Genomic DNA, 232,242 nt, shown 5'->3' on the forward strand with positions numbered 1-232,242 from the left:
TCTGCTACCTCTTGTCTCTATAACAAACTACTTTATTCAATTACTCCTTCCGCCTCACCACCTGCACTGTTCATTAGCCCATCACTCTTAAACTCCACCTTACTTTTGTACTTATTAACTTTATCTATTCCTAAACACTCTCTCTCCCCCCCTGCACCTTGCTTTAAAAACAGTCTCATTACTGCAAATCTGTATCTCATCTCATGTCACTCTCCCTCTTACTTATACTAGCTGCTGGTAAAATCTCCCCTAATCCTGGTCCCCAACAACTTCCATGCCATGCACATCCATTTGTACCTTTCCATAGACTCAGAAAACAAAACTCACTGGTAACCTTACTCACATTCCTCTTGCATCTAAAGCCACTACCACTTTCACTTGTGTACTCTGGAACTCTCGCTTTGTTTGCAACAAGCTCACTTCTATACATGACCCCTTTATCTCCCGCTTCCTCAACCTTCTGGCTCTAACTGAAACCTGGCTCTCTCCCCTAGACACAGCATCTACTGCTGCTCTGTCACATGGGGGTCTCCACTTCAGCCACACTCCTAGGTCTGATAATAGACAAGGAGGTGGTATAGGTATTTTACTTTCCTCTCGTTGCACCTTCCAACAAATACATCCCATCTCTTGCCTTAAATTTTCCTCATTTGAAACCCACATGATTCACTTATTCTCTCCCCTCTCTATACGTGTTGCAGTCATATACCGACCCCCTGGCTCCTCAACTCAATTTCTAGATCACTTGGCTGCCTGGCTACCTTATTTCCTCTCCTCAGGTACCCCTGCCCTCATTATTGGTGATTTCAACATCCCTCTTGACAAGCCCACTGCCTTCTCTGCAAAACAACTTCTTTTGTCACAATGGACTGACTCTCCCACTCAAAAAGATGGTCACTCCCTTGACCTGATCTTTAGCTATTGATGCACTATTTCAAACTTCACAAACTCTCCTTTTCCTCTTTCTGACCACCATCTCCTCACTTGCAACATCTCACCCCTCCCTACAACTCTCCCTCCTTCTACTCCTCACACCAAACTTCACAGAAGTATAAAACTTGGTCCTAGAAATGACAAAAAAAGAAGAGGCGCTCTGGTGCAGATAAACCCAACAATAAGTGAGATTTCCAAAAAGGAAGGAAAATTGGTACTCACAAAGATATTTGCACTTCCAGTGCAATAATCCGCAAGCCGAAGCTTCAGAGCCGTTCGGCTGACTCTTATTCTCCCGATATGCTCCCGGCAATAGTCAGGCCCCTAAGAGCAATGAAGCATAGGACACCTTGGTGCAGATCACCCTTACCAATATCGAGCTAACAACAGTGGGTAAATATTTATACTCACAAACGTATGTGCACAAACAGTGCAATATCGGGCGGACCGAAACTTTATAATGCCGTTCGGCTGACTTTCAACAAAGGAGGCTGTTACTCTCTTTCTCTCCCGATATGCTCCCAGCAATGGTCAGGCCCAAACGTGTGTGCACAAACAGTGCAATATCGGGCGGACCGAAACTTTATAAAGCCGTTCGGCTGACTTCCAACGAAGGAGGCTGTTACTCTCGAAAATCCAGTAAAAAGAAAAGTTCAAAGCAAGGTAGAACAATGTAAAAACTTTTATTAAAAATCTTAAAACTTCGCTACGCGTTTCTCGGCTGCACGCCGTTTCATCAGGCTCATAAATTTAATGAACTACCTTGCTTTCTTAAAAAGGCTGAGTTAACCAATGAGAATGGTTTACAAGTTACACACCCACCATAACATGTGCATTAATCAATTCGGTGCTACGCCTCTTTCAGGTACTGGGTAACTAACAGAATTGTGTTTCAGCTGTCAATAGCACATTCGGTAAATAGTGATATGTTAACATACATTTCTAGCAACATTGTACAGATAAACATAGTGAATAAAGACTCATCTTATACAGCATATATACAATAGTCTGAATTTTAGATACATAAAGTGTACGGGTGGATATCCTATCGATTCTAAATTGCAGGGTTCAAAATATATGCTCAGTTAACATTAGGCCCTCGCTGTGGTATTACTAAATGTCCTAAAATATATATATGATGTTATCGATAGTGGGTCATATATAATTGAAGTAATTGAGAAACATATTAGTCTAATACGTACATACTGCGATGCATTATATATATACGATTTCGGCTCGATAACAAAATACATGGAATTAGTGAGTGAAAAGTTATGATATTCATTATCAATTTTAAGTTTAATGGGTATCGATATGTTTCTAAAAATTCTACGTGATCTTGGTTGCAACTTTAGATCCTCCGTGTTTTGTGATGCGGTCGATGACATAAACATAAATTAGGAATTCTGTGATGTGATACTAGGGAGTGAAGACTATCCTCTAGTGAATCTAATGAAGTGCTAAAATGACCTTAGTCTAGTGATACTATACGTGGCAACTGTCTAAGTGGGTATAAAGTGAATCTGTGTGTAACAGAATTTAGGTTGTGAGGATAATAATAAATAATAATACTACTATTAGTAAATGTGGCTAAAAGTGTCTAATATTAAATGGCGTGTGTTTTGTGTAAAAATAATAATATTGTCAAAGAATGATGCAGCTATTGGTTGGTGTTGCTGTGCTTGTAAATTCCGGTTGGTCAGAAGTGTATGGTGAAATAATGTAACATTGTTATAACTAATACGGGAAAAATAATATATATGTGATGTTTATGTAACTAATGTCAGAGAATGATATTGGTATATGTCCTTGCTCTTATCAATGAGTATCTGTTACTATAACTAAAATTATTTGAAAACACAAATTTCTGGTCATTAACCCGAATAATGTATAGTGGTCTTCTTTTATCTATATTTATATTGTTTAGAAGTCATGTAATCTTTAGAGAGAACCCCATATATATACATTATATATATGTATAATGCAAAAAGTGTATCTATTTGGCAATAAACCAGTCAAAACAATTCAGACTAGAAATGGGAACACTAAATTCTCTACAGGGTGAGGCAGAGAGAGACACACACCTCTGATGGTGAATATATGGATCTTAAAATGCTGCTAAGTCCACATTGAGATTGAGACCCAAGGGGTGCATGGTCTTCAGTTTGTGAATCCAGTATGTCTCTGCCTCAGCCTCAGGAATCTGCTGTATAAGTTGGAAGGTACAATCTCCTCTATCGGGACTATAGTATAACAGTTAGGATTTCCTCCATGTTTTTTATGGCAGTGTTTAATAACACTATGCGATTTCTTATTTCTAAGAATACTACAATAGTGTTCAGACCAGCGATGACTCAGGCGTTTAATTGTGCGACCAATATATTGGATCCCACATACGCAGGATATTAAGTATATAACATAATTGGAAGCACAGGTCATCCTACTTGTAATTCTATAGGTTTTGGTATCTACATGAGAACGGAAATGGAGTGTGCCATGACCAATGTGGTCACACATTTCGCATCTAGAAATCCTACATTTGTAGGCACCCCTATTCTTAATTGGACAATTATTATTTAGACTCTTATTTGTTTTATTCGTGATTTTCCAGGTCTTCTTAATTTGATGTCTAACTACCTTACTAGGTGCTAAAATGTTTTTCAGGGTAGGTGCCCTTTTATATACTATAGATGGACTATCGCCAATCAAATCATTGAGAATGGGATCTCTCTTTAGAATTCTCCACTGCTTCTGAAATATATTTTTAATTTCCTTATGATTGCTATTAAATTGTGTTATAAATCTAATCTCCATTGGTTTGTCAGCTTCTAATTGTGTTTGTTTATTGTCCTTTTTCTTGACAAAATAATTTTCCCTTCTTTCATTTCTAGCTCTTTGGTAACTGGATTCAATAAGTTCCATGGGATAGTGTTTTTCCTTGAATCTTTCTTTGAGAATGAGGCTCTGTCTGTCATAGTCTGTTAATAAACTACAATTTCTCCTTATTCTTTTAAATTGCCCATATGGGACATTCCTTTTCCAAGGATAGTAGTGATTGCTGGAGAAATCTAAGTAGCTATTACTATCCACGGTTTTGAAGTGGGTAGAACTGTCAATTCCTCCATTGCCATTAAAACACAAACTCAAGTCCAAAAAGACTACACTCTCTGAATGAATGCAGCTTGTGAATCTAAGTCCCCTATCATTATTATTTAGGTGATTAATGAATTCTTCTGCTTTATCTTTGGTACCATTCCACAAAAATATAAGGTCGTCTATGAACCTACCATAGAACACCAGGTTCGCCCCAAATTCAGATTGATAAATAAATTGGTTCTCGAAACTTCCCATATACAAGTTTGCAAAACTAGGGGCGAACCTGGTGCCCATGGCGGTTCCTTTAATCTGCAAAAAATATTGATCATGAAACAAAAAATAATTGTGTTGCAAAACAAATAAAATTAATTGTAAAATAAATTGTTTTAGCAATGATGGGATATATGGATCTTCTTCTAAATAGTTGGAGATTGCTATTACACCTTGATTGTGAGGAATGTTTGAATAGAGCGCTTCTACATCACAGGTTATCCATAATAGATCATCTGTGATGGGGATATGTGTCAGTTTCTCCAGAAGATCAGATGAATCTCTAATATATGATTCGAGATTAATGACATATTTCTGGAGGAAAAAGTCAATGTATGCAGATACATTTTCTGTGAGGCTGCCTATGCCCGCTATTATGGGTCTTCCCGGGGGGTTGGCCGTATCCTTGTGGATTTTCGGTAAGTGGTAATAGAATGCACAGGCAGGCTCCTTTGGAATCAAGAATTCCTTCTCTCTTTTGGATACTATACCCTCCTGGTGGGCGAAATTAATTAGGCCCGTAAGGGTCTGTAGGTACCTAGATGTGGGGTCTTCTTTAAGGGGAGAATAATAGTGCTTGTCTCCCAAAATGCGATTTGCTTCTTTTATATAATCACTACGGTTCTGTAAGACAATACCGCCCCCCTTGTCAGCCTGGCGGATTATCAGTTCAGTGTTATTTTTTAAAATATCTAAAGCTTTTAGCTCATTTGGAAATAGATTTCGATTAGGGATATTTTTGGGATGCTGTTCTAATTCTTCTAAGACAAGTTCTTTGAAAATTTCAATATAAGAATCATTAGAAATCTGTGGGTTAAAGTTTGACTTATTTCTAAAATTTGTCTGGATAAAACCCCCATTTAGTTGTTCCAAAAGAGTGTCCGGTTCATAAGTTGGAAAACCAGAAGTAATTCTAGCTTCCATAGCATCTGTCAGAATTGGTAAAGCACTAGATTCTTTTAGACTCTTCTCAGCAAAATATTTTTGCATTGTGAGTTTCTCCAACATAGGTGTGTCCGGTCCACGGCGTCATCCTTACTTGTGGGATATTCTCTTCCCCAACAGGAAATGGCAAAGAGCCCAGCAAAGCTGGTCACATGATCCCTCCTAGGCTCCGCCTACCCCAGTCATTCTCTTTGCCGTTGTACAGGCAACATCTCCACGGAGATGGCTTAGAGTTTTTTAGTGTTTAACTGTAGTTTTTATTATTCAATCAAGAGTTTGTTATTTTAAAATAGTGCTGGTATGTACTATTTACTCAGAAACAGAAAAGAGATGAAGATTTCTGTTTGTATGAGGAAAATGATTTTAGCAACCGTTACTAAAATCCATGGCTGTTCCACACAGGACTGTTGAGAGGAATTAACTTCAGTTGGGGGAACAGTGAGCAGTCTCTTGCTGCTTGAGGTATGACACATTCTAACAAGACGATGTAATGCTGGAAGCTGTCATTTTCCCTATGGGATCCGGTAAGCCATGTTTATTAAGATTGTAAATAAGGGCTTCACAAGGGCTTATTAAGACTGTAGACTTTTTCTGGGCTAAATCGATTCATTATTAACACATATTTAGCCTTGAGGAATCATTTAATCTGGGTATTTTGATAAGTTTATATCGGCAGGCACTTTTTTAGACACCTTTCTCTTTAGGGGCTTTCCCAAATCATAGGCAGAGCCTCATTTTCGCGCCGGTGTTGCGCACTTGTTTTTGAGAGGCATGACATGCAGTCGCATGTGTGAGGAGCTCTGATACATAGAAAAGACTTTCTGAAGGCGTCATTTGGTATCGTATTCCCCTTTGGGCTTGGTTGGGTCTCAGCAAAGCAGACACCAGGGACTGTAAAGGGGTTAAAGTTAAAAACGGCTCCGGTTCCGTTATTTTAAGGGTTAAAGCTTCCAAATTTGGGGTGCAATACTTTTAAGGCTTTAAGACACTGTGGTGAAATTTTGGTGAATTTTGAACAATTCCTTCATATTTTTTCGCAATTGCAGTAATAAAGTGTGTTCAGTTTAAAATTTAAAGTGACAGTAACGGTTTTATTTTAAAACGTTTTTTGTACTTTGTTATCAAGTTTATGCCTGTTTAACATGTCTGAACTACCAGATAGACTGTGTTCTGAATGTGGGGAAGCCAGAGTTCCTTCTCATTTAAATAAATGTGATTTATGTGACAATGACAATGATGCCCAAGATGATTCCTCAAGTGAGGGGAGTAAGCATGGTACTGCATCATTCCCTCCTTCGTCTACACGAGTCTTGCCCACTCAGGAGGCCCCTAGTACATCTAGCGCGCCAATACTCCTTACTATGAAACAATTAACGGCTGTAATGGATAATTCTGTCAAAAACATTTTAGCCAAAATGCACACTTATCAGCGTAAGCGCGACTGCTCTGTTTTAGATACTGAAGAGCATGACGACGCTGATAATAATGGTTCTGAAGGGCCCCTAAACCAGTCTGATGGGGCCAGGGAGGTTTTGTCTGAGGGAGAAATTACTGATTCAGGGAACATTTCTCAACAAGCTGAACCTGATGTGATTACGTTTAAATTTAAGTTGGAACATCTCCGCATTCTGCTTAAGGAGGTATTATCCACTCTGGATGATTGTGACAAGTTGGTCATCCCAGAGAAACTATGTAAAATGGACAAGTTCCTAGAGGTCCCGGGGCTCCCAGAAGCTTTTCCTATACCCAAGCGGGTGGCGGACATTGTAAATAAAGAATGGGAAAGGCCCGGTATTCCTTTCGTCCCTCCCCCCATATTTAAAAAATTGTTTCCTATGGTCGACCCCAGAAAGGACTTATGGCAGACAGTCCCCAAGGTCGAGGGAGCGGTTTCCACTTTAAACAAACGCACCACTATACCCATAGAAGATAGTTGTGCTTTCAAAGATCCTATGGATAAAAAATTAGAAGGTTTACTTAAAAAGATGTTTGTTCAGCAGGGTTACCTTCTACAACCAATTTCATGCATTGTCCCTGTCGCTACAGCCGCGTGTTTCTGGTTCGATGAGCTGGTAAAGGCGGTCGATAGTGATTCTCCTCCTTATGAGGAGATTATGGACAGAATCAATGCTCTCAAATTGGCTAATTCTTTCACCCTAGACGCCACTTTGCAATTGGCTAGGTTAGCGGCTAAGAATTCTGGGTTTGCTATTGTGGCGCGCAGAGCGCTTTGGTTGAAATCTTGGTCAGCTGATGCGTCTTCCAAGAACAAGCTACTTAACATTCCTTTCAAGGGGAAAACGCTGTTTGGCCCTGACTTGAAAGAGATTATCTCTGATATCACTGGGGGTAAGGGCCATGCCCTTCCTCAGGATCGGCCTTTCAAGGCCAAAAATAAACCTAATTTTCGTCCCTTTCGTAGAAACGGACCAGCCCAAAGTGCTACGTCCTCTAAGCAAGAGGGTAATACTTCTCAAGCCAAGCCAGCTTGGAGACTAATGCAAGGCTGGAACAAGGGAAAGCAGGCCAAGAAACCTGCCACTGCTACCAAGACAGCATGAAATGTTGGCCCCCGATCCGGGACCGGATCTGGTGGGGGGCAGACTCTCTCTCTTCGCTCGGGCTTGGGCAAGAGATGTTCTGGATCCTTGGGCGCTAGAAATAGTCTCCCAAGGTTATCTTCTGGAATTCAAGGGGCTTCCCCCAAGGGGGAGGTTCCACAGGTCTCAGTTGTCTTCAGACCACATAAAAAGACAGGCATTCTTACGTTGTGTAGAAGACCTGTTAAAAATGGGAGTGATTCATCCTGTTCCATTAGGAGAACAAGGGATGGGGTTCTACTCCAATCTGTTCATAGTTCCCAAAAAAGAGGGAACGTTCAGACCAATCTTAGATCTCAAGATCTTAAACAAGTTTCTCAAGGTTCCATCGTTCAAAATGGAAACCATTCGAACAATTCTTCCTTCCATCCAGGAAGGTCAATTCATGACCACGGTGGATTTAAAGGATGCGTATCTACATATTCCTATCCACAAGGAACATCATCGGTTCCTAAGGTTCGCATTCCTGGACAAGCATTACCAGTTCGTGGCGCTTCCTTTCGGATTAGCCACTGCTCCAAGGATTTTCACAAAGGTACTAGGGTCCCTTCTAGCTGTGCTAAGACCAAGGGGCATTGCTGTAGTACCTTACTTGGACGACATTCTGATTCAAGCGTCGTCCCTTCCTCAAGCAAAGGCTCACACGGACATTGTCCTGGCCTTTCTCAGATCTCACGGATGGAAAGTGAACGTGGAAAATAGTTCTCTATCTCCGTCAACAAGGGTTCCCTTCTTGGGGACAATAATAGACTCCTTAGAAATGAGGATTTTTCTGACAGAGGCCAGAAAAACAAAACTTCTAGACTCTTGTCGGATACTTAATTCCGTTCCTCTTCCTTCCATAGCGCAGTGCATGGAAGTGATAGGTTTGATGGTAGCGGCAATGGACATAGTTCCTTTTGCGCGCATTCATCTAAGACCATTACAACTGTGCATGCTCAGTCAGTGGAATGGGGACTATACAAACTTGTCTCCGAGGATACAAGTAAATCAGAGGACCAGAGACTCACTCCGTTGGTGGCTGTCCCTGGACAATCTGTCACAAGGGATGACCTTCCGCAGACCAGAGTGGGTCATTGTCACGACCGACGCCAGTCTGATGGGCTGGGGCGCGGTCTGGGGATCCCTGAAAGCTCAGGGTCTTTGGTCTCGGGAAGAATCTCTTCTACCGATAAATATTCTGGAACTGAGAGCGATATTCAATGCTCTCAAGGCTTGGCCTCAGCTAGCGAGGGCCAAGTTCATACGGTTTCAATCAGACAACATGACAACTGTTGCGTACATCAACCATCAGGGGGGAACAAGGAGTTCCCTGGCGATGGAAGAAGTGACCAAAATCATTCTATGGGCGGAGTCTCACTCCTGCCACCTGTCTGCTATCCACATCCCAGGAGTGGAAAATTGGGAAGCGGATTTTCTGAGTCGTCAGACATTGCATCTGGGGGAGTGGGAACTCCATCCGGAAATCTTTGCCCAAGTCACTCAACTGTGGGGCATTCCAGACATGGATCTGATGGCCTCTCGTCAGAACTTCAAAGTTCCTTGCTACGGGTCCAGATCCAGGGATCCCAAGGCGGCTCTAGTGGATGCACTAGTAGCACCTTGGACCTTCAAACTAGCTTATGTATTCCCGCCGTTTCCTCTCATCCCCAGGCTGGTAGCCAGGATCAATCAGGAAAGGGCGTCGGTGATCTTGATAGCTCCTGCGTGGCCATGCAGGACTTGGTATGCAGATCTGGTGAATATGTCATCGGCTCCACCATGGAAGCTACCTTTGAGACGAGACCTTCTTGTTCAAGGTCCGTTCGAACATCCGAATCTGGTCTCACTCCAGCTGACTGCTTGGAGATTGAACGCTTGATCTTATCGAAGCGAGGGTTCTCAGATTCTGTTATCGATACTCTTGTTCAGGCCAGAAAGCCTGTAACTAGAAAGATTTACCACAAAATTTGGAAAAAATATATCTGTTGGTGTGAATCTAAAGGATTCCCTTGGGACAAGGTTAAGATTCCTAAGATTCTATCCTTCCTTCAAGAAGGATTGGAAAAAGGATTATCTGCAAGTTCCCTGAAGGGACAGATTTCTGCCTTGTCTGTGTTACTTCACAAAAAGCTGGCAGCTGTGCCAGATGTTCAAGCCTTTGTTCAGGCTCTGGTTAGAATCAAGCCTGTTTACAAACCTTTGACTCCTCCTTGGAGTCTCAACTTAGTTCTTTCAGTTCTTCAGGGGGTTCCGTTTGAACCTTTACATTCCGTTGATATTAAGTTATTATCTTGGAAAGTTTTGTTTTTGGTTGCAATTTCTTCTGCTAGAAGAGTTTCAGAATTATCTGCTCTGCAGTGTTCTCCTCCTTATCTGGTGTTCCATGCAGATAAGGTGGTTTTACGTACTAAACCTGGTTTTCTTCCAAAAGTTGTTTCTAACAAAAACATTAACCAGGAGATTATCGTACCTTCTCTGTGTCCGAAACCAGTTTCGAAGAAGGAACGTTTGTTGCACAATTTGGATGTTGTTCGCGCTCTAAAATTCTATTTAGATGCTACAAAGGATTTTAGACAAACATCTTCCTTGTTTGTTGTTTATTCCGGTAAAAGGAGAGGTCAAAAAGCAACTTCTACCTCTCTCTCTTTTTGGATTAAAAGCATCATCAGATTGGCTTACGAGACTGCCGGACGGCAGCCTCCCGAAAGAATCACAGCTCATTCCACTAGGGCTGTGGCTTCCACATGGGCCTTCAAGAACGAGGCTTCTGTTGATCAGATATGTAGGGCAGCGACTTGGTCTTCACTGCACACTTTTACCAAATTTTACAAGTTTGATACTTTTGCTTCTTCTGAGGCTATTTTTGGGAGAAAGGTTTTGCAAACCGTGGTGCCTTCCATTTAGGTGACCTGATTTGCTCCCTCCCTTCATCCGTGTCCTAAAGCTTTGGTATTGGTTCCCACAAGTAAGGATGACGCCGTGGACTGGACACACCTATGTTGGAGAAAACAGAATTTATGTTTACCTGATAAATTACTTTCTCCAACGGTGTGTCCGGTCCACGGCCCGCCCTGGTTTTTTAATCAGGTCTGATAATTTATTTTCTTTAACTACAGTCACCACGGTTTCATATGGTTTCTCCTATGCAAATATTCCTCCTTAACGTCGGTCGAATGACTGGGGTAGGCGGAGCCTAGGAGGGATCATGTGACCAGCTTTGCTGGGCTCTTTGCCATTTCCTGTTGGGGAAGAGAATATCCCACAAGTAAGGATGACGCCGTGGACCGGACACACCGTTGGAGAAAGTAATTTATCAGGTAAACATAAATTCTGTTTTCTGTGTGTATCTATTTAGGTCTACAAACAAATTAAAAGTGTTGTGCAAATTTGAGGGGCTGTAAGATAATCCCTTTCCCAATACTCGTATCTCGTCATCAGTCAAATTATGATTTGATAAGTTATATATACCCTTAATTTTTGTAGTCTTGTTTTTTTGTGGGTGGTCCCACGCCCTCTGCACCCCCGTCTGTGTAGGGTCGTTTTCCTTTTTGGAATTGAGTCTGTGTGGTAACCGGCTCTAGATAGCTTGCAATTTTTCTCTGGGACCAAGATTGTGGTCTCTGTCTTTGTTCTAAAAAAGCAGAGCTCTCTACTTCTTTCGGGTTAATGACCAGAAATTTGTGTTTTCAAATAATTTTAGTTATAGTAACAGATACTCATTGATAAGAGCAAGGACATATACCAATATCATTCTCTGACATTAGTTACATAAACATCACATATATATTATTTTTCCCGTATTAGTTATAACAATGTTACATTATTTCACCATACACTTCTGACCAACCGGAATTTACAAGCACAGCAACACCAACCAATAGCTGCATCATTCTTTGACAATATTATTATTTTTACACAAAACACACGCCATTTAATATTAGACACTTTTAGCCACATTTACTAATAGTAGTATTATTATTTATTATTATCCTCACAACCTAAATTCTGTTACACACAGATTCACTTTATACCCACTTAGACAGTTGCCACGTATAGTATCACTAGACTAAGGTCATTTTAGCACTTCATTAGATTCACTAGAGGATAGTCTTCACTCCCTAGTATCACATCACATCACAGAATTCCTAATTTATGTTTATGTCATCGACCGCATCACAAAACACGGAGGATCTAAAGTTGCAACCAAGATAACGTAGAATTTTTAGAAACATATCGATACCCATTAAACTTAAAATTGATAATGAATATCATAACTTTTCACTCACTAATTCCATGTATTTTGTTATCGAGCCGAAATCGTATATATATAATGCATCGCAGTATGTACGTATTAGACTAATATGTTTCTCAATTACTTCAATTATATATGACCCACTATCGATAACATCATATATATATTTTAGGACATTTAGTAATACCACAGCGAGGGCCTAATGTTAACTGAGCATATATTTTGAACCCTGCAATTTAGAATCGATAGGATATCCACCCGTACACTTTATGTATCTAAAATTCAGACTATTGTATATATGCTGTATAAGATGAGTCTTTATTCACTATGTTTATCTGTACAATGTTGCTAGAAATGTATGTTAACATATCACTATTTACCGAATGTGCTATTGACAGCTGAAACACAATTCTGTTAGTTACCCAGTACCTGAAAGAGGCGTAGCACCGAATTGATTAATGCACATGTTATGGTGGGTGTGTAACTTGTAAACCATTCTCATTGGTTAACTCAGCCTTTTTAAGAAAGCAAGGTAGTTCATTAAATTTATGAGCCTGATGAAACGGCGTGCAGCCGAGAAACGCGTAGCGAAGTTTTAAGATTTTTAATAAAAGTTTTTACATTGTTCTACCTTGCTTTGAACTTTTCTTTTTACTGGATTTTCGAGAGTAACAGCCTCCTTCGTTGGAAGTCAGCCGAACGGCTTTATAAAGTTTCGGTCCGCCCGATATTGCACTGTTTGTGCACACACGTTTGGGCCTGACCATTGCTGGGAGCATATCGGGAGAGAAAGAGAGTAACAGCCTCCTTTGTTGAAAGTCAGCCGAACGGCTTTATAAAGTTTCGGTCCGCCCGATATTGCACTGTTTGTGCACATACGTTTGTGAGTATAAATATTTACCCACTGTTGTTAGCTCGATATTGGTAAGGGTGATCTGCACCAAGGTGTCCTATGCTTCATTCCTCTTAGGGGCCTGACTATTGCCGGGAGCATATCGGGAGAATAAGAGTCAGCCGAACGGCTCTGAAGCTTCGGCTTGCGGATTATTGCACTGGAAGTGCAAATATCTTTGTGAGTACCAATTTTCCTTCCTTTTTGGAAATCTCACTTATTGTTGGGTTTATCTGCACCAGAGCGCCTCTTCTTTTTTTGTCATTTCTAGGACCAATTTTTATCCTCACGCATATTGTGGAGAGAGCCGCTGCTTTTTTTGGGGCTACCTGTATTACCTCCTTAGGAGTTGTGGGACTTTCAGTATATTCAATATATATGGACGTTTTTTTGTTGAATATAAACACCAAGGATTCCATCAAGTATTTGCCAATTATTATTTATTATTGTTGACCAGTTATATATTATTTCACTGTTATTATTGCTATATGATATCTCACATAAAACACCATAATTAGAAGCTCCATCACAAGAATAGCATAGAATAGGCGCTCCTCTTGTTATCAAACACACTTTGTTAGTGTTGTTTCTTTGTTCACAGAAGTATTATGTCATTAGATCAGCAACAGCTTGCTAATTACCTCAAACCTCTCCTCTCATCCATCTCCTCCTTCTCCTGCCCCGACCAATCTATCTGCCGCTATATTTCCACCCTTACATCGGTCCTTGACAATCTGGCCCCTCTTACCATTGCTCGGAAATCACACACTCATCCTCAGCCCTTGCATACTCCTCTGACATGGTACCCTATGCTGATGTTCCCGTACTGCTGAGCGGCACTGGAGAAAGTCTCCGAGTTCAGCTGATTTCCTTCATTATAATTTATTTGAATCCCTACTATTCTGCCCTTAATCTCTATAAGCAACATTACTTCACTGCTCTTATCTCTAATCTTTCTTCAAACCCAAAACGTCTGTTCTCCAATTTCAATATTCTTCTCCGCCCACCCCCTAATACAACTTCTCTGTCAAGACTTTGCCAGTCGCTTCAATAATAAATCCGACCCCATCAGAAACTAAATCAGCTCTCAACATACTTCCATTCTCTCACCCCCTCAAACGCTCGCAATTAACCAAAAACCCACATAGCCATAAATTTAGCTTGTTCTCCCCTGTTACTGAGGAAGAAGTTTCGGCACGTATACTGAGCTCTCGCCTCACTACCTGTCCTCTTGACCCTATCCCCTCAAAGCTGCTCTCCTCCCTCTCTTCTACCCTTACTCTATACTCACACTTTTCAACCTCTCCCTCAACACCGGTATATTTCCCTCATCTCTGAAACATGTATTGGTCACACTTATCCTCAAAAAACCTTCTCTTGATCCAACCTCCCCATCCAACTACCACCCTATTTTCCTACTCCCTCTTGCCTCAAAGCTTCTCGAAAAGCTAGTATATGCACGCCTATCTCATTTCCTTACATTAAACTCCCTCATTGACCCACTGCAATCTGGATTTTGTCCCCATCACTCCACAGAGACAGCAATCGTTAAGGTTACCAACGACCTACTTACAGTTAAATCAAAAGGTCACTTCTCTCTGCTTATCCTCTTTGACCAGCCTTTGATACTGTTGACCAACCTCTTTTGCTCCAAAACCTCCGATCCTTCAGAATTTGTGACACATACCTCTCGTGGTTCTCTTCCTACCTGTTAAACCAAACCTTTAGTGTAGCCTTCTCTGGTGCCTCCTCTGCCCCATCACCACTTTCTGTTGGGGTACCGCAAGACTCTGTCCTCAGTCCCCTTCTCTTCTCAATCTACACGTCATCATTAGGTTCCCTAATAAAGTCCCACAGGTTCCAATATCATTTGTATGCAGACGACATTCAAATCTACTTCTCTGCACCAGACATATCTCCTTCCTTGCTAACCCGTGTCACTAACTGTCTTTCTCACATCTCTTCCTGGATGTCCTCTGACTACTTCAAGCTAAATCTCTCCAAAACTGAGCTCCTTATTTTCCCTCCTTCTTCCAAAATCTCCACCCCAATCTCTCTATAACTATCGAACACTCCATCATTATCCCTAAATGCATGCCCGATGTCTTGGGGTCACACTTGACTCAGATCTTTCTTTCACACATCACATTCAGTCCTTGGCTAAATCCTGCCGCTTCCACCTTAAAAACATCTCTAAAATTAGACATTTCCTTACACAAGACACAACTAAGATTTTAATCCACTCTCTCATCCTTTCCCACCTCTATTACTGCAACTCTGTCCTCTCCGGTCTCCCCAGCTGCCGCCTAGTTCCTTTACAATCCATAATAAATGCCTCTGCCAGGCTCATCTTCTTACATGTCGCTCTTCATCTGCTGCACCTCTCTGCCAATCCCTTCACTGACTTCCTCTTGCCTCCAGGAATAAACACAAAATTCTCACTCTGACATACAAAGCCCTCAACTGCACTGCTCCCCCCTATATATTAGACCTTGTCTCCGGATACTCTCCCTCCCGTCCACTTCGCTCTGCTCATGACCTCCTACTGTCCTCCTCTTTTGTTACCTCCTCACACTCCCGCTTACAGGACTTCTCCAGACTGGCTCCCATCTTGTGGAACTCTCTGCCTCGCTCTACAAGACTCTCCCCTAGTTTTGAATACTTCAAGCGCACCCTAAAGACTCTACTGTTCAGGGATTCATACAACCTACACTAACCTTTCTTTATACTTTTTCCTCTTCTCCATTGCTATCCCCTTGAACCCCCTTAGCATGTAAGTCTAAGAGCTATGCTGTTTGTAGATCACCTTCTTTAGAGCTGACTACAACAGTGTGACTCTTGGCAGGGCCCTCTACCCATCTGATCCCTATAAATGTTTCCTTGTATTCCGCCTATGCTTATAGCGCTGCAGAATCTGTTGGTGCTCTACAAATAACCAATAATAATAATAATAATATGATGTATACAGGTTAAAAACGTAACAGAAACTGTAAAACATTTTTCTTTTACCTAGGTGAAAATCATTATAGATTTTTGCATAAAAAAGATGATCAGTGGCTAAGAAATGTCCCTGGAGCTTCAGAGCAGGACATATCTGACAATATTAATACAGGTGAGTTTATAGTTGTAGAAAACAGGCTACAGGTGCGTGTATGTGTGTGACGTGTATGAGGGACACAGGGCACAGGTAAGTTTATGTGTTTGATGTGTCTGAGGAATGCAGGGCACAGGTAAATGTGTACGCATGTGACATTCAGATATTACACTTTCCTAAAAAGCCAAAATTTGACTATATATTAACCAACACCACATGCCCGATGTCTTGGGGTCACACTTGACTCTGATTTCTCTTTCACTCCTCACATCCAGTTTTTGGCCAATTTCTGCTACCTCCACCTTAAAAGCATCTCCAAAATTTGCCACTTCCTCACACAAGACACAACTAAGACTTTAATCCACTCTCGCATCATTTCCTGCCTTGACTATTGCAACTACATCCTCTCCAGCCTTCCTAGCTGCCGTCTATCTACCTTATAATCCATAATAAATGACTCTGCCAGGCAATCTTTCTTACACGTCACTCCTCATCTGCTGTACTTCTCTGCAAGTCCCTTCTAGCTTCCTTTAATCTCAAGTAAAACACAAAATCCTAACTCTAACTTTTAAAGCTCTAAATAATACTGCTCCACCCTATATCTCCAACTTAGTCTCCAGATACTCTCCCTTCCGTTCCCTTTGCTCTGCTCATGACCTCCTTCTCTCCTATTCTCTTATTACCTCCTCACATTCCTGTCTACAAGGCTTCTCCATACTGGCCCCTATTTTGTGGAACTCTCTGCCTCGCTACACAAGACCCTCCCCTAGTTTTTCAAATTTTCATGTGCTCCTTAAAGATTCCACTGTTCAGGGATGCATATAACATACACTAACATTTTCCTATCTTAGTTCCTCTCCTCCTTTAGTAATCCCCATTTAACCCCCTTATCATGTAAGCCTACGAGCCTAGCTGCTTTGTAGATCACCTTCATCACTACTGATTTACAGCAGTGAAACTCCTGGCAGGGCCCTCTATCCTTTTGTATTCCACAATTGTTACCTTGCATATTAGACCCATGTTTTTAGCGTTGTGGAATCTGTTGGCGCTCTACAAATAACTGATAATAATAATATATTTATATGATCTAAACAGGTGATGTTAAGACAGAAATGACACTTAATGCTGAACAAACAAATGATCTGTATGTAAAAAGTCCACGGGAATCTGTGCAGCAGGAAATCAGTGATATTAGTACAGGTGAGTGCACGTGTGAGCTGTCTGAGGGATACAGATCATCTGCCCCACTAGGCACAGGGAGGTTTTTATTTAGGAAAAGTCTCTTTTTGAGACCATTTACCCTTCTTAAAAACCTTAAATGTTAACTCCTTTGTTATATGTAGGTGATTGTGATATCATTTACATAAGACTGAAAGACAACTTCAAATGGAATGAGTGCAATAGAGCAAAGATGGCTTCAGCATAAGGGTATGACATGGCCCAGCTGTAAAAGGCTAAACTTGCTAACTTCCAGTGTAATATTCAGATTACTTCAACCTTTTTATTAAAGACAAAAATAACTTTTGTCATGAACTAGCTTTAGTCATCACTGTTACATTTTTCCTTAATAGCAATACATGTTAACATAATTCATTCTTTCTTTATAAATTCTGATTTTGAAATGATGTCCTATTTTAGAAGCCTTCTTTATGGAGTTTGTAATGTATGTGCCTCTATAAATGGTGTTTCCATATGTGTACACAGTATACAGTAAGGTGAGGCCTGATTTATAATCTATAAAGTGACAGAAACATCACTTTCTTTCTATGGTGATGATAGTCTACGAAAAACTTACTTGTGGGAATTATATCACTCGGCCACCAGGAGAAGGCAAAGACATCCCACACCAAGAGCTTAAATATCCCTCTTTCTTCCCTGGCTCTCCAAGTATTTTCTTTGCCTAGTCTAGGAGGCAGGCCAAGATAGAGGTGCTCAGCATCTACTTCAAGTTTACAAGGATATTAATCCAATAATTTTCCCTCAATGGATAGTTCCTGGAAGAGAGGGACATAGGAGAATACTGGCTGTGCAATGTAAATCTTCTCTATGGAGTTGTGGTCACAAGCCTGCCATGGGTGTCACTAGGAAGTTCCTTTAGACTCCTCATGTCTATGAAGATGTACTCCCTCAGTATATCCTTTACTGTCAGTTACAGTACAGGATGGCTTTTCTACTGTATCCTCAGGAATATCAGCTGGGTAAGTACCTGCATGGATTACACAACCCACAGGCTATTACTGGAACAAGCCAGGTGTAACATTCCCCAACCTTGGTAAGCAAACTATGTTATTATACCTTTAAATCTTACAAGCAGTCTCTGGTTCAGCCTATAAATAGGCTTCTCTTACTCACTTCCTTGCTTGTTATTGATTCTGGTTGGATCTGTTTCCACTTCCGGATTTCAAGCCCAGATGACTACGGATCTCACCGCAATACTTTTCTAGCAACAAGGAAACTAATTCTACTTGTTGTTCTACTTTGTTCTACTCCGCTTTCTCCAGGAGTGAGGTAATTTAATCTGAGTTTGCCTTCCTCACTTGCAGCGTGTCCCATCTCGGCTGTGTGATGTCACCGCCGCCTGCATTGCTCTGTCTTCCTGTCATCTCTGTAGCAGTGTCAACGCTCCGGTAAGCAAAGAAGCTAAACTGTTTTACTGGCTCTTCATCTATTCTAAAGGCAGTAATTATTACATGAGTATATATCTTGAAGTAACCATTACAACCTACATTCAAATAATACCATTCCAGTTTCATTTATATGCAGTACTGTGCTTTTTCCTTTCATTTTACTTTTTGATATCATTTATCCAGAGGTCTCAAGGTAGATATTAAAGGGACACTGTACCCAAAATTTTTATTTCTCTTGTTAAGTGTATCCAGTCCACGGATCATCCATTACTTGTGGGATATATTCCCTTCCCAACAGGAAGTTGCAAGAGGATCACCCACAGCAGAGCTGCTATATAGCTCCTCCCCTACATGTCATACCCAGTCATTCTCTTGCAACCCTCAACATAGATGGAGGTCGTGAGAGGACTGTGGTGTTTTATACTTAATTATTTCTTCAATCAAAAGTTTGTTATTTCTAAATGGCACCGGAGTGTGCTGTTTTTTTCTCAGGCAGTATTTGGAAGAAGAATCTGCCTGCGTTTTCTATGATCTTAGCAGAAGTAACTAAGATCCACTGGCTGTTCTCACACATTCTGAGGAGTGGGGTAACTTCAGAAAGGGAATGGCGTGCGGGGTATCCTGCAACTAAGGTATGTGCAGTAAAATATTTTTCTAAGGAATGGAATTGACTAAGAAAATGCTGCTGATACCGAAGTAATGTAAGTAAAGCCTTAAATGCAGCGAAAGCGACTGGTATCAGGCTTATTAATGTATGTGCAGTAAAATAATTTTCTAGGTAATGGAATTTGACTAAGAAAATGCTGCTAATACTGAAGTAATGTAGTAAAGCCTTAAATGCAGTAGAAGCGACTGGTATCAGGCTTATCATTAGAGATACATACTCTTTAAAAAAAGATGTTTTTTAAAACGTTTGCTGGCATGTTTAATCGTTTGTTTTTTTGAGGTACATTGGTGATAAAATTTATTGGGGCATATTTTTTCCACATGGCTAACTTAATTTCTCCAACATTGGTGTGTCCGGTCCACGGCGTCATCCTTACTTGTGGGAATATCTCTTCCCCAACAGGAAATGGCAAAGAGTCCCAGCAAAGCTGGCCATATAGTCCCTCCTAGGCTCCGCCCACCCCAGTCATTCTCTTTGCCGTTGCACAGGCAACATCTCCATGGAGATGGTTAAGAGTATGTGGTGTTTAGTTGTAGTTTTTTTATTCTACTATCAAGAGTTTGTTATTTTAAAATAGTGCTGGTAGGTACTATTTACTCTGAAACAGAAAAAGATGAAGATTTCTGTTTGTGAGAGGAAGATGATTTTAGCAGACAGTAACTAAAATCGATTGCTGTTTCCACATAGGACTGTTGAGATGAAGTAACTTCAGTTGGGGGAAACAGTTAGCAGACTTTTCTGCTTAAGGTATGACTAGCCATATTTCTAACAAGACTGTGTAATGCTGGAAGGCTGTCATTTCCCCTCATGGTGACCGGTAAGCCATTTTCTTAGTCTCAAACAGAATAAAGGGCTTAATATGGGCTATAAAACTGGTAGACACTTTTATGGGCTAAATCGATTGCTTTATTTGGACATTTTATACATGTTTATGCTGATAATTCACACTTATAAACTTGGGGAACGTTTTTTAACGTCAGGCACTATGTTAGACACCTTTTCCAGTCAGGAAGGGCCTTCCCAGTTGTAGGCTGAGCCTCATTTTCGCGCCATTACTGCGCAGTTGTTTTTTGAGAGCAAGACATGCAGATGCATGTGTGAGGACCTGAAAGTAGTTGGAAAAGTTCCTAGAAGGCGTCATTTGGTATCGTATTCCCCTCTGGGCTTGGTAAAGTCACAGCAAAGGCTGTAGCTGGGACTGTATAGGGGTTAAATCTGTAACCGGCTCCGGTTTCGTTATTTTAAGGGTTAAAGCTCTGAAAATTGGTGTGCAATACTTTTAATGCTTTAAGACACTGTGGTGAAATTTTGGAACAATTCCTTCATATTTTTTCACATATTCAGTAATAAAGTGTGCTCTGTTTAAAATTTAAAGAGACAGTAACGGTTTTGTTTTAAAACGGTTTTTGTGCTTTATTGACATGTTTAAGCCTGTTTAACATGTCTGTGCCTTCAGATAAGCTATGTTCTATATGTATGAAAGCCAATGTATGAAAGCCAATGTGTCTCCCCCTTCAAAATTGTGTGATAATTGTGCCATAGCGTCCAAACAAAGTAAGGACAGTACTGCCACAGATAATGAAATTGACCAAGATGATTCCTCAGATGAAGGGAGTAGACATGGTTCTACGTCATCTCCTTCTGTGTCTACGCCAGTTTTGCCCACGCAGGAGGCCCCTAGTACTTCTAGCGCGCCAATGCTTATTACCATGCAACAATTGACGGCTGTAATGGATAACTCCATAGCAAATATTTTATCCAAAATGCCTGCATATCAGAGAAAGCGCGATTGCTCTGTTTTAAACATTGAAGAGCAGGAGGGCGCTGATGATAATTGTTCTGTCATACCCTCACACCAATCTGAAAGGGCCATGAGGGAGGTTTTGTCAGATGGGGAAATTTCAGATTCAGGAAAAATTTCTCAACAGGCTGAACCTGATGTTGTGACATTTAAATTTAAATTAGAACATCTCCACGCACTGCTTAAGGAGGTGTTATCTACTCTGGATGATTGTGACAAGTTGGTCATTCCAGAAAAATTATGCAAGATGGACAAGTTCCTAGAGGTTCTGGTGCACCCCGACGCTTTTCCTATACCCAAGCGGGTGGCGGACATAGTGAATAAGGAGTGGGAGAAGCCCGGCATACCTTTTGTTCCCCCTCCTATATTTAAGAAATTATTTCCTATGGTCGACCCCAGAAAGGACTTATGGCAGACAGTCCCTAAGGTCGAGGGGGCAGTTTCTACTCTAAACAAGCGCACTACTATTCCTATCAAGGATAGTTGTGCTTTCAAAGATCCTATGGATAAAAAATTGGAAGGTTTGCTTAAAAAGATTTTTGTACAGCAAGGTTACCTTCTACAACCCATTTCGTGCATTGTTCCTGTCACTACAGCAGCGTGGTTCTGGTTCGAGGAACTAGAAAAGTCGCTCAGTAGAGAGACTCCATATGAGGAGGTTATGGACAGAGTTCACGCACTTAAGTTGGCTAACTCTTTTATTTTATATGCCGCTTTGCAATTAGCTAGATTAGCGGCGAAAAATTCAGGGTTTGCAATTGTGGCGCGCAGAGCGCTTTGGCTAAAGTCTTGGTCAGCGGATGTATCATCCAAGACAAAATTGCTTAACATCCCCTTCAAGGGTAAAACTCTCTTTGGACCAGAATTGAAAGACATTATCTCAGACATCACTGGGGGAAAGGGTCACGCCCTCCCACAAGATAGGCCTTTCAAGGCCAAGATTAAGTCTAATTTTCGTTCCTTTCGTAATTTCAGGAACGGACCGGCCTCTAATTCTGCATCCTCTAAGCAAGAGGGTAATGCCTCACAGTCCAAACCAGCCTGGAAACCGATGCAAGGCTGGAAACAAGGGTAAGCAGACCAAGAAGCCTGCTACCGCTAACAAAACAGCATGAAGGAGTAGCCCCCGATCCGGGACCGGATCTAGTGGGGGGCAGACTCTCTCTCTTTGCTCAGGCTTGGGCAAGAGATGTTCAGGATCCCTGGACGCTAGAAATAGTTTCTCAGGGTTATCTTCTGGAATTCAAGGAACTACCCCCAAGGGGAAGGTTCCACATTTCTCACTTATCCTCAAACCAAATAAAGAGACAGGCGTTCTTACATTGTGTAGAAGACCTGTTAAAGATGGGAGTGATACACCCCAGTTCCAATGACGGAACAAGGAATGGGATTTTACTCAAATCTGTTCGTAGTTCCCAAAAAAGAGGGAACCTTCAGACCAATTCTGGATTTAAAGATCCTAAACAAATTTCTCAGGGTACCATCGTTCAAAATGGAAACCATTCGAACGATTCTACCCACTATCCAGGAAGGTCAATTTATGACTACCGTGGATCTAAAGGATGCGTACCTACATATTCCTATCCACAAAGAACATCATCAGTTCCTAAGGTTCGCCTTTCTGGACAAACATTACCAGTTTGTGGCCCTCCCATTCGGATTAGCCACTGCTCCAAGGATTTTCACAAAGGTACTCGGGTCCCTTCTAGCGGTTCTAAGACCGAGGGGCATTGCAGTAGTACCATACTTGGACGACATTCTAATACAAGCGTCGTCCCTGTCAAAAGCAAAGGCTCATACAGACATCGTTCTGGCCTTTCTCAGATCTCACGGATGGAAGGTGAACATAGAAAAAAGTTCTCTGTCTCCGTCAACAAGAGTTCCCTTCTTGGGAACAATAATAGATTCCTTAGAAATGAGGATCTTTCTGACAGATGTCAGAAAGTCAAAACTTCTAAGCGCTTGTCAAGTTCTTCATTCTGTTCCACGTCCTTCCATAGCTCAGTGCATGGAAGTAGTAGGGTTGATGGTTGCAGCAATGGACATAGTTCCTTTTGCACGAATTCATCTAAGACCATTACAACTGTGCATGCTGAAACAGTGGAATGGGGACTATACAGACTTGTCTCCAGTGATTCAAGTAGATCAGAAGACCAAAGATTCACTCCGTTGGTGGATATCCCTGGACCACCTATCCCAGGGAATGAGCTTCCGCAGACCAGAGTGGGTCATTGTCACGACCGACGCCAGTCTGGTGGGCTGGGGTGCGGTCTGGGAATCCCTGAAAGCTCAGGGACTATGGTCTTTGGAAGAGTCTCTTCTCCCGATAAACATTCTGGAACTAAGAGCGATATTCAATGCTCTCAGGGCTTGGCCTCAGCTTGCAAAGGCCAGATTCATAAGATTCCAATCAGACAACATGACGACTGTTGCGTATATCAATCATCAGGGGGGAACAAGGAGTTCCCTGGCGATGAAAGAAGTAACCAAAATAATACAATGGGCGGAGAATCACTCCTGCCATCTATCTGCGATCCACATCCCAGGTGTGGAAAACTGGGAAGCGGATTATCTGAGTCGTCAGACATTCCATCCGGGGGAGTGGGAACTCCACCCGGAGATTTTTGCCCAGTTGACTCAATTATGGGGCATTCCAGACATGGATCTGATGGCGTCTCGTCAGAACTTCAAGGTTCCTTGCTACGGGTCCAGATCCAGGGATCCCAAGGCGACTCTAGTGGATGCACTAGCAGCGCCTTGAACCTTCAACCTAGCTTATGTGTTTCCACCGTTTCCTCTCATTCCCAGGCTGGTAGCCAGGATCAAACAGGAGAGGGCCTCGGTGATCTTGATAGCTCCTGCGTGGCCACGCAGGACTTGGTATGCAGACCTGGTGAATATGTCATCGGTTCCACCATGGAAGCTACCTTTGAGACAGGACCTTCTTGTTCAGGGTCCATTCGAACATCCAAATCTGGTCTCCCTCCAGCTGACGGCTTGGAGATTGAACGCTTGATTCTATCAAAGCGTGGGTTTTCAGATTCTGTGATTGATACTCTGGTTCAGGCCAGAAAACCGGTAACTAGAAAGATTTACCATAAAATATGGAAAAGATATATCTGCTGGTGTGAATCCAAGGGATTCCCTTGGAATAAGATAAAAATTCCTAAGATTCTTTCCTTTCTGCAAGAAGGTTTGGATAAAGGATTATCTGCGAGTTCTCTAAAGGGACAGATTTCTGCTTTATCTGTCTTACTACACAAACGACTGGCAGCTATGCCAGATGTTCAAGCATTTGTTCAGGCTCTGGTCAGGATCAAGCCTGTTTACAGACCTTTGACTCCTCCCTGGAGTTTAAATTTAGTACTTTCAGTTCTTCAAGGGGTTCCGTTTGAACCTCTACATTCCATAGATATTAAGTTGTTATCTTGGAAAGTTTTGTTTTTGGTTGCTATTTCTTCTGCTAGAAGAGTTTCTGAGTTATCTGCTCTGCAGTGTTCTCCGCCCTATCTGGTGTTCCATGCAGATAAGGTGGTTTTGCGTACTAAGCCTGGTTTTCTTCCAAATGTTGTTTCTAACAAAAATATTAACCAGGAGATAGTTGTACCTTCTTTGTGTCCGAATCCAGTTTCAAAGAAGGAACGTTTGTTACACAATTTGGACGTAGTCCGTGCTCTAAAATTCTATTTAGAAGCTACAAAAAATTTCAGACACACATCTTCTCTGTTTGTCGTCTATTCTGGTAAAAGGAGAGGTCAAAAAGCGACTTCTACCTCTCTTTCCTTTTGGCTTAAAAGCATCATCCGATTGGCTTACGAGACTGCCGGACGGCAGCGTCCTGAAAGAATCACAGCTCACTCCACTAGGGCTGTGGCTTCCACATGGGCCTTCAAGAACGAGGCTTCTGTTGATCAGATATGTAAGGCAGCGACTTGGTCTTCACTGCACACTTTTGCCAAATTTTACAAATTTGATACTTTTGCTTCTTCGGAGGCTATTTTTGGGAGAAAGGTTTTGCAAGCCGTGGTGCCTTCCGTTTAGGTAACCTGATTTGCTCCCTCCCTTCATCCGTGTCCTAAAGCTTTGGTATTGGTTCCCACAAGTAAGGATGACGCCGTGGACCGGACACACCAATGTTGGAGAAAACAGAATTTATGCTTACCTGATAAATTACTTTCTCCAACGGTGTGTCCGGTCCACGGCCCGCCCTGGTTTTTTAATCAGGTCTAATGAATTATTTTCTCTAACTACAGTCACCACGGTACCATATGGTTTCTCCTATATTTTTCCTCCTGTCCGTCGGTCGAATGACTGGGGTGGGCGGAGCCTAGGAGGGACTATATGGCCAGCTTTGCTGGGACTCTTTGCCATTTCCTGTTGGGGAAGAGATATTCCCACAAGTAAGGATGACGCCGTGGACCGGACACACCGTTGGAGAAAGTAATTTATCAGGTAAGCATAAATTCTGTTTTCTGCATAGAAACAGTTAACTGAGGCTTCCCACTGATGTAATAATAAGTGGGAGGGGCCTATTTTAGCGCTTTTTTGCGCAGTAAAATTTCAGACTCAGTCTTCCTGCTTCTTCTTGCATGATCCAGGACGTCTCTAGATAGCTCAAGGGACTTCAAAAGTCATTTTGAGGGAGGTAATCAGTCACAGCAGACCTGTGACAGTGTGTTTGTGTTTAAAAACGTTTTTTTCTCTATTGATTATCCGGTTTGGGTATTAGGGGGTTAATCATCCATTTGCAAGTGGGTGAAATGCTCTGCTAATTTAATACATTTACTGTGAAATTTTGGTTGGTATAACTGATTTGGTTCATTGTTATTTCAACTTGAGACAGGTTGTGTGCTTCTTAAAGGCTCAGTAGCGTTTTTTATTTTGCTTGTAAACTGATTTTAAAGTTTTTTCCAAGCATGCTAGTCTCATTGCTAGTCTGTTTAAACATGTCTGACACAGATGAATCTGTTTGTTCATTATGTTTGAAGGCCAGTGTGGAGCCCCATAGAAATATGTGTACTAAATGTATTGATTTCACTTTAAATAATAAAGGTCAGTCTTTATCTATAAAAGAATTATCACCAGACGACGAGGGGGAAGTTATGCCGACTAACTCTCCTCACGTGTCAGTACCTTCGCCTCCCGCTCAGGGGGCGCGTGCTAATATGGCGCCAAGTACATCAGGGACGCCCATAGCAATTACTTTACAGGACATGGCTACAATCATGAATAATACCCTGTCAGAAGTATTATCTAGATTGCCAGAATTGAGAGGCAAGCGCGATAGCTCTGGGATTAGGAGAGATGCAGAGCGCGCTGGTGCTGTAAGAGCCATGTCTGATACTGCGTCACAATTTGCAGAACATGAGGACGGAGAGCTTCATTCTGTGGGTGACGGATCTGATCCGGGGAAACCTGATTCAGAGATCTCTAATTTTAATTTTAAGCTTGAGAACCTCCGTGTATTGCTTGGGGAGGTTTTAGCTGCTCTGAATGACTGTAACACAGTTGCAATTCCAGAGAAATTGTGTAGGCTGGATAGATACTATGCGGTACCGGTGTGTACTGACGTTTTTCCTATACCTAAAAGGCTTACAGAAATTATTAGCAAGGAGTGGGATAGACCCGGTGTGCCATTTTCCCCACCTCCTATATTTAGGAAGATTTTTCCTATAGACGCCATTACATGGGACTTATGGCAGACGGTCCCTAAGCTGGAGGGAGCAGTTTCTACTTTAGCTAAGCTTACCACTATCCCGGTGGAGGATAGTTGTGCTTTTTCGGATCCAATGGATAAAAAATTAGAAGGTTACCTCAAGAAAATGTTTGTTCAACAAGGTTTTATCTTGCAGCCCCTTGCATGCATTGCGCCTGTCACTGCTGCTGCGGCATTCTGGTTTGAGTCTCTGGAAGAGGCCATTCACACAGCTCCATTGGATGAAATTATGGACAAGCTTAAATCACTTAAGCTAGCTAATGCATTTGTTTCTGATGCCATTGTACATTTGACTAAACTAACGGCTAAGAACTCCGGATTCGCCATCCAGGCGCGGAGAGCGCTATAGCTTAAATCCTGGTCAGCTGACGTGACTTCTAAATCTAAATTACTTAATATTCCTTTCAAGGGGCAGACCTTATTCGGGCCCGGCTTGAAAGAAATTATTGCTGACATTACTGGAGGTAAGGGTCATACCCTTCTTCAAGACAGGGCCAAATCAAAGGCCAAACAGTCTAATTTTCGTGCCTTTCGAAATTTCAAGGCAGGAGCAGCATCAACTTCCTCCGCTCCAAAACAGGAAGGAACTGTTGCTCGTTACAGACAGGCCTGGAAAACTAACCAGTCCTGGAACAAGGGCAAGCAGGCCAGAAAACCTACTACTGCCCCCAAGACAGCATGAAGGAACGGCCCCCCTATCCGGAAACGGATCTAGTGGGGGGCAGACTTTCTCTCTTCGCCCAGGCGTGGGCAAGAGATGCCCAGGATCCCTGGGCGTTGGAGATCATATCTCAGGGATATCTTCTGGACTTCAAAGCTTCTCCTCCTCGAGGGAGATTCCATCTATCAAGGTTATCAGAAAACCAGATAAAGAAGGAGGCATTCCTACGCTGTGTACAAGACCTCCTAGTAATGGGGGTAATCCACCCGGTTCCGCGGACGGAACGAGGACAGGGATTTTACTCAAATCTGTTTGTGGTTCCCAAGAAAGAGGGAACCTTCAGACCAATCTTGGACCTAAAGATCTTAAACAAATTCCTAAGAGTTCCATCATTCAAAATGGAAACTATTCGAACCATCCTACCCATGATCCAAGAGGGTCAGTACATGACCACAGTGGACTTAAAGGATGCCTACCTTCACATACCGATTCACAAAGATCATTATCGGTACCTGAGATTTGCCTTTCTAGACAGGCATTACCAGTTTGTAGCTCTTCCCTTCGGGTTGGCTACGGCCCCGAGAATCTTTACAAAGGTTCTGGGCTCACTTCTGGCGGTTCTAAGACCGCGAGGCATAGTGGTGGCTCCGTATCTAGACGACATCCTGATACAGGCGTCAAGCTTTCAAATGGCCAAGTCTCATACAGAGATAGTTCTGGCATTTCTGAGGTCGCATGGGTGGAAAGTGAACGTGGAAAAGAGTTCTCTATCACCACTCACAAGAGTCTCCTTCCTAGGGACTCTTATAGATTCTGTAGAGATGAAAATTTACCTGACGGAGTCCAGGTTATCAAAACTTCTAAATGCTTGCCGTGTGCTTCATTCCATTCCACGCCCGTCAGTGGCTCAGTGCATGGAAGTAATCGGCTTAATGGTAGCGGCAATGGACATAGTGCCATTTGCACGCCTGCATCTCAGACCGCTGCAATTATGCATGCTAAGTCAGTGGAATGGGGATTACTCAGATTTGTCCCCTCTACTAAATCTGGATCAGGAGACCAGAGTTTCTCTTCTCTGGTGGCTTTCTCGGGTCCATCTGTCCAAGGGCATGACCTTTCGCAGGCCAGATTGGACGATTGTGACAACAGATGCCAGCCTTCTAGGTTGGGGCGCAGTCTGGAACTCCCTGAAGGCTCAGGGATCGTGGACCCAGGAGGAGAAACTCCTCCCAATAAATATTCTGGAGTTAAGAGCAATATTCAATGCTCTTCTAGCTTGGCCTTAGTTAGCAACACTGAGGTTCATCAGATTTCAGTCGGACAACATCACGACTGTGGCTTACATCAACCATCAAGGGGGAACCAGGAGTTCCCTAGCGATGTTAGAAGTCTCAAAGATAATTCGCTGGGCAGAGTCTCACTCTTGCCACCTGTCAGCGATCTACATCCCAGGCGTGGAGAACTGGGAGGCGGACTTTCTAAGTCACCAGACTTTTCATCCGGGGGAGTGGGAACTTCATCCGGAGGTGTTCGCTCAACTGATTCATCGTTGGGGCAAACCAGAACTGGATCTCATGGCGTCTCGCCAGAACGCCAAGCTTCCTCATTACGGATCCAGGTCCAGGGACCCGGGAGCGGCGCTGATAGATGCTCTAGCAGCCCCTTGGGTTTTCAAGATGGCTTATGTGTTTCCACCGTTTCCGCTGCTGCCTCGACTGATTGCCAAGATCAAACAGGAGAGAGCATCGGTGATTCTGATAGCGCCTGCGTGGCCACGCAGGACCTGGTATGCAGACCTAGTGGACATGTCGTCCTGTCCACCATGGTCTCTGCCCCTGAGGCAGGACCTTCTAATACAAGGTCCTTTCAACCATCCAAATCTAATTTCTCTGAGGCTGACTGCATGGAGATTGAACGCTTGATCCTATCAAAGCGTGGCTTCTCAGAGTCAGTTATTGATACCTTAATACAGGCACGGAAGCCTGTTACCAGAAAAATCGACCATAAAATATGGCTTAAATACTTATATTGGTGCGAATCCAAGAGTTACTCATGGAGTAAGGTTAGGATTCCTAGGATATTGTCCTTTCTACAAGAGGGTTTGGAAAAGGGCTTATCTGCTAGTTCGTTAAAGGGACAGATTTCTGCTCTGTCTATTCTTTTGCACAAGCGTCTGCCAGAAGTTCCAGACGTCCAGGCATTTTGTCAGGCTTTGGCTAGGATTAAGCCTGTGTTTAAAACTGTTGCTCCTCTGTGGAGCTTAAACTTGGTTCTTAAAGTTCTCCAAGGAGTTCCGTTTGAACCCCTTCATTCCATTGATATTAAGCGTTTATCTTGGAAAGTTCTGTTTTTGATGGCTATTTCCTCGGCTCGAAGAGTCTCTGAGTTATCCGCCTTACATTGTGATTCTCCTTATCTGATTTTCCATTCAGACAAGGTAGTGCTGCGTACTAAACCTGGGTTTTTACCTAAGGTAGTTTCTAACAGGAATATCAATCAAGAGATTGTTGTTCCATCATTGTGCCCTAATCCTTCTTCAAAGAAGGAACGTCTTTTGCATAATCTGGACGTAGTCCGTGCCCTGAAGTTCTATTTACAGGCAACTAAAGATTTTCGTCAAACTTCTTCCCAGTTTGTCGTTTACTCTGGTCAGAGGAGAGGTCAAAAAGCTTCGGCAACCTCTCTCTCCTTTTGGCTTCGTAGCATAATACGTTTAGCCTATGAGACTGCTGAACAGCAGCCCCCTGAAAGGATTACAGCTCATTCTACTAGAGCTGTGGCTTCCACCTGGGCCTTTAAAAATGAGGCCTCTGTTGAACAGATTTGCAAGGCTGCGACTTCGCTTCACACCTTTTCAAAATTTTACAAATTTGACACTTTTGCTTCTTCGGAGGCTGTTTTTGGGAGAAAGGTTCTACAGGCAGTGGTTCCTTCCGTTTAAGTTCCTGCCTTGTCCCTCCCATCATCCGTGTACTTTAGTTTTGGTATTGGTATCCCACAAGTAATGGATGATCCGTGGACTGGATACACTTAACAAGAGAAAACATAATTTATGCTTACCTGATAAATTTATTTCTCTTGTAGTGTATCCAGTCCACGGCCCGCCCTGTCTTTTTAAGGCAGATCTAAATTTTAATTAAAAAATCCAGTCACCACTGCACCCTATGGTTTCTCCTTTCTTGTTTTGTTTCGGTCGAATGACTGGATATGACATGTAGGGGAGGAGCTATATAGCAGCTCTGCTGTGGGTGATCCTCTTGCAACTTCCTGTTGGGAAGGGAATATATCCCACAAGTAATGGATGATCCGTGGACTGGATACACTACAAGAGAAATACATTTATCAGGTAAGCATAAATTATGTTTTCGTGATTCAGATTGAGCATGAAATTTTAAGCAAATTTCTAATTTACTCCTATTATCAAATTTTCTTCATTTTCTTGGTATCTTTATTTGAAATGCAAGAATGTAAGTTTAGATGCCGGCCCATTTTTAGTGAACAACCTGGGTTGTCCTTGCTGATTGGTGGATAAATTCATCCACCAATAAAAAAGTGCTGTCCAGTTTACTGAAACCAAAAAAAGCTTAGATGCCTTCTTTTTCAAATAATGATAGCAAGAGAACGAAGAAAATTTGATAATAGGAGTAAATTAGAAAGTTGCTTAAAATTGCATGCTCTTTATGAATTACAAAAGAAAAAATGTGGGTTCAGTGTCCCTTTAAGAACTAGGTTCCTAGTCATAGTTGTGATAACTACCTGAGACTATTGGAGAGATTAATTTCTTCATTTCAAGCTACTCTGTAAAATCAGTAGTATTTACATAGTACCTTTTATTGCTCCACTACCATTTTTTCCTACAGCAAGCAACAGAATTATATATACATTGAATTCTTATGTTTCTTTCTATTCATGAATCATTCAGGAACTGCAGCTGTGATTCATCACTTAAAAGACGAACTGAATAATCTTACTGACATTTATAACAGAATAACAAGCCTAATTAAAAATATGAATCCAGCAGACCTGCCTGCCCATGTTGTCAATTTAACACAAAAAGTGGATCTCCTTTCTCAAAATGTTAGAGATCTCCAACTTGATAATGAACAGCTGAAAGGTTATATTAACGAATCCCTTAAAGCCTCCGCTGCTCATTCACCTTAAACCTGTTATAGGTACTGTATGCCAGAGAAATTCAGTGGTAACAAGGAATTATATAGGGATTTTAAAAACGCTTGTATACTGCTTTTCACACTTAAACCCAAGACATACCCCTCTGATAGAGTCTGTGTGCTAATGTAATATCCTTCCTACAAGGAGAGCCCCGTACTTGGACCAATTCATTTTTTGAAAGAAGTGACCCTATACTGGGTTCACTTGATCAATTCTTTACTGAGATGTATTACCCTAACACACAAAACACAGCTGAATCTTATATCAGGTCTTTGAAACAATCAAAGAGACCTGTAGAAGAATATATTATAGACTTTAGAAGATATGCTAAGGACACACTGTGGAATGATAGTTCACTAAAAAATCAATTTAGGCTGGGTCTCTCTGACTATATCAAGGATGAATTGTCCTGAAATGACCTACCTAACACCCTTGAAAAACTGATGACTCTAGTGGTTTCTATAGATAGAAGATATAGGGAGAGACAACAAGAAAAATCAGTGTCAGATACCCCCACTAAAAGACCTCTTCTCCAATATCGACCACCCCAACCTCTGAAACCTGCAGACGAACCTATGGACATTAACTTCATCAGAGGCCCTTTGACTCAAGAGGAAAAGCTCAGGAGAAGAGCACTAAACCTGTGTTTATACTGCACTGGAAGTTATCATACCGTGTAGGACTGCCCTAACTTATTAAAACAAAAAAAGGGTAAGTCCCATTTCACTCAGAATTGTCTTAATGTTTCACATTTAAAATCCTCATACTGTATCCTCTCTCTCTCCAGTGGGGTACACACAAAGTGAAGATTGATACAGTAATTAAATACAGAGCCTGTGCAAATTATATTGACGACTCCTTCATAAAACTAAATAAAATACCTTTAATTGAAAAGGCTGTCCCTATTGTCATTAGAGTGATAGATGGTATCCAAATAAGTTCTGGGCCTATCCTATATGACACTGTACCTCTTCTAGTTTCCACACATTCTGCACATGTTGAAACCCTTAGTTTCAGTGTCATTTCTTCACCCATATTCACTGTGGGTTTGGGGTTAGATTGGTTAAGGAAACACCAGCCTACTATAAACTGGTTAGAAAATAATCTAACTTTCTCTTGCAAGGTGTATCCAGTCCACGGATTCATCCTTTACTTGTGGGATATTCTCATTCCCTACAGGAAGTAGCAAAAGATAGCACACAGCAAAGCTGTCCATATAGCTCCCCCTCTAGCTCCACCCCCCAGTCATTCTCTTTGCTGGCTCTAAGCACTAGGGTCTCTCTCGGGAGTGTAAAGTGAATGTGGTGTTAGAATTGTAGTTTTATTATCTTCAATCAAAAGTTTGTTATTTTAAATGGTACCGGTTTGTACTATTTACTCTCTAGCAGAAAAGTGATGAAGATTTCTGCTGAGAGGAAAATGATTTTAGCATGTTGTAACTAAAATCCACTGCTGTTCCCACACAGGACTGAGGAGTACCAGAAAACTTCAGTTGGGGGGGAACAGTTTGCAGGGTGATCTGCAATAAGGTATGTTCAGTCAATTATTTCTAGACAAGACTGAGATAATGCTAGAAGACTGACAAGATCCCCATGTGGGGAGGGTAAGCTATGTTCATAGACTTAGTAAGGAATTGAATGCTTACATAATAGGGCTAATATACAGGGAGTGCAGAATTATTAGGCAAGTTGTATTTTTGAGGATTAATTTTATTATTGAACAACAACCATGTTCTCAATGAACCCAAAAAAACTCATTAATATCAAAGCTGAATATTTTTGGAAGTAGTTTTTAGTTTGTTTTTAGTTTTAGCTATTTTAGGGGGATATCTGTGTGTGCAGGTGACTATTACTGTGCATAATTATTAGGCAACTTAACAAAACACAAATATATACCCATTTCAATTATTTATTTTTACCAGTGAAACCAATATAACATCTCAACATTCACAAATATACATTTCTGACATTCAAAAACAAAACAAAAACAAATCAGTGACCAATATAGCCACCTTTCTTTGCAAGGACACTCAAAATCCTGCCATCCATGGATTCTGTCAGTGTTTTGATCTGTTCACCATCAACATTGCGTGCAGCAGCAACCACAGCCTCCCAGACACTGTTCAGAGAGGTGTACTGTTTTCCCTCCTTGTAAATCTCACAATTTGATGATGGACCACAGGTTCTCAATGGGGTTCAGATCAGGTGAACAAGGAGGCCATGTCATTAGATTTTCTTCTTTTATACCCTTTCTTGCCCAGCCACGCTGTGGAGTACTTGGACGCGTGTGATGGAGCATTGTCCTGCATGAAAATCATGTTTTTCTTGAAGGATGCAGACTTCTTCCTGTACCACTGCTTGAAGAAGGTGTCTTCCAGAAACTGGCAGTAGGACTGGGAGTTGAGCTTGACTCCATCCTCAACCCGAAAAGGCCCCACAAGCTCATCTTTGATGATACCAGCCCAAACCAGTACTCCACCTCCACCTTGCTGGCGTCTGAGTCGGACTGGAGCTCTCTGCCCTTTACCAATCCAGCCACGGGCCCATCCATCTGGCCCATCAAGACTCACTCTCATTTCATCAGTCCATAAAACCTTAGAAAAATCAGTCTTGAGATATTTCTTGGCCCAGTCTTGACGTTTCAGCTTGTGTGTCTTGTTCAGTGGTGGTCGTCTTTCAGCCTTTCTTACCTTGGCCATGTCTCTGAGTATTGCACACCTTGTGCTTTTGGGCACTCCAGTGATGTTGCAGCTCTGAAATATGGCCAAACTGGTGGCAAGTGGCATCTTGGCAGCTGCACGTTTGACTTTTCTCAGTTCATGGGCAGTTATTTTGCGCCTTGGTTTTTCCACACGCTTCTTGCGACCCTGTTCACTATTTTGATGAAACGCTTGATTGTTCGATGATCACGCTTCAGAAGCTTTGCAATTTTAAGAGTGCTGCATCCCTCTGCAAGATATCTCACTATTTTTTACTTTTCTGAGCCTGTCAAGTCCTTCTTTTGACCCATTTTGCCAAAGGAAAGGAAGTTGCCTAATAATTATGCACACCTGATATAGGGTGTTGATGTCATTAGACCACACCCCTTCTCATTACAGAGATGCACATCACCTAATATGCTTAATTGGTAGTAGGCTTTCGAGCCTATACAGCTTGGAGTACGACAACATGCATGAAGAGGATGATGTGGTCAAAATACTAATTTGCCTAATAATTCTGCACTCCCTGTACTGGTTGACACTTATTCAGGGCAATCGATTGTTTGGCTAAGGAAAAATCATTTTGCAAGACACTTTGAAAGCCCTTTTGGGTTTTTTTCTGGGGTTATTACCACATGGCTGTTTTTTTAGTCACTTAGGAGTGATTTACTAGGCCTCAGATGCGCACTTAGAATTGCAGATAAGTTCATGCTGTTTATGAAAAAATGGTAGTGTAGACTGTGAGGTCAGGAATGGAATGTATAGCTCACCTGAAAAAACTTTTATCCCAATAGTTTTAAAACGGTTTGATGGATTAGGTGGCGCAAACAAATGCTATTCCCAGAGTGATGCGTTTGATGTTGATTTATCCTAAATGTAAATATAATATATATATGTATATATTTGGCGAATATCGCTAGTTATGATTATTATGTCTCAGGTTGTTAGATAATCTATTATTCTTTAAGGATTTATTCTTTATTTTAAAATATATATTTTTATTCCTTATAGTGAATATTGCCACAAGACAAGCTAATGTTAAAAATTTCCAATTTTTATTGGGTATATTAAACAATTTTGTATTACACGCAATAAACTTAAAATATACTTGACACCGGTGTCGGTTTATGATTTTAAAAGCTGATATCATATGGTAACACAAATCTAAAAACTGTTATGATCACACAAATATATAATATAAAAAGCATTAAAATGTGTATATATATATATATATACATCAGACGTGTGCTTATTTCTTCAAGATATAGCTCTGTTATTTCTGTTTTGCCAAATAGTGGGCAGAGTAAATTTAAACACACTTTGGTATATTATATTCAAACAGTACCTTTATAGTGTATCTGTGTGATATCACTATATAGTTTGAAACCGATGTTGGTGGAGAATTCCACCTAGTTAAAAATATGGCCAGGCTTTGTTATGTGCAGGATAGTGCGGTTAAATACACGCCGCTCGGTAGATATAGAATTCTTCCGTGACCTGATAAGATGTTGCAGCTGTAGGTCTCTTTTGTGTATGGATGCTGCGGTTAAATATATGCCACTTGGTAAATACCTACAGTGACCTTTCTTGGTTAACAGCTGAATAGTCTCTTCGGTAGTGCGGTTAAATATATGCCGCTTTTTCTCTCGCCGGTCAGTGACCGATCTGATTGCTGGAGGTGAAATGATCTCAGGTTAGTGGAGATATGCGGTTATGGGTGAACCGCCAGGTGTAGATTCATATGCGGCTTGAATTGGTCGCTCTATACCTTTGTGTTCTTCTTGTTCCTGTCGGTCAGTGACCTGTGTCAAAGGTGTGAATGGAATTGCTCCGTCTTCATGCGGTTAAATAAGTGCCGCTAGGTACGTTCTCAGTTATGGACTGGTTTAAATGAAAGTCTGGTTCCAATCTGTGGTTAAGAAGAGTTCCTCTCGTGGTTTGTACAATAAGTGTACTGTTGCTCAGGTATCTACGCGTTTCGGCTTGGCAGCCTTTATCAAGATACCTGTGAGGTAGATGTGTTTGATATTTATACCCTTTTAGGTTAACACTTTAAGTGCCTGTTATATTTTTGTCAATCATGTGTACTTTATCAAAATTAATTATAATGGCTCTTGTTTAGACTTATTTAGGCAAGTTAACATTTATACACGTTTGACATAGTTTATGTACAAAAGTTAATTTAAGTTATATAAATTGGATGAATCACTATAAGGAGTAAACCTATTGTGTATGGATGTGTTTTATCTAATAATTTACATTTTATGTGTTGTGGTGTTAAAACTGCTTCTAATGGCACTATAAAGGCTAAAAACACTCATAATGTGTGTATAATTCTGTAAATGTGTTATAATCTGTTTCTTTAAACAGCTTTTGATGTGTGCCTTTATGAAATTGTGTTTATTAAGATAGATTTGCTTGGTGTCCTATGGATCATTAGAAGGTAATGTTCCCTTGTCAATGCTGGGAATACATTTAGTTTGTAATCCTTATAATAAATAGGGTTGAAATTTAAATTGGAAATCGATCACTCGAGTGTCCATTATATGGTGTTATTCTCTGATATTTAACAACTTTGGGTGTATTACGTATTGTAGTGGTAGTTCACTTTAGGTACATCTAATGGTATCACTACCTATCTACTAAAAGCAGTGGAGGCTACTCCATTGGAGCACACTCGCACGTGCCCCCCGCAGCCCAGAAGAAAGAAAAAAAAACCCAGAAAAAAATATATAATTTTTCAATAGCCCCCTATTGAAAAAAATTATATATTTTTTTTACCCCCAGAATAAAAAAATAAATTTGTTTCAATGTTTTTTTAATACAATTTTTATTATTTATGCCCTGCCTGGCCCCTGTACTGTTTGAACATACACACACAGTGTCACAGCCACTGTAGTACTATCTAATAGTTGGTCCCTAGGGCCTAAGCGCACGTGCGATAGAGAATCTATGGCACTGTGTCTGTGCGCATGCTAAATTTGGCTGCTGCGCAGCTCCCAGCCTCCTCATCCCCATAGACGGCTGATCGCACACTTCAGCCTGTGCGAGGGGTGGGAGGTGTTAAGAGCGAGCCCAGGCAGCAGCCAGTGACACAGGAGAAGAGCCGAGTCTGAGCGTCATCACTAACAGTCACGTGATGACGCTTGAGACGCTCCTCCCAGGTTCCAGTGGGTCAATCCTTGTATGGAGATGGGGTCATCCGAGGTGCTGCCCGGGTAGAAACAAAAACACATGTTGAGCCCAACCAGGGCCACATGCTACTGCGACGCCGACACCTACTGTCATCGGAGTGGTGAGTTTGGTGACTGCTAAGACTAGCTACCAGGGACAGTGCGGCGGCAGGTCTTTAAATGTATTAAGACCTTTTGTGGAATATTACTTCTAATATTTATTTGCCTAAATAGGATGTGTGGTACAGTTTAGGACCAATGACATTGACATGTTGCAGGTTTGAGTGCTGTGGTAGTCACGGGTTTTATTAGGATGCATCAGTTACCCCCCATTTTTTCTTAGGGATATTTTACCATGTATGATTGAAGGGCATAGTTCATTTTTATTCTACCTAAAATGAGCTGAGAAACAAGTGTGCTCCAAAATATAACTAAAGAGCACTGATCATTGAAGCCAATTACTGGGCATTCTCCGTGATAAAAAGCTGTTTGTGGAATGTTATTTTCCCTAAAATGAGTACCTTTAGGAGATATATTCTTTTTAAGGATAAACTGGATATGAGTTTTGTTAAGCCCTAACAACAAAAATGTAGCATTTTTTTCACATTTAGTCATGAAAATGCTATGATTGTGCATCTGTTAGCACTCTACAAATAACTAATAATAATACTACAGTATCTATTTACTATACTAACCATGGGATTAATAAATCATATACACGTTTGGTACCTGTGTGCTAAGGAGTCATAGGGTAGTCTTATTTTCCCTTTTTATTCTTTCTCCTTACTGCTATGTCAGCAATACACATAAAAACATTCTGTTAAAATATAAAGAATACCTATATTGAAATGTGTTTCCTGGATGGATTTTTAGAAGGTTTTAGAAAACATGTTTTTTTGTGACATTATGATTTTCAATAAAGGATATCAAGAGAATTAAGTTAATTTAATAATAGAAATAAATTCAAAAGTCTAATAAAATTGTATGCTCTTTCTGAATAATATCTCTTTAATCCTGGTAAAAGGGGTAAACACATAACTACTGAGAAGGAGATGACTGCTGATTGGGTATGTGCATATGCTTTTAACTAGCTCACCAGCTGTGTCCTGCTCAAGAATTAAGTGCATCTATGTGTTTAACTTACTTAAGGGGTTTAAACACTAATACTAATGGGAAAATAACATGCTCTAAAACACTTAGTTTATTTTTGCATTAGAATGGCCCTTTAACATAAGTTTACTATTATAGGTATTGATTAGCAACTGTGTTAGTCCTCCTTAAAGGGATAGTTTATTCAAAAATAAACTTTCATGATTCAGATAGAGCATACCATTTTAAACAACTTTCTAATTTACTTCTATTATCTAATTTGCTTCATTCTCTTGATATTCTTTCCTGAAAAGCATATCTAGATAGGCTCAGTAGCTTCTGATTGGTGGCTGCACATAGATGCCTCCTGTGATTGGCTCGCCCATGTGCATTGCTATTTCTTTGACAAAAGATATATCTAAAGAATGAAGCAAATTAGATAATAGAAGTAAATTGGAATGTTTAAAATTGTATTCTCTGTCTGAATTATGAAAGAAAACTTTTGGGTTTAATGTCCCTTTAAGGTAACTGGCAGAGTGTACCTATGTATATGTACACACCCACATTAAAATGGGCGGAGCCATATGAGGGGCGGGGCTAGTGCTCCCCCATCTTCAAAAGTCACCAGCCGCCACTGACTAAAAGTAAGGAATTCTGGCTCATAATTTGTGAATTTGACGTGTATTAAAACTAATTATAAAATTAAGGAATGCTAGAATATCACTCAATGGCAATACTGCCTGTTTCTTTTCCATAGGTTTATGTGCAACTGTCAGTGGTAGTTCACTTTAGGTACATCCAATGGTATCACTACCTATCTACTAAAAGTAAGGAATTCTGGCTCATAATTTGTGAATTTGACATGTGTATTAAAACTAATTATAAAATTAAGGAATGTTAGAATATCACTCAATGGGAATACTACCTGTTTCTTTTCCATAGGTTTATGTGTAACTGTCAGTTACACATAAACCTATGGAAAAGAAACAGGTAGTATTGCCATTGAGTGATATTCTAACATTCCTTAATTTTATAATTAGTTTTAATACACATGTCAAATTCACAAATTATGAGCCAGAATTCCTTACTTTTAGTAGATAGGTAGTGATACCATTAGATGTACCTAAAGTGAACTACCACTACAATACATAATACACCCAAAGTTGTTAAATATCAGAGAATAACACCATATAATGGACACTCGAGTGATCGATTTCCAATTTAAATTTCAACCCTATTGATTATGATAAAGTAATTTTTATTATTTTGTTGCAAGTGCATAATAACAAAAAGAAATATAATTCAAGAAATTAACAGTACAAGAAAACAGAAATCCTGGTTTTCTAAAATCACATCATGAATAAAGTGGTACAAGTTACGTGTCATTAAATCATTCAATCTCCATATCATAACCTCTAAGGCCACTGTTGCAAACAGAGGACTTCATAACACCCAGCATTTATGAAACAATATTCAATATAATAAAGGATTTTCTCTTATAGCTGGGGTAAGAGTAACTTAGCATACAATTGTGGTGCTTTAAGGTTCTCTTAGATTACATACTGCCAGGATAAGAAATAATAAGTTGAAGAGATAGTGAAGGGGGAAAAAGTTAGAGAGAGCAAAGAGAGGGAGAGAGAGGTGTGGAATAGAGGAAAGGGTGTCTCCTGACCATTCTACCCAGCTTTATTTGGAAATTGGTTATATGTGGGGTTATTATGCCTCCCATTAATCTGAATTTTATCTATCGTGTTTTGGGGGTTTTGAGGTACAGATATTATGACAGTCCAAGTGGGGGGCTCTAGAAGACTAGACTAGTGTATTAGGACACATTGTGTAATATCCAGTAGTACCATACTTTCTGGAAGGTTTCTTGAGTATCTAGAAGGAATGCTGCCTGCTCTGACATGTTATAATAGAATTTAATTTTTAGTTTGATTTCGTCCCAGTGTGGGGCGCACTCCCTCCAATGGCGGGCTATACATATTCTCGTGGCTGTGCATGCTATCCTAATAAATAGATTAATGTATTTGTTAAATTCTTCAAGTCTAACGTGGAGTAAAGCTTGTTCTATGGTAAGCTTGATGGGGCTGTCTATGATATAGCTCAAGAACCGTGATAGTTGGTTCCACACCCTGCGTATTTGTGGGCAGTCCCACCACATATGTCTATAGTCCCCTAGCTCCCCGCAGCCTCTGTAACAGAGTCTAGATCTATCCTTGGTGGAGTGTGAGGTTATCAGTGGTGTTAGATACCAGCGAAAGTTGGTCTTGATGCAGTTTTCCCACATGTCTGCATTTAAGAGTCCCTTCCCTGCACTAGATAGCATTACATGCCACTCTTGAGTCTCCACCTCCCTATTGATATCCCTTTCCCATTTGGTTTGTAGGGTGGATTTAGTAGTATCTGATGCAGGCTGGATTGCTTGGTATAGCCTAGAGATGGTGTTCTTGGGCCTGGATGAGGTGCTACATATGTTCTCTAGTACAGAGGATACGTTTTTAGATATGGATGGTAGGATAGGGTGGATGATAGAGCTGAGTTGTAGGTATAAAAACCATTCTAATTTGATTGGCTGCAGTTTTTCCTGTAGTTGTGTGTAGCTCATTATTTTACCACCCACCAACAAGTCAGCTATTCTGTAGAGTCCTCTGTTTTCCCATTTTTGGATAGTGGGGATCAGTTCGTGTCTAACCAAGCTTGTAAGTGTGGCTTTCGCGGAATGTGTGGGAAGAAGAGTTAAAGAGGTGGTCAATCTAGACCATTGTTTAATCATAAGGTCTATTACTGGATAGGTGTGATGCTTCCTATTAAGGCACTGTTTAGGGTCCCAAAGAATCATGTCTCGTGGGTTGATTTCTGCTATATCTGCTTCTAATTGTGTCCAAATAATGTCTCTGTCTGGGTCATTAAGGAGTGCGGTCTGTGCTAGTCTTGCTGCCTGATAATAGTGATTAAGATTTGGTGCCCCCACCCCCCCCCCCATTTGTCTGTTCCTAGAGAGGACTGCTGAAGGAATTCGGGCCTTTTTGTTCCCTCTTATAAAACCTATTAAATGCTTTTGTAGGTCGTCTAAATCTGGACCTGGTATTCTAATTGGCAGGGTACGGAATAAATATAAGATCCTTGGTAGTATCATCATTTTGACTGCTGACAGTCTACCAAACCATGTAAATCTCATTTTACTCCATTTATTTAAGTCTTGTTTAATAGATTTATACATAGGGGGATAGTTTGTCTGGTATAATTTCGATGAGCATGAGGTTAGGTTTATCCCTAAGTATCTAAGGGAGTTTTTAGCCCATTTAAATTCAAAATTGGCCTCAATCAGTTTTTTGGTATTGTCCGGGAGGTGTATGGGTAGGGCTTAATTTTATAGCCTGAAATTAAGGAAAAGGAGTTGAGGGTTTGGTAAAGGTTCGGGAGAGTCACCAGTGGTCTTGATAAGGAAAGTAGGTTGTCGTCCGCGAAGAGAGTGAGTTTATATTCTTTTTGTTTAATTTTAATACCAGTTATATCAGGGGATTTTCTAATATGTTGGGCCAGGGGTTCGATACATAACGCGAACAGTAACGGGGATAAAGGGCAGCCCTGACGGGTTCCATTGAGGACAGCAAATCTTTCAGATTGGTGGCCCATGGCTCTTACGCTTGCTGAGGGAGAGGAGTATATACTTTGGATTGCTGTCATAAATTCTCCAGATATACCTATTTTGGATAATACTGTCTGCATGTATGTCCAGTCAACTCGCCTTCTCCGCGTCCAATGAGAGGAGCAGAGAAGGCGTCCGTGTCTCGTGCATGTAGTCAATCAGGGATACCATTCTCCTGATATTATCAGGAGCTTCCCTGTTTTGAATAAAACCGACCTGGTCTGGGTGGATCAGTTTGGGGAGTAAGGGCTTAAGGCGATTAGCCAGAATCTTAGTGAAGATTTTTAAATCTTGGTTTATTAAAGATATTGGTCTATAACTCTGACACCGTGTCCTGTCTTTGCCTGGTTTTGGGAGTACTATGATTTTAGCGTTTAGTAAGTCAGGGGGGATCATATGGCCTTGTAATATGGAATTGCAGAATTGAACTAGATGTTTTGTGAGGGAAGGTTTGAAATGTTTGTAATATTCCCCTGGGAAACCGTCAGGGCCTGCCGCCTTGCCTGGCTTTAAGTCCTTAAGAACCCCTAGGACCTCTCTGTCTGTAATGTCGGCATTTAAAGAGTCTAATTCTTGATTACTGATCTTGGGTAGGGCTGCTTCCTCCAGAAAAACGTCAAGGGATGTCTGTGTCATTTCTGTTTTTGTTACTTTCCGGCCGTCATATAGAGAGCCGTAGTAGGCTGCGAATGAGTCAACTATATCTTTGGGGTTTGACGTTAGAGTCCCTTGAGAATTATAAAGGGAGGGGATGGACATGTCTCTGGTTCTGTTCCTAATTTTGTGGGCCATAAATTTATCTGGTTTATTAGCATATAGAAAATATTTAGATTGAAGTCTGAGTCCTGCTCTGGATGATTGGTCGGAAAGTAGTTTGTCTAGTGCTTGTCTCTTGTCTTGTAAAGATTTATAGAGACTTGGTGAGCCAGAAAGTTTGTGTCGTCTCTCTAGGTTAGATATATCCCTTTGGAGTGAGTCAAAAAAAGCTTTGGTTTTACGTTTGGCATGTGACTTCATTTGGATTAACAACCCTCTTATAACTGATTTATGAGCTGCCCATACCTGTATAGGGTTATCTACAGTGTTTGTATTTAGAGTCCAGTATTCCTCCATGTGTCTGAGGACCTTCTCCTTATGTGTTGGATATTTTAATGTTAAAGGATCGAAAGACCAACTTTTTGTGTTATTGTGTGGGAGAATCCCTTTCAGTTTTAGTAAGATTATGGAGTGATCAGACCACACACATGGGTGAATAGAGGAAGACACTAGGTTGGCTACAAGAATCTGGCTTGAAAAAATGTAGTCTAAGCGGAAGTATTTGCGATGCGCTGTGGAATAAAATGTGTGATCTGTCGTAATGCCGTAAAGGGCTTTCCATGTATCTAGTAGGTTGTGCCCCGCCAAAGTCTGGAGTATTGCAAGAGCCTTTTTATTTAGTCTATGTTGTGTAGCTGAGAGTGGTATGTTTAAGGTTTGAGACTGTGTGTAAAGAGATACATTAAAGTCCCCTGCTAAGAAAATTCTGGCTGCATTCCAGCTAGTGAGGAGGTAAGATAAATTGGTGAAGAACTGTTCTTGGTGTTCGTTGGGGGCATATACATTACAAAAGACCAGTTCAACGTCATTAATGGTGCCTCTGATGATGAGGTATCTACCCTCTCTGTCTGCAATAGATTCAATTAGGTGGAAGTTTAGAGAGGAGTGTAGGAGTATGGACACCCCCCGTTTTTTCTGGTCAAGCGTTGAGTGGTAATGTAGAGGGAATTGTCTTTCCCAATATTTCGGGATCTGGGAGGACAGAAAGTGAGTCTCTTGCATGAATATGACTGTGGCCCCTAGGAGTTTATACTGTGATATAGCTTTCCGTCTTTTGGTGTCTGAGTTAAGGCCTCTAACATTATGTGAGACTAATGTAATATTTGTGCTAGCCATCTAGGTGTTGAATAAGTGCCTTGATGTCGTGATGTATCAGTGTGTTTGAGATTACCTGACCCCTCGTGTTGGATCTATCCAAGTTTGGTGAGTCCGAGATTCCCCCTTGAGTATCAGTCCAACTTCCATATGGTAGGAGCATTTTTGGTCTTATGGTGAGTAATGGTGAGGAGAAGAAAAGAGAGGTAAGAAAGAAAATATTCTGGTAGAAAGAGAGGGGAGGAAAACAAAACAGGTTAATCAAGTTGTACATCATGTTATCAATCCAAGTAGTTAAACCTGTAATAAATAATAGAAAAAATATTTCTCGACAAAACATGTAAAAATAAACTTTTTCTAGAGGGGCTGTCAGGGGCCGGGGAGATGCTGCCCACCTACCCTCTTGGTGTTTAAGGCAAACATAGTAAGAGAGGTCTTACTAGCTAAACAGTGCTAATAATGTAGACTTAGTCTCCAACCTTTCTATCCTCAAATCTATAAGCTATAACTGGCTAGGATGGAGGACACCCCCTACATTCTTTACTAAACTCTAATCTAACAAGAAACAAAACTATATTCTAAAATTCTAACATTGCTGCTGAAAAAACTGTAACAGGCTTTGGTGTTAAAGTTCGTGAAGTGAGTCACCCTGTCTCATTGCCCAAGTGTTTGTGGGCTGGACAGAAAGGAAGTTAGTGCACAACTGGGTCTAGGTTGAGCCCATCAAGTGTTTTTTAGGTCTTTCGTGGGGATCCTTGCCCACTGTGATCTCTGTGACTTCATGGGTATCCTCTGTGGTTTTCGGTGTCTCCGTGGGTGGTGAAGGACCTGGCGTGGGGGGTATGTCTAGACCTAAAGCATCACAAATATCTGGGATCCCCTCTGCATCTCTGATTGTCAACAATTTATTGTCTTTTGATATATGAAGGGCAAAAGGGTATCCCCATCTGTATTGGATCTGGTTGCTTTCTTAAGAGGGTTGTGAGAGGTCTTAAGGCTCCCCTTCTTTGTAGCGTTCTATTGGCTGAGATCCTGGAAAAAGTGCACCACGTTACCTCTAAATTTGAAGGTGGGTTGTTTTTGCTGCATCTCTGAGTATTTATCTTTTTCAGGAAACCTTAGGAAGGCCACAATGACATCTCTTGGTGGAAAGTCAGCTTTGGGCTTAGGCTTGAGTGCTCTGTGGGCTCTTTTCTATTTCAATTACTGTGGACGTGTCCACTCCTGTTATCGCACAGAACAGTTGATGGAGGTATGAGGGTAGATCTGTACGTGTTATATGATTTCCGGGATTCCCTTGAGCGAATGTTACATCTTCTGCTCCTATTCTCCATGTCCTTCCAACTTGTCCAGCAGTTCGTTTACTACCTGCTTGTTGTTGGGGCTGTCTGTTGTACCGCCGTCTCTACATCTTCTATAATGTTGTCATTGTTTTCCTCCAGAGATTCAACCCTCGCCTCCCAAGTCTGATATGTCTTTTTTAATATCATTTAGGCTTTCGTTCATAGAGGTGTGCATGGCATCCATTTTTGCCCACAGCTTGTCGAAGCTGCTTGTGATATCTTGTTTGGATACCAGGAGATGTAGATCTGCTCTGGTCAAAGGTGTATCTTCATCTGTAGTGTGAGGCTTCCATTGGTGTGACCTCAATAGGTGTTCTGATTTCAGGGTTTTGCTCAGCCAGGTTATCGCTTTGCGTTTGTTTGAAGTAAGAGGTAACTGGAGTGTTCTTCCCTCCACCCATTTTTTCTGTTTTATTCAGCCTCTTCGAAGTCATTTTAATATGCTTGTCAGGGTGTTTCTGTGATGGGGTTGTTGTATGTGGAGAGGTAGATGAATCACTTTCAGAACAATTATAATACTTTTCTTATCTTGGGTTTAACTCGTATTTTTCACAACATCTTCATGCAATATCAGTAACAGCCACTAGATGGCAGATTTACATTAGAAATGAAAAATTGCTGAGGAACTTGAGTTTCCCTGTGTGTAGTGACTCTTTTATCCGCTAGGTGGCAGGCTTGTATAAGAAATGAGAAAAAATGCCAGAGAGAGACCTCTTTATGTTACAGCGCTGTTGTCCACCAGATGGCAGGTCTGTGTTAGAGGATATTAGAATTAGTGGAAAGTTCAGCTATGGCTGGAAAAGAAAGTGAAAGCAAAGCCTGTAACGAACCGCTTATCTGCAGTATATTTCACTGAAATGTTCCCAACTTTGCTGTTACTTTAAGCCTGTTTTTAGATGGAGTTTAGGGTTTATGGTGATCACAGTGCATTTTTTAATAAATAACCCCTTTGTCGGAGTTGAGTGGGGTTTCTTGTAAGCCCGGTTCAGAGAGCGAGGGTATCTTAATAATGGCCACGTGGAGTGTGTTATAAAGCTAGAGGCCAACACCTAGCTGCCGTGTGCTCAGAATTTTACTGTCCGTAATTATAGAGAGGGTTATATGGCTGTGGCTTCTCTCCGTTGTCTGTGCTATTGCTCAGGATTTGTTATTATGCTGTGCGGGTCAGTCCTATCCCTTAATATGAGCGCTCCTCTTATACTATCTCTGCCGCCCTTATGTCTGTGTGCGCTCCGCTTGTGGGTTGGTGTGTGTCCCTGGGGGGATATCACAGGAGCTAGAGCCAAGGCTGTGTGGGGAGCGGTGTCGGATCACTTACCCGCTCTCCAGATGCAATGCGTCTCTGATGTTTAGCCGTTCATTTCACTGTGCTGGCTATTGAGAGCGAAGTGTGGGCACATTGTTGTGAGATAACGGTTTCAGGCATTGAGGAAAGATGGCGGCAGCAGACGGATCTTTGTGTCTCAGATAAGTCGCGACTTTTACATGCTTGGGGTATGAAAGGGGTATCCTCTGGTACACTGCACTCTCATAGTTTAATTCATCCTCTATAGAGCCCTCTTAGGTTGTTTTTGTGCGGGCTGTGGTGCATCTGTGGTCTGACTTGCGGAGCTCTAAGGAGAGACGTCCATCTTGGATGTAGGCAAACTCCGCCCCCCAACCCTATTGATTATAAGGATTACAAACTAAATGTATTCCCAGCATTGACAAGGGAACATTACCTTCTAATGATCCATAGGACACCAAGCAAATCTATCTTAATAAACACAATTTCATAAAGGCACACATCAAAAGCTGTTTAAAGAAACAGATTATAACACATTTACAGAATTATACACACATTATGAGTGTTTTTTAGCCTTTATAGTGCCATTAGAAGCCGTTTTTAACACCACAACACATAAAATGTAAATTATTAGATAAAATACATCCATACACAATAGGTTTACTCCTTATAGTGATTCATCCAATTTATATAACGTATATTAACTTTTGTACATAAACTATGTCAAACGTGTATAAATGTTAACTTGCCTAAATAAGTCTAAACAAGAGCCATTATAATTAATTTTGATAAAGTACACATGATTGACAAAAATATAACAGGCATTTAAAGTGTTAACCTAAAAGGGTATAAATATCAAACACATCTACCTCACAGGTATCTTGATAAAGGCTGCCAAGCCGAAACGCGTAGATACCTGAGCAACAGTACACTGATTGTACAAACCACGAGAGGAACTCTTCTTAACCACAGATTGGAACCAGACTTTTCATTTAAACCAGTCCATAACTGAGAACGTACCTAGCGGCACTTATTTAACCGCATGAAGACGGAGCAATTCCATTCACACCTTTGACACAGATCGGTCACTGACCGACAGGAACAAGAAAAACACAAAGGTATAGAGCGACCAATTCAAGCCGCATATGAAATCTACACCTGGCGGTTCACCCATAACCGCATATCTCCACTAACCTGAGATCATTTCACCTCCAGCAATCAGATCGGTCACTGACCGGCGAGAGAAAAAGCGGCATATATTTAACCCGCACTACCGAAGAGACTATTCAGCTGTTAACCAAGAAAGGTCACTGTAGGTATTACCAAGCGGCATATATTTAACCGCAGCATCCATACACAAAAGAGACCTACAGCTGCAACATCTGATCAGGTCACGGAAGAATTCTATATCTACCGAGCGGCGTGTATTTTAACCGCACTATCCTGCACATAACAAAGCCTGGCCATATTTTTAACTAGGTGGAATTCTCCACCAACATCGGTTTCAAACTATATAGTGATATCACACAGATACACTATAAAGGTACTGTTTGAATATAATATACCAAAGTGTGTTTAAATTTACTCTGCCCACTATTTGGCAAAACAGAAATAACAGAGCTATATCTTGGAGAAATAAGCACACGTCTGATGTGTATATATATATATACATTTTAATGCTTTTTTATATTATATATTTTATATATTTGTGTGATCATAACAGTTTTTAGATTTGTGTTACCATATGATATCAGCTTTTAAAATCATAAACCAACACCGGTGTCAAGTATATTTAAGTTTATTGCGTGTAATACAAAATTGTTTAATATACCCAATAAAAATTGGACATTTTTAACATTATCTTGTCTTGTGGCAATATTCACTATAAGTAATAAAAATATATATTTTAAAATAAAGAATAAATCCTTAAAGAATAATAGATTATCTAACAACCTGAGAACATAATATATCATAACTAGCGATATTCGCCAAATATATACATATATATATTATATTTACATTTAGGATAAATCAACATCAAACGCATCACTCTGGGAATAGCATTTGTTTAAGTTCATGCTGTTTCACATTGGAGGGTCCTGCTGATGTTTTGAGGGCCTAAAAGAAGCTATATTCCCCTAAATCTGATCCCTAAGGGAAAAGCCTGTCACCAGGAAAATCTACCATAAGATATGGCGGAAATATCTTTGTTGGTGTGAATCCAAGGGTTACTCATGGAGTAAGATTAGGATTCCCAGGATATTGTCCTTTCTCCAAGATGGACTGAAGAAAGGATTGTCAGCTAGTTCCTTAAAAGGACAAATATCTGCTTTGTCTATCCTATTACACAAGCGTCTGGCAGAGGTACCCAGACGTCAAAGCGTTTGCTCAGGCTTTAGTCAGAATCAAGCCTGTCTATAAACCTGTGGCTCCGCCATGGAGTTTTGAATCTAGTTCTTTCAGTTCTTCAAGGGGTTCCGTTTGAACCTTGTACATTCCATAGACAATAAGTTGTTATTTGGAAAGTTTGTTTTTGATAGCTATCTCTTCTGCTCGAAGAGTTTCAGAATTATCTGCCTTACAGTGTGATTCATCTTACCTGGTGTTCCACGCAGATAAGGTAGTTTTGCGTACCAAGCCTGGTTTTCTTCCTAAAAGTTGTTTCTAACAAGAATATTAACCAGGGAAATAGTTGTTCCTTCTCTGTGTCCTAATCCATCTTCGAAGAAGGAACGTCTATTACACAATCTTGGATGTAGAGTTCGTGCTTTAAAGTTCTATTTACAAGCAACTAAGGATTTCAGACAAACATCTTCCTTGTTTGTTATCTATTCTGGTAAGAGGAGAGGTCAGAAAGCGACTGCTACCTCTCTTTCCTTTTGGCTGAAAAGCTTCATCCGTTTGGCCTATGAGACTGCTGGCCAGCAGCCTCCTGAAGGAATTACTGCTCATTCTACCAGAGCAGTTGCTTCCACATGGGCTTTCAAAAATGAGGCTTCTGTAGAACAGATTTGTAAGGCAGCGACTTGGTCTTCACTGCATACTTTTGCCAAATCTTACAAATTTCGATACTTTTGCTTCTTCGGAGGCTATTTTTGGGAGAAAGGTTTTGCAAGCAGTGGTGCCGTTTAAGGTACCTGTCTTGTTCCCTCCCTTCATCCATGTCCTAAAGCTTTGGTATTGGTATCCCACAAGTAAAGGATGAATCCGTGGACTGGATACACCTTGCAAGAGAAAACAGAATTTATGCTTACCTGATAAATTACTTTCTCTTGCGGTGTATCCAGTCCACGGCCCGCCCTGGCATTTAAGTCAGGTAAAAAATTTTTTTGTTTAAACTACAGTCACCACTGCACCCTATGGTTTCTCCTTTTTCTTCCTAACCTTTGGTCAAATGACTGGGGGGTGGAGCTAGAGGGGGAACTATATGGACAGCTTTGCTGTGTGCTGTCTTTGCTACTTCCTGTAGGGAATGAGAATATCCCACAAGTAAAGGATGAATCCGTGGACTGGATACACCGCAAGAGAAAGTAATTTATCAGGTAAGCATAAATTCTGTTTTTACCTCTGACTTTTGTAAATCAACTTGTTTGACAAACTCATTTATTTTACACACTGATGTAGTTCGTTTACCAATTGATTATAGTTCCTTCTCTGATGTTTTTGATGCTAAAGAGGCAACAGCTTTTACTCCTCATAGGGTCTATGACTGCCCCATTGATCTTCTTCCCGGGGCTACCCATTCTCTGTGGACACATTTACCCTTTATCCTAACCAGAGCTTGAACATCTCAAAACGTACATAGACGAAAACCTACAAAAGGGCTTTATATGGCCATAGACTTCCCCCGCTGGTGCTGGCATATTTTTTGTTAAGAATAAAGATGTCTCCCTAAGGCCCATAATTGATTACAGATAATTGAATCAGCGTACAATAAAAAATCGTTATCCATTGCCTTTCATCCCAGAAATGATAGAACGCTTACAAGGTGCGACTATATTTACTAAGTTGGACTTGCGTGGGGCTTACAACCTTGTCAGAATGCGAGAGGGAGACGAATGGCTGACTGTGTTCTGCACCAGATATGGTCTATATGAATACACCATCATGCCATTCGGTCTCTGTAACGCCCCCGCCACTTTCCAACATTTTGTCAATGACATTTTCAGAGACCTGCTAGACATATTTTTAGTCATCTATTTAGACGACATTCTTATTTATTCTGCCAATCATCTAGAGCATGTTACACATGTAAAGACCGTTTTAACACGACTTAGGCAACATAAACTTTATGCCAAGTGTACTTTCAATACCGATCATATCACTTTTCTCGGTTACCAAATTTCCCCTAATGGAATAGAGATGGAGTCTAGCAAAATAAATACAATCTCACAGTGGAAACCCCCAAAAAACAAGAGGGAAGTACAGTGTTATATGGGTTTCTCCAATTTCTATTGGAAGTTTTAAAAAAAACTTTGCCTCAATAACAAAACCCATCACAGATTTGACAAAAAAGGAAAACATTCAGTTCAAGTGGTCAAATACCGCTAACATAGCTTTTGAGAAACTCAAATGTTTATTTACTACAGCTCCTATTCTTCATTTTCCTGACTCCACTAAACAATATATACTTGAGGTTGATGCTTCGCAATATGCTTTTGGAGCTATATTGTCCAAAAGAGACTTCTTATCACAGCCCATCCACCCTGTTGCTTACTATGCCAGGGTACTTATTCCTGCAGAATCCAATTACCCCATTGGAGAGAAGAAGCTATTAGCCATTAAATCCGCGTTGGAGAATTGACATCACTTATTAGAGGGAACTCATTTACCAATATATATATATATACAGATCACAGAAATCTACAATTCCTTAAACAGACCAAGACTTTGTCTTCCAGACAAATTCGTTAGAATTTTTTTTTAATAGGTTCAACTATTTAATCACATTCAGACCAGGTTCTAAGAATGGGAAAGTGGATGCTTTATCCCGCAAGGAGGAAAGACCTGATATCCAACCATCCAAAGGTTCACTTATACCAGCTGAACACATTGTCGCAAAAATTTACAATGATCCTTCATATCTACAAGCTTGCCAACGATATGATACTACTTTGCCTATTCAGGATCTTATCAAAATAGATGATTGTTTTACCACAAAACTAACTTATACATTCCTCCTATTCTTTGCAATTGAGTATTACAGTCCATACATGATAGCTTTCTCGCTGGGACACCCATGTCAACAGAAGACCTACCAGCTATTAAATAGGACTTTTTGGTGGCCCACCATGCCATCTGACTCAAAAAATTATGTACGTACTTGTTTAACGTGTTCTACTACAAAAACTGACAGACAACTTCCATATGGATTACTCCTCTCACTACCAGTCCCTAAAAGACCATGGAGTGAGATCAGCATGGACTTTATCGTTGAGTTACCTAAATACGATGGTGGTAACACCATTCTCATTGTTGTAGACCTATTGACCAAGATGGCACACTTCCTTCCTCATTCAACCTTACCATCAGCATCTCAGACTGCCAGATTATTCCTTAACAACAAAGTGAAGTTACATGGCCTTCCTACTTCTATCACCAGCGATCGTGGGTCCAAATTCACTTCCAAATTTTGGAAGGAATTGTGTCGGATTCTCCAAATCCAACAACGCTGCTCCACTTCATACCATACTCAAACAAATGGACAACGTGAACGCACTAATCAGTGCCTTGAGAAATATTTACGTTGTTACTGTAATGCCGAACAAAACGATTGGAGCACTCTTTTACCCACAGCTGAATTCACTTACAACAATACAGTAAACTCATCCACAAATCAGACTCCTTCCTTCTCTAACTATGCTTTCCACCCCTCATATCACTTCCTACCGGATCGGGATACCACTTACCCGTCTCTCAATGACCTCACTAATGCCATCTCCTTGAATGTGCAATTGCTTCAAGACAACATCGTCTGCTCAGGATAGACAAAAAGTATTCTATGACCCGTAGATATCGTGTCCCACCTTCATATGTTATTGGTGACTTGGTGTGGTTGTCAACCAAGAACCTCAAAAACTGTCCACACCAACTAGGAAGCTCAGTGCAACGTTTTATTGGCCCTTTTCCAGTTTCCCCGAATCATCAACTCCAACGCGGTTAACCTTGAACTGCCTGCTTCTTATAGAATTCATCCTACATTTCATACATTTATCATCAAACCTTACTTACCTGTACGCTCTTGGACCTCCAGTCCTCATCTTGCTACCCCTCTACCTACTCCTGACCTTGATTATGAGGTTGATTCAATTCTGGACTCCATAGTCCTCAAGGGGACTACTGCAATACTTGGTTCATTGGGACTGGTTATGGTAAAGAGGAGGATTTCATGGGAACCCTCCGTGAACCTATCGGCACCTCGTTTGGTCTCCCTTTTCCATCGCCGGTTTCCCGACCGTCCTAGACCCTGAACCTCGCAGTGGTTCCATTTTTGGGGGGGCGTCCTGTAACGTTCCCCAACCTTGGTAAGCAAACTATGTTAATATACCTTTTAAATCTTACAAGCAGTCTCTGGTTCAGCCTATAAATAGGTTTCTCTTACTCCCTTCCTTGCTTGTTATTGATTCTGGTTGGATCTGTTTCCACTTCTGGATTTCAAGCCCAGATGACTACGGATCTCACCTGCAATACTTTTCTAGCAACAAGGAAACTAATTCTACTTGTTAGGATCTTTTTGTTCTACTCAGCTTTCTCCAGGAGTGAGGTAATTTAATCTAAGTTTGACTTCCTCACTTGCAGCGTGTCCCATCTCGACTGTGTGACGTCACCGTCGCCTGCATTACTCTGTCTTCCTGTCAGCTCTGTAGCAGTCTCCACGCTCCGGTAAGCAAACAAGCTAAACTGTTTTACTGGCTCTTCATCTATTCTAAAGGCAGTAATTTTTACATGAGTATATATCTTGAAGTAACCATTACAACTTACATTCAAATAATACCGTTCCAGTTTCATTTATATGCAGTACTGTGTTTTTTCCTTTCATTTTACTTTTTGATATTTATCCAGAGGTCTCAAGGTAGTTATTAGGAACTAGGTTCCTAGTCATAGTTGTGATAATTACCTGAGACTATTGGAGAGATTAATTTCTTCATTTCAAGCTACTCTGTAAAATCAGTAGTATTTACATAGTACCTTTTATTGCTCCACTACCATTTTTTCCTACAGCAAGCAACACAATTATATATACATTGAATTCTTATGTTTCTTTCTATTCATGAATCATGCAGGAACTGCTGCTGTGATTCATCACTTGAAATACTAACTGAATAATCTTACTGACATTTCTAACACCAGGTTACAGCAGTTTGGCAAACATATCAGCTTCCAAGGTAAAGGGACAGTCAACACCAAAATGGTTATTGTTTAAAAAGATAGATAATGGCTTTACTACCCATTCCCAAACATTGTTAGATTAATATACTTTATAACATTTAAACCTCTAAATGTTTGCCTGTTTCTAAGCCACTTCATACAGCCTCTGTGTGTGTATGTATGTGTGTGTGTATATATATATATATATACATATATATATATGTATCTGTGTATATGTATGTATGTATGTGATGTATGTGATGTGTGTGTGTGTGTGTGTGTGTATATATATATATATATATACACATACACAGTATCTCACAAAAGTGAGTACACCCCTCACATTTTTGTAAATATTTTATTATACCTTTTCATGTGACAACACTGAATAAATGACACTTTGCTACATTGTAAAGTAGTGAGTGTACAGCCTGTATAACAGGTTAAATTTGCTGTCCCCTCAAAATAACTCAACACACAGCCATTAATGTCTAAACCATTGGAAACAGAAGTGAGTACACCCCTAATTGAAAATGTCCAAATTTTGCGCAAAGTGTCTATTTTGTGTGGCCACCATTATTTTCCAGCACTGCCTTAACCCTCTTTGGCATGGAGTTCACCAGAGCTTCACAGGTTGCCACTGGAGTCCTCTTCCACTCCTCCATGATGACATCACCAAGCTGGTGGATTTTAGAGACTTTGCGCTCCCCCATCTTCCGTTTGAGGATGCCCCACAGATGCTCAATAGGGTTTAGGTCTGGAGACATGCTTGGCCAGTCCATCACCTTTACCCTCAGCTTCTTTAGCAAGGCAGTGGTCATCTTGGAGGTGTGTTTGGGGTCGTTATCATGTAGGAATACTGCCCTGCAGCCCAGTCTCCGAAGGGAGGGGATCATGCTCTGCTTCAGTGTGTTACAGTACATGTTGGCATTCATGGTTCCCTCAATGAACTGTAGCTCCCCAGTGCCGGCAGCACTCATGCAGGCCCCAGACCATGACACTCCCACCACCATGCTTGACTGTAGGCAAGACACACTTGTCTTTGTACTCCTCACCTAGTTGCTGCCACACACGATTGACACCGTCTGAACCAAATAAGTTTATCTTGATCTCATCGGACCACAGGACATGATTCCAGTAATCCATGTCCTTAGTCTGCTTGTCTTCAGCAAACTGTTTGCGGGCTTTCTTGTGCATCAAATTTAGAAGAGGCTTCCTTCTGGGACGACAACCATTCCGAACTAATTTGATGCAGTGTGTGGCGTATGGTCTGAGCACTGACAGACTGACCCCCGACCCCCTTCAACATCCGCAGCAATGCTGGCAGCAGTCATACGTCTATTTCCCAAAGACAACCTCTAGATATGATGCTGAGCAAGTGCACTTAACTTCTTTTGTCGACCATGGCGAGGCCTGTTCTGAGTGGAACCTGTCCTGTGAAACCACTGTATGGTCTTGCCCACGGTGCTGCAGCTCAGTTTCAGGGTCTTGGCAATCTTCTTATAGTCTCGCCATCTTTATTTAGAGCAACAATTCTTTTTTTCAAATTCCCAGAGAGTTCTTAGCCATGAGGTGCCATGTTGAGCTTCCAGTGACCAGTATGAGAGAGTGTGAGAGCGATAACACCAAAATTAACACACCTGCTCCCCATTCACACCTGAGACCTTGCAACACTAAAGAATCACATGACACCAGGGAGGGAAAATGGCTAATTTGGCCCAATTTGGATATTTCCACTTAGGGGTGTACTCACTTTTGTTGCCAACGGTTTAGACAATAATGGCTGTGTGTTGAGTTATTTTGAGGGGACAGAAAATTTACACTGTTATACAGGCTGTACACTCACTACTTTACATTGTAGCAAAGTGTCATTTCTTCAGTGTTGTCACATGAAAAGATATAATAAAATATTTACAAAAATGTGAGGAGTGTACTCACTTTTGTGAGATACTGTGTGTATATATGATATATATGTATGTATATGTGTGTGTGTATATATCTGTATGTATGTATGTATATATATATATATCTGTAGGTGTGTGTGTGTATATATATACTGTATATATGTATGTATGTAAATGTGTGTGTGTGTGTGTGTATATATATATATATATATATATATATAAAAAACACACAGAGAAAACCCAGCACTCACTTACAAGCTCTCAGCTAAAATTTAAAAGCAAAAATGGAAAGGTTAGTTACCGCATCTGGCCAAATGGGACAAGCCCAGGTACCTCGTCAAGGTCCTTTCCAATACCTGGGACCCTAAAACAGCCACACAATGCAAGCTTTCAAATCCAAAACAAACTGGGAACAAGGGAAGGGTGCACAGGAATATGTAATCACCCTAGACATATACAAAACACGAAGGGAACTGCACTCTCATACTGGACCGGGTACAAGTTCCCTTCCGTGTTTTGTATATGTCTAGGGTGATTACATATTCCTGTGCACCCTTCCCTTGTTCCCAGTTTGTTTGGATTTGAAAGCTTGCATTGTGTGGCTGTTTTAGGGTCCCAGGTATTGGAAAGGACCTTGATGAGGTACCTGGGCTTGTCCCATTTGGCCAGATGCGGTAACTAACCTTTCCCTTTTTGCTTTTAAATCTTAGCTGAGAGCTTGTAAGTGAGTGCTGGGCTTTCTCTGTGTGTTGTATTAATTTGTTTTGTAATTTTCCCTATGGTTCTTGCACCCAGACCTGACTGGGGTTAACTGCCAGTGACTCTGGGAGCAGCACAGCTTCCTGGTGAGTGCCAGTGGGCACCCAGGGCTGAGCATGTTGCAGGGTCATGGGATGTGTACCCGGTCCAGTATGAGAGTGCAGTTCCCTTCCGTGTTTTTGTATATATATATATATATATCTCTTCTAGCCCTTTGCAGTCAAACACCTTGTCTATAATTTTTTATGAATAATGTTTTATCATATAGTGTATATATAAGTGTAAACTGTAATTTTAATGTATTTATGTTGTGATTAGTGCATTTTTTTTTAACTCAATACCTTTACGCAAGCTTTGAAATCGTGCTAACCCCAATGAGAAACCATTTCCCTTACATCCATTATAAACATTACTGAAAACTGTATTAAAGGGACATAATACTCATATGCTAAATCACTTGAAACTGATGCAGTATAACTGTACAAAGCTGACAGGAAAATATCACCCTGAGCATCTCTATGTAAAAAAGGAAGATATTTTACCCTCACAACTTCCTCAGCTCAGCAGAGTAAGTTCTGTGTAAAAAGTAAAAAAAAAAATGAACAGCAGCCAATCAGCATCAGCAGTGCTGATGTCATGAACTCTTTTACTGTGATCTCATGAGATTTCACTTAACTCCTCATGGGATTTCATTTGTAAACTTCCTTACACTGAATATGGAAATAAGATGAGTGCACGAGGCTCAATCCTTCGGCTGTCCTGGGACAGACATACTGATTTGCTGCTTAGAAGTCCTTTAACAATGGGATGTGGCTACTGAGAAACGTTTTGAGGTAAAATATCTTTCTTTTTTTACATAGAGATGTTCAGGTGATATTTTCTAGTCAGCTTTTTACAGCTAAACTGCATCAATTTCAAGTGTTTAAAAACATTTTTGGGTATTTTGGCCCTTTAAACGCATCAGGCCCCTGTAATGAACTCTGGAGTACGTTGCTACATACATGCCCCTTCTATTTGTGTGCACTCATTCATTTAAACTCTTTTATTTATTAACTGTGATAAAAAACAGAAGCAATCCTGTAATTGCACTACTGAAGGGCTATAATAACCCCAGCATCAGCATTGTCTAGAAAAATGGGCTATGGCACCTGAGAAAATGCCTTTGTCCATCTCCCTGGACAGCCACACATCTCCCCTTTGTTTTGCATGCAGTTGTGGCAGACACTTTTTCCTTGTAGAGTAGACAATTCTCTTTCAAATGAGGGGTCTTCAAAGTCTGTGGCTATAAAGTAGCTGAGATTGAAGGGGTTTGCACACCCTTCTTCCCCTATCCAACTCCCTTTATTGCCTGTCCTTCCTGGTCCTGCCTCCTCTGTGATGTCACTATGCACATTTGTGGTGACATCACCGGCAGTCCCATGTAGCATTCTACTTTTAAGTAAATTCTATTATTATTTATTGTTAATAATACTAATAATAATAATGCCTTGTAGGGGTTTAAATAAGGGCATGATGACTATGATTCGCCAGCTTGGAAAGAAATTGTAGTGCAGACTTTACAGGGGCTGAACTTACTGAATGCTATAAGAAAAAGTGTAGAACTCTTCAGTACTGCAAGATGTACTCTCCTTCACATACATAAATGTGAGAGAAGTCTAGTACACTGCATAACCGTTAGAATTTTGTTACACTTAAACTTTGTGCTTTATATTTGATATCACTTTACACTTCAGATTGGGTCCTTTCAGTACTATTACATTTAAGCTGTGCAATTTCTGTATTTATATTTTAATTGCATTTATATCTAGATTTAGTTTTGATTTGGCATATTCTGATTGTTTTGAAAGTTTCTATTTACTTTAACAAATTTGGATCATAGTTTGTATATTTCTGTCTAGATTTTACAAATTACATTGCACTTGTATTTGCTCTATTTTATATTAAAAACTAAGAGCTTCAGAAAGTAGGAGGGATAAGGGAGTTCCCTGGGCTTAACAGGGGAGTTCCAAGGGTACATCTGAAGCTCTCTCACAGTTTTGTGTAATTCTGGAAGCATTTTAAACAAGTTGATCTCACTTGAATTATCTCGCCATCTGTATGCAGGTGAAGTTTGCTCAAAATTCACAATACACATTTTAAGTGACAGAAAAATAATATTTACTAATAATATAGGCAAAGGCAAGTTCAACTGTAGTAAAACCTTTTCAGTTTATTTGGTAATTGATGCAACCTGAGTCTTTATATCAGCCCTAGGGGTTCTCCTGTTAACAGCTCTCTCCACTGTGAAATACTGTATTCCAGAGAGCCTCGTTACTTTCTATGGAAGGTACCTCTGATCTCTCTGGGACTTCGAAGTTACGCCTTTTTTCTTTAATAATTCAGTAAGTTCATCCTCTGTAGAGTCTTCACTATAAATTCTCTCCAAACGAGAATCTTTGCTTATCCTGCCCATAGAAAGTGTTGAATCTCTCTGGGAAACTAAAGCTGTCAGGTTTTCAGTACTTTGTAAAAGATACACATTAATATTCACAGTATGAGCCTAATTTGTTAAAGTTACACAGAAATGGTGAAAGAGTACTTAAAAAATATAATCTAATATCCGGTAAACTGTCCCTAAGCCTTAGCATTCAGGCTGTGAAAAGGTGTAGGAGTCATAGCCGGTCCCTTCCATTTGTAGCGGACACTAATTTAGAACAGTTAAAATTCTCTTAAGATAAAATAATGATGTCATTATTAAATAACATTACTTCCACTGTATTTCTTATCAACAGTGAATTTACAAACTGCAATAATCCTGGTCATGGTCAAAGTGCTGATACTTATTTCAATCTTTTTCAAAATCAAAGAAACCACGTGGGAAATGTATGTTCGGAATGTGGAAAATGTTTTACCTTGAAATCAGCTTTTAGTAATCATATGAAAATTCATACAGAAAAGAATTATTTTCATGTTCTGACTGTGGAAAATATTTTACTCAGAAATCATCTCTTATTACGCATCAGAAAATTCATACAAGAGAGATAGCAATTACGTGTTCTGACTGTGGGAAATGTTTTAAGCAGAAATCATATCTCATTACACATAAGAAAATTCATACAGGAGAGAAAGCATTTTCATGTTCTGACTGTGGGAAATGTTTTACTCTGAAAGCAACTCTTACTGATCATCAGAAAATTCATACAGGAGAGAGAGCATTTTCATGTTCTGACTGTGGAAAATGTTTTATTCAGAAATCATCTCTTATTACGCATCAGAAAATTCATACAGGAAAGAAAGAATTTCATGTTCCTGACTGTGGGAAATGTTTTATTTTAAAATCATATCTTATTAGACATCAGAAAAATCATACAGGGAGAAACCATTCTCATGTCTGACTGTGGAAATGTTTTTACTAAGAAATCATCTGTTATTACGCATCAGAAAATTCATACAGGAAAGAAAGAATTTTCATGTTCTGACTGTGGGAAATGTTTTATTCAGAAATCCTCTCTTATTAGCCATCAGAAAAATCATACAGGAAAGAAAGAATTTTCATGTTCTGACTGTGGGAAATGTTTTATTTTAAAATCATATCTTATTAGACATCGGAAAAATCATACAGGGGAGAAACGATTCTCATGTTCTGACTGTGGAGAAATGTTTTACCTCTTAAATCAAATCTTATATGCATCGAAAATTCATACAGGTTAGAAAGCATTTACATGCTCTAAATGTGGGAAATCTTTTAACCCAGAAAAGACATCTTGTTACTCATTAGAAAATGTATATTAAAGGAAGTCCATTAAATCGTAGCTTATGAAGGCGACAGATAGTCATCATCCTCACAATGTCTAGAGTGCTTAATGATGACTACATGTTGTCCTCTGGGGGACCCATTTGTGGAGCTGTTTGAGATCCCTTCTGCACCTCAAGTGGATTTTATGGTGGCCCTAAGGGAGTAGGTTTCCCTATATAGGTTTATTATAGCCAAGTCATCTCATGGCATAAAAACATGTTTAATTTGAGTAGAGGGTTGATGAAAGGGAGGCCTTATGTGCAGATCAAAGTTAAATAAAAATGCCCCAAACCCCTTATTTATTTGTTTATAAACCCTTCTTTGAAATGTAGATACTGTTGAGTATATTTTTGGCAACTGATCAGAGTTTACAGTGTTTCCCATGCTGGAATTTAAATTGACCAGGTGTAGGGGTGTACAGGGAGAAGACACCATGTTAACATCAAAAGTGTAAGAGGCTTCCAAAAGGAATTGTCCTGATTACGATAGCCCCCCCAGGCTGTTTATAAAATGCATTGTGCTGAATTATAACAAAAATACATTTATTTTTTACTTTTGATTTTCAACACTGAATTTTTCTCCCATTTCTGCGTAGTTTTGAAAGGTTATCTCATACAGTTCTAGATCCACAAAAGATTTGACTATAAAGTTGAGGAAAAAAAATCACACGTTATTGTTTATCAAATTGTATAACAATTATTTTGTTCACACTTTTTTGTATTGTAGAATTTCTCATGTCATAATATATAAATAAATAATGGTATAGTTTGAATCTGCTGGGGTCTGCCTGAAAAAACATAACAATGTTTTTAGTTTGTGTGGGGTTTCTTACTGAAAAGTGACTTCCAGCAGTGGCTTAAGCATTTTGGTGTGAAATGGTTCAGCAGCTAAGGGGTGCATGGTAAATTAAACACTTTGAGATTGTAATAAAAAAATTAAATTGGACTTCCGGGTGGGCGGTCAAGGAGCCTCAAAAGGATCGCTCTGTAAAACCTATATTTATTATAACAATTATATGACACTTTAAGGCTTTCTTGCCCTAGTGTCATTGAAACCCAATATACCTGGCAAGTAAGTCTTTGCACATAGGGTGCTACGGATTGCCAGAATCACCTGAGATTAACATGTCTCCACCACCAGAGTCCTTCAGACTGTGGAAATCTTTGTTGCACGCGGGCCGTACTTAAAGGGACACTGAACCCAAATTTTCTTTTGTGATTCAGATTGAGCATGCAATTTTAAGCAACTTTCTAATTTACTCCTATTAATTTTTCTCTTGCTATCTTTATTTGAAAAATAAGGCATCTAAGCTTTTTTTTTTGGTTCAGTCTCTGGACAGCACTTTTATATTGGTGATTAATTTATCCACCAATCAGCAAGAACAACCAGGTTGTTCACCAAAAATGGGCCGGCATCTAAAATTACATTCTTGCATTTCAAATTAAGATTACCAAGAAATTGAAAAAAAATTGATAATAGGGAGTAAATTAGAAAGTTGCTTAAAATGTTCATGCTCTATCTGAATCACAAAATAAAAAATTGGGTTCAGTGTGCCTTTAAATTCAGTATCATCTGAGACTATCTAAGATTGCTGGTTCGCTACCACAACTATACAGGGAACGACACACATCAAAGTACAACCATTACCTCATGGCGGTGGAGAAAACTAAGTCCCTGCTTCACATTCCTGTGACCTTACAGACAATCTACCTACTGGAATTGTTTGGCGACTTACTGCTACCTGTGGGCCGGGTAATGAGGATTATTAAAACTAACACTACCCCTGAGATGGCAGCATCACACAGGCAGAGTGAGCTTCTTCAGCAGTAACTACGTTACCATAGTTTATCTTATAAGTTAAGAAACTCATATCTGTTCGTTTTGTTGGATTTATTATATTCAACCGAACCTATAAGCCAGTATGTTCATATAGCACACTACCTGAGGAACACAAGTTACTTACTGGAATCTGCAGGAACTCTATATTTTAGTTATGCGCTACTTGTATATCTGTTTATTATTATTAAAATTAATGTGCCTTACTTGTTTCAATAAAAACACTAGAACATTGCATTATCTTGGTTTCAATTTTATTATAAAACCCTGTAGTTCGCTGTATTTATATCATATATATTGCAACCTATCAATTCAAGGTGACAAGTGAATGTTAGATTACAGCTACACTTTTGTTTTTGGGGCTTACTTGCATACATCATCATAGTTTTTCACTAAAACTTTCATACTGACTTTTTTTTTTTCTTTTTTGGTTATATAATATTTTCATGTAATTCTACCTTTTATGGATAAATATTTAGCGTCTCCTACAATGTCTACTAAATCTAAAGTTGGAGGATAAAAAAACAAAAAAACAGCTCTGATTAACTATAATTCCCAGTTGAAAGCTTTGGAGTCCTAAAGACTTGCATACTATTGTACAGCCAAATAACCACACTATTTCCTTCCTAAGATAGGAAGAGTCCACGGCTTCATGCCTTACTGTTGGGAAAATACACCTGCAACCAGGAGGAGGCAAAGGACACCCCAGCCAAAGGCTTAAATTTCCCTGTCCCACTTCCTCATTACCAGTCATTCTTTGCCCTTTGTCACATTAGGAGGTAGCAGAGAAGTGTCAGAAGATTCAGAGAGTCCTGAAAAATGGTATCTGCCCTTCGAGATAGGGACCTGGAGTTTTAAGTAGTCTTGTCAACCTCTTAGTGAGAGTATGAGGAAAGTTAGAGTCTGGAGATGTAGGGAAAGTTTTTCTGCAAAACGATCCAGACTACTGGCTAACAGCTCCTAAGCATTCAGTGTTGACGAGTTTCACTGCCTGGTTTCTCTCCTCTGCTCAAGGTACTCGTCAGGAGTGTTGCTATAAGACAGTCACACTTGAGAGGCCGTGTTCGTTCCACAGCATTGATCCTGGAGGTAAGATGTTTCAATTTTTACATATAAAACTCTATAACAGGGTCACAGTGTGGCTCCTTTATACTTTGATAGGATACAGGGTTAATATCCTCTGAAGGGGGTTTATTGAACAGTTGGGGGTTAATTAATCAGTGTCTTATTAACATGCTGATTTGTGTGATTTTTTTCCTGGGCTGATAGATTGTGTGTGTTTTGGCTGGAACAAACAGGTTTCACTTTTAAGTTTCATTTTCGTTTTTAAAGTGTTGCACAACTCCTATTACTTGGGGAAGTACTGTCTTGCACTCCAGGTGACCGGTGTAGCCTCTATTACTGCTGAGACTTAAACGTGAGGAGAGAGTTTCCTCTGTTAACTGTCTGGGTCTAGGAGGTGGTGAGTGCCCCAGCCATTGGAGTATAAAGGTGCAGTTTTCTATAATAGTTTTATTTGTGGTCCTTCTGTGGGTATAAGATAGTAGGGTATATTTAAAGCACACTAAAAAGAAGGCTGGGGCAGAATAAGAGTGAAGTATGTCCAAAGCTTGTGTTTTACTTCAAACCTGTATGTGTATAATCATGTGTGTCCAGATATCTAAATGGATATGGTATTAGGTATAACTAGAACGCTGTAGCTTTTAAAATGTATTTATCTGTTAAAATATGTTTTGAAACAGTGTACTTGTTCCAAAATCTGGAGTACACAATGAACAATGTTAAGTACATAACATGGATCCATGTAATACAATTGAGCTATAAATTGAAAAATAAAAAAAACATAATTTATGTAAGAATTTACCTGATAAATTCATTTCTTTCATATTGGCAAGAGTCCATGAGCTTAGTGACGTACGGGGGATATACAATCCTACCAGAGGGGCAAAGTTTCCCAAACCTCAAAATGCCTATAAATACACCCCTCACACACACCACATTTAAGTTTAACGAATAGCCAAGTAGTGGGGTAATAAAGAAAGGAGTAAAAAGCATCAACAAAGGAATTTGGAAATAATTGTGCTTTATACAAAAAAATCATAACCACCATAAAAGAGGGGTGGGCCTCATGACTCTGGCCAATATGAAAGAAAAGAATTTTAAAGGTAAGTTCTTACTATAAATTATGTTTTCTTTCATGTAATTGGCAAGGAGTCCATGAGCTAGTGACGTATGGGATATCAATATGTGAACTCCACTTAAGAGTCACTAGAAAGGGAGGGATAAAAATAAATAACAGCCATTATTCCACTGAAAAAAATAATCCACAACCCAAAATAAGTTATTCTCATAATTAAAATAAAAACTTAAAACATCAGCATAAGAATCAACTGAAACAGCTGCCTGAAGAACTTTTCTACCAAAGACTGCTTCTGAAGAAGCAAATACATCAAAATGGTAGAATTTAGTAAATGTATGCAAAGAGGACCAAGTTGCTGCTTTGCAAATCTAATCAACTGAAGCTTCATTCTTAAAAGCCCACGAAGGGAGACTGATCTAGTAGAATGAGCTGTAATTCTCTGAGGCGGGGCCTGACCCGACTCCAAATAAGCTTGATGAATCAAGAGCTTTAACCAAGAAGCCTAGGAAATAGCAGAGGCCTTCTGACCTTTCCTAGGACCAGAAAATATATAACATATAGACTAGAAAGTCTTCCTGAAATCTTTTAGTAGCTTCAACATAATATTCAAAGCTCTCGCCACATCCAAAGAATGTAAGGATCTTTCCAAAGAATTCTTAGGATTAGGACACGAGGAAGGACATCAATTTCTCTACTAATGTTGTTAGAATTCACAACTTTAGGGTAAAAAATTTAAATAAAGTCCACAAAACTGCCTTATCCTGATTGAAAAATCAGAAAAGGAGATTCACAAGAAAGCGCAGCTAGCTCAGAAACTCTTCTAGCAGAAGAGATGGCCAAAAGTAACAACACTTTCAGAAAGTAGTTTAATGTCAAAGAATGCATAGGCTCAAACGGAGGAGCCTGTAATGCCTTCAAAAAACTCTCAGAGGGAGGAGAAATTGATTTATGACGGGCTTAATACGAACTAAAGCCTGTACAAAACAGTGAATATCAGGAAGTTTAGCAATCTTTCTGTGAAATAAACGGAAAGAGCAGAGATTTGTCCCTTCAAGGAACTTGCAGGACAAACCCTTATCCAAACCATCTGAAAGAAACTATAAAATTCTAGGAATTCTAAAAGAATGCCAAGAGAATTTATGAAAAGAACACCATGAAATGTAGGTCTTCCAAACTCGATAATAAATCTTTCTAGAGACAGATTTACGAGCTTGTAACATAGTATTAAGCACTGAGTCAGAGAAACCTCTATGACTTAGTATTAATTAATCATTCAATTTCCATACCTTCAAATTTAATGATTTGAGATCCTGATGGAAAAACGGACCTTGAGACAGTAGGTCCGGCCTTAACAGAAGTGGCCAAGATTGGCAAATGGACATCCGAACAAGATCCGCATACAAAAACCTGTGTGGCCATGCTGGAGCCACCAGCAACACAAACCATTGTTCCAAGATGATTTTGGATATCCCTCTTGGAAGAAGACCCAATGTGTAGTGAACAATCTACATGGGTATATGCCTAAAAAGTGTCTAGATCGAGAAATTTCCTACAGTCTAGTATTTAAATTAAAAAGGATATATTAATTAGTTAGATGAGAAAAGCCGCCAGGTCGATATCCTTGTTAAGACCAAGGGGGACAAGAGTCCCCATTTTGTGTATCCAATATGACTCTCTGCGTCTCAGATCAACGATCCTACTCCCCCCTCTTTTCGTTTGTTTAACACAGTCCAATATTGTTCCCCTCAGGCATTGTGGGTCCTGGTTATGAAAATCATTTTAGTGGAGGGATAGGTTATGTGAGTTAAGACGCTGTTTGATGTTTGTAATGTGTTCAAGTAATCTAGTTTTGTATGGGCGGGTGGTTCGCCCAATGTATTGGAAATTACAACTACATTGTACCAAATAAACAACAAAGTCTGTTTTACAATTACCGAGCAGGTTAATTTCACACAAAGAGCCATTACTAGTAGATTTCATTCGTTTAGAGGGTTTTCTATCGTAATGGTGCTCACAAGCCACACAGTTCATCCTATTACATTTGTAAAAACTGATACTTTGTGCTTGGAGCCAGTTCTTTGTGCCTGTTTCTCTGAGTTGGCTGGGGGCTAATAAATTCTTTAGATTTTTATTTTTTCTGAATATTATCTGGGGGCCACTGTCTGTTAGGCCCTTGAGTAATTGGTTGTGTTCCAATATATGCCAATGTTTCCTTATGATAGTTTTAATTTCTCTTGCCCCTTCATTTTAGGTCGTTACAAAATTATTTCCTAGTTTCTTGTTATCATTTCTCCCTTTCATCAACTTTAAAAGTCCTTTTCTGTTAAAGGGTTTGGCTTTTAAATAAGCTTCCTTAACGTGTTTCTCTTGATAGCCCTTCTCAATGAAGCGATTGGTTAAAATAGTGGCTTCTTTTTCGAAGTCCTCGATTTTACTAAAGTTCCTACGCACCCGCTGAAACTGTCCAAACGGGATATTCTTAATCCAGGTTCGATGGTGACAGATCTTTGCGTGCAGGTAACCATTTCTGTCAGTATCTTTCTTAAATAATCTGGTAGTAAAATTGCTCTCATCATGAGTTAGAATTAAATCAAGAAATTTAATTTCTTTATCATTGGTTTTTTTAAGTGGAAATGGGAGGTTCTTATCATTCGTATTGACATATTTAATAACATCAGGCAGAGAATCATCACTTCCATTCCAGATCAACACAATATCATCGATGAAGCGCCCCCCAGAACGTAATGTATGGGCTAAAAGGATTGTCATTCCAAATTGTAGTCTCCTCCCAGTGACCCATATAAAGATTAGCATAACTAGGGGCAAAACGTGTCTCCATAGCTGTGCCACTGATTTGGAGAAAATACTTATCTTCAAAGAGAAAATAATTATGTTCCAGGATATATTTAATGGATGACAGTAAAAAGTCTGGTTTATTTGGGGGTAGAGTTGTTCTTTCTTTGAACCAAAAGTCGACTGATGTAATTCCTAAATTATGTGGGATACAAGTATATAAACTACTTACATCTATTGTATCCCACTTGAAGTTATCCTTCCATTTGATATTTGAAATTTTCTTAATGATGTCCATAGTGTCCCTTATATAGGAACGTAAAGTGGGTACAATGGGCTTTTAAACGTGAGGAAAGGAAGAAGATGAACAAGAAACTAGGAACTAATTTGTAACGACCTATAATGAAGGGGCAAGAGAATTGTCACTATCATAAGGAAACTATGGCATATATTGGAACAAGACCAATTACTCAGAGGGCCTAACAGACAGCTGGCCCCCAGATAATATTCAGAAAACAAAAATTAAAGGATTTATTAGCCCCCAGTTAACTCGGAGAAACAGGCACAAACAACTGGCTCCAAGCACAGAGGCCGAATTATCAAATGTCTGTCGGACCTGATCCGACAGTGCGGATCAGGTCCGACAGACATCGCTGAATGTGGAAAGGCGATATGCTCTCCGTATTCAGCATTGCACCAGCAGCTCACAGAGCTGCTGGTGCAACGCGCCCCCTGCAGGACTCGCGGCCAATGGGCCGCCAGCAGGAAGGTGTCAATCAACCCGATCGTACTTGATCGGGTTGAATTGTGTGGAGTTCCTGTCCGCCTCATCAGAGCAGGCAGACAGGGTTATGAGAGCAGCGGTCTTTAGACCTTGTATTCCATACCCACAGACCGGAACTCCTAACTTATGTCTAATAGCTGCCATCCCCCATCCCTGGTTAGAGGTATTATAAAATCACAATTCCATCAGAGCGATAAGGAATAATTCTAGCAGAGAGAAGGGGGAGTCACAAGTGCAAGAAATGCAAAATAAATTTATGAAGAGGGGATACTCACTGACTGTTCTGGACACAGTGAAGGAACAAGTTAAAGATGTCACACAAGAGACACTATTGTGAAAGAATATAAGACCACAAAACACTGAGAACAACATCATCTTTACCACTACTTTTGCCCCCAACACGTCCAAGGTTAGACAATCCATGAAAAGTACACTGGCACATCCTACTCTCGGATCCTAAGCTAAAATTTGCCAAGAACACTAACCCCATAGTAGGCTACAGACGCAACACTAATCTCAGGGACCTTCTGGTCATTTCAGATCCCATAAAGTGTTACTCAGATGATGATATGAAGGTAACACGGAAGGGCTGCTTCTGGTGCCCTAATTGCACCACCTGCAATGGAATGATAGCTACAAAAATTTTTAACCATCCACATGGTAATCGGAAGTACACCATCAATCACTGCATAACGTGCACCACCACTCACGTTGTCTATATGTTGATATGTCCATGTGATTTGCACTACGTTGGGGACGATCAGAGAAAGAATGGCCAACCATCGAATGGCTATAAGGCAGGCCATAAAGAAAGGAGAATCCGACCAACAGGTGGCACCCCACTGGTTGGTGGCCAAACATCCTGTATCTTCAATCAAAGTGATTCTCATTGATCATATCCCTAAACTATCATGAGGTGGAGACAGAAATAAGCTGCTTCTCAAAAGGGAGACGGAATGGATGTACAGGCTGGATACCATAAATCCTAAGGGACAACTCTGTGCCTGATTTTGGTGCATTAACATAATATATCCTTATAATGTGTCACTCTTGGGATGGGGCACTGGATGGTTGGTGGATGGGTGACTGACTGGGGGTGTTCCTCTCACCTTTGGAATGAGGGATACACCACCAGCATTGTCTAAGGTATGGGCGGATGACGCGGATTAGAGATAGTTTTGCGCTATCGCCACGGTAACCCCTAGACCAGTATTGAGTTCCCCACCCTTATAGGTGACTAACACATGACAGTGAAATGGTATTAAATGAAGAAATATATATATAAAAAATGAGAAGATATATATATAAACAATGTATAAAATATAGTGATATATTCACCTATATTGAAAATTGTAGTGCAAAAAAATATATATAATGCAAAAAAGGGGGGGGGGGGGGGGGCCAAGGGCTTGGATGGTCTATATCAAATGTGATCGAAAGTTCTGCAATCCTATTTATAGACAAATTGTGAAATGTGTATTTTACACGAGTGTGAAAGAAATCTAAAAAAAAAAATTTCAATGTGTCTAGGAGGATAACTCGTCTATCTCGGTTATCAGTGAAAAATGTAAGAGTTTTATCTAATGACTACAATGTGAAACTAAAAAAACAATAAACAATAACTCAACTGTGTTATACTTCTTATTGCTAAAAGACAAATAAAAGTGCTAATTATGTATAACAAATTGCAATATAAAAGTGAAAAAAATATGTTTGCAATATAAGGTATTTGCAATACTCTTGCAATATAAGGTATTTTAATTATACTCTTATTGCTAAAAACAAAATGATAAATGCTGATTGTTACGGTTGCCTCCAGGCTGGCTGAAGTTGACCGTTAGAAAAGGATGCTCCTAGCCGCTCACCAAGGATCATCAGCACCGTAGCCACCATAACTACTGTGTTAGCCACCATAAGTAATGCAGACTCTACGAACCACCGCTGCTGGGCTGGTATCTCGCCGTCTGCTCTGCGCCTGACCTACGACCAGGCTCCAGTAGGTGAACCTCTTCCTTCTTTAGAGCGAAGCAGGATCAGGAACAAGAGGCTCTTACAGGAGCTCAGTAGCTAAGGGAGTATGAAGAGCTAGCAATCCCTGTAGTGATTACAGCTGTCCCCTACAAACACGAGTCAATGCTGCAAGTTAGAGGGTCAGAATATGGTCTCATGGCTGGAACACACAGCCTGGTTTTTATTGAGTGTACATGCAAACAGGACACTCTCAGGGGAGGCATAAAATCCCCAATCACACATTTGATACATTTAGATAGAGACAACGCCCTTTTACAGGCCATAGTAGAATTACATTTCTTCAGCAGATAACGGTTTACACACAATAAAACAATGCAGTCCACCTTATCAACTAGAAGTCTGATTAGACAATGGGGAGGTTTAGCACTAAACTTAATTAGAGCTGATCCCAGCAAACTTGTATTTAGAATTGAACAAAATTAACTCTTAATGGCACACAATGAAAACTAATGCTTTTGTAATAGTGCTCCCTTTCTGTGGAACACTCTGCCTGTGTGGTACTGGGTTCAGCAAGCCCTATCCACTGAACCAAGTGGGAGAAAGCCAGGGACAAGTTCATTTCACAGGTCTGGGGGACATAGTCTTAAAGGGGCATTGTTCACCAAAGTCACAATATGTCCCCAGACGGTTCTCAAGAGGGCCACACAACACCCAATAAAAGTTATATGTTCTCAGGGGCACAATCTTCCAGGGGCCATAGTCATGAGGAAGGAGGCTGCCAAATAGGCTTCTCCAAAATCCAGGGAAGCAGGGCAATTTCCCATTTAAAGGGCCAGTTACAAATAGCAGTTTGTAACACTAATTATATATAACAAGTTGCAATATAGAAGTGAAAAAATATGTTTGCAATATAAGGTATTTGCAGTACTCTTAGTACTCAAGAAGCGATATATCAAGTGCTAATAGTGTATACCAAATAACCAAAAGTGAAGACTCAGTTTACAATATAAAGGTGAAAAAATCTAAACATTACTTTGAAAACAGTACTGGTATATATAAAGATTTATTATATACGATACAATATGAATAAAATAAAACTAAAACAAGGGACGTCTCCCCTAAGATAAAAATATCTATTAGAATCAATATTTATACAGAACATGTTGATATTCCACCCAGGGTATATTTAGAAAGCGTATGTGTATTGTTAAAACTGTATTTGTATCCACTCTGTCTACACACGGACTTATAGTCCCGAAAGCAGTCTCTTTAGCAAACAGAAACTAGTTGGATGGTAACAGTTATAGATGTCTGTACAAGTGCTGTGGAAGGGTAGTTTAAGGACCAGGCTTGTGTCTGATTAATGGAGCAATTATGAGACTTCTCTCAATACAATACAGTCAATTTACCTTATTTTCCTTATCTGGTAAAGTCCTTATTACTCCCTTTAACTCTCGTATGAGGCCGATATCATCTGTTTGACTCCAGGTTCCAAACCGAATCAGTGCGCCGCATGTGCCTCGGCGTCTTACGTCATCGGTACACTTTCCAGCTGTCAGTACTGGTTGTCGGCTCTCACGGATGTTCAAATCACAAATAGTTATAGAGATGGTTATCGCTACTTTTGCAGCCAAATGTTGTTCCCTGCACTTAGTGCTAGTGCACACAGGAGAAAAGGAGTTCAAGCACAAAGGATTGTTAGACTTGCAGAATAACCCGGGTTACCATAAAATACTTATAAAGTCCTCAAATTTCAAATGTTATCATTCATATGATGTTATGACAGATATGCACAGCCACTTAGATCAACGCGTTTCACTCACCAGGGAGCTTTATCAAGATAAAGGTGACTGGCCAGGTATATCCTTATAAAGGTGTCTGAGAGTCCTTATTGGTTGTTCCTTAATTGTTGTTTTTTAAGGTGGAATTTCGAATGTACTATATATCCAGACATTGTATTCCTTGTATATGTCCTGATTTGTTAAGGTGGAAATTTTTTTATCTTTCAGCTTAATAAAAGAATATCACCTTCATTCTGGCTTATATCTTATTCTGTTATTTTTTATTTATTTTCCTAGAGAAGTGGAATTTTTCATATATACTGCAACATTACAATCTTACATTAATAATATACATAAAAAATAAGAAATGTACAAATCAAACATTAAAGGATTCCAAAACGTTGACTTTTTTGTTGTCTAAATTTAATCAAAATCGTATCTATAAACCTTCATTAGCCAAACTTACCCACTTAGAATGGAAAACGAGCGGTTAGAAGATTAATAGAATAATATATACATTTCTAAAAAAACGTCATCAAAGCCAAACCCCGTTTCTGCTGATGTCAATGCGAAAAACTATTAGCCAATCACAGCGCGAGTTTTGCATCTCATTATTTGCTTGTATTCGTCACCTGGCGCTATGCGCAATACTATATGGCCGATTAGCGCATGGCGCATATTACCGCTTAGATGACAGACGTACCCAAAACAAGTTACTGGCAAAACGGCATGCGCTTTCAAAAATTAGATCGATTGAATAGGTACTCCTATTTCCACACTGTGTTCCGGCTTGATTACAAGCTAATCCTTATAATGCAATAAACTAAGCCTTCTAATGCTCATCTACCAGCATAATTTATTGCCTTTTATTCGTATGTCTGTTATCAAACCACAATCTCAATTACTGACTGATTGTATAGAATTTTTATATTATATCAATTATACACTTGCTGCATTGAGCTTGTGTTTTGAAATACACATTGTAGAATAGGTAATATTGAAAAACTCAATTTTTTTTTTTTTGCTTACACTAGTGTTTTTGCCAATACTATTAATTATTGTTGTTTATACTTAACTATGGACACAATTTTTGAAACCCTAAAACATTGTGTAATTTAATAATCAAGTCTGAAAAAGAGAACCTAAACTTACATTTTTAACGATGTAGACGCTTCGTCTCTCTCAACTAATAATCTATATTGTAAACATTTATATTTAAAACGTATTAATAACTTTACAAATAATTGTTAATATTTCAAATATTGCAATAACTTCTTAGATGCTGTATACAACGTGTGTTATAACCCTGTAGTAAGTCAGTATTCAAAGACTAAAAAAATACAGTATAACCACTTATTTATACTGTATAACACAGTATATATATTTCTTTTTTGCATTATATATATATATATATATATATATATATAATACAACTATATGTCCAAGATATTATATGCATTATATGATATATAATATATATATATATTATATATATATCACATGAATAGTCCAAAATGTGAGATATCCCTTGAAGTGTCTGCCAAAACTTTAATATTAATTTTATTTATCATTAAAATTTATGAATAATTTAAAAATATTTATTGTAAAAAAGTTAGTGGCTTTTGCAAGAGACTGCCAGGGATATTGTTTGATAAGTTATCTAATAAATTTAGCATGTTTGAAATACTAGATGTGTATCTGCATTTGTATAATAACAACAAGCTCTATACAAATACACAGCAGTGATACTTGTTCTTGTTATAACCACAAGTGCTGGTTATAGAAATCAGTTGTATCTCCATTATTCGAATAACATCCAGCACGATGTGTATGGGTAAAGCCATAGGAGTTCTGATTTATTATGATCATTGTTATCTGCAAAAGTATAATAACAACAAGCACACAAACAAAATATTTTTTTATTTAAAAGCTAATTTTTTTATCCTTCTCGTAGTTCTGTAATTTGGAAAATGGACAATACACAGGCTTTTGTCTATAGAATATACTGTGTGCAGAAATCGTTAGTGCAGCAAACTGGCAGAGAGTAACTTGTAACACATACATCTAATAAATACAAGTAAGTGATTATAGAATATACTGTGTGCAGACATCGTTAGTGCAGCAAACTGGCAGAGAGTAACTTGTAACACATACATCTAATAAATACAAGTGAGTGATTATAGAATATACTGTGTGCAGACATCGTTAGTGCAGCAAACTGGCAGAGAGTAACTTGTAACACATACATCTAATAAATACAAGTGAATGATTATAGAATATACTGTGTGCAGACATCGTTAGTGCAGAGCAAACTTGGGCAGAGGAGTAACTTGTAACAAATACATCACAGACAAGAGTTAGTAAAGAGCTTGGGGATCAGGTGCAGCACAGCATTAAATACTAACTCTTGTCTGTGATGTATTTGTTACAAGTTACTCTCTGCCAGTTTGCTGCACTAACAATGTCTGCACACAGTATATTCTATAATCACTCACTTGTATTTATTAGATGTATGTGTTACAAGTTACTCTCTGCCAGTTTGCTGCACTAACGATGTCTGCACACAGTATATTCTATAATCACTCACTTGTATTATTAGATGTATTTGTTACGTTACTCTCTGCCAGTTTGCTGCACTAACGATGTCTGCACATAGTATATTCTATAATCACTCACTTGAATTTATTAGATGTATTTGTTACGTTACTCTCTGCCAGTTTGCTGCACTAACGATGTCTGCACACAGTATATTCTATAATCACTCACTTGTATTTATTAGATGCATGTGTTACAAGTTACTCTCTGCCAGTTTGCTGCACTAACGATGTCTGCACACAGTATATTCTATAATCACTCACTTGTATTTATTAGATGTATGTGTTACAAGTTACTCTCTGCCAGTTTGCTGCACTAACGATGTCTGCACACAGTATATTCTATAATCACTCACTTGTATTTATTAGATGTATGTGTTACAAGTTACTCTCTGCCAGTTTGCTGCACTAACGATGTCTGCACACAGTATATTCTATAATCACTCACTTGTATTTATTAGATGTATGTGTTACAAGTTACTCTCTGCCAGTTTGCTGCACTAACGATGTCTGCACACAGTATATTCTATAATCACTCACTTGTATTTATTAGATGTATGTGTTACAAGTTACTCTCTGCCAGTTTGCTGCACTAACGATGTCTGCACACAGTATATTCTATAATCACTCACTTGTATTTATTAGATGTATTTGTTACACGTTACTCTCTGCCAGTTTGCTGCACTAACGATGTCTGCACACAGTATATTCTATAATCACTCACTTGTATTTATTAGATGTATTTGTTACGTTACTCTCTGCTAGTTTGCTGCACTAACGATGTCTGCACACAGTATATTCTATAATCACTCACTTGTATTTATTAGATGTATTTGTTACGTTACTCTCTGCCAGTTTGCTGCACTAACGATGTCTGCACACAGTATATTCTATAATCACCCACTTGAATTTATTAGATGTATTTGTTACAAGTTACTCTCTGCCAGTTTGCTGCACTAACGATGTCTGCACACAGTATATTCTATAATCACTCACTTGTATTTATTAGATGTATGTGTTACAAGTTACTCTCTGCCAGTTTGCTGCACTAACGATGTCTGCACACAGTATATTCTATAATAACTCACTTGTATTTGTTATACATAACTAGATAGTGCAAGTATAAATATTAATGATTTAAATTAAAGATGGTCACTGTACCTTACAAAAGCACTACATTATTATATAATTAATTATTGATTAACATTTAGATCTTAAAGTAGCTAAAAACTGCACTGCACAGCAACAATATTATTTACCAAAAGTAGCTATTGCAAGTGATAATTCACAAATACAGCACAAAGTAATAATATATAACATCTGCATATAGATTAAAATAGTGGTTATACTACCTATTAATGAATAAAGCAAACTATATAAACTATATTCATAGTGAATTAAAAGATCAAAGAGGATACCAGCGATAGCATTATTAATATTGAGTTAAAACTCTTTCGTTTATATATACTTCTTTAAATTGTAATCACAAGAATATATATTGTGAGCATATTAATTCTATAATATTATGTACTGAATTAATATATACTCAATGCAATAATAAGTGAATTGAGGATCGTTTATGCACAGTATATTATAGATGTGCAGATCCGTATTTTTGGACCTTCGTTTGTAAAAGAATATGTATTAGTATACATACAAATTTATTTGCCATCGTTTTAAAAAGTCTGATTTAGAAAACTGAGCGCAATAAAATTAACAATGTACAAAAACAAGGAGTTTGAAAATACGGTAATAGTAACTAAATCCTTGAGTAATTACATAAACTACTTATATCCTTACGAAATATTAGAGGTTTCATTCATCATTACTCTCTGAATGAAATATTTATGTATATAAATGCTCATTAAAGTAAGGGTAATTCTCGCAGCGCAGTGTAACGATCTTACATTGTCTATTCCTGGGTAACATCTGTTTGAAAATATCGATTCAGACAGTCTGCGGTGTAAATGGAAGGTGACTTATGTAATGACGTTTCTAGATTATCGCGCATGTGCATTACTCACGAAGTCGGACATCTTGATAACTCAGGTTATCGTAGACGATTCGTGAAAGAAAAATAAGATTAGATTTGTGGGTTTGGAAATCAATAAAATTTTGGAGCTGCATAACTAGAGTACGGTAAAAATATGACACGCAAAACTAATTACAAATATGATTAAAATATATGTATTTAAACCTTTAAGTTACATTTTTTTCATCGTTTAGTGTCCCTTTAAAAACATTTAAAAAGATTTTTGAATTTTTTTTTATTGTTAATTATATGACCTCAAGACTTAAAAAATGTGATGTAAATTGTCTTTGACATTAGAAAGTGAATACAGGTAGCCTTCAGTTTACGCCGGGGTTAGGTTCCTGAAGGAATGGTTGTAAATCGATACTGTTGTAAATTGAAACCCAGTTTATAATGTAAGTCAATGGGAAGTGAGGGAGATAGGTTCCAGGCCCCTCTCAAAATTGTCATAAGTAACACCTAATACATTATTTTTAAAGCTTTGAAATGAAGACTTTAAATGCTAAACAGCATTATAAACCTAATAAAATAATCACACCACACAGAATATATAAATAAACGAAGGTAAATAAACAAAAACATTTGCTAAACAGCATTATAAACTTAATAAAATAATCACACAACACAGACTTCACTTGCATTTTTCTGCAAACAGTTCTTTCTATGCATTCCAATCTGGACTGATTTATAGACAGGAAGATCTTGTTCCTTTGAAATCTGCTCGATAGCTCAGGTTTGCTTAAACTGATTAATATCAGCTTGCTTGGCTTTGCTGCAACACAAGTGGACAGCTCCACCTACTGGCTATTTTAATAAATGCACTGCTTCTCAATGCTTTTCAATAGCAGTCACATGACTGGAAAAAAAAAGGTTGTTATTCTGAAACGGTGTAAATTGAACCGTTATAAAACGAGGGTCACCTGTATATTCTCTCCTAGTGGATATAGATGATTTATTGTGTGAAACTGTAGTCTATCCCCTCATCATTCAAAAAGAAAAGGTGAGAGGTCTAATTCAGAGTTTAGACCTTTCGGGTATAAAGTATCATATTTATAGATTAATTCGGCCTCTTTTATTAATAACTTCTTCTCTATATTACCGTCTCTCCAATGTCTATGTACTTTTTGTACACCCCAATATTTTAGATCTTTAGTGTTCCCTTTGTGGACTGATTTAAAGTGTTTATATAAATGGGTATCATCTCTCCCATTTTTTATGTTACCAATGTGTTTTCGTACTCGGTCCCTAACCATTCTTTTCTTTTTGTATACTTTTCTTTGTTGTTTTCAGTTCACTAGGGGCCAAAAGTGTTTTTAAGTTTGCAACCTTTTTGAAAACAAATTTGGGGTTATCGGAAATTTTATCCCCTAATAGATCATCTTCTTTTATCAGGTGCCAGTGTTTTTTTATAATTCTTTTTACAATATTTTGGTCAACACTATAATCTGTTATAAAAGGAACCATGATCTTATCGCTATTTTCCTTTTGTTTCTTTTTATACACTAGAAGGGACTCTCTATCTGTATTCTTAGCTCTTTCTATGGCTTTGTCTGTGGTATCATTTTTATAGCCCCTTACTTTGAATCTTTCTAATAAAATTTCAGATTGCTGTTCAAAGTCTACCATCCTGGAGCAGTTCTTTCTGATACGTAAAAATTGCCCTACCGGGATGTTCTTTTTCCATACATCTAGATCAGTGTTTTTCAACCAGTGTGCCGTGGCACACTAGTGTGCCGTGAGAGATCCTCAGGTGTGCCACGGCAGACTGACAACAGTGTGACATTTTTTAAACATTCCTTGTTTTTTACTCCCAGTGCAGGGGTAGTTTGTAGGAGGCATGGCATAACAGCACAATACATACAGTATGTGTGTGATTGTGTGTATGTGTATATATATATATATATATATGCTGTATTAGGCTACAATGTGTTATTTTTTTTAAATTTTGGGATGGTGGTGTGCCACAGGATTTTTTAATGTAAAAAAGTGTGCAACGGCAAAAAAAAGGTTAAAAATCACTGATCTAGATGACAACTGTTCGCGTGTATATAATTACTGCAGTCGACCTTTTTGAAATGGGTTTTAGTTTCAAGTTTATTTTCCACCTTCATTATTTCTAGGTCTAAAAACATCACTGAATCTTTACTGTAATTAGATGTAAAATTTAATCCCCAAGTATTATTGTTCACTTCATCAAATATAGTCTTGAGTTCTTGTTCAGTACCCTTCCATACTATTAAAAGGTCGTCTATGTATCTTTTATAGAGCACAAGGTTTGCACCATAGCTGCCAGTGCCGAAGAATTGTGTTTCCCAGGCACCCATAAAAAGATTGGCATAGCTAGGTGCAAACCTTGTGCCCATAGCTGTACCTTCTACCTGGAGGTAAAATTTATCATTAAAAGAGAAATAATTATTATCTAATATATATTTGATGCTTTTTAGAATAAAAGATCTATGTTGATCTGTCATATTTTGGTCAGATTTGAGAAACATTTCAACTGCTTTAATACCCTTAGAGTGGTCAATTACTGTATATAGCGATGTGACATCGCATGTTGCTAAGTACATCCCCTCCTCCCAGTGTATAGATTTAAGCGTATTTAAGACTTGTGTAGAATCCTTAAGGTATGAATTTAGGTTTTTTACATGTTCCTGTAACAAATTATCCACATATTTGGATACATTTGCTGATAGTGACTCTATACCAGAAATGATTGACCAAACATTTATGGATTTTTGGCAAGAAATAAAATATAGGGATTCGGGGAAATTTAGGTGTCAAAAATTCAAATTCTTTGTCATTCAGTATCCCAGATTTACTACCCTCTTTAAGGATTTTATCTAATGTTCTATTGAATTTTTTAGTAGGGTCAAAGTCTAGTTTTTTGTATGTTCTAGTGTCATTTAGAAGTCTATGTGCCTCTTTTATATAGTTGTTGGTGTCCATAAGGACAATTCCTCCGCCCTTGTCGGCGGGTTTGATGGTTATCCCACTGTTTTTTTGAAGGTTCTCAATAATTTCTTTCTCTTTGACACTCACATTGTAATTTTTTAATTTTTTAGGATTATATTTCTGTATATCTTTACATACTAGTTTCTCAAATGTGTCAAGGTAATTTCCCTTGGCATGTACTGGATTAAATTTGGATTTTATCTTAAAATCTGTATGTTGAATACTGTCTGGAATTTTGTTAGTAATTTGCCTTTCAACAGGACCTTTGAGAAAAAATATTTTAATGGTGAGATTTCTCACAAATTTTTTAATATGGGTATTAAACTTGTTAAGTCTTTTAGTTGGTGCAAATGAGAGACCTAAACTTAGGACCCTCTCTTCCTCTTCCTTCAATTTAATGCTACTAAGATTGAAGATACCCTGGTGCTTACCAATTATCTCCACCTTTTTGCCTCGTTTAGAAACTCCTCTTCCTCTAGGTTTCTTTTTCTCCTTAAACTGGACTCGTTTTCCTGTCTTAATAGATCTCTTTAGTGGCCCTCCTTGAGAGGGCTTCTCTCTAAAAAAACTTGTTCCTCATTTTTATGTACTTCCTCATGAGGCCTTGGATCCCTAAAAGTTTCAAAGCGGTTTTGTGTTGGGATTCTCCATGTGTCATCTTGTCTATTTACCCATCTGTTAGTTCTTCTGGGATATTCCCAGTTATTTTGTCTTTTCTGATAATTTCTATCAGAATTTCGTCTAAACATATTATGCTGAAATTCTGAGTAAAAGTGATCTCTATTTTGATATCAAGAAAATCTTGGTCTCTCATAATGGGCATTATAGTTAGTGTTGTAATTTCTCTCATAGTTATAGTTGTCATTATATGAATTACGATTTCTATTGTTTTCAAAATTACTATGACATTGTATTTGAGGGTCTCTTAAAGGTCTATTAATATGATTATTTTCCCTTCTTTGTTCATTAGAATTTGAAGGGATTTCATTTGGGTTGTCCTCCCTGTGTATTTGTATATTATCGTTTGTCTCTTTCCATCTTTCCCCATTTTGATCTCAGAAGTTCCTTATTCAAATTTGCTAATTTATCCATTATAACTTTTTGTCTTTCTTTGAATTCATTGCTGCTGTCCTATCTTTGAGTTTCTCTTTAATTTCTAAGATATTTTTCCTCAATATTTATTAATATTTCTTTCCTGGATCTTTTTAAATTGTTGGATGCTTTTTTATCGGAAATTTTATCCCCTAATAGATCATCTTCTTTTATCAGATGCCAGTGTTTTTTTATAATTCTTTTTACAATATTTTGGTCAACACTATAATCTGTTATAAAAGGAACCATGATCTTATCGCTATTTTCCTTTTGTTTCTTTTTATACACTAGAAGGGACTCTCTATCTGTATTCTTAGCTCTTTCTATGGCTTTGTCTGTGGTATCATTTTTATAGCCCCTTACTTTGAATCTTTCTAATAAAATTTCAGATTGCTGTTCAAAGTCTACCATCCTGGAGCAGTTCTTTCTGATACGTAAAAATTGCCCTACCGGGATGTTCTTTTTCCATACATCTAGATCAGTGTTTTTCAACCAGTGTGCCGTGGCACACTAGTGTGCCGTGAGAGATCCTCAGGTGTGCCACGGCAGCACACTCGCTGCCTTGGCCTTACTCGCTGCATAAACAATGTAGTAATGCAGCGAGTAAGGCTAGCAGAATGCTTGGATGTATTGGTAGAGGTATTTGCAGCAGAAATAGTAAGGTTCTTATGCCACTTTATAGATCATTAGTTAGGCCTCATCTTGAGTATTGTGTGCAGTTCTGGAGACCATATCTTCAGAAGGATATTAACAAACTTGAAGCTGTGCAAAGGAGGGCTACCAAAATGGTACATGGTCTAAAAAATAAAACTTACCAGGATAGGCTCAATGACCTAAATATATATAGCTTAGAGGAGAGAAGGGAAAGAGGTGATATGATAGCAACTTTCAAGTACATTAAAGGGTTTAGTAAAACTGAGGCTGTGGGTATTTTACATAAAATGGAAAATTCAAGAACAAGGGGTCATGAGCTCAAGCTAAAGGGTAGTAGATTCAGGAGTAATTTGAGGAAGCACTTCTTTACAGAAAGAGTGATTGATTTATGGAATAAACTTCCTCAAGAGGTAGTAGCAACAAACACTGTGGGGGACTTTAAAAATGCATGGGACAAGCATAGGGCTATCCTACGAACTAGATAAGTTTATACTGTTAGGTAAGGTCGGGCAGACTTGCTGGGCCTATGGCTCTTATCTGCCGTCAATATCTATGTTTCTATGTTTTTTAAAGTATCAGTCCATTCAGTCTGTAGTGCATCTGAGAGTGGGAAGGTACAGTTTTTATTTAGGCGGAGGCCTCTTGGAATAATGTCTTTAGAAGTGTATCTATTCAAAAAAACCAATTCCATCTTTTGTTTAAGTTCTTTGGTCATATTATATTCCAAATTTTGCATTAAATCAGATATTTTGTCAGATGTACATGTATTGGTTATTGGGGTGTTCTTATCTTTCATATCAAGAAAAATTTGATCTCTAAAATCAAAAATATCTTCCATAATTGCAAGTTAAAAACCTGCCGCTACTACTTTTGAAGGAAAAGGTTGTAGTATCAGGGATGTTTAAGTAGAGCGCTGGTTAGGGAGAGGATACCATACAACTTACAAATAAGAAAAGATCCTTCGTTCTTTTCACGTGTAATTGAAGCTAGGAGGTGGTAGTAAGTGCGCTAGAGAAAGCTAAAGGTATCCGTTAGTTTTATATTAAATGAAGAAATATATATATATAAAAAATTTGAAAATGTATATATAAAAAAATGTATAAAATATAGTGATATATTCACCTATATTGAAAAATTGTAGTGCAAAAAATATATATAATGCAAAAAAAAGGGGGGGGGAGGGGCCTTGGATGGTCTATATCAAATGTGATCGAAAGTTCTGCAATCCTATTTATAGACAAATAGTGAAATGTGTATTTTGGTCATTGTGTAATTTTACTTTTTATAGCATTTACAAAGTAACTTTAATTTTGTTTGCAAAATTATTGTTTGTATATATGTATGTATGTGTATATATATATATACATACATACAATCATCCAGGGAGTCTGGACTATTACTGTATCAAGATTATTTTTATTTAAGGTGATATTTTGAATAGAAATTCAATCCTTCCATACACATCTCTAAACCTAACTTAAAAAAAAAAAGATATGCATAAAGACTTTATGTGAGAAAAGTACATCTACAGACAACCACATGCTTTGAGTTGGAACTTGGAAGCATTATTGGAGCTAAAAGTTTAAAAGGGATCATTATAAGGAAACATCTGTGATATTATAGAGTCATATGAAGAAGGGGTTAATATATGTTCTTAAATAGGAACTCTAAGCCCCCTTCTCCCCAGCAATACTTTTCCTGTGTGATTTATTTTCTGGTGACTCCGGCTGACCTGACATTGTGAGAGATGAAACACAGGCTACCCCTCTGTGTCTGCTAGTTTTAACAAGCAGATTCCCCAGCAGAGATAACATTCAGCACTGAGGTGGAGGGGGATAAGAAGAGCAGGAGGAAGGGCAAGTAACACACTATGAATGGACACAGCTTCCCTTCCATAAATCTAGCTAATGACTGATTTAATTGCTAGCTAGCTGCTATCTGTTATGGCCCCCGGCCCCACAGGAATGTTTTTAAGAAAGTTACTCATGACACAGTTGAATGCACAGTATTTGCTCCAGCTCCACGCACACACTTGATGCAACAGCACACCATGGGCACGCAGTGTTAAACTATTTCCAGCAGCACCAAGTCAGACTCGAGGATTTATTAACTTTTAATTACCTCCCTGCTGCAGCATTTACAGTCAGCTGCACTCGCTAACCAGACTGAGCCATAGAAAACTCAGTGTTGCCGATCACACTAGGTCTTCATTTCAGTGATCTCTGAGGAACAGTGGGCTGGCTCTGGTGCTCCTGGCAGCTTATTCACAGAGCAGACAAGATGGCTTTTGTTATGGAATATGGAGTGAACATAATAGCCGTCTTCTCTGCTCTGGGATTAAGCTGCTTTGTGACTGCAAGCAGTATGGTAGTCTCCCATATAAGCCCTCTGTTACAATTAAATAGTGATTCAATTTTCACCTAGTTAGATCAATCAGCCCGGTCTCCTGCTTCTTCCTGTTCTGCCGCTGCCACTGTGATCCACAATATGGGGGGATAACACATGTTTAAAAAACAGTGCTCCCCCTGCTGCCCTCCCATAGTAATGGCACTAATCGCACATTGAAAATTGTGCGATTAGCAGAGGTATAGGCTCTGTTATGGGCGGAGCAGCAGATGCATAGAAAACATGACCAAAAGGATATAGCAGCCTATACCTCCTCTACCGCACGTGCGGTAGAGAGGTATATTAAAGGATTTTTTTAATTTTATTTAAACTGCACAATCTAGACATTTTATTTAAACTGCACAAGCTAGACATTTTATTTAAACTGCACAATCTAGAACATTTTTTGGCTGAATAAATATAATTTTTCCAATAGGGGTAAATTATATTTATTCAGCCAAAAAATTAAATTTTTCTTTTTCCCCCTTTTTCACAGGAGGCTCACGTGCGGGAGTGCACATATGGAGGAGCCTCCACTGCCTAAACCGGAAATGATGTCCGTTTGGTGCCTTTTTTGACAGGAAGAAGGAGGTACCTGTTTGTGTTTCACTCTATTTAAGCACGGTTTGTGTGTGTTATTTGTGTTCTGAAGAAGGGGAGTTTTGTTCCCCGAAACGTCAATAAATTTACTGATTGCTTTGAGGAAAACCTGGTTTGCCTCTGACTTTGTTGAAGCTTGCTCATATATATATATATATATATATATATATATATATATATATCAGGGACGTGCACTCATAGGGGGCAGGGGAGGCAGTGCCTACCCTGCCATATGTGGCCAAAATTTAATTAAATTTCCCCCCATGTAATGCTATGGAGAGGCAGGTACAGGAACGCTTCTCTCCATTGCAGTACATGGGCCAAAGGAAAAGCTGTGCTGCAGCGCCACCTGTGTTCTGTCAATATATTAGCAGCAACAATTGGGACAAATAGGAGGCACCCCTCTTGATGCCTCCTGGCAAGTGAAGATAGATTAATCAGAAGGAGGATGCAGTGAGCAGGGTCATGTGACACAACTGGAAGCTGAGGTAACCTAAGAACAGATGACACCAAGCAGAAGAGTAAAGTAGTATTCTACATCTCTTGTGATTCACAAATTCTGTTAAGATACAGCTCATTAACAGGGGGGACAGTAAGTGAGCATAACCCAATACTGACAGGAAGTCAAAGGGTCAATTCAAATTTAAATCCATAATTTAAAACCCAGAGTTTGAAGTTAAGTGTGCAGTGTCCACATTATTTAAATTAAAGTTTTTGACATTGAATATTGCTAAGCCTCCCTTTTTCATGGTTATTTGATTTAATTAGGTACAAACTCCATATATGTTATGTCTGTTAAGTCAGGATGCAGTATCTATTTTTATTTTTCTCTGTGTCTCCATTTATTTAAAGACTGCTGTTAACTTGCAATTCACAAATCAATTGAAAGCTGTTGCATTGTGTTTTTAATATGTGCTGCTTTTATACAAGTTTATATTAATAAAAAGGAGATAATGAGTCATTTAAAAAATATATGTAATTATTGCAGTTAAATGTTTTTAGAAATAATGCCACTGTAAAGTAACTGGTTAAACACATAGTCAAAGGGAGACATTTAAAATTAAACTTTCATGATTGAGGTAGAGCATGTTAGTTTAATAGACTTTTCCAGTTATTTATATTTTGAGAATTAGCATCAACTGTTACTGGCCCCATGTCAGCAAATCAAATTAGTTTTTGAAAGGAACATGAAAGTCATAATTACATTTCCATCAGTCAGATAGAAATTGCACAAAAATAAATAAATAAACTTTATATTTTACTTTTATTATGTACTTCATTCTTTTGGTATCCTTTGGTGTCCTTTGTTGAAGAGCATACCTAAGTGGGATGTGCACGTGCGTTTCTTGAACATCATATTGCAGTAGCTGTGTTGGCAGTATTGATAACTTGTCCTTTGTGTAAAACTTGTATGGTAAATTATTTCTATTTTTCCAATACAGTAGTGAGTAGAGAAAAGATTGTGTATCATTCTAATTGCTTAGTAACTGGCACTGTGCCACAGAATTGTGTGAGTGTGTATGTGAGCAGAGTGTGTGTGGGTGTCAGTGAGCTGAGTATGTGTGCTTTATTCTCCAGGTAATCAATACATTTCCGATGAGCTGATGCTTTAGTGCAGTGTTTCTCAACAATGGTCCTCAAGTACCCCCAACAGACCAGGTTTTCATTATAGCTGGATCAGTGCACAGGTGAAGTAATCAGCTGATCAGTAACTCAGTGGTTACTAACTTGCTCTCACCCATCACCTGATTATGTCACCTGTGCACTGGTTCAGCTATCATTTAAACCTGCCCTGTTGGGGGTACTTGCGGCCCTCTGTACATGTGTTTCTCCGGCGTATCATATCTAGGGCCTCACCAGCCTCTGACCTCACTGCACGTCACTGATATATATATACATACATATACATACATACATACATACACACACACACATATACTGTGAATTATTGCACATGCTCAGTAGAAGCTGGTGCATCAGAATCTGTGCATATAAAAAGATTGTGCACATTTTGATAATGTGAGTATATTTGTTTTTTTAAATGCATGCTCCATCTGAATCATGAAAGTTTAATTTTGACTGTAGTGTCCTTTAAAATGCTCTAAAATGTTGCTTGCATATAATTATGGGCCCGCTTCTGAAAAACTCGCCAACATGGAGAGAAATCATCATATAAACGGACAAAATGAAGCTTGAATGATTCAGATAGAGCAGCAATTTTAAACAACTTTCCAATTTACTTTCATTAACAAAATGTGCACAGTCTTTTTATATTTACACTTTTTGAGTCACCAGCTCCTACTGAGCATGTGCGAGAATTCACAGAATATAAGTATATGCATTTGTGATTGGCTGATGGCTGTCACATGGTTCAAGGGGAGTGAAAATAGACATAACTTTATTTGTCAGAAAAAAAATCTACTACTCATTTGACGTTCAGACTAATTGTTATTGTATTGTCTTTTTATCATGCATTTGTAGATTATGCAAATTACTGTTTTTACTGGCCCTTTAATTCACTGATTTATGTATTGTAGTTTCCATGGTACAAATTGCCTTTAAAAAAATCCTCGCTGGGCCTTGAGATACTGATGAGGCATTTTATAGAATCTCCAGAGCAACAATGAATTACTGAGAGCCAGCTGAGCAAATCTTGTGGGCACCAATCACCAGCTAGGTCCCAGTGCTGTTGAGGGTGTGTAGAAATCATTTTCAACAAAGGATACCAAGAGAACAAATTAAATGCTCTGTATGAACCATGAAAGTTTAAATTTCATGTTGCTTTAAGCACAAAATGACACTAAAGCGTGTGCACATGGGGCCTATCTCGCTGTTAACAATGGTAAAAGTAATTAAAAAGATATGAAACCCAACATTTTTCTATCATGCTTCAGATAGACCATGTAATTTTAAATAACTTTCTAATTTACTTTGATTTTTTTTAAATTGTCTTTGTTCTATTGGAATTGTTTATTGAAAAGCAGGACGTAAACTCAGGAGCGTGCCTGGAGCACTATATGGTAGCAGTTTTTGTTGTCCATTTGCACTAGATGTCAGCGCTATTTTCTCCATGTAATGCTACAGACGCCTAACTAGGTATCTATTCAACAAAGAATTGTATGGGAACAAAGCAAATTTGATAACGGAATTAAAGGGACATTATACATTAGATTTTTCTTTGCATAAATGTTTTGTAGATGATCCATTACAGGTTTGTTTGTTTTTAAAAATGTATAGTTTTGCTTATTTTTAAAAAACATTGCTCTGATTTTCAGACACCAGCCAAGCGGCAAAGTTTTAGGAGAATACTGATGTATACCTACTCCAGCTTGCTCCTGTTTGTGTAAAGGGTCTATTCATATGAAAGGAAGGGGGAGGGGGGTCTGCTATTTCCCACTTGCAGTGGGTGTTCCAGCTACCTTTTTAACAGAGCTAAACTGGGAGCTTCTAAGTAAGTTTTTAAAAGGTTTTATACTGGATTTTTAGATCAGTATCTGTGCATTTTATTCTTTATAGTAGTGTCTATATCATGCAGTTATATGAAAAATTGTGTACACTGTCCCTTTAAAATGGAAACTTTTTAAAAAATTATATGATCTGTCTGATACGCAAAATAACATTTTTGGATTTCATATTCATTTAAATGCTGCTTAGTAAAAACTTCTGTACACCACCAGCACACTATTGGCTGTTATGTGCCCTTAGTGGGATCAGATTGTGAGGTGTCGGGGTTGCTAGGTTCAGTGAAATCTTTACAAAAATACTGGACAATTAAATGCTCAGGTTTTTAAAGGTTTCCTGCATGACAGCTACATTTTAAAGGCTATCTAAGCCTCTATGCATTACAAACAGAAAGACGTGACATTTCACGTGTACTACTTTGTGCATTACTGGCAGCCAGGGATGGTAAACGAAAAGTCTTGTGTTTTCTAAAAAGGCTGTTTTTGTTTTGTTTTTTAAATGCTGCTCTGTATTTTGTACTAGGTATTATGGGAGCGCAAAACCAGTAATGATCCTGGCAGCCAGAGGTAAAAATCATTGTTGTGTTTACTGGCAGCTAAGAGGATAAAACAACTAATTTATGAAAAATACAAATGTGGCTTAAGGTGTGCTCTCATGTTTGTGCTACCCCACCTACTAACTGTGCCCAGGCGCTTATTTTTCTGGGGAACAGCTGGCAAACCCAACTGTAAATATTATCCCATTCTGATGACAAAACCAGGTGACATGCACGGGACGTCCTGCTTACCACTGAGTGCATCAGGTAGGTCTGAGGTTTGGTTCTTGTCAGACATTGTCTTGTTCAGCAACTGAATTTGTCAGATATTCTTGTAATGTTTCTCTTTTACTGACGAATGCAGTGACGTGTATAGTACGTGATCTCCACAGTAACAGGACCCTAAACAGAGCGAGAGAAGGTCTCATTTACAGTTCATTGTCATAGAGAGAAATAGTGTGAATTATGGGTGACCAATGCCCTTATCTGAGTATCATAAACTGATTTAAGCGTCCCTTTCCTTGGTCACAAAGGGATTAAAGTGAATAAAACTGGTTAATATAACAAGGAACAGTGATTGACTGTTCTAACAGGACATTTTAATATCATGGTTTACAGGTCTTTAACCCTTTTTAGTTCAAAGCCATTTAACAACCCCGTGGTGAAGCAGTTTCTAACTATTTGCAATTTAATTTTAAACAAAAACTTTCCAGTTTACTTTTATCACCAATTTTGCTTTGTTCTCTTGGTATTTTTAGTTGAAAGCTAAACCTAGGAGGTTCATATGCTAATTTATTAGACCTTGAAGGCCACCTCTAATCTAAATGCATTTTGACAGTTTTTCACCACTAGAAAAAGTTTATGTATTAGTTTATGTATTTCATATAGATAAAATTGAGCTTATGCACATGAATTTACTGTGGAATGAGCACTGATTGGCTAAAATGCAAGTCTGTCAAAAGAACTGAAATAAGGGGGCAGTCTGCAGAGGGTTGGATACAAGGTAATTACAGAGGTAAAACGTGTATTATTATAACTGTGTTGGTTATTCAAAACTGGGGAATGGGTAATTAAGGGATTATCTTTCTTTTACAAAAAACAAAAATTCTGGTGTTGACTGTCCCTTTAAATTCAATTGCCGTGTTTTCTTATGTGAGTTATCCCCACAAATTATTTGCTGCTTTTCAACAGGCCAAGCACTTTTAGAAAACATCTTCAGCTTGCATTAATAATAAAAAAAAAATCTGCTTTCCCAGCAAGGTGAGTAGTTATGTATGAGAGTGTATGGAAGCAGCCCCACAACTACATTGTGTGTGCATTATTGAGAGTTGCTTAAAGGGACATGAAACCCCAACATTTTCTCTCATGATTCGGAAAGAGCGTGCAATTTTAAACAACTTTCCAATTTACTTCTATTATTTCATTTGCTTCCTTCTCTTGTTATCCTTTGCTGAAAGGCTTATCTAGGTAAGCTCAGGAGCAGCAAAGGAGCTAGGTTCTAGCTGCTGATTGGTGGCTGCATATAGATACTGATTGTCATTGGCTCACCCATGTGTTCAATTAGAAACTAGTAGTGCATTGCTGCTCCTTCAACAAATGATACCACAAGAATTAAGCAAATTTGATAATAGAAGTAAACTGGAAAGTTGTTTAAAATTGTATGTTCTACCTTAATCACGAAAGAAATTTTTTGGGTTTCATGTCCTTTTAAATCTCAGATATCTGTGTAATAAAAGTCTGAGTGGTTTATGAGTTACTGACCCGCACCACATCACAGTAGTGCTGCTTGTATACATATATATCAGGGAAAGGAACTTTTCTGAGAGCATGTGATCAAAATGGTGGAAATCCTCTAAAAAAATGATCTTTTGTGCGCATAGAGTAAGGTGACAGTATGCATAAAAAAAATAACTCCCCACCCCTCCACTGCCACTGCCCAGAGGCAGAACTTTTCTTCACTTTCTGCAATGAGATTTTTTAGTGAAAATTTTTCTGCAGGTCATTTTTAAATAACATAAAAATTTAAATTAGACAGTTACACTACGGCACAAGTTCAACTGCAATGTGTTGGTCAACTGAAGAATAAAGCAATTTTTAATGCTTTATAATATAATTGCATTGCAAATTACATGCATACAATTTTTTTTTTAAAGGTCTCTTGAATAAATCTTTTCTCTTGGTCTAACAGAAATGTAGTAATAAAAAAGATGCAATGCTCATACTAACGTCTTAAATTCAGAATAAACAGCTTTGCAGACTGGGAAAGGCTAGGGGTGGGTTTGAAAAAATCTCTTGAGAGCTAGTCAACAAGCAATGTGCTGCTGCTTTGCAGCGCTACTGCATTATTGACTGATCACTTCAAACAGCACTTTACTCTGGGTGCACTGTGTTAAGGAAAACTTACACACTGCAACCCGAGCACAGCTCTGTTTGAAGAGAACTGTCTAATGTGGAGCAGCACTAAAGAGTTCGAGCGCTAACAGTTCCTGCATGTGTCCTGTTCTTTCTGCAGACATGCTGCATTTTCTGCGATGACATCTCAGATCACTGTATGTTATGCCTTGGGGTGCCAATACTTTTACATCTGCAGCACATCAGGCTTTATGGTTAGTTCAGTACAGTACATTGTCTACACTGCAGAACTAAAACTAAAGGCTGGTGTACTGCAGGGGTGTAGCAGACATTGGTGCCATGTGGGTGAAACATTTGCATTATGTAATTAATAATGCATTTTCCATAACCATTGTCACCCGTCTTCTTTCTCCCCTATATCTGTCTCACCCACACACTTCATCCCCAGCACTTTATATACAGACACTTAACAGAGATTCCTGCTGCCTCACATGCATCACCGCCTCCTATAGCACCTCACATAATGATATACAGTAATATAGAGGGGTTTCACGTCTTAAACACACACAGCACCTTATATGTACACACACACACGCAACCCTCTTACCAGTTATCTTATATGCATATATACAATATATTCAAGAGAGATTTTCTCTGTCACACACACAATGGGTCCCCAGTACCATATACACAGATGTTTAAAGGGCCATAATACCCAAATGTTTAAACACTTGAAAGTGATGCAGTATAGCTGTAAAATGCTGAATAGAAAATATCACCTGAACATCTCTATGTAAAATAGAAATATATTTTACCTCAAAAGTTCCTCAGTAGCCACATCCCATTGTAAAGGACTTCTAAGCAGCATATTAGTATGTCTGTCCCGGGACAGCTGAAAGGATGAGCCTGGTGCACTCATGTTATTTCCCTATTCAGTGTAACAATGAAATCTCATGAGAGTTAAGTCAAATCTCATGAGATCACAGTAAAATAGTTCATGACCTCAGCACTGTTGATGCTGATTGGCTGCTGTTCATTTCTTCATTCTTTTACCTGCAGCTGAGTATAACTTTTTACACAGAACTTACTCTGCTGAGCTGAGGAGATTGTGAGGTAAAATATCTTCCTTATTTACATAGAGATGCTCAGGTGATATTTTCCTTTCATCTTTGTACAGTTATACTGCATCAGTTTCAAGTGATTTAGCATATGAGTATTATGTCCCTGTAATATTGCAGATGCTTCCAGAGCCTCACATATACAGACCCCCTCCCCAGAACCTTATATATGGATATATAATATTATAGAGAGGTTCCCTCTGTCTCACTGACACACACAACCCCCACCTCAGTACCTTATATACAGATATATATTATAGAGAGGTTCCCATTGCCTCAATCAAACAAACACAGCCCATAAACTACCCTATGTACAGATATAAGAGGTTCCCATTGCCCCTCTCTCTCACACACACAGCCCCCTCCCCTGTACCTTATATACAGATATATAAATAATATTACAGAGAGGTTCTCAATTCCTTTGCTTGCACACAATGTATTATTATTGAGGTTCCTACACAACAGGTAGATGCAAATGCAGGACACATTCAGCACTTACTAAATTAAATATCTTATATTGTGTCACTTCATCCCCTTTAACGCTCACACACCCATCACCCTAGTATCTGCCCCTATATATCTGAAATGCACTAGTCCCCATGATCCCTGCGCATCATTTTATTAACACATGACAGACTTTGCGTTACAACAAACCTCTTCATGTCCAGGTAATTGTTTTCACCCGGGTCCTCATCATCATGGAGCCATAAACCTCGAGTGTGCAGCTAGATCCCGTGCAGCTAGAGGATCAGTGAAATCACAGCAGCCACGTGACTGCTGACATAATCGGTCCTTTAGCTGGACTGGATTTAGTCACTACCTGGTAATTTAGTAGTTTTGTGTAATGCAGGAGATAATGCAACAGCTAACGGAAACCGCTTGATGGTCAGTGGGGACTGAGAGTCTGTACAGGGGCTGGAGTGTGAGACAGAGGGGGGCTTCGAGTCTACAGGGGCAGAGTGTGAGACAGAGGGGGGCTGAGAGTTTACAAGGGCTGGTGTGTGAGACAAAGGGGGAGAGAGCTGAAATTCTGTATAGAGAATGGGGTTTAAGACAGAGGGGGCTGAGATATGAGACAGAGAGGGCTGGGAGTCTGTACAAGGGCTGTCAGTCTACAGGAGCTGGCGTGTGAGACAGAGGGTGGTTTTAATATACATGGGCTGGGGTGTGAGACAGAGGGGGGCTAAGCACATGTACAAGGGCTTGTATGTGAGACAGGTGGGGAGCTGAAAGTCTACACAGAGGCAGGGATGTGAGACAGAGGAGGTTTGAGAGTCTGTACATGGGCTGGGGTGTGAGACAGAGGGGGTATGAGAGTCTGTACAGGGTCTGGGGTGTAAGACAGAGGGGTGCTGAGAGTCTGTACAGGGGCTGGGGTGTAAGACAGAGGGCTGCATAGAGGCAGGGCTGTGAGACAGGGGTGCTGAGTGTCTATACAAGGGCTGGGGTGTGACATAGAGGGCGGCAGTGAGTCTACATGGGCTGAGATAGGAGACTGATGGGGGCTGAGAGTCTGAGGGAGTGAGGTGTGAGACAGAGGGGAATTAAATTCTTCACAGAGGCAGGGGTGTGAGACAGAAGGTGTTGAGTGTCTGTACAAGGGCTGGAGTGTGAGTCAAAGGTGGGCTAAACATCTGTATAGGGGATGGGGTGTGAGACAAAGGGGGTTGAGAGTATGAACAAGGGTTGGGGTATGACACAGAGGGGTGCTAAGAGTCTACAGGGGCTGGGGTGTGAGGCAGAGGGGTCTATGAACCTGTACAGGGTCTGGGGGGGGGTGAATCAGAGGGGGGCTGGTAGCTTGTACAGGCACTGGCATGGCTGAGAGTCTGCTCAGAGGCTGGGGCGTGAGACTGTACAGGGGCTGGGGTGTGAGATAGAATTGGGCTGCAAGTCTACAGGGGCTGGGGTGTGAAACCGGGTGTTTTTAGTCTACAGGGGCTGGGGTGTGAGACAGGTGGGGGGGGGTAGAGAGTCTGTACAGGGGCTGGGGTGTGAGGCAGAGGGGGCTAAAATTCTGCACAGAGGCAGGGGTGTAAGACAGAGGGGGCCTGCAAATCTGTTCAAGGGCTAGGATGTGAGACAGAGGTGGTTGAAAGTCTATACAGAGGCAGGGGTGTGATATAGAGGGGGGCTGAGAGTCTGTAGAGAGGCAGGGTTGTGAGATAGAGGGGTGCTGAGAGTCTGTACAAGGGCTAGGGTGTGAGGCAGAGGGGGGCTTAGAGTCTGTACAGGGGATGGGGTATGAAACAGAGGGGTCAATGTACCTGTACAGGGTTTGGGACGTGAGACAAAGAGGGTTGATAACCTGTACAGGGGCTTGGGTGTGAGGCAGATGGGGTGGCTGTGAGACTGTACAGTATCTGGGGTGTGAATCAGAGAGGCACTATTGTTGGAGGTCTAGAATTTTTCTGCCCTAAGTCCGGTGATGTAGATCTGTTGGTGAATGTCCTGACTACAAATGTTGTTCTAGATCCAAGGGTCTCATATTCATATTCCGGCACGGTCATTAAAGCCCTTTGGCCTTTTGAGGTCAATTTATTGTATACCATTTATTTGGGTAATAATAACTACTGTTTTTTCTCAGCTGCTAAGTTGGTTAATTCCGAGTGTAAGCACTGAAAAAGCGCTTTGTATCCTCTTTGGGAGAAATACGCAATATATTTACTAGTTATTAAACTGCATGAAGGCGCGGTTCTCTATCCAGTCATTCGGGGGGGCAGATTGAATTGTTTTTGGATCAGTCCAAAATCTATATTTTCTTTGAATAGATTTTTAGAATGAGACCTTCTATGGGAAGAATCTTCTTTCTCAGTACACTCTGTGATTTATGTTCAGGAGTGATTATGCCAGTTTTTATTGCAGGAACAGGGTTTGGGTTTATATTCATTTCTATTCTTTGTCCCAAAGAAGAAGGGTTTATTCAGTTAATTTTTTGGATCTGAAGATTTTTATATTGTTTTGTTAGAGTTTCAACTTTTATGTTGGCAATTATAAGGACTATTATGCATTTTTGTTAAGGTCATTTCATGTCCACTCATTTTACAGGATGTTTATCCTCATATTTAATGTTCATTCAGTCCACTTATGGATTCTGAGATTTTTCTTTTTTAGATAAGCTTTACCAATTTGTCAGTTTTCCATTTGGTTTAGCGATGGCTTTATGAATCTTTTCATAGGTTCTTGGTGCCCTTCTTCTGTCTTTAGGCAGCAAGGTATGGTGGTGCTTCCTTATTTGGATGATATCTTGGTATTAGCTTAATATTTTCTTTTATTAATATGGGCAGATAGCTCAGCATACTAATGCACTGTGCCTGAGCCCTGTAGAAACCTGAGGGTTGCAGATTAAATTCTGGGCGAAGTCCATTCAGCCTTTCATTCTTCTGAGGTCAATTAAATGAGCAGTGTTTTAAGTCCCGTATGGGTAATTAGACATGCTTACAAGTACCCAATACATACTTATGAAGGAGCAGTATTCATATATGTGGATCTTTCTTTTTTGGAATCTCTTATGAATCAACTAAGTTTTGTTTCTTCAAAACATAGTTGGAGGATTTAATTTACCTAAGAGTTTTGTGATTCCTCAGACAAGGGTCACTTCTTTTTGGGTTTTTAGATGGATTCTGTGTGCATATCTTTGTCTTTATCGGACAAAAGTCAATTGTATTTGGCATTAGCCTGTTTTACTTACAGTCTGGTTAATTTCTTTCAGTGGCTATGTGCATGAAAGTTTTTTATGTCTCATAACTGCAGCATCTGGCGTGGATCCCTTTTGCTCGTTTTTCTTCTGAGATCTTTTTGCTTTGCCTACTGAATCTATGATACAGGGTTTGTTTTCAGATATCAAAGTTGATATTTTTAAATCCTAACACTCTTTTCTCCCTGTTTTTGATGATTAGTTTATCATCGTTTTAGTCAGGGGGTCTCTTTTTGTTCGTCCTTCCTGGACTGTATTCTTAATGGATGCAAGTCTTGCAGGTTGGGGAGCTGTCTGAGGGTCTTTGACAGCACAAGGGGTTTGGAAACTTCAAGAGGCGAGGTTTCCAATCGATATTTTGAACTCCGTTCTTTTTTCAGGCTTAGCTTCTTTTAGGAGTTTTTTTCTTTCAGACAGACAATGTCACAATTGTGGCATATGTCAATCATTTAATAGGGACTCACAGTTCCTAAGCAATTAGGAAGTATCTTGAATACGTTCTTAGGTGGTTTTCCTCTCCTTTACGATTTATATCTCAGGTTTAGACATTTGGGAGATGGATTATCTCAACCATCAGTCTTTACAACTGGGAGAGTGGTACCTCTATACAGATGTGTTCTATCAATTTCCCAGGTACCTTTTCAGGTCTAGGGATCCTCAGGTGGAAATGGTGTATACTTTAGCAGTGTCTTGGTTTTTGCAACCTGGCTACCTCCTTCCGCTTCTGTTTTTTTTCTTCCAAAGGTGTTCTTCAAGGTCATTTTGGAATAGTCTCATATGTGTCTGATAGCATCAGCATGGCCTCTTAGGTTTGGTATGTGGATCTTGTTCGCATGTCCAGTTGCCATCCTTGGACACTTTTTCTTTGGCTAGCCCTCTTGTTTTAGGGGCTATTTTTTCCATCAGGATTTCAAATTACTACTTTGAAGGTATAGAACTTGTTTAGTCATAGAGGTTTCTCTGACTCAGTTTTTTTCACTATGTTGCAGGCTTAGAAGTCTGTTTTAAAGAACATTTATTATAAGGTTTGATAAATTTATATTTTATGGTGTTCTCATAAATTCTTGTGCGATTCTCTTAGTTTCTTCAGGATGTTTTGTTTTACGATTTGTCTATAAGTATTTTTTAGAGACACATCTTTGCCTTTTCCGTTTCTTTTTATAAGAAAAGATTACCGTTCTTCCTGACATTTGCTGTTTTGTTCAGACTTTGGTTAGTATCAAGTCTGTTATTTTATCAATTTCTCCTTGGGGTCTTGAATTGTTTTTTTTTAAGGCTTTACAGGCTCTTCTGTTTGAGCCTATGCATACTTTGTATATTAGACTATTTTCTTGTAAGGTATTGTTAATTTTTAAACAATCTTTTTAGCTAGAAGAGTTTTCTGTATTGTCTGCTCTCTCTTGTCACTCTCCTTTTCTGATTTTTCATCAGGATAAGGCTGTTTTGCGGACTTTGTTTAAATTTCTTCCTAAGGATTTTACTACCATTAGTAGGGAAATTGTTGTTCCTTCATTATGTCCTAATCCAAAGAGATGGACAGTCTTCGCTTCAGAGATTTACAGCTCGTTCTACTAGTTCAGTAGCCACTTCTTGTCCTTTTAAGAATGAAGCTTCGGTTGTTTAGTTTTGCAAAGCAACAACTTCTTCGTTGCATACATTTACTAAATTTTACCATTCTGATGTATTTGCTTCTTTTGAAGCAGTTTTTGGTAGAAAAGTTCTTCAAGCAGCTGTTTCAGTTTGATTCTTTTGCTTATGTTTTAAGTTTTTTTTCTTCAATTTATGAGAGAAACTTTTTTTTTTGTGGATTTAATTATTTCAGCAAAAATGGCTGTTTTTATTTTTTCCCTCCCTTGCTAGTGACTCTTCTTTGGTCTTCCACATCTTCGGTATTTCTATCCCATACGTCACTAGCTCATGGACTCTTGCCAATTACATGAAAGAAAACATAATTTATGTAAGAAATACCTGATAAATTCATTTCTTTCATATTGGCAAGAGTCCTTGAGGCACACCCTTTTTGGTGGTTATGATTTTTGTGTATAAGCACAATTTTCTTTCCAGTTCTTCTTCTTGTATGCTTTTTTACTCCTTATTTTATCACCCCACTACTTGGCTATTCATTAAACTGAGTTGTGGGTGTGGTGAGGGGTGTATTTATAGGCATTTGAGGCTTGGGAAACTTTGCCCCTCCTGGTATGATTGTATATCCCATACGTCACTAGCTCATGGACTGTTGCCAATATGAAAGAAATGAATTTATCAGGTAAGTAATTACATAAATTATGTTTTTTTAATAAGAAGATAGATAACACCTTTACTACCTAATCTACAGCTTTTCATAACCAACATTATTATATTAATATATTTTATAATCTCTGAATTTGCAAGTTTCTAAGCCCTTGCAGGCCTCCTCCTATCTCAGTGCTTTTTACAACCAGACAGTGGTAGATCATGTGTGCCATATAGATAACATTGTACTCAATCCCGTGGAGTTATGCAGGAATCAGAACTAACTGGCTAAAATGCAAGATGTAAAAAGCTCTGAGATAAGGGGCATTCTCAGTGCATCTAAGCAGAGGCTTAGATACAGATAATCATAGAGGTAAAAACTATATTAATATTACAGTGTTGGTTATGCAAAACTGGGAAATAGATAATCCCTTTATTAACCATCTTTTTAAACAATAACAATTTTCAAGAAGACTGTCCCTTTAACGAAATATGAAGAGGAAACACATCACAGAGCAGTACAATATATATAATTTTCTGAAGCTAGGTTAACAGAGGCTCAAGCACAGCTGTTCAGAGGGTGTTGGGCACAATAACCAGTCTTGACGCATATGTAGTAGGGCAAAGACAACTCTACAGACCTTAGGCCCTGGCATTGTTTTTTTTATATATTCTAGTTGCCGTGAGACTTTTGTGCCCAGTATTTGTTGTGCCCTCACATAAGCATGCCTCCCAAAATTTGTAGTGTTATCCTATGATCAAGGTATTATGGGGGTTATATGATTCAGGGGCAGATTCCGGTTTGGGCATAAATAGCAGTTGAAGAACCAAGGGGAAGCAGGACAGAGCTCCCAGTTTGGGATAATACCATAAATTACAATACTGGTAACCAGGGAGCCGTGACACTTAGTGTTTTACATCTGCTTCCTGATTTATCAGATAACTGCATATTCCTGTATAAATTCACCCTTCTCTTGCTTCTTATGAGCTTAATATTAAACACATGTATCACCCCATAATATGTGGCAAACATGCTACATAAAGATTGTCATGTTACCTGCAGCTTGTCACATATGTAGTATTATATTGTGCATCAGTGAAATAAACATGTTTAATGTCACATAAATATCTTTTTACCATAATATAAATATAGTAAGAGCTCTGATTATTTCCCACCTCTCATTTTATTCATCTTCTTTTCTTCTCACAGGTGTCACATTTATAGCATCTGACTTAGTCACTGACGATAAACAAGATGAACAAATACAGGAAGCAGATGGCAGAGCAGTTCCTGAGTCAGGCCCTGGGCATCATCTGCCTGCTGACTGGAGAGGTGAGAGCTGCTGGGGAATGTCATGATGACACTGACCTATTTACTGTGCTTCTTCTGATCCACCAGACCTATCTCACTAACCCTATCTTCAGTTTACCCAGACCATCTCACTAACCCTAACTTCAGTATACCTAGACCATCTCACTAACCCTAACTTCAGCTCACCCAGACCATCTCACTGACCCTAACTTCAGTATACCTAGACCATCTCACTAACCCTAACTTCAGCTCACCTGGACCATCTCACTAACCCTAACCAGTATACCCAGACCATCTCACTAACCCTAACTTCAGTATACCCAGACCATCTCACTAACCCTCACTTTAGAATAGCAAGACCATCTCACTAACCCTCACTTTAGAATAGCAAGACCATCTCACTAACCCTAACTTCAGTATACCCAGACTATCTCACTAACCCTAACTTCATCTCACTAACCCTAACGTAAGTATACCCAGACCTTCTCACTAACCCTAAATTCAGTATACCCAAACAATCTCACTAACCCTAACTTTATCTCACCCAGACAGTCTCACTGACCCTAACTTCAGCTCACACAGACCAACTCACGTACCCTAACTTCAATTCAACCTCCTGCAAAACCTACATCCACAAAACCTACCCCAGCAGCCAGGGTCCTCTGCAGAATCCTACACTGTAAAACCTCCTTCAGCACTTACGATCCCCTGTACACCCCTTCACTGTAAAACCTCCCCAGCATCCCCTGCACAACTATCCACTGTAAAACCTCCCTGGTGCCTTGGGTTGCCTGAAAAACCTTCCACTACTAACCCTTCACCAGCACCCAGTGCCCCATACACAATTGTCCCCTTTAAAATGTTCCTCAGAACCAGGGAACACTATCAACTGTTAAACACCGCCAAACACACACAGTCCCCTGCACAATCCTTAATCATAAAACCTCCCCAACACCCAGGAACTTCTGTACAACCATCCACTGTAAAACATCCCCCATACGCATACAATCTTTCACTAAAAAATTAAACAACCCTAGCACCCAAGCCCCCCTTCCCAGCTGCATGACTCTCTCAGGCCCTAATACATAAATCTAATTTGTGCACAGGAAATAAAAGTAGCAAACACGCAAAGGTCAAGTCCAGCGGGAACGCATTGGGAACGGAGTTCCTGCACTTTTTTTGCAGGTGGACCTGGCAATAGAACAGAAACGCTTAAGTAAACACTGCTGCTGTTGGTAGGAGGAGCTGGAGCACAGTCTGGTTAAAGGGATAGTGAGATCCTCTAGTAATGGGCAGTAACACTTCCTACAATACACTAAATGCAAGCCTGTCAGTGGTCCTGCTTTGGGATCACCTCACACTCACCTAGATTACAAGTTTTGCGCTATAGAGGGTGCGAAACAAACGCAACAAAAGTTGTGTTATGTCACCCTCCATAGTGCTGCCATTACGAGTTTTTAAAAAGCCGTCTGGTGTGTGTGATATGGTTGCGATGAGCGCCACAACACACAAAATCCAAGCACTGCTTTGACGTGCTCGTGCATGCTTTCCCCAGAGACATCAATGGGGAGAAAGTGTTCGAAAAAAACCTCACACCTGTGATCCCGGAATGAAAAGCTCCGTAACACAACACTATTTATGTCTATGGGGAAATTTTTTTTAGTTTAAACCTAACACCCTAACATATAACATAAACCCCACGTCTAAACACCCCTAATCTGCTGCCCTCGACATCACTGACACCTACATAATGTTATTAACCCCTAAACCTCTGGCGTCCCACTTCACTAAATAAACATTTTAACCCCTAAACTGACAGCCCCCGACATCGCAAAAAAAATAAATTAAACTAACAACCCCCTAACTTTAAATTAAAATAACAAGATCCCTATCTTAAAATAAATAAAAACTGACCTGGGAAATTAAAAAAAACCTAAGTTTACACTATAAATTAAACTAACATTACTATTACTAAAATTAAAATAACTATCAATTAAATAAATTAAATTGCTCATTAAAAAAACCTAACCCTACTAAAAAAATTAAATCTACAGTTACAAAAAATAAAAAAATACTAAATTACAAAAAAAATAACAAAAATTTGAAATTATTCAAAATAAAAACAATTACACCTAATCTAATAGCCCTATAAAAGGGCCTTTTGTAGGACATTGCCCTAAAGAAATCAGCTCCTTTTCGATGTAAAAAAAATACAAAGACCCCCCCCCCACAGTAAAACCCATTACCCAACCAACCCCACAAAATAAAAAACCTAACTCTAAAAAAAAAAACTAAGCTACCCATTGCCCTTAAAAGGGCATTTAGCTCTTTTTCATTGCCCTTAAAAGGGCATTTAGCTCTTTTAAAAATGCCCAAAACCCTAATCTAAAAAGTTAAACCCACCCAAAAAAAGTTTGAAAAAACCTAACACTAACTCCCGACGATCCACTTACAGTTTTTGAAGTCCGGAAACCATCCTCATCCAGGCAGCGAGGTCTTCATTCATCCATCCATCCAGACGGTGTCTTCTATCTTCATCCAGACGGCGTCTTCTAACTTCATCCCGGCGGCGTGGAGCGGATCCATCCTGACGACATCTGGCGCGGAGCATCCTCTTCATATGGTCGCCGCTGTATACTGAATCTTCAATACAAGGGAGCCTTTTCCAAATGGCAACCCTTGCATTCCTATTGGCTGATTTGATTTTGGAAATTCAAATCAGCCAATAGGATGAGAGCTATTGAAATTCTGTTGGCTGATTTGAACAGCCAATAGGATTTCAGCAGCTCTCATCCTATTGGCTGATTTAAATTTCCAAAATCAAATCAGCCAATAGGAATACAAGGGACGCCATCTTGAAAAAGCTCCCTTGCATTGAAGACTCAGTATACACTATAAATTAAACTAACATTACTATTACTAAAATTAAGATAACTATCAATTAAATAAATTAAATTACTCATTAAAAAAAACCTAACCCTACTAAAAAAAATTAAATCTACAATTACAAAAAATAAAAAAAATACTAAATTACAAAAAATAAAAAAATACTAAATTACGAAAAATAACAAACGAAATTATTCAAAATAAAAATAATTACACCTAATCTAATTTCCCTATAAAAATAAACCCCCCCCCCCCCCCCCCAAATAAAAAATAAAAACCTAGCCTACAATAAACTGCAAATAGCCCTTAAAAGGCGACCGTATGAAGAGGATGCTCCGCGCCGGATGACTTCAGGATGGATCCGCTCCGCGCCACCGGGATGAAGATAGAAGACGCCGCCTGGATGGATGAAGACCTTGTCGCCTGGATGAAGACTTCACCGCCTGGTTGAGGATGGATGTCCGGACTTAAGTGGATCGTCAGGGGTTAGTGTTAGGTTTTTTTAAACTTTTTTTGGGTGGGTTTTTTTTTTTTTTTAAGATTAGGTTTTTGGGCATTCTTAAGAGCTAAATGCCCTTTTAAGGGCAATGAAAAAGAGCTGAATACCTTTTTAAGGGCAATGCCCATACAAATGCCCTTTTCGGGGCTATGGGTAGCTTAGGTTTTTTTTAGATTTAGGTTTTTTTATTTTGTGGGGTTAGTTGGGTGGTGGGTTTTACTGTTGGGGGTCTTTTGTATTTTTTTTTACAGGGAAAAGAGCTGATTTCTTTAGGGCAATGCCCTACAAAAGGCCCTTTTAAGGGCTATTGGTAGTTTATTGTAGGCTAGGGTTTTTTTTTTTTATTTTGGGGGGCTTTTTTTATTTTGATAGGGCTATTAGGTTAGGTGTAATTATTTTTATTTTGGATCATTTTGTTGGTTATTTTTTGTAATTTTAGTATTTTTGTATTTTTTGTAATTGTAGATTTAATTTTTTTAGTAGAGTTAGTTTTTTTTAATGTGTAATTTAATTATTTTAATTTGTAGTTATTTTAATTTTAGTATTATAGTAATGTTAGTTTAATTTATAGTTTAAATTTAGGTTTTTTTTAAATTTCCTAGGTAAGTTTTTATTTATTTTAAGATAGGGATCTTGTAATTTTAATTTAAAGTTAGGGGGTTGTTAGGTTTAGGGGTTAATAGTTTTAATTTAGTTTTTGGCGATGTGGGGGACTGGCGGTTTGGGGGTCAATAGGTTTATTTAGTGGTATTGAGGTGGGAGGCCAGAGGTTTAGGGGTTAATAACTTTATTTAGTGGCAGCGATGTCGGGGAGCGGCGGAATAGGGGTTAATATATTTATATTGTGGGCGAAGTTGGGGTGCGGGGAATAGGGGTTAATAACTTTAGTGGCGATGATGTTGGGGAGCGGCATATTAGGCGTTAATACATTTTATTAGTGGCGGCGATATCAGGAGAGGCAGATTAGTGTTTAATAACTTTAAAATAGTGTTTGCGATGCGGGAGGGCCTCGGTTTAGTGGTTAATAGGTAGTTTATGGGTGTTAGTGTACTTTGTAACAGTTTTGTTGTGTAAAACTCATAACTACTGCTCTCAGATTGCGAAACGGATCGTGTCGATATAGGGTGTAACGCAAGCTTTTTAGCCTCACCCCAAAACTTGTAATGGCAGCGCTATGGAATCCCACACAAAAACGTAATTTTTTTTAGTGCGGGGCTGACGTTGCGTTACAGGCTAAAAGGCTTGCGGTACAGCTATACTGACAAGACTCGTAATGGCTGCGTTACTGTTTTAAAGCTGAAATGGCCATTTTTTTCAGCGTTAAAACACAAACGCAAAACTCGTAATCTAGGTGACTGTGTGGAACACATGGTGCTTACATTTATGCGTCTCTTGCTTTGGGTCATTTATCTCCCCTTAACAAAAATAGGACTATTGCATCCTAAGTGGGTGGGAGTCATCCAATTAAACCCTTCATTGGTTTTAATTTTGCTTTCATTAACCAACGTGTATAGATTATATACAAATAAATACAGTATATAAAACATTATTTATTGTTGGAGGGGTGGAAGTCTTGGTGAGTTCCCACACTTTTTTTGTAGGACTTGACCCCTCCATACACATATATAATCATACAGGTGCTAAAGTCCAAAATGTAAGTATACTAAAAAATAAAAAGGGAACAAAGACTTTATAGTAGCACTCATCTCTCAAACTTATTTATCAGAATGCTAATGCGAGAAAATACTCACAAGAATCAAGAAGAGGCTGTTTAAAAAAAAAAGTGTGAATTCCAGAGCGTATGACCCATTTAAAGGGACAGGAAACTTTCCAATATACTTCTTTTATCAAATTTGCTTCATTATCTTGTTATCCTTTGCAGAAGGAACAGCATTGCACTACTGGCAGCTAGCTGAACACATCTAGTTTTTTTTTTGTTTTTTTTATTGGCAAACAAGATGTACATTGGTACAATATCATAATGAAAAACAAATCCTAAAAAAAAAACAAATGCCAGCCTCATAGTCATAAAAATACAAAACACTTTATCAACAAATGAAATCGACAACATTTAATAAACACCTTTTCAGTAGTTATACCAGATATAAAACAAAATCAGAATTAAAGGGTTGCGATCTTAACCCCCATACCAATCAAAATCGATATTCCATATGTACCCATTGTTGAGATTTTTGATATTTAACCAGGAAGGAGACGAAAAACAACACACAAAAAAAAGCCTTATATGTAGAAATAAATTATCTGTTGTAATCTCTCCTCTTCTTCCTCTCCCCCTCCCAAATTCTTCTCTTACCTAAAACATATTTTTCCATATCTCTTGATACCAGGAGGCTGTGAGAATTATAGACCTACATTCTATAGAATGTCTCATGGGGTGGATAATCTGTGACTGAAATTCTATTGGAAAAGACATAATCACCTTATCCCATTTGTTAATGAATTTTTTAACTTTGTTTTCAGCAATACCCAAAGCATCATATTGTTCTACAGCTATTTGAAACCTAATCTCTCTTAAAAACAAAGAGAAGCTTGGACTATGTTTATCCTTCCAGGATTTGAGAATCAATTGTCTGGAGATGAGGATAGCTGTAGTAATTCTCTATTCTACTTAAATCATTACATAAAAAACATATGGTATTTGTTAAGTGTAAGTATATAATTTGATAGCGTTTGTGGAATTAACCCTAAATTGACTTAAAAATTTAAGGCAATTCTGGGCCCATTTTTTAAAAACCCTTGAGTCAATCCCTTGAAGCGGGGAAAGATTAGAAATTGAATTGTCTATATTCAAGCCTTTACATATTCTATTCCATGCCTTAATTATATTGTAAATAGTATACTTAGGGATATTAATCTTTACATTTTCTATCTTAGGGATATGTAGTAGCGCTCTAAGTGAAAAGGGAAAAGACTGACTCTCTTCAACTTGGTAACTAGATATATAGTCTGTGCCGGCTACCCAATCTAACACCGTTTTTAAATTTGCAAAGCCTATAGATAGGAATATGAGGTTTCCCTTTGCCCCAGAAAAATCTAGAGCAATGAGAATAAAACTTTCTTATATTCTTTTTATATATAAAGACCGGTAAATTCTGTGTGAGGAACAAAATCTTGGTAAATAATATAATCTTAATCAGACTTACTTTTCTTTCATGTAATTAGCAAGAGTCCATGAGCTAGTGACGTATGGGATATACATTCCTACCAGGAGGGACAAAGTTTCCCAAACCTTAAAATGCCTATAAATACACCCCTCACCACACCCACAATTCAGTTTTACAAACTTTGCCTCCCATGGAGGTGGTGAAGTAAGTTTGTGCTAGATTTCTACGTTGATATGCGATTCGCAGCAGGCTGAAGCCCGGTTTTCCTCTCAGAGTGCAGTGAATGTCAGAGGGATGTGAAGAGAGTATTGCCTATTTGAATACCATGGTCTTCCTCTAGGGGATCTATTTCATAGGTTCTCTGTTATCGGTCGTAGAGATTTCTCCTACCTCCCTTTTCAGATCGACGATATACTATTATATACCATTACCTCTACTGATTCTCGTTTCAGTACTGGTTTGGCTATCTACTTTATGTAGATGAGTGTCTTTGGGTAAGTAAGTCTTATCTTTTATTTATGACACTCTCAGCTATGGTTTGGCACTTTATATGTAAAGTTCTAAATATATGTTTTATACTTATATTTGCCATGATTCAGGTCAATCAGTTTATTTTCCTTCTATCAGACTGTCAGTTTCATTTTTTTGGGAAAATGCATATGAATTAAATATTTTTCTTTTATTCCTTCTTTAAGGTTTTTAAATTGTATCCTTTGCCGGCAGTTAGTTTTCAGTTTTGAGGAAAGATCCCCCAAGTTAATGGGGCTATCTCTACTCTTGCTAAACATACTACTATTCCTGTAGCAAATAGTATTTATTTTTTTCCTTCAGATGGGAAACTTGTATCTTATTTAAGGAAAATTATTTAGACCTGTAATTTATTTGGCTGATGTTGCAACTGCTTCAACTTTCTGGTTGGATACTTTAGTTCAACAAGTATCGGATTATGATTTGTTTAGCATTGTTAAGTTGATCAACATGCTAATAATTTCATTTGTGTCGTCATTTTTTGATATTTTTGCAAATGAGGTTTAATCTATGTCTTTAGCTATTTTAGCTAGAAGAACTTTGTGATTTCAATCTTGGAATGCTAATTTGATTTCTAAATTCCATATTTCTTTTTTTTCCAAGGTAATCAATTATTTGGGTCACAATTGGATTCAATTCTTCAACTGTTACACTGGGCTTCAAGATTGAGTTCTAAGACAACATTTTAAGCTTATATTAGTTTTTGTTCTTACTAAGGAACGGAATCCTAATTCTTCCCCAAGTAACATGTTTATAATTGGAAGTTTTCTTCATTCAATTTAAGCCATTTAAAGATCAAAGTCAGCTCCCCAAATTTGCATGTAGGTGCGGTTCTTATTCCAGCTTAGCTTCTTAGATTTGGGTACAGAATAGGATTCAGAGTAAAACCGTCTGTGAGAAGTCTTTTTTTCTCTAACATATTCCAGTAAGGCTCACACTTTTCTGAAGTGTGTTTCAGACCTGTATGTATTGGGTACTTGTGAAGCGCGGCTGGTCACCCGTTGGGGCTCAAGGCGCTGCTTAGACCTGGAGTTTTCTGGGGTATTTATACCAGTTCCATTTTTAGGAACAGAGTTTGGGGGTTTTATTCAAAACTATTCACTGTCCCAAAGATAGAAAATCTTTTTGAATTGTCATATAAGTGTACCATCTTTTAGAATGGTGTTTATATGGTCTATTCTGCCTTTTGGTCAGTGATGGCATTATTTATTTACAATAGATACAATAGATGCATATCTTAATTTTCTGTTTTCATTCAGATTATTTTCATTTTCTGAGATTCTCTTTTTTTGACAAGCATTACCAATTTGTTGCTTTTCCTTCTGGTCTAGCGACAGCTCTAAGAATCTTTTCAAGGTTCTCAGTGTTTCCTTATTTGGACGGTCTCGTGGTACTGGCTCAGTCTTTTCGTTCTGCGGAATCTCATACGATTCAACTTTTGTTGTTTCTTCAAGACATGGTTAGAGGATCTTTTTATCAAAAGCTCCTTGATTCCTCAGACAAGGGTCACCTTTTTTAGGTTTCCAGATAGATTGTGTCAATGTCTTTGTCTCTAACAGACAAGTGACAATTTTATTGGGTTCCGTTTGTTGGAACCTTCAGTCTCTCTATTATTTCCTTCAGTTGCTATATGCATGGAAGTTTTAGGTTTCATGGCTGCAGCATTGGATTCGATTCCCTTTGCTCATTTTCATAGGAAACCTTTCCAGTTTTTTATGCTGAATTAATGGTGCAGGGATTCTAGGATATCACTTTTTATATCTTTGAATTCCAATGTTCAACTATGTTTGACTTGGTGGTTAGATCACCATCATATAGTTCTAAGGGTCTCTTCGGTTCATTCAACCTGGACCATGATCACTACAGATGCAAGTCTTTTAGGTTGGGAGGCTGTCTGGGGATCTCTGTCAGCACAAGGGGTATGGAAATCTCAGGAGGCGAGATTACCATTCGATATTTTGGAACTCCGTGCATTTCTCAGAGGTCTTCAATTTTGGCTTCTTTTTGAAGAATAGACGTTTATTGTTTTTCAGACAGACAATGTCACAACTGTGGCGTATGTCAATCATCAGGGTGGGACTCTCAGTCCTTAGGCTGTGAAAGAAGTATCTTGGATACTTGCTTGGGCTAAATCCAGCTCCTGTCTAATTTCTGCGGTTCATTTCCCAGGTATAGACAATTGTGAAGAGGATTATCTCTGTCAATCAAGCTTGACATCCGGGAGAATGGTCTCTTTACCCAGATGTGTTTTTTTCAAATTGTTCAGATGTGAGGGCTTCCAGAAATAGATCTGATGGCATCTCATCTAAACAAGGAACTTCCCAGGGGCCTATTCAGGTCCGGGGATCCTCAGGCGGAAGCAGTGTATGCATTGACACTTCCTTGGAGTTATCAATCTGCCTATATTTTTTCGCCTCTGGTTCTTCTTTTTAGAGTGATTTTCAAAATCATCAGGGAGCAATCGTTTGTGTTGCTGGTGGCTCCAGCATGGCCACACAGGTTTTGGTATATGGTTCTTGTTCGGATGTCCAGTTGCCAATCTTGGTCACTTCCATTTAAGGCCAGACCTTATATCTTAACATTCGTTTTTTCCATCAGGAACGCAAATTATTAATTTGATGGTATGGAAATTTAACGCTTAGTACTTAGTCATAAAAGTTTCTCTGACTCAGTGATTAATACTACAGGGAGTGCAGAATTATTAGGCAAGTTGTATTTTTGAGGATTAATTTTATTATTGAACAACAACCATGTTCTCAATGAACCCAAAAAACTAATTAATATCAAAGCTGAATAGTTTTGGAAGTAGTTTTTAGTTTGTTTTTAGTTATAGCTATTTTAGGGGGATATCTATGTGTGCAGGTGACTATTACTGTGCATAATTATTAGGCAACTTAACAAAAAACAAATATATACCCATTTCAATTATTTATTTTTACCAGTGAAACCAATATAACATCTCAACATTCACAAATATACATTTCTGACATTCAAAAACAAAACAAAAACAAATCAGTGACCAATATAGCCACCTTTCTTTGCAAGGACACTCAAAAGCCTGCCATCCATGGATTCTGTCAGTGTTTTGATCTGTTCACCATCAACATTGCGTGCAGCAGCAACCACAGCCTCCCAGACACTGTTCAGAGAGGTGTACTGTTTTCCCTTCTTGTAAATCTCACATTTGATGATGGACCACAGGTTCTCAATGGGGTTCAGATCAGGTGAACAAGGAGGCCATGTCATTAGATTTTCTTCTTTTATACCCTTTCTTGCCAGCCACGCTGTGGAGTACTTGGACGCGTGTGATGGAGCATTGTCCTGCATGAAAATCATGTTTTTCTTGAAGGACGCAGACTTCTTCCTGTACCACTGCTTGAAGAAGGTGTCTTCCAGAAACTGGCAGTAGGACTGGGAGTTGAGCTTGACTCCATCCTCAACCCGAAAAGGCCCCACAAGCTCATCTTTGATGATACCAGCCCAAACCAGTACTCCACCTCCACCTTGCTGGCGTCTGAGTCAGACTGGAGCTCTCTGCCCTTTACCAATCCAGCCACGGGCCCATCCATCTGGCCCATCAAGACTCACTCTCATTTCATCAGTCCATAAAACCTTAGAAAAATCAGTCTTGAGATATTTCTTGGCCCAGTCTTGACGTTTCAGCTTGTGTGTCTTGTTCAGTGGTGGTCGTCTTTCAGCCTTTCTTACCTTGGCCATGTCTCTGAGTATTGCACACCTTGTGCTTTTGGGCTCTCCAGTGATGTTGCAGCTCTGAAATATGGCCAAACTGGTGGCAAGTGGCATCTTGGCAGCTGCACGCTTGACTTTTCTCAGTTCATGGGCAGTTATTTTGCGCCTTTGTTTTTCCACACGCTTCTTGAGACCCTGTTGACTATTTTGAATGAAACGCTTGATTGTTCGATGATCACGCTTCAGAAGCTTTGCAATTTTAAGAGTGCTGCATCCCTCTGCAAGATATCTCACTATTTTTGACTTTTCTGAGCCTGTCAAGTCCTTCTTTTGACCTATTTTGCCAAAGGAAAGGAAGTTGCCTAATAATTATGCACACCTGATATAGGGTTTTGATGTCATTAGACCACACCCCTTCTCATTACAGAGATGCACATCACCTAATATGCTTAATTGGTAGTAGGCTTTCGAGCCTATACAGCTTGGAGTAAGACAACATGCATAAAGAGGATGATATGGTCAAAATACTCATTTGCCTAATAATTCTGCACTCCCTGAATGTTGCAGGCTCGTAAATCTGTGTCTAGTAAGATTTATTATCGAGTTTGGAAGATTTACATCTCATGATGCTCTTCTCATAAATTCTCTTGGCATTCTTTTAGAATTCCTAGGATTTTATAGTTTCTTCAGGATGGTTTGGATAAGGGTTTTTGTCTGCAAGTTCCTTGAAAGGACAAATCTCTGCTTTTTCTGTGCTGTTTTCACAGAAAGATTTGCTAATCTTTCTGTTATTCATTGTTTTGTTCAGGCTTTGGTTCGTATCAAGCCTGTCATTAAGCCAATTTCTCCTCCTTGGAGTCTTAATTTGTTTCTGAGGGCTTTACAGGCTCTTCCGTTTGAGCATATGCTTTCTTTGGACATTAAAATTACTTTCATGGAAAGTATTGCTCCTTTTAGACATCTCTTCAGCTAGAACAGTTTTTGAATTATCTGCTCTTTCTTGTGAGTCTCCTTTTTCTGATTTTTCATCAGGATAAGGTGGTTTTGCTGTCTTCATTTCAATTTTTACCTAAAGTTGTGAATTCTAACAACATTAATAGAGGAATTATTGTCCCTTCCTTGTGTCCTAATCCTAAGAATTCTTTGGAAAGATTCTTACATTCTTTGGATGTGGTAAGAGTTTTGAAATATTATGTTGAAGCTACTCAGATTTCAGAAAGACTTCTAGTCTATTAGTTATCTTTTCTGGTTTTAGGAACGGTCAGAAGGCTTTTGTCATTTCTTTGGCATCTTGGTTAAAGCTTTTGATTCATCATGCTTATTTGGAGTCGGGTTAATCCCTGCCTCAGAGGATTACGGCTCATTCTACTAGGTCAGTTTCTACTTCCTGGGCTTTTAAGAATGAAGCTTCTGTTGTTCAGATTTGCAAAGCTTGGTCTTCTTTGCATACTTTTACTAAATTCTACCATTTTGATGTTTTCTCTTCTTCAGAAGCAGTTTTTGGTAGAACAGTACTTCAGGCAGCTGTTTCAGTTTGATTCTTCTGCTTATAATTTCAGTTTTTTTCATTATAAAAATTGAAACTTTTGATTTGGGTTGTGGATTAATTTTTCAGCGGAATTGGCTGTCTTTATTTTATCCCTCCCTCTCTAGTGACTCTTGAGTGGAAGATCCACATCTTGGGTATCTGTTATCCCATACATCACTAGCTCATGGACTCTTGCTAATTAAATGAAAGAAAACATAATTTATGTAAGAACTTACCTGATAAATTCATTTCTTTCATATTAGCAAGAGTCCATGAGGCCCACCCTTTTTTGTGGTGATTATGATTTTTTTGTATAAAGCAAAATTATTCCAATTCCTTATTTTTGATGCTTTCACTCCTTTCTTATCACCCCACTTCTTGGCTATTCGTTAAACTGAATTGTGGGTGTGGTGAGGGGTGTATTTATAGGCATTTTAAGGTTTGGGAAACTTTGCCCCTCCTGGTAGGAATGTATATCCCATACGTCACTAGCTCATGGACTCTCTGCTAATATGAAAGAAATGAATTTATCAGGTAAGTTTTTCATAAATTATGTTTTTTTCAGAGAGAGATAGTGGGAGTTTTGACCAACACCTGTAGTGAGGTAATCATTTTGGTCCATAGTTGTGGATAATTCAGGTCATACCAATGTTTAATGTTTTTAAAGAGAAACTATTCCAAATTGCATAATTTGCTCTATTGCTAAGGAAATGTTATTTTCTGAAAGCTATCTTTGTGCTTAATAATCAATACAATTTCTGATTTTTTTAGAATTAACATTATATCCTGAAAAGGAAACTATAGATCCTCAAAATATCTAAGAGCTTGGTATTGATTCCTTTGTGTTTCTCATATAAAGTAAAATATTGTCTGCGTATAGGATTAAACAAACTCTCTATCCCCAATTACGACACCCTCTAACTTGTCTCTCGGCAAAGGACTGCCAGGGGTTCTAAAGAAATATTAAATAAGAGGGGCGGATAGCGGGCAGCCTGTGTCTTGTTCCTTTTTGGATTTGGATTTTCGGTAAGTTGTTTCCTTTAATAATTAAGGAAGAGGCAGGGTTTTTATATATCAACTTAATGAAATTTGAAAAGTGGCCAGTCAAGTCAAAAGTTTTCAAGAGAGGTAAACAGTGGTTACAAGAAAATCTAATTCAAATACCTTTTCGGCATCTAGAGTAATCAAAGCAAAATCCGCTACTTGTGTAATTTACAATTTTGTGTGTGAAATTTGGCCCAGTGATATTCAATAAAAGTTAGTACTGTTCAAATATTTTTCTTCGATGTTCTTCCCGCATAAAGCCAGGTTGATCTGAGTGTATAAGGGAACCTAATATTTTTTGAGACGTTTGGCTATGATAGAGGTTAGTAATTTATAATCACAATTGAGAAGTGAATTGGGCGGTAGGAATCCATTTATTCAGGGTCTTATCTTTTTTTTAGAGTTAAAACTATATTAGAAAATGTAAAAAGATTGGATGACATGTCATTTTGCCTATACTATTTATTAAATAAAGAAGAATGAACTGGATTAATTGGCTCTACTAAGATCTTATAAAACTCAGAAGGGATCTAATCTGGCCCTGTGCTTTCAAATTAACAGATCTTTTTATTGCCTGTATAATATCCTCCTGTTGTATTTCTTTATTCAATTCAAGTAGCTGATCTGCTGAGATCTTTGGCAGGTTAACATCCCCCAGAAATTTCCTAATAACTTGGAATATTTGCTCCTTAGACTATATCTCCTGAAAATACTTAAATTGATTATGTATATCTTTGGGTTTTGTCAGGCCTCATACTATCTATCATGATTGCTTCAATTAGATTATTTTTCTTTCTACATTTTTACCATGTTAACCAAGAATTTTTGCCGACTTGGGGCCATATTTATTAAAAATTGCTTTATTTTAATCTCTGATTGGACAGTTGTTGATTGAGAAAAGTTTTGCTTTTTGATATTCCTTCCAATTATCTGTGCTCTGTACATGTTGCATATTTATTGTTTAGTTGGTTAGCCATTTTGCAAGTCTCTCACTTTCTATTGTTTCTTTTTTTCCACTAGGTATGCTTTTATCTCTCTCTAAGAAACTGCCTTGGCAGTTTTCCGAATATCATTATTTTTTCTAAATCTTCCATATTAAAATGTTTAAACTCGGTCGATTTCTCAGTTAACCAGTTCTTAGATCTAAAATCGTTCAGAAGGAAATGTTGGAATAAAAATTTCCCAGGATTTCCGTTTCTCCACCTAATTTTAATTGACAGTGTAATGACTGCATGATCCGAGATCAAGACCTCCTTGATATCGGCCCTTGGTCTCAGAGCATGACAGATTACTCCAGTCAGAAACATATGAATCCCTTGAGGAGTGTACAATGAGATTTTGATTCACATTTAAACAGTTTAGCATCTGGGTTCTGTAGACCCCAAATATCTTTAAGTTTGGTTAAATCTTTTGCTCTAGTTAACAGACCATTTATTGGATGGTATTTTTGTTTAGTTATTATATTATTTGTTTGTTCTCATAGCTTCTTAATAAACTAAGGAGTTAATATTACCTGCCAACATCTGTGTGTGGATGTGTGTTTTTGAGTCGCTGGTAGTTCTTATTGTTTTTTATTGAGGCTTAATATGGAGTTGCTGGATAGGTTTACTGTATTTTCTTTTGTATATGTATGTGTGTGTATGTATGTAATATGTATATGTGTGTATGTGTATATGTATATATAATATATATATATATATATATATATATATAATATATAATTTAAAATGATATAATATAATTTTTTGCAAGAAAAAAAACCTTTTCTCACCCCTGTTTTAGAGGAGTGAGTGTATATAATTAAAACTCTCTGAGGTGATATGAGGAGTAGGCCTCCCTACTATATCCAGTTTCTTAAGAACATTGCAGCAAGTTACATCACAGATAACGTAATTCTATACTTAGATCATATTATGAATATGTATAGGTATACAAAACTATCAATAAATATATGTACCAACAAGTGTACAATAGCAATTCGATATTCAGTGTAACAAAAACAAAGCAAAAGAGTATCTATTATATCTAGTAGACATCATCCCTTGTCTTAAAAAGGGTAACATGGAAAACCCCTATACGGTCAGAAGGCAAACCTCAAGGGATATCAGCATATACTAGTGAAAACAACACACCTCTAAAAAACCTAAATAGATTACTTAGTAAAGGTTTTTGATTATAGGTGTACCACTAAATTAGCAGGAACTTAAGTTGTTTCTCTTCAGCAGTTATTATCACTAGTTTCTATCCCACAACCTTTCAAATTATTTAAAGGGACAGTAAAGTCAAAACTAAAACTTTCATGATTCAGATAGAGCATGCACTTTTAAACAACTTTCCAATTTACTTTTATCATCAAATTTGCTTTGTTCCCTTAGTTGTATTTTTATAAGCTAAACCTAGCTAGGCTCAAACTGATTTCTAAACCGTTGAAACCGCCTCTTAGCTCAGAGCATTTGAAAGCTTTTCACAGATAGACCGTGTTAGTTCATGTGTGGCATATAGATAACATTGTGCTCACTCCCGTGAAGTTATTTAGGAATCTTCACTGATTGACTACACTGCATGTCTGTCAAAGGCACTTAGATAAGGAGGCTGTCTGCAGAGGCTTAGATACAAGGTAATCACAGAGGTAAAAAAGCTGTTGGTGTAGACTGTCCCTTTAGTTTCTTGCAATATTTATAAGTTTTAAATTCACCAAAGGTTAGGCTACAAAGAATACCTCCAATTCATAGAACAAATGTAAAGCATGTATATAACAGTATTATAGAATGGCACAGTACACCCCTTTATGCAGTTACTCTTATTAACCAGGCTATAAGTAGATTCTTATGCATTTTACAAGACCATGATATATTCACCCAGTGCTGTGCAAGTCTTTAAAGGCATGTAGCAAACTCCACAGAGAGAAGTTCTTTTCTGGACAGTCTCAGCCTAATTTGTCCCCATGTATTATTGCATAAAAGCAGTAGAGCAAATGCAACTACAATACAGTCCCTGGTATGAGTTATAGTTTTACACCAAGAAATCCTTCCAGAGATTTCCAGACTGAGGTTTGGTTCATCAGTCTCAAACAGCATAGAAACCAATAAACAGAGGCAGCAGTAGGCAGATAGAGAGACCGCAAGTTCTGCACAGTCTTAGAATGCTATCAAAGGGTCTCCCAATAATGACTGTCATATGGGACAGCATGTAGTTTAACACAGTAATAACGAGAAAGAACAGTACTGGTGGTGGCCCTAGCCAGTGGACCTCCAGCGGCTTGTATTAGGCTTCTTGTTCTAGCCCACAATATTGGGCAGCTCCTGGTAAAGCAGCAGCCCGAGCTGGCCGCTCTTAACAATAGGCCTGGAGAACGATGGTGAGTGGTGGCCACGATACTCTGCCTCGAGATGCCGACTTCACTCGTCAAACCAACTCCACCCACACTGGAAGCCTGAACACATATAGTTAGTCAATCACGAAAGACAAATGCGTGCAAGCACCAATCAAGCAGTTAGCTCCCACTAGTGTAGAATATGTGCGTATTCTTTTCAACAAGGGTTACCAAGAGAACAAAGCCCATTTTGAAAATAGAAGTGAATTTAAAAGTGTCTCAAAATTACATGTTCTATCTGAATTCATTGCATGTTTAATTTGACTTTCCTATCCCTTTAAAACAAGTTCATACCTCCAAAACAAATAGCCATTGAATATTGTTTGTCTAGCTGCAATCAGGCCTTTAACCTCTGCTGGTTATTCCACTCAAACGATGCCTCTTTAATGTAGAGCCGTTTCTCTGCTCCGTAATGTTACCCAATTTGGAAATGAAGCTCTGGCAGGGGGTAAGATCTCAGCACAGGAGAGACTGATACCTCTGCCAATCCAGCTGTGGAGAAGTTAAACTTTGTTCAGCATAACAACCCAGCTATTACCGAGCAATGATAGGACAGGCGTAACATATATATTGGAGCTCAGTCAAATATAGTAACCATAGTAGATAAGGTTGAAAAAAGACTGAAGTCCATCGAGTTCAACCTATACAAAGCTAAAATACTTACAAAAAGCTCCAGTTAAGCTTAAATAACCCCATTAAAATGTGACCCATTTAATACTAGCAAATCATACTCCATGAATTTTGTTTATATACAGAAATTTATCCAGACTATTTTTAAATGTATCTATGGTATTGGCATTCACTACCTCCTTTGGTAATGAGTTCCCACAATTTTATTGCTCTTACAGTGAAAAAACGTTTCCGTTGCAGGAGATTAAATCTCCTTTCCTCCAACCCTTAAATTATGACCTCTTGTCAGAACCAATTTTCTTGGAATAAAAAGAGCTTCTGCCATCTCTGTATATGGGCTTGAATATATTTATATAAAGTAATCATGTCACCTCTCAAGCGCCTTTTTTCTAAAGAGAAACAGACCCAGTTTGGCTAGCCTCTCCTCATAGGTTTATTTCTCCAATCCCCTTATTAGCTTTGTGGCCCTTCTCTGAACTTTTTCTAGTTCTGCAATATCTTTTTTAGCAATCGGTCCCCAGAACTGCCACTCCAAACTCAAGGTGAGGTCTTACAGGGGCTTTATATAATGACAGAATTATGGTTTCCACCCTTGAATCAATGCCTCTTTTAATACATGCTAGTATCTTATTAGCCTTTGAAGCTGCTGCCCTGCATTGTGCACTCATCTTTAGCTTGTTATCTATTACTACTCCCAAATCCCTTTCCTCCTGTGTTTGGCTATGTCTTGTCCCATTTAAAAAATACATAGCCTGCTTATTTTTTACTTCCAAAATGTAGTACCTTACATTTTTCCGTATTAAATCTAATTTTCCATTCACTTGCCCATAGTTCTAATTTTAGCAAATCCCTTTGCAAAGAGAGTTCATCCTGCTCTGACCTAATGACCTTACTTAACTTAGTATCATTTGCAAAAATAGAGATGTCGCTATTTAATCCTTGCTCCAAGTCATTTATAAAAATATTAAAAAGAACGGGGGCGGAGCCTGCAGGCATCTAAGATGGCTGCGAGTGCTAGACTCCTTGTCACAGAGAAAGGGCTTTCTTCAGAAAACAAAGGTCATTTTCGCACAAAGACCCTCATCTGACAGTGCATCGCATATCTAAAGACCCCAGGAACTAACGGTGCCAGTTTGATCTGACAGATGGGGAAACGGACTATACAAACCCCGACGCTGCAAATCCCAAGGCCTAAATAGAGGCGCCAAACCACAGCCACATAACAACGGACTAAAGTTAACAAGCTGAAAAGCCGTGTATACCGCTGGATGCACGCAGAATCTGCAGTGTGGCGATCGAGTTCCTATCCCCTGCAAGGTGCAACCGAGAAACCCCAGACGTCGACACGGCACGACTCCAGCAATGAACCGTGAGTACGGAGCACCAGAAACCAGACCATCACAGCACGATGCGCTGAAAATATTGCGACTCACAAACCTCTGCACAGGGCATTAATTAAGCTCCATGAAAAACATATTCCACAACCTAAGAGGCGATTACATAATTTTAATATCCACACACACGAGGGGCACATAGTTTATATATAAGCACTGATCTCAGCTCTGCACCTAATAAGGCCACGGAAGACTTGCCGCCTAGCCTCTTTGTATGAGAATACTAAAGCTGTCTCAGGACTACGTAGATAGGCCTCACTTAAGCCTTCTTACCTTAATACTGGCAACTTCTATCTTTATAAAATAAGAATTACCGCAGGCCAAAAACCAAGATGGCTCTGCGCAAACCGCCAAAGCCAGACAAACAACTTAAAGGGCATAGCTCTTCTCAGAATGCAGTTTCAAACTTCTTTAAGAACTCAGAAAAGAAAAAGTCCCCACAGCATTCTATAGGGGAGGAAGAGGACACAGAGCAACATTTCAATTCACAGCCCAGCTCCCCAAACTCACCACAATATGGTAAAGACAAGGAGACAGATCAACCAGCTACTCTTAAAGAGATAGTCACACTGATAGATCAAGTCAAATGTTGTATTAAACAGGAATGTGCTGACCTCAAAAAGGACATTACTGATCTGGGGGCCAGAGTAGAAACATTAGAGGGAGATCATGAAGACATCTGCAATAACATAGCAGAAGTGAATCACACGATGACTCAGCACGACACTCTTATAAAAGACCTTGAAAACAAACTGGATGATCTCGAAAATAGAACGAGACGTTGTAATTTAAGATTTAGAGGCATCCCAGAAGAGGTTCAAGGTACAGAGATAAAAGATTTTTTACAGGTATGCTGCTCTCATCAGACCATGAAGAAGACAGACACATCCCTTTGGAGAGAGCACACCGTTCTCTGAGACCAAAGCCGCAGGGCGACCAGCCTCCCAGGGACATTATAGTATGCTTCTTAAGTTACCAGGATAAGGAGACGATTCTATCTCTCGCTAGAAAACAAGCACACTTAATACATCAAGGCTCAAGGATCCAAATATTCCAAGATCTCTCCTTTCGCACACTTCAACAGAGGAAAACATATAATGAGCTGACTTCACATCTTCGTAGCTTAAAGATCCCCTACAGGTGGGGGTTCCCAGTGTCCCTAATAGTTCAGAAAGAAGGACGACGGTACAAATGCAAAGATCCACTCAACGCATCTCAATTCTGCAAACAGCTGGGGATAACCGCTCCACCACTAGGTGGTTCAGAGACCCCACAACTCCACCAGGACGATGTGCACCCCCCCAAGGGGCAACGGAAAAATTGGCAAGCTTCCTCCAAAAGACTTCCACGAAAACGTCAAATACCTGACCCGTCTGACAATCATGAAACCCGCTGAAAACACAGACGAGTTAATTAAAGACTCCCTACTTATAGCCCACAACGTGGCAGCTACGAACATAGAAATATCTCACCAACAACTGATGAATGGCATTAAAGCCATAGACCCCAGATTTATACTTTAAGTCTCAACCCCCCAGTAACTTTCAAGTAGAAAGCCAACAGGTAAACTGGCTAATGGGGGGGCTAAACGAATAATTACTTGTGGACATAAAGATACCTAAGTTATACAGGTAATCACTTCTTAACTGACTCTTTCATGTTTTATCATCTCACCTACAAGTTAGAGATGCCCTTAAACTCTGCAATGTTATTATATTGTTGATTGTTAACTTAAATATGTTTACCAGTTCATGTTCCTATATATCACAGGTAAGAAATATGACCTTACTAGTATTGATTATGGTTATCAGCCTTAATTCTGTGATTTGTTCCTCATTTATTTTTAATTCATTGTTATATTCACTTTAATTTGTTTAGTTATTATACTAACACACAGTTACCAGCAGTAACGTTCAGACACTACACGAACACCACCACATTCACTCCACAAACACACACACACACACGCTCATAGCTTGATTTCCATTAGACAAATAACATCTTGTACTGACGCAACCAACAAACAGGATAAGCTATTCATCCTCAACTTGAGCATAAATATTTATACTCATACCACAGATAAAAATGACCAATAAAAACACCCCAGGGGAGTTTAAGATCCCAACACAAAATGTTAAGGGCTTTCTGTCCGCAGAAAAACGATCTATAGCACTTCATGATTTTTTCAAGAAAAAGATAGATATCATATTGACCCAAGAAACACATTTCAGACGAAGCAAAGAACCCACTATCACAAACAGGTACTACGCCAAACATTACTTTAGTTCAGGCCTAGATGGGAAAAATGGGGTATGCATATCCATTAGACAAGGAATTCCCTTTGAATTGTTAGACAGCTTCCGAGACAAAGAAGGTAGGATCCTGATTCTGGTAGGATTATTGTACAATAAGCCTATCACCATTGCAAATATTTACGCACCCAACAAACCCACACCCCCATTTTTTAGACTAGTCACGAGATCTCTCCTTGACATTGCAAAAGGGCCAATTCTGCTAGGTGGGGATTTGAACTTCCCAATCTGTCCCCCCCTTGACACATCTTCAGGGAAATCCTACATCTCCACTAGACACATTAAAACTAACTATAAGACACTCCAAATTCCCACATTATTCGATACCTGGAGATTGGTCCACCCAGAGACCAAAGACTTCACATTCTTCTCCAGCCCTCAACGCAGTTATTCTAGGATAGACTATATTCTATGTTCCCAAAATATGCTGACTAATCTTAAATACTCAAAGATATCACATACCGCATGGTCCGATCACAGTATGGTTCTCACGTCATTTACATGGGCCTCTATACCCAAACCTCAAAATAACTGGAGACTTAACGACAATATATTCACTGACCCTACGGTAGTAGAGACAATTGGCAAACGCACAGAGGAATTCTTCCTACATAATGACCCACTGCTTACATCGACAACCAACAATTGGGAGGCGTTTAAATGCACCATTAGGGGAGAAATAATCCAACATACACACAGACTACGTAAACAGAGGTCCGCAGCATATCTCTCTCTTATAGCCGACTTAAAAAAAGCAGAAACATCCCATAAAGCAGACCCAAAATCACCCCAGCACTTGACGGTTTTAAACGAAGCCAGAAAAGCGCTAAATGAGCACTTAATTCACAATGCACACATGAGAGCACTGACCACCAAAGCGAAATTCTTCATAGAGAACAATAAGGCTGGAAAAATGTTAGCTAGATCATTAAAAAAGAAAAAATTACAGACCCATATCCGTATGATCAGAGGTCAAGATGGCATTCCTCAAAACCAAAATGAAAATATAGCTGACTGTTTTGCAGACTATTATCGATCTCTATATAACCTAAATTCGCACAACACCTCTAATAAACTAGAACTAATACAACAGTATCTTTCCAGAGTCCAGGTTCCGACGTTGACCGAGACAGATAGGGAAAAAATAGCCTCCCCCATTACTCTACAAGAGGTCGTGAATACAATTAAACAACTGCCAATAGGTAAAGCACCGGGCCCAGACGGCCTTACATCTAAGTTTTATCAACTATACAATTTCCAATTAAGTAAACATCTCTTAACACTATACCAAGATATAGATAAGGGCTCAAAATTCTCTCAACCTCTATTAGAAGCATCCATTACAGTAATCCCAAAACCAGGAAAAGCAGACGACAAAGTACAAAACTATCGACCAATCTCCCTAATCAATATAGACATGAAAATATATGCAAAACTCCTAGCCATCAGACTAAATAATATATTACCCCAAATTGTCCATACCGACCAAGTTGGATTTGTGCAAGGACGAGAAGCAAAAGACAACACCACTAGAATACTACATACCTTACAACACGCGACAGACAACAATACCCCAATGACTCTCCTTTCCACGGACGCCGAGAAGGCATTTGACAGGGTCGACTGGGACTTCATGTGGGCGACATTGACGAAATTTAACTTTCCCTGTAGCTACATAGATAGGATCAAAGCCCTATACTCAACCCCCTCTGCTAAAGTAATAGTCAATAGCACCCAGTCACATACCTTTCCAATCAGGAACGGTACAAGGCAGGGATGCCCCCTCTCGCCCCTACTATTCATCTTAACAGTAGAAATTCTTGCGACCATGGTCAGGACTCACCCTGAAATCAAAGGCTTTACATATGGCCAACAGACCCAGAAATGTTTACTCTTCGCAGACGACATAATATTCACATTGACAGAACCCATATCCTCAATACCTCAACTACTACAAACTTTCCAGGAATATAAACAGGTCTCAAATTTCTCAATCAACTTGGATAAATCTATGTTGATGCCCATCAACATAAATCGGCCATCTATCCAGCATTTGACTACACATACACAATTTGATGTAGTCCACTCAGTTAAATACTTAGGGACAATAATCCCAAACAAGCCATTAGAGATATATGAAAAGAATTTTGTACCCCTATACTTAGAAATAAGTCAATTGTTAAACACATGGCACAAGCAGGGACACCTGTCATGGATAGGCCGTATAAACGCGATCAAAATGTCTATCATACCGAAATACCTTTACTTATTTCAAGCGCTGCCCATTAATCTACCCCAACACTTCTTTAACTCTCATCAAAAATTACTAGAGTCGTTTATATGGTCACATAGTAGACCAAGAGTGGCAAGAAAAACCCTGTATCTGGCTAAAGAAGATGGGGGATTGAGTGTCCCAATTCTTAGAAACTATTATACAGCATCCCTACTAGCACGAATTGTAGCTTGGTGCCACAACAGTCCATCAAAACCATGGGTTCAGATGGAATCTCAATTAACAGGAATACTAAATCTAGCCAATTTACCCTGGCTATTGAAAAAACACAGGCCAAATCAGGTAGGGACTAATATCTTAATAAGAACCACATTAGATGTCTGGGACAAAACACTTAAAGAACAGAATAACCTATCAACTACAGTCTCTCCCTTATCCCCCTTATTTCAAAATCCTTACTTCTTTCCAGACCAGCTAGAGGGCCTGACGTACTCTACCCCTACATACGCAAATGTCCCAATTCACACACTTACACGAGAGGGCTTGTTCAGGAATCAACAAGAATTAAAAGAGGAAATAGGGGCCCCCTTTGACAAATGGTATTTATATCTACAAGCTCGACATGCAGTCATGACAGACACACAAAAACACGAACTCCTAAGACCCTTCACGCCATTTGAGAAACTGTGTACAACCACGTGTATATCAAGATCACATGTCTCTTTGATCTATACTATATTGTGTAAAAGATTTCCCAAAACAACACCGTCCTACATAAAGCAATGGGAAGGGGAGATGCAATTAGAATTTACTGAAAAGCAATGGGCTTACACATTTTCCTCTACTAGGAAATCCTCCATTTCAAACTCTTTAGTAGAACTTAATTATAAGATTCTTTCCAGGTGGTATCTCACTCCAAATAGATTAAACAAGATTTTTCCAGCATCGTCCCCTCTATGTTGGAGACAATGCGGAGAAATAGGGAACATGACCCATGTGTGGTGGTCATGCCCCAAACTGAAACCGTTCTGGGACCAGATCACTGCATATATAAAAAATAAATTACAACTCAATCTCACACTAAACTCCACTATAGTTCTACTGAACCAATTACCCAACCTAAGCTGTGCATATAGAAAAAAACTATTGTCTAGTATGTTGAGTTGTGCGAAAAGACTAATCCCTAGGCTATGGAAGAAACAAGAAATCCCAACCTTAACACAATGGATTAAAGAAGTTACCATGGTCCTAAAATTAGAAAAAATGCACTATACTTACTTAGGGAAAAAGGATTTTATACTGGAGGTCATATTCTTGTGGGAGACAGATCCTACTAATGTTACTTAAATTTGAAATAAGGTCATTAATATGAAAATAAATAAGGTCTTGCTCTTTTCTGTAGGATAATAGAACTTGCAGATATGCCATCTATAAGAAATCGGTAATTAAATACAATATGTTAACATTTTAGGGCGAACTGGTTGCTTCACTAATATACATATGTTTATGTTGATTATAAGATGTTTGTATTTGTATACTCAGATAATTTGTTTTGTACACAAGAAATTGGAAAACTCAATAAAAACATTTATTACAAAAAAAATATTAAAAAGAACAGGGCCCAGTACTGATCCCTGGGGGACGCCACTGATTACCTTTGTCCAATCTGAGTATGATCCATTTACTGCTACTCGTTGCTCCCTATCTTTTATCCAGTTATTTATCCATGAGCTAACATTTTCAGCTATTCCCAGTCCCTTAATTTTGTGCATTAATCTCTCATGTGGCACTGTATCAAATGCCTTTGCAAAATCTAAGTATATCACATCAACTGATTCCCCTTTATCTATATTTTTACTTACTTCCTCGTAGAAACTAGCTGAATTACTAGTTTCATTAGCCCAGTTTATATCAGGGTAGTTAAAATCTCCCATAATTACAGCACTGTTATTAGCAGCCTTACCTATTTGGATAAGTAGTTGAGTTTCCTCCGGGTCACTAATGTTGGGAGGCTTGTAGCATGTTCCTAGTAATATTTTTTTAGGATTTTTCCCCCCACTCTTTATTTCAACCCACAGGGTCTCTACATTGTCACTTGTATCATAAATATCTTCCCTTATTGTAGGTTTAAGGTCAGGTTTAATATACATGCAGATTCCTCCACCCCTTTTATTATTCCTGTCCCTCCTAAATAATGTATACCCCTCTAAGTTAACTGCCCAGTCATGTGAATCATCCCACCAAGTTTCAGTTATACTGATAACATCATAGTCCTCTTCTGCAACTAAGAGCGTCAGCTCCCCCATTTTACCTGTCATGCTTCTTGCATTTGTTGTCATACATTTAATTTTCATGTGCTTTCTGCTGCTACTTGGTGTACTTTCCTCTATACTTTCTAATGTGACATTTCTTAAGTCATCCCTTCCTTGAGATATTAAGGGAGTGACATATTCAGACACTGATCTCTCTGTTCTATTTTGTTCTAATTGACCCTCCCCCCCTTTGCCTAGTTTAAAAGGTTCTCTAAACGTGCTACCATCCTTTCCCCCAACACACCTGCACCCATGTCATTCAGGTGCAATCCATCCTTACTGTACAATTTGTACCCTAGTGAAAAATCAGCCCAGTGTTCTAAAAAGTCAAACCCCTCATTTTTACACCATGTTTTTAGCCATGAATTAACAGACCTTAGCTCCTTCTGCCTTACTGAGTTAACACACGGCACTGGTAATATCTCAGAAAATATTACTTTGGAGGTCCTTGCTTTAAGCTTGCTACCTAACTCCCTGAAGTCATTTTTTAGGACTCTCCATCTCCCACTGCTTTCTTCATTAGTACCAATATGCACCATGACTGCAGGATCAGACCCGCATCCCTCTAACAATCTATCAATACGCTCCACAATATGCCTAACACGAGCCCCTGGAAGACAGCAAACTGTTCTATGTAAAGGGTCTGGATGACAAATTACCCTATCAACCTTCCTTATAATAGAGTCTCCTACCACCAACATCTGCCTCTGGCCCTGACTTGTATGCCCCTCTTCCATGACTGAAGGACTGCCCACCATAGTATGCTCCTCTTCCACAGCTAAAGGACTGTTCACTATGCTAGGCAACACGGCCCTCTCTGACACTGCCACCCCTGAACTGATATCCCCAACATCTTCACTTAATCTTGCAAATCTATTGGGGTGTACCAGCTCAGAACTGGCCTGTCTCTTCCGCTTACTTCGCCCTCTAACTGTGACCCAGCTACATCCTGGAGTCTCCTCATCTGAATCCTCCCCATTCCCACTGCTGGAACCATTAACAACCAGCTCAGTCCTATCCATTTCCCTTTCAAGTGTCTGAATTTCATGTAGTGTTGCAATTCGTTCCTCCAGATCCCCAATACGAGTTTCTAAAGAGACAATATGCTCACACTTGCCACAAACATATAATCCCAGAAGCGGCTGCTCCAGTGATGCAAACATATGGCAAGCTGTACACTGAATGAGATTCTCACACATTCTTAATAAAAGGTTTAACTTAAAAGTATAAAATAAATATATATCCCCTTGGTTACCCCAAAACCTTGTTTGCCTAACTACCTTGGTTAGCTAACTATTATACTTAAAAAGACAATGTTACTTTAACAGAGAATCAATACAGCAAGCCTAAAAGAGCCAATATGGAGGATAAGGTGAACCACAAAAGCAAATGCATATACAGAGGATAAAGGAAACCCCAAAAGACAATCCTGGAATGTAAATGGTCCTGTATGGTAAAAGGCCAATCATTGTTTCACCATATTTCGCTTCATTAGGGCTCATACATTTCAACTCAATTCTGATAGCTTTATAAGAATAATGGTGCAGTCATCCTCAAACTAATTGCAGTTAATTGCGCTAGACTGTTAAATTAATATTTTCTAACCCACTTAAAATTATATACAAAATAACAATGGTGAAACATGGTTTTAGTAACAAACGATATATATGTATCAGTGTTAATACATCTCACACAAAATGGATACTTTATGGTGAATAATCTGTTGCTCTATACTTGCTCATATTAAAACAAATATCCAATCAAGAAATAATTATTTTTATAGGGTGTTAAGATATCATACAAGAACCATAACATCAATGAATTATGATGTAATTTAAAGTGTTGTGCAATGTCCCCTCCTCCTTTTCAATGTCCTTTAGATGTCCAAGAGTACAATCACGTAATGCACGTGCCATTTTGCCCACATAGAAGAGGTAACAGCTGCAGCAAGCTAAATAAATCACCCCTTCAGTTCTACAGATGAACTTAGAGCAAATTTTGTGCATTTGCCCTGTTTGGAAAAGAAATACTTAATGTGACACAAAACCAGATGTTTCTTCCACCGCACATTCGCTCTAGGGTTAAAAGATGATTCCCCAGTCACAAGTCCCCTTATTTCTTATCTTTCTGCCCTTTTCAACTATCTTTCCCATCCCCTCACAAAAGTACCCTACTTTAGGACATTACGTTCACTTGTGCGCACCCGGTAAACACAAACAGACTTTTCGCACCTGCACCATATGACCAAAATGCACCAAACTTTTACAGAATAAAAAACGGGGTGAGGATAATTGCTATGCTCAGGAAAGCTTATCTCCCAGCAGGAAATCGACACAAGGGGGGAGAGCAGGGGGCAATATGTAATTGGATTTTGCATGTTTACATTTTACACCTTGTACTGTATACAAACCCTAAATCTTGAACTTTAAAATGTCTTACTCTCTACTGTCTTGTCTGGTATTTGTATGGGAAAGAAAGAGAGTTTCTTCTCTACAGAGCTTAATCACTGAAAATAGGGCTATTAGATGAGTATCCTGGTACAGAAAACAGCACAGGGTGGGGGGGCGGATCTGACCCTCACTTCATTGTGCAATCCACTAGGTCCCGTTACACGTAGCCCTCTTTATTTGGTTATAATGCTTGCATTGTTTACATGGGTAGCATCCCAAATAATTTTTCGCTTTGAAATTCGAATTAGCCAATAGAATGAGAGCTGCTCAAATCCTATTAGCTGATTTGAATAGCCAATAGGATTTTAGCAGTCCTAATTCCTATTGGCTGATTCACATTTTTCAGCCAATAGGAATGCAAGGGACGCCATCTTGAATCGCGTCCCTTGCATTGAAGATTCAGTGTACGGTGGCGACCGTATGAAGAGGATGCTCTGCGCCGGATGTCTTCAAGATGGACCCGCTCCGCGCCTCCAGGATGAAGATAGAAGATGCCGCCTGGATGAAGATTGAAGAGGCCGCCTGGATGAAGACTTCTCGCCGCTTGGATAAGGAATTCAACACCGGGATGAAGATCGTTCAAGCGGAACTTCAAAAACTGTAAGTGGATCGTCAAGGGGTTAGTGTTAGTTTTTTTAAGGGTTTTTTGGGTGTTTTTTTTTTTTTTACTTTAGGGTCTGGGCAGTAAAATAGCTAAATGCCATTTTAAGGGCAATGCCCATACAAATGCCCTTTTCAGGGCAATGGGTAGCTTAGTTTTTTTTAGAGTTAGGTTTTTTATTTTGGGGGGGTTGGTTGAGTGGTGGGTTTTACTGTTGGGGGTCTGTGTTTTTTTTTTTTTACAGGTAAAAAAGCGGATATCTTTGGGGCAATGCCCCACAAAAGGCCCTTTTAAGGGCAATTGGTAGTTTATTGTAGGCTAGGTTTTTGTTTTGTTTTTTGATAGATTAGGTGTAATTCCTTTTTATTTTGGATAATTTTGTTTGTTATTTTCCGTAATTTAGTGTTTATTATTTTTTATTTTTTTTTAAATAGTTTTTATTGAGGTACTAAGGATAGGCAAACAAACAGTAAATAATGTAGTACAGTAAGTGATTACATTCCATGACATATTAATATACAGTGCCTATATAGAAGTTAACCCTCCCTATCATACTCAAAAGGCCACTCATGGACCTTACATGGAAAGGCATTACTGAAGATAGGGGAAGGCATAATATAATAGAGGGACCACTCTTGGATCCCGTTGCAAGTACCTCAAGATTTTTTGTTTTCTTTTCTTTACACTGCTTAAGCAATCGGATAACTTGCTTTAAGCACTAAGCTATAACAATATCAAGGGTCTCTGAAAAACACTCATGAGCGTAAGTAAAGTAGTGATCCTCTAGAATACTGTCAAAATGAAAGTACAGCCTGCAAATAGAAAATATATTCAAAAGGGAATCTTCAATACAGATTTTTCAACCACAGGGACAGAATTATCAAACTATCAAAAGTTAGGTCTTCTGGGGGACAAGCAGCGGCGTTATTAAATGGGGACCATTCATACGCAAGCTTTAAAAAGAGTACATTCATAAGCTCCTGGTGTCGCAGAAAGGGCATAAATATAAATGTGTTTTCGTCCTCACATCTCATCTCTTATAGTAGTATCAAAAAGTTAATATACAGACCCTTAGTCTACTTGGCAGAACATGAACCTTGGTCTCCAGCGTTGCAATTATACATAGACCCTACACGCCATGGCAACTAGATAATCAGATCATGTATGAGTAGCCCTGCACAATACATCATTCCCCATTTACACACCTAAGCAATACTAAATAGCTGTTCCCTGTGGTTTATGTGCATAGAACAATACCTAGCCTTGAGAGACAAGTAAATTTAGCATACAGGCTGCACAGACATCACAAACATGGAGGACAGTAGATCATATAAACTGCTATTATGTATAGAGGGGGGGAGGGGAGGACACATATAGGTACAAAGGAAAACTAGTTCACATATACCAACCTAACCTAGAGTGGAATATTTGATGTAGCAACTAAACTAAGCAAATAGACAGACTATGCATGTGAGAGCAATACTTAGTTTTTCAAATAGTATTAAAATGGGCAAACATGGTGCATAAACATCTACCAAATCTAACAGTATATCTAATAATACAGAGTGCAAGTTCAAATATCAGGCCCTAGGGCCTTCATTACAAGCCGCAACAAGCATCATAGTACATTATTTGGGGACATCAATTATATACATAGAGAGAGTGTCTCCTCATCGGCAATCCCCTCAGATGTCAACACATCCTCAAAGATACAACCCCTCACTTATCCGATGCCGGACCGGAGACTCTGGGGAGCATGATGCCATGGTGATCTAGCTTGGAGAATCTGTAGGATCTTCCGGATCTGCCAGTTCCCACAGCCGTCCAGTCGGAGCGAGTGTGGATAGTCCAACCCCAAAGGCACTCTAAGAGCCGTACCAGCCAGCGGCTGAGAGAAGTCTGTGTGGAGAGCTGTAAGGAATGTGTCTTGTTGTAGCACCAGACTCTCAGTAACTGTCACCCCGCAGTCCTCCTCCTCCTTGGGATAAGCTGCTAGTGACCGCATATGTGTGCTAGCTGAGAGCGATGTAGTCCCAGGGTCTGTGCCTGTCAGCATCAACGGAAGAGAGCAGACTTGAGGAGCTGCAAGCGCCATGCTGTTCTGCGGTTCCTGCGCCGCATTGCGCTCCACCATGAGGCCGTCACTATGCATGCGCATTGCTTGAGACATACAAATAAGGGCATCCAGTCTCTTACATAGCTTTCTCCCATGCTCTTGTAGAAGTTCTCTGACAGCGGAGTACGTTATTTGCGGTTCCATAGCGGCTAGTACTGTGACACACCTCAGGCATTAAAAAGACCACAGGTTTAAAGATCTGTTAGGCGGTTCAGAGTGTAGTGTGTAATATCCCAGCAGGGTGCAAAAATATGCCAAGATGGCGCTGCCTGGTGATACGGCCCAATCCTAAACAGATTTTCAGCTCAGCATAGATCGATAAATTGCCAAGCACTTATCAGCATATTCAGGGCTTCACCTAGTATGATTATGCAGTAGTTCAGCAATTCTCTTTTTGGGTTATATCCACAATATGAGGCTTTCATAGATGCTATTTTTACGGAGCTCCCAGAACATGCGACTGGTTCAGTTGCTGGCCAGCCCCGCCCCCGTTTATTATTTTTTGTAACAGTATTTTTTTATTTTTTGTAATTAGTTTGTAATTTTTAGAGTAGTGTTAGGATTTTTGTAATGTGTAATTTAATTGGTAGTTAGTTTAATTTTAGTTTAATAATTCTATTAGTTTAATTGTTAAACTTAGTTTTTTTTAATTTGATAGGTAAGTTGCTTTCGGTTTAGGGGTTAATAGTTTAGTAAATTTTGTTGTGTGGGGGCTTGCAGTTTAGGGGTTAATAGGTTTATTATAGTGGCGACGGTGTAGGGCTTAATAACTTTAGTATAGTGAGGGCGATTTGGGCTGACAGCAGATTAGGGGTTAGTAATATTTAAATAGTGTTTTTTATGCTGGAGGGCGGCGGTTTAGGAGTTAATAACTTTATCATAGTGGTGACGATGTTGGGGAGCAGCGGAATAGGGGTTAATAAATTTTATTAGTGGCGGGCGATGGTCAGGGAGCGGGCAGATTAGGAGTTAATAAGTTTATTATAGTGTTTGCAATGCGGGAGGGCCTCGTTTAGGGATTTAATCTGTAGTTTATGGGTGTTAGTGTACTTTTAACACTTTAGATATGAGTTTTATGTTACAGCTTTGTAGCGTAAAACTCATAACTACTGACTTTAGATGTCGTTTTAGGGCTGTAAAGCAGGTTTTTTAGCCAGAACGCAAAACTCTTAATACCTATGAAAAAACGTAATTTTTACGTGTACGAGACTGACGTTGCGTTACAGGCTAAAAGTCTTGCGGTACCGCTATTACCGACAAAACTTGTAAATGGCTGCTTTAGGGAAAATGATGCGTTATGGGTCACACTCACTGCTATTTGACTCATAACGCACAAACTCCTAATCTAGGGGTGTCTGTTAATAATAAAGTGCAATGTCTTTTTAAGATCTTTTGTAATTCATACCACCCCCCGCATTAGAGTTATACATCAAATAGTAAATTCTGTGTTGATCTTATTTTTACATTATTACTTGAGACAATATAACATCTGTGTCTGTGTGGTATTGCATACTCTATCAAAACCACTACTAATAACCATTTTAGAATAGCGTGTTCTTTGACCTATTAGTCAAGTTCAGTGTCAAAGTAAAAAAGTCACAATCCAATTACAATACATCTAGCTCTTAGAAACTGAGAGACAGGAAAGCTATTTGTAGAAGGGCTGCCTTCCTAATTATTTTTGGTCCATAGTATACCACATTCTTTACTAAATAATCCCAGTGACAAAACTTCCGGCAGATCCTAAGGGTCCCCCCGCATATACTCAAAAACACAAAATATAAAACACTAGTTACCAAGGGCTACTTTGGCAAGACCCCAGCATCCCAGGAACCTACTATCACCCCAAAGGGGCTTGATAAATATGCCCCAAAGTCTCAACTCTACGTTCCCCAAATCACACCACCCCCAAAGGTTATATCATACAGTAATCAATGACCCAGCAATGTCTTTATTCTTGATTGAAGCTCATGTTCTCAATCTTCAGCATCTTCAAACAACAGAAGACCCACAAAACAACCCAGTCTTCTATGCTACTTTGTGATGATCAGGACTGTGATGAGAAAAAACCCCCCGTTAATTTAAAGAGATTTAGAAGTAAATGAGAACTGGAGAAATGTGAGGCCAGGGAATCCTAGTCTGATTATTTTCTTTTATGTATTTTATAGGAATATGTCATTGTGAATAAGAGGCCCTCCCACAGCGTCATTCACCGGCAGAGCAGAGATGTAAGTACTGCTGGAGAATATAACATTATATCAGTTCATGTTACAGTGATGCCCTTTACTGATCTGTTTGGCCCTGTGTGTGTTTCTTACCTGCTGTCTGTGTCCTCTGCATTATCCTTGCTCTCCTGACTCTGCCAGTTAAAAGTTTTGTGGCAGAACCATTCCTTGTGTTAGCGCTGAATTAGTTGTGTGTGTTTCAGGTGCCTATAAAGTGTGATGATGTTGCTGTGTATTTCTCTATGGAGGAGTGGGAGTATATAGAGGGACACAAGGAGCTTTACACGGACATTGTAATGGAGACTAATCAAGTGCTAAAGACTATGGTGATCCCAGAAAACAAGAGCTCAGGTAACAAATGATATTAACAAGTAATACATTATTTCACTCAGAAAATTCACATACACTATAGAAGTGAGCAAACAGTGTGTAAATTTACAGTTAATCCGTCGTGTGAACGAATGAGCTGTCTGATCAGAAACTAGTTTTATACCCAATAAAAATAATAAAACATATTTAAACGGTTGAGAGGGATTACTCTTAAATCAATTATATATGTTAATATTATTTTATAGATGTAAATATTTGTTATGCAAAAAGTAACATGCTTTGTTTTTGTTCTTGATTGGATACATTTTAAGATTCCTTTTTTAGATTACAACAAAAATATGTCATATCGGTTTAACAAAATAAACTGATTGCATTCTTTATTAGAACTAACAGGTCACAGTGATGAAAATCTTTACAAAGGAGCACATTCAGAACTTGTACAGAATATTCAGCCAGTGGAGACCCCATCAGACGTCTCTGCAGGTAACAGATATATGGCAGAATCTACTATTAATGTTTTCTTCACCATTTATTTGAAAACTCAGATTCTGAAATGATTTAGGACCAGATTACAAGTGGAGCGCTAAATATTGCTTTAGTGAAAGCGATATTTGCGCTCCACTGTGTAATACCAGCCCACACTAAAGTTCGCTGGTATTACACGTTGTCAGCAATGCGAATGCGAGCTTGCTTTTGCATTGCTGGGAAGCATTGCGCTCACTAGAAGCGCACTACCATAGGCTCCAATGGGAGCCTCGTTCTGATGCTTTATATACATATATATATTTAATATATATATTTACTGGGAACACACAGTTCCCATAGACCACAATGTAAAGGCACTTTTCAGTACACTTTTTTTTCCCTAACACCCCACTCCCGCCAACTTTAAAACCCCAAAACTGCCTAGTGCAGTTATTTTTTATTAAAAAAAAATTCTACATTTCTTTAAAATAAAAAACTATAATGCCCCCTATTTTAAAGGCATTTGGGGCACTTTTAGAAATTTAATTAAAGATCTAATCTCTGGTTAATTTTCTGAGCGCTAATTGCTACAGCAAGCTCACGGTAGTAACCAGCTACTTGTAATGACTGGTTATTTATCTCGTGCCCGCAAACAGGCAAGTTTGTCCGTTTGCGTGATTAATTACCTCTCCACTTGTAATCTAGCTCTTAATCTTTACTAATAATTATGTAAATGATGGATCTGAAGACTGACCAATTACAATCATAAAATACTGATGTGTTGTGTAATATTAATATATTATCAGATGTGTGTGAAATAACTGCACTTAAAGGGACTTGAAACCCAAAAATATTCTTTCATGATTCAGGTAGAGAATACAATTTAAAACAACATTCCAATTTACCTCTATTATTTAATTTGCTTTATTTTCTTGTTATCCTTTGCTGAAAGGTTTATCTAGGTAAGCTCAGGAGCAGCAAATAACCTAGGTTCTAGCTGCTGATTGGTGGCTGCATATATATATACTGATTGTCATTGGCTCACCCATGTGTTCAGTAAGAAACCAGTAGTGCATTGTTGCTCCTTCAACAAACAATACCAAGAGAATGAAACAAATTAGATAAAAGAAGTAAATTAGAAAGGTGTTTAAAATTGTATTCTCTATCTGAATTATGAAAGAAATATTTGGGGATTCATGTCCCTTTAAATCCATTTAATAAAAAAACTAATTTTATCCTCTATTACAATGAACAGGTCACAGTGATGAAATTCTAGACACAGGAGCACAAGAACTTTTACAGAATATTCTGCCATCAGATGTCTCTGCAAGTGAGTTTTCTGTTGTATAAGCTTTACAATTAAAAATTCAGATTCTGAAATGATTTCACCCTATGTAAATGATGAGCCTTGGTACAGACAGTTTGCAATGATGAAATCTATTTGGTACACATATGCCCTGTGTTCCCCTCTCTCTCACCCTCTGCTTTATGAAAATACTAGACACACATGCCTTGTCATCTATCTTACCTTAACCCCTTAAGGACCAACGTGGTAACCTGTATGATGCTGCTGTCCTTGTCCTCTCTCTGCCACTATCTCACTAAAAGTAGGAAGATTTCTGCATGTAGAGGTACTGATGCAGAGAGAGACATTCTGTGTCCCTCTCTGCATCGGGCAACGGTGGTGCCGATCGTTGGTGGTGTTGGAGGGTTAGGAGGGAGGCAAGTGTGCGGCCCATCGCTGGAGGGGGCGGGAATGGGTGGGACCACTACACTACAGAACCCTCCCACCCCATTGAGCGGCAGGGAGTGGGGAGGAGGAAGAAGAAGAGCGAGGGGGATCCTATAGTGGAGAGGGGATTAGAGGGTGGGAATTCGATCTAGGAGGGGGAGAGGTAGGGGGGGCAGCTATACTACAGAAAAAATGTTGTGTTTTTTTTATTAATTTGAAATAAAAATATATATAAAACTGGGTACTGGCAGACAGCTGCCAGTACCTAAGATGGAGGAAATTAGTTAGAGGGGCAGGGTTGGAGAACTTTTTGGGAGGGTACACACACATACCCTCTCTTCTCTCACCTTCTGCTTAATTTGAATAATACACACACACATACCTTCTCTTCTCTTTGACCCTCTGCTTCACGTGAATGGTGCACATGGCCTCCCTTCACTTTTCTTTCTAATGACACAGTGAGTCCACAGATCATCTTCAATTAATGTTGGGAATATCACTCCTGGCCAGCAGGAGGAGACAAAGAACACCACAGCAGAGCTGTTAAGTATCACTTCCCTTCCCACAACGCTCAGTCATTCTCTTTGCCTACGTTAAAAGCAAGGAGGTGGTAAAGTCTAGGTGTCTGAAAGAAGATTCTTCAATCAAGATTTTATTATTTTAGAGCAGAGCAAGTTTGTTCTGTTCCTTCCTGGGGTCTAGCCGTAGCCCATGTCAGTCTCTTCAGTAGAGCAGAGGTGGCTTTTAATCAATTGGGAACTTGTGGGGTATAATCCTCACTGCAACTCCCAAATAGTTGTTGCTGCCCCAACTTGAAATCCTGAGTAAGATTATTCAGTCTTTCTTCTTTTCCACAGGTCCATGTGACGGAGAATGCCTCTCAAACCTAGTGAGCTGTCCTGCTGCCAGACGGCCAGATGCAGGTAAGTGCCATTTTGTCTTCAAAGGAGGGAGATGGTGCACTTTATAGACTACTGCAGATTTTATGGGGACAAGATATATCCTGCTAATATATTCCTCATGGCAGTATGCAGGCACTTAATGTGAGATGTGAGAGACGCTTTTCTCTCTTTAATGGTGATGAAAGGGTTAACCGTTGTATGAGGCTTGTTTTTTGGTATAAGCAAATATAAATCTTATGGGCTTATGTGTGATCCTCTTATGTTGCAGCGAGGGGTCCAATTTATTTCTCAGTAAATAATGTGACTGGAGACAAGGGTTATTACCTCTAGGAATGGAGGTATATACATTTTCTTAGTATGGGCAGATAACAAGTTTGGTCTGAGTTACAGTTTGTTTGTGGTATAATATGCTATGAAATAATATAGCCGTTATGCTCAGTATAGGTTTAACAGCAGTAGTCTTCAGTCTCCTTACTGTGGATGCGCTATTGCTTTTGCTAACGTTTGAAACTTACAATGCTTTGTAATGCATTTTTAATTGTCGGCACTATCCCCCGCCATTTCACATTTCTGTGGTGGGAAGGTCTTTGCAGTATTACACTTTGAGAGTGGCAAAATATTTTGACAGAATCCTATGGGATGCTACTGTCCTCCGCTATCAGTGTGTCGGTGGCAGTATGCAGAATCAGTTTAATTGATGTATTCTGTTTGACTTATATGTTTTGTGAAAGTCATATAGAGCGCTACGGTCCTCCGCCATTATACATTTATACATTTCTGTGGCGGGAAGGACTCTGCAGTATGCAGATTCAGTTTAATCTATCTATTCCGTTTGACACAAGTGTTTTGTGAAATGCCTATAGAGCGCTACGGTTCTCCACCATTTTAAATTTCGGTGTCGGGTATGTCTTTGCAGTACGCAGACTAAGTGGATCACGCGCTTGCTTAATGTTAGGATTTAGTTGGCGTGTGCTGTTTTCCGTTTTGTCACGGAATGGCTTCTTCACCACGGCCATTTATTCTGATAGCAGAACTTGTCGTTTTTTTTCCAAGAATATAGTAGACACCTCAGTTAGTCTGGGGTGTAGGTTGGCTTTATTTTCTGTGCTCACTAACTTTCATTTTTTAAAGTGACAGTTCATTATTTTTATTGTGACATATTCTGACATTTAGCATCTTATTCATTTGGGTGGAGTTCCCTTTGAAGAGAACCAGAACAGAATTAAGGCTCCTAAGCCAATTCTTTTATGTCTGATTTTTCCAGGTTAGTCATTTAGCCAGGGGCTAAGTTATCTGGCTTCGCTGTACTAACCTGTGGATCTTTGTGTAGCTAGTCGGTTTCATAATCTGAAGGCCTTGAGTTAGTCCTCACACTTTCAAAATATTTTTAGATTTTTCTTCTGAGCCCAGATTTCTGGTTTGATCCTGATCTAAGAGATGCAGGGTTTGCCTCCAATACAGAACTATTGGGAGACTGATGCTCTCTGGATTTCTTCAAACATGGGCATGACATGTACTGGATAGTCGGCGGACTTAGTGCCTCAGGGTTACTAAATAGAATCAAACCCTTACTCCCTGGCACAGATTCCATCTCTCGGTTTTTATCTGCGGACCAGATATCAGAGAGGCGGTTTCATTGGGTGGGATCTTTTTGTCCTAGCTTAGACCTTAAAGGGACACTGAACCCAAATTTTTTTCTTTCGTGATTCAGATAGAGCATGCAATTTTAAGCAACATTCTAATTTACTCCTATTATCAAATTTTCTTTATTCTCTTGTTATCTTTATTTGAAATGCAAGAATGTAAGTTTAGATGCCGGCCCATTTTTGGTGAACAACCTAGGTTGTCCTTGCTGATTAGTGAATAAATTGATCCACCAATCAAAAACTGCTGTCCAGAGTTCTGAACAAAGAAAAAAACTTAGATGCCTTATTTTTCAAATAAAGATAGCAAGAGAACGAAGAAACATTGATAATAGGAGTAAATTAGAAAGTTGCCTAAAATTGCATGCTCCATCTGAATCACGAAAGAAAAAAATTGGGTTCAGTGTCCCTTTAAGTGTTTCAACTAGTTATTCTCAGTGTTCCATCCTTCAAAATCCTTTGGTTCGATTCTTGCTTTGGTGTAAGAGGGTCAGTTCATGGTGATCATAGATCTGGAGGAAGTGTCTCTTCAAGCTCCTGAGTTTTGTCATTCTGTCAAACCCTTTCAGTTTGGCGCCTTTCCTGGTCAACATGTTGTTTCAGGCGCAGTCCTTCCATCAAGCAGACTCTCATTCAGGGATCTTGTTGTCTTTTCTTTGTTCCCATGGATGGGAAGTGAATATGAAGAGTTTCCTTGTTCCAACTACAGGGGTAGTTTTTCTTAGGGACCATAATAGTTTCCCTATCCCTGAACCTTTTTCTGACAGAAGGTCAGAAAATCAAGGATTTTCCATCTGGCCTCTTTATACATTTCTATTGGGCCTTCAGTGGCTTAAGGGTATGGTCTGATGGTCTTTTTGTTGGACATCATCCTTTTGCGCGTTCCATCCGAGAGTTCTACTTTTACGCATGCTCGGATAGTTATACGGGGTGAATCCGTCTTAGGAGACAGGCTTTCTTAGGAGAGTCAGGGTTCTTACCCTGCAGACCTGCCTGGATGATAGTGTCACGGTTGCCAGCCATTTGAGCTTGGGACTATGGACTCGGGAGGAGTCTGTTTTTCCATTCCTCTTGGAGTTTAGATCGATATGCAATGTGCTGTTGATCAGTTGTCCTTAACCTGGTTTTTCAGGTTCTAGTTGGACAATTTTTCCTCAGTAGTTGGCATAAACCACCTGGGAGGAATCTAGAGTGGGCGGACGCTCACTATTGATGTTTTCCTTTTTATTCCTGGAGGGAATGCTGGGAGCGGACTTTTTGAGAAGTCAGACCTTTTATCCGGGCGCTCTTTCTGATCTCTCCAGATTAACCCTTGTCTAAGTACGTCTAGCTTCCTAGATATGTCTAGAGGTCTGGAGGTCAGCAAGCTGTCCTAATATGCAGCCTTTGGGATGTAATATTTTCCTCCCTGAAGGTTGTTCCTGAGGGAAGGACATTCCGATTTGGGTCCTTCCTTCATCCAAACTTGTATAAGCTAAAACTTTCTGTTTGGTGTTTTGAACACTTAGTTTTGTCTATGCATGGTTTTTCTGCAGTGGTCATTGTAACCTTGATTCCGGATCACAAGCCTGTTACTGGTATTTTTCCGTAGGGTATGACGTGAGTACCTTAGGGGGGAGATTCCAAGGGTTACTCTTGAATATAGAGTCAGGATCCTAGGATGTTCTCTTTTCTCCAGGAGGGTCTGGAGAAGGGTTGTTAGGGTCTGGCGAAGTAAAATTTCTGCATTTCTCTCGTTACACGTGTCTGGCGGATGTTCCAGATGTGTATTTTTGTCAGGCCCTGGTTACTTCAGGCCTATATTTTAGTCAGTTGTTCCTGTTGGAACCTTTCCTTGTTTTTTTTTGTTTTTGCAACAGGCTCAGGTTGAGCCATTGCATTCCGCTGATATTTAATTTTTAGCTTAAAAGATTTTCTTTATTTCCATGTTCTATTCTGCTCAGAGAGTTTTGAATTCTCAGCTTGCAGTGTGATTCTCCTTCTCATATTTCATTCGGATAAGGCAGTTCTTCGTACCAAGTTTTTTTTTTCTTCCTAAAGTGGTTTCGAGCAGGAAATTGTTGTTCCTTTTCTCTGTCCTATTCCTCTCATGAGGATCGTCTAATACACAACTTAGACGTTGTGCGTGCTCTTAAAATCTACTTGCTGGCTACAACGGACTTCTTAAGTCTTCTGCTTTGTTTGTTTGCTTTTCTAGGACTCGTAAAGGTCAGAAAGCTACTGCCACTTCTCTTTGTCTTTGGTTGAGAAGTATTATTTGTTTGACATATGAAACGGCTGAACAGCAGCCTTCTGAGAGAATTATAGCTCATTCCACCAGGGCGGTGTCTTCCTCGTGGGCCTTCAAGATGAGGCAACTGTTTATCAGATCTGACATTTTTGCCTCGGCCAAGGCGTCCTTTGGGAGAAAGGTTCTTCAAGCAGTGGTGCCTTCTGTTTAGGTTACCTTTCTCCCTCCCTTATCATCTGTGTCCTCTAGCTTGGGTATTGATTCCCAACAGTAATTGATGATGATCTGTGGACTCACCGTGTCATTAGAAAGAAAACAAAATTTATGCTTACCTGATAAATTTCTTTATTGACATGGTGAGTACACGGTCCTCCCTGTTCTTCAGACAGTTTTTTTTTTTTATATATAAACCTCAGACACCTCTGCACTTTGTGTCGTTTCCTTTCTTTCCTTTTCCTTCAGTCAAATGACTGGGGGTTGTGGGAAGGGAAGTGATACTTAACAGCTCTGCTGTGGTGCTCTTTGCCTCCTCCTGCTGGCCAGGAGTGATATTCCCAACAGTAATTGATGATGATCAGTGGATTCACTGTGTCAAGAAATAAATAAATTTATTAGGTAAGCATAAATTTAGTTTTTTTCTTACACTTTGCTTCATGTAAATGATACACATATGTGCCCTCTCTATCCCTTCTCCTCAACCTCTAGTTCATCAAATCATGTTCTCTTTTTTTTATTGTGAATTCAGTAATTTTGGACATTAATAAATATGTGATTTAATATAGGAATAAATTGGCAACTGGTACTTTGCAATATGATTATCCTTTTGGATTGATGACTAGTGGAACATTTTTTAATCAGATTATAATATGTACAGTAGAGCTGCAACAACTAATCGATAATAATCGATTATGAAAATAGTTGTCAACGAATCTCATAATCTATTAGTTGGTTTACAATTAGTTGGTCTGTGCACGGCACCAGCTGCTTCACTCCAATGAGCTCTTGTACATGATATTGTGTTTTATGGTTATGCTCCTAGTCTAAAGGACGTCTACAGACATTTACTTTTCAGAACAGAAATAAAATACAAGTCATTTGGATTGTTTATATTACATCAGGTGATTTGGGACTATGCTTTGCATGATATAGTGCTGAGCTTGTTATTTATACCTAGCCCTAGATTGATGGGATTTGTTATTTGAATTGATGGACACTATTATCTGTTTGCACAATTATTAGCAGATCACTTACTATTGCTGATTATATGTACTGTATAGATAATGTGTAAGGCTTTGTCCTGTCATTGATATATATAGTCCTTAGTGCTTTTGACTCTTGTTGATTTTTTTTATATTTTTAATTCTAATATGTACCAGGAGCATGTGGTCATGTTGTCAATTTTTGCATTTGAATGCAAAGTTTCTGAGATAGCGAATAACTGAATGTTATTAAAGGGATAGGAAAGTGTCAAAATTAAACTTGCATGATTCCGATTTTAAGACACTTTTAAATTCACTTTTATTTTCAAATGTCCTTTGTTCTTGTGGTATCCCTTGTTGAAACATAATACGCACATATCCTACACTGGTGGGAGCTGCTGCTAATTGGTGCCTGCACATGTTGTCTTTTGTGATTGGCTGACTAGATGTGTTCATCTTGCTGCCAGTAGTGTAATGCTGTTCCTTCAGCAAAGGGTGACAAAGGAACAAAGCAAATTTCATAATGGAAGTAAATTGGAAAGTTGTTTAAAATGGTATGTTCTATCCAAATCATGAAAGAAAATGTTGGGGTTTCCTGTCCCTTTAACAGTGATAGCCTACCTCTTTGTAGTTCTACATCTTTTGAAACAGTGTTTGTTTTTTTTTGCTTGATTATAAAAATGTGTCCTCCTGCCGGTTAGACAAACAGTTGTGCTAATGTAAAGTTTTAGTCTGAAGTTTATATTTATAACACTCAGTATGTGGATTAGGAATATTTTTTTTTTAATCAGATTAATCGAAAAAATAATCGACTGATTAATTGATTATGAAAATAATAGTTAGTTGCAGCCCTAATGTACATTTATCTTCTGAAATATATGTTTTTTGGTGTATATGCTTCATACTCATACCTTCAAATTTGCCAAATTTTTTAAATATTTGAATGTAATATCTGAATTTTTAAATCTAATACAAGTACATTTTTAATGTTATTGATCTCAATATGCCCCAAATATTGTATATGGCAATTAAGTACCCATTAGTATGTGAAACATTAGTTGCTTTTTAAATATTTTCTGCATTAAATTATCTGACAGATGACATTAATACAGACGTAGATGTTAAAACAGAAGATCTGAGTGTAATGTGTCAACTGGAAGCGCCAATGCAGGAAATGTGTTACAGCGACAATGAAGGTAAGTGCACGTGTGAAACGTGTCTTCTCTTTATGGGGTATTGCCTGGCTTTTATAGCTTATTGTCTGTAAAAACTGTACATAATATATTAGTCAGGGTGTCATCTCAATCAGACAGTGAGTATCATAGTGCAATATAGATAAATACTCACTGACTGTTGTCACATTTCTACTTTTTGGTTCTCCTCATCACATTGACACCCAAGCCCTAGCTGCTGTCATTTATATCTGCCAGAGTATAATCATTAATATTGTGATCTGATCAGCTGTGGATACACGGGATACTCCCCCTGAGGAAGTGTGATTGCGAAACACGTGTCAGGGGAACCTTTCGAGATTTTTTTTTCTATTTTTAGCTTGCTTACTCGAGCAGATGATAAACATTAGTGTGTGAAAGATGGTATTGTAACCATCTGTATGTCCTGTCTGTTGGAATACTAGTGCTGTATTGTCACCATGTTACGTATAGGGGTTGTTGGGATACAAGTGGGTATTGTTTCTATGTCAGGTATAGGGGGTGTTTGAATACTAGTGCTGCATTGTCTCCATGTCAAGTATAGGGACTGTTGGAGTACTAGTTCTTTATGGTCATTAAGTTAGCTATAGGGTTTTTTTTTTTTTTTTAAATAAATATTTTTATTGAGGATATACTTTTAACATACAGCCTTTCTCAAACATGAATATAAGCAAAGTCAACGTTTAACAAAGTACGAAAGGAATATTCTTATGTACAGGTTTCAGATATTGCTGTCAAGTAACAAGAATAGGGGCGTCTTCCTGTGTGGGAATCCTCGTTTTTACAGAGGTCACCTTATGTATATATAATGAGCATTTTAAAGGTATACAGGTATATAGCATATGTTTACAAAGGTGTAATCCTTAAAACCAACAATCCAGTCAAAAAGAGGCATTCAATCAGCAAAGTGTTACTCTGTATGTTATGACTCAGGCTCCAAATGTGATAGGGGGTTCTCCGACCCCTCTCCGCTTGCTATCTGGTAAGTAGAGCTTTGGGTTACTATCACAGGTCTCAGATACGGGAGGGAGCAAAAAGTCAATATATGGGCCACAGACGAAGGTGTTTGGAGAGGGTGTGTTCTCATCTCTCTACCCTCCCCTTAGTGTCTAGGTTCCAGAACTGGGGGTCGCGTGAGATAGCATAGAGTCCCAGGGTTCCCAAATAACGCAATAATTACTCAGTTGCCTTCTCTCCTTAGCAACATAATTTTCCATATTTTTGAGGTAGTTCACGTTTTCAATTACACTTTGTAGTCTGGGGGGCTGGCTCTTTTTCCAGTTTCTGGCTATAAGTAGTTTAGCAGACATGAGAATATAGATCAAGAGGTTTTGTTTAGCTTTGGGGAGCCTGTCTATGTCTAAGTGTAAGATGGCTAGGGCTGGGTTCAGGGCCTGAGTCAGTTCCAGCTCTGTACAAATCTTACCGATTTTCTGCCAATAAGTCGCTAGCTTGGGGCAGGTCCACCAGACATGGATGGGGGATCCCAGCTCCCCGCACTCCCTCCAGCACAGCTGTGAATGTTCTGGGAAAAGTCTCCTTAATTTTGTGGGCACCAGGTGCCATCTGGTTATCACTTTAAAATATAGCTCGTAAATAGTGATACAGTGGGTCGCCTTTTTCGTCAGTTCAATGGCTTTGTCCCAGCTTTCTGCCGGGAATGTAGCTTATAGTTCCTCTTCCCATGCATTCATGTGTACTGTTTTTGGGGTAGTCCCTTCCTCTAAAAGACAATGATAGTGTACCGAAAGTGGTTTGTGTAGCTGCATATTAGTAGTCCACCGCGTCTCCCATACAGTCAGGTCTCTTAGTGTGTCATCTAGAAAGCCCCACGATCTCATTAGAGTGCGGAGTCTTAGTAAGTCAAATTGATGTCTAGAGGACAATGTGGGTAGGTCTACCATGTCTTTGTGGGTCAGTAGCTGTCCGTTCTTGTAGAAGTCTCTCACAGAATTTAGTCCCGTAGTAACCCATGAGCTGAGATTTGAGTTAAGTAGCCCTATCAAGAGACCTCTTATTGGGTGTATTGGTGAGGGGTGTGGAGACACTAGTTTATTGTGTCTCAGCTTAGTCCAAGCATCTTGGCACCCTCTCACGATATCATTCGCGACATGGATCATGGTTTGCCAGTGTTGGGGTAACCAAAGGAGATCCTCCAAGAGGATGTATGCCGGGAGCGACGCCTGCTCTAGTTCCCTCCATCTCGTTGGAGGGAGGGCCTGAGCCCATGCTGTAGCATGGGTTAGCATAGCCGCCTCGTAGTATGTTTTGATACTGGGAAGGCCAAGGCCTCCTCTCTCTATTGGCTGTTGCAAGATATGTGCCGCCACCCGGGGTCTCTTGTCGTGCCAGGTGTATGAGTTAAAGAGGGTCTGGAACCTCCTCAACAGCGCCCCCGGGACTGGTATCGGAATACAACGAAATAGGTAGGTGAGCTTTGGTAGAATCATCATTTTAAGGGCTGCTACCCTGCCCATCCAGGAAACATCGCTATATCTCTTTGAATTAATTTCTGAGGTGACCTTTGCTAGCAGTGTTTCAAAATTCTCTTTGATCACCGCAGTCTTTTTATGTGAGAGAAAGACTCCCAGGTGGCGGATCCCCTGGCAGGACCACTTGAATGAATAGAGGCGCTGGATCTCATCTCTCTCATTCTGCGGAATATTGATGGAGTAAGCCTCCGTTTTGGACACATTTAATTTATAATAGGAGATGTCCCCAAATTGTTTAAAAAGGGCCATCAAGGAAGGGAGAGAATCTACTGGGTCCGAGAGGAAGACCGTAAGGTCATCGGCAAAGAGTGCAAGCTTTTGAGGGATGTCATGCATCTGCACCCCGTGAATCAATGTCGATTCTCTAATTGCAATTGCCAGGGGTTCGATAGCTAGAACGAACAGTAAAGGGGAGAGAGGGCACCCCTGTCTGGTTCCATTGCTAATTGTAAGTTTAGGGGAGCAGAATCCCACTCCCCTAACAACTGCCGTTGGGGTTGAATACAGCGCTTTAGTCGCGGTGATAAACGGATCTGGCACGCCAAACGCTGAAAGTGTCTGGAATAGGTAGGCCCATCTAACCCTGCCAAAGGCCTTCTCGGCGTCAAGTGACAGGGTAAGTATAGGGAGTCCCATGTCCATTGCCTCTGAATATATATTTAAGAGGCGTCGGGTATTGTCAGTTCCCTGTCTCCCCTGCACAAAGCCTACTTGGTCGAGGTGTATAACTGTGTGCAGGTGCTTCCCTAATCGGTTTGCCAATATTTTGGCATATATTTTGGCGTCTACATTAATAAGCGATATGGGTCTGTAACTGGAGCACAATAGTGGGTCTTTACCCTCTTTGTGAATAGTGGTGATATTCGCTTCTAGAAATTCTGCCGGAAAAGCGCCTCTAGTCGCTACACTCTGGAACAGTCGAAGTAGTACCGGAGATATGATTGGACAGAGCTCTCGGTAAAATGTGACCGTGAACCCATCTGGTCCGGGTGCCCTATGGGGAGCTAGATCTTTTATAGCTCCTTTGACTTCGGCTAAGGTGAACTGTCGTTCCAGTTCGGCCCTGGAGTCTTCAGATAGGGTGGGTACAGGCAAGCTCTCCAAGAACCTGGAGATACTAACATGTGTAGGGTCGCTAGTTGCTTTCGAGTCCCCAATGTTGTATAGGGAGGAGTAGTAATCAGCGAAAAGCTGATCCTATTTCTTTAGGGGAATATACTACACCGTTACTCGTTGAGATGCAGGGTATCCGTTTCTGGAGCGTGCGCTTATGGAGCTTATTGGCTAGGAGTTTATCTGCTCTATTGCCCTTATGGTAATATAGCTGTTTGAGCTTGTGTAGGTTTTCCTGGACCCGCGACAAGTCTCTTTTGGAGATTTCGTCTCTGATAAGTCCTATTTGAAGGGCTATCTGGGCGTCTGGGCTTGTTTTATTCTCCTGCTCTAGGGTTCGGAGGTCTCCATATAATTTCGCTAAGGGTTGGCCAGCCTCTTTACGTAATCTGGCTGCTTTTTTTATAAAGTGTCCCCGCAGATATGCTTTGAGGGCGGCCCATACCATAGTGATATCAGTGAGTCCTGAGTCATTATGTGACAGAAACTCCTGTACTGTCTTTTGGAGTGCAGGCAGTTCTGTTTCAGATAGCCATTGCTCCGAGAGTTTCCATGGGGGTCTGGTAGTGAAAGCTTGCAGCTTAGTGAAGTCTAGGTAGACCATGTCATGGTCTGACCACGTGCATGGTCTAATGTTGGGGTTGACGAATTGGTCTAAGGACCATGAGTCACAGAATATATAGTCCAGTCTGGAGTACGAGTTATGGGCCTTTGAATGATGCGTGAAGTCTTTCACTGAGGGTGCTAAGCACCTCCAGGCGTCATAGAGGTTATGTTGGTATATAAGTTTTCGAAAGGCATTGGAGGTAGAGGAAGTGTTTCTCTCAGAATGTATTGCAACAGAGGACTGTTTGTCAATGGTTGGGTTCCAGACCATGTTGAAGTCTCCCCCTATTACTAGGTGTCCCCTCTTAATCTGATCTATGTGTGTTAAAAGTTTACGAAGGAATGGGATCTGCTTGGAGTTGGGTGCGTACAATGATACTAACGTAAATATTGAGTTATTGAGTGAACAGATGAGGATCAAAAATCTGCCCTCACTGTCTCTTTCGACATACTCCAAGTTAAATGATAGTTCCCTGCTGATCAAGATGGCAACTCCTTTATTTTTACTTTCTAGGTTAGAAGCAGTTTCACAGACTGGGTAGTGCTGGGAGAGCCCGGAGACACGGGGCTCCCCCATCCAATGAGTCTCTTGCAGGAACAGAATGTGAACCTTGTGTGTCAGGACATATTGCTGTAATAGATTTCTCTTAGTGGGAGAGTTAAGACCCTGCGCGTTTAGCGTGGCTATGCGTATAGGGATCATTTTGGGGGTGTGGGCGAGACTCCTTGGGTTAATTGGAGTGCAAATGTGTTCTTAGTTAGGAATTATAGACGTCTGGGCGTTGGTAGTGGGGTCTAGGGGCCCGTGGGAAGTTCTGGACCGAGAGAAGTAGTATGTAGTAATTAAAGAGCCTCAGTAACTGGCTGAAAGTGGTGATCTTACACTTTCGCAATGAGTGCACCTACTGGTCTATGCCAGTGGGGCACAACTGATGAATTGGGGGGGAGCTAAGCGGAGAGGGGTTCATGGCCCCGCCGATTTGGAGCCAAATGTAAGAAGGAGTAAAGAGGAGAAAAGAAAAAGGAGAGAGAAATAGAAATAGCCAAGATGAAAGAAAGAAAGTAAAGCTAAAGATACATATGTGAGACATGCATGTCATATATAAGATAACAATTAACTCTGTAAACCTCTTAATAAAACATTAATTACAGTTTCAATTTCAATAGGAGGAGCTGTGGTTTATGTTTGATAGTCTAGCATCCAATGATTAAAAACTTCACAGTCACCACTCCCCTGCTAGGTATCACTAAACTTTTCCCGTCTAATAATATACTCTGTGTGTCATATAGTTAAGTTCTCCCTAATGGTAGTATGGACATTCGGGACTAAGATTATGGTATGATTCACTAGACCATGGGTCGCTAGCTAAAAGTCAGTGAACCGCATTAGCCAAGATCTGCCAGTAGAGATCTCAGCAGGGTTGGGACAACCTTCTAATGTTGGGCCCATAAGAGAGTGAAACAAAATGTCTCAGTAGTCACTATAGAGGGTAAGGTGTTACAGGGAGAGTTCAAACATGGTCTGGTCGTAGGGTAAAGTCAGTCAATGGTAGATCCTCTCTGGAGAGATGGTCATATTATTTAGGGGTAGGTTTGGTCTAAGCTCAACTTCCGTCATGCTCGGGTATCTGGGGTGGTCAGGTAGGTGAGTTTAGGGGTATTCAATGTTTTTAAGTGTATAATTCGGTTCTGTAATATCTGAGATAAGTATGTGATTCAATACCAAGAGACAAACCTAGTCAATTCCCATAGCTTATATAATGGATAACAGTATATGTATGGACAATAAAAGAAAAGAGCAACCATGTTTAAAGTCTCTAATAAGTGTCCATTGTATAGAAAAGCAGTGGCAAGACACACATGAGGGTTCATGGTAGGCGTCCATTGTAGCAATAAACCATAATAGTGGACATGTGAACAGTAATATGAGAACCAGAAAAAACGAACATATCTAAAGTCTGTTATAAATGCTCATGTAGTCAAAAAGAAAAACAAAGGAAAACAGATAAATTACACTATACAATAGCTTAGATCTCACCCATCTTCATTCCTTTCAGTCCATAAGATAGACCATCAGGGGTTGGGGAATGTTCCCTCCTGTGATGAGTTGGTGGTTTCTCTCAGGAGGTTCAACAGAGGTAGTAAAAATCAGAAAACGTAGAACATAGCACATAAAAGCAGGCTCTCTATGGGTCTGAGTCTTGGTGTGGGCCAGTAGGGTTTCTGTGCTTCTTGAAGATCTCATTAGAATGTCCAGTAGTGCTAGGGGGTCTCTGTGGTAAAGGTTTCCATGGTGGAGCCGATGCTCTTAGTCCAGAAGTCGGTCCCGGGGCAGAAGAGTGATCCTCCCCGTCAGCAGGGAGTAAGTTCCATTTTTGGAGTAATTCACGGGCTTGTTGTGGAGTGGAAGCCATATATTGCTGGCCATCTTTGGTAATGAAGAGGCGTACTGGGAAACCCCATCTGTATTTTAATTCTTTCTCCCTCAGTATTTTTGTATAGGGCTGGTAGTGTCTGCGAATCTGCAGTGTGTGGGTGGAGAGGTCAGGATAGACTTGCAGACCGGCATATTCTTCAGGCAGGTGTTTATCTCTGGCTAGAGCTCTGAATATTTTTTCTCTGTAAGTGTAGTAGTGGAGCTTCGCTATGACGTCCCTTGGTTGGCCTCCATCTGCAGAGCGAGCTCTAAGGGCCCGGTGGGCTCTATCTATAAGGGTTTCAGAGCCTGTTGCAGGTCCCAGTACTGCTTCAAACAGTCCCTGGAGATATTTTTCTAGGTCCTGTGGTAGCACTGATTCCGGGATGCCTTTGATGCGAATATTGTTCCGGCGAGATCTATCTTCTAGATCTGCCAGTTTTAACTCTAGATCTGTGATTTGAATGGCTAGAGACTGAGAATAGCCGAGTAGGTTGGTGTGATCTATTGCTAGGTCTTCCTGTTTGCGCTCGAGCGCGTCTGTTCGCTCCCCTATGAGGCCAATATCTCTCTTTAAATCCGCATGAGACCTGTCAAATCTCTTGGTCAGGGAGTCATGGTGTGAGGATAATAGGGACTGGATGGCTTCTATCATATTATTATTGGGACTATCGGACGCTCCCAGGACTTGTGTCGCTTTCTGTTTCAGTAATGATCTAGTTTGAGTGTCTGAAGCACTCCCGGCATCTGAGTATTCATCCTCTGAGCCCGGTTGGAGGGCGCTAGCACGGTGCTGAAAGTGATCAGCAACAGTTCTCTTTGGTGTGGCTTGGGGCTTCTGTTTCCTTTTGTAGGCTTGCGACATTCTGTTGCTTTGAGATACAAGATTTTTTTATTGGCACGTATATATCACTGTGGAGGGCCTGCTTGTTTCACATATGTTAATAAAGAGACATTGACCGGCGGGGCCACAAACACTTGAGGTTTAGTTACATGCTGTTAAAAGATTTGCTTTTTAAAGGAAAATATATGTCCTCCTGAGAGCTACGTGGCCTAGGGGTCTTACTAGCAAAAAGCTTTGTCCTGCACTGCTGGTTACGCTGGTGGTAGAAATGAAATGATGGCTGGACCCCGTGGAGGTCAGATAAAGGGTAGAAAGGCCAACTAAACTTCTCAGGTTGCTCAAACTTTTCCCAAGTATAAATTATATCTGCAGTATCTTGTGCGGTAACAGGAGGGTAGTCTCTAGTTTTAGTACCGTAATAGTGATAGGTAGGGGATGAAGTTGGGGCCTGGGGTATCAAATCCTTTGCAGGGTCACAGTTGGTTTGTTTATCTGCAGCGTCTCTGCTTGGTGGAAGTTAGGTGGTTTTTGGTGTAATAGCACTGGCGTGCAAGATAATCCCTGATGGAGCCTTAATAATCCACTGGCTGTTTATGGTATCACTATCTTTCTGTGTGTGCTGCACAATAGGAAACCATTAACTGCTGTTTACAAAGGCTGTAGGTAAGAGGCTGTACATTGGGCGAGAAAGGAGGCTGCTCACAGTCTTATGTTTCTAGGAATGAGCCTTTACCTATGTAGCCTGAAATACTGTAGATAGCTCTGCAGGACGAGCTCTAAGTGCTGTCACAGGGGAAAGAAATGCTGGAATTAACGTTCCCTGGAGTGTCAGTGGGGTAATGCTATTTGGATGTATCCTAATGAGCTCAGTAGTGCAGAAAGGGTTAACGGAGTGTTTCAATCTTACCCCAAGAGTCGAGTCAGTCCCCGAGTGTCACTTTGGATCTACAGGCTAGGCGTGCAGCAGTTGCGGCCTGAAGGTGGAGGTAAAATGGCCGCCGTTCGCACCACTTTCCCTGCAGCCGTTATCGGTAAATTCCCTCTGCTTGGAGGACGGCCCGGGAAATGTAAGTGGGAGTGCGGGCTAATTCCTGGTCCTCTGGAGGTTTCAGGTACTCGGAGGGGTAGGTAGCAGTGTCTAAGTCCCAGATGGTGTCCGGTGTATGGTGAGGAAGAGGGCTTCTATCTAACGCCAGTCGGAGGGTACACTGGGGGCACTTCTTGTGTTACTCACTCTCCGGAGCGGAGCCCCGACCCTCCGGAGATGATGGTCAGTGGTACCCGGTCTGTCCGTTTCTCAATCGCCGTCTGATCAGCTCCTGCCTCAGTTTCTACCTGGATCAGCGCTGCAGGAAGAAGAGGTCGGTCCGGTCAGTGTTTGGCACGGTTGATCGATTAAAAGTGACCAACCAGTCTGGGTATATAAAAGCTGACCCTCAGAATACAACAGGTCAGAGGTTTTGTCTGAGTATAAGTTAGTTGATTGACTTTTAGTGGCTTTTAGTGCGGAGCTCTCTGTGAATGCGTCCTCACAGTTAGGCTGCTAGCTCCGCCCCCCCTCGTTAGCTATAGGGTTTGTTGGGATACTAGTGAGAATTGTCCATATGTCAGGTATAGAAGATGTTGGAATGCTAAGGCTGCATGTCCCCATTTCAGGTATAGGCACTGGCAGGTATAGGGGCTGTTTGAATACTAATGCTGCATTGTCCCCATATCAGGTATAGGGGCTGTTGGGAAAACTAGCACTGTATTGTCTCCGTGTCAGCAATAGGGACTGGCGGGTATAGGGGCTGTTGGCATACTAATACTGTATTGTCTCCATGTCAGGTATAGGGGCTGTTGGAATACTTGTGATATATTCTCCCCATGTCAGGTATAGGAGATGTTGGAATACTAAGGCTGCATGTCCCTATTTCAGGTATAGGTGGTTGCAGGTATAGGGGCTGTTTAAATACTAATGCTGCATTTTCCCCATTTCATGTATAAGGGTTGTTGGAGTACTAGTGCTGTATTGTTCCGATGTCAGGTATAAGGGCTGTTGGAATATGAGCGCTGTATTGTCTCCATGTTAGCAATAGGGGCTGGCAGGTATAGGGGCTGTTTGAATACTAATGCTGCATTGTTCCCATTTCATGTATAAGGGCTGTTTGAATACTAGTGCTATATTGCTACCATGTCAGGTATCGATCTGTTGGAAAACTAGTGCTGAATAGTCCGCATGTCAGGTATAGGGGCTGTTGGAGTACTAGTGTGGTATTGTCCCCATATGAAGTATAGGGTCTGTTGGAATACTAGTGCTGTATTATCCCCATATCAGGTATAGGGGCTGTTGGAATACTAGCACTGTATTGTCTCCATGTCTGCCATAGGGGCTGGCATACTAATGCTGCATGTCCCCATTTCAGGTATAGGGGCTGTTTGAATACTAATGCTGCATTGTCCCTAGATCAGGTATAGGGGCTGTTGGAATACTAGCACTGTATTGTCACCATGTCAGGTATAGGGGCTGTTGGAGTACTGGTGCTGTATCGTTCCTATACCAGCTATGGGTTCTGTTGAAATAATAATGATGTAATGTCCCTATGTCAGGTAAAGGGGCTGTTAGAATACTAGTGCTGTATTGTTCCCACAGCGCTATATGATTTTTAAAGCTGCTTATCTGTATGTCTTGTCTGTATATTGCAAGTTAAAGGGGCATTGTACTTTAATATTTTTATTATACATGTGAAAGACCAGCAGAGAAGCATACAGTAGAGAGTTAAAGCTTATTTCACTACAGAGCTTAATTACTGCAGATAGGGCTGCTAGCCAAGTATCACTAAAAGCAGCAGTAACGCTGGTCCCTGGAGTTCTCTGGTGACACTTGGAGAAGGGTGTGCAGCACGGCAGGACTGCTCTGGACCTCACCTCAGGGTACAAGCTCCCAGGTCCAGTCACACTGTAAATAGTGATTCTTTAACATTAAATATAACATGGAACAAACAGAAGATCAGTGGCTAAGAAATATGTCAGAAGTTGCAGACCAGGAAATGTATTTATTTATAAAAATGTTTTACCAGGAAAAAACAGAATTTATGCTTACCTGATAAATTTCTTTCTCCTACGGTGTGTCCGGTCCACGGCTTCATCCTTACTTGTGGGAATATTCTCTTCCCTAACAGGAAATGGCAAAGAGAGCACAGCAAAAGCTGCCCATATAGCCCCCCCCTCTGGCTCCGCCCCCCAGTCATTCGACCGACGGTTAGGAGAAAAAGGAGAAACTATAGGGTGCCGTGGTGACTTTATAGAAAGAAAATTTTTTAAACCTGACTAAAAAGCCAAGGCGGGCCGTGGACCGGACACACCGTAGGAGAAAGAAATTTATCAGGTAAGCATAAATTCTGTTTTCTCCTACATTGGTGTTTCCGGTCCACGGCTTCATCCTTACTTGTGGGAACCAATACCAAAGCTTTAGGACACGGATGAAGGGAGGGAACAAGTCAGGTTACCTAAACGGAAGGCACCACGGCTTGCAAAATCTTTCTCCCAAAAATAGCCTCCGAAGAAGCATAAGTATTGAATTTGTAAAATTTGGCAAAAGTGTGCAGAGAAGACCAAGTCGCTGCCTTACATATCTTATCAACAGAAGCCTCGTTCTTGAAGGCCCATGTGGAAGCCACAGCTCTAGTAGAATGAGCTGTAATTCGTTCAGGAGGCTGCCGTCCGGCAGTCTCATAAGCCAATCGGATGATGCTTTTCAGCCAAAAGAAAAGAGAGGTAGCAGTAGCTTTCTGTCCTCTCCTCTTACCAGAATAAACGACAAACAAATATGAAGTCTGTCTGAAATCCTTTGTTGCATCTAAATAGAATTTTAAAGCACGGACCACATCTAAATTGTGTAACAAACGTTCCTTCTTCGAAACTGGATTCGGACACAGAGAAGGAACAACTATTTCCTGGTTAATATTCCTGTTGGAAACCACCTTTGGAAGAAAACCAGGTTTGGTACGCAAAACAACCTTATCTGCATGGAATACCAGATAAGGTGGATCACACTGCAAAGCAGACAATTCAGAAACTCTTCTAGCAGAAGAAATAGCAACCAAAAACAGAACTTTCCAAGATAGTAACTTAATATCTATGGAATGTAAAGGTTCAAACGGAACCCCTTGAAGAACTGAAAGAACTAAATTTAGACTCCATGGAGGAGTCATGGGTCTGTAAACAGGCTTGATTCTGACTAAGGCCTGTACAAAAGCTTGTACATCTGGCACTGCTGCCAGGCGTCTGTGTAACAAAACAGACAAAGCAGATATCTGTCCTTTTAGAGAACTCGCTGACAACCCTTTATCCAAACCCTCTTGGAGAAAGGAAAGAATCTTAGGAATTTTAATTTTACTCCAAGAGAATCCCTTGGATTCACACCAACAGATATATTTTTTCCATATTTTATGGTAAATTTTCCTAGTCACAGGTTTTCTGGCTTGGACCAGAGTATCTATAACTGAATCTGAAAACCCACGCTTAGATAAAATCAAGCGTTCAATTTCCAAGCAGTCAGCTGCAGAGAGACTAGATTTGGATGTTCGAATGGACCTTGTACTAGAAGATTCTGTCTCAAAGGTAGCTTCCATGGTGGAGCCGATGACATATTCACCAGGTCTGCATACCAAGTCCTGCGTGGCCACGCAGGAGCTATCAGAATCACCGAGGCCTTCTCCTGTTTGATCCTGGCTACGAGCCTAGGAAGGAGAGGAAACGGTGGAAACACATAAGCTAGGTTGAACGACCAAGGCGCCACTAATGCATCCACTAGAGTCGCCTTGGGATCCCTGGATCTGGACCCGTAGCGAGGAACCTTGAAGTTCTGACGAGCCGCCATCAGATCCATGTCTGGAATGCCCCATAATTGAGTTAACTGGGCAAAGACCTCCGGATGGAGTTCCCACTCCCCCGGATGGAAAGTCTGACGACTCAAATAATCCGCCTCCCAGTTGTCTACTCCTGGGATGTGAATTGCAGATAGATGGCAGGAGTGATCCTCCGCCCATTTGATGATCTTGGATACCTCTCTCATCGCCAAGGAACTCTTTGTTCCTCCCTGATGGTTGATGTAAGCTACAGTCGTCATGTTGTCCGACTGAAATCTTATGAATCCGGCCTTCGCTAGTTGAGGCCAAGCCCGGAGCGCATTGAATATCGCTCTCAGTTCCAGGATGTTTATCGGGAGAAGAGACTCTTCCCGAGACCATAGACCCTGAGCTTTCAGGGAGTCCCAGACCGCGCCCCAGCCTAATAGACTGGCGTCGGTCGTGACAATGACCCACTCTGGTCTGCGGAAACTCATTCCCTGAGACAGGTGATCCTGAGTCAACCACCAACGGAGTGAGTCTCTGGTTAACTGGTCTACTTGAATCTGGGGAGACAAGTCTGCATAATCCCCATTCCACTGTCTGAGCATGCACAGTTGCAATGGTCTTAGATGAATTCGAGCAAAAGGAACCACGTCCATTGCTGCAACCATTAGACCTATTATTTCCATGCACTGAGTTATGGAAGGCTGAGGAATAGATTGAAGAACTTGACAAGCCTTTAGAAGCTTTAATTTTCTGACCTCTGTCAGAAAAATCTTCATTTCTACAGAATCGATTATTGTTCCCAGAAAGGGAACTCTTGTAGACGGGGACAGGGAACTCTTTTCCACGTTCACCTTCCACCCTTGAGACCTGAGAAAAGCTAATACAATGTCTGTATGAGCCCTTGATCTGGAAAGGGACGACGCTTGGATTAGGATGTCGTCTAGGTAAGGTGCCACTGCAATGCCCCTCGGTCTTAGAACCACTAGAAGGGACCCTAGCACCTTTGTGAAAATTCTGGGAGCAGTGGCTAAACCGAACGGAAGAGCCACGAACTGGTAATGTTTGTCCAGAAAGGCGAACCTTAGGAACTGATGATGATCTTTGTGGATAGGAATATGTAGGTACGCATCCTTTAAATCCACGGTAGTCATATATTGACCCTCCTGGATTGTTGGTAAAATCGTTCGAATGGTTTCCATTTTGAACGATGGAACTCTGAGGAATTTGTTTAGAATCTTTAAATCCAGAATTGGTCTGAAAGTTCCCTCTTTTTTGGGAACTACAAACAGGTTTGAGTAAAACCCCTGACCTTGTTCCACTGTTGGAACTGGGTGTATCACTCCCATCTTTAATAGATCTCCTACGCAATGTAAGAATGCCTGTCTCTTTATCTGGTCTGAAGATAAGCGAGACATGTGGAACCTTCCCCTTGGAGGAAGTTCCTTGAATTCTAGAAGATAACCCTGAGAGACTATTTCTAGTGCCCAGGGATCCTGAACATCTCTTGCCCAAGCCTGAGCAAAGAGAGAAAGTCTGCCCCTACTAGATCCGGTCCCGGATCGGGGGCTATCCCTTCATGCTGTCTTGGTAGCAGCAGCAGGCTTCTTGGCCTGTTTACCCTTGTTCCAGCCTTGCATTGGTTTCCATGCTGGCTTAGCCTGGGAAGCGTTACCCTCTTGTCTAGAGGCTGCAGAGTTAGGAGACGGTCCGTTCCTGAAGTTGCGAAAGGAACGAAAATTAGATTTGTTCTTAGCCTTGAAAGGCCTATCCTGTGGGAGGGCATGGCCCTTTCCCCCAGTGATGTCTGAAATAATCTCCTTCAATTCTGGCCCAAAAAGGGTCTTACCTTTGAAAGGAATATTAAGCAATTTTGTCTTGGAAGACACATCCGCCGACCAAGATTTTAGCCAGAGCGCTCTGCGCCACAATTGCAAAACCTGAATTTTTCGCCGCTAATTTCGCCAATTGCAAAGCGGGATCTAAAATAAAGGAATTAGCCAACTTTAGTGCGTGAATTCTGTCCATGACTTCCTCATATGGAGTCTCCTCTTCTTCGAACCAAAAAGACGCCGCCGCTGTGACAGGAATAATGCACGAAATAGGTTGGAGGAGGAAACCTTGCTGAACAAATATCTTTTTAAGCAATCCTTCCAATTTTTTATCCATAGGATCTTTGAAAGCACAACTGTCCTCAATGGGAATAGTCGTGCGTTTGGCCAACGTAGAAACTGCCCCCTCAACCTTAGGAACTGTTTGCCATGCGTCCCTCCTGGGGTCGACAATGGGGAACATTTTCTTGAATATAGGAGGTGGGACAAAAGGTATACCTGGTTTCTCCCACTCCTTAGTCACTATGTCCGCCACCCTTTTGGGTATCGGAAAGGCATCAGCGTGCACAGGGACCTCTAGGAATTTGTCCATTTTGCACAATTTTTCTGGAATGACCAGAGAGTCACAATCGTCCAGAGTAGTTAGCACCTCCTTAAGCAGGGCGCGGAGATGTTCTAACTTAAATTTAAACGTCACAATATCAGGTTCTGCCTGTTGAGAAACTTTTCCTGAATCAGAAATGTCTCCCTCCGACAGACCCTCCCTCACTGCCAATTCTGACTGGTGTGAGGGTATAACAGATAAACTATCGTCAGCGCACCCTTGCTCATCCTCTGTATTTAAAACTGAGCAATCACGCTTTCTTTGAAATGCTGGCATTTTGGATAAAATATTAGCTATAGAATTATCCATTACTGCCGTTAATTGTTGCATAGTAACAAGCATTGGCGCGCTAGATGTACTAGGTGTCGCCTGCGCGGGCATAACTGGTGTTGACACAGAAGGAGAGGATGATGAACTATCCCCACTACCTTCACTTGAGGAATCATCTTGGGCAACCTTATTAAATGTGATAGAACTGTCCTTACTTTGTTTGGACGCCATGGCACAATTTTCACATACATTTAAAGGGGGGACCACCTTGGCCTCCATACATACAGAACATGTTCTATCTGAAGGTACAGACATGTTAGACAGGCTTATACAGGCTATAAATGCAATAAAACCGTTTTTAAACAAAACCGTTACTGTCACTTTAAATGTTAAACAGAGCACACTTTATTTCTGAATGTGTGAAAAACTATGAAGGAAATATCCGATCCTTACCAAATTTGGACCCTAGTGTCTTAATGCTTTGAAAGTATTGCACACCAAATTTCAAGTTTGTAACCTCTTAAATGAGCAAACCGGAGCTATTTGATCAATTTACCAGCTTAAACCCACTACAGTCCCAGCCACAGCCTTTGCTGCGGCTTCACCTTTCCTTAGGGGATATTCGCCACAGAAATAAGCCTTCCAGAATCGTTTTTTATGGCCACAGGACCCTCTCACATGAAGCTGCATGCACTGCTTCCAGAAGTAACTGCGCAATTAAGGCGCGAAAATGAGGCCTCCTCCCTCTGCATACCAGAGTGAAAGGCCCTTCCTGACTAGAATAGGTGTCTAAACGACTGCCAGGCGATTAAAAAAACGTTCCCAAAGTGTTTTCAAGTTCCAAAACACTCCAAAAGACATATAAATATTGTATAAATCAATCGATTTAGCCCACAATAGTGTCAACCAGTATATAGCCCATTAATAAGCCTTCATTCTGTTATGAGTCTAAGAAAATGGCTTACCGATCCCAAGAAGGGAAAATGACAGTCTTCTAGCATTACTATGTCTTGTTAGAAAATGGACTAGTCATACCTTGAGCAGAAAAGTCTGCAAACTGTTCCCCCCAACTGAAGTTCTCTGGGCTCAACAGTGCTGCGTGGGAACAGCAATTGATTTTAGTTACTGCTGCTAAAATCATACTCCTCTTTAAACAGAACTCTTCATCACTTTCTGTTGTAGAGTAAATAGTACAAACCGGCACTATTTTAAAATAACAAACTCTTGATAGAAGAATAAAAAACTACAACTAACACCACATACTCTTTACCATCCCCGTGGAGATGCTACTTGTTCAGAGCGGCAAAGAGAATGACTGGGGGGCGGAGCCAGAGGGGGGGCTATATGGGCAGCTTTTGCTGTGCTCTCTTTGCCATTTCCTGTTAGGGAAGAGAATATTCCCACAAGTAAGGATGAAGCCGTGGACCGGACACACCAATGTAGGAGAAATACATTGTTACTGTTTTGTTAGTGTTAAGAAACAGTTTATTTTTACAGATCCATCTTTTGACCTCTAAAAAAAATCCTCCTGCAACACAGCCTCAAGTTGTGATGTTTTTTTGCATATAATATAGTGTTATCCGCATACATGTGTACACTTAAAGGTTTTGCAAACTAAAGGAAGATCATTTATAAATATAGAGAACAAGAAGGGCCCTAAAATGGAACCCTGGGTTACACCGCACGTTACTTGGAGAGCGCTGGAGACATTGTTAGAAATAGACACACATTGAGATCTGTCTGATAAGTAAGAGCAGAACCAATTTTAACTATTTATAATTTAATTCTGAGGCTTTGAGCTTGCGTATTAAGATGTCGTGATCAACAGTATCAAAGGCCTTTGCAAAATCAAGGAAAATAGCTCCAGTCTGTTCGCCTCATGCCATTCCAGTCTACATAATTGCTCACTTTTAAGAGAGCTGTTAAAGTATAGTGGTTTGGGCGAAAGCTAGATTGAAACAGGGTGGGAAAGTCCATCTTCTGGTAAAATCTGCACAGTTGGCTGTAGACTCCAATATTTTGGGCAACACAGTGAGTAAGTATATTGGCCTATAGTTTGAGACTAGGATTTTATCTCCACTTTTGTTTACCGGAGCAACCCTTGCTGTTTTCCAAACATTGGGGACATAGCCGGACATCAGGCGGTGTTAATTAAGAATGCAATGGGAAGGGCAAAAGCCGGTGCACTGAGATATAATTTCTAGATTTTGGAGATGATTCGTTATTTCTCTAGTTTCATGTAACGCTTATTTAAGCGCACTAGGATATCCTTAATAGCCGTTGCTGGGTCTAATTAGGATCTATAGATTATCCAGATATAGATGTTAGGTAAGTAGCCAATTTACTTCTATTATCAAATTTTCTTCTTTTTTTTTATTTTCTTTGTTGAAAAGCAGTGACGTAAGCTCAGGAGTGTGCACGTGTGTGCAACACTATATAGCAGCAGTTTTGCAACAATGTTATACATTTGCAAGAGCACTAAATGGCAGCACTATATTATAACAAGAGAGCGAAGCAAATTTGATAATAGAAGTAAATTAGAAACATTTTTAAAATAGTATGCTCTATCTGAATCATGAAAGAAAAAAAATTGATTTCATGTCCCTTTAAGGTTCATAAGCAGAGTTTTAAGTCATTCAGTAACATGAGATATACAGTCACAATTAGGATGTTTCAATCACCTTTAGTTAAAGCAGCTGAGGAAAGCAGAGAGATCGTTTGCATGCAGGGAAATAGATGATCTATGTTTTGATGATTGTACGTGTGTGACTTGTCTGAGAGACAGTGTGCAGATGAGTGTACGTGTGACTTGTCTGAGAGACAGTGTGCAGATGAGTGTACGTGTGTGACTTGTCTGAGAGACAGTGTGCAGATGAGTGTACGTGTGACTTGTCTGAGAGACAGTGTGTAAATGAGTGTACGTGTGTGACTTGTCTGAGAGGCAGTGTGCAGATGAGTGTACATGTGTGACTTGTCTGAGAGACAGTGTGCAGATGAGTGTTCGTGTGTGACGTGTTTAAGCGACGAAGGGTACAGATGTGATGTACCTAATGGATGTAGCGTACAGAAGAGTGCACACAGGGGACATTCAGCTTAAAAGCTAAACTTTGATTATCTTTATATGATGTATACAGGTTGTTAAAAACTGAAACAGAAACTTTAAATAATGTTTTGTTTTATTTTATTTAGGTGAAAATCATTCTAGGATTTCAGGTAAAAAAGATCAGTGGCTAAGAAATGTACCTGAAGCTCCAGTGCAGGAAATATGTGACAATATTTATACAGGTGAGTTTATATTTGTGGAAAACAGGCCACAGGTGAGTGTATGTGTGTGACGTGTCTGATGAATGCAGGGCACAGGTTCGTGCATGTGTGTGACGTGTCTGATGAATGCAGGGCACAGGTGAGTGTATGTGTGTGACGTGTATGAGGGACACAGGCCACAGGTGAGTGCATGTGTGTGACGTGTCTGATGAATGCAGGGCACAGGTGAGTGTATGTGTGTGATGTGTCTGATGAATGCAGGGCACAGGTGAGTGTATGTGTGTGATGTGTCTGAGGGATGCAGGGCACAGGTGAGTGTACGTATGTGATGTGTCTGAGGAATGCAGGGCGCAGGTGAGTGTACATTAGTGATGTGTCTGAGGGACCCAGGGTGCAGGTGAGTGTATGTGTGTGATGTGACTGAGGAATGCAGGGTGCAGGTGAGTGTATCTGTGTGATGTGTCTGATGAATGCAGGGCACAGGTGAGTGTATGTGTGTGACGTGTCTGATGAATGCAGGGCACAGGTGAGTGTAAGTGTGTGACGTGTCTGATGGACGCAGGGCACAGGTGAGTGTATGTGTGTGACGTGTCTGATGAATGCAGGGCACAGGTGAGTGTATGTGTGTGACGTGTCTGATGAATGCAGGGCACAGGTGAGTGCATGTGTGTGACGTGTCTGATGAATGCAGGGCACAGGTGAGTGTATGTGTGTGATGTGTCTGATGAATGCAGGGCACAGGTGAGTGTATGTGTGTGACGTGTATGAGGGACACAGGCCACAGGTGAGTGCATGTGTGTGACGTGTCTGATGGATGCAGGGCACAGGTGAGTGTATGTGTGTGATGTGTCTGATGAATGCAGGGTACAGGTGAGTGTGTGTGATGTGTCTGAGGAATGTCTGAGGAATGCAGGGCGCAGGTGAGTGTACATTAGTGATGTGTCTGAGAGACCCAGGGTGCAGGTGAGTGTATGTGTGTGATGTGACTGAGGGATGCAGGGCGCAGGTGAGTGTATCTGTGTGATGTGTCTGAGGGATGCAGGGTGCAGGTGAGTGTATCTGTGTGATGTGTCTGAGGGATGCAGGTGAGTGTATGTGTGTGATGTGTCTGAGGGACGCAGGGGGGGTGAGTGTATGTGTGTGATGTGACTGAGGAATGCAGGGCACAGGTGAGTGTATGTATGTGATGTGTCTGAGGGACGCAGGGTGCAGGTGAGTGTATGTGTGTGATGTGTCTGAGGAATGCAGGGCACAGGTCAGTGTATGTTTGTGATTTGCCTGAGGGACGCAGGGCACAGGTGAGTGTACACTTGTGACATTCAGATATTACAATTTCCTAAAAAGCCAAAATTTGACTATTTATATGATCTATACAGGTGATGTTAAGACTGAAGTCACACTTAATGCTGAACAAACAAATGATCTGTATGTAGAGAGTCCATGGGAATCTGTGCAGCAGGAAGTCAGTGATAATATTAGTACAGGTGAGTGCACGTGTGTGAGGTGTCTGAGGGATACAGATCATCTGCCCCACTAGGCACAGGGAGGTTTTTATTTAGGGAAAGTCTCATTTTGAGACCATTTACCCTCTTTAAAAACCATAAATGTAAACTAATTTGTTATATGTAGGTGATTGTGATATCATTTACATAAGACTGAAAGCCAACTTTAAATGGAATGAGTGCAATAGAGCAAATATGGCTTCAGCATAAGGGTATGACCTGGCCCAGCTGTAAAAACCTGCTGACTTTCAGTGTCATATTTACATTACTTTACCCCTTTTTATTAAATAACTTTTGTCATGAACTTGATTAAATCCTTTAATTTATCTGACTTATTCTGTCATATCACTGTGTTACATTCTCCCTCACTAGCATTACATGTTAACATAATTAAGTCTTTCTTTATAATTGATGGTTTTGAAACCATGTCCTGTTTTAGAAGCCTACTTTATAGAGTCTGTAATGTATGTGCCTCTATTAATGTTGACTCCATATGTTTACACAGTATACAGTAAGGTGAGGCTTGATTTATAATCTATAAAGTGACATAGAAACGTCACTATTTCTATGGTGGTTATAGTCCACAAAAATGTATTCACCTGGCCACCAGGAGGAGGCAAAGACATTCCAACACCAAGAGCTTAAATATCCCTCCTTCTTCCCTGACCCTATGGGGGTTAGGGAACTATAGAGGATTTTGGCACTAATCAATATAAATGAATTAAACACTAATCAATATAAATGAATAAAAAATTAACGTTAACGCTTTATTTAACATACAGTATATGCAAATGGACAAAACAGTGAATCAGACACCAATGTGGAATCTTAGAGATGGGTATAGGCACTTCCAAACTCTATATGAATCAATATTCCATAATAGGTGTCTTGAATTTAAAAATGCCCCGAATGCTACTTGAGCCCTTTATAACAATCACTCTCAATGCTGACAAAGTGTATCTGCTGCGGTATCAATAAAAACGCTAGTTTGTAAAGCTAGATTAAACCACACAAGAAACCCCCTAGGCCACGCAACAGATACACTTTGTCAGCATTGAGAGTGATTGTTATAAAGGGCTCAAGTAGCATTTGGGGTGATCGTTAAAAGGCCTTATTAATGAAATAGCGCTATACTAATTATACTATGTGTAACACGTCGTTACAAATTGGTACAATATTTAGTTAATCATCGCAGCTTTGGGTTAGATAAATGCCAAAGCAGTAAACCTCACATAGCCTCAACGCTTTTTGACCTATCCCCTCATAATATATCCACCTACTATGAGATACTACGACATTGTAAATTAAACCCAAGCATAAGGTTACAGCTACCAGGGTGTACAATATTAATTTCTGATCTTTATTTGTTATTTTACTGGAGTTATTGATTAATAATATAGTAATATATAGGTAGGTCTCATTAGCTATTAACTTGTATGTGCTGTGCTGTGTGTATTTGAGTCTGTATGTATTTATTATGGAGGAAATGAGCTAGAAATCAGCTGACTTTGTTCAATCAAAGCAGTACGCAGATAGGAGGCTGCCTTTGAGCACATAGGATGTTTGTATTTGAATGCGAATAAGATTGAACAGTTTTTTGACTGATACTGTGATATACAGATAGCCGTTATACCAGCTCTCCATATCTATCCTATAACACTAACCAAGCAGATAACCCACACTACACTCTGGTCCACAAGGCGCTCATGTTTTTAATTCAATACACCTATTATGGAATATTGATTCATATAGAGTTTGGAAATGCCTATACCCATCTCTAAGATTCCACATTGGTGTCTGATTCACTGTTTTGTCCATTTGCATATTTATGTTAAATAAAGTGTTAATTTTGTATTCATTTATATTTCTTCCCTGACCCTCCAAGTATTTTCTTTGCCTAGTTTAGGAGGCAGGTGAAGATAGAGGTGCTCAGCATCTACTTCGTTTACAAGGATATTAATCCAAATATTTTCCCACAATGGATAGTTCCTGGAAGAAAGTGATATAGGAGAATACTGGCTGTGCAATGTAAATCTTCTCTATGGAGTTGTGGTCACAAACCTGCCATGGGTGTCACTGGGAAGTTCCTTTAGACTCTTCATGTCTGGCTATGAAGATGTACTCCCTAAGTATATCCTTTACTGTGAGTTACAGTACAGGATGGTTTTTCTACTGTATCCTCAGGAATTCCAGCTGGGTAAGTACCTGCATGGATTACACAACTCACAGGCTATTACTGGAACTAGCCAGGTTACAGCTTTTTGACACGCATTTCAGTTTATGTAGTGGAGAAAAGGGGTTAATGTGAGAAAGGGAGTGTTAGACGGATGATGGATTATTGACGATTTGCAGTTGCTTAGCACCTGGGTAGGAGGAAGATCACCTGTTCTAAAATTATCTGTATAATAACTATATATTAATTAGAACCATGAGGGGTGGGTTGAGGGGAGGGAGGGATGGGAATTAGTGTAAAACCAGGTTGCTTTTAGGGGGTCGATTTATCAAGCTACAGCGGAGGCATATGTGCCCCTGTCTGCCTCAGCCCGGTTCTGGCGGACAGAATTCCTCTGGCGGTATTCGTCATCGCACAAGAACGCTATTTTGCAACGCTGCTCCCTGCCCACACACAGCCAATCACGCACAGGCAGGAGCTGTCAATCTTCCCGATCGGATGAGGCCAGGGAGATTGAAATTCTCCATCTAAGAGGTGGAGAAGAAGATAGGAAGCAGCGATCTGATGATCTCACAAGGGAACCTGCAGTCGTAGGCAGGCAAAACCTGAAAAAGCATTTGATAAATCAACATCTAAATTATCTGATTGTCTGAGGAGAGAAATGGAGAGACAGGGGTTATCTGAGACAGAAGCAAGTGTTTGTAGGTAATAAAAATTATTCAAAATTTAAGTACAGAGGGCACTGATATGAAAATGGTTTGTAAACAGTGCTAAATCAATCAATGTTTTGTTCTGTTGTGGCTTCAATGTAAAACCAGGTTGCTTTTATGTGTATCTGATTGTCTATATTTTAAGCAGCTGAGGAAAGCAGAGAGCACGTTTGCATGCAGGGAGAGACCATCAATGTTTTGTTCTGTGAACATATTTGTATTTATTGTACGTGTGTGACTTGTCTAAGACACAGTGTGCATATGAGTGTACGTGTGTGACTTGTCTGAGAGAGACACTGTACAGATGAGTGTATGTGTGAAACGTGTTTAAGGGACGAAGGGTATGGATGTAGTGTTCAGGCGAGTGCACATATGGACATTCAGCTTAAAAGCTCATGTAATATTGTGTTTTCTTCCTAATGGGAAAGAGTCCACAGCCGCATTCATTACTTATGGGAAATAAGAACCTGGCCACCAGGAAGAGGCAAAGACCCACCAGCCAAAGGCTTAAATACTCCTCCCACTCCCCCTATCCCCCAGTCATTCTTTGCCTTTCGTCCCAGGAGGTTGGCAGAGAAGTATTAGAAGTTTTTTTTCCTTTTATTTAACTTATTTAATTTATTTTTATTTGTCTCTTATGGAGGGTGCTACCCTTCGAGACGGGAGTTTTAAGTAGTCCTATCAGACTCTAGTGGAGGGCCTGGGCAAAAGTGAGAGTCCGGAGATGCAGTGGGAGCTTCCCCTGCGACAACATTCCCGATTCGTATTCACAACTCCCCTTCAGCACTTGGCGTTGCCGAACTTCTCTTCGCTACCTGCTGTTTTTCTCTCAAGTCCATGACTTGGAACACTTGGAGGGCCGTGTTCCTGTTCCATTGTGTGGATACCGGTAAGATTGTTTCATTTTATTACATTGCTGTAATGTGATTTATTATGACAGTTAAGTATGGTCCTCACTGAGGCACCTTCTTTTTCGATCTAGGAATCAAGGGAATATCTCCCTTTTTGGGGAATTTGTGAACAGGGATGGGGTATTTATCATGTTTCTTATGTGATTATCCTGCTTGTGTACGGGAATTTGGACTCCGAGGCTGAGACATGTATCATTTTCTATGTACTACATAGTGCCTTGTTCTGTCGACATGGCCTTGACCTTCTCTTTCGAGTTATGGTATAATTGGTTTTTATTCAGACTTGCTTAGTTGTTTATGTGGACTAGTCTTGCCGCCTTCAGGTGGCTCACTTTTTGGATTTCGCGGGGCATCTGGTAACCGGCGTACTTACGCTTGGGTGGGTCTTCTTCCCCTTCCGCATTCCTGACCGAGTGGCGACAGAGGAGAGAGTCTGCTCCGATGAGGCTTGGTCATAGGAGGTGATGAGTGCCCCAGCCATTGTAGGTGTCAGGTGCCAGTTGTTTTCCAAAATGTGTTTTTATTTTATTTTAAGTCTTAGCCATAGATGATTCTAATGCCGAGACTATTTTAATATCTGATTCTGAGTCGTTCTCGGATGAGGACTGTAATTTGGTCCTGTTATCGCAAGTCTGCCAGGTTTGCCGGGTCCCTCGGGCTCGGTGAACCCTGGACCTTCTGAGCCATCGGCCTCTGGGGGCTTTGTCCCTCAGGAGGTCGCCTTCCCAATCGCACACTCCTTTTACCTTTGCGGGTGACCCTGATGATGATGTCTAGTCCGCACAGGGTGGACTTTTTCCCCCGGAGATGGCGGGACATTTTCATTTTAATATTTTAATGGCGCTGATTCGCCTGCAGGACCCTGACATTTCCTTACAGTTATGTTCATGTCTTCCTATCCCGGGTGTTCAGACCATCAATGGCACTATTATTTTTCCCCCAGGGGTGATTGTTCCTCCATGTTGTTTATTTTGTTACAGGATTGTGCGGCTGAGTGTCCTACTACGACGTCTGTTTGATTTATTGGGGGATCCTTTTCTGTATCATCGGGGACCTTCTTGTTCCTCTCAGGGTTCTTCAAAGTAGGCTAGTGGGGTTGCTTTTTCTCCGGTCAGTCTATTGTTAGCTTTCCCAGGCTTTTTTCTGAAGGTACAGTCTCAGTTTGGCAGGTACTGCAGAGACTTGATTCCTTCTATGCGGATGCCTATGGGTGCCCTTGGTTTTTCTTTTATCTGGTCAGGATTATTTGCTTTCTTTTTTTGTTTTCCTTATGGGAATTCTGGGATTGCTCGAACTAGTTCTTCTATGGAAGTTTTTCCAAGATTTTCATCCGGAGCGTTTGTGTGCCTTGTTGCTTGTTAAGTGACGCACGTTGTGTCTGGCTGGTCCGGCGGGACCTGCTGATTAAATTGTTTCAGTTGTTGGTTTTTAAAAAAAAAAAAACGTTCGGGCGTTCAGTTTCTGGGTAATCATCTGTGGATGATTTGGAGGTTCTGGGGACGTGTACTTCCTGTCTCATATCTTCGGCTGGGGGTCTCTTTGCTCTCTGTGTGAGTAATGGGTCCCGGTGGTCCTTGGTTTTTCGGAGATGGGTTTGCCCGTTGAGATTCTTTATTCCCCATTTGCTGGGTGTTTTGTCTCAGAGTTCTGGTTACCTTTTTTTTTCTTAGGTGACTGGTTATTTTCCTCCCCTTTTTTGGGCGATGTTTCCGGTTTGCTGACCATTGTGGCCTGTTGACCCATTTTTCTGCCAGAAAGGTGGAAGGTTTGCAATTGAAACCGGTTACTGCCATCTGCGCCTTATTTGGTATTTAGCTTGACTACTGATTAGCTGTTTTGGTACCAGTTGGTGTGTTCTCACCCCTCTGGGGGAGTTGGATCTTTGGTATCCTTATGTTGCCGGAAATTCAATCAGTGATTATGTTCTGCTGCTCTGCGGCTTGTAGGGGTATTGCGTTGGTCTGTGCTGTCTTGGTTGTGCAAGAGCGACATGTTACAATTTCTTTTAGAGAGGGGCTCTGCCTTCTCTGTTCACACCACTATCTTCTCCTTCATTCCCGGCATCTTTTCCATCTATGGAATTGTTCCTTGCTTGTGCGACACTCTGTCTCCTGCGGGCTGGGGTGTGGGACTGGGTTTTTCTTTTTTTGTGTTTCTTCTGTTCACCGGTAAGGTTTTTTTTCCCTTGGTGACCGGGTGTTTCATAGAATTGCTGTTGGTCCCTGCTGTTTAGCTGTCTATATGTCTGCTGGAAGAAAAGAAAATGATCAGGTAAGGATAATTTATGTTTTTATGTATCTCATTATTTCCTTATGCAAGTGCTGCTGTAATACTGTGTCTTATGTGTTTAATTGGTTCCCACTTTTGTAAAAATGCTCAATATCTTCATATTCCTTTCTGCTACCTCTTGTCTCTATAACAAACTACTTTATTCAATTACTCCTTCCTCCTCACCACCTGCACTGTTCATTAGCCCATCTCTCTTAAACTCACCTTACTTTTGTACTCATTAACTTTATCTATTCCTAAACACTCTCTCTCCCCCCTGCACCTCTCATTACTGCAAATCTGTATCTCATCTCAAGTCACTCTCCCTCTTACTTATACTAGCTGGTAAAATCTCCCCTAATCCTGGTCCCCAACAACTTCCATGCCATGCACATCCATTTGTACCTTTTCATAGACTCAGAAAACAAAACTCCGGTAACCTTACTCACATTCCTCTTGCATCTAAAGCCACTACCACTTTCACTTGTGCACTCTAGAACTCTTGCTTTGTTTGCAACAAACTCACTTCTATACATGACCCCTTTATCTCCCGCTCCCTCAACCGTCTGACTCTAACAGAAACCTGTCTCTCTCTCCCCTAGACACAGCATCCACTGCTGCTCTGTCACATGGAGGTCAGCCACACTCCTAGGTCTGATAATAGACAAGGAGGTGGTATAGGTATTTTACTTTCCTCTCGTTGCACCTTCCAGCAAATACATCCCATCTCTTCCCTTAAATTTTCCTCAATCGAAACCCACATGATTAACTTATTCTCTCCCCTCTCTATACGTGTTGCAGTCATATACCGACCCCCTGGCTCCTCAACTCAATTTCTAGATCACTTGGCTGCCTGGCTACCTTATTTCCTCTCCTCAGGCACCCCTGCCCTCATTCTTGGTGATTTCAACATCCCTCTTGACAATCCCACTGCCTCCTTTGCAAAACAACTTCTGCAACTCACTTTCTCTCTCGGTTTGTCACAATGGACTGACTCTCCCACTCAAAAAGATGGTCACTCCCTTGACCCGATCTTTAGCTATTGATGCACTATTTCAAACTTCACAAACTCTCCTTTTCCTCTTTCTGACCACCATCTCCTCACTTGCAACATCTCATCCATCCCTACAACTCTCCATCCTTCTACTCCTCACACCAAACTTCACAGAAGCATTATGTCATTAGATCAGCAACCGCTTGCTAATTACCTTGAACCTCTCCTCTCATCCATCTCCTCCTTCTTCTGCCCTGACCAATCTATATGCCGCTATATCTATATATTCATATATATCTATATGTATATGTTGCTCTTCATCTGCTGCACCTCTCTGCCAATCCCTTCACTGACTTCCTCTTGCCTCCAGGATTAAACACAAAATTCTCACTCTGACATACAAAGCCCTCAACTGCACTGCTCCACCCTATATCTTAGACCTTGTCTCCAGATACTCTCCCTCCCGTCCCCTTCGCTCTGCTCATGACCTCCTACTGTCCTTCTCTCTTGTTACCTCCTCACACTCCCGCTTACAGGATTTCTCCAGACTGGCTCCCATCTTGTGGAACTCTCTGCCTCGCTCCACAAGACTCTCCCCTAGTTTTGAATACTTAAAGCGCTCCCTAAAGACTCTACTGTTCAGGGATGCATACAACCTACACTAACCTTTCTTAATACTGTTTCCTCTTCTCTATTGCTATTCTCTTGAACCCCCTTAGCATGTAAGCCTAAGACCTATGCTGTTTGTAGATCACCTTCTTTAGAGCTGACTACAACAGTGCAACTCTTGGCAGGGCCCTCTGCCCATTTGATCCCTATAAATGTTTCCTTGTATTCCGCCTATGTTTATAGCGCTGCGGAATCTGTTGGTGCTCTACAAATAACCGATAATAATATAATGTATACAGGTTAAAAACTTATCAGAAACTATAAAAAATTTTTATTTTATTTAGGTGAAAATCATTCTAGGATTTTGCACAAAAAAGATCATCAGTGGCTAAGAAATGTCCCTGGAGCTTCAGAGCAGGATATATTTGACAATATTAATACAGGTGAGTTTATATTTGTAGAAAACAGGCCACAGGTGCTTGTATGTGTGACGTGTATGAGGGACACAGGGCACAGGTAAGTGTATGTGTTTGATGTGTCTGAGGAATACAGGGCACAGGTAAATGTGTACGCATGTGACATTCAGATATTACACTTTCCTAAAAAGCCAAAATTTGACTATATATTATCCCAACACCACATGCCCGATGTCTTGGGGTCACACTTGACTCTGATTATCTCTTTCACTCCTCACATCCAGTCTTTGGCCAATTTCTGCTGCCTCCACCTTAAAAGCATCTCCAAAATTCGCCACTTCCTCACACAAGACACAACTAAGACTTTAATCCACTCTTGCATAATTTCCTGATTGACTATTGCAACTACATCCTCTCCAGCCTTCCTAGCTGCTGTCTATCACCCATATAATCCATAATAAATTACTCTGCCAGGTAATCTTTCTTACACGTCACTCCTCATCTGCTGTACTTCTCTTCAAGTCCCTTCACTGGCTTCCTTTAACCTCCAGTATAAAACACAAAATCCTGACTCTAACTTTTAAAGCTCTCAATAATACTGCTCCACCCTATATCTCCAACTTAGGTCTTGCTTCCATTGAGTCGTTAAAAATGGAGCCGTAAGCTACCGAAGCGGACGACAGATAAAAGTAATTTATGGCTCCATTTTAGTACCAGGTTTCCATTGAAAAGATTAGCGTGTTGCGCGCAGTCGCTCTTTTCGGCAGTACGTAAGTTTGCGTTGCCAACCGATGTCTGATTTGTCGAAAAGCGCGCCATAACAAGTGCATTGCCATGGTAACCCGACCTCTGACTATAAGAATAACGGTTTGCGCCTGCGCTCTTTACCTGTGATCGCCTCTAGAGAGAAAGACACGGGAGCTAGTTGCGTTGGTAGGAGTTTTGGGTTTTTGAGAGTTGTTTGAGAGCTAGTGGAGAGTTTGATATTTAATTTTCATATATTCTTATTGTAGGCCTCATATAATATTAGGAACACACACACACACACATCCATACATTAGTTAATTAACACTCATTAGTTTATACACACAAACACATACACACTTTTATTTGACACAAACACATTCACATTTTTTTTTTATTTCATTAACCCCCCATATCCCCATCTTCCTTTATTACTCCTTTCATTAACCCCCTTATTCCACTTCCCATCCCCCCTTTGACTACCCTTCCCTTCCCCACTATATAACTTTTTTTTTTGCCCATCCTTTTTTTTTTTTTTTTTTTTACATCCCATATTTTTTGTTTCATTTGACTATATAGCCCACCCCTTTCTTCATTTGCATCCCTTATTATTTTTCTATAATTTTGTTATAATCCTCTTTTCTTCTGTTATGTGTGATCAGTCCACGGGTCATCATTACTTCTGGGATATAACTCCTCCCCAACAGGAAATGCAAGAGGATTCACCCAGCAGAGCTGCATATAGCTCCTCCCCTCTACGTCAGTCCCAGTCATTCTCTTGCACCCAACGACTAGATAGGATGTGTGAGAGGACTATGGTGATTATACTTAGTTTTTATGACTTCAATCAAAAGTTTGTTATTTTACAATAGCACCGGAGCGTGTTATTACTTCTCTGGCAGAGTTTGAGGAAGAATCTGCCAGAGTTTTTTACTATGATTTTAACCGGAGTTGTTAAGATCATATTGCTGTTCTCGGCCATCTGAGGGAGGTAAAGGCTTCAGATCAGGGGACAGCGGGCAGATGAATCTGCATTGAGGTATGTAGCAGTTTTTATTTTCTGAATGGAATTGATGAGAAAATCCTGCCATACCGTTAAAATGACATGTATGTATACACTTCAGTATTCTGGGGATGGTATTTCACCGGAACTACTCTGTTAAAGGTCACTAATCCTTTTAATAACTATTTATCATGTTAAACGTTTTTGCTGGAATGTAGAATCGTTTACATTGCTGAGGTACTGTGTGAATAAATATTTGGGCATTATTTTCCACTTGGCAGCCTTTTTTGCTTTTATTTGTGACAGTTTCGTTTCTCTTCACTGCTGTGTGGGAGAGGGAGGGGCCGTTTTTGGCGCTCTTTTGCTACGCATCAAAAAATTCCAGTCAGTTACTTTTATATTTCCTGCATGATCCGGTTCATCTCTGACAGATCTCAGGGGTCTTCAAACTTCTTTGAAGGGAGGTAAATTCTCTCAGCAGAGCTGTGAGAATTCTTATAGTGACTGTGAATAAAAACGTTGCTTTGTATTTTTTATGTCAAATTTAATTAGTGTTATTTTACTAATGGGAACAAACCTTTGCTAAAAGTTGTGTTGTTTTAAAGTTTGATGCTATAACTGTTTCTCAGTTCATTATTTCAACTGTCATTTAATCGTTTAGTACCTCTTTGAGGCACAGTACGTTTTTGCTAAAAAAGATTATAACCAAGTTGTAAGTTTTTTTGCTAGTGTGTTAAACATGTCTGACTCAGAGGAAGATATCTGTGTCATTTGTTCCAATGCCAAGGTGGAGCCCAATAGAAATTTATGTACTAACTGTATTGATGCTACTTTAAATAAAAGTCAATCTGTACAATGTGAACAAATTTCACCAAACAGCGAGGGGAGAGTTATGCCGACTAACTCGCCTCACGCGGCAGTACCTGCATCTCCCGCCCGGGAGGTGCGTGATATTATGGCGCCTAGTACATCTGGGCGGCCATTACAGATAACATTACAAGATATGGCTACTGTTATGACTGAAGTTTTGTCTAAATTACCAGAACTAAGAGGCAAGCGTGATCACTCTGGGGTGAGAACAGAGTGCGCTGACAATACTAGGGCCATGTCTGATACTGCGTCACAGCTCGCAGAGCATGAGGACGGAGAGCTTCATTCTGTGGGTGACGGTTCTGATCCAAACAGATTGGATTCAGATATTTCAAATTTTAAATTTAAATTGGAAAACCTCCGTGTATTACTAGGGGAGGTCTTAGCAGCTCTTAATGATTGTAACACCGTTGCAATACCAGAGAAACTGTGTAGGTTGGATAAATACTTTGCGGTACCGGCGAGTACTGACGTTTTTCCTATACCTAAGAGATTAACTGAAATTGTTACTAAGGAGTGGGATAGACCCGGTGTGCCGTTCTCACCCCCTCCAATATTTAGAAAGATGTTTCCAATAGACGCCACCACTCGGGACTTATGGCAAACGGTCCCTAAGGTGGAGGGAGCAGTTTCTACTTTAGCTAAGCGTACCACTATCCCGGTGGAGGATAGCTGTGCTTTTTCAGATCCAATGGATAAAAAATTAGAGGGTTACCTTAAGAAAATGTTTGTTCAACAAGGTTTTATATTGCAACCCCTTGCATGTATCGCGCCGATTACGGCTGCGGCAGCATTTTGGATTGAGTCTCTGGAAGAGAACCTTAGTTCATCTACGCTAGACGACATTACGGACAGGCTTAGAGTCCTTAAACTAGCTAATTCTTTCATTTCGGAGGCCGTAGTACATTTAACCAAACTTACGGCTAAGAACTCAGGATTCGCCATACAGGCACGTAGGGCGCTGTGGCTAAAATCCTGGTCAGCCGATGTTACTTCTAAGTCCAAATTACTTAATATACCTTTCAAGGGGCAGTCTTTATTTGGGCCCGGTTTGAAAGAAATTATCGCTGACATTACAGGAGGTAAGGGCCACGCCCTACCTCAAGACAAAGCCAAAGCTAAGGCTAGACAGTCTAATTTTCGTCCCTTTCGGAATTTCAAAACAGGAGCAGCATCAACCTCCACTGCACCAAAACAGGAGGGAGCTGTTGCTCGTTACAGGCAAGGCTGGAAGCCTAACCAGTCCTGGAACAAGAGCAAGCAGGCCAGGAAACCTGCTGCTGCCCCAAAGACAGCATGAATCGAGAGCCCCCGATCCGGGACCGGATCTAGTGGGGGGCAGACTTTCTTTCTTCGCCCAGGCCTGGGCAAGAGATGTTCAGGATCCCTGGGCACTAGAGATCATATCTCAGGGATACCTTCTAGACTTCAAATTATCTCCCCCAAGAGGGAGATTTCATCTGTCAAGGTTGTCAACAAACCAGATAAAGAAAGAGGCGTTTCTACGCTGTGTACAAGATCTGTTATTAATGGGAGTGATCCATCCGGTTCCGCGGTCGGAACAAGGACAAGGGTTCTACTCAAACCTGTTTGTGGTTCCCAAAAAAGAGGGAACTTTCAGGCCAATCTTAGATTTAAAGATTCTAAACAAATTCCTAAGAGTTCCATCCTTCAAAATGGAAACTATTCGGACAATCTTACCCATGATCCAAAAGGGTCAGTACATGACCACAGTGGATTTAAAAGATGCTTACCTTCACATACCGATCCACAAAGATCATCACCGGTATCTAAGGTTTGCCTTCTTAGACAGGCACTACCAGTTTGTAGCTCTTCCATTCGGATTGGCTACGGCTCCAAGAATCTTCACAAAGGTTCTGGGTACCCTTCTGGCGGTACTAAGACCGCGAGGGATTTCGGTAGCTCCGTACCTAGACGACATTCTAATACAAGCTTCAAGCTTTCAGACTGCCAAGTCTCATACAGAGTTAGTTCTGGCATTTCTAAGGTCGCATGGATGGAAAGTGAACGAAAAGAAGAGTTCTCTTTTTCCTCTCACAAGAGTTCCATTCTTGGGGACTCTGATAGATTCTGTAGAAATGAAGATTTACCTGACAGAAGACAGGTTAACAAAGCTTCAAAATGCATGCCGTGTCCTTCATTCCATTCAACACCCGTCAGTAGCTCAATGCATGGAGGTGATCGGCTTAATGGTAGCGGCAATGGACATAGTACCTTTTGCACGCCTACACCTCAGACCGCTGCAATTGTGCATGCTAAGTCAGTGGAATGGGGATTACTCAGATTTGTCCCCTACTCTGAATCTGAATCAAGAGACCAGAAATTCTCTTCTATGGTGGCTTTATCGGCCACACCTGTCCAGGGGGATGCCATTCAGCAGGCCAGACTGGACAATTGTAACAACAGACGCCAGCCTACTAGGTTGGGGCGCTGTCTGGAATTCTCTGAAGGCTCAGGGACTATGGAATCAGGAGGAGAGTCTCCTTCCAATAAACATTCTGGAATTGAGAGCAGTTCTCAATGCCCTTCTGGCTTGGCCCCAATTAACAACTCGGGGGTTCATCAGGTTTCAGTCGGACAACATCACGACTGTAGCTTACATCAACCATCAGGGAGGGACAAGAAGCTCCCTAGCAATGATGGAAGTATCAAAGATAATTCGCTGGGCAGAGTCTCACTCTTGCCACCTGTCAGCAATCCACATCCCGGGAGTGGAGAACTGGGAGGCGGATTTCTTGAGTCGCCAGACTTTTCATCCAGGGGAGTGGGAACTTCATCCGGAGGTCTTTGCCCAAATACTTCGACGTTGGGGCAAACCAGAGATAGATCTCATGGCGTCTCGCCAGAACGCCAAACTTCCTCACTACGGGTCCAGATCCAGGGATCCGGGAGCGGTTCTGATAGATGCTTTGACAGCACCTTGGAACTTCGGGATGGCTTATGTGTTTCCACCCTTCCCGCTGCTTCCTCGATTGATTGCCAAAATCAAACAGGAGAGAGCATCAGTGATTCTAATAGCGCCTGCATGGCCACGCAGGACTTGGTATGCAGATCTAGTGGACATGTCATCCTGTCCGCCTTGGTCTCTACCTCTAAGACAGGACCTTCTGATACAGGGTCCATTCAAACATCAAAATCTAAATTCTCTGAAGCTGACTGCTTGGAAATTGAACGCTTGATTTTATCAAAACGTGGTTTTTCTGAGTCGGTTATTGATACCCTGATACAGGCTAGGAAGCCTGTTACCAGAAGGATTTACCATAAAATATGGCGTAAATACCTATACTGGTGCGAATCCAAAGGTTACTCCTGGAGTAAGGTTAGGATCGCTAGGATATTGTCTTTTCTACAAGAAGGTTTAGAAAAGGGTTTATCAGCTAGTTCATTAAAGGGACAGATTTCAGCTCTGTCCATCTTGTTACACAGGCGTCTGTCAGAAAATCCAGACGTCCAGGCTTTTTGTCAGGCTTTAGCTAGGATCAAGCCTGTGTTTAAAGCTGTTGCTCCGCCATGGAGTTTAAACTTAGTTCTTAACGTTTTACAAGGTGTTCCGTTTGAACCCCTTCATTCCATTGATATAAAATTGTTATCTTGGAAAGTTCTGTTTTTAATGGCTATTTCCTCGGCTCGAAGAGTCTCTGAGTTATCAGCCTTACATTGTGATTCTCCTTATCTGATTTTTCACTCAGACAAGGTAGTTCTGCGTACTAAACCTGGGTTCTTACCTAAGGTAGTCACTAACAGGAATATCAATCAAGAGATTGTTGTTCCATCCTTGTGTCCAAATCCTTCTTCAAAGAAGGAACGTCTTCTACACAATCTGGATGTAGTTCGTGCCCTCAAGTTCTACTTGCAGGCAACTAAAGATTTTCGCCAAACTTCTTCCCTGTTTGTCGTTTATTCTGGACAGAGGAGAGGTCAAAAAGCTTCTGCTACCTCTCTCTCTTTTTGGCTTCGTAGCATAATACGATTAGCCTATGAGACTGCTGGACAGCAGCCTCCTGAAAGAATTACAGCCCACTCCACTAGAGCTGTGGCTTCCACTTGGGCCTTTAAGAATGAGGCCTCTGTTGAACAGATTTGCAAGGCTGCAACTTGGTCTTCGCTTCATACTTTTTCCAAATTTTACAAATTTGACACTTTTGCTTCTTCGGAGGCTATTTTTGGGAGAAAGGTTCTTCAGGCAGTGGTTCCTTCTGTATAATGAGCCTGCCTATCCCTCCCGTCATCCGTGTACTTTTGCTTTGGTATTGGTATCCCAGAAGTAATGATGACCCGTGGACTGATCACACATAACAGAAGAAAACATAATTTATGCTTACCTGATAAATTCCTTTCTTCTGTTGTGTGATCAGTCCACGGCCCGCCCTGTTTTAAGGCAGGTAAATATTTTTTAAATTATACTCCAGTCACCACTTCACCCTTGGTTACTCCTTTCTCGTTGATTCTTGGTCGAATGACTGGGACTGACGTAGAGGGGAGGAGCTATATGCAGCTCTGCTGGGTGAATCCTCTTGCATTTCCTGTTGGGGAGGAGTTATATCCCAGAAGTAATGATGACCCGTGGACTGATCACACAACAGAAGAAAGGAATTTATCAGGTAAGCATAAATTATGTTTTTTTAATCTTTTTTCATTTACATCCCTTTGTTTATTTTCACCCCCACATTTTATTTTTATTTTGAGGGATATAGAATAGAGATAGTTAGGGTCTAGATAGGTTATGTAGTTAGTTTTGGGGATATTTAATTTAGGGTTTAGTTAGGTGAATTAGTGTAGTTAGGTAAGTTAGGGACTTTAGTGTTAGGTTAGAGTTAGGGAGGAAGGAGAAAGGGATGGATTGGCCTAGTGGAGTTGGGAAGGGGGTGGCTAGGGGGAGGGCAGTGGAGAGGGTGGATAGAGGGAGGGGGAGGGGGGAAGTAGGGAGTAGTATGGACAGGACTAGGGGCCGAGGTTTGGGTGGAGGATTTGTCCTTCCTCAAACCCTGGCAGAGGAGGGAAGGAGAGAGGGTGGAAGAGGAGTGGAGGTGGGAGGAGTGAGGAGGAGTCAGCCTCAGCTAGGCACAAAAAGAAAAGGGAAAGTGGGGCAGACTGTGGCAAGTGGGAGTGGGGCTGGTGGAAGCCTGCAGGGACAGAGGAGGGAGAGAGGGCTGGTCCCCAGTCACAGGAGGGAGAGTCTGTGTCTGCTGGCCCTTCAGGTGTGAAGGGCAGGCTAAGAGAGGAGAGGTACTCTGAGGAGGAGAAGGAGGCTCTTGTTGAGGCCTACTTGGAGAGGGCACCTCAGCTGGAGAACCCTAACCTGAGGGCGGGTGTCCGGAATAAGCTATGGGAGGAGATTCGAGTGGCAGTCAGCTGCTTAGGACGTAATCGTTCTACTGCTAGTATAAAACATCGATATCATGATTGCAGGAGAGAAACAAAAGCGAAGCTGGCACAGCAGGCCAAATATGCACGTGGGACAGGTGGTGGTCCTAGCAAGAGAATACACCTAAGGTCATGGGAGGAGATGCTGTCCAATGTCATTTCGGATTAATCTGTTCACGGATGTAAGGGGACAATGGACACCTCTGTGCCACCTGAAGAGGTGTATGAAGGTGAATATTCAATATTAAATATAACCATATATGTGATGTATATATGTTGTATATCATAAATACCCATCTGTGTTTAGCTATGAATCTAAATTTACATAGTTGTATTTAATATGTTCAGCAAGCACTCTGTATTGTATATCTGCTCCGACAAGCAAGAATATTGATAATATAATATCCAAGAATATTAAGCATTTCATATAAATCATGTGTCATTGTCCTTAAAGGGACACTGTACCCAAATTTTTTCTTTTGTGATTCAGATACAGCATGCAATTTTAAGCAACTTTCTAATTTACTCCTATTATCAATTTTTCTTCGTTCTCTTGCTATCTTTATATGAAAAAGAAGGCATGTAAGCTTTTTTTCTAGGTTCAGAACTCTGGACAGCAGTTTTTGATTGGTGGATGCATTTATCCACCAATCAGCAAGGACAACCTAGGTTGTTCACCAAAAATGGGCCGCCATCTAAACTTACATTCTTGCATTTCAAATAAAGATACCAAGAGAATAAAGAACATTTGAAAATAGGAGTAAATTATAAAGTTGCTTAAAATTGTATGCTCTATCTGAAGCACAAAAGAAAATATTTGGGTACAGTGTCCCTTTAACAATGTTCCTTTAAGACACAGTCTATAAAGATTAATCAGTTATGGTCATATATGCTTGGATTTTATCCCAAACACACTATATGTGTGTGTGTATGTGTGTGTGTGTGTGTACATATATACACATAAATATGGAATATAATAGTCTGTATTGTTATGCTACAAAGTAATATATTCTATTGGATAGATAATGTAAACATACTGTATATTTATTTGTAGGTTCCGAACAGGAGGAGTATGAAGCTGCACCAACACCACAGCAGGATGTTCCTACATTCACTGAGGAGGATGAGGATATCTATGGCGACACTACCTCCTATATCAGCCTCATTGAAGGTGATCTGCAGCAGCCTAGGGCTTATGAGGTGGAGGATGTATCAGGCCCATCTCCATCTACCTCGGAGACAACATATCATGTTCTGGGTTCTGAACCCCAGCAGACTCATCCTCCTCAACACTGGCAGTTCATGCATACTTCGCAGCAACAAATGGCACAGCCCCCATAGCTGCACCCACCGCAGCAGATGATGCACCCCCCACAACATCATCCTCCTCAGCAGCAGATGATGCACCCACCACAACATCATCCTCCTCAGCAGCAGATGATGCACCCACCACAGCAGCATACAGATCTGCATAATCTGTACTATATGCCTCCCACTCCTATGGCACAACAGGAATCCACACCACCACCCACTGCACCCACCAATGTATTGCCAACAGTGCCATCACAGACAGCCTCCCAGTCACCAATACGGAGAGACACCCCTGGAACCAGCCAATTATTGGTTCCTGAGACACCAACTTTACAACAGGGTCCAGCACAGTCCCAGCAGGATGATCTACTGAGGCTCATACATAGAGAGCTTAGGCTGTCCAGGCTCCAGCAGCAGCAGGCTTTCAGGAGGATACAGAGCCAAATGGACATCCATAATGCCTCACTCGTCCGCCTGGCAGAGGCAGTGGAGAGGCTTGCGGATAGGCCCCAAACTCCATCCTCGCTTGCATCCTCTGTTATCTCCCTGCAGGACCCTGAATCCCGTTTATTAGCCTCACATTCAGCTGGTGGGCGTCGCACAAGACGCCACACTTCCCCCCCTAAGTACCTCTCCTCCAAAGTCAAAATCCCGCCGCAAGAATTAATTAATATTATTTTTTTCCACCCAAGATATATCATATCTAATTTTTGCACTAAAGCACTTTTTTAAGTGCGATTTTCATCTCCTAAATATGCATCCATTTTTCTAATCCAAATTTGAACATATATCTTAATATTATTCTAATAGCTATTTATCTGCTAAAAAGTAACAGCTTTATTCATTTTTATTTCACATGATGTCAATTAATATGCAGGTGTACATTGTTAATAAATGTATGTGTCCTTTTATTGAGGATATTATGCCGTTTAAGAATACTTGGGGATACGTGTCTGAAATTTATACAGTATATGCTATCTAACATTAGTCAATGTGACATTTGTAAATGTTATGATTTAAATTCCACAAGCATATGTTGTTTGCTCCTTCAGATGAAGCTAATAAGGGTTATACAGTTATAGAAGAGTTTAAAAGTAAATACTCCTTCCTGTTGATATGGCCAAATACCTTGCATTCATTCTTATAGTCCTATGTGGAATGTAATATCTGAAATATATACCTATCATGACTAATACCTATCATGATTAATGCACTCCTTTTTGTCAAGATTATTATTCAATATTTAGATTAATTAGATAAATGTATCTTTATGATATTTAAGCACTGATGTATACACAACATATATGTGATTGCCATGATATAGAGGTGATTAATACATTTTAATTGACATTATATGAACAGATACAGACTCTCCCTGGGACCAATGCACAATGCACTTTTAAATTGTTTCAATAAATCCATGTTAAAGACAATACTTCATATCTCTTGAAGTATGTAATATTAAGCACTTATGTATTTTGGTTAATAGTCTAAATATTGCAAATGTATTATCTGCTTTAGCAGACATGACATTACATATATTTCTTTCATGTAATTAGCAAGAGTCCATGAGCTAGTGACGTATGGGATATACATTCCTACCAGGAGGGGCAAAGTTTCCCAAACCTTAAAATGCCTATAAATACACCCCTCACCACACCCACAATTCAGTTTTACAAACTTTGCCTCCCATGGAGGTGGTGAAGTAAGTTTGTGCTAGATTTCTACGTTGATATGCGCTTCGCAGCAGGCTGAAGCCCGGTTTTCCTCTCAGAGTGCAGTGAATGTCAGAGGGATGTGAAGAGAGTATTGCCTATTTGAATTCCATGGTCTTCCTCTAGGGCAGGGGTGTCAAACTCAAATTCATCGTGGGCCGCATCAGCAGTTTGGTCACCCTCAAAGGGCCGGTTGTATCTGTAGGACTATGTGTCCGCTCTTTATTATCATAAATTATTGTCACTGCATTCAATTATTACTGTTTTTTGTAATAATGTAAGTAATAACTAGCTCTGAAAGCAGAAACATAGTCAGAATAATGGCAAGTAGATATTCAAATGTACAATTATTGTACAATTTATTGAAAAATGATTTTTGGTAACAGACAGTAATTTTTTTTTTTTTAAACATACAAATATTGCCAAACACTGTTTATTACACATATGGCAAACACAAGGCATTAACTTTTTTTTAACTTTTCTTGGACATTTTTGGGTTATTTGATTGTAGTTTATGGTCCCTATACCACTGTAAAGTGACACGGAAGTGGTCAGTATATCCAAAGTTTACCGCTCAGACTTTTAAGCAGAATAATAAGCAGACCCCCCCTCCCCCCACATACATCATATGTACTTACAGTACAGGAGAGAAGGGTTCAGGCAGCCGTTGGATCTGTCACATCACAGGATGGCATGCGCTCAATATAAAAACAAGTGGAGGTTTCCTGAATGCATGTAAAGTGGAGGTTTCCTGTGTAGAACGGCCGGCGCCGCTAGAGGGCTGGCTTGTAGGCTGCCGCGCATGCGCTGAAGAGGCGGCTTTCTTGTGTCAAAAAAAAAAAAAAAGCGAGAATAAAAGGTGAAGGCTGGCGGCCGGCGGCGGCTACACGGGCCACATGACGAGGTCTGGCGGGCCGGATTCGGCCCGCGGGCCTTGTGTTTGACACCCGTTTTGCTTTATATGTTGTTTTTTTCTATTACATATTGCAAGATATTTCAAAAACTGTTCCTGTATCAGAAAATACTGAGGGATTCCTGATGACTGATATCAGTCCTACCAAAGCTAAGTTCATTTATTTTAATGTTATGAATGTTTATCTTTAGCTATGGTTTGTAATAAGTTTTTATGGTAAACTTTTACATGCAGAGTCCATTAGTATTTTTGCATTATTTATTGCTATTCTTTTTACATCTTATGTACAAGATATACTTAGGAATTTATAAGAATATTTTTCTGATTCTATTATAAAGGCTTTGTCTGCTATCCCGCCTTCTAATAAAATTTTTAGGTCTTTTTTAAACTTCTCATTTAGTTGATGAAGTTTTAAATGACCAACAACATACTGAATTATCCTTCTCTGATGGTGTTTTTTTCTCATTGAGAATATTCTTCATCAGATATTGACACTAACAAATCTACTTTTTTATTTTTAAATAGAGTACATTTGTTCTTTGTGTAAAATTATTGTGTTGATTATTTTGGATATTGAAGTAACTAGTTCTTTTGATTTTAAGACTAGCTAACATTTAAATTCTGCTTATTAACCTTCTGTGGTTTCTTCAGAGGTTTTTTTCCAGTTCCTTCTTTAAGGTTTTTAAATTGTATCCTTTGCCGGCAGTTAGTTTTAAGTTTTGAGGAAGATCTCCCAAGTTAATGGGGCTATCTCTACTCTTGCTAAACATACTACTATTCCTATAGCAAATAGTATTTATTTTTTTCCTTGGGAAACTTTTATCTTATTTAAGGAAAATTATTTATTTTCAGGTACTTTTCTTAAGACCTGTAATTTATTTGGCCGATGTTGCAACTGCTTCAACTTTCTGGTTGGATACTTTAGTGCAAAGAGTATCGGATTATGATTTGTTTAGCATTGTTAAGTTGATCAGCATGCTAATAATTTCATTTGTGTCATCATTTTTTTTTTATATATTTTCGCAAATGAGGTTTAATCTATGTCTTTAGCTATTTTAGCTAGAATAACTTTGTGATTTCAATCTTGGAACGCTAATTTGATTTCTAAATTCCATATTTCTTTTTTTCCAAGGTAACCAATTATTTGGTTCACAATTGGATTCAATTGTTCAACTGTTACTCTTGGCTTCAAGATTGAGTTGTAAGGCTAAATTTTAAACTTTTATTAGTTTTTGTTCTTACTAATGAACGGAATTCTAAATTCCTCCCCAAGTAACATGTTTATAATTGGAAGTTTTCTTCATTCAATTTAAGCCATTTAAAAAGTCAGCTCCCCAAATTTGCATGTAGGTGCAGTTTTTATTCCAGCTTAGCTGGTAAGGGGCAGGTTAAGATTTTTTTTTAAAATTTGTTTGGTTCAATTTGGTCCAAACTTCTTAGATTTGGATACGGAATAGGATTCAGAGTAAAACCGTCTGTGAGAAGTATTTTTTTTCTCTAACATATTCCAGCTATTCCAGTAAGGCTCACACTTTCCTGAAGTGTGTTTCAGTCCTGTATGTATTGGGTACTTGTGAAGCGCGGCTGGTCACCCGTTTGGGCTCAAGGCGCTGCTCAGACCTGGAGTTTTCTGGGGTATTTATACCAGTTCCTTTTTAGAAACAGGGTTTGGGGGTTTTATTCAAAACTATTCATTATCCCAAAGATTTGTCATATAAGTATACCATCTTTTAGAATAGTGTTTATATGGTCTATTCTGCCTTTTTGGTCAGTGATGGCATTATTGTTTACAATAGATACAATAGATGCATATCTTCATTTTCTGTTTTCATTCAGATTATTTTCATTTTCTGAGATTCTCTTTTTTTGTCAAGCATTACCAATTTGTTGCTTTTCCTTCTGGTCTAGCGACAGCTCTAAGAATCTTTTCAAGGTTCTCGGTGTTTCCTTATTTGGACGGTCTCGTGTTACTGGCTCAGTCTTTTAGTTCTGCGGAATCTCATATGATTCAACTTTTGTTGTTTCTTCAAGACATGGTTAGAGGATCTTTTTTATCAAAAGCTCCTTGATTCCTCAGACAAGGGTCACCTTTTTTTAGGTTTCCAGATAGATTGTGTCAATGTCTTTGACTCTATCAGACAAGTGACAATTTTATTGGGTTCCGTTTGTCGGAACCTTCAGTCTCTATTATTTCCTTCAGTTGCTATATGCATGAAAGTTTTTGGTATTATGGCTGCAGCATTGGATTCAATTCCCTTTGCTCATTTTCATAAGAAACCTTTACAGTTTTTTATACTGAATTAATGGTGCAGGGATTCTAGGATATCACTTTTTATATCTTTGAATCCCAATGTTCAACTATCTTTGATTTGGTGGTTAGATCACCATCATATAGTTCTACGGGTCTCTTCGGTTCATTCAACCTGGACCATGATCACTACAGATGCCTACAGAGTCTTTTAGGTTGGGAGGCTGTCTGGGGATCTCTGTCAGCACAAAGGGTTTGGAAATCTCAGGAGGCGAGATTACCAATCGATATTTTGGAACTCCGTGCATTTTTCAGAGTTCTTCAGTTTTGGCTTCTTTTTGAAGAAAGAGACGTTTATTGTTTTTCAGACAGACAATGTCACAACTGTGGCGTATGTCAATCATCAGGGTGGGACTCTCCGTCATTAGGCTGTGAAAGAAGTATCTCGGATACTTGCTTGGGCTAAATCCAGCTCCTGTCTAATTTCTGCGGTCCATTTCCCAGGTATAGACAATTGGGAAGCGGATTATCTCTGTCAATCAAGCTTTACATCCGGGAGAATGGTCTCTTTACCCAGATGTTTTTTTTTTCAAATTGTTCAGATGTGTGGGCTTCCAGAAATAGATCTGATGGCATCTCATCTGAACAAGGAACTTCCCAGGGGCCTATTCAGGTCCGGGGATCCTCTGGCGGAAGCAGTGTATGCATTGACACTTCCTTGGAGTTATCAATCTGCCTATATTTTTTCGCCTCTGGTTCTTCTTTTTAGAGTGATTTTTAAAATCATCAGGGAGCAATCTTTTGTGTTGCTGGTGGCTCCAGCATGGCCGCACAGGTTTTGGTATATGGTTCTTGTTAGGATGTCCAGTTGCCAATCTTGGTCACTTCCATTAAGGCCAGACCTTATATCTTAACATTCATTTTTTCCATCAGGAACTCAAATTATTAATTTGATGGTATGGAGATTTAACGCTTAGTACTTAGTCATAGAAGTTTCTCTGACTCGGTGATTAATACTATGTTGCAGGCTCTTAATCTGTGTCTAGTGAGATTTATTATCGAGTTTTAAAGATTTACATCTCTTGATGCTCTTTTCATAAATTCTCTTGGCATTCTTTTAGAATTCCTAGGATTTTATAGTTGCTTCAGGATGGTTTAGATAAGGGTTTTTGTCTGCAAGTTCCTTGCAAGGACAAATCTCTGTTTTTTCTGTGCTGTTTTCACAGAAAAATTTGCTAAATTTTCTGTTATTCATTGTTTTGTTCAGTCTGTCATTTAAGCCAATTTCTCCTCCTTGGAGTCTTAATTTGGTTCTGAGGGCTTTACATGCTCTTCCGTTTGAGCATATGCTTTCTTTGGACATTTAAATTACTTTCATGGAAAGTATTGTTCCTTTTAGACATCTCTTCAGCTAGAACAGTTTTTTGAATTATCTGCTCTTTCTTGTGAGTCTCCTTTTTCTGATTTTTCATCAGGATAAGGTGGTTTTGCTGTCTTATTTTCAAATTTTTACCTAAAGTTGTGAATTTTAACAACATTAGTAGAGGAATTATTGTCCCTTCCTTGTGTCCTAATACTAAGAATTCTTTGGAGAGATTCTTGCATTCTTTGGATGTGGTAAGAGTTTTGAAGTTATGTTGAAGCTATTCAGATTTCAGAAAGACTTCTAGTCTATTTTGTTATCTTTTCTGGTTTTAGGAAAGGTCAGAAGGCTTCTGCCATTTCTTTGACATCTTGGTTAAGTTTTTTGATTCATCTTGCTTATGTGGAGTTGGGTAAATCTCCGCCTCAGGGGATTACGGCTCATTCTACTAGGTCAGTTTCTACTTCCTGGACTTTTAAGAATGAAGCTTCTGTTGATCAGATTTTCAAAGCAACGACTTGGTCTTCTTTGCATACTTTTACTAAATTCTACCATTTTGATGTTTTCTCTTCTTCAGAAGCAGTTTTTGGTAGAATAGTACTTCAGGCAGCTGTTTTAGTTTGATTCTTCTGCTTATAACTTCAGTTTTTTTCATTATAAAAATTGAAACTTTTGTTTTGGGTAATGGATTAATTTTTCAGCGGAATTGGCTGTCTTTATTTTATCCCTCCCTCTCTAGTGACTCTTGCGTGGAAGTTCCACATCTTGGGTATCTGCTATCCCATATGTCACTAGCTCATGGACTCTTGCTAATTACATGAAAGAAAACATAATTTATGTAAGAACTTACCTGATAAATTCATTACGTTCATATTAGCAAGAGTCCATGAGGCCCACCCTTTTTGTGGTGGTTATGATTTTTTTGTATAAAGCACAATTCCTTATTTTTGATTCTTTCGCTCCTTTCTTATCACCCCACTTCTTGGCTATTCGTTAAACTGAATTGTGGGTGTGGTGAGGGGTGTATTTATAGGCATTTTAAGGTTTGGGAAACTTTGCCCCTCCTGGTAGGAATGTATATCCCATACGTCACTAGCTCATGGACTCTTGCTAATATGAAAGAAATGAATTTATCAGGTAAGTTCTTACATAAATTATGTTTTTATAAATATTAGTACTATGACACATTATAACTTTAATGTGTCATTGTTTTGTATTGAATAAATATGATTTTCACATTGAAAATTACATTTGAATGAGGGTAAATCTGTAATAATAAAACTCATCTTCATGATAAACAACTTATTTCCTTTGAATTATTTTTCTATATGTATTGAGATTATATATAGCATCCCTGGGCAAAGGTTTCATTTTGAATAGGTAGATATTTTATTTATTTTTATAATATTTTACCAGGAAAGATACATTGAGATTTCTATAGTTTTCAAGTATGTCCTGGGTACACAAAACATTGCATTGATACAATGGGTACAATAAAATAAAAAACAATAATAATACATATGCCCAAAAATTTAACATAGAACAGGTAGGAAATATATAATCAACAATGACAGGTGCATTTTGTTTTGAGATATGTAGAGAGGGATCTCTTAAAGGATATTAGGCATGGGGAAGGTTTGAAAGTGTGCGGGAGGTCGCTCCATAATTGTGGTGCTTGCATATATTTTTATATGTACATACATATTGATATTTCTATGACAACATGGGTGCAAATATTCCTATACATAGGACCAATAAATGTAGCATATATAATGTTATTTGTACACTGAAACATATTTTCTTGTACATTGAAACATTATTTCTTTTGGATTTGCAATTTCAATGAGAAACAGGCCTCAAAAAGCTCTTTTTCCTCCTTTACACCTAGTTGATTTGGGTGTAATATTTCTCAATGTATCGACAGCCTCCGACAGTGTATTAACGGTTAGCGCTTTCATTGGAAACCAGGTATAATTTATCGATTAACGGCTTCTACTACTTTCTATGGGACGCGAAGATCTTTTCGGCAGCCGAAGTCCGGCTGCCGATATTGAGGTATAACACGCCATTGGAAACAATCGATAAACGATATTGCTTTCGACAGCATATTTAACGGTTTGCGAGTGCACACAAACTGAATAACGACTCAATGGAAGCAAGGCCTGTGTCTCCAGATACTCTCCCTTCCTTTCCCTTTGCTCTGCTCATGACCTTCTTCTGTCCTCCTCTCTTATTACCTCCTCACATTCCCGTCTACAAGACTTCTCCATACTGGCCCCTATTTTGTGGAACTCTTTGCCTCGCTACACAAGACTCTTCCCTAGTTTTTCAAACTTTCACGTGCTCCTTAAAGATTCTACTGTTCAGGGATGCATATAACATACACTAACATTTTCCTATCTTAGTTCCTCTCCTCCTTTAGTTATCCCCATTTAACCCCCTTATCATGTAAGCCTACGAGCCTAGCTGCTTTGTAGATCGCCTTCATCAGTACTGATTTACAGCAGTGAAACTCCTGGCAGGGCCCTCTATCCCTTTGTATTGCACAATTGTTACCTTGCATATTAGACCCATGTTTTTTTTTTGTGGAATCTGTTGGCGCTCTACAAATAACTGATAATAATAATATATTTATATGATCTAAACAGGTGATGTTAAGACAGAAATGACACTTAATGCTGAACAAACAAATGATCTGTATGTAAAAAGTCCACGGGAATCTGTGCAGCAGGAAATCAGTGATAATATTAGTACAGGTGAGTGCACGTGTGAGCTGTCTGAGGGATACAGATCATCTGCCCCACTAGGCACAGGGAGGTTTTTATTTAGGGAAAGTCTCTTTTTGAGACCATTTACCCTTCTTAAAAACCTTAAATGTTAACTCATTTGTTATATGTAGGTGATTGTGATATCATTTACATAAGACTGAAAGCCAACTTCAAATGGAATGAGTGCAATAGAGCAAAGATGGCTTCAGCATAAGGGTATGACATGGCCCAGCTGTAAAAGGCCAAACTTGCTAACTTCCAGTGTAATATTCAGATTACTTCAACCTTTTTATTAAAGACAAAATAACTTTTGTCTTTAACTAGCTTTAGTCATCACTGTTACATTCTTCCTTATTCTTCCTTAATAGCAATACATGTTAACATAATTCATTCTTTCTTTATAAATTCTGATTTTGAAATGATGTCCCATTTTAGAAGCCTTCTTTATGGAGTTTGTAATGTATGTGCCTCTATAAATAGTGTCTCCATATGTGTACACAGTATACAGTAAGGTGAGGCCTGATTTATAATCTATAAAGTGACAGAAACTTCACTTTCTTTCTATGGTGCTGATAGTCTACGAAAAACTTACTTGTGGGAATTATATCACCCGGCCACCAGGAGAAGGCAAAGACATCCCACACCAAATGCTTAAATATCCCTCTTTCTTCCCTGGCTCTCCAAGTATTTTCTTTGCCTAGTCTAGGAGGCAGGCGAAGATAGAGGTGTTCAGCATCTACTTCAAGTTTACAAGGATATTAATCCAATAATTTTCTCTCAATGGATAGTTCCTGGAAGAGAGGTACATAGGAGAATACTGGCTATGCAATGTAAATCTTCTCTTTGGAGTTGTGGTCACAAGCCTGCCATGGGTGTCACTGGGAAGTTCCTTTATGTCTATGAAGATGTACTCCCTCAGTATATCCTTTACTGTCAGTTACAGTACAGGATGGCTTTTCTACTGTATTCTCAGGAATATCAGCTGGGTAAGTACCTGCATGGATTACACAACCCACAGGCTATTACTGGAATAAGCCAGGTGTAACATTCCCCAACCTTGGTAAGCAAACTATGTTAATATACCTTTAAATCTTACAAGCATTCTCTGGTTCAGCCTATAAATAGGCTTCTCTTACTCCCTTCCTTGCTTGTTATTGATTCTGGTTGGATCTGTTTCCACTTCCGGATTTCAAGCCCAGATGACTACGGATCTCACCTGCAATACTTTTCTAGCAACAAGGAAACTAATTCTACTTGTTAGGATCTTTTTGTTCTACTCCGCTTTCTCCAGGAGTGAGGTAATTTAATCCGAGTTTGCCTTCCTCACTTGCAGCGTGTCCCATCTCGGCTGTGTGACGTCACCGCCGCCTGCATTGCTCTGTCTTCCTGTCAGCTCTGTAGCAGTCTCTACGTTCCGGTAAGCAAACAAGCTAAACAGTTTTACTGGCTCTTCATCTATTCTAAAGGCAGTAATTATTACATGAGTATATATCTTGAAGTAACCATTACAACCTACATTCAAATAATACCGTTCCAGTTTCATTTATATGCAGTACTGTGTTTTTTCCTTTCATTTTACTTTTTGATATCATTTATCCAGAGGTCTCAAGGTAGTTATTAAAGGGACACTGTACCCAAAAATTTTATTTCGTGATTCAGATTGAGCATGATATTTTAAGCAAATTTCGAATTTACTCCTATTATCAAATTTTCTTCATTCTCTTGGTATCTTTATTTGAAATGCAAGAATGTAAGTTTAGATGCCGGCCCATTTTTGGTGAACAACCTGGGTTGTCCTTGCTGATTGGTGGATAAATTCATCTACCAATAAAAAAGTGCTGTCCAGTGTACTGAAACCAAAAAAAAGCTTAGATGCCTTCTTTTTCAAATAATGATAGCAAGAGAATGAAGAAAAATTGATAATAGGAGTAAATTAGAAAGTTGCTTAAAATTGCATGCTCTTTATGAATTACAAAAGAAAAAATGTGGGTTCAGTGTCTCTTTAAGAACTAGGTTCCCCCTAGTCATAGTTGTGATAACTACCTGAGACTATTGAAGAGATTAATTTCTTCATTTCATGCTACTCTGTAAAATCAGTAGTATTTACATAATACCTTTTATTGCTCCACTACCATTTTTTCCTACAGCAAGCAACACAATTATATATACATTGAATTCTTATGTTTCTTTCTATTCATGAATCATTCAGGAACTGCAGCTGTGATTCATCACTTGAAAGACTAACTGAATAATCTTACTGACATTTATAACAAAATAACAAGCCTAATTAAAAATATGAATCCAGCAGACCTGCCTGCCAATGTTGTCAATTTAACACAAAAAGTGGATCTCCTTTCTCAAAATGTTAGAGATCTCCAACTTGATAATGAACAGCTGAAAGGTTATATTAACGAATCCCTTAAAGCCTCTGCTGCTCATTCACCTGAACCTGTTATAGGTATGCCAGAGAAATTCAATGGTAACAGGGAATTATATAGGGATTTTAAAAACGTTTGTATATTGCTATTCACACTTAAACCCAAGACATACCCATCTGATAGAGTCCTTCTGCTAACTGTAATATCCTTCCTACAAGGAGAGCCCCGTACTTGGACCAATTCATTTTTTGAAAGAAGTGACCCTATACTGGGTTCACTTGATTAATTCTTTACTGAGATGTATTACCCTAACACACAAAACACAGCTGAATCTTATATCAGGTCTTTGAAACAATCAAAGAGACCTGTAGAAGAATATATTATAGACTTTAGAAGATATGCTAAGGACACACTGTGGAATGATAGTTCACTACAAAATCAATTTAGGCTGGGTCTCTCTGACTATATCAAGGATGAATTGTCCTGAAATGACCTACCTAACACCCTTGAAAAACTGATGTCTCTAGTGGTTTCTATAGAAGATATAGGGAGAGACAACAAGAAAAATCAGTGTCAGATACCCCCACTAAAAGACCTCTTCTCCAATATCGACCACCCCAACCTCTGAAACCTGCAGACGAACCTATGGACATTAACTTCATCAGAGGCCCTTTGACTCAAGAGGAAAAGCTCAGGAAAAGAGCACTAAACCTGTGTTTATACTGCGCTGGAAGTTATCATACCGTGAAGGACTGCCCTAACTTATTAAAACAAAAAAAGGGTAAGTCCCATTTCACTCAGAATTGTCTTAATGTTTCACATTTAAAATCCTGATACTGTATCCTCTCTCTCTCTCTCTCTCTCTCTCCAGTGGGGTACACACGAAGTGAAGATTGATGCAGTAATTGACTACTGAGCCTGTGCAAATTATATTGACGACTCCTTCATAAAACTAAATAAAATACCTTTAATTGAAAAGGCTGTCCCTATTGTCATTAGAGTGATAGATGGTAACCAAATAGGTTCTGGGCCTATCCTATATGACACTGTACCTCTTCTAGTTTCCACACATTCTGCACATGTTGAAACCCTTAGTTTCAATGTCATTTCTTCACCCATATTCACTGTGGGTTTGGGGTTAGATTGGTTAAGGAAACACCAGCCTACTATAAACTGGTTAGAAAATAATCTAACTTTCACCTCTGACTTTTGTAAATCAACTTGTTTGACAAACTCATATATGTTACACACTGATGTAGTTTGTTTACCAATTGATTATAGTTCCTTCTCTGATGTTTTTGATGCTAAAGTGGCAACATCTTTTACTCCTCATAGGGTCTATGACTGCCCCATTGATCTTCTTCCCGGGGCTACCCATTCCCTGTGGACACATTTACCCTTTATCCCAACCAGAGCTTGAACATCTCAAAACGTACATAGACGACAACCTACAAAAGGGCTTTATACGGCCATAGACTTCCCCCGCTGGTGCTGGCATATTCTTTAAGAATAAAGATGTCTCCCTAAGGCCCATAATTGATTACAGACAATTGAATCAGCGTTCAATAAAAAATCATTATCCATTGCCTTTAATCCCAGAAATGATAGAACGCCTACAAGGTGCGACTATATTTACTAACTTGGACTTGCGTGGGGCTTACAACCTTGACAGAATGTGAGAGGGAGACGAATGGCTGACGGCGTTCTGCACCAGATATGGTCTATATGAATACACAGTCATGAAATTCGGTCTCTGTAACGCCCCCGCCACTTTCCAACATTTTGTCAATGACATTTTCAGAGACCTGCTAGACATATTTTTAGTCATCTATTTAGACGACATTCTTATTTATTCTGCCAATCATCTAGAGCATGTTACACATGTAAAGACCGTTTTTATCACGACTTAGGCAACATAAACTTTATGCCAAGTGTACTTTCAATACCGACCATATCACTTTTCTCGGTTACCAAATTTCCCCTAATGGAATAGAGATGGAGTCTAGCAAAATAAATACAATCTCACAGTGGAAACCCCCAAAAAACAAGAGGGAAGTACAGTGTTATATGGGTTTCTCCAATTTCTATTGGAAGTTTTAAAAAAACTTTGCCTCAATAACAAAACCCATCACAGATTTTAATAAAAAAGGAAAACATTCCATTCAAGTGGTCATATACCGCTAATATAGCTTTTGAGAAACTCAAATGTTTATTTACTACAGCTATTATTCTTCATTTTCCTGACTCAACTAAACAGTATATACTTGAGGTTGATGCTTCGCAATATGCTTTTGGAGCTATATTGTCCCAAAGAGACTTCTTATCACAGCCCATCCACCCTGTTGCTTACTATGCCAGGGTACTTATTCCTGCAGAATCCAATTACCCCATTGGAGAGAAGGAGCTATTAGCCATTAAATCCGCGTTGGAGAATTGACGTCACTTATTAGAGGGAACTCATTTACTAAAATTGATCTATGCAGATCACAGAAATCTACAATTCCTTAAACAGACCAAGACTTTGTCTTCCAGACAAGTTCGTTAGAATTTGTTTTTTAATAGGTTCAACTATTTAATCACATTCAGACCAGGTTCTAAGAATGGGAAAGCGGATGCTTTATCCCGCAAGGAGGAAAGACCTGATATCCAACCATCCAAAGGTTCACTTATACCAGCTGAACACATTGTTGCAAAAACTTACAATGATCCTCCATATCTACAAGCTTGCCAACGATATGATACTACTTTGCCTATTCAGGATCTTATCAAAATAGATGGATTGTTTTATCACAAAACTAACTTATACATTCCTCCTATTCTTCACAATTGAGTATTACAGTCCGTAAATGATAGCTTTCTCGCTAGACACCCAGGTCAACAGAAGACCTACCAGCTATTAAATAGGACTTTGTGGTGGCCCATCATGTCATCTGACTCAAAAAAATTATGTACGTACTTGTTTAACGTGTTCTACTACAAAAACTGACAGACAACTTCCATATGGAGTACTCCTCTCACTACCAGTCCCTAAAAGACCATGGAGTGAGATCAGCATGGACTTTATCGTTGAGTTACCTAAATCCGATGGTAACAACACCATTTTCATTGTTGTAGACCTATTGACCAAGATGGCACACTTCCTTCCTCATTCAACCTTACCATTAGCATCTCAGACTGCCAGATTATTCCTTAACAACAAAGTGAAGTTACATGGCCTTCCTACTTCTATCACCAGCGATCATGGGTCCAAATTCACTTCCAAATTTTGGAAGGAATTGTGTCAGATTCTCCAAATCCAACAACGCTGCTCCACTGCATACCATCCCCAAACAAATGGACAATGTGAACGCACTAATCAGTGCCTTGAGAAATATTTACGTTGTTACAGTAATGCCGATCAAAACGATTGGAGCACTCTTTTACCCACAGCTGAATTCACTTACAACAATACAGTAAACTCATCCACAAATCAGACTCCTTTCTTCTCTAACTATGCTTTCCACCCCTCATATCACTTCCTACCGGATCGGGATACCACTTAACCGTCTCTCAATTACCTCACTAATGCCATCTCCTTGAATATGCAATTGCTTCAAGACAACATCGTCTGCTCAGGATAGACAAAAAGTATTCTATGAACGTAGATATCGTGTCCCACCTTCATATGTTATTGGTGACTTGGTGTGGTTGTCAACCAAGAACCTCAAACTGTCTACACCAACTAGGAAGCTCAGTGCACGTTTTATTGGCTTTTTTCCAGTTTCCCGAATCATAAACTCCAACGCAGTTACCCTTGAACTGCCTGCTTCTTATATAATTCATCCTACATTTCATACATCCATCATCAAACCTTACTTACCTGTACGCTCTCGGACCTCCGGTCCTCATCTTGCTACCCCTCTACCTACTCCTGACCTTGATTATGAGGTTGATTCAATTCTGGACTCCAGAGTCCTCAAGGGACAACTGCAATACTTGGTTCATTGGACTGGTTATGGTAAAGAGGAGGATTCATGAAAAACCCTCCGTCAACCTATCCGCACCTCGTTTGGTCTCGCTTTTCCATCGCCGGTTTCCCGACCGTCCTAGACCCTGAACCTCGCAGTGGTTCCATTTTTGGGGGGTGTCCTGTAACGTTCCCCAACCTTGGTAAGCAAACTATGTTAATATACCTTTAAATCTTACAAGCAGTCTCTGTTTCAGCCTATAAATAGGCTTCTATTACTCCCTTCCTTGCTTGTTATTGATTCTGGTTGGATCTGTTTCCACTTCTGGATTTCAAGCCCAGATGACTACGGATCTCACCTGCAATACTTGTCTAGCAACAAGGAAACTAATTCTACTTGTTAGGATCTTTTTGTTTTACTCAGCTTTCTCCAGGAGTGAGGTAATTTAATCTAAGTTTGACTTCCTCACTTGCAGCGTGTCCCATCTCGACTGTGTGACGTCACTGTCGCCTGCATTACTCTGTCTTCCTGTCAGCTCTGTAGCAGTCTCCACGCTCCGCTAAGCAAACAAGCTAAACAGTTTTACTGGCTCTTCATCTATTCTAAAGGCAGTAATTATTACATGAGTATATATCTTGAAGTAACCATTACAACCTACATTCAAATAATACCGTTCCAGTTTCATTTATATGCAGTACTGTGCTTTTTCCTTTCATTTTACTTTTTGATATCATTTATCCAGAGGTCTCAAGGTAGTTATTAAGAACTAGGTTCCTAGTCATAGTTGTGATAACTACCTGAGACTATTGGAGAGATTCATTTCTTCATTTCAAGCTACTCTGTAAAATCAGTAGTATTTACATAGTACCTTTTATTGCTCCACTACCATTTTTTCCTACAGCAAGCAACACAATTATATATACATTGAATTCTTATGTTTCTTTCTATTCATGAATCATGCAGGAACTGCTGCTGTGATTTATCACTTGAAAGACTAACTGAATAATCTTACTGACATTTATAACACCAGGTTACAGCAGTTTGGCAAACATATCAGCTTCCAAGGTAAAGGGACAGTCAACACCAAATTGGTTATTGTTTAAAAAGATAGATAATGACTTTACTACCTATTACCCAGCTTTGCACAACCAACATTGTTAGATTAATATACTTTATAATATTTAAACCTCTAAATGTTTGCCTGTTTCTAAGCCACTACATACAGCCTCTGTGTGTGTGTGTGTATGTATATGTGTGTGTGTGTGTGTATATATATATATATATATATATATATATACATACACACATGTCTGTGTATATTTATGTGTGTGTATATATATATATATATATATATATATATATATATACAGTATCTCACAAAAGTGAGTACACCCCTCACATTTTTGTAAATATTTTATTATATCTTTTCATGTGACAACACTGAATAAATTACACTTTGCTATATTGTAAAGTAGGGAGTGTACAGCCTGTATAACAGGTTAAATTTGCTGTCCCCTCAAAATAACTCAACACACAGCCATTAATGTCTAAACCATTGGAAACAGAAGTGAGTACACCCCTAAGTGAAAATGTCCAAATTGGGCCCAAAGTGTCAATATTTTGTGTGGCCACCATTATTTTCCAGTACTGCCTTAACCCTCTTTGGCATGGAGTTCACCAGAGCTTCACAGGTTGCCACTGGAATCCTCTTCCACTCCTCCATGATGACATCACCAAGCTGGTGGATTTTAAAGACTTTACGCTCCCCCATCTTCCGTTTGAGGATGCCCCACAGATGCTCAATAGGGTTTAGGTCTGGAGACATGCTTGGCCAGTCCATCACCTTTACCCTCATCTAATTTAGCAAGGCAGTGGTCATCTTGGAGGTGTGTTTGGGGTCGTTATCATGTTGGAATACTGCCCTGCAGCCCAGTCTCCGAAGGGAGGGGATCATGCTCTGCTTCAATATGTTACAGTACATGTTGGCATTCATGGTTCCCTCAATGAACTGTAGCTCCCCAGTGCCGGCAGCACTCATGCAGGCCCAGACCATGACACTCCCACCACCATGCTTGACTGTAGGCAAGACACACTTGTCTTTGTACTCCTCACCTAGTTGCTGCCACACACGATTGACACCATATGAACCATATAAGTTTATCTTGGTCTCATCGGACCACAGGACATGGTTCCAGTAATCCATGCCCTTAGTCTGCTTGTCTTCAGCAAACTGTTTGCAGGTTTCTTGTGCATCATCTTTAGAAGAGGCTTCCTTCAGGGACGACAACCATGCAGACCAATTTGATGCAGTGTGTGGCGTATGGTCTGAGCACTGACAGACTGACCCCCGACCCCCTTCAACATCTGCAGCAATGCTGGCAGCACTCATACGTCTATTTCCCAAAGACAACCTCTAGATATGCTGAGCAAGTGCACTTAACTTCTTTTGTCGACCATGGCGAGGCCTGTTCTGAGTGGAACCTGTTCTGTGAAACCACTGTATGGTCTTGCCCACCGTGCTGCAGCTCAGTTTCAGGGTCTTGGCAATCTTCTTATAGTCTCGGCATCTTTATTTAGTGCAACAATTCTTTTTTTCAAATCCCCAGAGAGTTCTTTGCCATGAGGTGCCATGTTGAGCTTCCAGTGACCAGTATGAGAGAGTGTGAGAGCGATAACACCAAAATTAACACACCTGGTCCCCATTCACACTTGAGACCTTGCAACACTAAAGAGTCACATGACACCAGGGAGGGAAAATGGCTAATTTGGCCCAATTTGGACATTTCCACTTAGGGGTGTACTCACTTTTGTTGCCAACGGTTTAGACATTAATGGCTGTGTGTTGAGTTATTTTGAGGGGACAGAAAATTTACACTGTTATACAGGCTGTACACTCACTACTTTACATTGTAGCAAAGTGTCATTTCTTCAGTGTTGTCACATGAAAAGATATAATAAAATATTTACAAAAATGTGAGGGGTGTACTCACTTTTGTGAGATACTGTGTGTGTGTGTGTGTGTGTGTGTGTATATATATATATATATATATATATATATATATATGTAAAAAGTAAAAAAAAAAAAATGAACAGCAGCCAATCTGCATCAGCAGTGCTGAGGTCATGAACTCTTTTACTGTGATCTCATGAGATTTCATTTAACTCTCATGGGATTTCATTGTAAACTTCCTTACACTGAATATGGAAATAAGTTGAGAGTGCACGAGGCTCAATCCTTCGGCTGTCCCGGGACAGACATACTGATTTGTTGCTTAGAAGTCCTTTACAATGGGATGTGGCTACTGAGAAACTTTTGAGGTAAAATATCTTTCTTTTTTACATAGAGATGTTCAGATGATATTTTCTAGTCAGCTTTTTACAGCTATACTGCATCACTTTCAAGTGTTTAAACATTTGGGTATTATGGCCCTTTAAACGCATCAGGCCCTTGTAATGAACTCTGGAGTACGTTGCTACATACTGCCCTTCTATCTGTGTTCACTCATTCATTTAAACTCTTTTATTTATTTTTTAACTGTGATAAAAAACAGAAGCAATCCTGTAATTGCACTACTGAAGGGCTATATTAACCCCAGCATCAGCATTGTCTAGAAAATGGGCTCTGGCACCTGAGAAAATGCCTTTGTCTGGCTCCCTGGACAGCCACACATCTCCCCTTTGTTTTGCTTGCAGTTGTGGCATAGACACTTTTTCCTTGTAGAGTAGACAATTCTCTTTCAAATGAGGGGCCTTCGAAGTCTGTGGCTAGTTAAGTAACTGAGATTGAGGGGTTTGCACACCCTTCCCCTATCCAACTCCCTTTATTGCCTGTCCTTCCTGGTCCTGCCTCCTCTGTGATGTCACTATGCACATTTGTGGTGACATCACCGGCAGTCCCATGTAGCATTCTACTTTTAAGTAAATTCTATTATTATTTATTGTTAATAATACTAATAATAATAATAATGCCTTGTAGGTTTTAAATTAAGGGCATGATGACTAAGATTCGCCAGCTTGGAAAGAAATTGTAGTGCAGACTTTACAGGGGCTGAACTTACTGAATGCTATAAGAAAACATGTAGAACTCTTCAGTACTGCAAGATGTCTCTCCTTCACATACATAAATGTGAGAGAAGTCTAGTATACTGCATAACGTTAGTTTTGTTACACTTAAACTTTGTGCTTTATATTTTATATCACTTTACACTTCAGATTGGGTCCTTTCAGTACTATTACATTTAAGCTGTGCAATTTCTGTATTTGTATTTAATGCATTTATATCTAGATTTAGTTTTGATTTGGCATATTCTGATTGTTTTGAAAGTTTCTGTTTACTTTAACAAATTTGGATCATACTTTGTATATTTATGTCTAGATTTTACAAATTACATTGCACTTGTATTTGCCCTATTTTATATTAAAACTAAGAGCTTCAGAAAGTAGGAGGGATAGGGGAGTTCCCTGGGCTGAACAGGGGAGTTCCAAGGGTACATCTGAAGCTCTCTCACAGTTTTGTGTAATTCTGGAAGCATTTTAAACAAGTTGATCTCACTGAATTATCTTGCCATCTGTATGCAGGTGAAGTTTGCTCAAAATTCACAATACACATTTTAAGTGACAGAAAAATAATATTTACTAAAATATAAGCAAAGGCAAGTTCAACTGTAGTAAAACCTTTTCAGTTTATTTGGTAATTGATGCAACCTGAGTCTTTATATCAGCCCTAGGGGTTCTCCTGTTAACGGCTCTCTCCACTGTGAAATACTGTATTCCAGAGAGCCTCGTTACTTTCTATGGAAGGTACCTATGATCTCTCTGGGACTTTGAAGTTATGCCTTTTTTCTTTAATAATTCAGTAAGTTCATCCTCTGTAGAGTCTTCACTATAAATTCTCTCCAAACAAGAGAATCTTTGCTTATCGTGCCCATAGAAAGTGTTGAAGCTCTCTGGGAAACTAAAGCTGTCAGGTTTTCAGTACTTTGTAAAAGATACACATTAATATTCACAGTATGAGCCTATTTTGTTAAAGTTACACAGAAATGGTGAAAGAGTACTTAAAAAATATAATCTAATGTCTGGTAAACTGTCCCTAAGCCTTAGCATTCAGGCTGTGGAAAGGTGTAGGAGTCATAGCAGGTCCCCTCCATTTGTAGCGGATACTAATTTAGAACAGTTAAAATTCTCTTAAGATAAAATAATGATGTCATTATTAAATAACATTACTTCCACTGTATTTCTTATCAACAGGTGAATTTACAAACTGCAATAATCCTGGTCATGGTAAAAGTGCTGATACTTATTTGAATTTTCTTCAAAATCAAAGAAACCATGTGGGAAATGTATGTTCGGAATGTGGAAAATGTTTTACCTTGAAATCAGCTTTTAGTAATCATATGAAAATTCATACAGAAAAGAAATTATTTTCATGTTCTGACTGTGGAAAATATTTTACTCAGAAGTCATCTCTTATTACGCATCAGAAAATTCATACAGGAGAAATATCAATTACGTGTTCTGACTGTGGGAAATGTTTTAAGCGGAAATCATATCTCATTACACATAAGAAAATTCATACAGGAGAGAAAGCATTTTCATGTTCTGACTGTGGGAAATGTTTTACTCTGAAAGCAACTCTTACTGATCATCAGAAAATTCATACAGGAGAGAGAGCATTTTCATGTTCTGACTGTGGGAAATGTTTTATTCAGAAATCATCTCTTATTACGCATCAGAAAATTCATACAGGAAAGAAAGAATTTTCATGTTCTGACTGTGGGAAATGTTTTATTTTAAAATCATATCTTATTAGACATCAGAAAAATCATACAGGGGAGAAACCATTCTCATGTTCTGACTGTGGGAAATGTTTTACTAAGAAATCATCTCTTATTACGCATCAGAAAATTCATACAGGAAAGAAAGAATTTTCATGTTCTGACTGTGGGAAATGTTTTATTTTAAAATCATATCTTATTAGCCATCAGAAAAATCATACAGGGGAGAAACGATTCTCATGTTCTGACTGTGGGAAATGTTTTACTCTGAAATCAAATCTTATTAGGCATCAGAAAATTCATACAGGTTAGAAAGCATTTACATGCTCTAAATGTGGGAAATCTTTTACCCAGAAAAGACATCTTGTTACTCATTAGAAAATGTATATTAAAGGAAGTCCATTAAATCAGAGCTTATGATGGCGACAGATAGTCGTCATCCTCACAATGTCTAGAGTGCTTATGATGACTACATGTTGTCCTCTGGGGGACCCATTTGTTGAGCTGTTTGAGGTCCCTTCTGCATCTCAAGTGGATTTTAGGTGGCCCTAAGGGAGTAGGTTTCCCTATATAGGTTTATATAGCCAAGTCATCTCATGGCATAAAAATGTGTTAATTTGAGTAGAGGTTGATGAAAGGGAGGCCTTATGTGCAGATCAAAGTTATATAAAAATGCCCAAAAACCCTTATTTATTTGTTTATAAACCCTTCTTTGAAATGTAGATACTGTTGAGTATATTTTTGGCAACTGATCAGAGTTTACAGTGTTTCCCATTCTGGAATTTAAATTGACCAGGTGTAGGGGTGTACAGGGAGAAGACACCATGTTAACATCAAAAGTGTAAGAGGCTTCCAAAAGGCCTTGTCTAGATTACGATAGCCCCCCCAAGCTGTATAAAATGCATTGTGCTGAATTATAACAAAAATACATTTATTTTTTACTTTTGATTTTCAACACTGAATTATTCTCCATTTCTGCTTCGTTTTGAAAGGTTATCTCATACAGTTATAGATCCACAAAAGATTTGACTATAAAGTTGAGGGAAAAGCTCACACGTTATTGTTTATCAAAATTGTAATAACAATTCTTTTTTTCACACCTTTTGTTGTAGATTTCTCATGTCATAATATATAAATAAAATAATGGTATAGTTTGAATCTGCTGGGTCTGCTGAAAAACATAACAATGTTTTTAGTTTGTGTGGGTTTCTTACTGAAAAGTGACTTCCAGCAGTGCTTAAGCATTTTGGTGTGAAATGGTTCAGCAGCTAAGGGGTGAATGGTAAATTAAACACTTTGAGATTGTAATAAAAAATATTAAATTGGACTTCCGGTGGGCGGGTCAAGGAGCCTCAAAGGATCGCTCTGTAAAACCTATACTTACTATAACAATTAAATGACACTTTAAGGCTTTATTTCCTAGTGTCATTGAAACACAATATACCTGGGCAAGTAATCTTTGCACATAGGGTGCTAGGATTGCCAGAATCGCCTGAGATTAACAAGTCTCCACCACCAGAGTCCTTCAGACTGTGGAAACCTTTGTTGCACGCGGTGCGTACTTAAAGGGACACTGAACCCAAATTTTCTTTCGTGATTCAGATGGAGCATGCAATTTTAAGCAACTTTCTAATTTACTCCTATTAATTTTTCTCTTGCTATCTTTATTTGAGAAATAAGGCATCTAAGCTTCTTTTTTTTGGTTCAGTATCTGGACAGCACTTTTATATTGGTGGATTAATTTATCCACCAATCAGCTAGAACAATCCATGTTGTTCACCAAAAATGGGCCGGCATCTAAACTTACATTCTTGCATTTCAAATAAAGATACCAAGAAATTGAAAAAAAAATTGATAATAGGAGTAAATTAGAAAGTTGCTTAAAATGTCATGCTCTATCTGAATCACAAAATAAAAAATTGTGTTCAGTGTGCCTTTAAATTCAGTATCATCTGGGACTATCTAAGATTGCTGGTTCGTTACAACAACTATACGGGGAACGACACACATCACAGTACAACCATTACCTCATGGCAGTGGAGAAAACGAAGTCCCTGCTTCACATTCCTGTGACCTTACAGACAACTACCTACTGGAATTGTTTGGAGACTTACTGCTACCTGTGTGCCGGTAAGAGGATTATTAAAACTAACACTACCCCTGAGATGGCAGCATCACACAGCAGAGTGAGCTTCAGCAGTAACTACGTTACCATAGTTTATCTTATAAGTTAAGGAACTCATATCTGTTCTTTTGTTGGATTTATTATATTCAACCGAACCTATAAGCCAGTATGTTCATATAGCACACTACCTGAGGAACACAAGTTACTTACTGGAATCTGCTGGAACTCTATATTTTAGTTATGCGCTACTTGTATATCTGTTTATTATTATTAAAATTAATGTGCCTTACTGTTTTCACTAAAAACGCTAGAACATTGCATTATCTTGGTTTCAATTTTATTATAAAACCTGTAGTTTGCTGTATTTATATCATATATATTGCACCTATCAATTCAAGGTGACAAGTGAATGTTAGATTATAGCTACACTTTTGTTTTTGGGGCTTACTTGCATACTCATCATAATTTTTCACTAAAACTTTCATACTGACTTTTTTTTTCTTTTTTGGTAATACAATATTTTCATGTAATTCTACCTTTTATGGATAAATATTTAGCGTCTTCTACAATGTCTACTAAATCTAAAGTTGGAGATAAAAAAACAAAAACACAGCTCTGATGTAAAAATGAATTCCCAGTTGAAAGCTTTGGAGCCCTAAAGACTTGCATACTATTGTACAGCAAATAACCACACTATTTCCTTCCTAAGATAGGAAGAGTCCACGGCTTCATTCCTTACTTTTGGGAAAATACAACAACTGGACACCAGGAAGAGGCAAAGACACCCCAGCCAAAGGCTTAAATATCCCTCCCACTTCCTCATTAACCCGGTCATTCTTTGCCTTTCGTCACATTAGGAGGTGGCAGAGAAGTGTCAGAAGATTCAGAGAGTCCTGAAAAAGGGTATCTGCCCTTCGAGATAGGACTGGAGTTTTAAGTAGTCATGTCAACCTCTCAGTGAGAGTATTGATGAAAGTTAGAGTCTGGAGATGTAGGGAAAGTTTTTCTGCGAAACCATCCAGACTACTGCTAACAGCTCCTAAGCAATCAGTGTTGACGAGTTTCACTGCCTGCTTTCTCTTACTCAAGTACTCGTCAGGAGTGTTGCTATAAGACTGTCATACTTGAGAGACTGTGTTCTGTTCCACAGCATGGATCCTGGAGGTAAGATTGTTTCAATTTTCTCTTGTAAGGTGTATCCAGTCCACGGGTTCATCCATTACTTGTGGGATATTCTCCTTCCCAACAGGAAGCTGCAAGAGGATACCCACAGCAGAGCTGTCTATATAGCTCCTCCCCTAACTGCAACCCCCAGTCATTCTCTTGCAGCTCTCGACAAGATAGGAAGTATCAAGAGATATGTGGAGACTTAAGGGACACTGAACCCAAATTTTTTCTTTTGTAATTCAGAAAGAGCATGCAATTTTAAGCAACCTTCTAATTTACTCCTATTATCAATTTTTCTTTGTTCTCTTGCTATCATTATTTGAAAAAGAAGGCATCTAAGCTTTTTTTTGGTTTCAGTACTCTGGACAACACTTTTTTTATTGGTGGATTAATTTATCCACCAATCAGCAAGGACAACCCAGGTTGTTCACAAAAATGGGCCGGCATCTAAACTTACATTCTTGCATTTCAAATAAAGATACCAAGAGAATGAAGACAATTTGATAATAGGAGTAAATTAGAAAGTTGCTTAAAATTTCATGCTCTATCTGAATGACGAAAGAAAATTTTTGGGTACAGTGTCCCTTTAGTGTAGTTTTACCTTCAATCAAAAGTTTGTTATTTTTAAATGGTACCGGCGTTGTACTGTTTTACTCTCAGGCAGAAATTAGAAGAAGAATCTGCCTGGAGGTTGATGATCTTAGCGGTTTGTAACTAAGGTCCAATGCTGTTCTCACGCATAACTGAAGAGTATGGGAAAGACTTCATTTGGGGGAACGGTTTGCAGTTTACCTGCTTTGAGGTATGTTCAGTATATTTATTTCTAGAGAGATAAGATCTAGAAAATGCTGACAGAGCCTTGTATAATTGAGGTAAGCCTGATGCAGTTATTTAACAACGACTGGGATCATGCTTACAAAAAAGGGTAATATTCATGTTAATACTCATATTTCTTAGTGACAAAACGTTTACATGTTATATAGAAAGAACGTTTTTTTCTCTGAGGGTGATAAATCGTTTTTTTGGGGGCCTAGTTTCCACATGGCTAGTCAGTTACTCCTAGGAGTATTTTCTTAAGGCCCTCTGACATCGAGTGCATGGTGGGAGGGGCCTATTTTCGCGCTCTAGATGCGCAGTTCATATTCAGACTGAGACATCCAGCTTCCCTAAAGGAATCCTCTGGCATCTGAGGACCACTATAGAGGGCTTATTTCTTTCCTAAATCGTATTTGAGGGCAGGTAGGAGCCACAGCAGAACTGTGGCAAGGTGTTTAACTGTTTATTAACGTTTTTTAACATTTTTCAAATCCGGTTTGGGGCCTAAAGGGTTAATCATCCATTTGCAAGTGGGTGCAATGCTGCTTTAGTCCCTTATACACACTGTAAACATTTCTAAGCGTTTACTACTTTTTAACACTGTTTTGCAGTTTATGTGATAGTTTTTTTCTCTTAAAGGCACAGTACCGTTTTTATTTAATTGCTGTTTCACATTTATTAAAGTGTTTTCCAAGCTTGCTGGTCTCATTACTAGTCTGTTAAACATGTCTGACATAGATGAAACTCCTTGTTCAATATGTTTAGAAGCCATTGTGGAACCCCCTCTTAGAATGTGTACCAAATGTACTGAAATTTCTATAAATTATAAAGACCATATTTTGGCATTTAAAGATTTATCACCAGAGGTTTCTCAGACTGACAAAAGGGAGGTTATGCCATCTAGCTCTCCCCACGTGTCAGAACCTATAACTCCCGCTCAAGTGACGCCAAGTACATCTAGCGCGTCCAATGCGTTTACCTTACAAGACATGGCGGCAGTTATGACTAATACCCTCACAGAGGTATTGTCCAAACTGCCAGGGTTACAAGAAAAGCGAGACAGCTCTGGGGCTAGAACAAATACAGAGCTTTCTGACGCTTTAGTAGCTATGTCCGATATACCCTCACAATGCTCCGAAGCCGTGGCAAGGGAGTTGCTATCTGAGGGTGAGATTTCAGATTCAGGGAAGACGTTACTTCAGTCTGATTCTGAAATGACAGCCTTTAAATTTAAGCTTGAACACCTCCGCTTATTGCTCAGGGAGGTTTTAGAGACTCTGGATGACTGACCCCATTGTAGTTCCAGAGAAATTGTGTAAAATGGACAAATACTTTGCAGTGCCTGTTTACACTGATGTTTTTCCAGTCCCTAAGAGGTTTTCGGAAGTTATTACTAAGGAATGGGATAGACCAGGTGTTCCGTTCTCTCCCCCTCCTGCTTTTAAAAAGATGTTTCCTATAGATGTCGCTATACGGGACTCGTGGCAGACAGTCCCTAAGGTGGAGGGTGCTGTTTCTACCCTAGCTAAGCGTACAACTATCCCCATCGAGGACAGTTGTGCTTTCTTAGATCCTATGGATAAAAAATTGGAGGGTCTCCTTAAGAAAATTTTTATCCAACAAGGTTTTATTCTCCAGCCTCTTGCATGCATTGCCCCAGTTACTGCTGCAGCGGCTTTTTGGTTCGAGTCTCTAGAGGAGGCTCTACAGGTGGAGACCCCGTTAGATGATATTTTAGACAAGATTAAAGCTCTCAAGTTAGCTAATTCCTTTATTTCTGCCGCTGTTTTTCATCTAACCAAACTAACGGCTAAGAATTCAGGTTTTGCCATTCTGGCGCGCAGGGCGCTATGGCTAAGTCCTGGTCAGCAGACGTTACTTCAAAGTCTAAGCTTCTTAACATCCCCTTCAAAGGACAGACCCTATTCGGGCCGGGCCTGAAGGAGATCATTTCTGATATTACTGGAGGAAAAGGTCACGCCCTTCCTCAGGATAGGTCCAATAATTTAAGGACCAAACAGAATTATTTTCGTTCATTTCGAAACTTTAAGAGTGGCGCAGCTTCAGCTTCCTCTAATGCAAAACAAGAGGGAAATTTCGCCCAGTCCAAACCAGTCTGGAGACCGAACCAGGCTTGGAACAAGGGGAAGCAGGCAAAAAAACCTGCTGCCGTCTCTAAGACAGCATGAAGGAGTAGTCCCCGATCTGGGATCGGATCTAGTAGGGGGGCAGACTTTCTCTCTTCGCCCAGGCTTGGGCAAGAGACGTCCAGGATCCCTGGGCATTAGAGATTGTTTCCCAGGGATATCTTCTGGACTTCAAAGCTTCATCTCCAAAGGGGAGATTTCATCTCTCGCAATTATCTGTAAACCAGATAAAGAGAGAGTCATTCTTACGTTGTGTTCAAGACCTACTGGTTATTGGAGTGATCCACCCAGTTCCAAGGGAGGAACAGGGGCAGGGCTTATATTCAAATCTGTTTATAGTTCCCAAAAAAGAGGGAACTTTCAGACCAATCTTGGATCTCAAGATCCTAAACAAATTTCTCAGAGTCCCATGATTAAAGATGGAGACTATCCGAACCATCCTCCCTATGATCCAGGAGGGTCAATATATGACTACCGTGGACTTAAAGGATGCTTATCTCCACATTCCGATTCACAGAGATCATCATCAGTTCCTCAGGTTCGCCTTCTTAGACACGCATTACCAGTTTGTGGCTCTTCCCTTTGGGTTAGCCATGTCACCAAGAATCTTTACGAAGGTTCTAGGGTCCCTACTGGCGGTTCTAAGGCCACGGGGCATAGCGGTGGCTCCTTACCTAGACGACATTCTGATACAGGCGTCGACTTTTCAAATCGCCAAGTCCCATACGGACATTGTTCTGGCCTTTCTGAGGTCTCACGGGTGGAAGGTGAACGAAGAAAAGAGTTCTCTCTCCCCTCTCACAAGAGTTTCCTTCCTAGGAACACTGATAGATTCAGTAGAAATGAAAATTTTTCTGACAGAGGTCAGGTTATCAAAGCTTTTAACTTCCTGCCGTGCTCTTCATTCCACTTCTCGGCCATCAGTGGCTCAGTGTATGGAAGTAATCGGCCTAATGGTAGCGGCAATGGACATAGTCCCGTTTACCCGCCTACATCTCAGACCACTGCAACTTTGCATGCTCAATCAGTGGAATGGGGACTACACAGATTTGTCCCCTCTGCTAAATCTGGTTCAAGAGACCAGGGATTCTCTTCTCTGGTGGTTATCTCGGGTCCATCTGTCCAGGGGAATGAGTTTCCGCAGGCCAGAGTGGACTATAGTGACGACAGATGCCAGCCTTCTGGGCTGGGGCGCAGTCTGGAACTCCCTGAAGGCTCAGGGTTCGTGGACTCAGGAGGAAGCCCTCCCTCCGATAAACATTCTGGAACTGAGAGTGATATTCAATGTTCTTCAGGCTTGGCCTCAACTAGCTGCGGTCAGGTTCATCAGATTTCAGTCGGACAATATCACGACTGTAGCCTATATCAACCATCAGGGGGAACAAGAAGCCCCCTGGCAATGTTGGAGGTTTCAAAGATAATTCTATGGGCAGAGGTTCACTCTTGCCATCTCTCAGCTATCCATATCCCAGGAGTAGAGAACTGGGAGGCGGATTTTCTACGTCGGCAGACTTTTCATCCGGGGGAGTGGGAGCTCCATCCGGAGGTATTTGCCCAGCTGATTCAACTATAGGGCAAACCAGAACTGGATCTGATGGCGTCTCGTCAGAACGCCAAGCTTCCTTGTTACGGGTCCAGGTCAAGGGATCCCCAGGCAGTGCTGATAGATGCTCTAGCAGTGCCCTGGACCTTCAGCCTGGCTTATGTGTTCCCACCATTTCCTCTCCTCCCTCGTCTGATTGCCAAGATCAAGCAGGAGAGAGCTTCTGTGATTTTGATAGCACCTGCGTGGCCACGCAGGACTTGGTATGCAGATCTGGTGGACATGTCAACCTTTCCACCATGGACTCTGCCGCTGAGGCCGGACTTTCTACTCCAAGGTCCATTCAAACATCCAAATCTAATTTCTCTGCGGCTGACTTCTTGGAGATTGTACGCTTGATTTTATCAAAACGTGGTTTCTCCGAGTCGGTCATTGATACCTTGATTCAGGCTCGAAAGCCTGTCACCAGGAAAATCTATCATAAGATATGGTGTAAATATCTTCATTGGTGTGAATCCAAGGGTTACTCATGGAGTAAGGTCAGGATTCCTAGGATATTATCATTTCTCCAAGAAGGTTTGGAGAAGGGATTGTCAGCTAGTTCCTTAAAGGGACAGATTTCTGCTCAGTCTATTCTTCTGCACAAGCGTCTGGCAGATGTTCCAGACGTTCAGGCGTTTTGTCAGGCTTTAGTTAGAATCAAGCCTGTGTTTAAAGCTGTTGCTCTGCCATGGAGTTTAAATTTAGTTCTTAAAGTTCTACAAGGGGTTCCGTTTGAACCTCTGCATTCCATAGATATCAAGCTTTTATCTTGGAAAGTTCTGTTTTTGGTAGCTATCTCTTCGGCTCGAAGAGTTTCAGAGTTATCTGCCTTACAGTGTGATTCCCCTTATCTGATCTTCCATGCAGATAAGGTAGTTTTGCGTACCAAACCTGGGTTTCTTCCAAAGGTGGTATCTAATAAGAATATCAATCAGGAGATTGTTGTTCCGTCACTGTGTCCTAATCCTTCTTCAAAGAAGGAACGTCTATTACACAATCTTGACGTGGTTCGTGCTTTAAAGTTTTATTTACAAGCTACTAAGGATTTTCGTCAAACATCTGCATTGTTTGTTGTCTATTCTGGACAGAGGAGAGGCCAAAAGGCTTCGGCATCTTCTCTTTCTTTTTGGCTGAGATGCATAATCCGTTTAGCTTATGAGACTGCTGGCCAGCAGCCTCCTGAAAGAATTACAGCTCATTCCACTAGAGCGGTAGCTTCCACATGGGCTTTTAAAAATGAGGCCTCTGTTGAACAGATTTGTAAGGCGGCAACTTTGTCTTCGCTTCATACTTTTTCTAAATTCTACAAATTTGATACTTTTGCTTCCTCGGAGGCTATTTTTAGGAGAAAGGTCTTGCAGGCAGTGGTGCCTTCCGTTTAAGTTCCTGCCTTGTCCCTCCCTTCATCCGTGTCCTAAAGCTTTGGTATTGGTATCCCACAAGTAATGGATGACCCCGTGGACTGGATACACCTTACAAGAGAAACAAAAGTTATGCTTACCTGATAAATTTCTTTCTCTTGTGGTGTATCCAGTCCACGGCCTGCCCTGTCACTTTAAGGCAGGTGTTTTTTATTTTTAAACTACAGTCACCGAGGACTTCCGGTGGGCGGAGCTGGCGGATGGCAGCAGGGAAGAGGAGCTCCGTAACTCAGCTCCATAAAATATACCTAATTTGCTGCTAACCGCCCTTCCCACGACGCCGCCTTGTTAGGTTATTGCCCCAAGCACCCTAACTAAGCCATGCAGGGCCGAAGATCGCCCTAGCCCCGGGAAGCATTTTACATTGCGCCACGCCGCGCAACTTACCACACACGCGGGCGCCATTTTGGAAGGGCTCCCCCAGCATTAACAAGCGTGCTGGCTCAGGCAGGGCCCAGAGGCTGCTCCGGTAAAGAGCGAGATTGCAGGAGGGACTGTGCACACGACCTGGCAGTGCTGGAAGCTGAGCATACAGAAACAGCATACTGGACACTGACTGCAGGAAGCCGGTAAGGCATAAATAGCTTAATCGCCTCAGAAGTCTTTCACATACTAGGAACTACAGAGGCAACACGGGGGAGAGTTGGGCCTTTACTTGTCTGCCTTGGCTAATCCAATAAAAAGTGCAACATACTTCAAACTGACTGGAACTTTGGGGACCCTGAGGCTTGATATAAAAAAAAGAGACAAAAAAAAAAGTTTCACATCCCAGCATTAAGAAACACAATGAGCCAATTTCGAAACTGTTGCAGAACATTATATTTGCACTAGTAAGGGACCTAAAACTTGAGGAGCTGAAGTGTTATAAATAAGGCTGCAATATTAGACCACACCACAGTCAAATAAGCTTGCTTTAGTCTTCCATATAATTGCAGGCTCTGTCTCACATACATCTCAAACCCCTCTCCCTCCAACTGTAACACAGCAACGCCATCTAGGGGCCTATAACTCCAATTTTGAACACTCATCTAAACTTTTGTTGTTATATTTCTCCTATTCACTGCACTTCATATGAAGGTTGATCAATACTTTAAACCTCTATCTAACACATTGGAGGGTAAGATGACTGCAAAAGCTAAGCACACAGACAGGAGACAACGACATAATACAGAGACTCAGATGGAAAACCCACCGTCTCCAAACACCTCACGCCTAACATTAAGTGATTCATCAAACTTACTACAAGAATTAAAGTCCTTTTTTCTACCTAAAATGGAATCCCTCCAAGCTGGTATGGACACCTTGACCAGTGAGGTGCGCCAATTTTCTACACGAATGAATCAGGCGGAACAGAGAATCTCAGACATGAAAGACCGCCAAAATGACACTTCTACCTCTCTTAGGCAACTGTTTCGGCAAAACCAAGCTTTACAAGACAAGGTAGACGACCTTGAGAACCGGAGCAGGCGCAATAATCTCTGCATAGTCAGAATCCCAGTGCATATCAAGAATAAGGGCCTATTGGAGTTCACAGCTTTAACCTTCCCTAGGCTCCTGGGCGTAGATCCAGACCGTCTTCCACTGGATGTGGAAAGAGCACACCGCATCGGCCCTGACAATGGACTCTCTACCACAGCCTCCACCAGACCACGGCAGGTCATCTTTAAATGCTTAAATTATCAAGAAAAACTCATCTTGCTAAGGGCATACAGATCACACAATGCAGATGTTCTATATGAGGGGAAAAACTGCTGCTATTCCAGGATTTCTAAGCAGATGTATCCAAGCTGCGCAAAGAGTTTGCACCCTACTGTTCTCAACTGTATAAAGAGGGCAGACAAGTAGCACTTCTGTATCCTGCTAAACTCCGGTTACAAATCCCCAAAGGTTATAAGTTCTTCCGTTCCCCCAAAGAACTGAAATCCTACTTAGATGCTGAAAAACTACAAGCTGACACATAGACCTACCCTTGCCACCATACAACCTAAGACCTACTTGGGATGATAGGTCCTAAACAGGATAACTGTTGCAAGTCACAGGAGGCCTTGGATACAGGTGCCCTCCCTGATGAGGCCGCTGTTACCCTCAAAACCACTACATTGCAGGACATGTTCCTATTTCAGGAATGGACCCTCCTGTGGATGACCTTCCATAACTCTGAACCCCTTGGTTCACTAAGGGACATGTTATTTAAAATTATTGTTGATGTGTACTATGTTTTTTTCTTAAGTTTATTCTTCCCTTGTCCCACTCTTGAAGCAGGTTGTTTGCATGCTCTAATTAAGAGATACCTTCTTCTCATACACCTAGGAATTGTTATACGCACTAACCTCTCTTTTTCTCTAGCAGAAAATTTGGGGGCTGTGTTCGGCGGATGGGTGGACTGGAGACTGACACTTAGACCTGTGACCAATACTCTGTACCTGTTGCCATTCACCAGCAATGTCCGTGAGTCTTTCTTTGTACTGCACCTCATAATGAGTTCTGCACATGCTGAAACTCCCCCCCCACACACACACTAACAAACAGATCTGCTGTACCCGCCCCCTCAGTGACTACTCAAATGACTGAGACACTTAACGTGATATCTTGGAATGTGGGGGGTATAACATCCCCAGCCAAACGGAGCAAAATCCTCCAACACCTAAAATCACTGCACGTAGACATTGCACTATTGCAAGAGACACACCTTACTGCGGAGGAGCATGTGAAACTAAAAATTAGATGGGTTGGGCAAATCCTATACTCACCATCTGAGGGAAGGAAACGTGGGGTGGCAATCTTAATATGCAAGCAATTACCCATAACCTTTTCCAACACAAAGATTGACAAGCAATGCCGTTACATTTTCACTTCATATAAACACACATACTTTTCAACTATGTAATGTTTATGGCCCAAATCACTCTGACCAGCTTTTCTGGTCATCCTTACAGTCCCTCATAGCCCAACACTCGGAATCACCAGTAATAGTGGGGGGAGACTTCAACATGGCACAGGCATACCCGCTAGACAGGTTTCTTGACCCATCCCAACCTAGTACAAAGAGGGGAATACATTCCAAACACAAACAGGAAATACAAATAATATCTATGTTTAGAGATGGACTGGGACTGCAGGATCTGTGGAGATCTCAACATCCTGATCAAAGAGATTATACGTGTGTCTCTAAGACGCACCATACTTTCTCACGTATAGACTTTTTTCTCACTTCCCCGCAAATTACACCAAAAATACTAGACACATCTATTCTCCCAATCACGATATCAGATCACGCTCCCATAAGAATAAAGCTTCAACCTTTTAGAACAGAATCTACTAAAAAGACCTGGAGGTTCCCATCCTACTTGTACACTAATGCAGATTTTAGACAACACCTGAAGGCGTTTTGGCTGGAATATACCTCCGACAATGGACAGCATAGGGACAATCTTGACTTGTTTTGGCATGCCTCTAAGGCAGTTATAAGAGGCAAAATCACTGCATACACAGCACACCATTTTAAGTCTCAAAAAAAAGTCACTACACTCCTTTCAGAACTAACTAATGCTTACAACATCTATCTAACTAACCCTACAGCAGCGAATCGCCAGAAATATTATGACGCCAAAAAAGAGAGAGACACACACTTGCACATTCTTGATCACAAGTTTAATCTGCACAGACAGGGTAGGTTTTACCGCCACGGCAACAAAGCTGGCAAGCTTCTAGCAAGTCTGGTGAGACTTCATACGCCTAAGTCCATCATAGCTGCAATTAAGTCCGGAACGCACCTTAAGACAAACACCAAGGACATAATGAAAATATTTACAGACTACTACAAATCTCTATACACTAAACATATTATAAACGAAGAGGATAAACACACATTTCTTTCATGTAATTAGCAAGAGTCCATGAGCTAGTGACGTATGGGATATACATTCCTACCAGGAGGGGCAAAGTTTCCCAAACCTCAAAATGCCTATAAATACACCCCTCACCACACCCACAATTCAGTTTTACAAACTTTGCCTCCTATGGAGGTGGTGAAGTAAGTTTGTGCTAGATTCTACGTTGATATGCGCTCCGCAGCAAGTTGGAGCCCGGTTTTCCTCTCAGTGTGCAGTGAATGTCAGAGGGATGTGAGGAGAGTATTGCCTATTTGAATGCAGTGATCTCCTTCTACGGGGTCTATTTCATAGGTTCTCTGTTATCGGTCGTAGAGATTCATCTCTTACCTCCCTTTTCAGATCGACGATATACTCTTATTTATTTACCATTACCTCTGCTGATTCTCGTTTCAGTACTGGTTTGGCTTTCTACAAACATGTAGATGAGTGTCCTGGGGTAAGTAAATCTTATTTTCTATGACACTCTAAGCTATGGTTGGGCACTTTGTTTATAAAGTTCTAAATATATGTATTCAAACATTTATTTGCCTTGACTCAGAATGTTCAACATTCCTTATTTTCAGACAGTCAGTTTCATATTTGGGATAATGCATTTGAATCAATCATTTTTTCTTACCTTAAAATTTGACTCTTTTTTCCCTGTGGGCTGTTAGGCTCGCGGGGGCTGAAAATGCTTCATTTTATTGCGTCATTCTTGGCGCGGACTTTTTTGGCGCAAAAAATCTTTTCCGTTTCCGGCGTCATACGTGTCGCCGGAAGTTGCGTCATTTTTTTACGTTCTTTTGCGCCAAAAATGTCGGCGTTCCGGATGTGGCGTCATTTTTGGCGCCAAAAGCATTTAGGCGCCAAATAATGTGGGCGTCTTATTTGGCGCTAAAAAATATGGGCGTCGCTTTTGTCTCCACATTATTTAAGTCTCATTTTTCATTGCTTCTGGTTGCTAGAAGCTTGTTCTTTGGCATTTTTTCCCATTCCTGAAACTGTCATTTAAGGAATTTGATCAATTTTGCTTTATATGTTGTTTTTTCTCTTACATATTGCAAGATGTCTCACGTTGCATCTGAGTCAGAAGATACTTCAGGAAAATCGCTGTCTAGTGCTGGAACGACCAAAGCTAAGTGTATCTGCTGTAAACTTTTGGTAGTTATTCCTCCGGCTGTTGTTTGTATTAATTGTCATGACAAACTTGTTAATGCAGATAATATTTCCTTTAGTAATGTACCATTGCCTGTTGCAGTTCCTTCAACATCTAAGGTGCAGAATGTTCCTGATAACATAAGAGATTTTGTTTCTGAATCCATCAAGAAGGCTATGTCTGTTATTTCTCCTTCTAGTAAACATAAAAAATCTTTTAAAACTTCTCTCTCTACAGATGAATTTTTAAATGAACATCATCATTCTGATTCTGATGACTCTTCTGGTTCAGAGGATTCTGTCTCAGAGATTGATGCTGATAAATCTTCATATTTATTTAAAATGGAATTTATTCGTTCTTTACTTAAAGAAGTACTAATTGCTTTAGAAATAGAGGATTCTGGTCCTCTTGATACTAATTCTAAACGTTTAGATAAGGTATTTAAATCTCCTGTGGTTATTCCAGAAGTTTTTCCTGTTCCTAATGAAGGTGCGGCCCTCATTCCAGCTCAGCTGGTAGGGGGCAGGTTATGTTTTTTCAAAGAAATTTGGATCAATTCTGTTCACAATCTTTGGATTCAGAACATTGTTTCAGAAGGGTACAGAATTGGTTTCAAGATGAGACCTCCTGCAAAGAGATTTTTTCTTTCCCGTGTCCCAGTAAATCCAGTGAAAGCTCAAGCATTTCTGAATTGTGTTTCAGATCTAGAGTTGGCTGGAGTAATTATGCCAGTTCCAGTTCCGGAACAGGGGATGGGGTTTTATTCAAATCTCTTCATTGTACCAAAGAAGGAGAATTCCTTCAGACCAGTTCTGGATCTAAAAATATTGAATCGTTATGTAAGGATACCAACGTTCAAAATGGTAACTGTAAGGACTATCTTGCCTTTTGTTCAGCAAGGGCATTATATGTCCACAATAGATTTACAGGATGCATATCTGCATATTCCGATTCATCCAGATCATTATCAGTTCCTAAGATTCTCTTTTCTGGACAAGCATTACCAGTTTGTGGCTCTGCCGTTTGGCCTAGCTACAGCTCCAAGAATTTTTACAAAGGTTCTCGGTGCCCTTCTGTCTGTAATCAGAGAACAGGGTATTGTGGTATTTCCTTATTTGGACGATATCTTGGTACTTGCTCAGTCTTTACATTTAGCAGAATCTCATACGAATCGACTTGTGTTGTTTCTTCAAGATCATGGTTGGAGGATCAATTTACCAAAAAGTTAATTGATTCCTCAGACAAGGGTAACCTTTCTGGGTTTCCAGATAGATTCAGTGTCCATGACTCTGTCTTTAACAGACAAGAGACGTCTAAAATTGATTTCAGCTTGTCGAAACCTTCAGTCACAATCATTCCCTTCGGTAGCCTTATGCATGGAAATTCTAGGTCTTATGACTGCTGCATCGGACGCGATCCCCTTTGCTCGTTTTCACATGCGACCTCTTCAGCTCTGTATGCTGAATCAATGGTGCATGGATTACACAAAGATATCTCAATTAATATCTTTAAAACCGATTGTACGACACTCTCTAACGTGGTGGACAGATCACCTTCGTTTAATTCAGGGGGCTTCTTTTGTGCTTCCGACCTGGACTGTAATTTCAACAGATGCAAGTCTCACAGGTTGGGGAGCTGTGTGGGGATCTCTGACGGCACAAGGAGTTTGGGAATCTCAGGAGGTGAGATTACCGATCAATATTTTGGAACTCCGTGCAATTTTCAGAGCTCTTCAGTTTTGGCCTCTTCTGAAGAGAGAATCGTTCATTTGTTTTCAGACAGACAATGTCACAACTGTGGCATACATCAATCATCAAGGAGGGACTCACAGTCCTCTGGCTATGAAAGAAGTATCTCGAATTTTGGTTTGGGCGGAATCCAGCTCCTGTCTAATCTCTGCGGTTCATATCCCAGGTATAGACAATTGGGAAGCGGATTATCTCAGTCGCCAAACGTTGCATCCGGGCGAATGGTCTCTTCACCCAGAGGTATTTCTTCAGATTGTTCAAATGTGGGAACTTCCAGAAATAGATCTGATGGCGTCTCATCTAAACAAGAAACTTCCCAGGTATCTGTCCAGATCCCGGGATCCTCAGGCGGAGGCAGTGGATGCATTATCACTTCCTTGGAAGTATCATCCTGCCTATATCTTTCCGCCTCTAGTTCTTCTTCCAAGAGTAATCTCCAAGATTCTGAAGGAATGCTCGTTTGTTCTGCTGGTAGCTCCGGCATGGCCTCACAGGTTTTGGTATGCGGATCTTGTCCGGATGGCCTCTTGCCAACCGTGGACTCTTCCGTTAAGACCAGACCGTCTGTCGCAAGGTCCTTTTTTCCATCAGGATCTGAAATCCTTAAATTTAAAGGTATGGAGATTGAACGCTTGATTCTTGGTCAAAGAGGTTTCTCTGACTCTGTGATTAATACTATGTTACAGGCGCGTAAATCTGTATCTAGAGAGATATATTATAGAGTCTGGAAGACTTATATTTCTTGGTGTCTTTCTCATAATTTTTCTTGGCATTCTTTTAGAATACCGAGAATTTTACAGTTTCTTCAGGATGGTTTAGATAAGGGTTTGTCCGCAAGTTCCTTGAAAGGTCAAATCTCTGCTCTTTCTGTTCTTTTTCACAGAAAGATTGCTATTCTTCCTGATATTCATTGTTTTGTACAAGCTTTGGTTCGTATAAAAACTGTCAATAAGTCAATTTCTCCTCCTTGGAGTTTGAATTTGGTTCTGGGGGCTCTTCAAGCTCCTCCGTTTGAACCTATGCATTCATTGGACATTAAATTACTTTCTTTGAAAGTTTTGTTCCTTTTGGCAATCTCTTCTGCCAGAAGAGTTTCTGAATTATCTGCTCTTTCTTGTGAGTCTCCTTTTCTGATTTTTCATCAGGATAAGGCGGTGTTGCGAACTTCTTTTGAATTTTTACCTAAAGTTGTGAATTCCAACAACATTAGTAGAGAAATTGTGGTTCCTTCATTATGTCCTAATCCTAAGAATTCTAAGGAGAAATCGTTGCATTCTTTGGATGTTGTTAGAGCTTTGAAATATTATGTTGAAGCTACTAAGTCTTTCCGAAAGACTTCTAGTTTATTTGTTATCTTTTCCGGTTCTAGAAAAGGCCAGAAAGCTTCTGCCATTTCTTTGGCATCTTGGTTGAAATCTTTAATTCATCTTGCCTATGTTGAGTCGGGTAAAACTCCGCCTCAGAGGATTACAGCTCATTCTACTAGGTCAGTTTCTACTTCCTGGGCGTTTAGGAATGAAGCTTCGATTGATCAGATTTGCAAAGCAGCAACTTGGTCCTCTTTGCATACTTTTACTAAATTCTACCATTTTGATGTATTTTCTTCTTCTGAAGCATTTTGTGGTAGAAAAGTACTTCAGGCAGCGGTTTCAGTTTGAATCTTCTGCTTATGTTTTTCATTAAACTTTATTTTGGGTGTGGATTATTTTCAGCAGGAATTGGCTGTCTTTATTTTATCCCTCCCTCTCTAGTGACTCTTGTGTGGAAAGATCCACATCTTGGGTAATCATTATCCCATACGTCACTAGCTCATGGACTCTTGCTAATTACATGAAAGAAAACATAATTTATGTAAGAACTTACCTGATAAATTCATTTCTTTCATATTAGCAAGAGTCCATGAGGCCAGCCCTTTTTTTGTGGTGGTTATGATTTTTGTATAAAGCACGATTATTCCAATTCCTTATTTTATATGCTTTCGCACTTTTTTATCACCCCACTTCTTGGCTATTCGTTAAACTGAATTGTGGGTGTGGTGAGGGGTGTATTTATAGGCATTTTGAGGTTTGGGAAACTTTGCCCCTCCTGGTAGGAATGTATATCCCATACGTCACTAGCTCATGGACTCTTGCTAATATGAAAGAAATGAATTTATCAGGTAAGTTCTTACATAAATTATGTTTTTGGCGCAGCGTTACAGTACCTCGACTATCTGATGCTCAAAAAGACAGCCTTAACTCCCCCATACATGCACAAGAAGTGATACGTGCCATTGGTAGTTCAAAGTTAGGGAAAGCTGCAGGTCCAGATTCACTTCCGATAGAGTACTACAAGATTCTAAGTCCGGATATAGCACCAGTGTTAGCTGACACCTACACTAGCTACTTACTAGGTACATCAACACCAGACGCAAGATTTACAGACGCTAACATATGCATAATCCCTAAACCGAACAGAGACCACACGCTTCCCTCCTCATACAGGCCGATCTCTTTGCTCAACAGTGACTACAAACTGTTTACAAAGATATTTGCGGACAGATTGGCGGAAATGGTCCCAGACATAATACACCCAGACCAGACCGGCTTCATCAAACGCCACACCTCAGTAATCAACATCAGGAAAACGCTAGCTGTCATATCCCATTACATCAACTCATACTACCATGACTTTCAAAGACCCAATACAGACGCATGCCTTCTCGCCATTGACGCCGAGAAGGCGTTTGACAGAATAGAATGGGATCACCTCTACACCTCCTTAGAAAAATTTGGCATATCTGGGAACTTCCTCAATTTACTCCAACAATTATATACCTCGCCCTTTGCTTCGGTAATTGTTAATGGCCAAACATCCCCGCCATTCCTTCTGGAAAGGGGGACTAGGCAGGGGTGTCCCTTGTCCCCGTTGCTCTTTGACTTGGCGATAGAGCCCTTGGCATGTTACATCGTCAAAGTAGCGAAGGTCTGAAAATCCATAGACAAACCATACACTTGTCACTTTACGCCGACGACCTTCTCCTATAAGTTCCTAACCCTCACAACAATGTACCCAAACTGTTACATAAGTTAACTAAATTCGGTGCCATATCAGGCTACAAAATAAATATAGACAAATCGGAACTAACATGGTTACTTAATACCCAAAAAATCCCATTACAAGACACTGATCTGAAAATAACTACAGGACACTTCACATACTTGGGGATCCACCTACATGTTGATACTAACAAATTATACCACCTAAACATAGGCAAAACAATAGCCCTCATCCAAAATCAAGTGAAAGGATGGAGAAATCTACCACTGTCACTCACGGGTAGAATCCAACTCTTAAAAATGATTATCCTACCAAAAATGCTTTACCCTCTCCAGATGCTTCTTATTTTGCTAACAAAGAGGGACTTAAATGAACTGGCAACCCTTTTTGGCGCGTTTGTGTGGCGACATGGGAAGCCAAGGATCAACAGGTTACACTTAGCAATGCCAATTGGTTCGGGTGGGCTTAGTCTCCCAAATCTTAGATGGTATAACTGGCCATCTCTAGTAAAGGTGATTGTGGGTTGGTTGGCACATTTAGACTATTTCTGCCACCCAGTGGAAAAAGAATTACTAGCTCCCACACACCCTGCTTTTCTGCCGCACACCCCGTTATCATCCCTTCCCCCACAAATCAAGCAAAACATACTATTCAGGGACCCACTGAGGGCATGGGGCCAGACTTTGTAAAACATGGGGGATGACATTTACATTTAGTAAATACCTACCTCTTCAAGGCAACCCCAACTTCATACCGGGATACACGACCGCTGTCTTTAAAGATTGGGAACGTCAGAGATTGACAATGGTAGCACAGCTGATTAACCCCACAACGCATCAAATAATTCCTTTCCCAGACCTACAAGCACAATACAGTCTCCCTGGCACACACAGGTTTGCCTACTTTCAGAGCCGACACTATGTCCAGAGTCTATTAACGGAAGGCCTGGCGTCCTTAGACATAACCAAGATTGTTACTCTCTGTACTCTGGCCTCTCAAGGAACACACTCTATCACGCCCATTTATAAACTCATAATGACATATAATGAGACGCAAACAATGCAGAATATTATACTCAAGTGGCGGGGACAGGGGATTCCTGAGGTCACACAAGACCAAATCACACATAGCATACTAGCAGTCAGAACAGCTACACTGTCCTACCTACGTGAATCTCAAATAAAGTTACTACATCAAGCATACATAACTCCCAAAATCAGATCCAAATGGGGTAAAGACGCGGTGGATGAATGCCCCAAATGTTCAATACCCACCCCAGATATGGTACACCTGGTTTGGGGTTGTCCCAAGGTGCAGAGATTTTGGGGCAAGGTTAAATTCTGGCTGTCCAAAATACTTAAAACTAACATAAAATTGACTGCAGCACATATACTATTCTTTCAGGACACCTCTATAACCCATAACCATCAAAGATTCCTAAACTTAGTTGTGCTAATGGCCAGGAAACTAATTCTACAATACTGGGCCAGGACTAGAGAACCTCCCTTCAAAAAGCTTACTCATACATTATACCAGCAACTACTGATAGAGCATGCAGATACCCAGGGGGACCGTGAGGCTAGAGTAAAGGCATTTATAGTTAAATGGGAAGCATATTTACTTTACCTACCAGGTGGTCTAAGGAAAAAACTGCTGCAGCCCTTCCAGTATTCTGCATTCATCCTAAATGAGAACCTACATGGTCGCTGGTGCCTACAGGGACCTGACTCAGACACCTGACGGACTAAGACTGTGACATCATATAGACTGTGGCCTGGGCGAGGCGGCTTGCAGACTGAGACTGCACTCATCCGCCGACACACATATTTTTCTATGGAATAGGACACTTGATTTATTAGGTTTAACTACCCCTGTTAATGCACCCAATCGCTTTTCTAGTTTCTGCATCTTGAGTGAAAGCACTGATCACGACCAAAGAAAGAGAAACAGGTATTGTTGTAAGCCAATCCCTAACCTGATGTTGGCAGGTAACTTAACGTAATCAGTGATACGACGCCTTCGGGCCTCAACCCTACACTTTGATCGACACTAACCACTAATTGTTGTTGTAATGTTTTATTTGTTTATGTTTTATGGTTATATATGAGGCTTGGCTGCGCCATATAGCTCAGGAAACAAACTTATTGGACTCAAAACTGACTCACCTATATTGTTGAAACTGTTCATTGTTGCTTACACTAAGCTTTATGATGATTGTTATTGCATAATGTTATGTGGGGCTGTCCAAGTTCCTCTTTAAAAATTTCAAAAATAAAGTTTAAAAAAAAAAAAACTACAGTCACCACTCCTTTTTCTTGCTTGTCTTCGGTCGAATGACTGGGGGTGGCAGTTAGGGGAGGAACTATATAGACAGCTTTGCTGTGGGTGTCCTCTTGCAGCTTCCTGTTGGGAAGGAGAATATCCCACAAGTAATGGATGAACCCGTGGACTGGATACACCTTACAAGAGAAAGAAATTTATCAGGTAAGCATAAATTTTGTTTTTACACATAAAACGCTATAACAGGGTCACAGTGTGGCTCCTTTATACTTTGATAGGATACAGGGTTAATATCCTCTGAAGGGGGTTTATTGAACAGTTGGAGTTAATTAATCAGTGTATTAATTATTTACATGCTGATTTGTGTGATTTTTTTCCTGGGCTCCAGTTTTTGGCTGGAACAAACAGGTTTCACTTTTAAGTTTCACTTTCGTTTTTGAAAGTGTTGCACAATTCCTATTATTTGGGGAAGTACTGTCTTGCACTCCATGTGACCGGGTGTGGCCTCCATTCCTGCTGAGACTTAAACCTGAGGAGAGCGTTTCCTCTGTTAACTGTCTGGGTCTAGGAGGTGGTGAGTGCCCCAGCCATTGGAGTATAAAGGTGCAGTTTTCTATAATAAAAAACGTTTTTATTTGTGTCCTTCTGTGGGTATAAGCGCACTAAAAAGAAGGCTGGGGCAGAATAAGAGTGAAGTATGTCCAAAGCTCGTGGTTTTACTTCAAACCTATATGTGTATAATCATGTGTGTCCAAGATAATCTAAATGGATATGGTATTAGGTATAACTAGAACGCTGTATCTTTTAAAATGTATTTATCTGTTAAAATATGTTAAATTATTATTAAATTATGTTTTTAAACAGTGTACTTGTTCCAAAATCTGAGTACAAATTAAGAATGTTATAGTACATAACATGGATCCATGTAATACAATGAGCTATAAATTGAAAAATATAAAAATATATGTATAGTAGATAAAAACAGTACAATGGGTAAAGAACAATAAAATAAGATCCTAGAAAATGTATGGACCACGTTAGTAGTATAGTTCAAATAGTCCCAGATAAAAGTCTGTGATAGAAGTCTATGATAAATCTGTGTCGAATCCTAAAGTGATGTTGTGCCAAAAGTTGATGAATTCACTGTGCAAAAAATATCAAAAAACTGGTGAAGAAAGTGCAAAAAATGAAAAAATTAAAAATAAGATAAAAAGATAAAATTAAATTGGGTTAAGATTACCCAAAAAGTATAAAAATATAAAATTACAAAAGTGTAAAAATGTAAAAAAAATTCCAGAAGTGGATGATAGGGAATCCTACTAGAGGATGTTGATTTTCTCAAAGAAGATCTTCCTATATGTAATAATTCTGAAACGTAAAAATAGAAAGTTTCAATAGTGCAATAACACTGACTAAATAAAAATCATGAAATAGGCTTACCATATACTGTCAACGCGTTTCAGCCCTAACCTGGGCCTTTCTTGATTTGTATTTAGTCCTTAGCGTTATTGCACTATTGTACCTTTCTATTTTTAGGTTTCAGAATTATGACATATAGGAGGATCTTCTTTGAGAAAATCAACATCCTCTAGTAGGATTCCCTATCATCCACTTCTGGAATTATAATATAAGACATTTTTACACTTTTGTAATTTTATATTTTTGTAATTTTATATTTTTATAAATCTTAACCCAATTTCGTTTTATCTTTTTATCTTATTTTTTTATTTTTGCACTTTCTTCACCAGTTTTAAGGCATTATTTTTTATATTTTTTGCACAGTGAATTCATCAACTTTTGGCACGACATCACTTTAGGATATGACATGGATTTATCATAGACTTCTATCACAGACTTTTTTCTGGGACTATTTGAACTATACCACTAACTTGGTCCATACATTTTCTAGGATCGTATTTTATTGTTCTTTACCCATTGTACTGTTTTTATCTACTAAACATATATTTTTATATTTTTCAATTTATAGCTCATTGTATTACATGGATCCATGTTATGTACTATAACATTGTTAATTTGTACTCAGATTTTGGAATAAGTACACTGTTTCAAAACATATTTTAACAGATAAATATATTTTAAAAGATACAGCATTCTAGTTATACCTACTACTATATCCATTTAGATATCTTGGACACAGATGATTATACACATAAAGGTTTGAGGTAAAAGCAAGAGCTTTGGACATACTTCACTCTCTCATTCTGCCCCAGCCTTCTTTTTAGTACTATCTAATCTCTCTGGGGTACTTAGGTACCCCATTTATTTTAGGAGCATTATAGGCAGACACACACCTAGCGCTAGGTTAACCCACAGTTTTCCTTCTGTGGGTATAATCTGAGCTATGGAGGACTCTGACATGTTAGAAGGTTCTCCTCCTGTACTAAATCATACCTGTTTATATTGTGAGGAGACTGTGGTTTTCCCGCCCACTCAATTATGTTCCACATGCCTTAACACCGTTATAAAGTCTAAGAAGGAAGACAAGCCTGCTAAGGCTCTTAGTCCCTCTGAGCCATCTACCTCTCAGGACTCGGTGTCCCGTGAGATTACTACCCTTGCTACATTATCCACTCCACATGCTGTTCCCCGTAGCACATCTAATCCTCCATCTGGAGGGGACCTTTTTCCTGCGGACTTTGCCACGCAGTTACAAACAGCGGTGTCTGCGGCCCTCAGTGCATTACCTTGCTCTAACAAACGCAAGAGAAAGGTTAAACATAGCTCTCCTGACCCGGAGTCATCTAAATATTTATCGGATTTAGCTATTATGTCTCAGTTATCCGATGAGTTAACCTCTGTAGCTTCAGAGGGTGAACTTTCTGGGTCAGGGTCCATAGTGTCTATGCCTTCTGCTGTGAAAGAACAAATGGGAAAGAATTGGTTCTTCCTTTTCCCCCTCGTCTACTTTTTAAAAGTTGTTCCCGGTCCCGGACTCTCAACTGGATTTGTGGAGCTCCATTCCTAAGGTGGATGTTGCTATCTCTACTCTTGCTAAACGTACTACTATACCTCTTGAGGATCGTTCTTCGTTCAGAGAGCCGATGGATAAGAAAATAGAAACCTTTCTGAGAAAGATGTTTCAACATACAGGATTTTTGTTTCAACCGGCGGCTGCATTTGCCGCGGTTGCCGGAGCGGCTACCTACTGGTGCGACTCTTTGTCGGAACTCATTGAAGTGGAGTCTCCCCTCGAGGATATTAAAGACAGAATTAAAGCTCTGAGAATTACTAATTATTTTATCTGTGATGCGAACATGTAAATTATTCGCCTAAATGCAAAGGCCTCTGGCTTTACAGTCCTAGCCCACCGTGCACTCTGGTTGAAATCTTGGTCTGCGGATATGACTTCTAAGTCCAGACTCCTTTCTCTTCCCTTCAAGGGAAATATTTTATTTGGTCCAGACCTGGATTCTCTTATTTCTACGGTTACCTGAGGCAAGGGTGCCTTCCTACCGCAAGATAAGAAGAACAAGTCTAAGGGACAACAATCTTCTAATTTTCATTCCTTTCATTCTGATAAATCCCAATGACAACAATCCTCCCCCAAGCCCGAGCAACCCAGAGTGCTTGGAAGCCGGCTCAGTCCTGGAAAAAATTCAAGCAGAATAAGAAGCCCGCATGAAGAGGTGGCCCCGATCCGGGTCCGGATCGTGTAGGGGCAGACTGTCTCTTTTTTCAGTCGCCTGGTTCAAGGACGTACAGGATCCATGGGACCTGGAGGTGGTATCTCAGGGATACAAGATAGCCTTCAAATCTCATCCGCCAAGGGGCAGATTCCTTCTCTCAAATCTGTCTACCAGACCAGAAAAGAGGGATGAATTTCTAGGGTGTGTTCGGGATCTATCCTCCTTAGGAGTTGTTGTCCCGCTGCCTATTGACGAAAGAGGTTTGGGGTTTTATTCAAAACCTTTAGTGAAGGAGGGAACATTCTGCCCAATCCTGGACTTAAAGTGCTTAAATTTCTCAGTGTCCCTTCCTTCAAGATGGAGACAATAAGGTCCATCCTTTCTTTAATTCAGGAAGGCCAGTTTATGACCACTATAGAGCTGAAGGACGCTTACCTTCATGTTCCAATCCACAGGGAACGCTTTCAGTTCCTGAGGTTTGCATTTCTGGACCAGTACTTCCAGTTCATTGCCCTTCCATTTGGCCTAGCAACTGCTTCAATAATCTTTATGAAGGTTCTGGGGGCTCTTCTAGCCGTTGCCAGAACTTAGGGTATTGCAGTAGCCCCATACTTGGATGATATTCTGGTGCAAGCACCATCCTTTCATCTTGCAAAATAATTCTCGGAGTCCCTTTTCAGTCTTCTTCGCTCACATGGATGGAAGATAAACTTGGAAAAGAGTTCTCTTATCCCAAGTACCAGGGTGGAAATCTTGGGTACTATAATAGACTCCATATCCATGAGGATGTTTCTAACAGACCAGAGATATTGCAAGCTAACTTTGGCATGTCTTGCCTTCCGGACCTCCTTGAGTCCCTCTGTGGCTCAGTGTATGGAGGTGATTGGTCTCATTTTGTCCTTCATTGACATCATTCTTTTTGTCAGGTTCCGTCTCAGACCTTTACAACTGTGCATGCTGAGGCAGTGGAATGGCGATCATTCAGATCTGTCTCAACAGATTGTATTAGACAGCCAGCCGAGATAATTGCTCTCTTTGTGGATCTGTCCAGATCATCTGTCCCGAGGGACATGCTTCTTAAGACCATCCTCTGAGATTGTGACTAACCATCCTCTGAGATTGTGACTATGGATTCAAGCCTATCCAGATTGGGAGCAGTTTGGGGTGCCAGGAAGGCACAGGGGTTGTGGACTAAGGAGGAGTCCTCCCTCCCAATAAATATTTTGGAACTACGGGCAATCTTCAAGGCCTTGAAGGCTTGGCCACTTCTGGGTTCGTCCCAGTTTATCAGATTCCAATCAGACAATATAACTTTCTGGTTTATATCAACCATCAGGGGGGAACGAGAAGTTCCTTGGCGATGAAGGAAGTATCTTAGATTCTGGAGTGGGCGGAGGCACACAGCTGTTTGCTGTCAGTGATCCACATTCCGGGTGTGGACAACTGGGAGGCGGATTTTCTCAACAGACAATCCTTCCATCCAGGGGATTGGTCTCTCCATCCCGAGGTGTTTGCAGAGATATGCAGCAAGTGGGGGGCACCGGAGATAGATCTTATGGTGTCCCATCTCAATACCAAGCTACCCAGGTATGGGTCAAGGTCGAGGGATCCCCAAGCGGATCTAATAGATGCACTAGCAGTGCCCTGGAGGTTCAAACTCATGTATATTTTTTCCTCCATTACCGCTTCTTCCTCGAGTGGTGGCCCGAATCAAGCAGGAACGGTAATCTTTAATCCTGATTGCTCCATCGTGGCTGCGAAGGACGTGGTTTGCGGATCTAGTGGAGTTGTCCTCATCTCCTCCGTGGAAGTTACTTTGTCGCAGAGACCTGCTGATACAAGGTCCATTTGTTCATCAAAATCTAGATTATCTGAGGCTAACTGCTTGGAGATTGAACGCTTAGTCTTAGCCAAGAGAGGTTTCTCTGGGAGTGTCATTAATACTCTTATTCAAGCTCATTAACCAGTTACTCTGCGTATCTACCTCAAGATATGGAGGACCTACTTATTCTGGTGTGAAGAGCGTGGTTTTTCCTGGCACAGAGTTAAGGTTGCCAGGATCTTATCTTTTCTCCAGGATGGACTGGAAAGGGCCTTTCTGCTAGTTCCCTGAGGGGACAGATTTCGGCCCTGTCGGTTTTATTGCATAAGAGACTGGCTGAGCTTCCAGACGTGCAGTCCTTTGTTAAGGCTCTGATTAGGAGCAGACCTTTGTTTAGATCTGGGGCTTCTCCTTGGAGCCTAAATCTTGTTCTTTGGGTTTTGCAACAGATTCCCTTTGAGCCTCTGCATTCCGTTGACATTAAATTGTTATCTTGGAAGGTTGTCTTTTTTTTAGCTATTGCCTCTGCGTGCAGAGTTTCTGAAATCTCTGCTTTGCAATGTGAGCCCCCTTATCTTATTTTTCATGTAGATAAGGCAGTTTTACGTACTAAATTAGGTTTTCTTCCTAAGGTTGTGTCAGATTGCAACATCAATCAGGAAATTGTGGTTCCTTCCTTGTGTCCTAATCCTCCTTCATTGAAGGAACGCTTACTTCACAATTTGAAAGTGGTTTGCGCCTTGAAGTTCTATCTTCAGGCTACTAAGGAGTTTAGACAATCTTCCTCTTTGTTGTCTATTCGGGGAAGCGTAGGGGACAGAAGGCTACTTCAAATTTTTCTAACTTTTTGGTTATGGAGTGTCATCCACTTAGCTTACGAGACAGCGGGACATCGTCCTCCTGAAAGGATAACGGCTCATTCCACTAGAGCTGTGACTTCCTCTTGGGCCTTTAAGAATGAGGCCTCTATGGATCAGATTTGTAAGGCGGTTCCTGGTCCTCCTTACATATTTTTTTACAATTTTACAAGTTTGATGTTTTTGCTTCGGCTGAAGCAGCTTTCGGGAGAAAAGTTTTGTAGGCTGTGGTGCCCTCAGAATAGGTCCGCCTCTTCCTTTTTGTTCCCTCCCGTTATTCATTCAGTGTCCTCTGGAGCTTGGGTATAGTTTTCCCAACAGTAAGGAATGAAGCCGTGGACTCTCCCTATCTTAGGAAGGAAAACATAATTTATGATTACCAGATAAATTCCTTTCCTTCCGGATAGGGAGAGTCCACGGCCCTGCCCATTTTTTCTTGTCTATGGGCGGTCCCCTATTATTTATTTTATTCTGGCACCATTTATACCCTAATGTTTCTCCTACTGTTCCTTCTTCCCTCAGCAGAATGACTGGGGTAATGAGGAAGTGGAAGGGATATTTAAGCCTTTGGCTGCGGTGTCTTTGCCTCCTCCTGGTGGCCAGGTGTTGTATTTTCCCAACAGTAAGGAATGAAGCAGTGGACTCTCCCTATCCAGAAGGAAAGGAATTTATCTGGTAAGCATAAATTATGTTTTTTTTTACCAAAAAACATAATTTATGTAAGAATTTACCTGATAAATTAATTTCTTAAATATTGGCAAGAGTCCATGAGCTAGTGACGTATGGGATACACAATCCTACCAGGAGGGGCAAAGTTTCCCAAACCTCAAAATGCCTATAAATACAACCCTCACCACACCCACAATTCAGTTTAAAGAACCGTCATAAAAAGGGTGGGCCTCATGGACTTTTGCCAATATGAAAGAAATGAATTTATCAGGTAAATTCTTACATAAATTATGTTTTCTTTCATGTAATTGGCAAGAGTCCATGAGCTAGTGACGTATGGGATAGAAATACGCAAGATGTGGAACTGTCAGGGTGCCAGGAATCAGACTGAGACGAGAAGTGCAAAAATAATCACACCTTTATTAATAGCAAAAAATAATAAATAGTCCACAAGTCAAATAACAAGCCAGGAATCAAAACCAGAGCTGGTAGTCAGAAGAGCCGAGTCAGGAGCCAAAGCGAATAGTCAGACGAGCCGGAATCAGGAACAAGGAAAACAGCAGAGTCAGGAACAAGCCAGGGATCAGGAACCAGGAAGGACGTCAGGCAGCCAGGTAATACACAGGAACTCTGCCAAACAGGTCTTGGACAACTCAAAGGCAAAGCATACTGAACAGAAGCCCTTTAAATAATAAGTGATGACATCACAATTCTGAGACTGCAACCTGTCTCACATGGATGATGCACACCAGTCTGGCCATAAAAGGAAGTGCAGGATTTGAGCAGCATCCCCCACAATGCACCATAGTCAGGAAGAGAGGTTAGTAAAATGGCTGCCAACAGCACATGGCAAACACAACAGGGAAAAAACCCTAACAGTACCCTCCCCTCAACGACCCCTCCCCCGCGGGAGGACAAAAGGCTTACTGGGGAAACGGGCATGGAGGAGGGCGGGAGCATGAACATCAGAGGAGGGAACCCAAGAACGCTCCTCCGGACCGTAGCCTCTCCAGTGAACCAAATACTGTACAGGGCCCCTGGACATACAAGAGTCAATAATGCTGCTGACCTCATACTCCTCATGGTTGTCAACAAAGATAGGATGGGGACGAGGCAACACAGTGGTAAACCGATTATAAACCAATGGTTTCAAGAGGGAGACATGAAAAACATTGGAGATGCGCATAGTAGGAGGAAGGTCAAGAGCGTAGGCCACAGGATTAACCCGTCGGAGTATTCGAAAAGGACCAACATAACGGGGAGCCAATTTATTGGAAGGCACACGAAGGTTCAAGTTGCGGGAGGACAGCCAAACTCTCTCACCAACCTGGTAGGTAGGTGCGGGCAGACACCTACGATCAGCCTGGAACTTTTGGCGCTGCATAGAACGATGAAGGCAATCCTGAATCTGCACCCACGTGGAACGGAGTTGCCGGAGATGCTCCTCCAAAGCCGGAATACCCTAAGACATGAATGAATCAGGCAACAAGGATGGTTGAAACCCATAATTCGCCATGAACAGAGATATCTTGGAGGAAGCATTAATAACACTATTACGAGCAAACTCTGCCCAAGGTAACAGTTCAGACCAATTATTGTGGTAATCTGAGACATAGCAATGGAGGAACTGTTCCAGAGCTTGATTAGACCTTTCCGCAGCCCCATTGGATTGAGGGTGATATGCCGAGGAGAAGGAAAGCTGGATCCCCATTTGAGCACAAAAGGAACGCCAAAATCTGGAGTAAAACTGGCTACCCCGGTCCGACACTATCTCCTTGGGTAACCCATGTAAACAGAAGACCTCCTGGGCAAAAATTGAAGCAAGCTCCTGAGCGGTAGGCAGCTTCATCAAGGGAATGCACTGTGACATTTTAGAAAAACGGTCAACCACCATAAGGATATCAGTATTGCCATTGGAAACAGGGAGCTCGACAATGAAGTCCATGGAAAGATGTGTCCAAGGACGCTCACCATTAGCAATAGGTTGAAGAAGACCCACAGGAAGACGTCGAGGAGTCTTATTCTGTGCACAAACTGAGCAGGAGGCAACATACGCATCAACATCAGAATGAAGACCTGGCCACCAGAATTGTCGAGTGACAGACCAAATCATTTGGTCCTTGCCTGGGTGACCTGCGGCTTTAGGATAGTGGTAAGTGTGCAAAAGTTTAGTTTGAAGATTCTCAGGAACAAAACACTTACCACTAGGTTTCTCAAGAGGTGCATTGGTTTGTGCAGCCAGGATCTCCTCCCCAAGGGAGAAGTCAAATTAGTACGTATGGTAGCCAAAATATGGTCAGGAGGTATAACAGGAGTAGGAACAGACTCCTCCTTGGACGGAGGCGAAAATTGTCGAGAGAGGGCATCAGCCCTAACATTCTTACTACCAGGCAGGTAGGAGACCACATAATTAAACCGAGACAAAAATAGCGCCCATCTGGCCTGTCGGGCGACAAACGTTTTGCTTCAGATAGATAAGTTAAATTCTTGTGGTCATTAAGAATGAGCACTGGCACGCTAGTACCCTCGAGAAGATGCCTCCATTTCTTAAGTGCCAAAATTATGGCCAGTAATTCCCTGTCGCCAATTTCATAATTGCACTCCGCTGGAGACAATTTCTTAGAGAAGAAATCACACGGATGCAAGGAACCGAAGGCGTAGGACGTTGAGACAAGAGGGCACCTACTCCAGTCTCAAACGCATCAACCTCAAGAATGAAAGGCAGGACAGGGTTAAGATGAGCCAGAACTGGAGCGGCAGCAAAGGCAGTCTTAAGACTATCAAAGGCCTTAATGGCAGTAGGTGACCAATGGAGTGGATCATTCTCTTTACGGGTCATGTCTGTGATTTGACCAAGGAAGAAAAGTTTTTAATAAACTTTCTATAGTAATTGGCGAACCCCAAAAAACGATGAATAGAACGAAGACCAACTGGGCGAGGCTCTTGCAGAACTGCAGATAACTTGTCAGGATCCATGGAGAACCCTGCAACGGAGATAATATAACCTAGGAAGGTTACTTTAGTCTGATGGAACTCACATTTCTCAAGTTTACAAAACAGGCCATTCTCACATAGTCTCTGAAGAACCCGTGTAACATCAGAACGATGAGCCTCAAGTGTGGGTGAGTGTATGAGGATGTCGTCTAAGTACACCACAACACACTGTTGCAACATATCTCGTAGGACATCATTAATAAATTCCTGAAAAACAGCAGGAGCATTACATAGGCTAAAGGACATTACAAGATACTCATAATGCCCGCTCCTGGTGTTAAATGCTGTTTTCCATTCGTGGCCCTCCTTAATCCTAACGAGATTTTATGCTCCTATCAAATCAAGTTTAGTAAAGACCGTAGCTCCCTTGAGGCAGTCAAAGAGTTCCGTAATAAGCGGAATAGGGTAAGCATTCTTAATGATAAGACGATTAAGACCCCTATAATCGATACATGGTCTTAACTCTCCACCCTTTTTCTTCACAAAGAAGAAGCCAGCCCCTGCAGGAGAGCAGGATTTGCGGATGATCCCCCGCGACAGAGCATCGGCAACATACTCCTCCATAGCACAATTCTCTGCAACAGACAGAGGGTACACCCGGCCCAGAGGAGGAATGGCTCCAGGTTGCAGGTCTATGGCACAATCGTAAGACCAGTGAGGAGGCAACGTACCGGCACGCACCTTTTCAAACACGTCTAGGAACTCTCGGTACTCCTCTGGCAATTGAGAAACCGAAGAAGTGCACAAGACTTTAACTGGTTCCCGTAGACAAGTGGAAATACATTGTGGGGACCTGCGCCAGTCGAGACTGGGATTGTGTTTTTGGAGCCAGGGATAACCCAGAACAACCGGAAAATGCGGAGAGTTAATCACCTGGAACTGGAGGGTTTCAAAATGCAGAGCCCCAACAGCCATGGACAACGGAGCAGTTTCGTGAGTAACGAGTGCGGGCTGAAGGGGCCTGCCATCAATG

General features: G+C 40.1%; 1 protein-coding gene across 1 annotated transcript; it reads left to right on the top strand.

Moving 5' to 3' along the window:
• Positions 1 to 92,516: 92,516 nt before the first annotated feature.
• On the top strand, positions 92,517 to 201,082 carry LOC128657428 (zinc finger protein 41). The gene is made up of 12 exons (XM_053711780.1): positions 92,517 to 92,570; positions 98,887 to 99,009; positions 131,878 to 131,937; positions 132,138 to 132,285; positions 132,649 to 132,747; positions 133,985 to 134,059; positions 141,533 to 141,631; positions 159,848 to 159,943; positions 161,299 to 161,406; positions 169,434 to 169,532; positions 187,706 to 187,813; positions 199,398 to 201,082. Exons 2-12 carry the CDS (start codon positions 98,932 to 98,934, stop codon positions 200,234 to 200,236), a joined length of 1,809 nt encoding a protein of 602 aa, XP_053567755.1. The 5' UTR covers positions 92,517 to 92,570; positions 98,887 to 98,931; the 3' UTR covers positions 200,237 to 201,082.
• Positions 201,083 to 232,242: the final 31,160 nt, after the last annotated feature.

Source organism: Bombina bombina, chromosome 4 (genome assembly GCF_027579735.1).
Source record: "Bombina bombina isolate aBomBom1 chromosome 4, aBomBom1.pri, whole genome shotgun sequence".
NCBI classification, from domain to species: Eukaryota; Metazoa; Chordata; class Amphibia; order Anura; family Bombinatoridae; genus Bombina; species Bombina bombina.

Coding starts and splice junctions, on each gene's coding strand:
- LOC128657428 (XM_053711780.1), top strand. CDS start 98,932: ATGAACAAATACAGGAAGCAGATGGCAGAGCAGTTCCTGAGTCAGGCC. Junction 169,533..187,705: donor ATTTGACAATATTAATACAG/GTGAGTTTATAT, acceptor TGATCTAAACAG/GTGATGTTAAGACAGAAATG. Junction 187,814..199,397: donor CAGTGATAATATTAGTACAG/GTGAGTGCACGT, acceptor TCTTATCAACAG/GTGAATTTACAAACTGCAAT.